The following is a 253,966-nucleotide window of genomic DNA, read 5'->3' as shown; positions in this document are numbered from 1 at the left end:
CAGCAGTAACGTCACGAGTACGGGGGGTCCGGAGTCCCTCAGGAGGTCCCTGTCGGGCTCTCTCACGTCTTCTCTCCTGGAGGCGTCCGTCGATGCGAATGGCGAGGCTGAACAGGTCCTCGAGGGAATCAGGTTCCTCCCGGGTCGCGAGCTGGTCCCTGACTGCGTCACTGAGCCCCCTCACGAAGGTAAGACGAAGTGCTTGGTCGTTCCAACCTCTCTCCACCGCCGCCAGTCTGAACTCCAGCACGTAGTCGGTAACCCCGCCGCTGCCCTGCCGGAAGGTACCCAACCGGGCTCCAGGGTCCAGACCACGGGCTGGATGGTGGAACACCCTGCGGAGCTCAGCCACGAAGTCTGGATAGGAGAAACAGAAGTCTGCCTCCATTGCCCAGGAGGAAGTGACCCACTGGGCTGCCCGGCCTGAGAGCAAGTTAGTCATATAGGCCACTTGGGCTCCTCTTGAAGTGAAACGACTGGGTTGATGACGAAAAACCAACTCACATTGCATGATGAATGTGGCACAATCCTCGGGTTGCCGTCGAACAGCCGTGGTTCGGAGAGACGGGGTTCCCGAGGTGCGGGATCGGGAAGCGCGGGGCCTGCCAGGGCTGCGGGGGATGCTCCTGCCAATGTTCCTGAAGGAAGTGGGGATACAAGCAAGGCGTTAACGGTGTCGTTCAGCGTGTGTAGATGGAGGAGAATACTTGATTGTTGTCCTGCCAGAGCGGCCAGGGACCCTTGAATAGGCTGGACCTGCTCCCTGAGTTCCTGTACAGCAGCCGCAGCCCTCTCTAGTTGGTGACTGTGATCCTTGGTTAACTCGATCTGGCCAGCTAGTGCTGTCCTGACTCTCTCTGTGTCGGCTGGGGTCGTCATATTGGTTGGATCGTAATGTTATGGTTTGACACCGACCCCAAACGCAAACGGCACAGAGAGAGTAGTTTCAGAGTTAGCCAAAATCTAGGGCTTGTTTATTTTACAGAGTAACAGAAAGAACTTGGTTGAGAACAGAAACAAACTGGGAAACAAGCATGTGAGGAATGTTGCTGCTCTGCAGCTTCTCCCGGGGGGGTTACGTTTGAGGAATCTGTCCGTGACGTCAGAGCCGCTCTGCAGAATCCTCCCGGCAGTACTCCGAGGTGGTAGCGGAACAGGGAGAGAGAGAGAGCGGGTTAGCTCAGTGAACAGTTGGGAACTGACAGGTGACAGGTGAAGTGACTTGTCCCAAACAGATAATCCAAGTGACAGAATCTTCGGTGTGAAACACACAGTGAGCAAAGTCCAAACAATAAATCCAAGTGACAGAATCTTCGGTGTGAGACACACAGTGAGCAATGTCCAAACAATAATGAATCCAAGTGAATATCCAAAACAGGCAAAAAGGATGAGAGACAGTCTGAACGAAAAACAGGATCTCTTCAGTGCATTACACACACGAAAAATGATAGAGTCAAAAGACTGTCTTGCAAAAACTCACCAGAGCGCTGTGCGTGAAGCGAGCAGATCAAACAGGGCGAGCGCTTCGTAACGGGGAACGGGTTGTCCAAACGGAATACTCCTCGAGAGTCCTGGGAGGCAAAGCACAGGGAAAAGCAGGCGACGGAAGGAACGGCAAATGCAGAGAATATATCAGAACGATCCAACAACACTAAATGGGGAATCCGGGTATATAAAGCAAAAGGGATGCTTAATGACAAGCTGTGACAGCTGCGGGATGAGATTGACAAGCGTGTGGTTGGGGGAGCACCAATCAAAAGGCATCGACAGGAAGAAGCGTGTGGAGAGGAGAATGCAATTAATTAACCGAAAATCTTAAAGGAACAGAGCGAGTGGGTGAGCAGCGGGCAAAACCTCACACTTTCTTTCATCTCAGAAACATAGCGAAGCTACGACCATTCATAAATCAAAATGATGCAGAAGCTAATTCATGCTTTTATATAGCAGACTAATACTGCAATGCACTATTCACTGGTCTTGCCAAGAAAATGACTGAAAAACTCTGCAGCACTAACCAAAAGGAGGGAACACATTAGTACTGTCTTATAGCTATGGCTTCTTGTAACTTTTAGAATTGATTTTAATGTGCTTCTTGTGAGGTTTTGTCCGCTGCTCACCAACTTTCTCTGTCTTCTTTATGCCTACTGTTAGGAATTCCCTACTCACTCTCTCTAGCCCCCACCCTCTCGTTCTTTACTCTCGTTTACTCTCAGTGGCCACACCTGGACTATTATCAATTACCTCTCGCACCTGTGGTGGCAGGCTAATTAGTTCCCCTGTGGGCTTTAAATACCAGGGCTCTTCCCCTCGTTTCGGCGTGGGGTCGTGTTGTAAACATGCCGTATCATATTCTCAAACATCTAGACTCTTTCGGGAGGTCCTCTGTTCTGCCTATGCTGTATTGATTCTCCGGCGTTGAGATGTATGCTCCAGCCTTCGTCTGCTGTCGCCGTTGCCTGAGAGTGGAGACTGGGCTGCGCTCCCTAGACTTCCACGGGAGGCATCCCAGTGATCCACTTCGGACCCCCGCGCAGCTGTTCGTCCTGACGCACATCCAGACCAGCGCAGACGCGCATCTCCTAGACCTTCGAGCTTGGCACGCTCTCCCGACCAGCGCGCAGACGCGCATCTCCTAGACCTTCGAGCTTGGCACGCTCTCCCGACCAGCGCGCAGACGCGCATCTCCTAGACCTTCGAGCTTGGCACGCTCTCCCGACCAGCGCGCAGACGCGCATCTCCTAGACCTTCGGGCTTGGCACGCTCTCCAGTCACCAGCGCGCAACGCGCATCTGCAAGGGCTTGGCACGCTCTCCAGTCACCAGCGCGCAACGCGCATCTTCAAGGGCTTGGCACGCTCTCCAGTCTCCAACGCGCATTTTCCAAAGATCCTCGTGCTTGGCACACTCCTCCTCGCAGACGCACCCCGATGCGTCTCTCGGTTCCGACGCGCACACCAAGGTGTGGCGCGCCACTCTGTTCCTCGGCTCCGACAGCGGCTACCCGGTGGACGACACCCTCGCCACCGCCGCTGTTCCAGCACTCTGTTCCTCGGCTCCGACAGTCGGCTACCCGGTGGACGACACCCTCGCCACCGCCACTGTTCCAGCACTCTGTTCCTCGGCTCCGACAGCGGCTACCCGGTGGACGACACCCTCGCCACCGCCACTGTTCCAGCACTCTGTTCCTCGGCTCCGACAGTCGGCTACCCGGTGGACGACACCCTCGCCACCGCCACTGTTCCAGCACTCTGTTCCTCGGCTCCGACAGCGGCTACCCGGTGGACGACACCCTCGCCACCGCCACTGTTCCAGCACTCTGTTCCTCGGCTCCGACAGTCGGCTACCCGGTGGACGACACCCTCGCCACCGCCACTGTTCCAGCACTCTGTTCCTCGGCTCGGACAGCCAGCCACCCGGTGGCGATGCCCTCGCCCCGCTGCTGTCCCTGTACCATTACGCATACGCCTGGGTGAGTTTTGATTTTGATGTCACTCACCCAGCGTAATGCCTCTTGCCCCCGTTCCCGCTGCTGTTTCCTGTACCATTACGCATACGCCTGGGTGAGTTTTGATTGTGATGTCACTCACCCAGCGTAATGCCTCTTGCCCCCGTCTCGCTGCTGTTCCTGTACCATTACGCATACGCCTGGGTGAGTTTTGATTGTGATGTCACTCACCCAGCGTATTGCCTCCTTTAGTTCTCACTTAGTTAGTAGTTTGGACATTTCATCTCCCACTCTGTTTTTGTTCTCACTTAGATAGTATTTTTGGACATTACATCTCCCCCTGTGTGTTTGCCACACGAAGATATTATTACTTTGTTACTTTGCTTATTTGGACTGTTCTGCATCTGCTCTGTTTGTTCCCTTTTGAATATTAACCCTCTCCTCTGTTCTGCAGAGCGGCCCAGATGTTTTCCCACCAGTCCCCAGTTCCTCCCTGTCCCCAGCCCGCCTCCGCGGGTCTCTGTCCCCAGTTCCTCCCTGTTCCCCAGCCCGCCTCCGCGGGCCTCAGTCCCCTCTGTCCCTAGTTCTCCCCTTTCTAGTTCCACCTAGTTCCTGGTCCCAAGTTCTCCCCTTCTAGTTCCACCTAGTTCCTTGTCCCTAGTTCTCCTAGTCCCCAGTTCTCCTGTTCCCTAGCTCTCCTTGTCCCGACTTCTCCTAGTCTCTAGTTCCTCTGTTCATTAACCTTCCCTTAGTGTTCCCTTTTCCTGCCCGCCTCTTAAAGGCACCTAGTTTTCCCCTTTTGTTATATTCCTGTTTTTGTGTTCTCCCTTAAAGGGACAGTGCCCTTTATCCCTGTCTCTCAATAAATATCTGTTTCTTGGCAAACCATCATACCTGTCTTGTGTCGTGCGATTGGGGTCGGTTACAAACCATAACAGTACGACCCCACCAAATCGACGACCCCAGCCAGCACAGACGGTGTATGTTGAGTTTGCCTTTTTTTTCTTGTTCCCTCTAGTTCCCCTCTAGCTCCCCTGTTAGCTTCCCTGTTAGCCCAGTTTTGGCTCCCCTGTTAGCCTGTTAGCTCCCCTGTTAGCCCTGTTGGCTTCCCTGTTAGCCCTGTTTGACCCCCCTGCAGCTTGTTAGGCCTCTACTACCAGCATGGCCCCTGTCTGCTAGCCTTGCCCCGGCTGCTAGCACAGCCTCTATGTTTATGCAGCCCTTGCTGCTGGCATGGGCCCTGTAGCTAGCCTTGCCCTGGCAGCTAACCCAGTCCCTCAGCAGAGCCCCAGTCTGCTAGCTTAGCCTCGGCTGCTAGCACAGCCTCTATGTTTTATGCAGCCCTTGCTGCTGGCATGGGCCCTGTAGCTAGCCATGCCAGGCAGCTAACCCAATTCCCTCTGCATGGCCCCGGTCTGCTAGCTTGGCCCCGGCTGTTAGCACAGCCTCTATGTTAATGCAGCCTTGCAGCTGGCATAGGCCCTGTGGCTAGCCAGGCCCAGGCAGCTGGCCCGGTCCCTCTGCATGGCCTCCACTTTTTTGTGTAGCATCTCACACTGCTAGGACTGCCCCTTCAGCTAGCAGGGTCAGTTTTCTCCCACTGCTAGGACTGCCCTTTCAGCTAGCAAGGTCAGTATTCCCACTGCTAGGACTGCCCTTTCAGCTAGCACGGTCAGTATTCCCACTGCTAGGACTGCCCTTTCAGCTAGCAAGGTCAGTTTCCCCACTGCTAGGACTGCCCTTTCAGCTAGCATGGTCAGTTTATCCCCACTGCTAGGACTGCCCTTTCAGCTAGCAAGGTCAGTTTATCTCCCACTGCTAGGACTGCCCTTTCAGCTAGCAAGGTCAGTTTCTCTCCCACTGCTAGGACTGCCCCTTCAGCTAGCATGGTCAGTTTGCTCCCACTGCTAGGACTGCCTTTTCAGCTAGCAAGGTCAGTTTATCCCACTGCTAGGACTGCCCTTTCAGCTGGCAAGGTCAGTATTCCCACTGCTAGGACTGCCCTTTCAGCTAGCAAGGTCAGTTTATCTCACACAGCTAGGACTGTCCTTCCAGCTAGCTTGTTCTCTCATGCTGGTCCAGCCCTGTCTGCCAGCCTAGCTCCGGCAGCTAGCGCAGCCTCTATGTTAATGTAGCAGTACAGCTGGCATAGGCCCTGTAGCTATCAGTGCCTTGGCAGCTACCCTTTCCCCCTGCTAGCCTAGCTCGGCAGCTAGCGCAGCCTCTATGTTGATGTAGCAGTACAGCTAGCATAGGCCCTGTAGCTATCAGTGCCCTGGCAGCTACCCTTTCCCTCTGCTAGCCTAGCTCGGCAGCTTGCACAGCCTCTATGTTGATGTAGCAGTACAGCTAGCATAGGCCCTGTAGCTATCAGTGCCCTGGCAGCTAACTTTCCCTCTGCTAGCCCTTTCCCGGTGCTACCATGGTTACCCCTTAGCTACCCTGCTTGCCCCTCAGTTCCTCTAGACCAGTTCTCTAGACCAGTTCTCTAGACCAGTTCTCTAGGCCAGTTCTCTAAACCAGTTCTCTAGACCGGTTCTCTAGGCCAGTTCTCTTGGCCAGTTCTCTAGGCCAGTTCTCTAGACCAGTTCCTCTAGACTAGTTCTCTGGACCCAGTTCCTCCTGACCCGGTTCCTCTAGGCCCGGTTTCCTCTAGGCCAGTTCCTCCAGTTACCCCTCGGCGACCCTGTTTCTTTTGCTAGCCCCACTCTTGTGGTGGCTTCCCCTGCTGGCTTGGCCAGTACCTTTTGTTTTTGTCTTGTTTTGCCCCCTGCCACTCTGTCTGTATTTGTTTTGGGTCGCCAGGTGGCTCCCGTTGAGGGGGGGGTACTGTGAGGTTTTGTCCGCTGCTCACCAACTTTCTCTGTCTTCTTTATGCCTACTGTTAGGAATTCCCTACTCACTCTCTCTAGCCCCCACCCTCTCGTTCTTTACTCTCGTTTACTCTCAGTGGCCACACCTGGACTATTATCAATTACCTCTCGCACCTGTGGTGGCAGGCTAATTAGTTCCCCTGTGGGCTTTAAATACCAGGGCTCTTCCCCTCGTTTCGGCGTGGGGTCGTGTTGTAAACATGCCGTATCATATTCTCAAACATCTAGACTCTTTCGGGAGGTCCTCTGTTCTGCCTATGCTGTATTGATTCTCCGGCGTTGAGATGTATGCTCCAGCCTTCGTCTGCTGTCGCCGTTGCCTGAGAGTGGAGACTGGGCTGCGCTCCCTAGACTTCCACGGGAGGCATCCCAGTGATCCACTTCGGACCCCCGCGCAGCTGTTCGTCCTGACGCACATCCAGACCAGCGCAGACGCGCATCTCCTAGACCTTCGAGCTTGGCACGCTCTCCCGACCAGCGCGCAGACGCGCATCTCCTAGACCTTCGAGCTTGGCACGCTCTCCCGACCAGCGCGCAGACGCGCATCTCCTAGACCTTCGAGCTTGGCACGCTCTCCCGACCAGCGCGCAGACGCGCATCTCCTAGACCTTCGAGCTTGGCACGCTCTCCCGACCAGCGCGCAGACGCGCATCTCCTAGACCTTCGGGCTTGGCACGCTCTCCAGTCACCAGCGCGCAACGCGCATCTGCAAGGGCTTGGCATGCTCTCCAGTCACCAGCGCGCAACGCGCATCTTCAAGGGCTTGGCACGCTCTCCAGTCTCCAACGCGCATTTTCCAAAGATCCTCGTGCTTGGCACACTCCTCCTCGCAGACGCACCCCGATGCGTCTCTCGGTTCCGACGCGCACACCAAGGTGTGGCGCGCCACTCTGTTCCTCGGCTCCGACAGCGGCTACCCGGTGGACGACACCCTCGCCACCGCCGCTGTTCCAGCACTCTGTTCCTCGGCTCCGACAGTCGGCTACCCGGTGGACGACACCCTCGCCACCGCCACTGTTCCAGCACTCTGTTCCTCGGCTCCGACAGCGGCTACCCGGTGGACGACACCCTCGCCACCGCCACTGTTCCAGCACTCTGTTCCTCGGCTCCGACAGTCGGCTACCCGGTGGACGACACCCTCGCCACCGCCACTGTTCCAGCACTCTGTTCCTCGGCTCCGACAGCGGCTACCCGGTGGACGACACCCTCGCCACCGCCACTGTTCCAGCACTCTGTTCCTCGGCTCCGACAGTCGGCTACCCGGTGGACGACACCCTCGCCACCGCCACTGTTCCAGCACTCTGTTCCTCGGCTCGGACAGCCAGCCACCCGGTGGCGATGCCCTCGCCCCGCTGCTGTCCCTGTACCATTACGCATACGCCTGGGTGAGTTTTGATTTTGATGTCACTCACCCAGCGTAATGCCTCTTGCCCCCGTTCCCGCTGCTGTTTCCTGTACCATTACGCATACGCCTGGGTGAGTTTTGATTGTGATGTCACTCACCCAGCGTAATGCCTCTTGCCCCCGTCTCGCTGCTGTTCCTGTACCATTACGCATACGCCTGGGTGAGTTTTGATTGTGATGTCACTCACCCAGCGTATTGCCTCCTTTAGTTCTCACTTAGTTAGTAGTTTGGACATTTCATCTCCCACTCTGTTTTTGTTCTCACTTAGATAGTATTTTTGGACATTACATCTCCCCCTGTGTGTTTGCCACACGAAGATATTATTACTTTGTTACTTTGCTTATTTGGACTGTTCTGCATCTGCTCTGTTTGTTCCCTTTTGAATATTAACCCTCTCCTCTGTTCTGCAGAGCGGCCCAGATGTTTTCCCACCAGTCCCCAGTTCCTCCCTGTCCCCAGCCCGCCTCCGCGGGTCTCTGTCCCCAGTTCCTCCCTGTTCCCCAGCCCGCCTCCGCGGGCCTCAGTCCCCTCTGTCCCTAGTTCTCCCCTTTCTAGTTCCACCTAGTTCCTGGTCCCAAGTTCTCCCCTTCTAGTTCCACCTAGTTCCTTGTCCCTAGTTCTCCTAGTCCCCAGTTCTCCTGTTCCCTAGCTCTCCTTGTCCCGACTTCTCCTAGTCTCTAGTTCCTCTGTTCATTAACCTTCCCTTAGTGTTCCCTTTTCCTGCCCGCCTCTTAAAGGCACCTAGTTTTCCCCTTTTGTTATATTCCTGTTTTTGTGTTCTCCCTTAAAGGGACAGTGCCCTTTATCCCTGTCTCTCAATAAATATCTGTTTCTTGGCAAACCATCATACCTGTCTTGTGTCGTGCGATTGGGGTCGGTTACAAACCATAACACTTCTCCTCACATACAAAGCTCTCTAAATGGACAAGGAGGACCCAGCTACATTGCTGACACCCAACAATATTATAGGAAGCCAAATAATTTGACTGACTCTGTGATTGACATTGCACTGTTATATTGCATTGCACTATTTCTCTATGTTTTATTCCCCATGTTTTTATTCCCTTTTTATGTTTTTATTTTATTTTATTTTATATATCCGAGGCTGGACATCCGTACTAGTCAATTACTGTTTTCCCACATGTAGCAGGGTGGATTATCCCTGCTTTGTGGGAACGGTTGCTGGCAGTCACAAGGTAGCTGGACACAGTAGAGCTCCGTCTGACTGCACCCTCGTCTTTGGGCCTGGAGCGTCAAACTGGGGCCCGGTAGTGGGAGTGAATGGGGCCCGGGATTTACCAACCTGGTCTGGTACTCTGGTCTTCCTCGCCTCTCCGGGGCGGTCAGCAGTACTCCCCAACTCGCTCTCACTTCCCTGAATACCTCCGTTAACCCTCCAGCACCTAGTGACTGATATGCATAAATAGATTCATTCCCCCCGCAAGCAGTACCCTCCCTCGACGACCACTAGAGACCTTAATGACTAGAAGGAGAAAGGGTTAAATAATAATGGACACGCACACACACAATTCCCGTCTTAGTTCGTTTAGTGTTACTTATACTGGGCAGCGACAAGTATTACTGGCAGTGAGTCAAATGGCATATACTATCATTATTCCTAATTACTAATAATTATAATAATAACGCATATAAGTACTTATACAATATTACGGCAGCATTAATGTAACCCAGGAAGAAACAGGTTTAACGAGACGGGAAATTAAGAGGCATGACAATCAATCAAACCATACACGTTATCACACTCAAAAGAAATGAAAAGGTGGGCCCACTGTACCTAACAATAGTCCTAACCTAATGCCGGCATGTACTGTTTATGGGGTACCCCTATGAATGGTGGTTAGCAACCATTAGCTTCGCCCGTAGGCCGCGACACACAGTACTGTGCAATAAGATCCGGAGCACTGACGCTCTATTGTACTCAACCAAGATGGCGTCCTCGCCGCGCCACCACTGTCCGGGTAGCAAGATGGCGTCGAACGCTCTCGTCACGGGCACTAGCAAGCGGGGCTGGAGCAGGGGGGCAGTATCGGGCTGAGAGCGCGTGCTGGGTGATGGCGACCTCTGCTGGACGGGAAGAACTCCCGTGCTGGCCTGAAGACAGCCGGTGCAGGGCAGACGTCGAACGCCGGCGAAGACTGGTTGTTGACGGCCGGTGCTGGGTAGACGCGCAGCAATACTCTTGCCCTAACTTACACTGAAGCTACTCTTGGGGTCCCAAACAGCCCTCCTGCTAGACGCAATATATAAGGACGCAGGGTGTCTCTAAACACCGGTCTTCTTCAAGCCACGCTGGCGGGGCACCTCACTAGAGGGAATATCTTTAACCTAAGCCACACTTGGCTATACCGCATTTCTTCTAGGATAACTCGTTGTATCACTAGGGTTATTCAGTGGGAAAACATGCAACACGCTACTACATTTACCTTTCTAGGATAACCCGTAATATACTCAAGTTCAATACGTTCACCGGTGTGGTCCAACACGGGGCTCTGTCTAGACATGTCCAATGTCGAAGAGGCTGGTTCCTCACACTTCCGTCTCAGTTGACTTGCTTCCTTCTCCGTCTCTCTCGTACGCTCTCTGCCTGCCACCGGCGCCCTCTGCTGGTACCGCCTACTAGCCCCACAGGGAAACACTTGGTGGAAGAATATGATCCAGGGTTATTGTTTATAATCCATATTCCAGCCGGTAGGAGAAGGAGAAACCTGCGTCATTGATCGAGGGGATATTTAATGGAAACTAGTTAATACGTCTTGGTGTACCAGGGGAGATAAAAGGCAAGTCAGCACTTCTGAATAATAGCCATATTTTCAGGGTGCTACACACAGATAGGCGGGAAGTTTTGGGACCGTGAGCATTAAATGTGAAAGGCTTTACAGACCAAGTATGTATTATTTATTATTATTTTTATTCCGTCTGTTTTTATTATTCATAATATTACTGTCTATTCTACTATTTTATTGCACTGCACTATTGCTTTTTATTACAGGTTCGAAACTGTCAGGTATGGGTATCAAGAAAGACTGTCAAGCTTTAAAACTGTGTAAGACCCAGACTATAACTGCGCCCTGAGAGAGGGAACTGCGCCCTGAGAGGGAGGTTTGCCCTGGGTGGGAGGTTCGAAGGGTCAAAGTGGGTATCAAGCAAGAGGAAAGACATGTCAGGTTTTAAACTGTGGATACCAAACAGAAAGGTAAAGATGACTTTGAATTGTTAATTAAACAGTAATCCAGAACTATTTTCACTGTAAAAAACTGTGATTTTATATGTCTGCACTTTATGTGCTCATTTTATGTCTATATTATTCTACTAAAACTGAATCAAACCATAAACAAAGTGGCCTTTTGGGATGTTAGATCCTAATGTGAAAAACTGTGATCTTATATGTCTGCACTTTGTGCTAATTTTACCCTTGCTATTATTTTACTTATTTTTACTTTTATTTCTACGCCCCACTATCCGCTGGGTGCATATATGATTTGTCATGTTTTGTAACAGATTACAGAAATTCAAGAAGCCTATTGGAACGTGAGGTTCTGATATGATTTTGATTAATATCAATATCTGCATTATTTTATCCCACTTTATGCTTTGCTCTTGCTGCTTGTTTTACACTGATTGTATGTATTATTTCTTACTGATGTAAAGCACTTTGAAATGTAAATGAAAGGTGCTATACAAATAAAGTTATTATTATTAAAACCAACACTTACAATAGAGATATCTTGCTGCTCACTTTTTCCTGGTCAAAGAAAGTTCTCACTGAATCAGTCAGAAATGAATTCACATTTCAACCCAAAAGATTGTCTCTCCCTATTGGCCTCTTTTTCCATGACCTTTACTCTTTAGTTAGCCATGTCAATTAAGGAATAGTGTCTGTTATTTAGTCTAGCGATCTAGCTTTTTACTCTAGATTTTTATGGATTTAGCTCAAATCAAGTTGTATTTTGTCACACAATAGGCTACACATGTAAGGCTATCAAATAAATAGCTTATTCCAAATGAATTCAGATAGCCAAACAAAGTACACCTGATAAAAATGTGTCAATCAATCAATAAATCAATCAATCAATCAATACCGTAATAAAATCAACTACTTTAAATTAGGTCTACAATGTAGGCTACATGTAGAGAGAGAGAGAGGCGTTATTTTTTTCCGTAGCCGCATTTTGCGGAGACGCTCTCTGATTGGCCACTGACGTTTTTGGTGCGCCCAATCATGTGACGCCTGTTTCTACACCGGTTAAGCTTAGGCACTCTTTCGAAGTTGGTTAAGGTTAGAGTTTGTCTTAGAGCAGGGCGATTGATTGATTGATTGATTGAAACGTTTATTAACAGATTGCAGAATGGGTACAGTACAGTACAGCTCAATACATACAATTGTTAAGGGGATGCAGACCAGAGAAAGACTTTCGTCTTGTTTACATCAGGGTCCCCAATTTTCAATTCATCATAACATATATGACATACATGACATACAGATAGACAGTACTGCTACATCTATAGATTTATGACATATCAGATTTGCAAATACAGTACTGTTTGTGATACAAAAAGTGTCCAGAAAAAGAGTGTATATACATTTGACGATAGAACGCCAGCCCTGATTCCAAACTGTAACCTTAACGTTAGGTTATGACTATAACCAAGTTCTGTTAATTAGGGGTGACGCTTGGCATCACTCATGCACTCCCTCGCGTACGTGCACGCGCACAGAATAAATTCCACAAATGTACCTTTAATACCAGTATTAGTCTGACCACACCCCTCATCAGCTTACCTTCATAAGCAGGTGTGTGGTCACCTGCTCTCCTCCTTCCCAAGCTTTCACCACAAGGTGAGGTCAAGGGCTGCAGCGGCCGTCGGATGCCAAGCGTCACCCCTAATTAACAGAACTTGGTTATAGTCATAACCTAACGTTCTGTATCATTAGGGGATCCGCTTGGCATCACTCATGCACAAAGGGAGGCCAAGCGGAGCCACTGGCCGACAAATACACCCCGCTGAAGGCCCCCCACAACCAACAGAACAGGGAGGGCCGAGCCCCCCCGACCCTCCCTAATGGAGGGCACCCCCCCTATTAGAGGTTTACCGGGAGGGCGACGGACCCGACCGTGCGAAGAGGCACTCAAGCAACTCAACGCACAGGGTGAGCAGACCGTGGCTTGACCCCACGACTACACACACGCACAACCCGCATGCCACCCGGGAACGAACGGAGGGAACAACCTCGTTACTGCCCCCAGAATCACGGGGTCAAGGGCAAACCCAACCTCGTGGCAAGGCCGTAGCAGCGGAGCGCGAAGGAAGACCCAGACCCACCAAAAGGACTGGACTCCCTGGAATGGGGGCCCGGAGAAGTCCATGATGCCAGCATCAAGACCCCACCAGGTGGGCACTTAGTGACCCCGCCCCCCACATCGCCAGCGTATTCGGACAAAGGCCCCTCAGCCGAGCGGGCCCTGTCCTCCCCAACAGTACACCGTCTGGCACACTGGCCCTGTAACAGGCAGACAGCATGGCCGTAAACACACAAAGAGTTAACCAACGGAAGCAGGCAGTGCACCGGGGAAAAAGACCAGGCAACAGGCTGTTAACCCTAGCCTGGAGACTGCGGACGAGACAGGCGCCAGAAGGGACAGCTGAACACAGCCGCCCCGGCGGAAGGGGCGTATGCTGGCGTTGTTGCATGACCAAGCCTCCACAGAGAAGGCTGACACGATTGGCAGACGTCATGAACGTGCAGGGGCACCCTCAACCGGTGAACCCGGGAGTTGACACTGCAGCAACACACCAGAGAACCAACCACCCAGGTGTTACCCTACGCGGTGTTATTGGTCCCATAACCCCTCAGGAAAAAACCCCAAAACACACCTGCGGCACTGCCGCAGCCCGTGTTCCAGTTTCCAACAGGGTTATCCCGGGCCTACGGGTCAACGAAACATTACCCCGGACCGGGCCCGGTGATACGGGGAGCACAGGGTCCCCCGAGGAGGCCAAAACCACCCCAAGGCCCCTCTTCGCTACGCGTAAGAGAAGAGCGTAAAAAATGGAAAACCAGCCCTAGCACCCCGCAGATCGGGCACGTACAGGTTGGCACGGCCGTAAGCCATTACGACAGTGTAGAATACAATGTACCCAACAAGGGTTCCATAGCGCTCAACCCTGTGACACCCGGACCGACCTAGCATTTTTCCCCCTGAAAAAAGCCCAAGTCCCTCAGGGTACCAGAACAGCAGATCTGCATCCCCGGCGGACAACGGGTTTAACTGATCCGGACCAGCGTGACCAGAACCAGTCCCGTGCCCTAACCACGCCGACATGCCAACTCCAGGAGAAGGGGCAGATATGCGTGTTGATCTCAAAACATAAAAAGAAGGCGCCACCCAGACGTTTCGGTGCGAACTGCGCCCGGTGGCCCACCCCCAGGGCGTGAGACCCTTCCCCCTATGTTCAGATCCATTCCGTCATCATCCCCTGATATGAACGGGAACCCATCGACAACCACACAGGGCGTCGGAAGACGGAAAAACCCCCATCCCAATTGCTTCATAAAAAACGCTGTTTCAACCCCAAGCAATCAAGGCGCGCCAGTCAGCCAATGTCCAACAGAACATCCTGAGCTAGCACTATGTGTGCGTTTTGACATACCCACGTCAACAATAGGCTATTTAGACCATCTTATTGAATCCCCAAGACGCCCAGGGGAACGACAAGAGGGGCGAGATGCAATCAACTCCATGAATGAATGAATGAAAACTTTACCCAACAGATTGCAGAAAGGGTACAACCCAGTACGGCGCAATACACACAATTGGTTAAGGGGAGGCAGACCTGAGAAAGACGTTAGTCTTGGTTTCATCAGGAACCCCCATTTCCAATTCATATAGACACATCCAACTCTTTATAATAATAAAGAAAAAGCATCACCTGTATGAACCAACGGCACAGCTAGGAGTAAAAAACCTGTTTTCACATGATTTCAAATCCAGTCACTCTTTTTAATCAGAGTGTAAGACCAGACCCTCCCAGAAACACCTTCCCACATGAGTTTATAGTCATGAAAAAGATATGCCAACTGTGAGTCACGTGACCATCAAGTTTACACATAAATCGGGCGTAGCAGAACCGTGAGCCCTACGCCCTAACTCGACACCTTTAAGACACCGTAACTCATGGAAGGCGTCGCCATAGCAACACCGCTACAACGGGCGGGGAATCCTGCCGGCTCCTGTCTTGTAATAGGAGTCGGCAGAATAACCCTCCCCCCCCCCCCCCTGCCAAGACGTCCCACCGGCTCGGCCCTGACTGGCTCAGCAGAAGAGATAAAAAATCTCCTAAACCAATCAAGTGGGAAAGGAGGGGTTTATTCGACACCCCCTCACGAAAAACACACTTCGTTCCCTACACACAGAAAAAACAACCGTAGCCATTTTGAAAACCTCCGGTAGAACGCAATGCATAGCATAAGCTAATACAATGCCCGCTACCCACAAAATGTGAACAGGATTTACAACAAAACACAAGTCGCATGTGTGTGAATCCTACACCCGTTGACTATGTCGTACATAGCAAAAAACGCTGACCGAGAGTAACGGCTAGGCCGTGGAATGTGCGTGTACGAGTATTACTGCAACTAAACAACACAGCATTGTGAGACACATATACTTAGTTCAAGCAATGGAATAACACCAGTTTCTACCTGCATGTGGAGCATCAAGCTAATAGAACCTATTACTGAGTGTATGTTGCAGACCTTGCTTAACCTCGTAACACAACACGACTCATCTCACAATGTAAAAGTGCAGATTCATATATACACAACCCCACCATATGAATTGTTGAAGAAACACACAGTTTGTTCGGCCAAAACACAGTCCCCCTTATGTCGGGGAACTTTTTTTATTTATAATGTTTTTTTAAGGCACAAAATCATAGAGGGGCCGGGGAGGGTGTAAAAGAGAGGGGATACAGAGGGGAAAAGTCACTCAGCGGCGTCTGCCACCTCGCGCCGCTCGAGTCTTGCCACCCCGAGGAGCCCCGGAGGGATGGTAGGTTACTGTCTGCTGGACACGACGTTCCCTACCATCTCCTCCGGTCATGGATGGGCCGGCGGTGGCAGAAGCGCCGTCTCTTCTCCTGGCCCTCTTGGAAGGGCCAGCAGCGGCGGCGGAGGCAGTGGTAGCGGCGGAAAATGGGGTTGGAGGATGGATCTCTCCTCTGCCATCTCTCTACATGTCGAGGTCATCAACCGCAGGGCCTTCCCGAACAGACCAGCGTCGGAGAGGGCGGCCGTCAGAAGAGGGGCTCTCTTCTTCTCTGGCACACGGGCCTGCTCCAGCCAAAGATGACGCTGGCCCAGGGTGGCCAGGGCGCGCACTTTCCCCATGGCTATGGCCAGCACCTGGGAAAGGTGCAGGACAGCTCCTGCAGCCTGGGTGATCTGATCGCATTTTACCTTGTTCAGATCTGTGCCGCCCGTCATGATCCCCGATACAAATCTAGCCAGGTGGGCGATGTTAGACGCCGCAGCCAGCGATTGTGTACCAGCGATGAATGACTGGTCACCCCAATAAGCCAATCGCCTAGCCGATTTCCCCTGGAGGACCGGCTTGCATAGGGGTTCCCACACCATATCCGGACAGAGGAGAGCGGCCATCGGACTGTCAAGCCGAGGCACGCCCTCCCCCATACCTTTGACTAACCCCGACACCCGCGTAACTGGTACGTAGGTGGGAGTTAGTCCCATGATGTTGGACACCGCCTGACCCCGACGAACATAGGCCCCCTTCGAGGGGAAAAATGGGTAGACAACGTCCACCCCTCTCACTGGGCGACGCTGCCAGGGATGACCTATGAGATCATCAGGGACAGGTGCAGGCAATGGCAGCGGCACGCCGTTTGCGGCGGCGGCTACCGCCATGAGCTCGGGAAACAAAGCCTGCAGTTCCCCCTGCAGACTTTCCTCCACCGACCCCGCATCCCTCACATGCAGCAGGCTGCGACTGGTTAAGGAGCCACAGTCTGATGTGGCCGACAGTAGGGCATCCTGCTGATGAGGCCAAGGTGGTTCCTCGACATCCTCGAACAGGGAGCCCCATGGAGCCATTTCTCCCCCCTCCGGGGTCTCCTGAGGAGGGATACTCTCCTCCACGGGACCATCATACAAGAATCTGTCCGCCTCTTCCATGAAGTCCTCAGTTTCCATCGGAAATCCAGAGCCGGACGCATCCTCGCTGGTCTCCAGCAGTTCCCCAAACCCAGGCCGTTCGCGTCTGCACGCTACCATCTTGCGACGTGAACGGGCAGACGCGAAAAGTTTGCGTCGCAAATCCTCTGGCTCCAAGACAACCCCCCGTTCACCAACGGACGATTCCCCGGAACCAGAAGAACCAGAGTCGAGATCAGGCCATCGCCGGAGCGACGGCACCGACTCCTCGGCTCTTCGGAGAGGCAAACTATCCATCGGCTGTCTCCTGGGCTGGGTCGGCAACCATGAAATTGGCAACAGCCCAGCACCAAAACGCACAACGGAGGCGGGAATGGAGAACCGCTGGTGAAGAGTAGGTCTAGCGGGTCTACTCTCCGCGGAATACATTATGACCCAAACTTTTTCTTTACAACAAATGTGAGAGAAGAAAAAATTAAGCACAATGTAAACTCGTCACAACTCTTTTCAACTAACAACACGTCAAGTGGGGTACTACCGGGCACTTCCTTGTGGTGAAAGCGAGAAGGAGGAGAGCAGGTGACCACACACCTGCTTATGAAGGTAAGCTGATGAGGGGTGTGGTCAGACTAATACTGGTATTAAAGGTACATTTGTGGAATTTATTCAGTGCGCGTGCACGTACGCGAGGGAGTGCATGAGTGATGCCAAGCGGATCCCCTAATGATACAGAACCAACTTCGAAAGAGTCGCCTAAGCTTAACCAGTGATAAACTAAGCGTTAGGTAGTTTGCTGCTGTTCGACGCGGAAATGGGCAAAGACACAGCTCGTCACGTGATTGGGCGCACATGTCAGTGGCCAATCAGAGAGCGTCTCCGCAAAATGCGGCCACGGAAAAAAAATAACGCTGTAGAGAGAGGCGCATCAATGGCGCGCTTTACTGACAAACACATCACGCTGGTTGTCTTGAATACACCCCCATTTGCTCCGGAAATGCTTCTTTGTTATTGTTATGAATGGAGGAAACATGGATTCCAGTCAATTAAATAGTACTGAACAACTACTTCAAGGATAAGTGGGTGAGCAAATGTTATTTTACTACACCATCCTATTTATTCAATGAAATATAATGCAGTTTATTTTTCAATCGTTTTAGAATTTCGGGAGCAGTAACGGCAGTTAGCTTCTTTAGGCTAACGTTAGCTCAACACTGTAATGCTAGGCTTGCCTACCAGGCTTGTGTTCATTTAATGTCAGCTAACCAGCTAGCTAATGATGGTGCTTATTAAGATGCACTAATAAAGGGCCTGGTGACAGTGGTGACACCAGTGCTGGAGCTATGCTATCGCTGTTTGCGTAGTAGTTTTTTTTAATTAATTATTTTGTATATAACTAGGAAGGTTATAATATCGGAAGATGTAACGTTATGTTGCCAGTTGGACTAGCTAACGTTAAGCTAAGTGCTCGCCTGAAGAAGCGTTGCCGATGCGAGGGACAGGGGCCGCTGCTGGGGGACCCTGATGTAAACAAGACGAAAGTCTTTCTCTGGTCTGCATCCCCTTAACAATTGTATGTATTGAGCTGTACTGTACTGTACCCATTCTGCAATCTGTTAATACAATTTTCAATCAATCAATGCTGAGTGGCTGATGTTTGACAGACGTTTTGAAGTTACGAACTAGATTCTTGTACCGGATCTCCTCTCTGGTAAACAAGAATACCCTGAAGACTCTAACAGGAGCACTCATTCAAGGGTACTATGACTATGCTTGCACCTCATGGTACCAAATCACCACAAAGGCGCTAAAAACAAGATTAATACAAACATCACAAAACAAACTGGTCAGACTACTACTTGACCTGACTCCTAAAATCCACCTCACCCCTGCCCACTTTGACAACCTAGGATGGCTTAGAGTAGACGACAGAGTACAGCAACTTGCAATGGGCCTGGTCTACAAGATACACTACACCACTAAGGTACCCATGTACATGTCGAAATACTTCCCAAAGGTCAGTGAATACCACGATCACAACACCAGAGGGAGCTCCACAAATCATGTTAAACCCAGATTCGGCTCAAACAAGGGACTAAACACGTTTCACAATTATGCCACATCAATGTGGAACGCCCTACCCAAAGCTGTAAAGGAATGTGAATCACTACCCACTTTCAAAACCACTCTCAAAGAGCACCTACGGGAGACTGCAATTCGAAACTGGCCCCTGTAAATGTACAGTATATGTCCGACTCCTAACCCAATAATACACGAGACCCTCTTCTTGGGACCAAGTAAGGTTTTGCCGATATTCCAATGTACAGTTTTGCTTGTACAGTTGTACAGTTCCCCCCCCCCCTGTCTACCCAACCCCCCATCCCACCACCTCCAATGTACAGTCCCCCCCCACCCCACCTACCCAACCCCCTCCCCACCCTACCTACCCAACCTCCTCCAATGTACAGTTTCTACGTCAAATGTATATACTCGCTTTTTCAGACTCTTTTTGTATCATAAAAGTACTGTATTTGTAAATCTGGTATGTCATAAATGTATAGATGTAGCAGTACTGTCTATCTGTATGTTGTGTATGTCATACAAATGTCCTAACCTAGTTGTACAGTAAATGACCAAGTAAGGCTTTGTCAGTATTCCAATGTACAGTGTAAAATGTGTGTGTGTCCCCTACCCAACCCCCCCCCCCCCCCCCACCTCCAATGTACAGCCCTCACCCACCCACCCAACCCCACCCCACCCACCCAACCTCCTCCAATGTACAGTTTCTATGCCAAATGTATATACACTCTTTTTCTGGACACTTTTGTATCACAAACAGTACTGTATTTGCAAATCTGATATGTCATAAATGTATAGATGTAGCAGTACTGTCTATCTGTATGTCATGTATGTCATATATGTTATGATGAATTGAAAATGGGGGACCCTGATGTAAACAAGACGAAAGTCTTTCTCTGGTCTGCATCCCCTTAACAATTGTATGTATTGAGCTGTACTGTACTGTACCCATTCTGCAATCTGTTAATACACTTTTCAATCAATCAATCAATCAATCAATCAATATATGTTATGATGAATTGAAAATGGGGGACCCTGATGTAAACAAGACGAAAGTCTTTCTCTGGTCTGCATCCCCTTAACAATTGTGTGTATTGAGCTGTACTGTATTGTTGTACACATTCTGCAATCTGTTAATAAAGTTTTCAATCAATCAATCAAACTGTCTGTCTCTGTCTCCCTAGGTTGATTCAGCAGTACTCATGATGAACTTTGACGGTCTTGATCCAGGGATGGGCGAATACTCGCCTACCCTCCACGGGACCCTGGATGCAGGAATGGAGCCCTCAATGGACCTGCGGCTAAATCCCAATTTACTGCAAGGCGTGGACCTGGACCCGGAGGGTCTCGGTGTGCCCGGTCCAGACTCCCTGCACCTGTTGGAAGGCATGTTCTCCGAGCTCCACAGTGCGGTTGCAGAAGTCGGGGTTCCAGTTACTGCAACTCATTTTGATCTGCAAGAAGAGATGCTTTGGATGGGAAACCATAGAGTAAGTAACATGATTACGATACAGAACCAGGCTAGTAGCAATACCATGTTAAGTCGGGTAGTTTCATAATAATCCAATCAAAATGCTTGGGTTACTATTTTGCTCTGATATATTTTTTTCGATGCCCTCTTATCTTCTTACAGGGTCACGTAGGTTCCTTCTTCGGGCCTACGATGGGTCGCTATTCTTCTTTCCAAGTGCATATGACTGATGACGTCCGCCACATCCAGAGCTTAGAGACGGGCGTGCTGTTCCTCACTAAGAGCAACCTCAAATGCTTCACCCGCGGGGGCCTGTTCATGTTCGATTACCCGTGAGTTGCGAAAGCCTACGATTTTTTTCATTTTCACAGCATTTGATGCTAGTTATAGATGATGCAGATGCAGAGAGACTCAGACTCAGCTTCTTCCCACAGGCCATCAGAACACTGATCTCTTCACACACGAGCACACATGAGAAAGTGCTAACCCTTTGTTGTGTGGCAGTGAAAGGGTTAACCGTCTGTAGTGGGGTAGTGAAAGGGTTAACCTTCTGTAGTGTGGCAGTGAAATGGTTACCCGTCTGTAGTGTGGTAGTGAAAGGGTTAACCCCGTGTCGTGTCGTGTGGCAGTGAAAAGGTTAACCTTCTGTATTGTCACGGTGAAAGGGTTAACCATTTGGTAGTGAAAGGGTTAACACAGACATCAACGTTTTCATTCGTCATGCAGTAAGAAGGGTGTGCGTGTTTCAGGATGGACGAAGGGGCCGACATGCACAGTGTGCTCCTGACCGACAACAACACCTTGCTCATGGGGGGACTGCAGAACTATGTGGCTGAATTTGACCTGAATACTGTCCAGGAGACCCAAAAGGTGAGACCACTGCTTTATCATCCAAGCAGACTCATGAACACTATCTAGCAATTATTATTTTATTGTGTGTGTGTATATGTATTTAGTTTTTAAAGTATTTTTAAGTACTTTACGTACATTTGAGCTGTGGCTCCCCTCGGACAAAACGATTGGAAAGACGAATGTCGTTTGTCCGAGGGAGTTTAGTTTATTTGACAATTATTAAAATACATGTTATCTAAAATTAGTCATGCATCCTAAAATGATCAAGGATGGCACAAAAAGTCACAGACTTATTTCCATTGTGGTCCTTTACTGTAGGGGCTGCTGATGGTGCATTAGGATACTGTAGGAGCTCCTGATGGTGCATTAGGCACCGCAGAAATACAAGCCTAAATATCCCATAAAGCCATAAAGCCATACAAGTACATACACAAAACCTAAAAGAAAGAAGTATTGTCTTAAAATGGATCAGGACAGTGGATCAGGAGGTTCCAGGTTCCATTCCAGCTTCTCCTGGCAGCATGTCGAAGTGTCCTTGAGCAAGACACAAGACACCTTTTTCCTGTGGTTGATAAGTACTTTATTTATCTTAAGCAAGATTGGGCTGCACTGAACACACAGGCAAGTATCAGTACCTGTTTCATCATCAACTGCCCAATATAGGCACTTCGTGGGGGGTAACAGCGTGTTGCAGCCAACACTCTAAACAGCACTTCCACAACCTGACTAATAACACACCAAATAAAAAATAGGATAATATACAAATCTAGCCTTTGGAGTTATTCAGGCTGCGCACAGCACTGGGGAAGAAACTCTTAGTAAACTGAGAGGTAGTGATTGAATGTGTGAGTGAACGGGTGAATGTGGAGGCATAAGTTGCAAAGCGCTTTGGATAAAAGCTGCTATTTAAATGCAAATTTGGAAACGCTTGCGTTTTCTTGGCGAACCGACATTGTTGGCACAAAAACATGTTTTTTTAGTTTTTCTGACAAGTGTCTGGGGTATGTACCTGTCAGGTCCTCAGGTTTCCGCATCTCCTATAGGCTATATTGATTGTGTGGGAGGGTCTGAAGGTGGGATGAGGGGGAGGAGTTCCAGGCTCTGAGAGTGTATGCAGTGATGAATACATACTAGGCGTAAGCTCAGGGGGGACCGTGCTTTCTCCGTTGTCACCCCTAAAATGTGGAACGAGCTGCCGCTGCAGATTAGGCAGGCCTCATCACTGTCCCATTTTAAAAGCCTCCTTAAGACCCACCTTTTCTCTCTGGCTTTCGACATCATGTAGCTTGTTGATTTTATGATCTTATTGTTTTATTGTGTTATTGTTGTATCGTTTTGTTACTGTGTCCTTTGCTTTTAAATACTTTTAAGTACTCATCTATTTTAATTTGTATTGTTTCCTATGTTTAATTTTTTTTAGTACTCTTGTTCTCTTATCTATTTTTAGTGCTACTTATAGTTTTTTTTATATGGTGTCTCTGTACAGTACTTTGTGCCCCTGTGGCTGTTAAAGTGCTTCATAAATAAAGTTGGATTGGATTGGATGAATGAGAAAGGATTACGTTTTCCCCCCCAAAAAATTATGTCTCTCTATTTATGGGGATATATTATATTTCCAGTTCACAGTGGATGTGCCCGGGGTGGCAATCATACGCCAGTCCAACCGTTTCTTCTTCTGTGGCCACACATCTGGAAAGGTAAGGATAAGACGGCTTGCTTCAAGGTCTTTAATTATGCAAAAGATATTAGGCAGGTTTAAAATAGTACTGTGGCACTGAGGGTTGTGCCAGCTCCTCTCACTGTTTACTTATCTCATGTTTTCATATTCAGAGTTAATTATATTGTTTACACTGTTTTATTTGCTCTTATTTTCATATTCAGAGTCAATTATATTGTTTACACTGTATCTTTTCTCATATTTTCATATTCAGAGTTAATTATTTTGTTTACACTGTATCTTTTCTCATATTTTCATATTCAGAGTTAATTATATTGTTTACACTGTTTATCTTTAGTCATATTTTCATATTCAGAGTTAATTATATTGTTTACACTAGTGTTTATCTGTTCTCATATTTTCATATTCAGAGTTAATTATATTGATTACACTGTTTATCCTTTCTCATATTTTCATATTCAGAGTTAATTATATTGTTTACACTGTTTATCTTTTCTCATATTTTCATATTCAGAGTTAATTATATTGTTTATACTGTTTATCCCTTCTCATGTTTTCATATTCAGAGTTATATTTCGTATTGCATCGCGTCCCGCTCTGAGCCTTACGAGATACTCCTATCTCCTGTGATACCTAATGTATCTCCCACGAACAAAAACACATGCACCCCACCTGTATGGGGCCCCGCCCCTTATGGTGGTACCGCCCATATAACCATGACCCTGGTCATGAAACACTCTTCCTCTATTTTCGTCCCAGCGTATTGGATGCGTGCACCATACGAGCTAGCGGAATGAAAAGATTAAGGAAGATTAATAATGTTGGAAGCTTACCGGAGGTTGCTGGCCCCTGGCATCTTCGACGCATGTTTTCGGCGACACGACGGGCCTGTGATGTTCCTCGTTGATGACTGCACATCGAGGTTCAGCTGTACAAGGCTGGCTGTCGGGCCAGCTTGTACTCAGGTAGGCCCTGTGTCTTCAGGCATGGGTATTAGTGTTAGTAATGCTGGTTTGTGTTGTTAACACAACCTTGTTGTGTGTTGGCGCCAGGGGCAAGATGGTTTGGTGAACGTTCTCTGCAGGGAACGGTTTCCAAGCTGTCTTGGGCGTGCTGCTAAAACATCTAAAGCTATGCTAACATGCTATCGCTACTGCCGCATGCTATCACTACTGCTAATTGCTATGCTGTTTTAATGTCTCCGCCGTGAGATGTTGTCACTCTCCCGCCTCTTGCCCGGTTCATCAATGAAGGTCAGTCGGTAGCTGTTGTGGGGTTTTGAGTTCTATTTACCTTTTTCGGGTAAATGGGTTGACAACGGGGTAGGTCGTGGCTAGGTTCTAGCCAGGTATTACCTTGTGTTCCGGCGGGGTTTGTTGAACGGTGTTCCCATCTGGGTTGGCGTCGGGTAGTGGGGCTATGGGTCCAGCCGACATGGTAAACATGTTGCGTGTCTGTGCACAGGCAATTGTTGTCTTGGGTTCCACATTGCCTGGCGTTAGGCTGCAGTAGTATAAGGGCAGGGCCGCTTGGGAGAAATGTGAGGCCCTGTGCGTTTTTAGACGCGAGGCCCCCCATCTCCTGGGGCGGCCCTGTGTAGGGGGCTATTGTTTCATTTTGTCACTCTGCTATGGGAAGGTCTGTCTTGCTACAGCTTTCTCTCCTCTCAAACCATTCATACTGACGGTCAATCGGTATACTGGGGGAGTAGTGCGGGGGGGGGGGCTTTGTTTACCTTTTTTGGTAAATGGGCTAAACTAGGGCTGGTGTTCTGTTGTGAATATTTTGAATGAAGACGGGTCTGGTCCGTCTCCCCTTAAACTTTGTGTGTATGGGTTTGCTCATTCTACAGTTTTTGTGGTTTAGCTCTTTTATTCATTTAACCTTTTCATGGTCCACACCACAGTGGAGGGTGCTGTTTGCAATCACCACTGGTGCTCCATGTTAACGTCAGTCCTTTGTTTTTGATATATTGAAAGTTTGAAACAATGCCCCGCCCGGCCGACACCATGGGTCGGCCTGGCGAGTGGCTGGTGGGCTGTTAAGGCTTGTACCGCCACGGTATGGAATTGGCAACGATTAGAACTGTGTTCGAATTGGTGTTTTTTCTATTAAAAAAAATGGTGTCTGGTGGAGGGGCCTTGGGGCCAGCCGACGTCGACACATCGCGCGAGGTTGTTGACGTTATTAGCTTTGACCCAGCCGCAAGCTATAACCGCTCAGGGTTCCCCTCTCCACAGGGGATTTTGGTCTTCTGCTGGAGCGCGGGCGGTATTGTCCTAGGCCCTACACCGCCTCACACCGCGCAGCCAGAAGAAGAGAGAGCACGGCCTCGTCAGCGGCGATGACGGGGCCCTCGACAGGCGGCCATGTTTCCCCCGCCAGTGGTGCCCTGGTTGGAGAATCGACAGGGTATCGCGAGGCCGACAGTCTTGGCGGCCGAGGGATCGGCCATTTTGGGTGATTTCGGTGTTGGTAAACCACTCCGTCGTCATTTTGCCGCGAGCAGCCCGCTCCCCGCTCAGTCCGCTTTCTGTTACCCTCAGAAGCGGGGCTCTGGGTGTGTTCCTTTGGCTGCGGGCCGCGAACCTTCTTGAAGCGTATGCGGCCCCATTCTTCGCTTCTCATGGAGACAGGGGCTGACACCCAGTTGATGGCTGAGCCTGGGTCTGTCCGTGAGAATGTTGTGCTGTCAAGCGGCTCCCACACCTTGAACTGTGTTGGTTGAGCCTGGTGTTACGTCTGTCAACTTAAGTGTTGTCAGCAGGGGGGCTCGAAACCTTTTGAGGCACACAGTGCGGGCTTCCCCGGCCTCGCCTTCGCCAGGCCAGGTATCATGTTGGTGCTCCCACTCCTGGAATATTGGCAAGTGGTCGCAGCTCACATGGTTTGGGGTGGTAGTGATATCACTGCAGGGCTACGGTGTGTAGGAACCCATGGGGGCCTTACACCTTGCATGTCCGGCTGCAGAACAACTCCTTCAGCATGTTCTGGAGGGGTGTTCAGTGGGGGGGCTTTTTTGATCGGAAGCCCCCCGTATCAGACAGGCCCTTTTCTGTCGGGGTTCCCCCTTGGGTGCGATTGCCTCGTGGGTGGTGTCAGGGTCAGGTGTTCCGACACGGAACGCGCTCCTCGCACGATTCCAGGGTTGTCTTCGCACAGCGGGGGGGACCGGGCCAACTATCTACAGTTCCTGGCGGACCTGCGCCACGTGACGGCGGGTGCGTTGGGAGTGTCGTCACATATGACTACGGCAGTACCATATGTCGAGGTAGATGGAGAGAATGGTGAGGCGGGGACTTGTGTTTACACAACCCCACCCGTTTTCAGGTTTGGTACAGACCCTGTTGTCGGGGTCTCCAGCAGGGACAGCTCTGGTCGACGAGATCCAATCTCTGTGGACGAAGCAAGCCATCGTCGTGGCGTTCTCCTCCCGGTGTTCTCTGCCCGAGAAGTCGGGAGGGAGGGGTGTAAGACCCAGGCTGGACCTGTCCCATGGGAAGGTTCAGCATTTTTTGGATCGTCTCCTACCTGTTGAACACTGTCAGGTGGGGGTCTGGTTCTCCTCCATAGACCTGTAGGATGCGTATGCGCATCCCCGATCTTCCATCCTAGGGCTTACCTACGCTTCCTTTGCAGGGTTAGCGTATGAGTACCAGAGGCTGCCGTTCGGTTTTCTCTGGCTCCCCGCATCTTCACCAAGTGCGTGGAGGCCGCACTGGGGCCTCTGCGTCATCCGGGGTTACGGAGTGTTCTGCCCTGATGACGTTCTGGTCCTTCGCGGTCAAGGTGGATCGTCAGGTCTCGTACCAGGCAGGTCTCTACCAGCCTGGGGTTGCTGTAGACTGGATGTAGAGTATTCCTCTTCCCAGTCAACGGTTGGAGGGCTATGGGCATCCATCTCAGAGCGTGTTGTCAACACGCTCGGGAGGTTCCGTCCTAGGACGGTTACGGCGCTGTCTCACGTCGCGTTTTCACCGACGCCTCCCTCGCTGGTGATGCGTCGGGCCAACGCAGTAGGGGGCAGCTGGCAAACCATGCTGCCCGGTCTGCGCTACGTTCAATGTGTTGGTGTTGAAAGCGGTCCTTCTGGTCCACAAATGGTGTTGATCAGGACGGACGATACGACGTCAGTACGCTCCCCCTGTCTGCACCAGGCGGCGGGCGGCTGGCTATGGGCGTCCTCCATCTGCGCGGCCTAAGGGCTCCCCACATCCCCGGCAGGGAGAATGTGGGTGCAGGTGTACTGTCGCGGGGCGGCCCTCATCCTGACGGGTGAGGATTGCGTCTGGACATGGCCAGGCAGGTCTGGGACCGATGCCGTGCCGCCAGGGATTCTTCCCCATACATCTGTTAGGTCAGTTGTTGGGACGGGTACGTTGAGGGGCGCAGGTTCTTGATCCTGATGGTGTTACCATCTGGAATGCGCATGCTCCCTCCACTGTCGCGCTTACGCGGGCAGATGACGTATGTTCCAAGTGTGGTGTAAGGCGGGGGGCCAGGACTCAGTCTCCTGCCCCCTGGTTGCTGTCCTTAGTTACCTCCAGTCTCTCCTTGATAGACTGTCGGCTTCGACGGTGAGGGTATATGCAGCAGCTATATCCTCCTATCATGAGGGGTTTGAGGGGATGTCTTGTTCAGCCACCCTCTTGTGAAGCGTTTCCTGCTTGGCGCTCGACGCGTTAAGCCGGTGCAACGCTCCTTGGCTCCGACTTGGGATCTTCAATTGGTCCTCGGTCGGTTGTCCTTGGCCCCGTTTGAGCCGCTCGAGCGGGCGCCGTTGGGACAGCTGTCCTTCAGGACCGCGTTCCTTCTGGCTGTCACTTCCGCTAAACGCGTAGGTGAGCTCTGTGCTCTCTCGGTACATCCAGAGTGCCTGTCTTTTCGGACCGATTGCGGTGTCACTCTGCGACCTAATCCTGCTTTCGTGCCTAAGAATATCCGGAGTTCCTTCCGCTCCCGGGATATTGTGGTTCAGGCGTTTCGTCCTCCTCCTCACACTGGTGAGTTAGATGCGGGCCTTCACCTGTCATGTCCAGTCCGTGCTTGGGGATTTACCTCAGCCGTACTCAGGATTTCAGGGTTACCGACCAGCTTTTTGTCTGTTACGGTGGGGCTCGTGCTGGTAAGGCACTGTCGGAGCAGCGCCTGTCCCATTGGTTGTGCGAGGGTGTTACCCTCTGCTACACGCTGGCTGGGCAGGATCCCCCTGGGGGCGTCAGGGCGCACTCCACTCGTGGGGTGGCTGCCTCTGCCGCTCTCCTGGGTGGGGCCTCGGTGGAGGCCATCTGTGCTGCAGCTTCATGGTCCTCCCCGGGCTCCTTTGTAAGGTTTTTCCTCATGGACATGACCGGGGGTTTTGTCTCCCAGGCGGTTCTGGGGTCTGTGGCCTTTCCTGCTTCCCGTCCTTTGGTCGGGTAGCAGGAGTGTATGGGTATGGGCCGCAGTGTGTTGAGTCACACGTGGTTCCGCCTGTACGGTGTGTTCAAGGGGTTCTGGCTCCCTCTTGTTCGCATTCAGGTGGAGTTGACTGCGCCCCCCTTCGTTAGGAAGGATGGGGTGACAGGGCTCCCCGCACCCCTTGATGTGGGCTTACGGGTCCTCAGGGGGTACATCTGTCGGGTCTCGCGCCCGCTCTTCCCCATTATCTCGTAAGGCTCAGAGCGGGACGCGATGCAATACGAAATATAACGATAGGTTATGTAGATAACCTAGTTATATTAGTATTGGCTAAGCGTCCCGCTCTGCGCGCCCTGAGTTCCCTCTTGAGGGATCTTTTCCTGGGACGGGTTTTGGCGAGGAAGGGTGTTTCATGACCAGGGTCATGGTTATATGGGCGGTACCACCATAAGGGGCGGGGCCCCATACAGGTGGGGTGCATGTGTTTTTGTTCGTGGGAGATACATTAGGTATCACAGGAGATAGGAGTATCTCGTAAGGCTCAGAGCGGGACGCTTAGCCAATACTAATATAACTAGGTTATCTACATAACCTATCGTTAATTATATTGTTTACACTGTTTATCTTTTCTCATATTTTGTTATTCAGAGTTAATTATATTGTTTACACTGCTTATCTTATCTCTTATTTTCATATTCAGAGTTAATTATATTGTTTACAATGTTTATCTTTTCTCATATCTTCATATTCAGAGTTAATTATATTGTTTACACGGTTTATTTTTCTCATATCTTTATATTCAGAGTTAATTATATTGTTTACACCATTTATCTTTTTTCATATTTTCATATTCAGAGTTAATTATATTGTTTACACTGTTTATCTTTTCTCATATTGTCATATTCAGAGTTACCGTACTTTTCGCACTATAAGCCGCACCTGACTATAAGCCGCAGCAGCTAAATTGAATGATGTGTACATATATAAGCCGCACTGGACTATAAGCCGCAGGTGTTTTAATGTTTAATTACCATATGTAATTAGCATTGGGACACAATACTGTCGGACAAATAACAAGAATTAACTCATTTACAAGTTGTATTAAGTTTAGCAAATAAGGGAACAGATAAATAACATTTCAATGCAGTCAAAAAAGCAATATTTTGATTTTTACATTTTCGGGTTTGGTCATGTCGAGTCACATATAAGCCGCACCGTTATATAAGCCGCAGGGTCGAAAAATGAGGGAAAAAGCCGCGGCTTATAGTCCGAAAAGTACGGTAATTATAATATTGTTTACACTGTTTATCTTTTCTCATATTGTCATATTTAGAGTTAATTATATTATTTACACTGTTACTGTTACTTACACGGCGACCGTCGGTTGTGTGATAGTAAAGGGTTAACTCAAATCAATCTAATAAATCTCCCCTGGGATCTCTCGTGTGCCGAACCAGGTGACCCTGCGGGACCTACGCACCCTCAAGATGGAGCACGAGTTCGACGCCTTCTCCGGCAGCCTGTCGGACTTCGACGTCCACGGCAACCTGCTGGCCGCGTGCGGCTTCTCCAGCCGGGGGATGAACGGCCTGGCGTGCGACCGCTTCCTCATGGTGTACGACCTGCGCATGATGCGCGCCGTGACCCCCCTCCAGGTGCACGTGGACCCCCTCTTCCTGCGCTTCATCCCCAACTACACCTCCCGCCTGGCCATCATCTCCCAGACAGGTAACTACACCTCCCTCCCGCCTGGCCATCATCTCCCAGACAGGTAACTACACCTCCCGCCTGGCCATCATCTCCCAGACAGGTAACTACACCTCCCGCCTGGCCATCATCTCCCAGACAGGTAACTACACCTCCCGCCTGGCCATCATCTCCCAGACAGTTAACTACACCTCCCGCCTGGCCATCATCTCCCAGACAGGTAACTACACCACCAGTGAGCTGGTCAGACTAGAGGTGATGGCAGAGAGGGGGATGAGAAGGAAGCTGGCTGCTATCCTGGAGAATCCCTCCCACCCCCTCTACGACGAGCTAGTCAAGATGAGAAGCACGTTCACTTCAGTCACAGACTCATACCCCCCCGACACTCAACTAACCACCTCGGCCAGTCCTTCATACCAGCGGCCATCAGGCTCCACAACAGTGGGCATCCAACTACAACTACTAGGAACCTAAAAAGGACAATAACACTACCTTATGCATACTGCACCTTATGTGAATACTGTATATTTCAGTTAGTTAATTATATTGATTTGATATATTGTTTACACTGCTTGTTTTTACTACCTGTACCTCCCCTCCCCCTCCCCCATGCCTGCTATGATGCCCGAATTTTCCCAAGGGGATCAATAAAGGAATATCTTATTTTATCTAGGGATGGGCATTTTAAAGAGAAATCCAGATTGATTGATTACTGGTGTAACCTTGTTGTCCTGTGTCGTCTCCTCCGCCCAGGCCAGTGCCAGTTCTGCGAGCCCACCGGGCTGGCCAGCCTGGCTGACCTCTTCCACGTGAACACGGTGGGGCAGCTGCTGATGAGCTTCGACGTGTCCTCCAGCAAACAGGCGCTGGCCTTCGGGGACTCCGGCGGCTGCGTGCACCTCTGGTCCGACGCGCCGGAAGTGTCGTTCAACGGCTACTCGCGCGACACGGAGTTCGCCCTGCCTTGCCTGGTGGACTCGCTGCCGCAGCTGGACTGGAGCCACGACCTGCTGCCGCTGTCCCTCATCCCGGTGCCCCTGACCAGCACCGAGGCCCTGCTGTCCGACTGGCCCGCGGCGCAGGCCACGCCCAGCCCCAGGTGGGGCGCTTTTTTAAAATTATTATTTACCTTTTTTCACACCATTTCAGCAAAACAATAAAAATCAAAACATTGACAGAAAGTGTATATAAAGGTGCCGAGTAGAGGCAAGAGACCCAGATGGGCCTATACGGGGTCTCAACTGATGAATTAAATCATTGGATTAAAACAAAAAAAAGTAAAGTAAAATAAGTTCATAAATTCTTTTCATAATATAATAATAACAATAATAATCAAAGTAACACTAATAATAACAAAAACAACAACATTAATAATTAGTCAAAACAAATGAACATGGGGGCGGCTAGGTGGTGTAGTGGGCAAGGCACTCGCCACCAGTGTGGAGACGCTAGGATTTGCGTGTTCGAATCCAGCTCTCCACATTGTTTTCAGTTTAGCTGGTCGTCCGCAGTAATACACATTGGCCGTATTACGGGGAGGGAAACTGAAGGGTGGGGATCGGGCGTTGTGAACAAGCGACTCCTACAAGTCGGTTGGTGCGCCTGCGCAGTAGAATCAGGAAGTGTCGGGGGCAGCGTGAGCCTCCCACGCGTTACTCCTCGACACTGAGAGATCGAGCTGCGCAGGTGAAAAGATGCGACTGCTGTTACCTCAAGTACCGGAGGGGACTTGTGCTATGTATGACTTAGTCCACATTGCAGCCGGCTTGTGGGAGGCAAGAAACAGCGTTCGTGACAGGGGAGGGTTGAATTGGATGATACGAAAATTGGGATGGGAGAAAATATAGAAAAATGGGAGAAAAAGTGGATAAAAAAAAAAAAAATGAACATGGGCGGTTAGGTGGCGTAGCGGAGATTGCGTTCGTCACCAACCCCCGGAGCTGTGAGCTGGATTCGCCTGTTCGAATCCAGCTCACAGCTCCGGGGTTGTCACCAGCTTGGCTGGCCGTTCACACTAATACAATTGGCTGTATTAGAGGGTGGGAGAAGCTGGCGGGGTGGGTCCGGGTCGTTGTAAACAGCGACTCCTACAGTTCGGTCGGGGCGCCTGCTAAGCGCGGATAGGACTTGAGTGGGATAGTGTGATCCTTCCACACGCTACGCCCTCTCAGGGAGGTTCCGCGCTGCCAGGTGAAAAGAAGCGGTTGATTGGCTGGACGTGTGTCGGAGGAAGCACGTGGTAGCCTCCACTCTCCCAGATGATCTGACTGTGGGGGGTAAGTGCGCAGCGACCAGGAAGTGGATTGGGAATTGGCATACGACTAACATTGGGATGGGAGAAAATCGGAGGAAAAATGGAGGGGGAAAAAGATAAAAAAAATAAATAAATAAAAAATTAACATGAAACTGTAAAACAAAGTGACATTAATGGTTTTATGAGACAATGTATTTAAGCCTGGATTTGAGTGATGAAATAGATGAGTGCATTTTTTATTTTTTTTTGTATTTTATTTTCTATTATTTTTTAAACAAACATGACAACATAAAATTAGATATACAAGCATTAATTAACAGTGCACATCCAATGAAATCACCATTTAAATAAATGTCTTATACAAGATATACACCTAATACCTGCTATCTAATACCCTACACACATATGCTCTCGCTCGCTCCCCCCCCGGGCCCCCCCCTTGGATAATCCATCCATTATCATTCGCTCCTAACCAGGCACTACAATTATATGCTAGCTTTTATTCTCTCCACCACTTCTAACCACATTGTAATTTTGGATTCACTGAGACCCAAAATTCTTGCTGTAGATATTTCTAGATAAATCACATCGAGATATGTGAGAATCCAGACCTTCCGGCACATTTCTTCCGGTTGAAACCATCGTGATGCTATCAGCTTTTTAGCCGCTGTGATACCAGATAAAACCAATCTCTTTAGCTGTATAGGTACTGCACACTCAAAAACATCATTCAACAGTAATACAGAGGGGTGTACAGGTATATTCAGAGTTAAGAGATTTGATAATTGCTGGGTCACTTCTTTCCAGAATATCTTGACTGGTGGGCAGTCCCAGTACATGTGCATATAAATGTACCCTCGTCCCCATTTGTACATAAGGAGCATTTGGAGTCTTGTTTAAGACCCATTCTGTTCAGTCTTATAGGAGTCAAGTATGTCCTATGAATATAGTTAAGATTGATTTGTTGATGGTCCGGGTTCCGTGATGCAAGTCGAACATTTGCCCAGGCTTCTTGCCAATCAAAATCTATTTCCAGGTCTGGTATATCCCTCCTCCAGACTGAGTCTGAGAAAAACCATTCAAAACCCTATATAATAAAAAAAAAAAATCCACCTTTTCTCCTTATTTTTCTATTTTAATTTCGTGTTTCCAATTCTCCACTCCCCTGTCTTGAACGTTGCTCGCATATGCCCCCCACTGGTCGGTTGTAGGGAGGATAGAAGCCTTGCATCACGTGTCCCCTCTGGTACACGAGGAGGCAGCCTGTCACATCTTTTCACCTGCCAGCGCGGACTCTCATTGGCGAGGTGTAACGTGTGGGAGGCTCACACTACCCCCGCCATTTCCTGTCTCTGCTGTGCCGGCATCCCAACCGACCTGTAGGAGTCGCTGTCCACAACGTCCAGATTACCACCCATCAACTTCCACCCGCTGACTCTGCCAATTGAGTCAGTATGACACCCGGCCCAAGCCGGAGGCAACGCAGACAGCCGGATTCGAGACCGGAGTCTCTTGCATTGGTGACGAGCGCAATCTCTGCTGCGCCACCCAGCCGCCCTTTTTATAATACATTTTGAGTTCATTTTCATAACGCGATAATTTGCTGTGTAATTAATTAATCTAATTAACGCGATAAACTGACAGCCTTAATTTTTATGTTTACTTCTCCACTGTACTATAATTCTATGACCTGTATCATGTCTTCTACTACCTGTACCTCCCCTCCCCCCTCCGCCATGCTGCTATGATACCTGAATTTCCCCAAGGGGATCAATAAAGGAATATCTTATCTTATCTTATACAGAGCGAGTTTCTTTGGTGTAAGTACCAGGGTTCGCACAAGGTCCTTGAAGTGCTTGATTTTTGACAAAAAAAGTCGAGGCCTGGAATACCTTGAAAACAGCAAATTCTTTAACAAGGTGCTTAAAAAGTAATTTGAATTCAAATCAACCATTCGAATTGAACGTTTTGTTCATTCATGATAAAATTGTTCTGAATCAAGAAATTGCATTTTTTTAATCTAAAGTGTAATTAATTGTCAGAAATTGGTTTTAAGCCATAAATATTTTTTAAATAATAAAAAAATAACACATTTAAAAGTTAATTGGATCATTTTAAATGCCTTTTTAAAATGAAAAATAGTGCTAAGCTTGGAAAAGTACTTGAAAGTCCTTGAATTTAATTTTGCAATGTCCGTGGGAACCCTGAAACACCTTCCTCCTGTTCCAGACGAGCCCCGCCCGTGGACCCGGAGATCCTGCGCACCATGAAAACCGTGGGCTTCATTGGTTACGCTGCCAACCCTCGGACCCGCCCGCGCAACCAGGCACGTGGACTCAGGGTTAACCCTAACCCAGGAAGAGGCAGACACACTGTTTTTCATTTGGTTTCAAACCTCTATCTAAACTCGTAAGACACTGAGGTTACCTCTCATTTACAGCGACGACAAGCTTACAAAACAAGCAATTTCAGCAATCAGCAATTTCATACATATAGGCACAATGAATAAGAATAAACAATAGAAAATCAGCTAAGACGGTTACAAGTCGACACACGGTGGTCGGAGATCATACTTTAAAAATGCAGCAAGAGACGGAAGAGCCTTCAGCTTCAGAGTCAGTCAGCATCAAAGGAAAAAGCTGTTTTTCCCAGTTCAGAGCAAACTAGAGGAACCCTAAGAACCAACTATAACTATATAGATATAAATAAATGTGTATTTTTACAATTGACACATCATGCTTCTCACACTACTTGTTTTTAGATGGTATCTCATTTCAAGTTTATTATAATCTTTTTTAAAGATAGATTTTCTTATGGCATTTCTGCTTCATTGAAGAGCGCGGTAGAGATTGACCGGAAACCTTGAGCGAGAGAGTCTGGGGATGACCTGCAAACAAAGGTCTCCGGGTTTGAACCCACGACGCTGTGATCACCTGGGTGTAGCTCTCTCTAGCTCAGTTAAGGCTCGTTCCGACCGCCCCCCAGCCAAGTCCAGCAGCGTGCCTGCGTTCAATTCACTTCCAACGTAGAGAGGAGCGTATCCTGTACCTCACGCTGTACCTCGTGGCTGTGTACCTCGTGGCTGCATACGCTCCTCTACATCGGAAATGTATTGAAAGCAGTCACGCTGCTAGACTTGGCTGCCGTCGAAACGAGACATTAGCCACCAGGACACAGCGTCTCATCCTAAAGGAGACATTAGCCAATAGGACACAGCGTCTCATCCTAAAGGAGACATTAGCCAATAGGACACAGCGTCTCATCCTAAAGGAGACATTAGCCAATAGGACGCCACGTCTCATCCTAAAGGAGACATTAGCCAATAGGACACACATCTCATCCTAAAGGAGACATTAGCCACCAGGACACAGCGTCTCACCCTAAAGGAGACATTAGCCAATAGGACGCAACGTCTCATCCTAAGTCGTTAGGTCATGGGGTTCTTTTAACTTTTCTCTTTCTGGTGAATATTTCCATGATTGACATCTCCGTGGTCCAATGAGATTTGTTTCCTCTTGTTTCAGCTTCCCTATAAGATCAAAGAGGTGGAGCTTGATTATGATAATTACAACAACCAGGTCCCCGAGTCGCCCATTGGACGTGACGAGGAGCCACACCTCTACATGGTGCCCAAGAAGTACAGAAAGGTCTGTCTTTATTTATATCTCCGTAATCATCGTATAGCGACGTGAAGGAAGGTTATGTTTTCACCCCGTCTGTTTGTGTGTTCACTACATATCTCGACGAGCGACGGCTGGATTGCTGTGAAATTGGCTGTGCACGTTCATGAACCCGAGCGGAGGATACCTATTGATTTTGGTGACCCCATGACCTTTACCTCTGTTCAAATGAGCGGGGAGCAGGGAAAGAGGTGACCAGAAGCGGCCAGCAAGCCGGCCGAGGCATAAACCTGGGAAGGTTTTCTTCCTGGGATGTTATTTTTCTGAAGCCAGACATGGTCATAGTGGTCGTAGTGGTCATTTTATACAGGGTTTGCACCTTGAAGTGCTTAAAGTTCTTGATTTTTTACCAAAAAAAGTCAAGGCCTGGAATTCCTTGAAAACAGCCAATTTTTTAACAAGGTGCTTAAAAGGTCCTTTAATTGTTCTGAATCAAGAAATATAATTTTTGGGAACCCTGTTTATAATACTGAGGGAATCTTTGTTTGTCAGGAAGTGGGATTTTACTTCTTTGAATCTAGGTTTCAGAGAGTGCTGCTGTGGATGTAATTCAAATACAAGCACAATAATACAGTAACAATCAGCGTACTGAGGGGACAGAGGCCAGAGGTGAAGTAGAAAAGTGCTACACATCAAAGCAGGAGCAGCAGGTGGCAAGGATTTCAGATATGTTTTGTTTGAAGTGACACAAAGAGATCGGAGAGGCCAATTTGAGACGTGTCTGGAGGTCATTCCAGGACCAAGGGCCGAAATAAAATAGGCTTCTTTTACTTGCCTCAGTCCGCGTGGTATTTTAAGGCGCATCCAGGTGCTGGATCTGAGATTGAGGCAGTTTTGAGTTAATTCAAGCTTGGAACTGATGTACCATGAAGTTTACCAAGAACAGCCGTATATATATGAAGACATACCAGTGCTGCAACCTGCGTGTAGCCAGTGAAGTCCAGCCAATCAGTGAGTAAAGTGTACACTAGGGGTGTAACGATTCAACCTCACAACGATTCGATTCGATTACGATTCTTCAGGCAACGATTCAATGCATCATGAAATCTCTTCATTTGACCACGATTCGATTCGATTAATTCGAATAATGCTGCAACCTGCGTGTAGCCAGTGAAGTCCAACCAATCAGTGAGTAAAGTGTACAGTGATGTGTCCTATATGGTGAGTTGGAGAGACATCTCAGCAGCATGGTAAAGCGGATTGAGTTTGGCTAAGGCAATAGGACAAGCAAATCTATAACCTACGTCACGATAATCTAGTTGTGACAAAAAAGGGCCATAACCACCTGTTTACGGGAGGCGGGGGAAAAGCATGATTTAACCTTATAGAAAAAAGCAACTGTGAATTTAAGTTTTTTGATTAAAGCATCAATATGATTTAATCTAGGTTCTTGTCCAGCCAGATGCCAAGGTATTTGTAAATGTCAATAACCTCAATAGAACAACCGTCAAGGGTGAAAATAGAGGGGGGAGAGACAGTTGACCTAGTTGGAGCAAATACCATTGCCTTTGTTTTGCTACCATTCAATAGCAGTTTTGATTCAATGAGAGTAGGCAAAATCAGATTGTAAATTTGTGACAGCAGCCTCAAGAGAAGGAGCACAAGAATACATAACTGTATCATCGGCATATATATGGTATCGGGAGTGAGTTGAAATGATCACAGATGTTATTTACATATAATAGAAAAAGAAGCAGACCCTAAATTTAACCTTGTGGAACCCCCTTTTCTAAAGTAATTGGATCAGGGACAGAGTTACCAAGCCTAACACACTGTACGATCACGGAGATAGCTCCTGAACCAAGCAACCACATTTTTTACTGAAACCCACCCTCAGTAGAGTATATCGCAGCTTCGATTTGGGAAACGCTGCTTTTAAAAATGTCTTATGTAATTTGTTGTATAACAAAATGGTTGATTCTGGCCCATTTGTGACGAGGACACGTGTGTCCCACCTATTAGGTCACCATCAAATACTCTAAACTGGGACTGGAGGACTTCGACTTCAAGCATTACAACCGAACCCTGTTTGCCGGTCTGGAGCCTCACATTCCCAACGCCTACTGTAACTGCATGATCCAGGTAAAACTATTACGTCACGACTTCCCACTGTGTATTCTCATCTGCATCTCTTGAATCGAGTTCAAGATGGATTGTTTCTGCGAGGTCGTTTGAGCGTTTTTATTCAAGCAGAGCTGTTCCCCTCTTGTCTTTTTTGATGCGTTAGGTGTTGTATTTTCTGGAGCCGATCCGCTGCCTGGTGCAGAACCACCTTTGCCAGAAGGAGTTCTGTTTGGCCTGCGAGCTGGGCTTCCTGTTCCACATGCTGGACATGTCCAGAGGAGATCCCTGTCAGGTAGTCCTCACGCAAACATATCATACACATATAGGCAACAGTAATAATAATAATAATTTCTTATATTTATATAGCGCCTTTCAGGAAACCCAAGGCGCTTAACCCTTTCACTACCACACTACAGAAGGTTAACCCTTTACTATCACACTACAGACGGAACCGTCTGTAGTAGGGGTGGGAATCACCAGAGGCCTCACGATACGATACTATCACGATACTTGAGTCACGATACGATAGTATTGCGATACTAAATATATTGCGATATGCTGAGTATTGCAATATTAATATTGCGATATATTACCTTTTTTCAACTGCAAAGTAAAACCTTGTCAACATGTTTTATCTAATAAAATAAAGTTTTCAGTCTGTTCATCTCACTTCAATAATTTTTATTGCAGAACATGGTATTTTCTCAAGCAGACAGATGTAAACACTGTAATCTGTGTTGCATGTACCTGACAAACTGAACTGTTTGTATTACAGTCATATTATTCCAACTTAACTGAATGCACACGTGTGCGTGGACTACTGTACTATTACAGGTATTGAAATGAACAATGCAACTTCCTTATACAAAAATAAATAAATACAAAAAAAAATTAAGTTTTTAATAAATAAATAAAGAATTAAATATCGATACTTGGCGTCCCTGTATCGATACAGTATCGCCACGCAAAGTATCGCGATACTACTACGTATCGATATTTCCCCCCACCACTAGTCTGTAGTGTGATAGTAAAGGGTTAACCTTCTGTAGTGTGGTAGTGAAAGGGTTAACCCGCTGTCGTGTGGCAGTGAAAGAGTTAACTTGCTGTCGTGTGGCAGTGAAAGGGTTAACCTTCTGTATTGTCACAGTGAAAGGGTTAACCGTTTGGTAGAGGAGGGGGACAAACTAAGGGGACAGGGAAAAAATAACAATTGGGTAAAAAAGAGGGAAGTCAGGCATTGATACATTTGGTGAAGAAGTGAGATTTGAGTTGTGATTTGAAAGAGTCCAGGGCCCTCATTTATCAATGGTGCGTACGCACAGATATGTGCGTAACCCGTGCGTACGATCATTTCTAAGCAAAGTGTGGGACTTATCAATTTGAACATGTGCTTTACTTTGTGCGTATATATACGCACAGCTCAGACCGTGCGTACCTGGAGTGTGCGTAGGACCCGTGTACGCACGGTTGATAAATCCCGATTTTTCTGTGCGTAGAGACATTCTAAATTCTGTGCTTAACGCCTTAACCCATTCTCCGCCACCACTTTGATTCGTCCTAATCCATTCTCTGCCAGCTCTATTTGTCTATGGATATGTTCACCTACTTTGCAGCCTAGGGCTATAACTTTTTAAATTGTATTGCTAAATTGACATTACTATGGCCCATTCAACATCGATCAGCTATTGTTCAGGGTGTAGGAACGTTTTACTTTTTCATTCACACATTCATATAAAAATACTGTCTAGAGTATAAATATGTTTTTATCGTTTTCTGCAGTAATTCATAGAACGTGAGATATAGCCATTTATGCATATATTACATCATCAAATGCAGTTTGCTAGCGATTGACGTCAGATAAAAAATTTCAATTGTACAAGGTCCTAAACGTCATGACTCATCATCTGCTGGTGACCGGAGGGGGGTGGGGTCGTTTATAATGCAATGACCGACGTTAAATGAATCATGTAGTATGGGTGATATGTTGATCATAGCAGTATGGATAATAATAATCAAACACGCTGAAACTCACCGCAGCTTCCTCTGACCGTTGGGTGATCAGCGTGGAGCAGAAAGATCGCTATTATGGGATGTTGATCTAGACGAACCATTTCCGGGTTGTATAATAATATATACGTCCAAATAACGTTGTTTATTGAGTTATGGCAACCGATCGATTATCCAGTGTGTCAAGATGGAGTCCTGCGAGCGATCACGAGTGGCGGACGGAATAGGGGGGACACCAAGCACTTCCGGTCCCACTTCCCCACTTCCGGTTTGGCGATCGGCCACCAGGTGGCGATATTGAACCGTTGGAGAGTTGAGTGGAGATCCCCAGCACCTAGAGCTGCCGCGATAACCGCATTACCGCGGTATCGCTGTTGCATCACGCTCACCGCAGAGTTAGGCTGAATACCGCGTCACTGCTGTTTTTTATCATAATAATAAAGTTGGCTTGCGGCTTGCGGCTCTGCAGATATACCCTACTCGGTTCCAAGCGACCCTATTGGGTAGAAGTGGTACCAGAAAAGTCATGTGAAACATTGCAGACCACTGACTGGTCAGAAGAGAGACGCGTCACACTTTGTAGCCTCAGTCTGAACAAAAACAGAACGCCGGCGCCGCCATCTTTACTGCCTCGCTAAGGATGCATTTCGTTCAGGATTTGTTTGCGACAGAACCAAGCAATAAACAAAAAAGAATGGATTCACTGTGTATTCTGCCTTATTTATTGATGAAACAAAACCGACATCAACCCAATTTACCACCGAGCGGAGAGTTTAGTGTCACAACAAGATCGCTGATGTGTTAAGTTTGTTGTTGTTAATACTACCGTCAGCCGATATACACGAGAGGTAACGTTAAACCCGGGTTTGCTTGGTAGAATACACAATGAGAGGTAACGTTAGCTTTGGCAGAATAGACGCAACGAGAGTCTGGTTAATGTTGTTATTGATTGATTGATTGATTGATTGAAACTGTGTTAAACTCTGGCTTGCTGCAAGCCCTTGGACATCTATGCCCACGGAGCGTTCAGTGTACACAAGCGAGCGGCCCCGCCTGCATTCCCACACGGAGACAAACGGAGTAGTACCTGGCTGCAGTGGAAAAGGAACGAAGTACCAGGTGCCTAAAGCGGGTCGAGTCGAGTAGGTACTATGCAGTGGAAAAGCGCCATTAGACTAGAGGCAGGCTATAAGAGTAGACTACTAAAAAAAAAAAAAATGCATTAAAACTTTTTTTTTTTTTTTTGCGCACTGTGCGGTAATTACCGCGGCGGTAGGAAATATTTTGCAAATTCGTGCGGTAAGGAAAATATCAATACCGCGGCAGCTCTACCAGCACCCGTCAATGATCCGTCGGTGAAATATGAATGCCATGACAGATTTTTTAAATATTGATCTCTGTGATGTCGTAATCCGTCATTGGCAGATTAAGCATGGCGAGGAATGACGTCTGAATCCGTCATTGGCGAAAGATGGGTTAAGAACGAAAATAGAACACTTTCTAAGCATTGTTGATAAATGAGGGCCCAGGGATGTTGCGGATGTCTGGAGGGAGGGAGTTCCAGAGGGTGGGTGCAGCAACACAGAAGGCTCTGGGACAGATTGGTGGTGGGGTTGGAGAGGAGACCAGAGTCAAGAGGACTGCAGCCTCCGGGGTGGGATATATGGATGGAGGAGGTCAGCTATGTAGTACCGGGTTGCAAGGGAGTGAAGAGATTTGTAGGTGATGAGGAGGATGAGGGGGGGGCGGGTTGATGTGGTAAATTAGTTGTTACTGGTTATAGAATAGAATATAAGTACTTTATTAGTCCAGAGGGAAATTCAGCACCAGAGATCGCTCACAATAAACATTTAGGTAGTCAAAAAATATATATATAAGAATACAGTCAAAGATATACATTCTAAAAGAATTATGTGTATACATTGTAAAATATACAGTATAATGTACAGTCAAATGTACAGGAAGATATACAGGGATTTATACAGTCCAGTGCAAAAAACTGCAGTGCAAAAAAAGTCCCTACTTCGATAATGTCTTAACCCTTTCACTACCAAAGGGTTAACCCTTTCACTGCGACAATACAGAAGGTTAACCCTTTCACTACCACACGACAAATGGTTAACCCTTTCACAACCACACTACACTACCACAATACAGAAGGTTAACCCTTTCACTGCCACACGACAAAGGGTACTTTCACAATCACACTACAGAAAGTTAACCCTTTCACTACCACACTACAGACGGTTAACCCTTTCACTACCACTACAGAAGGTCAACCCTTTCACTAACGCACTACAGAAGGCCCTTTCACTACCACACGACAAAGGGTTAACCCTTTCACAACCACACTACAGAAGGTTAACCCTTTCACTACCACACTACAGAAGGTTAACCTTTCACTACCACACTACAGACGGTTGTAGTGTGGTAGTGAAAGGTTAACCTTCTGTAGTGTGGTAGTGAAAGGGTTAATACTGACCCTGCGATTGATTTTGATTTTTGGTACGCCGGTCTCGTCCCCCGCAGGCTAGTAATTTCCTCCGCGCGTTCCGCACCATCCCAGAGGCGTCCGCGCTGGGCCTGATCCTGGCCGACTCCGACGAGCAGACGGGCAAGTCCAGACTGGGCCGACTCATCCAGAGCTGGGACCGCTTCATCCTCACCCAGCTCCACCAGGAGACCCAGGAGCAGGAGGGCCCGCAGGCCTACAGGGGCGCCAGCAGCAGGTGGGGAGGAGGAGGAGGAGGGCCTGCAGGCCTACAGGGGGGAGGGGGATCGTTAGTGACAGCCCTAGCAATAACACAGCCTGAAGCCGACAGACGCCTAAGCTTAACACATTCCCGGCCATTAGATTAGACGGGCCCCACTCTAGGACGTCTAGGGAAGTCGTTTCTGATTATTGATTACCAATAACGGCATTCGTTATTACAACAACATACGCTGATCAGGGGGATGGCTATGAGAACAAGGCCCGATCAGGCTGAAATTTACGTCAAATCGCTCTTACCTGTGGCCGGTTGGATTCCAAAAATTATTTCCCAGTTATTTGATCGCCATCTGGTAGATCGATATGTCCATTGGCTGATGCTATATTCCTTTACTGCATACTGAATTCGGCATCGCAAAAAGTATTCCAGGCGATCGGGTGAAGCCCTCACTTCAGACTAACAGAAAAGTCTGCCCGGAGCGAAAAAAATGTGACACCGAGTCTGAAACAAGGATTACTGCATTCTCGAGACAGCACCACTACCAGGATCTGGCCGGTAATGCACTTTCCGAGTCTCAATATGCCTTTTCCAGCCAAAATACAGCTCTGTGACAGTGAATAGGATATTAAAATCGAATAAAAGAAAAAACTAGTTTATTGGCCGTCTAGCGCTGGCTCCCAATCACGTATATATCCGTGGATGGCCGGGAGGGAATGTGTTAAAGGAAAACTCCAACATTTTGGGAAATTAGCTTATTTAACATCTTCCCTGGAAAATAAAAGAGCGACGTCTATAGCAGCGGCATACGTTTATTTTGTACATTATCTAACGTTAACACAAACCTAAACTAACTTTAGGTTAGTTGTAACGTTAGTTTAGGTTTGTGTTAACGTTAGATAATGTACAAAATAAACGTATTCCGCTGCTATAGACGTCGCTCTTTTATTTTGAAAACCCCCAGAAAGGAAGTCATTATATTAGCTTTAGTATTAGCTCCGGTTAGCTCCGAGCGTACAGTAGTTAGTAGTATATTATCAATACCAGCCATTGGATTACTGTTTTCTAAATTGGGGAGGCTTTTAATCATCAAGGTAAGAGGATTTTAAGTCATGGTATCCATAAACTTCAATCGGTTCGGATCCTTTGAATGAATGAGAATGTAAACAAACACGGCTTCCACGTAGAAATCACTGACTGCGCGCAGAGAGGAGTCGTTCGGCTAAAAATAGTTCAGAGTATATCTGCTTAGAAAACGTAATTGTCGAATTCAATAATTTTGTATTTCTCCACGTGGTAAATACACAGGTCACAACATGTTTACAGGAACGTTTTGGAGTTGTATCTGGAGTGTATTTGGTGACTGTAGGGCACTGTAAGGAACGTCGGGCTCTAAAACCCCCCCACTTCCAGTGATGAAGCTAAGCTACGCTAACGGAGCGACTGTTCCCTAAGCTAAATGCACGCACAGAGACAAAAAAGGTATGTATCTTCTTGTCTAACTCCAGGGAAGATGTTAAATAAGCTAATTTCCCAAAATGTTGGAGTTTTCCTTTAAGAGGTTAAAAAGGTATTAAAAAGTCTTACATTTTATTTGCACAGGTATGCGTCTGGTGAAAGCTTGTATGGAACAGAATCTAAATTGGCAAGCAAGTGCAGATTGTCACTTTTCTTTTATTAGAATTTTTTGCTAGTATGGTTGTGGAATTGGTATTACATTTGGCTCTAAGTGGTATTAAAAAAAGTGGTCTTCATTTGAACTTGTTGAAACCTGCAGACACCCTGAATAGCATGGTCCAAACCGTAGTAACAAACCCATAGAATAGAGTCACGTAGAACTTTGGGAACCGAACGTGGTGATGATGTCACCGGCCGCTGGCCGCTACAGGCTGACCCTGAGAAAACATCTCACGACTCGACACCTGGTTGTGTTGCAGCGCTCTGGGCTCCTCCGGCGAGTCCGTCATCGGGAGGCTGTTTGGCTGCGAGGTGGAGAACAGCAGCCTGTGTCGCTGTGGGAAGGAGACTGTGCGCTCCTCTCTCACCCTGCTCTTCACCATGCACTACCCGGAGCACAGCTCACACGGTAAGCTCTACCCGGAGCACAGCTCACACGGTAAGCTCTACCCGGAGCACAGCTCACACGGTAAGCTCTACCCGGAGCACAGCTCACACGGTAAGCTCTACCCGGAGCACAGCTCACACGGTAAGCTCTACCCGGAGCACAGCTCACACGGTAAGCTCTACCCGGAGCACAGCTCACACGGTAAGCTCTACCCGGAGCACAGCTCACACGGTAAGCTCTACCCGGAGCACAGCTCACACGGTAAGCTCTACCCGGAGCACAGCTCACACGGTAAGCTCTACCCGGAGCAGCACAGCTCACACGGTAAGCTCTACCCGGAGCACAGCTCACACGGTAAGCTCTACCCGGAGCAGCACAGCTCACACGGTAAGCTCTACCCGGAGCACAGCTCACACGGTAAGCTCTACCCGGAGCAGCACAGCTCACACGGTAAGCTCTACCCGGAGCACAGCTCACACGGTAAGCTCTACCCGGAGCACAGCTCACACGGTAAGCTCTACCCGGAGCACAGCTCACACGGTAAGCTCTACCCGGAGCACAGCTCACACGGTAAGCTCTACCCGGAGCACAGCTCACATGGTAAGCTCTACCCGGAGCACAGCTCACACGGTAAGCTCTACCCGGAGCACAGCTCACACGGTAAGCTCTACCCGGAGCACAGCTCACACGGTAAGCTCTACCCGGAGCACAGCTCACACGGTAAGCTCTACCTGGAGCACAGCTCACACGGTAAGCTCTACCTGGAGCACAGCTCACACGGTAAGCACTACTCGGAGCAGCACAGCTCACACGTTAAGGCTCCCTCCACAAATCAGGGATGTTCAATTCAATCAATTCAGAAAGTTTGTTTTTTATTTATTATTATTATTATTATTATTATTATTATTATTATTATTATTATTATTATTATTATTATTATTATTGACTAAGGTTGGAGATCAAGGTTTTAAACTCTGCAACAGGGGGGATAATCTCAAGCTTTAAGGACTGTTGGAGTTCATTCCATGAGCTAGAGGGCATCACAGCAAAATGAAGATTTACCCTGTTCAGAGCAAACTGGACCTTAAGGAACTCACTTTGGAATGGTTCCAAAATTCCATTCCGATAATGATGTAGTATATGGAGGTAGCTTACCAATAATGATGTAGTATAAGGAGCTAGCTTACCAGTAATGATGTAGTATAAGGAGGTAGCGTACCAATAATGATGTAGTATAAGGAGCTAGCTTACCAATAATGATGTAGTATAAGGAGGTAGCGTACCAATAATGATGTAGTATAAGGAGGTAGCGTACCAATAATGATGTAGTATAAGGAGCTAGCTTACCAGTAATGATGTAGTATAAGGAGGTAGCTTACCAATAATGATGTAGTATAAGGAGCTAGCTTACCAGTAATGATGTAGTATAAGGAGGTAGCTTACCAATAATGATGTAGTATAAGGAAGTAGCTTACCAATAATGATGTAGTAATAAGGAGGTATAACTTCATGACTCACCAGATAAGACGATAAAGGAGTATAACTTTAACTTCATGAGCCACCAGATAAGACGATAAAGGAGTATGTTAGCACTCAACAATTTGATGAACATTGTCACTCAGCTGATAGATTTGTACCCTTCCTGATGACTTGTCGTATAGAACTTGTAAGTCGCTTTGGATAAAAGCGTCGGCTAAATGACTAAATGTAAAAAAATTAAATGTATGACTTTAACTTCATGACGCAGCAGATAAGACTATAAAGGAGTATGACTTTAACTTCCATCACCCAGCAAATAAAACCGATAAAGGAGTATGACTTTAACTTCATAACTCACCAGATAAGACGATAAAGGAGTATGACTTTAACTTCATAACTCACCAGATAAGACGATAAAGGAGTATGACTTTGGGGAGCTCCAGTAGCTCACCACGTACCGCAAGCGCTATTTCAGCGCCGTGGACAACCGTGCTCGTCACGGATCTGGGCCTTAGCGAGTTCGAATCCCGACTGCAGCCGTGCCTTTCCCAGAGTGTCTTCCCCCCCATCTGAACCCTTTCAGCCTGTTTCTGTCGGTCATCCTTGACCAGTATAAATGTGATAAACACATAAAAGAGCCAGGGGAATGGCCAAAGTTTAAAAAAAAAAAAAAAAAGGAGTATGACTTTAACTTCATGACCCAGCAGATAAGACGATAAAGGAGTATGACTTTAACTTCATAACTCACCAGATAAGACGATAAAGGAGTATGACTTTAACTTCATGACCCAGCAGATAAGACGATAAAGGAGTATGACTTTAACTTCATGACCCAGCAGATAAGACGATAAAGGAGTATGACTTTAACTTCATCACCCAGCAGATAAGACGATAAAGGAGTATGACTTTAACTTCATGACCCAGCAGATAAGACGATAAAGGAGTATGACTTTAACTTCATCACCCAGCAGATAAGACGATAAAGGAGTATGACTTTAACTTCATGACCCAGCAGATAAGACGATAAAGGAGTATGACTTTAACTTCATGACCCAGCAGATAAGACTATAAAGGAGTATGACTTTAACTTCATCACCCAGCAGATAAGACGATAAAGGAGTATGACTTTAACTTCATGACCCAGCAGATAAGACGATAAAGGAGTATGACTTTGCTGAGATCCTGAAGAAGAGCATCTGTCTGGAGCAGAGCACACAGGCCTGGTGTGAGAACTGCGAGAAGTACCAACCCACAGTGAGTGACGTGTTGTTCCCTACCCTCTGCTGTGTAGCCCCCTGCAAGCCCTGGTGCCCCCCAAAAGTGGCAATATTTTAACTTGAACTTGAGGACTACATACTTTTTTTGCAAACCAAAATACTATACTTTATACTTATAGCACATGCATGAGCCTGGTCTCTTGAAAGATAACATTCTGAAGTTTCTGATACAATAAAAAAAATTCTGCCAGCTACACTGGCACACCTTTTCCCAGTGAATAACGCTAAGCTAGGCTAACGGTGCGGCTGTTCCCTAAGCCTAATGCATGCACAGAGAAGAAAAGGGTATGTAATCTGCTTGTCTAACTCCAGGGTAGATGGCAAATAAGCTAATTTCCCAAAAAGTTGGCGTGTTCCTTTAAGGAAGAAAATCTGATCTGAGTCACATATGAGATGATCACGTTTGCTCCGCAGTCTGAAGGTAGCCTATACGACAATCATAGACCACTGCACTTCCGCGTTACATGGAGCTTGTGAGGGGGAGGGGGGAATGGGGGGATTACATTAGTGAATGTTGATTAGAGCCTTGACGTAAGTGGCTGTGGGGGTGCTGGAGACATGAGCCAATAGACCTTTTTATACGCAAGACTCCCTGGGCAATCTGCGCATGCGCCGGTTGGGGAGTAGGTGCGGAAAGGTGACTATAGCTCGGCAGAGAAAGTGCCGATCGACTTGGGATTGGTCTCTCCGTGTTCAGGAGACTCGGCCGTATAAAAAAGTCTATTGGATCATGTCTCCAGCTCCCCCACATCCGTAGCTACAACCACTTACGTCAAGGCTCTCATCAACATTAATTCATTTGATCCCCTTGCGCTCCCTTTCCCCCCACTCTCTCCCATGAGCTCAAAGTACCGGAAGTGTTGCGGTGGTCAATACTTGTCGAATTCCAACTCTGTCTAGTCTACGACAATCTTGTGTTTTTCGCTGTGTGCGACCGCAGGTGCAGACGCGCAACATCCGCTGTCTCCCCGACGTCCTGGTGATCAACTGTGAGGTGAACAGCGTGAAGGAGGCGGAGTTCTGGAGGGCACAGGCAGAGGTGAGCTGAGACAACTCACTACTGTTTCAACACACTTAGGGGGCTTTCACACTAGCCATTCGGGGTCGAATCAGAGCGCGATCGCACCAAAATAGGGTGTGATGAGAACGCCCCCCCCCGTCACCGGGGACGCTGATTCGCTCCAAACCTGGACCGCTGGAATAGGTGGTCTCGGGTGCGAACCAGCGTCCCCGACGACGGAGCGGGCGTGGTGTGCAAGCTTACTGTAATGTTTTCATGCTTTTTTGGGCAGATGCAAACATACAGCAACAACTGGACAATACCCACAAAAACGATATTTATGGTCAATTTGGCGAGTTCAGACCTCAACCAAACAAGCATGTTGAGCCTCACGGCTCAGTGGATGAAAACGTCGAGATGAAGCCACGTTACAAGCCCAAGACCTCCCTGGCTCGCATTAGGCCTGGCAATCTTTTTTGCCATTGCTATGTCTATACATTGGTTTCTTGTTCGAATGCATTTATTTCTATAGACCAGTGGTGCACTGCCCAACCAGTCGGCCGTGATCGACCGGTAGATTGCAGGCTGATTTTCAAGTAGACCGCGAGATAATTTTTTTATATAACATCGAGTATGTTGTCACGTCGCGGCTGAGATGAGACTTGCTTTATCGCAGAGCTTTCCTCTCATTTCATTATAGACACAGACCAGCGCGGACCTTCAATGACATGCAATTGTAATTTCATTAGACACAGACCAGCGCGGACCTTCAATGACATGCAAAATAATAAGCGAGCAATGGGCTGACGTTAGCTGCTAAGTTATCCAATAACTAGGCTAAGCTAACTAGCGTTAGCCGCTAACCCCTGGAAAACGCTTAAAGCGGACTCCACAACACCAGTTCCATTCGTGAGAAAAGGGGGTGGGTTATATTGACAAGGCTTGACAACAGAGGTTTCAAAGATAACTTCATATTTATTGGTTATTCGTTCTTTATATCGGGCATCCAGTTTCCATCACTGTGTGTTCAACTGTGTTGAATTGTGTTGACGTTTGAGTGTGACATCATCGCCTACGGCAGCTTACACGCTCAAAACGCAAACCGTAAACAAAACCCCGGAGCAAACCAAGACTGCAGTGTGTACACAAACCAGAGGGGGGAGAGGGAGGGGGGAAGTTCGCACTCAAAGACGGAGCGAGGACAGAGCGGCACTCCTAATGAGAAAGCCCCCTTAGATACTAGGGCTGTCCCCGAAGCCTGTTTTTGGGATTCGAACTTCGTGCTATCTGTTGCAGCTGCACAGTTCTCCATGAAAATACCATTTCTCAAAATCTGAAAATCATTATTTAATAAAACACAGAAAAGGATCACCAAGTTACTCTGGATAAAAAAAAACTTTACAGACAACATTGAGACAAAGCTTCCTGACACATCTCCATCCAAACTCTTGGAAGAACTCTTTTAAATCTCATCTGATACCACCTAGAGAGCTAGTTTCAGAGTGTGGTGCTGAGTACCAAGTATCTCATCTCATGGCCCACCAAGTATCTCATGATGCAGCAGTTAAGGTGTTGATACCATTCAGCACCACATACAGTATCTGTGTGAAGCTGGCTTTTCATCCATGACAGCTCTGAAAACAAAATATAGGGCCAATTTGAAAGGTCACGATATAAATTTCAATAAATTTAAACATGGCCCATTTCATGACTATTTTGTTGGGGCGAGGGGGGGGGGCCCAAAATATTTTGGTCCGCCAAAGGGGGGCCTGACAGAAAAAGTTTGAGAAGCACTGGTTTAAACAATGAATAGACACATACAAAAATTCAAAAATCTTTTTTTATTAAAATATTTAGAATTCGAATGCCAACGTAACGAACGAAGGTCTGAACGTTCGAACGTTTGGGCTCAGCCCTAACTTAGATACAGAGGTGAGCTGAGACAAACACAACTCACTACTGTTTCAACATACTTAAATACAGAGGAGAGCTGAGACAAACACAACTCACTACTGTTTCAACACACTTTAGATACACATTTACTATCTATCTCTTACTACCACAGTTTCTTTATACCTGTATCACTGTACATATTAATACTATATCTATATCTGTACATATCCCTTACCTACTCTTACTACCGGTAGTTACACTGCTGGCCAGTATGACTTACTACCATAGTGTCTTTATACCTGTATCACTGTACATATTAATACTATATCTATATCTGTACATATCCCTTACCTACTCTTACTAGTTATGCTGCTGGCCAGTATGACTTAAGTTACTACCATAGTGTATTTATACCTGTATCACTGTACATATTAATACTATATCTATATCTGTACATATCCCTTACCTACTCTTACTAGTTATGCTGCTGGCCAGTATGACTTAAGTTACTACCATAGTGTCTTTATACCTGTATCACTGTACATATTAATACTATATCTATATCTGTATATCCCTTACCTACTCTTACTAGTTACGCTGCTGGCCAGTATGACTTACTACCATAGTGTCTTTATACCTCTATCATTGTACATATTAAAACACTACAACTCTGTACATACATCTGATTAGCACTATTACTCAGTAGTAGTGGTGTAAAGGTACACGTATCCGTACCGAACCGTTTCAGTGTGTACCGTACCGTACCGAACGGCTGTGTGGTGTACCCAGGGAGCGAAATAAACTTTTTGACTCACCGGCCAGTGGCGGGTAGATGGGAAGAATCTACCCGTCAAGCAGATTTCTTACCTGCCAACTTTTTTTTGATAAAAAAAAAAATTATTATTATTTTATATAATTTTTTTTTAATAAAATATATATATTATATAATCATACTTGTAGTTGTATTATCTGCGAGACATCGCCACCTCGCTGTCTGCAAACAGCTCCACTGTCTGTGTGTATACTCTAGTGGCCTCCAGCTCCAGCAAGGATTCTCCGGCGCTACAGCTGGTCCCTAAACTCTTACATTCAGCATGAAAGGATTCTCCTACCCTGCACCTGGACCCTAGTCAGCAGCGCTGCAGCCCTCATGCGATGTAACTGGACACTTGCAGTTGTTTATGTCGGGAGCTATCAGAAGCTAGCCAGCTGGATAACGTTACACAATGCCTCATGTATTAAACTAAAAGTGAATAGTTGACTGGGTCATTTTGTAACAGTAGCTAACATCAGCTCACGGAGGTCTCTCTGACTAGAGTAGACTAACATCAGTCACGGTGACTGTGTGTTTACATGCAGCATACAGAAACAGGTAGGGGAGGTTTAGGAGCAGCAATGCGCTCAGACAGCGAGTGAGAACTCCGCTCAGAATTGGATCATGATTTTCGGTTTTCACATGACCATTTGATTGGCCGCCACACGGCGGTCAGTCCTCTAAGTGGGAGGCGCCAAACGTAAAAACTGCCCGCAAATGGCGGGCGGCGCTCTCTAGTTTCGGTCCCTGAGTGTACCGAACGAATACAACGGTATGTTAACCACTAACGACCGCCCACCAGGGACTGTTTTTTTTCACAATCTAATATAATAATTATTATTTCTTTTATTTTTTTACAAGTCGATTATTAACACTTTGATTGCCCATGGTTAATTCCTTTTTACCTCCTTGAATGCCCAGGGCCACTTCAATGTTAACGTTAATATCGCCTAATCTATGTTTTAAATTATGTGTCTAATCTGCCCGTCGCTTATCAAAGACTCATTTTCCAGTCAACATTGTCGTAGCAGATTGTTTTTTTATCGCTTCATTTCCGTTTTCTAGCATTTTGAAAATCACTTGTTTTCACAGAAAAAATTACACATTCCATGATAATCGCCTTTTACTGGAATATTCTAGAACGTTGTCATTGTTCGGCCTATTTATGAATAGTTTTCAAATAAACGCTAGATTATCGATAGTATAATTGTGTGCGCATGCACGCTCGTGCCGCGAGTTGAAAATCGATTCTCCGCGTTACTGACCGCTCGCACAGCCAAACAGCAATATCACATAATCACATAAAAGCTTATATCTCTGTGAAAACGAATCTGATTATCCTAATACTGGTAACATAGATTCCTTACCTGCGATCAGATGGTATCCAAATGGATTATTCCAATTCCTGATCGCCATTCGAAAAAATCGATCTTTTTATTGATTCACCGTGTATACTGTAAAAACACATAATCTCCGCTGCTCTGAGGCTCACTAGTGGAGCTGATCGACGCCGGCTGCGTGAGTGAGAAGTAAAATGTGGAGTCAGGGATTTTTTTTCTCATTCATTTTCATTGAGTTCAATCCAAAAGGGTGAATTACCATCTGGGAGACGATAGGGGGCGCTTTTTTCACATCTGAGCGCCTGGAGGCGTGTATCACTTCCGCAACGGATTTGATTTCCGGGGTTGGCCTGATTGGCCACTAAGCCCACGTGACCCTACGCTAGCACGCCCCCCTTACCCCGCTTACGCCTGAGAGTCACACACAGCTAGCGGCAGCCAGAGAGCCTTGCTACTACTAGCCGAGTGATTAATGAAGCTCTATCTGTTTCACCTAACAGCACTATTGCTCCGTGATCATAGCCATCCATCTCTAAAGCTAACCACTATTTGTAAAAGCCATAACCACGTTACCATATGTAATAATGTAAATCATTGTGTCGTTGTACATATTGTGTTTGTGTATACACAAACGGTATTTCCAACGGTAGACTTGGTTGATGAAATATGATTTCAGATCGCTAATAAATAAAAAATGAGAAAAAACTAATATTCTCGTGATGGGCCTTCAACCAGCGGGGGTTAACCCGAGAAAACTCGTGATGGGCACTCAAACTGTTAATTTCAATATAGAATATTTGTTGACAGCCCTAGAAATACAATTATCCGTACCGAACCTTGACTTCAAAACCGAGGTACGTACCGTACCGTGGTTTTTGTGTACCGTTACACCCCTACTCAGTAGTACTAATATATATATATATATATATGTGTTATACCGAGTTTAATCACCTGTACATTGTATATTATTGCACTTTACTGTTTAATTTGCACTCTGGTTGGATGCCACACTTCTTTTAGTTGTACTGTACTTGTGCTGCATGATGACAATACATTAGCATCTAATCTACTATATTCCTGCCTTTTGGTGCAGTAGGTCAGTGAGAAGTGACTCCATGCTTGTGTGTTTACAGTATGCCTACAATAAGGCCATGTGTCTACAGTCTGCCTACAGTAAGGCCATGTGTCTGTGTTTACAGTATGCCTACAGTATGTGTCTGTGTTTACAGTCTGCCTACAGTAACGTGTGTCTGTGTTTACAGTATGTGTCTGTGTTTACAGTATGTGTCTGTGTTTACAGTATGCCTACAGTAACATGTGTCTGTGTTTACATTATGCCTACAGTAACATGTGTCTGTGTTTACAGTATGCCTACAGTGTGTGTCTGTGTTTACAGTATGCCTACAGTAACATGTGTATGTGTTTATAATACGCCTACAGTAACATGTGTGTGTTTACAGTATGCCTATAGTAACATGTGTGTGTGTTTACAGTATGTGTCTTGTTTACAGTATGCCTACAGTAACATGTGTCTGTGTTTACAGTATGTACAGTAATGCCATGTGTCTGTGTTTACAGTATGCCTACAGTAACATGTGTCTGTGTTTACAGTATGCCTACAGTAACATGTGTATGTGTTTACAGTATGCCTACAGTAAGGCCATGCAGAAAGAGGCCATGGAACCCCCCAAGCCCAAAGAACCACCACCACCACCCACCGAGTGGTGCTTGGAGTAAGAATATTTATCTAAATATAAAATTTTACAATCAAGTATCTGTGACTATAGACCTGTTCGCTGTTTACAAACATACTGTGTTCGAGCCAATCGGCAATACCAACTGAGTCACGTGGCTAAGTTGCCTCGTACCTGCGTGAGCTGCTGTGCTAAAACAGTATAATGGAGCTCTATGGAGAAACCATGACACTCCCCTGACTAACAGTATAATGGAGCTCTATGGAGAAACCATGACACTCCCCTGACTAACAGTATAATGGAGCTCTATGGAGAAACCATCGCACTCCCCCGACTAACAGTATAATGGAGCTCTATGGAGAAACCATGGCACTCCCCTGACTAACAGTATAATGGAGCTCTATGGAGAAACCATGACACTCCCCTGACTAACAGTATAATGGAGCTCTATGGCGAAACCATGACACTCCCCTGACTAACAGTATAATGGAGCTCTATGGAGACACCATGACACTCCCCTGACTAACAGTATAATGGAGCTCTATGGAGAAACCATGGCACTCCCCTGACTAACAGTATAATGGAGCTCTATGGAGAAACCATGGCACTCCCCTGACTAACAGTACAATGGAGCTCTATGGAGAAACCATGACACTCCCCTGACTAACAGTATAATGGAGCTCTATGGCAAAACCATGACACTCCCCTGACTAACAGTATAATGGAGCTCTATGGGGAAACCATGACACTCCCCTGACTAACAGTATAATGGAGCTCTATGGAGACACCATGACACTCCCCTGACTAACAGTATAATGGAGCTCTATGGCAAAACCATGACACTCTCCTGACTAACAGTATAATGGAGCTCTATGGAGAAACCATGACACTCCCCTGACTAACAGTATAATGGCGCTCTATGGAGACACCATGACACTCCCCTGACTAACAGTATAATGGAGCTCTATAGAGAAACCATGACACTCCCCTGACTAACAGTATAATGGAGCTCTATGGAGAAACCATGGCACTCTCCTGACTAAAAGTATAATGGATAATGGAGTTCTATGGAGAAACCATGGCACTCCCCTGACTAACAGTATAATGGAGCTCTATGGAGAAACCATGGCACTCCCCTGACTAACAGTACAATGGAGCTCTATGGAGAAATCATGACACTCCCCTGACTAACAGTATAATGGAGCTCTATGGCAAAACCATGACACTCCCCTGACTAACAGTATAATGGAGCTCTATGGAGAAACCATGACACTCCCCTGACTAACAGTATAATGGAGCTCTATGGAGACACCATGACACTCCCCTGACTAACAGTATAATGGAGCTCTATGGAGAAACCATGGCACTCCCCTGACTAACAGTATAATGGAGCTCTATGGAGAAACCATGGCACTCCCCTGACTAAAAGTATAATGGATAATGGAGTTCTATGGAGAAACCATGGCACTCCCCTGACTAACAGTATAATGGAGCTCTATGGAGAAACCATGGCACTCCCCTGACTAACAGTACAATGGAGCTCTATGGAGACACCATGACACTCCCCTGACTAACAGTATAATGGAGCTCTATGGCAAAACCATGACACTCCCCTGACTAACAGTATAATGGAGCTCTATGGAGAAACCATGACACTCCCCTGACTAACAGTATAATGGAGCTCTATGGAGACACCATGACACTCCCCTGACTAACAGTATAATGGAGCTCTATAGAGAAACCATGACACTCCCCTGACTAACAGTATAATGGAGCTCTATGGAGAAACCATGGCACTCTCCTGACTAACAGTATAATGGAGCTCTATGGCAAAACCATGACACTCCCCTGACTAACAGTATAATGGAGCTCTATGGAGAAACCATGACACTCCCCTGACTAACAGTATAATGGAGCTCTATGGAGACACCATGACACTCCCCTGACTAACAGTATAATGGAGCTCTATGGAGACACCATGACACTCCCCTGACTAACAGTATAATGAAGCTCTATGGAGAAACCATGGCACTCCCCTGACTAACAGTATAATGGAGCTCTATGGAGAAACCATGACACTCTCCTGACTAACAGTATAATGGAGCTCTATGGAGACACCATGACACTCCCCTGACTAACAGTATAATGGAGCTCTATGGAGAAACCATGGCACTCCCCTGACTAACAGTATAATGGAGCTCTATGGCGAAACCATGGCACTCCCCTGACTAAAAGTATAATGGATAATGGAGTTCTATGGAGAAACCATGACACTCCCCTGACTAACAGTATAATGGAGCTCTATGGAGACACCATGACACTCCCCTGACTAACAGTATAATGGAGCTCTATGGAGACACCATGACACTCCCCTGACTAACAGTATAATGAAGCTCTATGGAGAAACCATGGCACTCCCCTGACTAACAGTATAATGGAGCTCTATGGAGAAACCATGACACTCTCCTGACTAACAGTATAATGGAGCTCTATGGAGACACCATGACACTCCCCTGACTAACAGTATAATGGAGCTCTATGGAGAAACCATGGCACTCCCCTGACTAACAGTATAATGGATAATGGAATTCTATGGAGAAACCATGACACTCCCCTGACTAAAAGTATAATGGATAATGGAATTCTATGGAGAAACCATGACACTCCCCTGACTAACAGTATAATGGGGCTCTATGGAGAAACCATGGCACTCCCCTGACTAACAGTATAATGGAGCTCTATGGAGAAACCATGACACTCCCCTGACTAACAGTATAATGGAGTTCTATGGAGAAACCATGACACTCCCCTGACTAACAGTATAATGGAGTTCTATGGAGAAACCATGACACTCCCCTGACTAAAAGCTGTTTCAAATGAAAACAGCTGGATGTCATTTAGCCAAATCAGCATGGCTGTGAGTCTTTCACCTGTTACATGATATCTAGCTTTGGCATGGATTGATTGTTTCGATCGCTAGCATGGCTAACAAATGCAAACATACTGTAGTCTGCCTCGTTGTTCTGACCAGGATTACGTTCCTCTCTGCCTCGGGTCTGCGCCGCGTGCATATTTGTCACGACGTCGTCCGCGAACAGGTCTATTTCATTTGATTAACTTCACGGCAGGAATGTTGAACGAACGCATTTGTGCCCACGTTCGATTTCCATCATTGACATTTTCTTTTAAACGTCGTATATGCAATTTTTTTTTATCTTGCCGTGCAGCGGGGAGGATGCGCGCGGCGCGGAGGGTTTGACCTTTGACACGCGAGCCGAGGACCTGCGACACGTGTGGATCCCCCTCGCCCTGAAGATGTCCATCAGCAAGAGCCAGGGCCTGGAGATCACCATGTGTCCCGAGGGAGAGGAGGTGAGACGGAGGACCGGGGGGGTCTGGAGACGCGTTCTACGGCTATGTTCACACTGCAAGCCTTCACGCTAAATTCTTCCGATCAGATTTATTTTTAGTTTGTTTGGCTGCTCACGTTATTTAAATCAACGTGGCCGATATCAGATTCCAGTGTGAACCAGTCACTGCGCCTGAACTGACCCACATGTGTAAATGCACGACTGTTCAGACTGATCAGACCTGTGTCTGATTTAGGACCACATACTGTATAAAAGTGGCCCAAATCAGAATTTAAAAGATCAGATTCAATGTGATTTGTGCTGTTCACACTGTCGTGAATCCTGTAGGGGGTCTCTGTGGGGGGAGTCTTCTGTAGGGCGTCTCTGTGGGGGGGGGGGTCTTCTGTAGGGGGTCTCTGTGGGGGGGTCTCCTGTAAGGGGTCTCTGTGGGGGGTCTCTGTAGGGGGTCTCTGGGGGGTCTCTGTGGGGGGTCTCTTGTGGGGGGTCTCTCCTGTAGGGGGTCTCTGTAGGGGGTCTCTGGGGGGTCTCTGTGGGGGGTCTCTCCTGTAGGGGGTCTCTGGGGGGGTCTCTGTGGGGATTCTCTGTAGGGTCTCTCCTGTAGGGGGTCTCTGTGGGGGGTCTCTCCTGTAGGGGGTCTCCTGTAGGGGGTCTCCTGTAGGGGGTCTCTTGTAGGGTCTCTCCTGTAGGGGGTCTCTTGTAGGGTCTCTCCTGTAGGGGGTCTCTTGTAGGGTCTCTCTGTAGGGTCTCTCCTGTAGGGGGTCTCCTGTAGGGGGTCTCTTGTATGGTCTCTCCTGTAGGGTCTCTCCTGTAGGGGGTCTCCTGTAGGGGGTCTCTTGTAGGGTCTCTCCTGTAGGGGGTCTCTGTAGGGGGTCTCCTGTAGGGGGTCTCTTGTAGGGTCTCTCCTGTAGGGTCTCTCCTGTAGGGGGTCTCCTGTAGGGGGTCTCTTGTAGGGTCTCTCCTGTAGGGGGTCTCTGTAGGGGGTCTCCTGTAGGGGGTCTCTTGTATGGCGTCTCTTGTAGGGTCTCTCCTGTAGGGTCTCTTGTAGGGTCTCTCCTGTAGGGGGTCTCTGTAGGGGGTCTCCTGTAGGGGGTCTCTTGTATGGCGTCTCTTGTAGGGTCTCTCCTGTAGGGTCTCTCCTGTAGGGGGTCTCCTGTAGGGTCTCTCCTGTAGGGGTCTCTGTAGGGGGTCTCCTGTAGGGGGTCTCTTGTAAGGTCTCTCCTGTAGGGGGTCTCCTGTAGGGGGTCTCCTGTAGGGTCTCTCCTGTATGGCGTCTCTTGTAGGGTCTCTCCTGTAGGGGGTCTCTTGTAGGGTCTCTCCTGTAGGGGGTCTCTTGTAGGGTCTCTCCTGTATGGTCTCTCTGTAGGGTCTCTCCTGTAGGGGGTCTCTTGTAGGGTCTCTCCTGTAGGGGGTCTCCTGTAGGGTCTCTCCTGTAGGGGGTCTCCTGTAGGGTCTCTCCTGTAGGGGGTCTCTTGTAGGGGGTCTCCTGTAGGGTCTCTCCTGTAGGGTCTCTCCTGTAGGGGGTCTCCTGTAGGGTGTCTCCTGTAGGGGGTCTCTTGTAGGGTCTCTCCTGTAGGGTCTCTCTTGTAGGGTCTCTCCTGTAGGGTCTCTCTGTAGGGTCTCTCCTGTAGGGTCTCTCTGTAGGGTCTCTCCTGTAGGGCGTCTCTTGTAGGGCGTCTCTTGTAGGGTCTCTCCTGTAGGGGGTCTCCTGTAGGGGGTCTCTGTAGGGTCTCTCCTGTAGGGCGTCTCTTGTAGGGTCTCTCCTGTAGGGGGTCTCTTGTAGGGTCTCTCCTGTATGGTCTCTCCTGTAGGGTCTCTCCTGTAGGGGGTCTCCTGTATGGTCTCTCCTGTAGGGTCTCTCCTGTAGGGGGTCTCCTGTAGGGTCTCTCTGTAGGGTCTCTCCTGTAGGGCGTCTCTTGTAGGGTCTCTCCTGTAGGGTCTCTCTGTAGGGTCTCTCCTGTAGGGCGTCTCTTGTAGGGCGTCTCTTGTAGGGTCTCTCCTGTAGGGGGTCTCCTGTAGGGGGTCTCTGTAGGGTCTCTCCTGTAGGGCGTCTCTTGTAGGGGGTCTCTGTAGGGTCTCTCCTGTAGGGGGTCTCTGTAGGGTCTCTCCTGTATGGTCTCTCCTGTAGGGCGTCTCTTGTAGGGTCTCTCCTGTAGGGGGTCTCTTGTAGGGTCTCTCCTGTAGGGTCTCTCTGTAGGGGGTCTCTTGTAGGGTCTCTTGTAGGGTCTCTCTTGTAGGGTCTCTCCTGTAGGGTCTCTCTGTAGGGGGTCTCCTGTAGGGGGTCTCTTGTAGGGTCTCTCTGTAGGGCGTCTCTTGTAAGGTCTCTCCTGTAGGGTCTCTCCTGTAGGGCGTCTCTTGTAGGGTCTCTCCTGTAGGGTCTCTCTGTAGGGGGTCTCCTGTAGGGTGTCTCCTGTAGGGGGTCTCTTGTAGGGTGTCTCCTGTAGGGGGTCTCTTGTAGGGTCTCTCCTGTAGGGGGTCTCTTGTAGGGTCTCTCCTGTAGGGGGTCTCTGTTGGGTGTCTCCTGTAGGGGGTCTCTTGTAGGGTCTCTCCTGTAGGGGGTCTCTTGTAGGGTCTCTCCTGTAGGGGGTCTCTTGTAGGGTCTCTCCTGTAGGGGGTCTCTGTTGGGTGTCTCCTGTAGGGTGTCTCCTGTAGGGTCTCTCTGTAGGGTGTCTCCTGTAGGGGGTCTCTTGTAGGGTCTCTCCTGTAGGGGGTCTCTGTTGGGTGTCTCCTGTAGGGTGTCTCCTGTGGGGGGGGGGGGGGGTCTCTTGTAGGGTCTCTCCTGTAGGGGGTCTCTGTTGGGTGTCTCCTGTAGGGGGTCTCCTGTGGGGGGGGGTCTCTTGTAGGGTCTTTGCTGTAGGGGGTCTCCATGGGGGGTCTCTGTGGGGGGTCTCATCATGCCTCCTTCTCTCCACGTAGCTGAGCTCTGCTGAGGAGGAGGAGGGAGTCTCTCTGTACGACCTGGTCGTCACGGTGCCTCACATCCTGGACGCGCGGACGGGAGGCAACCTGGTGGCCCACATCAAGGTGGGGGAGACGTACCACCAGAGGAAAGAGGTAACGCTAATCTGATCTGGCTTTTTGTACTTTAGATTGTATATTTTGTAGGGGTGTAAAGGTACACTTATCCGTACCGAACCGTTTCAGTGTGTACCGTACCGTACCCAAACGGCTGTGTACCGAACGAATACAACGGTATGTTAACCACTAACGACCGCCCACCGGGGGCTGTTTTTTTCACAATCTATCTAATATTATTATTATTATTATTATTATAAAAAAAAATATTCGATTATTAATTTCAATATAGAATATTCGTTGACAGCCCTAGAAGTACAATTAGTAACTGCACACTACATCACCCCTGAGTGGAACATGGAAAGCCAGACTTTCCCCCACTGTACCGAAAACCCGTACCGAACCGTGACTTCAAAACCGAGGTACGTACCGAACCAGGGTTTTTGTGTACCGTTACACCCCTAATATTTTGTATAGTGTTTACGGTTTGGTCTTTATTCTTTTTAGTTTTTTTTACTGTATATGAAGCACAATCTCAGGAGGCTCATACAGAACCAGGCATTTCACTGTAATGTACACGTACCTTATATGTGACAAATAAAACAAAACTTTAACTAACGCAGAGAGAATCTGTTATAGATCACATCTGTGTCATTTGTATTCTCATGGTGGCCGCTTTGCTGTCATGTCATGCTCAGGTTGTGTTTCCTTCCAGGGTATGTGCAAGGTATTAACACTTTGAATGCCACGAGGTGGCGCCAGAGGTATCGCTTCAATGCCACCATCGGCATCAATGTTACGCTTAATATCGCCTAATCTATGTTTTAAATTATGGCTATGTGTCTAATCTGCCCGTCGCTTATCAAAGAATCCTTTTCCAGTCAGTGCTGTCAAGGCAGATTGGTTTTTTATCACTTCATTTCCGTTTGAGAGCATTTTGAAAAGCACTCGTTTTGAGGTAAAAAACAGTTCATTCTAGACCATTCTATGATAATCGTCTTTTACTGGAATATTCCAGAACGTTGATATTCGTCTGCCTATTTATGAATCGTTTTCAAATAAACGCTAGATGATCAATATTATACGTGCACGCAAGCACATTCGAGCCGCGCACGGATAATCGCTGTGTTCATTTCCTCTTGGACTTTTACAGTGAAACCGAAAGAGCCCATTTCACAAAACAGCCTATATCTTCATCAAAATTAGTCTGATTATCCTAACACTGATAACATAGATTCCTTACCTGACATCAGATGGTATCCAACTGGTATATTCCAATTCCTGATCACCATTCGAAAAAATCGATAAGTGTATGGATCCAACGTGTGTACAGCACAGTACATGATTCCGCGGGGCTGAGAGGCTCCAGAATGAACTGTGGTAACCCCGGCTGCATCAGTGGACTGGAAAATGTGGAGTACAGGATTTTTTTCCCCATCCATTTTCATTGAGTCCATTCCAAAATCCCTTATGTCATCTGGGAGACGATAGGGGGCGCTTTTTTCCACATCTGATCGCAGGCGGTGCTCGGGTATACTCGGGTAGGCTCGCGTGATGCAATATGATTTCAGATCGCTAAAAAAAAAAGAAAAAAAAAATCAGAGAAATCTCGTGAGTGGCAGTGAAAGTGTTAAAAAGTCATAATCCTCAATTTAAGGCCTTAAAAGTATTAAAAAGTCTTTAATTGAATTTGCACAGGTATTTACATTTTCTTTTTTGGGGGTGGGGACTTTAATACAATGCTTTTGTATTAAAGTCATTATTTTATTTTAGCTCTGTGCGTCTGGCGAGAGCTCGTATGAAACCTGCCAGAATTGAAAAGTGCAGTGTCGCTATGTGTTGTTTTCCTTTTTTGCTACTATGGTCGTGAAATTGGTATTAAATCTCTTAAGTGGTATTAAAAAGTCTTGCATTTTATTTATTGAAACCGGCAGATACCCTGCTTTCACCCAACCTGAGTGTGACATGACAGCAAAATGGCCGCCGTGTGAATATGGTCAATTAGGCTTGGTCTGTGAAAACGACATGAATTGACCTCTTCAAGTCGGTATAGTAACCGTACAGATATTGTGTTTGAATGATAATATTCCAATTGAATCCTTTGTTTATTTCAGGGGGTCACACACCAGCAGTGGTACCTTTTCAACGATTTCTTGATCGAGCCAATCGACAAGGTAAATAGTTATTACCCCATGTGATCCTTCTCATAATAATGAAACATCACTACTACAGTGGTATTGTGAAGACATTGATAACATTTTTTATTTCAATGTGAACTAGAAAGTGCCAGGCATCCTGTATTACGCCAAGAGGAACTACTACTCCAAATATGACTGTCCAAATTATATTACTTCTTTATAGGAATGGACCACTGGACCCTGTCGTACATGATCCAGTGATTGTCTTACACTCAGAGTGCCTAGAGTCTGTACCGAACTTGATCCAATGATTGTCTCACACTCTAGTGTCTACGGGTCGGTTTAGAACCTTGATGACCAATCAGGTGACCACAATATGGAATTGTTTTTTAATTGTTACCTTTGTTTTTTTAATCGTTTTTGATTATAATTTCTTTAATAATTCCGCCCAGGCTGAAGCCGCACAGTTCGACGTGAACTGGAAAGTGCCGGGCATCCTGTATTACGCCAAGAGGAACTACCACTCCAAATACGATCTCCGCAGTAAGTTGTCGGCCGGCTCCAATCCTCCTTTTGTTAACCGGTCACGCGGTCAGGAAGATGCCCGTTCAAGTTTCAAGTTCAAGTTTCTTTATTAGTTGTCAATACAAAAATACAGAATACTTTTATATGAAATGCTTTTTTCCTGTTTTGCTCCGGAGAGTGTGCTAGATAAAAATAGATAAAGTATAAAATAGAAAGTCAAAAGTACGTAAACAAGTGTAAACAAAAGTGTTCAATATACATATATACAATATACAATACAGAGTAGAACATTTTTTTTAACTGAGTTACAATACAATATACAGTACAATGCAGAAATGGGATGAGGTACAACTTGAGTTGTAGTGCAAATCTCTTTACCAATAAATAAATATAAAGTGGGTAAAGTGGGTAAACCGTCTGTAACCGGCTGCGTTTACGTACAGTAACCTGCACACTTGTTGTCCACCCCCCCCCCCCCCCCCCCCCCCGCAGTTAAGAACCCCATCGAGGCCAGCGTGCTGCTGACCGAGGCGTCGCTCGCCCGGAAGCAGAGGAAGAGCCACGCCACCTTCATCCCCCTCATGGTCAGCGAGATGCCGCAGGCCGGAGAGCTGGTGGGCCTGGACGCCGAGTTCGTCACGCTCAACCAGGTGCGTCCGCCGTACACTGCTCTGGTGCCGCACGCGTGTAGGGTGTCCCGCGCAGAGACCGCTGCACCTCCGCGTCACACAGGGAGCTTGTGAGGGGGAGGGTGGTTGTCGTGTGGCAGTGGAAAGGGTTAACCTTCTGTATTGCCGCAGTGAAAGGGTTAATCATTTGTGGTAGTGAAAGTGTGGTATTATTTTTTCTCATTTGGATATATAAAAAACTGTAGTTTTATTTTATTTTTTATTATTTGTTATATTATTTTTATTTTTATTAAATTATAATGTCAAATATTGTAAGGAAGGGGCAGGGCTTGATACATTATTTTTTTTATCCACTTTTTCTCCCATTTTCAATTTTTCTCCCATCCCAATTTTCATATCATCCAATTCAACCCTCCCCTGTCTTTGAACGTTGTTTCTTGCCTCCCACAAGCCGGCTGCAATGTGGACTAAGTCATACATAGCACGAGTCCCCTCCGATACTCGAGGTAACAGCCGTCGCATCTTTTCCCCTGCGCAGCTCGATCTTTCAGCGTCCGGGGTCTGGGCTTTGGAGGGGCCCCGCCCCCGTCGCTTCTTGATTCTACTGCGCAGGCGCACCAACCGACCTGTAGGAGTCGCTGTCCACAACGCCCAATCCCCACCCTTCAGTTTCCCTCCCCGTAATACGGCCAATGTGTATTACTGTGGACGACCAGCTAAACTGAAAGCAATGTGGAGAGCGGGGCTTGAACAGGAGGTTCAAGCCTAGTCTCCAGCATTCGTTGCGAGCGCCTTGCCCACTGCGCCACGTAGCCGCCCGGGCTTGATAAGTTGTTTTACTTCCCCCTGTTCCTTCTCGAACACTTATTGTATGGAAATAGTCTTTGACTATTTACCTTTTTGTTTTTTAAACTTGTTTTATGTTTCTATGTTCGAGACAAATAAAAATCAAATCAAATCAAAGGCTTAAAGGAGCAGTGAACGAGGCTCTGTCCTGGAATACAGCGGGCGTTCGTTGACCTGTATGACGTGTGTCTGTGTCTACAGGAGGAGGCGGAGCTGCGTAGCGACGGCACCAAGTCCACCATCAAGCCCAGTCAGATGTCTGTGGCCCGGATCACATGCGTCCGCGGTCAGGGGGCCAACGAGGGCGTTCCCTTCATCGATGACTACATCTCCACCCAGGAGCAGGTGACGATAATAATAATAATAATAATAATAATAATAATAATAATAATAATAATAATAATAATAATTCATTACATATATATATATCGCTTTTCTAGACACTCAAAGTGCTCCCCACAATGTACGGTGGAAATTGCCTCCTTCACCACCACTGGTAGCACCCTACCTTGGGCTACGCAGGCTCAATGGCTGCCATACACTGGCACCAGGCACCCATCACACTACACAATGGCTGCCATACACTGGCACCAGGCACACATCACAATTACTATCATACACTGGCACCAGGCACACATCACACTACACAATGACTGCCATACACTGGCACCAGGCACCCATCACACTACACAATGGCTGCCATACACTGGCACCAGGCACACATCACACTACACAATGACTGCCATACACTGGCACCAGGCACACATCACACTACACAATTACTATCATACACTGGCACCAGGCACACATCACACTACACAATGGCTGAACGGCTCAGGAGACGGGGATTGATATCAGCCAATTAAGGGGAAGGGATGATTAGGTGGCCTTGATATCAGAGACCTGATTGGGAATTTGGCCAGGAACGTCGGGGAACCCCCTACTCTTTGCGATAAGCGCCCTGGGTTCTTTAACGACCGTCAGGATTCAGTCAGGACCTCGGTTTAGCGTCTCATCCGAAGGACGGCACTTGCAGCTGTACGGTGTCCCTATCACCGTAACGGGCATAGTTACTGAGTCCAGTCCAGAGGACAGAGTGCCCCCTGCTGGACAACAACACCACTTTCCGACAACAGGCCTTGACCGGGGCTCGAACCGGTAGTCTTACAATCATGAGTCCGGAGCTCTACTCATGTAGCCACGCTGCCGGACAACAGTATCTGGTATCATTGTTTTAATATCAGGACGGCAACTTGACTGGAACCAGAGAGGAGCTACATGAAGTGAAGCACAATCAACATCATAAATCCCACATCAGAAACAGGGAAAGTGTCACGTTTTAGTAAAGAAAATGTTAACTTTTTGTATTGTTTTGTTTGGTAGTAAAAAGTTAAATACAAACCTGAATCCAGAAAAAAGAATTATATACTGTATGAAGATTTGATTGGGTCCCATTGTTGGAAGCCTCCATTTGCCACACAACACTGACAGGCTTCAATGACCCAACAAACTGAAACAAATAGAAACTTTAATGGCTGATCATTTCATAGATAGTAGATACCCATGATAAACGGAAAATAATCATAATTGATAGATGAAAATTGTATTCCCATTGGGTGTAGGGGGTTGAGGGGGGTGTTATGGAACATGGACGTCAGATAGTTTCAAGTTTCTTTAAAGGGGAACTATCTTATAAATGGCCTTTTTGAGTGTTTAGCATTGTTTCCTAGCTATGTGAACTTATATTAATATGATCTATGTCTCAAAATTCTCATATTGGCGCATTCTTCCAATTCTCCCCTCACAATATTCACCCTCACTGAACTGAGTCGTTTGAAAATGTGCCTATATGTGATGTCATATAGTCACCGCTGCATGTTAATGTTGAGATAGACGACGACTGCTGCACAGTGGTTTAGGTGGCACCTGCAGCCCAGGCTCAAAACAGCTCGAAATCTTGAGGTAGAAAAATGCTGTTTTTGAGGACTTGATTAGAAATACAAAACAATGAATAAAAAATATATATATATTACAGAGGTGTTCCATAGACTCACAGGAATTGTGTAAAAGTGCCCAAATAGTGAAAGAAATAGTAAAATAGTTCCCCTTTAATAGTTGTCATACAGAAGTACAGAATACTTTTATACAAAATGCTTCTTACTGTTACGCTCCAGAGACTGTGCTAGACAAGATAAGTATGAAATAAAATAGTATAGCATGTAAAATAGAAGTAAAAATAGAAGTCACAGTGTTCAGTATAGACATATGTACAATGTTCGATGCAGAATAGAAGTAACTGAGTTACCATACAATATACAATATACTATGCAATGTACTAATATATAATACTATATAGTGCAAAGCAGAAATGGGATGAGGTACGATTTAGGTACAATTTACAGTAAGGTGTACGAGTTGTAGTGCAAATCCTTTACCAATCAATATAAAGTGTGTTTAGGTGTTCTAAAGTGTGGAGAGTGGGTGCTGCAGTGTGTTGTTTGTTTAAAGTGAGTGTGTGCTGTGTGCATTTGATGGTTGTTGCATAGTGTTTATTGTTCGTTGAGCAGCCTGATGGCCTGGGGATAGAAGCTTCTTCTGAGTCTTTCTGTGCTCGCCATGAGACTCCGGTATCGCTTGCCTGACCGCAGCAGTTCAAAGAGGCAGTTGTTTGGGTGGCTGGAGTCCTTGATGATTATCTTAGCCTTACCCCTGCACCGCTTGTTGTAAATGTTCTGGAGGGTGGGAAGCCCCCCTCCAATTGTGCGTTCTGCTGAACGTGTTGAACTCTGTAGTCTGCTTCGGTCTTGTGCAGTGCTATTCCCAAACCAGGAGGTGATATTGCCAGTCAGGATGCTCTCTATTGTACATGAGTAGAAGTTCTTAAGGATCTTCTGACTGACTTGGAACTTCCTTAGGCGCCTGAGGAAGTAGAGGCGTTGTCGTGCCTTCTTCACAACACTGTCAATGTGTGTGGTCCATGTCAAGTCCTCGGATATGTGGGCTCCGAGGTACTTAAAACTGTTCACTCTCTAAACCGGTGCCCCGTCGATGCTGAGGGGGCTGTAGTCCCTGACCCCCGACCTCCTAAAGTCCACAATCATCTCCTTTGTTTTGCTGACGTTCAGGGAGAGGCTGTTCTCCTGGCACCATCCCGCCAGGACCTTGACCTCTTCCAGGTAGGCCCTCTCGTCGTTTGCAGAGATCAGGCCCACCACTACTGTGTCGTCAGCAAATTTGATGATTGTGTTGTTACTCCGCTGAGCCACACAGTCATGTGTGTACAGGGAGTAGAGGAGGGGACTCAGAACACAGCCCTGGGGGGCCCCTATGTTGAGGGTGATGGATGAGGAGGTGCAGTTGCCTGCTCTCACCACCTGGGGTCTGCCCGTCAGGAAGTCCAAGACCCACTGGCAGAGGTCATAGTTCAAGCCCAGGTCCCTGAGCTTGGCTATGAGTTTGGAGGGGACTATGGTATTGAATGCTGAGCTGTAGTCGATGAATAGCATTCTCACATAGTTCCCCTTCCTCTTGTCCAGGTGTGAGAGGGTCGTTATGGAACATGGACGTCAGATAGGGGGGCGTTATGGAACATGGACGTCAGATAGGGGGGGGTGTTATGGAACATGGACGTCAGATAGGGGGGCGTTATGGAACATGGACGTCAGATAGGGGGGCGTTATGGAACATGGACGTCAGATAGGGGGGCGTTATGGAACATGGATGTGAGATAGGGGGCATTATGGAACATGGACGTCAGATAGGGGGGTGTTATGGAACATGGACGTCAGATAGGGGGGTGTTATGGAACATGGACGTCAGATAGGGGGGCATTATGGAACATGGATGTGAGATAGGGGGGGTGTTATGGAACATGGACGTCAGATAGAGGGGGCGTTATGGAACATGGACGTCAGATAGGGGGGGGTGTTATGGAACATGGATGTCAGATAGGGGGGGGTGTTATGGAACATGGACGTCAGATAGGGGGGGGCGTTATGGAACATGGACGTCAGATAGGGGGGGTGTTATGGAACATGGACGTCAGATAGGGGGGCGTTATGGAACATGGACGTCAGATAGAGGGGGCGTTATGGAACATGGACGTCAGATAGGGGGGGGTGTTATGGAACATGGATGTCAGATAGGGGGGGCGTTATGGAACATGGACGTCAGATAGGGGGGGGCGTTATGGAACATGGACGTCAGATAGGGGGGGGCGTTATGGAACATGGACGTCAGATAGGGGGCGTTATGGAACATGGACGTCAGATAGGGGGGTGTTATGGAACATGGACGTCAGATAGGGGGGGTGTTATGGAACACGGACGTCAGATAGGGGGGTGTTATGGAACACGGACGTCAGATAGGGGGGTGTTATGGAACATGGACATCAGATAGATGGGCGTTATGGAACATGGACGTCAGATAGTGGGGGGTGTTATGGAACATGGACGTCAGATAGGGGGGGGTGTTATGGAACATGGATGTCAGATAGGGGGGGTGTTATGGAACACGGACGTCAGATAGGGGGGGGTGTTATGGAACACGGACGTCAGATAGGGGGGGGGGGGGCGTTATGGAACATGGACGTCAGATAGGGGGGGGGTGTTATGGAACATGGACGTCAGATAGGGGGGCGTTATGGAACATGGACGTCAGATAGGGGGGGGGGGCGTTATGGAACATGGACGTCAGATAGGGGGGGGTGTTATGGAACATGGATGTCAGATAGGGGGGGGTGTTATGGAACATGGATGTCAGATAGGGGGGGGTGTTATGGAACATGGATGTCAGATAGGGGGGGGTGTTATGGAACATGGACGTCAGATAGGGGGGGGGTGTTATGGAACATGGACGTCAGATAGGGGGGGGTGTTATGGAACATGGACGTCAGATAGGGGGGTGTTATGGAACATGGACGTCAGATAGGGGGGGTGTTATGGAACATGGACGTCAGATAGGGGGGGTGTTATGGAACATGGACGTCAGATAGTGGGGGGTGTTATGGAACATGGACGTCAGATAGGGGGGGGGGGGGGCGTTATGGAACATGGACGTCAGATAGGGGGGGGCGTTATGGAACATGGATGTCAGATAGGGGGGGGTGTTATGGAACATGGATGTCAGATAGGGGGGGGTGTTATGGAACATGGATGTCAGATAGGGGGGGGGGGCGTTATGGAACATGGACGTCAGATAGGGGGGGGTGTTATGGAACATGGACGTCAGATAGGGGGGGGTGTTATGGAACATGGACGTCAGATAGATGGGCGTTATGGAACACGGACATCAGATAGTGGGGGGTGTTATGGAACACGGACGTCAGATAGGGGGGGGTGTTATGGAACACGGACGTCAGATAGGGGGGCGTGTTATGGAACACGGACGTCAGATAGGGGGGTGTTATGGAACATGGACATCAGATAGATGGGCGTTATGGAACACGGACATCAGATAGTGGGGGGTGTTATGGAACACGGACGTCAGATAGGGGCCACTGTTTCATAACAATCAAATGAAAACTGCTTTTATCAAACGTTGCCTCTCTGAAAATTGAAGGCGTGGTCGGTGATGCCGTAACCCGGTCTGTCTCCGCTTTCGCTTTTCTCCACAGGTCGTCGACTATTTGACGCAGTACTCCGGCATCAAACCAGGGGACCTGGATGCCAAGATCTCCTCCAAGCACCTCACCACCCTGAAGTCCACCTACCTGAAGCTGCGCTTCCTCATCGACACCGGCGTGCGCTTCGTCGGCCACGGCTTGCAGAAGGACTTCAGGGTCATCAATCTGTTGGTACGCTTGTTCCACCGTCCAGTATTTTATTTAATTTGTATTTAATCTCAAACCTTTATTTCTTCTTGATATTGTTTTTATTCAATATTTTAACAGATACAAACAAAGCAGACAGAACAGACAAAATCGAGACTTCACGAGGAAAAAAATGTAAACAAAGATATATATACCACCCCCCCTCCCAAAGAAAAATAAAAAACAAGACAACCAGTCACTCCTTCGTGTCTCTTTACCAGTGTTAGACGTAGACACATCAAATCAGAGATTGAGAATATATATCTATAATAGACAGTCTTTTTACATGGCTTTGTGTAAGGGACAGCTTCACAGTCGAACCTTTATTTCAACTCGTAAGACACTGAGGTTTACCCCTCATTTACAGCGACGACAAGCTCACAAAACAAAGACGCAGTCTATCAGCGATTTCATACATATAGGCACGATAAGTAAGAATAAACAATAAAAACCAGCTAAGACAGAGTTACGAGTCGACACACAGTGGTTCGAGATCATACTTGTAGCAAAATGTAGCAAAAGAAGGAAGAACCTTCAGCTTCAGAGTCAGTCGGAGGGCGTTCCAGGTGTTGGAAGCAACAAAGGAAAAAGCAGAGCAAACTTGAGAACCAACCAGTCATAAAGGAAGCAGATGATTTGTAGTTAGTGTAGTGTATAGTGCATGGTAAAGGTGATTAACCGTTAGTGTATAGTGCATGTTAATGGTGATTAACCGTTATAGTGTATAGTGCATGGTAATGGTGATTACTAGGGCTGACCTTCGACTAGTCGAATAGTCGACTAATCGATCGAAAGGAGCCGTAGTCGACTGCCAACCTCTTAGTCTAATGCAATTTTTATTTTTTTATAAAGATTATAATTTTCTCTTTTTTATCATTCTTTCCAAAAGCAAAGAGGCCTAGAAGCGTGGCTGACGCTAATGGCACACATACCAGAGAGGCTAACTGCCTAAGAAAACGGGCACAGAGGCACTGAAAGAGGATTTCACACACTAGCCATATCAAGATGTATCCATCAGTGGACCAATTGCATGTTTTCGCAGAGGACAAGAAGCCTTCAGTCGACTTCTTCAGACATTAAGCACCCACTAAAAATGTTGCATTCGGGGGGGTAGTCGACTATCGGCAAATTTCGCCCAATCAAAGTCGACTATACAAATCCTTAGTCGGGGACAGGCCTAGTGATTACCCATTATAGTGTATAGTGCATGGTAAAGGTAATTACCCGTTATAGTGCATGGTAAAGGTGATTACCCATTATAGTGTATAGTGCATGGTAAAGGTGATTACCCGTTATAGTGCATGGTAAAGGTGATTACCCGTTATAGTGTATAGTGCATGGTAAAGGTGATTACCTGTTATAGTGCATGGTAAAGGTGATTACCCGTTATAGTGTATGGTAAAGGTGATTACTAGAGATGTCCGATATTATCGGCCTACCGATATTATCGGCCGATATCGGCATTAAAATGTGATATCGGAAAATATCGGTATCGGTTTTCAAAAAAAAAGTATTATTATTTTTTTTTTTTTTTTTACATTTCTATAACCTTTATTTACCCAGGCAAGCAAGTCAGAACAAATTCTGATTTTATTTATTGTCAAAAGTATGCATAATGTTGTGTTAATTCCACAACAAGAGATATGTAATGTTAATTACCTGAAATTATTCCATTTTTTGGGGGGGGGGGGGAACCCTGCATATATCGGTATCGGTTGATATCGGTATCGGAAATTAAGAGTTGGACAATATCGGTATATCGGTATCGGTAAAAAAGCCAATATCGAGCATCCCTAGTGATTACCCATTATAGTGCATGGTAAAGGTGATTACCCGTTATAGTGCATGGTAAAGGTGATTACCCGTTATAGTGCATGGTAAAGGTGATTACCCATTATAGTGCATGGTAAAGGTGATTACCCATTATAGTGCATGGTAAAGGTGATTACCCGTTATAGTGCATGGTAAAGGTGATTACCCATTATAGTGCATGGTAAAGGTGATTACCCGTTATAGTGCATGGTAAAGGTGATTACCCGTTATAGTGCATGGTAAAGGTGATTACCTGTTATAGTGCATGGTAAAGGTGATTACCCGTTATAGTGCATGGTAAAGGTGATTACCCGTTATTGTGCATGGTAAAGGTGATTACCCGTTATAGTGCATGGTAAAGGTGATTACCCGTTATATTGCATGGTAAAGGTGATTACCCGTTATTGTGCATGGTAAAGGTGATTACCCCTTTGTTTTAAGTTCCCACAGACCTTAAAAAATGGGGAAAGTCGGGAAGAATAATATAGAATTTCACAATTTGTGTGATTTCTGTGGGAAATCCGGCAAGCACTTTATAAAAATGAACAGGGGAGTGTAATATGGAATCAGCAGGTGTTTCCTCATCTGTTATCAGTGGAGACGGCAGAACCATGATGATGAAGCCACACTCCCTTGTTCCACAGGTTCTGAAAGAACAGGTGATGGACACCGTGTACCTGTTCCACATGCCTCGGAAGAGGATGATCTCTCTCCGGTTCCTCGCTTGGTATTTCCTAGGTGAGTTGCTTCTCCTCACTTTCGTCAGTTATTCAGTTCCTCAAATGATTTCCATACATCACACAGCTTGGCTCTGTTGTGGTTTGACACCCAAGACCTTTTAGGCCCAGATCGTTGTTATTTCGGTTACTTCCCCCAAATTTCATGTTCATAAATTAGGTGTTGAATGGCTGAACTGTTTCTTTATGAATCAGTCATTCAATCTTTATACTGGATAAATACACTGAAGTCATTTACAGTGTCGTCGAGACGTTACATTCACAAGTGTCATAGTGAATACATGCCAATCGGACTACAACAATAATTAAAAAACAGAGGGACCAATTTAAAAACCATCATCAAGGTTCTAAACCGACCCATAAACACTAGAGTGTCTACTTTCAATGTTTCCTGCAGGGTATTCCTTGAGGTAGGGGCAGAGAAGCCAAAAGCAGATCTAACAAGTTCAGTACAAACTCTAGGCACTCTTTAAGTGTAAGACAATCACTAGATCAAGTTCAGTACAAACTCTATGTAGCTCTCTCCCCAACGACACACGAACACAGGTCGGTTCTTTATAAAAACTGGCATTTATTGTCTTGGGCTCATCATCACAATCCTCGTCCCTCTCACGCCGTGAGAACTATATTTATTGGATGAACAGACACAGTACAAATGCAACGGTTACAATGCAACGGTTACAATACAATGGCGCATAAAACAAAATGCATTTACTCAAAGAAATAAAATACCTTATTGGCCGCTTGTCAGGAAAAGAGGTTCTTGAGTCCTTGTCCTATGGAATACCTTTGTTTTGACGGTCTGCTACAACACCAGACGTCGATAAAATATCAAATTAAAACCGGTCGAGCAGCGTATACTCTTGCTCAACTCGTCCAGAGCGTGCCCACTCTCTTTCTACGGTTAAATGTGACATACTCTCGTGACTTTGTGCCTATCACGTTTAATTGTTGACCAATGAATTGAGCTTTTTACATACAATTATTTATGCATCACATTATTTTTCTAATTATTACTTTATACATGAAAATAAGAAATCAATCAGTAATCAATTAATTATAAAATATAGAATATTTATGCAACAGCACTTACACTCTAGGCACGCTGAGTGTAAGACAATCACTGGATCAAGTTCAGTACAAACTCTCTGCATTATTCCTGACTTTGCATCTTTTTCTGCCTCAGACTTGAACATCCAGGGCGAGACCCACGACAGTATTGAGGATGCGCGCACCGCCCTGCAGCTCTACAGGAAGCACCTGGAGCTGGGCTGCGGGGGCGGGGGCGGGACGGACGAAGTGAGGAAGGCCCTGAAGGGCCTCTACGAGAAAGGCCGCAAGATGGACTGGAAGGTCCCGGACGTGGACACGGGAGACGGTCAAGGTAGCCCGAAAAGTACGAGAATACATTTCATTAGACGTTGCTGCGTCTGTATTTTCTTTGTTAAAATAATAGCTCTACACTCCCGACGGCCATCACTATTATAGAGTGTCTGGTCAGTAACATGGGTCTCCCAGTCCCGCCGCTCTGCAGTAAACAGAAAATACATGTTCTGGTATCCCGTTTCTCACTTTATCGAATCAGGAGAGAGAACTCCACAAAAATAAAAAATAAATATTTGCTTGAAACAAGTAAAATAATCTGCCAGCAAATTTGGCTTGGCAAGATTTCTTGAAATGAGTAAAGATATCTAGGGTTCTCTCTCCTGATTGGATGAAGTGGGAACAGGATATCAGAACATGTATTTTGTTTTTACTGCAGACCCATGTTACTGACCAGACACTCTATATCAGGGATTGCTGTCGGAATGTAGAGCTGTTTAACACTTATTAACTAAAGAAAACCACTTGCAGCACGTTTTAATGTAATGTGAATTGGGGGGCTAAAGTATTTAAGTTTGTTTTATTACGGTAGAAATCAGTGGAAACCACCTCACTTTAGTCTACCATACTCTGTATGATAGCATGTACAACAGTGCTGTATATACCGCATATATTTACCACATTTATATATATACATATGTCTGAACATATAATCCTCCTATATACCTACTTATACATCTGCATATAACCCTGTATGATAGCATGTACAATAATGCTGTATATACATATATATTTATTCCTACCGTGTATATATACCGTAATTCCTCTAATAGTAACCGGGTCTCAAATACAAACCGGGTCTCTATTAATGGCCGGGTGCGCTCTTGAGCTAAGCAATTATAAGCCGGCCTCCTAATACAAGCCGGGTTACTAATATACTGAGCTGCATACTGAGCTAGTTACTTGATTTCACTTTGAAAACGTTGAAATGACCAGTGACCACCTGTAATTGCACTGTTTACTATTTCATACAGTACTTGGTTTCAATAAATGAACCCAGTACATTTTACTGGGTTCAAACTGACACAAAATGTTGATTTATTCATTATGATCCGTTTGAAAATTTGAAATATAGGCCTCCCTCTTATACAGGCCTCCTCCTAATACAAGCCTGGTACCTGCTACAGTTGAAACAAATACAAGCCGGGGTTACTATTAGAGGAATTACGGTATATATATATATATATATATCCACTTGTCTGTACATACCTGCACATAATCCTTTTACATATCTGTAGATTCTATATCTATAAATATCCCTTACCTACTATTACTAGTTTCGCTGCTGGCCAGTATGACTTACTAGTAGGGATGCTCGATATTGGCTTTTTTACCTATACCGATATTGTCCAACTCTTAATTTCCGATACCGATATCACATTTTAATGCCGATATCGGCCGATAATATCGGTAGGCCAATAATATCGGACATCATTTCTATAGAAATGTAAAAAAAAAAAAATTTAAAACCAATATTTTCCGATATCACATTTTAATGCCGATATCGGCCGATAATATCGGTAGGCCGATAATATCGGACATCCCTACTTACTAGTATACCATACTGTCTTTATATACTTGTATCACTGTACATACATCTGATTAGCACTATTACTCAGTAGTACTCATTTATATATTTTAGACCCCCAGATCACCTGTACATTTTTTTTAATTTGAAATCTTTATTTCGAACATGTAAATAAATACAAACAATATAAAATCAAGAAATCATTGATCAAGAAATTAAATGGAAAAAATATATATAAATAAACAAAAGCAAAACATAACTCAATTTACATGTTCGAAAAGGAGTAGGAAGAAGTATACACTTATTTACTACCTCTTTTCCACTACTCAAATGAGTGTACTAATTTTTTTTTGATCAAGGTTTTTTTATTTGAGATTTTGTTTTTACAGGTGGTCCCACATGGGCCAAAATAAAAATAAAATAAGGCCCTCCCTCCCCCCACCCCTATACCAGACAAAATCATTCTACAATATCTTAGATCGTTGTTAATCATTGTTTTTCCTTTTAGCTTTTAAATCACCCGACAGCAGTCACATATCCCTTGTATTCTGCATATTAGAGAAGAGGAAAAGTAAGAACATAATAGGAAAAATAAACCGTAACAAGCTGAGAGACCAGGGAAGCCAGTCAGATCGCCTCCGTCACATTATCCGCTTCCATACCCTCAAAGAAAGTTAGGAAAGGATCCCAAATATTGTGGAATTTTTCGGTACAGCCTCTGATAGTATACCTGATCTTCTCCAATTTAATATGATACATGACCTCTCTCATCCAGTGGCCGAAGACAGGTGGTCCCGGGTCCTTCCATTTGAATAGTATCAGCCTTCTGGCCAAAAGTGAGCAGAAGGCCAACATTCTAGATTCCCAACATCTAAAGTGGATGTCCGCTGGGGCCACTCCGAACAATGCAATATATGGTGATGGCTCCACTTCCTTTCCAAATATCTTAGAGAAGGTGTCAAAGATGGTCTACCAGTAGGTGTGCAACTTTGGGCACGTCCAGAACATGTGGAGCAGAGTGGCTGGAGCCTGTCTACAGCGGTCGCATAGAGGGTCTATGTCGGGATATATCTTAGAGAGCCTGTCTTTAGACCAATGCAGTCGGTGTACAATTTTAAATTGGATAACCGCATGTTTAAGGCAAATGGAAGAGGAGAAAATCCCCTGTATTATCTTGTCCCATGTGACCTCTGTGATTGGTTCACCTAAGTCAGTCTCCCATCTGCCCCTGAGAAGGTCTAAAGGTGTCGAGTTGCTTCTATTAAGTAGTTCATAAATTCTGCTTATAGCCTGTTTCTGGATCAGTTTACAGTTCAAGATTGAGTCTAAAGGGAGGCCGGAGGGCACACTGGGTAGCAGTCAGAGTTCGAATTTACGAAGCTCCGGAGTTGCAAGTATCTATAGAAGTGTGACCTAGGGATCTTGTATTTCTGTACTAGCTGATCAAAGGAGGCAAACTTGCCGTCTATATAGAGGTCAGACAGCGTAATCACTCCACTCCCAACCCAACTGTCAAAGGCCTTATCTATCGTTGATGGGACAAACATGTGATTCCTTGTGATCGGAGCAGCCAGTGATAGTTCCCTGAGGGAGAAGGTTCTTCTAAATTGGTTGCACACTTTTATCGAGTGGATGACAACTGGATTCGAGGTAAAGCTAGATATGGGCTGTGTGAACGGGAGCTTAGCACATAACAAGGCAGATAGGGAGGTGGATTTAACCGACGCACTCTCCAGTACTGTCCAGTACTGTCCACCACGGGGCTGTGTCCTCCCCCCTTACCCAGTATAATAACGATCTTATGTTTGCTGCCCAGTAGTAGTAAATTAAGTTTGGAAGCGCCATCCCACCCATTACACGGGGTCTCTGCAGCATAGATCTTTTGATCCGGGGCGGTTTTTTGTTCCAGATAAAGGAAGATATCTGGTTGTTTGTTTGGACAGTAAGGGTTGATAGTTAGCCATATATAGGTCCTTATGTTCATGCGTGATCCATATCCCGAGGTACTTGAACTTTGTAGGGCTAATTTTAAACGGGAATGTGCTCAGGGGTATCCGAGGTGCCAACGGGCATCAGTTCGCTTTTTTGAATGTTGATTTTTGTATCCGGATTTTTTTCCAAAGTCCGCAAGTAGGGTCATCAACCGAGGAAGACTCGTTTGGGGTTGTGATATGTACAGCAACATGTCGTCCGCGTAGAGCGAGACTTTATGCTCCGAGCCCGCGCGCATGATCCCTTTGATATCGGTATTCTGCCTCAGAGCCAGCGCAAGGGGCTCCATTGCGATCGCGAAAAGGAGCGGAGATAAAGGACATCCCTGTCTCATACCCCTATGGAGTTCAAAGTAGGTGGATAGATTGTTGTTGGTGCGAACGGCAGCCATCGGAGACGTATATAGAATTTTAATCCAAGCTATGAGCTTAGGGCCAAACCCAAACCTCTCCAGAGCGTGGAAAAGATAGTCCCACTCCACCCGATCAAACGCTTTTTCCGCATCAAGGGAGAGGACCACCTCAGGTGTTCCGGGTGGAGAGGGGCTATACAGGATATTTAGGAGGCGTCTGATATTAAAGAGTACCGATTCTTGATGAAGCCTGTTTGGTCCGGCGAGATAATCGAGGGGAGAACCCCCTCCAGACGACGGGCCAGAACCTTAGCGAGAACCTTGACATCGGCGTTAAGGAGGGAAATTGGACGGAACGAGCCGCATTCCAGGGGGTTCTTGTCTTTCTTAACGATTAAGGAGATAACCGCTTGGCGCATGGTCGGAGGAAGAGAATTTGTCGAGAATGATTAGTCAAATACGGCTAGCAGCAGTGGGGACAGCTGGGTTGAGAATTTTTTGTAGAAGTCTGTAGGGTAACCGTCTGGCCCCGGGGACTTGCCACTCTGCATAGATCGAATCGCTGACGTAATCTCCGCAACCGTAAGTTCCTCCTCCAGATCTGCGGGCCTCTCTGGGTCGACTGTCGGGACGCGGAGGGTCCTATAGAAATCGTCTAGCGTGGAGGGCCCCACTTGCGAGTCCGAGGTGTATAACGATTGGTAGAAAGTTTTAAAGCTTTTATTAATTTGAAGGTTGTCCGTGGCTTTTGAGCCCCGCTCGTCGTTGATAGTGGGGATGGACTGGTTGGCAGTTCTTTGTCGCAGCTGATGGGCAAGTATCCGTCCGGCCTTCTCCCCATGTTCATAGTACCCCTGTCGCGTTTTAGTAATGAGGTACTCAGCCTGTCGCGTTGACAGGAGGTCAAACTCAGCAGCGATATACGTTTTTTCAACGTGTCGGTTGATGGCGAGTGGCAATGTAGTCTATCTAGCTCCAAAATCTCGTCCGTCCGTTGCTTAAGGCATGCCGTGTTTATCTTCTTTTGGTTGGCGCAATATGAAATACCTGTCCCCTTAAGTACGCCTTCAGTGATTCCCAAATGGTTAAAGAAGACATTCCCGGAGTCTTATTAATGTCGAGAAATAATGTAATTTACGAGGTGATGAAGCTTGTGAAGGCTTCCTCCGACAGAAGCAACGGGTTGAGTCTCCACTGGCGGTGGCCGAGCCGTGTATTCGGGATACTCATTTTCATAACTAAGGGACCATGGTCCGAGATAACTATCGCTCCGTATTCGCATTTGGTTACGAGGGGAAGGAGTCTCTTATCCAGGACAAAGCTGTCTATGCGCGAGAAGGTATTATGGACCGGGGGAAAAAAGGACTATCCTCTGGATGTAGGATTACGAAACCGCCACAAGTCAGCCACCCCATATGATTTAAGAAGGCGCCGGATTTCACGGGACGAGCTAGACTGGGGGGCCTTCCTGGGCGAGCTACGGTCCAGCACCGGGGAGAGTGCACAATTCATGTCGCCGCCAAGGATGAGATGGTGCAAGGTCATATCCGGTAGGCGGGAAAAAAGGCTGGTGAAGAACGTAGGGTTGTCCCAGTTTGGTGCGTAGATATTAGCCAAAATGACCGGAAATTAATGCAGTTTCCCCACCACTATAATATAGCGCCCTGCAGGGTCGGCCTCTACACTTGACATAGTAAATGGCGTGTTTTTATCTATCAAAATGGCTGCTCCTCTGGCCTTTGTGTGGAAGTTGGAGTGATACATCTGTCCCACCCATCCTCCCCCCAGTCGAGCATGGTCCGCAGTTTTTAAATGCGTCTCCTGTAAAAACGCTATGTCTGCATTGAGTTGTTTTAAATGTGTAAGTACCTTCTTACGCTTTACTGGGTGGTTGAGTGATTTAACATTCCAACTCACGAAATTGACAGAGCACCCTTCCAGCCCCATGGTATCACCCGTGTCGATCATAGTAGATGAGAGAGGCCATGCATCTGGAACCTATAGAGAGCTCAGCACAACTGCAGGTGAAAAGCAAAACAGACGTCTGATCAGTTAAGCATGTTGAATGTACAAGTCCGGTCCCCCCCCCCCCCCCCTGACACCTATAAAAAACAAGGTGCCCAAAATACCCTTCAGAAACTAATCCACACATAATGTGCTTATGTTGGAGGTGTTCTACCTATGGAGCCAGCCGCTCAGGCCCCCGTCGAGCCCCTTAGGTAAAAGAAAATAATAAAGAGAAAGAAAAATAAGAGAAAAGAAAAATAAGAGTAAAAAAAAAGACTCAGATCTTGGTATTATATAAGGTCTTCAGCTGTCCAGTGGGATACACCCAACCAGGTAGGGTAATATAGGTGGCAGCGGTGAACGGTAAGCATAACAATAATACATTAACATTAACAACCTCACATCAAGCAGGCCCTGAAATAAGGCAAAACATCTTACTCCCGAGCAAGGGCAACCAACATGCCCCGTTAAACACAAAAAAGGGTGCCTGATTGGGTGATATAGAATAAAACGCAGCCCTGGCCTTCGCGACGCCCGTGGCATAGTCGGGGAAGATTGCAATAGACTTTCCGTTGACCTGTAATGGAGCCTCCGCGGCTTCCCGTCTGGTCTCTTCGGCCCCAGTGCTCTATGCGAGCGGTCCACCAGCACTTCATCGTCCATTTGCAGCACGTCTCTCAGTAGTTTTGAGACCGATGCAGTGGAGCTTGAGCCGTCCGTCTCAGCTACTCAAAGTATCCTCACGTTACACCTCCTCATCCTTCCTTCCATGTCGTCACACTTTCCCCTGAGACCAGTCATCTCCGTCTTTAGGTCTTTGACTGCGACTTGTAGCATTGCCACCTCGTCCGACCACCTCGAGAGACCACCCTCCACGTCCTTAACCGCAACCTCCATTTTGTTCATGTCCACACGCAGTGTCGCTACACAGCTTCGCATTTCCTCCTTTATCGCTTTCAAATAATTTCTGATAAGGTCGAACTCTTTGGAAAGTGCACCTTTTAATTCCGATTGTATTATCTCTGCGATTTCGGATTTCAGCGCGAGGAGAATCTCCGTCTTTAAGGCTGTGGTATCAACGCCGGCCATCTTTGGCGGTGTGGTCGCTGGTGGCCCAGAGGCGGAACCCGAGGCTTTCTCAGGCCTACTTGTAGTCGGGACATATCCGTATTTGCGAAGGTTTGATGCCATCTGTCCGTGTAAAAAATGACCAACGGTTTGAACAAATGTACCCCGAGTAAGATTCACTGTTATGTAAATCCGTAAGCTTATTAAATTAAGATAAAACAACAAAAAGTAGAGACTCGACGGGAGCGAGAACATAAAAGCGTACTACTCCATTGCTCGCCTAGCCACGCCCCCCCCCCCCCCCCGAGTGTACTAATTTAAAACCTTACAAAACAAAATGCAAAAAAACTATGTAAAACATGAAAGAAATAAAATAAAAATTGTATATTACTGTTGCACTTTACTGTTACATTTGCACTCTGGTTGGATGTCAAACTTATTTTCATTGTACTGTACTTGTGCTGTATGATGATACTGTGCTGTATGATGATAATACATCTAAATTAATCACTGGCGGTTGATTTTAACGTGAGTTTTTAACGTAGCCTCTGTGAGCGAAGACGCTCTTTGATTGCAGCGAAGAAGAAAAAGATGCTCTCCGATTGGCTAACCCTAACTCTAAGCATAACCACTTTGAAAGAATGCCTAAGCATAACCACTTCGAAAGAATGCCTAAGCTAACCACTTCGAAGCAGAGAATATATGTACATGGCGGAAGAGACCCTTCGGAGCTAAACCAATCAGAGGGTCTTTTCTTCTTCGCTGTACGCGGCCTAGCCAATCAGAGAGCGTCGTCGGAAACGGGCTACGGGAAAAAAATCACGCGGTTGAGACAGACGCAGGGCGGTAGCAGCACACGTCTGTCCTCCCAGGTTGATGGAATGTGTTCTTCTTTCTCCCCCCCCCCACACCCACAGGCAGTGCAGTCTTTTCCTCTGTGATGGGGATGTGAGCGCCACCCAGAGGCCAAACGGATCAGTGTAAAGGAGCCACCTTGCAGACGAGCAGTCAGTGGCTGTGCAGAACATTTCAAACAAAGAGGCCAATCATCAGTCCAAGGACTGGAATATTTCTCAAAGAAAAACATTTGTGCTTGTTTAATTTGTTGATTATGTATTGAAATATGTTGCCAAATTGGCAAATATAAATTAATTTGTATTTTTTAAATGTATTGTACTTTTTTCTACAGTGTATTTCGTTTTTTGGGGGGGGGGCAGGCATGTAAATAAAGTTGACTAAAGTCCAAAGAGACACATTCACCTTTTTGTTTCATATCATAGGGAATTGATTACTTTCTTTCATCAAAATACAGATGAATGTCAGATTATATTTGAGAGAAAATTACTTTTGGAACACAGATTGACATAACGGAAAGAGCACAGTAACATATGATGAAGCTATATGTCAGCGTGTGTCATGTGGATAGAGGTCCTTTTTAAAATGATATCGACGAGAGCGTAGAGTATATTTAATTTTTTTACAACCCCAGTACGTCAAGGGGGAGGGGTTACAACCCCAGTACGTCAAGGGGGAGGGGTTACAACCCCAGTACGTCAAGGGGGAGGGGTTACAACCCCAGTACGTCAAGGGGGAGGGGTTACAACCCCAGTACATCAAGGGGGAGGGGTTACAACCCCAGTACATCAAGGGGAAGCCGGGGTTACATTATGTTTACATCAGGGTCCCCCATTTTCAATTCATCATAGAATTGAAACAAAACATTCACAAGGGGATGACGAGAACAAGAGACAGCTGGGCTGATTACAAATGGATACACCACCTGGGAGGGAAACAAACAAAGAACTACAGGAAGCCAAGACAGGGAACACAATACAAAACACGGGACAACACAGATCAAGATTACATGAACACAAGATACAGGGAACAGACTAACAACCTCACAGGGTAACTAACAGGGATACAATACACATAACAATGATCTACAAATTCATTAGCAAATAATTCTACTAGTAACTACTGGTAAATTCAATATTGTATTAGATCTTATGAAGGAGAAGATCTCGGGAAGGAGAACAAAGCAAGACGAAACTATCATCCAAAAGCAAAAAAATAAAGCTGTATAAGTTACTACACTCCAGTCAACATGTCAGACCAAAACAGAAATTGTAAACTATGTGAAATACTAACCGGGGCTCTTTTGCTGGTTACAGACGTCATATTCATATTCAAATGTATTCATATTCACAAACTTTAAACGGCTGTGCAATATTCTATAAACATGATTTCCTTGGACTTTGCTTTCCATCTGTTGAATTGGGAAGCACTTTGTACCTACGTTTTGGAAAGTGCGATACAAATAAAGTTTATTATTATTATGTCAGTGAAAGCCTGCTTTCATGTCCTCTAATAAATTACTTCTTTGTAAGCATGTCCTGAATATATCTCCCCAGATAGTAGGCCAATGCCATCCGTATAACCTATCATTTAAGGTTGTTGTAGTCGGGTCTCGTTGTAAGACAGTTTGTGTTTATTATATTAAACGTATACAACTGCGAAAACACAAACCACATAACCAAATGAGTAACCTAAATTAAAAAGGCACCTCATGGGTTGAAAACCTTTGGACAGGTTTTTCCAAAACACAATAGTACCCTCTGCTGGCCGTACTTGGTATTGTGTACATTTGAAATTCTGCGTAAGAGTACGTTTTAATCATTTGAGCAGTTTTGTAGTCCTTATGTTGACACTACAGGCAGAGAATCAGAGTTGTCTTTGCTCATATGCGACTCAGATCTGCGCGGTGAGGCCAGTAACAGCACAAATTACATTGAATCTGATATTTTTCAACTCTGATATGGGCCACGTTCATATGGTCCTAATTAAATCTGATACAAGTCAGAGTGCGAATTGATACGACTTTTACGTCACTCTAGATTGACACACTACATTCACATAATCACATTATTACACTTCAGAAAAGATTACACAAAAAATTTATCAAACAAACCGGTTTGAAAACACATTGAAAGAAGAAATCTTTCACCTCCTGTATCACAAACAGTACTGTATTTGTAAATCTGGTATGTCAAATGTATAGATGTAGCAGTAGCCTACTGTCTATCTGTATGTCATATGTTATGATGAATTGAAAATGGGGGACCCTGATGTAAACAAGACGAAAGTCTTTCTCTGGTCTGCATCCCCAATTGTGTGTATTGAGCCGTACTGTATTGTACCCATTCTGCAATCTGTTGATAAAATGTTCTATCAATCAATCCTCACCCCCATTATCATGCTCACAAATGAGCTGGCCTCCACTGCACATGAACTTGTAAATTAAACCATAAACGGTGTCCTCCATGTTTACGTCCATCTTTGTTATTGTTCATTTGCGCATGCGGGTCAGTTCAGAAGCGTGACCAGTTCACACTGGAATCTGACATTGGCCACATTAAAATTTAAAAAGAAGAAAAATCAAATCAATAACAAAATCAGCTTTTTTCCATCTCAGGAACATTTACAGACCCTCCCCCCGACTCTGTAGCAGAGACACTTATACTATACAGAACTCCGCTAGGGTTCTCACCCGCACCAAGTCCTGGCATAACCCCCCGCCCCCCCCCCTCAACTGGCTTCCAGTCAAGTCCTGCACCAATTTTAAGATCCTCCTAATCACCTACAAAGCCCTTCGCTCCCTTGCCCCCCCCCCCTTTTTATTTTCTACTTAGTTGTTACCTTATTCCTCTGATCTCCTTCCCGTAGCTGCCCCCCTAGCGCCTTGGGTCTCCTGAAAGGTGCTATATACATCCAAGAAATGATTATTAATTATTATTATAAAAAAAAAAAGACAAACACAAGACACTGAAAGTATTGCAAACTGTTTTATTCATAGTAAATGAAAAGTGTGCCATTCAGTGAGTGGGAGGAAGGGGGGGGGGGGTACGGGACAGAGGTGCAGGGGACGACGTCTTTGGTCCATACTGGGTGGTTGGAGGGAGTCAAGAGAAAGGCACTTTAAGTTTTACAGTTGTCTCAGACGTTGTTGAAAATAACAAGGACATAAGGTCTTAGGAAGAATGAATTAACTAGATTTCTTTAAACCTCCAGAGATGAAAACCATATGCCTAGAACATGAATATCACATACCAGATGCCCCACGTGGGAGCATGACAAAATTATATAGCTACATATACGTATATACAGTAAAGATTCTGAGAAGAAAACGATAAAGTAATAGTGTGTGTGTGGGGGGGGGGGGGGGGGGACGACGACAAAAGACGACTTATTCTAGACGATTCTAGACCATCCCCTTTTGGAAAACAACCACGAGAGATAACTTCTTCTACAGGCAGAGAAAAGACGCAGAGACTTTAAAACGGGACGAAATTATTTCTTTGGCGATGACCTAATATTTCTATAGTTTGGAATGTAAAACAGAAAAAGTTAACAGTTTGGTTGAAGAGAGACGGAGAGAGAAAGAAAATAGAACTCCCAAGAAAATGCTACTTGCTTCGAGTCCACCAAACCAAGTCCAGCACCTCGAATACTAGCCATATATTGGAACGGAAAACATTCTGAATTGCTTGCACGTCCAGCAATAAATTATAGGTCGACTGTAAAAATGGGAAACGGGCCTTCCTGCAATAACCAGGGAAACAGGCCTTCCTGCAATAACCAGGGAAACAGGCCTTCCTGCAATAACCAGGGAAACAGGCCTTCCTGCAATAACCAGGGAAACAGGCCTTCCTGCAATAACCAGGGAAACAGGCCTTCCTGCAATAACCAGGGAAACAGGCCTTCCTGCAATAACCAGGGAAACAGGCCTTCCTGCAATAACCAGGGAAACAGGCCTTCCTGCAATAACCAGGGAGAAAATATGAACAAGGTGCCGAATTTCCCCCAAAAAAGTTCAGTCAACAAAAGAGAACAAACACATAAGATTTTTGTGTTACATTACAACCAATTATTTGTCCTTTCAAGCACTGGGGGCCGATAGACCGAAGTTTCAGACCTATGCCACTATTTAGCAAAGACATTAAACTCATGAATCAAGAAACCTGAACCACTACGATTTTCCTATAAATATCAACAGCTAGAATGAGGACGCTTGCCTCGGGGAGGAGGGGGAAAAAATCATTCCAATGAAACGACAAACATTCAGGTCTCTCGTGTCTCTCAACGTGGCTTTACTGCAATCGACTCGTGAGAAAACATTAAAGTAAGACCAAGTTTTATTATTTTCCCTCTCTTTTCGATAGTCCTCCTTATATTCACATAAAGACAGAAGCGGAAAGAGAGACTGTAATTATGTCACGATTGATTTCCTGCAGCTCAACACACTCGCTCTACGAAGACGAGGCGTACGTCAGGGGTCCCCGTCCGTAGACGAGAGGAAACGGTACGCAGGCCGTGTAAAAAGGATCAGCAATGAGGTATTCACCGGCCAATTTGTTAACACTACCAAAAGAAATAAAAGCTAAATCTGCAAGCTCGACAAAGCGTTCATGAATTTTTATCAGGTTCTTACTTTTACAGGTTATCATCATGACAAAGTGAAGCGTGAACATGTATATATATTAAAAAAATCCTACGACTTTACAACCGCGTGTACTTAATGTGTACAGTCACGTCTCAAGAGTACCGCTGGGTCTATAAAAACTGTTAAGTCGCAGCGACGTCCATGTTTGTAGAAAGGCAAACGTGAAGTTGCTTTGTGACTGAAAAGGCAAGCATGTCGATTATATGCTGCTTGTGTGTGTATGAAAAACACCAACTTCAAAACGCAGAGAGAAAGGACCGCGATGGCGGCGAGAGCGCGTCCGTCCCAAGACGTCCCCAAGGCAAAACGGACGAGACTACAATGTGGACAATGTCTTCCCTTAAGATGAGTCTCGACGGGTGACGTCATTTAACAATATAATATTCAACAAAAAGGTAATTAGTCCTCCATCGACTATACAAAAAAATAAAATAAAAAATAGGACAGGCCTCAACTGCGCACAATTCCCTTGACCTGCGAGAGGGCAATTCCTCACTGCATTTAGGCAAGGTTTGAGAGAATGACCTGCGGATTCTCAAAAATACGTTTCATTCCTAGGGCCATAATAAGCACTCAATGTCGTAGCAGCCATGAGAGAGAAAGCTCAGAATTACAATTTGATATGTTTGTTTTTAGTTTTAGTTTTTTTTTTTGATGAAAGATAGTCTGTAGTGTTTCGATTGTGTGTCTGCTCTGTTAACGCCAAATCCCCCCGTTATGCTACAACTACCAGTAAACGTCTGTACTTTCTTAAAAAAAGAAAAAAATATTAACTGGAATGAATCTCGACAAAGGACAAAGAGAAAGGATCTGAAGTGTGAATAAGAGCCAAGATAAACCATGAGGGGAAACAAGAAGTACTAAATATTCCACTTCAGCAAGTAATCATGTCAAGTCTCTGGACAAAAATGTACTGGAATCATTAACCAGTTTCTCTGACGCAGCCAAGATGACTGATAATAGTAAGATAATTACTTAAGAGGACTGATAATAGCATGGCAACCAGATCTCCCAAGAGGGCCATGGACAGAAGCTGCTACACGTGTATGGAATGGGAGTAAATTGGTCTAAATAGCTAATGCCAAAGGAAGAGGGAAGTACAGTCGTGAGAGCTTGTTCAAGTTTGGAGGATGAATGGATCCATGTAAAAAGGTGGCACTACAGCTCAATGGACCGATCTCAAACTGCGCCCCCTCTTCTTGATCCTCCAACCACAGCCGCTGCCTTTCCCCGGACAAAGTTTGTCCCAGGGAAGAGACGGTTGGCGATTGGAGGATGGAGAGGAGAGGGTGGGGTTCGAGATGGGTCCATTGACAAAAATATGTAAACTTGTATTCTATTCTTCATTGAAAGGAGTTAGTAAGGTGGGAAGGGGTCCGGGGTATAGGGAAGGGGGTCGGGTATAGGGAAGGGGGTCGGGTATAGCGAAGGGGGTCGGGTATAGCGAAGGGGGTCGGGTATAGGAAAGGGGGTCGGGTATAGGGAAGGGGGTCGGGTATAGGGAAGGGGGTCACGTATAGGGAAGGGGGTCAGGTATAGGGAAGGGGGTCGGGTATAGGGAAGGGGGTCAGGTATAGGGAAGGGGGTCAGGTATAGGGAAGGGGTCGGGTATAGGGAAGGGGGTCAGGTATAGGGAAGGGGTCGGGTATAGGGAAGGGGGTCAGGTATAGGGAAGGGGGTCAGGTATAGGGAAGGGGTCGGGTATAGGGAAGGGGAGTATGAGGGTTAGTAGACGGGTTCGACAAAGCGGGGGAATTCCAATGTCAAGGGCATTGTGTCCGCGGTGGCCTTTGGGGTAGCCCGTTCTGAGAGGGGCGGTCTTGGCGAATATAGGAAGAGGAGGAGGAGGAGGAAGAGGAGGAGGGGGGAGGAGGGGGGCCTCTCGAGTTGTTGGACTGCTGTGAAGACGTGGGGGGAGCACCAGTAGGACCTTGGCCGTCGCCCCCCGGACCCCGGTTACCCTGGTAACGGTAATTGGAGCGGTTGGGGTTGTGGTAGGCACCGCCGTTGTACCGCTGGCCACTTGAGTGATAACCCGGTCCTTGGAAAGTGCGCCTGTTGCCTTGGAAAATCTGAGGATTGAAACAAAGTCAATCAGTAACGCAAATCAGATTCAATACAAAAAAAAAATATAGATATATACATTTCTATATTTCTTAAAAATCTGTGCTGTATTTTTGGTGAGAATAAGTAGTCTACATGTTACACAAATATGTTGTCAGTGGAATAATGTTGGTCCTTAGTGTCCAGTGAAATGTGCAACCAATGGTTCCGTAAATATGTCCAAGAGATTTTTAAAGGTTCATTTTAAAAAAAGGCAGATTTTAGACATTTGCATTGATCACGTCATTGAAGCGTCTTTGAGCACCTGGAAAAGCGCTATATAAAATAGATGTATTATTATTATCACGGTGACTCCTATTTTCATATCAAAATAAAGGCTACTTAGTTGAAGTTCCATAACTAAGGAATAGCATGTGAAAGGATGAGAACTTTAGGAGAATTCTACTATGTTTTAAAGTTTGGTTTCTCATTGACATTCACTAGTATTGCTAACTTAATGCCATCAGGAAGCCATATTGACATGTCTCAAACTGCAAGATATGGTCATTTAGATTCCCATAATGTCATTGTATGCCATCCAGAGGTTTTAGTGATCAATAGGATATGCTTCTACAAATACTGAACTTGTCTTTTAACAAGACCCGTTTTGACAAGTTAAAATAATAGCTCTACATTCTGACAGCCATCATTAATATAGTGTTAGTAACATGGGTCTCCCAGTCCCTCCACTCTGAATTCCCACTTTATCCAATCAGGAGAGAAGACTCCACATGGAAAAAATTGTCTGACAAAAACAAGAAAGAAAACCTAGTTTAAAGTAAAAATGATGTGCTAGAAACAATAAAATAAATCAGCTAATTTGGTTTGGCAAGATTTCTTGAAATAAATATCTAGGGTTCCCTTTTCTGATTGGATAATGTGGGAACGGGATACCAGAAAAGAAATGTTCCGTTTACTGCAGAGCAGAGGGACCGAAAGACCCATGTTACTGACACTCTATATCAGTGATGTTTGTCAGAATGTAGAGCTATTCAACACTTATTTTAACAAAATACCACTTACAGCATCTTTAACACTTTGAGTGCCAATGACGAGATTAGTCGTCCTAACTCGCCATGCGTTGAGTGCCAATGACGAGTTCTCGTTGTTTAATCGTTATTTCTTTTATTAGCGATATCCATACATTTTTCATCCACCCAGCCTGACGTTATCATTGTGAATGGGTCTGAGCTCGAAAAGGGCAAATACCGCCGCCTATCGTCTCCCGGATGGTAATGCACATCATTGGATTGGATTGGGTGGCCATGTGCATCAGAAAGAAAGTCGGGTCCAGGGTTTTCCCATCTCTGGCATGCAGTATCCTGTTACCAGATTGACTGAGGACCCTTAGAGCAGCGTCGATTATGTGTTTCGGACTATAACGTTGGATCAATAAACACGATCAATATTTGGAATGGCGATCAGGAATTGGATTTATCTTTTTGCAGAACATCTGATGTGAGGTAAGGACTCTATTTTACCAGTATTGGGTTAACCTCTTCCACCAACTGTAGCATGTTGCATGTAGCAACAATTAGATCTGAAATTTGTTTCAAAATGGTTGCACTGTGGTGAAAATAAAAAATACAGTAGATTTCATTATCTGTTCTTATGCACGCCTGGTGATACTAAATCCAAATTGAACTCTGGCATTTGAAAGTAGGGCTGGGCAATTAATCGAAAATAAATCGCGATCTCGATTCATAGACCTATGCAATCTCATTTCTAAGTTATGACGATTTTTTTCCTTCTTTTTTTTACTTTATAAATGATTTTATTGAAACAATAAGAATCGTGAGAGAATCGTGATCTCAATTCTTAGAGAAAAATCGTGATTCACATTTTAGCAAGAATCGCCCAGCCCTATTTGAAAGATAATATATGTATATACCGGTATATATAAATGTGCGAATTGGCTATAATAAGGTAATTTATAAGCCTCCTATTCTATATTCTATAATAATATTTCAAATTGCATTGGTCCGGATGGGAGAATTCAGTACTGTATCTACAGAACCTTCCGTTTAATCATCTTCCCTTTATTAGTTTCCTTCGGTTTTTTTGTACACATGATCTCAAGAAGGTACTGAACGAGATCAGTGGCAGTTTTTAATGTTTGGTAATTATTAGCATGGTGTTATTCACTGTCAAAGATGCAAAGAAAAATCATAATTCCTATTCTCCTTTGTTTCATCACAATTTAAGCAAGCCTAGTAATAGACACAATATTTCTGACACTGAATACATTCCCTGAGGTCCATAGATGTCCCTAGATACCAAGAACATGCAAATGGACCTTGTAGAAGTGGAGCAATATTCCATTTACCTAGGTATATATTTTAGGCGGATTTTCAGAAAATATTCCACGGGTGGAACAGGTTAATCAGATGTTTTTCCATAGCGATCACAACGCGTCTGTGTGTGTGTGTGTGCGTGTATGACGTTAGCGCTGACCATCTGATGTCATGGATAATAGATTTTTCTATTATTCTATATTTTTCTATTTTTCATAAGTACACATATACTATCTGTTGTGAAGGGCCAGATTAACACTGAGAATATACGTTTTATCGTTTTATATAACTTGTATATTATATATATATATAAGCTATATCCCTTTAAGCCTCCGTTTGAATCATAGCATTATTCGCTTTCCTCATTGGATAACGCCCTTGACACTGACAGCGCCAACGGTCGCGCCCCTCAGACAAGTTCAAAGACGAGTCTGGGCAAGTTGAGACATGCCCTTGGACAGCGCATTGATTCCGGTCAAGAGATTCGGTTGCGCCCTAGAAAGCACTCTAAGTATATATATTGTGGAAGGCGCAAACAGTAGCAGTTCGACCGAAGTAATGCAACAGCAGTAGTTGAACCTAACGTATTGTGCAGTTCGTCATTACAGTTAACGCAGTAACGTTAACCCAGTTCGTCTAGTCGCAGAGTCAAGTTCGACCTAACCTAACGTGAAGTAAAGAGCTCGTCATTTAGTGTGAATCGTATTACAGCAGTTCGTTCGGTGTGCAGCATTAACAAGCAGTTCGTTCGTTTAGTAACTAGCGTGAACCTTAGCAAGTGTGTGTGGACTTAAAGTAATTAGTGCCAGAACACGAGGTGAACCTAGCAGCAGAACTATTAGACATGCGAGCATTGGAACCTACCGCGGCGATATCGTAGAACCATTATTGGTGGATTATAGTGACTTGTGGAAACGTAGTACCGTGGAGAAGAGCATCGTTAATACCATTGTCGTTTGGATTTAACTACCCTGAAGATTTGTATCGGGCTAGCTTCGGGGACGAAGCTGGCTGGCTATCATCATTGCTATCGGGCTTTGGGTTACAGCCATTACCCTGCTAACGAGCACTTGGATTATAAAGACCGGATCCGTATGAGAACCCCTTTTCTTCAAGTGACCAGCCTGAGTATCAGTCTATTCTTCATTCCTCTGGAGCTTACAACTCTGTGGGAGGACATCACCAGTCTCCAGCTATACCCTCGTTTTGCCCCACTATATTGCCATCTCACGCCATGCGGCGTCCGGTCTAGTATACTTGGCCTAGGAATTATTCATTCCCACTGACTTTGCTACTCCTGACTTTCTAATATCATTCGCCATAAAAGAGCGACCCAGTAATTATCAGTTGTATCTCTGCAGAATAATAAAATACTGTAAATGATATCTCTTTGTCACCGTGCCGTCTATTTGAGTGTCTGCCATATTAACTGTACTGTCTGGCAAGTAATAATAATAATATGTAGTAGTGGTTTAATCTATCACAATCTTTAATACAGTCAGGGTTTTGTAACCCCTCAGTTACACTATCGATAATCTAGCGTTTATTTGAAAACTATTAATAAATCAGCCGAAAAATGACAACATGTTTTGTGTATTCCACTAAAGGGCTATTATCGCGGAATTTCTCTGAAATTACTAGAACTCTCTGAAACTATACTCTTATTCAAAACAGTATAAAACGGAAATGTACCAATGAAAAAACAATCCGTTTCGTACACTCAAGGGGTTATCTGGTCAAAGGGGCGTGGCACCCAATGTGTTAACAGTCACACTGCTTTATAGTTTGAATGCTTGGCAAAACATACATATTTATAATTGTTATAAAATATTTAAGAAATATAAAAGATTGAGGGCGGCTGGGTGGCGTAGCGGAGATTGCGCTCGTCACCAATGCAAGAGACTCCGGTCTCGACTCCCCGAGTCAGCGTTGCCTGCGGCTTGGGCCAGTCGTCATACTATCTCAATTGGTAGAGGTAGCGGGTGGACGATGGGTGGGGATTGGACGTTGTGGACAGCGACTCCTACAGGTCGGTTGGGTGACGCCTGTACAGCAGAGACAGGAAGTATCGGGGGCAGTGTGAGCCTCCCACGCGTTACTCCTCGCCACTGAGAGTCTGCACTGTCTGGTGAAAAGATGCGACAGGCTGCCGCCTCGTGTACCGGAGGGGACACGTGATGCAAGGCTTCTATCCTCACTACAGCCGACCAGTGGGAGGCATAGTCTAGATACGTTCAAGACAGGGGAGGGGAGAATTGAAGGGGAGAATTGGCGATACGAAATTGGGATGGGAGAAAAATTGAAAAATGAGAAAAAGTGGATAAAAAAAAATATATAAAAGATTTAAATCCAAAAACAGTTTTAGAAAGAGAAAACATGCAAAATTGCTCATCAATCAATATTTACAAACCCCCCCCCCAAGAATATTCATTCGTGAGTAACTGAGTAAAGGGCTTCATATAACAAATAATGTCGACGGCATTCCACAATCGTGCTTTAATTTCACGTCACCAGGTATTTTTTTTTCTTTTTTTAAAGAATGCTTTGGCAGATCTCTCTCATTTTGGAAGGAAACCCCTGCTTTTCAAGCGGACCTGTTTGGTGGGCGGAGGGCGGCCCTCGTGGCTGGAGACGTGTGAGGCGGGCGGGGTCTCCAGCAGCCCGGGGCTGGCGACGGAGGAGGAGATGGAGCTGCAGCGGGAGCGGTTGGAGTAGCCCGTCTGAGGGTGGTAGACTGGAAGAGACACAACGAGGCAAATCACTAAAAAAGGACAATAATTAATAAAAAGGGCAATTTGAATAATAATTAGGGATGCTCGATATTGGCTTTTTTACCGATACCGATATACCGATATTGTCCAACTCTTAATTTCCGATACCGATACATTTTAATGCCGATATCGGCCGATAATATCGGTAGGCCGATAATATCGGACATCATTTCTATAGAAATGTATAAAAAAAAAAAAAAAAAATTGAAAACCGATACCAATATTTTCCGATATCACATTTAAATGCCGATATCGGCCGATAATATCGGTAGGCCGATAATATCGGACATCCCTAATAATAATGTAACGTCAATCCAGATATGAATCTTTAATAATAAGTGGTAGAAGAAAGTTGAAGAATGCAGCGTCAAGCCAGATATGAAACTTTTATACCCTTAATATTTGATTATTGGCCCGCTGACATCTTTCACAGGCTCTACTGGGCTTAAATGTCCCATCTCAAGCTCTGCCCTCTTTTCTTGAGCCTCCAATCACAACTGTTCCCTCAAACAAACTTTGCGCTAGCTTACCAGGAAAGGGACTAAATAGTGCTGTAAGGTTTAGTAATATTTTGAGAGGAAAACGTAGTGCAGGTTAATAATATTTAGGCTGGATAAATGCATACCACCATATTTATTTAGGCCAGGGGCAAGCTTTTAAAAATAGAATGATCGCATAAACAAGAGAAAGTTGTGATTAAAGTTCAAGAAGGCTATAAGTCAGTTAATGTACCGATATTACACTCCATGTACTTCTTTTTATTATCATTCACATTTCTTACATGTCCATTTAAAAATGCTGTGCTGTTCAGTTTGTTCAAAGTCTAGTGCCTGCTGGGAACTCCATGGACTTTTGAAATGTAATGTCCAAAAGTCATACGTTTGATTTAAAAAGGCAGCTTTTTACTAGTGTAGTGCACAGACTACAACGTACTGTACATCCTGCCAGTTAGGGTACCTTGTGTATACCATTTACTTTTAAACGTACTCATAGTATACATTCAGATTCAAATTCTTTATTGCCTATATTTATTGTAACGTTTAATATAACCAATAGGGCATACAGACTCATCTGCACCTTTGTTTACAGTTTCTTTTTCCTCATATTTTTATATTCAGATCAAAATCTTATTGCCTATATTTATGTCTTTCTACCATTATCCTGCCATACAGTACATGTACCTCCCCTCCCCCCCATGATGCTATGACACCCGAATTTCCCAGAAGGGGATCAATGAAGGAATATATTTTCTTATCTGTGTTTGCGTGACATGTATTTTCACATTTACTGCAATTGATCAGCCCCAAATATCAGCTATTGGCCGCCGTGATTTACTAATAATTGTATCAGCCCTAAAGACCAACCCAGAACACATCGGTCGACCCCCAATCACCACTACGACAGACAACATGGAGAGAGGTAGAGCTCTGGACCTGATCCAAATGACGTGATGCTCATCTTCAGTGGTTCGAGCTCGAATGTGAACTTCACAGCTTTTCCAAGGTCTTCGTCATATTTACGTTCACTCACAAAGTGCTGAAAAAAGGATATGCATGTATATCAATCGAATGAACAATGAATCATATTTATCCATCATCATTAACGGCAAATGAGGGCACATGCTGGGAAAAGTAGAGTTTGAGGACAACACACTGCCACGCCCAGGTATCTTAACCCTTTCACTACCAAATGGTTAACCCTTTCACTGCCACACGACAAAGGGTTAACCCTTTCACTACCACACTACAGACGGTTAACCTGATGCTCCTCACTGGGTCATATTCTGTATTCAGACACCACTCTTTATGAATGGGATACATTAAGACCAAACCGGTGATTCAAGTTGGGTAGCGGGATGAGCCTGTCCACGGCTGCGTTCACACTGCAAGCCTTACTGCTCAATTCTGATTTATTTCTCAGATCAGATTTGTTTGGCTGTTCACATTTTTATTATTTTAAATTCCAATGGACACCGCCAATCATATTCGTAGGAACGACTGACCAAGCCAGAGGTACCGCTGCTGGGAATTGAACCCGGGTCTCTGCAGTGGTAGTAGAGTGCTTAGACCTCTACACTACCCAGACGCCCACGTTTTAAATGTCTATGATTTACACCGATATTTAGTGCGTGGGAGCTAGACCGACATAATTCCATGTCAGTTCAATGCATGGGTTGCAGTACACCGCCGAACCACTAGGTGGCTGTGCTGCGTTGTGTTCTACAAATGGCTATATTTTCAAGACTTCTTCAGCCAGTCCTTCGATTTGCTCCATGTTTGTAACGTAGTTAATCACGATGGACAATGGTATGTCGGTGGTGAACCTTTATGTCGGCCGGTGTGGTGAACGTACCTTGATGTCGGCGCGCAGTTCGGTCAGCTGCTCCTCGGACATCGACACCGACTTGTCGGTTTGCCGTCGCAGCTCCTCCGCCCTCTTCTGACGGCCGTCCAAGATGGCCACTGAAACACACAGGTTGCACAATCTGAGCTTTGATTTTTGAGTCGACTTCACTGTTACAGGGTTCCCACAGACATTGCAAAATGAAATTCAAGGACTTTCCCAAGCACCATTTTTCATTTTAAAAAGGGCATTTAAAAGGATACAATTCACTTTTAAATGCTGTTTATAGAAAAAAATAATGATCCAATATTTATGGCTTAAAACCAATTTCCGACAATTGGTTACTTTAATAGAATTTCTTGATTCAAACATTTTTATCATGGATGAACAAAACGTTAAATACGAATGGTTGATTTGAATGTCAAGGACTTTTTAAGCACATTGTTAAAAAGATTATCATTATAATTATTATTATTTTTTTTTAAATCAAGCACTTTAAGCACTTCCAAAGACCTTGTGCAAACCCTGTTCACGGTTAACAAAAAGAAAAGCCCGTCGACAGAAGTCTGCCTGGAGCGTTTCCATGACCTAAATATCTGAATTCCCTCCTGCGTCCGTCTGTGCGGTCGTTCAGCTCAGCGCTACAGTGAGATAACATGCTGGTAGGCCACACCAATAAAACTTGTTTTGGATTTTCAATCCCATGTCCGTTTCAAGTTAATCCCTGACCTTAGTCAAACCTTCCCAACCTCACTGCTGCTAAAAGTATAATAATAATAAAAAGATGATATTCACCATCTAATGCAATTCAAAAGATGCATGTCACCAAAAAAAATGCAGATTATTTTTTTGCACATAAGCTCACATACATCCGAAACCTCTACACAGTTTTTGCACACATTAATTTAGTTTTGACAGTTATTGAGTAAATTGATTTGAATATGGCCATCAGTGATGTCATCTGGGGCATTGAATCCGTGTGTTACAGTTCCATGAAATGATGTAGATGAAAAAATAGCAACACCGTGTCTTATTACTACTGCCTGATCATTTCATTGAGCTGTAATTAACACAATACAAGGATTCAGTTCCCTGATGACATCACTAGTGGCCATATTCAATTTACTCTCAATAACTGTCAAACTAAATTAATGTGTGCAAAACTGTTTAGTTTTGGAGTGTGTGAGATTATGTGCAAAATAAAAACAGCATTGTTGTTTAACCTCTTAACAAGCGGGCCATTTTTTTTTTACTTGAACTTGAGGACTGCATACTTTTTTTGCAAACCACAATACTATACTTTATACTTATAGCATATGCATGAGCCTGGTCTCTTGAAAGATAACATTCTGAAGTTTCTGATACAATAAAGAAAATTCACTTTTAGTGCTAATGAAATAGACTAGAGTAACATAGGTCTGCCGTGTACTTTGGCGCAAACCTCACTGATCGGCATGTAACTCAAGAGCCGCTGAACGGATTTTGTCGCCTGAAACGGCAATCGACAGGCAACAAATATGGCTTTAATTCGATATATATAGTATAAAAATATATGCACACCCGAGCCGCTAGAGGTCGCCAAAGTGGCGTGTCGCGCCGGTGGGCAAATCGTATACGGGCCGTTGCGTGCAGGGGTGCGTTGGTGATTTCAAAGCTGGTTGCACTGTGTTTTAATGACGCCACATGCACGTGCGCTCCTGGGCGCATGCACGCGCTCCCGCGTATGCGCATAAATGTTCCCTCGCGTGCTCACAGACTAAAGACAATGCCTAATTGCCTCTAGGAATGGAATGTAACACATTTCATTCACAAGTTGTGTGAATGTATCTGAGAACACCTGACGACCTGCGCTATGTTATGCAAAGTAGCCAGGTGGGTACTTGGCGAGTTGGCGCATCAGTCGAGTGCAGCGCATTCCTGTGTTCACAACGTGCTTCTGCTCACAGAGCCGGTTGCTCGGCGTGCAGCCCCGTCCCATGAGCAACGCACCCCTGGTTGCGTGTTAAGAGGTTAAAGTGCCCCTTTAATGTGTCAAAGAAACTATTGCCTAATATAGATTTATGTAGATACCTGATCCACTTAAAAAAAGAAATTTGCCTGATATCTCCAGGATAAGAAATATTTATTTTCCTCAACTACAAATCAAACTCTTCAAGAATGTAAATATATATCGAATAATTATATGGTCAAAAGTAAATACAATTCTGGACTGGGGCTTTGAAATACCACAGTATTTACAGGAGCAGCAGCCGGAAACAAAACTTCCAGCTTTCAGAGGAGTTTGTGTGTCGAGCAGTGATGCCACAGATTACTTGTAAAAGTAATCCGATTACTGATTACTGATTACTCCTTTAAAAAGTAATCCAAGTTACTTTACTGATTACTTGATTATCAGAGTAACTTAGTTACTTTGAAAGTAACTAGGTTACGAAGTCGTCGTCGTTCCCAACAGTTTTTTTTAAACGCTTTATTGAAAGTGCATAAATTGTTTTTAACTTGTTTCTCTGCACATAACGTAAATTGTTAAACTAGTGCTTCAGCTTCTGTACCATCAAGTATGGTAAAGCAACAGTCTATGATGCTCACAGCATTAGAGCAGCCAGCCAGTGGTTGTACAAAACCAGTGTATCTATTCACATCTAACAAATGCAGGCTGAACTATTCAATTATATCAACTGTAACTATTAAATTGTTTTTATAAATGTCTCTCTATAAACATACAATCAGTCTCTCTTTAACATGTAAATTAACTGTAAATCTGGCAAATAAGAGCTTTTGCTCTGCCACCATTAAATATACATTAATCAATAGGGAAAGTCCTCCTGTACCTGAATGAATGAATGAAAACTTTATTTAACAGATTGCAGAATGGGTACAATATACAGTACGGCTCAATACACACAATTGTTAAGGGGATGCAGACCAGAGAAAGACGTTTGTCTTGTTTACATCAGGGTCCCCCATTTTCAATTCATAGTCGAAGCGTCGGCTAGTGTTGTGATTCCAGATGCTTTCAATGCAATTGGATGTGCTGTTTTTAGCGGTAGACAGTATTTTGACTGAGGCTACGTTTAAACGAGCGTTTTGGGGTGGAAGTCTGAACAGAAACCGCAAAAGTCTTCTTGCGGTTTCACTTCGTTTAGACAAGCGTTTTGTAAATGAATTCTCAGACGAACATAACAACGGAGCCCTGCTGTCACACGATTGGCGCATATGTCACATGACGTGCTGTGAAGACCCGCCCTACTCTGCCTCTGATTCGCAGACTGTGGATGGAGAATGTGATTGGGCCAAAGCAGAGTCACTCACAGACAGAGAGTCCAGTCACGCCGCGGGGACACATTCTTGTGTAACCCTTTCACTGCCACACCACGTCACTCCATAATAATAATAAGAAAAACAGCTCAAAATGTATTTTTGACTGTCGAAAACGAAATAAAATACTGCATTCCGCCTGCATTATGAATTTATGATGAGATAGTAACGAAATAGTAATGCACAGCCACTTGGACAAGTAACTGCAATCAGATTACTGGCTTTTAAAGATTAACGCGTTAGATTACTATTTTCGGGGGAAAGTAATCAGATTACAATAACGCGTTACTTAGTAACGCGTTACCGGCATCACTGGTGTCGAGTCGCAAGACGAGGGGAAAATATTCTGTTTGTGTGTCGAGTCGTGAGACGAGGGGAAAATATTCTGTTTGTGTGTCGAGTCGTGAGACGAGGGGAAAAGATTCTGTTTGTGTGTCGAGTCGTGAGACGAGGGGAAAAGATTCTGTTTGTGTGTCGAGTCGTGAGACGAGGGGAAAATATTCTGTTTGTGTGTCGAGTCGCGAGACGAGGGGAAAAGATTCTGTTTGTGTGTCGAGTCGTGAGACGAGGGGAAAATATTCTGTTTGTGTGTCGAGTCGCGAGACGAGGGGAAAAGATTCTGTTTGTGTGTCGAGTCGTGAGACGAGGGGAAAATATTCTGTTTGTGTGTCGAGTCGCAAGACGAGGGGAAAATATTCTGTTTGTGTGTCGAGTCGCGAGACGAGGGGAAAAGATTCTGTTTGTGTGTCGAGTCGTGAGACGAGGGGAAAATATTCTGTTTGTGTGTCGAGTCGTGAGACGAGGGGAAAATATTCTGTTTGTGTGTCGAGTCGTGAGACGAGGGGAAAATATTCTGTTTGTGTGTCGAGTCGCGAGACGAGGGGAAAAGATTCTGTTTGTGTGTCGAGTCGTGAGACGAGGGGAAAAGGCAGAAAACACCTTCTCCGTTCTCCAAACCGGGGCGACTAAGAAGATGTGGAGGAATGCTGGGCCTTGTAATGTGAAGAGGACTTACAGGAGCCGCCCCCCGCACAAAGACGGCCTTGAGTCTCGCTCGTCACCTGACACTATTCACCGCTTCCAGGGGGGGGGGGGGGGGGGGGGGGGCAGGGTGAGGGGAGAATGGCCTACTTGTGGAAGTATGCAGTCCTGCTCAGTCATGTTTCACACACACACCAGTATGCTCTAGGTAGGATAGCCCCCCCCCCCCCCCCCCCCCAGAGAGTTGGCTACATACCTGAAGAAGGCTCTTCTTCCTGCTGCTCTATGTGAGTCAGTGGTTGTGAAAGGGTTAACCCTTTGGTAGTGTGGCAGTGAAAGGGTTAACCGGGGGTGCGTTGCTCATGGGACGGGGTTGTACGCTGAGCAACCGGCTCTGTGAGCAGAAGCACGCGCGACGCGTGAACATAGGAATGCGCTGCACTCGACTGATGCGCCAACTCGCCAAGTACCATCCTGGCTACTTTGCATAACAATAGCTCAGGTCGTCAGGTGTGTTCAAATACGTTCTCAGATACATTCACACAAAACTTGTGAATGGAATGTGTTACATTCCATTCCTAGAGGCAATTCATTCCTTAGGTATTGTCTTTAGTCTGTGCGCACGCGAGGGAACATTTATGCGCATGCGCGGGAGTGCGCGCACGCGCGCTCCCAGTGCAACCGGGCGGCTAAGTGGGCAAGGCACTCGCCACTAGTGCAGGAGATGCTGGGTTCGAGCCCAGCTCTCGGCATTGCTACCAGCTTGGCTGGTCGTTCATACTAACACAATTGGCAGTGTTAGGGGTGGGAAAGCTGGTGGGTGGGTCCTGGTCGTTGTAAACAGCGACTCCTACAGTTCGGTCGGGGCGCCTGCTCAGCGAGGAAAGGATCTAAGGGGGGTAGTGTGATCCTTCCACACGTTACACCCTCTCAGTGGCTGCGGTTACATGGTGACTTTTAATTCCGAATTATAACTTCGGAATCAAATCATTCGGATGTAAAAAAAAATCATGCGAGTTTACATGTCAAATCTTAATTCCGACAAGGTGTTTACATGAAAGTCACTGTCTAATCGGGAGTTTTCGAGTCATCGTAAGGTTTGGGGCTGGGAAGGCTTCTGATTGGGTAAACGTAAACAGGATGTTAACGTCATTACGTTTACCAGAAGTAAACAAACAGCTGCGACCGGTATTCTCAGCTACTGTGCTAGCGTACCAAACAACATTAACCAGACTCTCGGTGTGTCTATTCTGCTAACGTTAAAGGCCTCTAAATGCTACAGCAACTTCAAAGCAACTGCACCACAACATCGACAAAGCAAAGGTGTTGCAGGCCTTTATGCTTCTGCAACATCGACGCACAGCCTATGTAACATTGTACTCCGTATGTAGCAACCCATTGATAACAAGCAGACAAATAAGCATAATTTTTAGTTCCGGGCGGGGGGTTTCAAAATAAAAGAGCGACGTCTAAAAGCACCGTAAATACGTTTATTCTTTACAATATCAAACGTTACACGAAGCTAAACTAATCTAAAGTTAGTTTAGGTTCGTGTTAACGTTAGATAATGTACAAAATAAACCTATTTACGGTGCTTTTAGACGTCGCTCTTTTATTTTGAAATCCCCCGACGGAAGTATTATAGTGTCTGTTGCTAGCAGCTTAACTTTTGCCGGCCGGTTCTGTGCTTTTTCTAGCTAACGTATCATATTAGTTTCCAAAGGAGAGGAGAGAAAGACCGCGGCTCACATGCAGCTCAAACTACCTGTTGGAATAAATTAATTGATTGATGTTTAACTTGTCCCTGTGTGTGTCCAGTCATTTCGACTAGCAAACGTTGTATCTAACGTTACCTCAGGATACCATTGTATTTAGTAGCTATTTTGTGGATAGCATTTTGTATAGCATCAATACTAGCTGGCTGGCTACAGCTTTATTTACTAAATTATGGAGGCTTTTTAATCGTCAAGGTAAGAGAGGATTTGTCATGATCAACTGAAGGCGTATGCTATGGAACAATATGTGCCTCTGTTCGCGATCATCTATGTGTACTGTAGCCTATGCGCGATCATGCGCAGAAAGACCGGGGGGAACTAATTCCGAAAAAGCGTTTACATGGACAGAAAAAGCTTTAATTCGGAATGATAAACGGAATAAACCGGCCACTTTTTCGGAATGGCCATTTTCATTCGGAATTAAGTATTTTCAGATGTTTACATGATAACTTTAAATAAGATTTAACGTTAATTCCGAATGAAAAGGGGAATAAACTGTCCATGTAAACGCAGCCAGTGAGAGTCCGCGCTGCCAGGTGAAAAGAAGCGGTTGATTGGCTACACATGTGTCGGAGGAAGCGGAAGGAAAACGGATCGTGTCTGCCGCACGACTGGAGTTTGCTCTGACAGGGTGAATCTGCATTTCGCCACGATGCCCCTCTAGCTGATGGAATGAACTCCAACAGTCCCCATCGCTTGGATGCCAGCACGTTAATCAATGGGAGGACGAGCACATTTGCGAGCGATTAAACTATATCTTAAATTATGGCTATGTGTCTAATACACCCGTCGCTTATCAATGACTTGCTTGCAGTCAACATGTACGAAACGGATTGTTTTTTCATCAGTACATTTCCGTTTTATACCGTTTTGAATACGAGTATAGTTTGAGATTTCTAGTCATTCCAGAGAAATCGGCGAAAATAGCCATTTACTGGAATACACAAAACACGTTGTCATTTTCCGGCTGATTTATGAATAGTTTTCCAATAAACGCTAGATTATCGAGAGTATTTGTGTTCTTATGCACGATACAAAAGCGGGCTGAAAAATAATTTATTCGTGCCGCGCTCAGCGCCTAACGCCACACACACACGTTGTGAATCCTGTGAAAAACAACTCTGATTAACCCAAAACTGGTAACATAGATTCCTTACCTCAGATCAGATGTTCTGCAAAAAGATGAATCCAATTCCTGATCGCCATTCCAAATATTGATTGCGTTTATTGATCCAACGTTATAGTCCGAAACGCATAATCGAAAGCTGCTCCGAGCCTTGCCAGTGAATCTGGTAACAGACACTGCTTGCCAGAGATGGGGAAACCCTGGACCGGAGTTTTTCTCTAATGCACTTTTTCACTCAATCCAATGATGTGCATTACCATCCGGGAGACGATAGGATATTTGCCCTTTTCGAGCTCAGAGCCATTCCCAATGATAACGTCAGGCTGGACGGATGAAAAATGAATGGATATCGCTAATAAAAGAAATAACGATTAAATAACGAGAAATCTCGTTGTTGGCAACCAATGTGTTAAAGCTTGAGATTCTTGAGTTTAAAATCTTGATTTCCAACCTTCGTCAATCAATTTGTACATGTTTTAATTGATTAGTTATCCTTGATTTTGCCTCGTCTTGTGATTTTATATGCATTACACTCGATGCGACTAAACGAGGGAAACCGGAGTTGCCTTTCGAGTTTAAATAAAGGTTTAAAATGAAAGGAAATAAAATTCCTGGGTGGCAAGTGTCTGGAGCGGGTTAGTGTCTGGAGGGGGTTAGCGTTGTACTCACTGGCCTCAGCTTTGACTTTGTCCATTTCTGCCATTAGAGTAACTTCTCTGTCCATTAGACTAGAGAGAGAGAGAGAGAGGAAAAGAAGGGGGGGGGGGGGGGGGGGGTCAAAGAGAGATCTTTCTTTACATTTCCAAGATAAAACAGATCTTGCACTTTGACAGCACAATAACCCCCAATAATTAACAAAAGAAAAGCACAATTTCACACAGATGGTTGCTAATAATAATAATAATCTGTGGGTAGGCGGCTGGGTGGCGTAGCGGAGATTGCGCTTGTCACCAATGCAAATCGAATCCCAGTCTCAGCATTGCCTTCGGCTTGGGCCGGCCGTCGTACTGGCTCATTTGGCAGAGTCAGCGGGTGGAAGTCGATGGGTGGGGATTGGACGTTGTGGACAGCGACCCCTACAGGTCGGTTGGGAGACGCCTGCACAGCAGAGACAGGAAGTGGCGAGGGTAGTGTGAGCCTCCCATGCGTTACACCTCGCCAATGAGAGTCCGTGCTGGCAGGCGAAAAGATGCGACAGGCTGCCTCCTCGTGTGCCGGAGGGAACGCGTGATGCAAGGCTTCTATCCTCTCTACAACCGACCAGTGGGGGGCATAGTCGAGCAACGTTCAAGACAGGGGAGGGGAGAATTGGATACACGAAATTGGGATGGGAGAAAAATAGAAAATAAGGAGAAAAAGTGGATCAAAAATAAAGATAATAATAATCTGTGGGTGAGCGACACAGCGGCTTTGTATACAAAACCCCATCATACTTTTTGCACATCACTCAATTCTCTGGGCGGTACAGGACAAAACTCATTCTCTGGATGGTACAGGGGGGTTGAACGACTGTGGGAACATTCAAAGCTCCCGGGAGCTGAAATATAGGACACGCTGTTTCGTAAGATATGCAAAGCTCTCTGTCATAATGTCGCCATGCGGACCAAAGGTGAGAGACAGATGCACTTTGATTCACAGACGGACGTTGGAACCTTTAAAAAATATATATAGGGCACATCCTATCCTACATCCTATCCTATCCTATCCTGCCTGGGTAAACACGCTACTTGACACATGGACAAACACGACACAAACGTGTTCCTGTGTTATATACTAGGACTGCTCCGTCATGGCAAACGGATAACACCACGCTAACATTGACCCGACGTGAAGAATCGCCACTGAGCTCATTCAGCACCTTCTTGAGATCATGTGTACTAAAAATCTAAGCAAATGAATAAAGGGCAGATGATTTATACAGTACTGAATTTTTGCATCCAGACACATGCAATTTTAAATATGAATATAGAATATCAGGCCTATAAATGACCTTATTATGGCCACGTCTTACATCTATGGATCGGGCCAAATCTCCTCTTTCCAAAGGCAGAGTTAAATCTGGATTTAGTACCACCAGGCGCCCATGACAGGGCAGCAAAGACCATGAATGAAATCTACTGTAAGAACAGTTACTTTTGTATAATGTCCATAGCTCCGCCATTTTTCACCAGATTGTGACATGGTTTTTTTGTAGACGTTCACAGAAAGGTAAAGAAACAATATACATTGTACTTTATGGCAATAACGTTCACGTTTGTTCTGGGTGTGAGCTGGGTAGTGTAGGTTTATGAAATTTCAACGTCCATCAAAAGCCCTGGGTCACCTCTTTCTTAGGACTACAACCATTTCATGACAGCGTCATTATCCTTGCGTCTAAATCAGTGGTCACCAACCTTTTTAAGCCCAAGATCACTTTTTTTTTTTTTTTTTTTGTGAAGGCAAGATCTACCTATTGAAGGGTTGAGAGAAAAAGACAGCCAAGATTGTACTTTAAACTAAATAACTTTTATTTGCCTGTATTCTAATTACATGCAATGCTTTGGTCCAACATTAAAACGTCAAAGTAGAACTATTATGTACTTTCTCAGTCAGTGCTAAGTGCAGTCATCTTATGCAGCATCACTTTTCACATCAAAACAAAAGTAGAATTGTAATGTGGACTCTCATAAGATCTGTTTTTTTTTTTTTTTTTTCATGGAAAGATCTACAGGGACAGTCTCAAAGATCGACCAGTCGATCAAGATCGACGGGTTGGTGACCACTGGTCTAAATCATCCGGTTTCCGATGCAATGCACAGAGATTTCTCATATTTCACTAATAACACTTAAAATCATTGGTAAACAAACATAGTGCTGAAAATATACACTTTGACTGCCGTTTTGATGGGGTTAGGGTATTTACTCTTGGCTACACTTGAAAAAGAAACATTCATTAATACGGACTGTATTGATCTATTTATGACGTGAAATACATCGCGGCCCGACACCGTTACGGGGTTGCGTATGCGCGTTATACGGCGCACTACCAAGTCAGTCCAAATTAAATATTCAAAGCCTTTCAACTGCAATACACACACACACACACACACACTCTCACTCCATTTAAAAAAGGACTGTACCAGCTCTGGAGATCAGCAAACGCCAGCTTCATGGTCTTGATGGACGAGTCCATCTCCTCCTTGACCACCACTCGGTAGCGAGTCAGCGAGGCTGTGCACCTCTGCATGTCCTTCACAGAGCGGTCGATGTTGGGAGCTGAGAGGCAGAGATCACAGGGGAAACGGCTCAAGTACACAGGGAGCTGCTGAGAGGCAGAGATCACAGGGGAAACGGCTCAAGTACACAGGGAGCTGCTGAGGGGCAGAGATCACAGGGGAAACGGCTCAAGTACACATGGAGCTGCTGAGAGGCAGAGATCACAGGGGGAAACGGCTCAAGTACACAGGGAGCTGCTGAGAGGCAGAGATCACAGGGGAAACGGCTCAAGTACACAGGGAGCTGCTGAGAGGCAGAGATCACAGGGGAAACGGCTCAAGTACACAGGGAGCTGCTGAGAGGCAGAGATCACAGGGGAAACGGCTCAAGTACACAGGGAGCTGCTGAGAGGCAGAGATCACAGGGGAAACGGCTCAAGTACACAGGGAGCTGCTGAGAGGCAGAGATCACAGGGGAAACGGCTCAAGTACACATGGAGCTGCTGAGAGGCAGAGATCACAGGGGAAACGGCTCAAGTACACAGGGCTGGTCTCCAAGAAACATGCTTAGGCAGTTACAAAAAAAGAAAAAAAAAAAGCATTTCGTTTCACTGGAGAATCGACGGGTATTTGATCCGAGAGCGCAGGGAGCTGGCCAACGATGCGTTATCTAAAATAGTAACACTGTGTTACTTCAAACTTCATGACAAAAAAGAATACCTTGACCTATCTTCTTGGTTCCCGATGATCCTAGCTGGTCGTCGCCGGTGGGCGGGAGGAAGGAGGCGGGGGCGTTGTAGCCCGACTTGTGTCTGAACTTGCTTCCTCTGGAGCCCTGGTGGATCCGCGCTCCTGGCAGAGACGTGGGGCTCGGGGCGCTGGCTTCCGCTTCTGCACCTGGGAGGAGATAGTTAACGCGGTCAATCCATCTACTACGCCAGGTGAAACAGGTATGTCAATTAAAAGGAACACGCCGACATTTGGGGAAATTAGCTTACCGTCTTCTCCAGAGAGAGACGAGAAGATACGATACCATTTCCCTCTCTGTGCGTTCAGTAGAAAGCCATCTGGCTGCACGTTAGCCTAGCACAGCACAATGAATGTAAGCGGACAGTGCCGGTTAGCCTTCGGGAGAGGTGTTAGTTGGACAATGCCTAGGCTAACCGGCACTGTCCGCTTCCATTCATTGTGCTAAGCTAGGCTAACGTGCAGCCAGATAGCCTTCTACTGAACGCACAGAGAGGAAACTGGTATCCATCTTCTCGAGAAGACGGTAAGCTAATTTCCCAAAATGTTGGTGTGTTCCTTTAACACTTTGAATGCCACTCACGGCTTTTCTCGGGTTTACCCCCCCCGACCGTTGAATGCCACGTCACGAGAATACTTGTTTTTTTTTATAAATTTTTTTTTAGCGATCTGAAATCATATTGCATCAAGCGAGCCTACCGTTGGAGATCCAGGCACCGCCGGCGCTCAGATGTGAAAAAAGCGCCCCCTATCGTCTCCCAGATGGTAAATCACCCTTTTGGATTAGACTCAATGAAAGTGAATGGGAGAAAGGATTTCTGACTCCACATTTTACTTCTCACTGATGTAACCGGGGTCTACCAGAGTTCATTCTGGAGCCTTGGTGCCGCGGCGAATATGTGTTTTACTGAATACACGATGGATCAATCAAATGAGCGATTTTTTCGAATGGCGATCGGAAATTGGAATAAACCATTTGGATACCATTTGACCTCAGGTAAGGAATCTATGTTATCAGACTCGTTTTCACGGATATATAAGCGTTTCCCCTATATGTGATATAGCTGTTTTGACTGTAAAAGCCATCAGGAAATAAGAGCAGCGATTATCAGCGTGCGGCACGAGCGTGCGTGCGCACACATATACTATCGATCATCTAGCGTTTATTTGAAAACGATTCATAAATAGGCCGACAAATGACAACGTTCTGGAATATTCCAGTAAAAGACGATTATCATAGAATGGGGTGTTTTTTCCGCAAAAACGAGTGATTTTCAAAATGCTATCAAACGGAAATGAAGCGATAAAAAAACAATCTGCCTTGACAATGTTGATGGAAAATGAGTCTTTGATAAGAGACAGGCAGATTAGACACATAGCCATAATTTAAAACATAGATTAGGAGATATTAAGTTAACATTGGAGTGGATGGTGGCATTCAAGGGGGTAAAAAGGAAAACACGGCTGGCAATCAAAGTGTTAACAGGATTCAACAATATGGCAGGGCTTTAAGTTAACTACTTTGGCTGCCAATGAATCAAACCGGTTGGTAACGTTTTTAATCCACTAGCCGTCTTAACGTGTTCCTTCAGGGTTCCCACAGACATTGCAAAATTAAATTCAAGGACTTAAGTACTTTTCCAAGCACTATTTTTCATTTTCAAGGATGTCACTCGAAGGATACAATTCAATTTTAAATGCCGTTTTTTTTTAAGCATCTTCTTGGCCTGCTTGCCAACTAGAGCATCACACACGAAGAAATGAGCAAAAGCAGTTGGAGCGCGCGAGACAGCGACGGACTAGTCAGATTTTATTAAAACGGAACAAAAAAAACTATTCCTAGATTCAGAACAATTTGATCGTGGATGAACAAAACATTCAATGCGAATGGTTGATTTGAATTTCAAGGACCAGATCCCAATAAACCAAATGTGGGACAAAGGGTATGTTTGTGAGGGACAATGTGGGACCCCCCCCCCCCCCCCAGTGCAGCCCCCTCCCCTTTTTTTGGTAGACTGTCCCTGTCGCGTCTATGCTTTTACCAACGTGTTCGTGTTTCCGGGTTCCCGTTTTGCGCTCTGATTGGCCACTGACCTACGCTAGTACGCCCCCCTCCTAGCTGCTAGGGTGAAGGGACTTGGCTTGGCTGGGAGGCTGGTGGTGGAGGGAGAGGGAGGAGGCGTGGGGTGGGCTGTCATCTTTCAAATATATTTCCGCCATGATAATAATAATAATGAGCGCAGAGCTCGGTCTGTGTCCTCATCGCTTGAAGCGCTGAGGACACAGACCGAGCTCTGTGCTCATTGTTCTCTCCGCCATGATAATAATAATAATAATAATGAGCGCAGAGCTCGGTCTGTGTCCTCAGCGCTGAGGACACAGACCGAGCTCTGCGTTCATTGTTCTCTCCGCCATGATAATAATAATAATAATGAGCGCAGAGCTCGGTCTGTGTCCTCAGCGCTTGAAGCGCTTAGGACACAGACCGAGCTCTGCGCTCATTGTTCTCTCCGCCATGATAATAATAATAATAATGAGCGCAGAGCTCGGTCTGTGTCCTCAGTGCTTGAAGCGCTGAGGACACAGACCGAGCTCTGCGCTCATTATTATTATTATTATCATGGCGGAGAGAACAAAACGAAGACAACGCACGTTGCCACAAGTGCAATAAAACATTTGCAAGTATGGGTGGCAATACAAGCAATTTGTCAAAACATAACATTAGTCTCCAGAAATGCGCCGTTGGGACTTGTTTTCATGTCGCCTGGATGCCCAGGATGCGGTGTCACTCGCGGTCAGATACTAGTAACGTTACGCGATGCATAGAGGTTCTTTCCCTTGGGCGGGGGGGGGGGGGCGTTAGCGCGGATGACAACCAATCATGCGGGACATGGTCTCAATATGCGTGAAAGGAGACAGGAATGCTGTACAATCACGCGCAATGCGTGACGTCTGGTCACCCTACGTGTGGTAGTGAAAGGGTTAACCTTCTGTTGTGTCGCAGTGAAAGGGTTAACCTTCTGTTGTGGCGCAGTGAAAGGGTTAACACGCCCGCGCCTTTTCTTCTATCGTTTTCGATGGACAGGCACGCGTCTCCTCCAAACTACGCGCGTCACCTTTTCGAAGAGACACTTTTCCAGGCGCTCTCACATTGAAAACGTTTCAACTTTAGCTGCGGAGCGCACCGGTGTCAATGGGGAGGTATTACAAATCGGGAGGTATCCGAGGAGAATCTCTTACCCCGACCGAGATATGAACAGCGACACCTGGAGGGCTGCGAGTAGTAATTCATGTAAGTTACGTAACGTTAGCCGAGGTAGCATCGCACGTTCCATTCTCCCATGTACACCACCGCGCCTCGCGTTCGAACGCAAGGACAAGGCGTCCAACGTAATCACATCCTATAGGCACAAGCGTGGTCGCTCTCCATTCTCCTCCAGTCGTCAAACCAGAACGCGCCGACAGTGGAAGATTTGGGCGGCTTTACCCGTGGTTTCGGACGTAGCGCGTTCGGAGTCCAGCTCCGCCGCGTCCAGGGAGGCGGAGTCCAGCTGCTCGCTCAGGGAATCTAGCGAGTCTCCATCCACCACCGAGCCTCCGTCCGCCGCAGAGCCGTTGGCGTGGAAGCCGTTCACCTCGTCCTTGTCCTCCTTCTGGGGGGGCTGCGGGGCCTCGGCCGGGGGGGGCTCCGCGGGGGGCACTGCTGGGGGCTCGGGCTGCGGCTTGGGCTTCTTTTTCTTCTTGGGCTGCGAAGTCAAAGCCACCACTACTGAATTTACAAAGCCTTTTAAAACCGCTTTTACAAAACAAAAACATTAGTTGAGCTACAATGGTGTCTGGTGGCTTGAAAACATTGTAAAATGTAGGCCAGATCGATTTGCTTTCTCTATAAAGTTTGAAAACATTGTAAAATGTAGGCCAGATCGATGTGCTTTCTCTATAAAGTTTGAAAACATTGTAAAATGTAGGCCAGATCGATGTGCTGTCTCTATAAAGTTTCAAAACATTGTAAAATGTAGGCCAGATCGATGTGCTTTCTCTATAAAGTTTGAAAACATTGTAAAATGTAGGCCAGATCGATGTGCTTTCTCTATAAAGTTTGAAAACATTGTAAAATGTAGGCCAGATCGATGTGCTGTCTCTATAAAGTTTCAAAACATTGTAAAATGTAGGCCAGATCGATGTGCTGTCTCTATAAAGTTTCAAAACATTGTAAAATGTAGGCCAGATCGATGTGCTTTCTCTATAAAGTTTCAAAACATTGTAAAATGTAGGCCAGATCGATGTGCTTTCTCTATAAAGTTTGAAAACATTGTAAAATGTAGGCCAGATCGATGTGCTGTCACTATAAAGTTTGAAAACATTGTAAAATGTAGGCCAGATCGATGTGCTTTCTCTATAAAGTTTCAAAACATTGTCAAATGTAGGCCAGATCGATTGATTGAAAACTTTATTAACAGATTGCAGAATGGGTACAGTACAGTACAGCTCAATACATACAATTGTTAAGGGGATGCAGACCAGAGAAAGACTTTCGTCTTGTTTACATCAGGGTCCCCCATTTTCAATGTGAAATGTGCTTTCTCTATAAAGTTTCAAAACATTGTAAAATGTAGGCCAGATCGATGTGCTTTCTCTATAAAGTTTGAAAACATTGTAAAATGTAAGCCAGATCGATGTGCTTTCTCTATAAAGTTTGAAAACATTGTAAAATGTAGGCCAGATCGATGTGCTTTCTCTATAAAGTTTCAAAATATTGTAAAATGTAGGCCAGATCGATGTGCTCTCTATAAAGTTTCAAACCATTTTAAAATGTAGGCCAGATCGATGTGCTTTCTCTATAAAGTTTCAAAACATTTTAAAATGTAGGCCAGATCGATGTGCTTTCTCTATAAAGTTTCAAAACATTGTAAAATGTAGGCCAGATCGATGTGCTTTCTCTATAAAGTTTCAAAACATTGTAAAATGTAGGCCAGATCGATGTGCTTTCTCTATAAAGTTTCAAAACATTGTAAAATGTGGGCCAGATCGATGTGCTTTCTCTATAAAGTTTCAAAACATTGTAAAATGTAGGCCAGATCGATGTGCTTTCTCTATAAAGTTTCAAAACATTGTAAAATGTAGGCCAGATCGATGCGCTTTCTCTATAGTTTGAAAACATTGTCAAATGTAGGCCAATGATTTATCTATAAAAAGTGTATAGAAACATGTGAGATGTAGGTGAGGTGGTTATAAAGACTAAAGAAACATGTAAGATGTAGGCCAGGTGGTTATAAAGACTAAAGACACATGTGAGATGTAGACCAGGTGGTTATAAAGACTAAAGAAACATGTGAGATGTAGGCCAGGTGGTTATAAAGACGGTGTATAGAAACATGCGAGATGTAGGCCAGGTGGTTATAAAGACTAAAGAAACATGTAAGATGTAGGCCAGGTGGTTATAAAGACGGTGTATAGAAACATGCGAGATGTAGGCCAGGTGGTTATAAAGACTAAAGAAACATGTAAGATGTAGACCAGGTGGTTATAAAGACTAAAGAAACATGCGAGATGTAGGCCAGGTGGTTATAAAGACTAAAGAAACATGTAAGATGTAGGCCAGGTGGTTATAAAGACGGTGTATAGAAACATGCAAGATGTAGGCCAGGTGGTTATAAAGACTAAAGAAACGTGAGATGTAGGCCAGGTGGTTATAAAGACTAAAGAAACGTGAGATGTAGGCCAGGTGGTTATAAAGACTAAAGAAACGTGAGATGTAGGCCAGGTGGTTATAAAGAGGGGGTGAAGAAGCACGTCTCCGACGCCTCATTACCTTCTTCTTTCCCGTAACATTCCACTCCTTCAGAATCTCAACTGCACTGCCTGGGGTGTAAAGGAAACAATTATGAGGAATGCATGACAAATGGAACCAAAGTCTCGATTGTGTCGAGCATACGACTTACGCACTCGGAACACCCTTCTCATTATCCGAGCGCTTGCAAGGTGCAGTTCAGCTAATCCCCAAACAAAAATAAAATGACACAACGATGTGACGTACGGGGGACACCCTTCTTGTTCTATAAATAAACCAGGCACTTAAAAGTCTGGGTTCAAGGGCTTGAAAAGGATTCCATTCATGGATCTCATGGTTCACGGCCACAAAAAAAGAAAGAGTGACGAGGTCCTGCGTGCCAATAACACAGGCCTGACTTGAATGTGGCGGGCGAGAGGAAGTAGGGCAAAACTAGCGTACAAACTCCCGCCACAGGCATTTCCATGTGATTTAAGCCCTTAAGCACCATAGTATAATCAGTGCATCTGCAGCAAGTTTTTAAAGACCTTTTTAATACGAATTTCATGACCATACTAGCAACAAAAACAAATACATAGCGATACTGAACTTGCACACCAATTTAAATTCTGACACGCGACGTACAAGCTCTCACCAGACGCACCCGTAGCCCCGCAAAATAAATCAAAACATTTCATATATTTAAAATGTATTAATCTCCCGACAGCCCACCACCAAAGATTTAATACCTGTGCAAATTAAATTAGACTTTTTAATACCTTTTAAAGGTATTATGAATTGAATACCACGCCGATACCCTGATAATAATCACCATATCGAATGCAATGTAGCACACACACACACACACACGAAAAACACACTTTTGCCAAGACAAACACAACAATTATAAGATCATTGCAGGAATTATTTTTGGAAGACTTTGAAGTCCCGATAATTACACATCCATCGACCATGCCATGGGGCGGCGTGAACATACCTTCCAAGAAGGCCTGGACGGCCTTGTCTACGCAGCACTCAAAGTGTTGCAACACCAGAACAATCTCGTTGTTGCTTTTGTTGGGAACGACTGCTCTGACGGCAGCGATCTGAAAAGGACACGTAAAAGAAATACAATTGTAAAAAGGGACAGGTTCAACAAAAGGAAATTTTTCCACACTTGAATTCCACACGGCTGAAAGTAGAGCCACTATTAACAATTATTTAAGCAATCGATTCATCAGAGATACACGTTCATCCTGAATTAGATTAGAATTAAATGTATTGTCATCATGCAGCACAAGTAACGGAAAAAAAAATTTGGCATCCAACCAGAGTGCAAATATGACAGTAAAGTGTAGTAATATACAATGTACAGGTGATTCAACTGGGTATAAAATATATAAATTAGTACTACCGAGTAATAGTGCTAATCAGATGTACAGAGTTGTAGTATCAGTATGTACAGTGTTGCAGGTATAAAGACACTGTGGTAGTAAGTCATACTGGCCAATGAATAAATAAATAAAACGGAATATTTACATTTAGCCGAAGTTTCCTTGCGTTTTATCCCCCCCCCCCCATGGATTCACACTGAAATCGCTGAAAGTGTGTAGTGTTCCTTTTAACAGCGTCTTTTCGAAAGCATTTCTTTTGCTTCTAAATGAAATTATTCTTCCTCTTCTTTTGCATTTCCACCAGACTGGACACTTTTGAAACATTCAAATGTTGCAGACGAAGCGTTTGGACGCATCGATGAAGCGTTTGGAAGCATCGATGAAGCGTTTAGAAGCACTGATGAAGCATTTGGAAGCATCAATGAAGTGTTTGTTTATGAGCATCGATGAATCGTTTGGAAGAATCGATGAAGCGTTTAGAAGAAGCATCGAAGTTTCAAGTTTGTTTATTAGTTGTCACAATAAAATACATGTACCTTACGGTGAAATGCTTGGTTCTGTATGAGCCCCTGAGAGTGTGCTTCATACAGTAAAAAAGTAAGCCAATCAATGAAGCGCTTAGAAGCATCGATGAAGCGTTTAGAAGCCTCGATGAAGACTTTAGAAGCATCGATGAAGCATTTAGAAGCATCGATGAAGCATTTAGAAGCCTCGATGAAGCCTTTAGAAGCATCGATGAAGCCGTTAGAAGCCTTGATGAAGACTTTAGAAGCATTGATGAAGCCTTTAGAAGCCTCGATGAAGCCTTTAGAAGCCTCGATGAAGCCTTTAGAAGCCTCGATGAAGACTTTAGAAGCATCGATGAAGCCTTTAGAAGCATCGATGCAGTGATTTCTTTCTCCATAATAGTTTTGTTGAACTTTTAACATTGTTTTGTGAAAAACAGTTTAACAACACAGTTCTAAGTAAAAAGAGAAAGAAAAAGGACTAAAGAAAAAGACATGAAGCCGTTTCATCAACGGATTTCTAGCTTTTCTTTGACACAGTCCACGACTCCAAGGCTACGTTCACACTGCAGGCAAAAGATTTATTTGCTCATATGTGAACAGCACAAATTACATTGAATCTGATCTTTTCATACTTAAATGTGTGGTCCTGAATCAGATACAGGTCTGATCTTTTGCAATGCGACCTCAGTCTGAACAGTCATGTGACTTTTATGTCACTCTAGATTGACATTAGTCACAATTTTGTGTGACCAGTTCACACTGGAATCGGATATTGGCAAAAAAAAATTATGATGTGAACAGCCAAACAAAACAAATCAATCTGATATGAGCAATAAATCAGAATTGAGCACTAAAGCTTGCAGTGTGAACGCAGCCCAAATGTTTTCAAACCTATCGGAGGATCCCCAGACTTTAAGTTTTAAGAGTCTGCATCACCTCCATCTGAGTCCAGCTAGTTTAAGATGCTGCATCACCTCTTAACCACTGAGTCCAGCTAGTTTAAGATGCTGCATCACCTCTTAAAGGATAACTCCACTATTTTGGGAAATTAGCTTATTTAACATCTTCCCTGGAGTTAGACAAGAAGATGCATACCTTTTTTGTCTCTGTGCGTGCATTTTAGCTTTGGGAATAGATGCTCCGTTAGCATAGCTTAGCTTCATCACTGGAAGTGAGGCAGGACAGTAGCCTTACAGTGCCTTACAGTGTATTGCAAGGTCTGACATTGACCAAACTTGATATGCATGACCTTGGTGGGCTCTAGGTCAACTCCTGAAAAGGGGGTCAATGTCAGACTTTGCAATCAAAAGTTAGGGGGCTAATAACCCTTGCCATAATTTCAGTGCGCCCCTAACTTTTGATTGCAAGGTCTGACATTGACCCCCTTTTCAGGAGTTGACCTAGAGCCCACCAAGGTCATGCATTTCAAGTTTGGTCAATGTCAGACCTTGCAATACACTGTAAGGCACTGTAAGGCTACTGTCCTGCCTCACTTCCAGTGATGAAGCTAAGCTATGCTAACGGAGCATCTATTCTAGGCTGACCAAACGTCCTCTTTTGCCCGGACATGTCCTCTTTTCACGCCCTGTCCGGGGCGTCCGGGGGGGGTTTATTAATTCATCGAAATGTCCGGGGTTTCACTGTTTTTCAGTTTCAGTTTCAGTTTCACGGCCCTTTGCGAGCATCTGAAGGGGCTGCATTTTTCGCCGAACATATAAATTACCGAATTAAAGCGCTATTCGTTGCCGTTCGAATGCCATCTGGATCGCCAAAATCCGTGCCTCGGTTCTCGAGTTACATGCCGATATGTCAGGCATGCGACTTTTTACATGGCATTATCCAACCGGACTCCCGGAGAAGCATGCAGCTGCAGAGCCGCAGAGCCAGCAGCGCTCTCTGGGCCGCGCGCTGACGGCTGCGCTGTGAGGCAATAGTATCCAGCTGCAGGACGAGAGCACCAACACTCTCAGGACCGCAACACTTTAAGGACCCACACTTTAAGGACCCTCGCTTCCATTGGCTGATTTGGGTCACATGACCGTCCCACCCAATGGCTGAATTGGAGTATTGCACTGCGGGATTGATTGATTGATTGATTGATTGAAAACTTTATTAACAGATTGCAGAATGGGTACAGTACAGCTCAATACACACAATTGTTAAGGGGATGCAGACCAGAGAAAGACCTCAAAGCAGTACTGTTACATTTGTGACATACAGTAAATATATACAAGGGGGAGGGAACTGTACATTTATGATGAATTGAAAATGGGGGACCCTGATGTAAACAAGACTTGCACGATTTTGCGCGCCGCGTGGGAGCAAATTCGAGACACATATTCGGTTGCAAAAAGGTGTCCCACTGTCTCCTCTATGGCCGTGAATATTTTCACGCGGATCGGAATCACGGCGTGCCCGTGGCACACTTTACCGTTTCGGCGAGTTTATTCCACGCTATGTCCTCTTTTTTGGAAATCAAAATATGGTCACCCTAATCTATTCCCAAAGCTAAAATGCACGCACAGAGACAAAAAAGGTATGCATCTTCTTGTCTAACTCCAGGGAAGATGTTAAATAAGCTAATTTCCCAAAATAGTGGAGTTATCCTTTAACCACTGAGTCCAGCTAGTTTAAGATGCTGCATCATCACCTCTTAACCACTGAGTCCAGCTAGTTTAAGATTCTGCATCACCTCTTAACCACTGAGTCCAGCTAGTTTAAGATGCTGCATCACCTCTTAACCACTGAGTCCAGCTAGTTTAAGATGCTGCATCACCTCTTAACCAGCAGCGGCGCCAGATAATTGGCATTGGGGGAGCTAGATTGTTTATAACAGGTGCTAATGAATTTTAATACAACAAACAATAAACAAAATAACGGCATTCAATCATTCCGGGCTAATATAGGCTACATCATTGAAAATGCACGTTACTAAATGTTTAGCGTTATACACCAATGCAAGCACAAACAACCCAATAAAGCTCGACATTATATCGGGAGTCCGGGGTGGTAATCTGTAGGGCTGACCTTCGAAGCTTTTTTTGGCAATCGAAGCTTCGGGGCCGAGCTTCGATTTTAATTTGAAGCTTTTTTTTTTTTTTTTTATCTTATGTTGTGGGACTTGTACAGCACTTTGGTAAACTTTGTTGTTTGTTAAATGTGCTCTATAAATAAAGTGGATTGGATTAATGAATTAAGTAGCCCCTTTCGTGACTGTGACGCAGCCAACAAGGTTTCACTCGGCTGTGTGATTTAATTCAAGGTGGATCGCTGTTGTCGTTTGAACAACTTCAGATTTCATGGGAACTACCAATCCCCCAAATCAAGAATGTTTAAGATGAATGAAGTAAGATTTTGATTATTTGAAATATGGCCTGTGTAGACTAAACTATGCACAGAATTATGTCAGTCTACAAGGTCCGGATTCTACATGGTCTGGAAATGTAGACCTTGTAGACTCCACTACAGACCATGCATTTTTAAGAAGGGCTACTTCCACAAAAAAACAAAGAACTCACCAAAACATCTCAGTAGCACCTTATCTAAATGTTCTATTTCATATATGAAGATTCATATTTATTTATGTATTGCATGGATTTCTACATTTTATTTCCTATTTTGTTTATTCATCCCAGTATCTTTCTTTCTTATGTGTGGAATTCTACAAGGCATGTAGGTATGTGTTTGAGGATGATATCCTTCAAACAGGCAATAGTGATGATATAATTTGGGCAGTGCTGAGCTGGGTTACTTTCCTCCAGTGTATTTGTCCCCCGGCCCCACCCAATGGCCCCACGCACGCACAAAACTCGAAGTAAAAAAAATTTGAAAAAGAAAGATTTTTTTTAACTTTCATTTTTTTACATTTTTTTTAATGTTCGAAGCTTGTTCCATTGAACGAAGCTTCGAAGTATTTAAGACAGCCCTAGTAATCTGAAGCTTGTGCATAAAAGGTCACTCAGTCAGTGAAAAGTATAAAATAAGTAATATTTAAGATTTCGTTTCTACAAAGGGTATAGAAATATATCAGATAATGACAAAGTCCAACAAACCACAAGCACAAGGACAACGAAAACATAGCCTATATTATAATATGACTACATTTCTGACATGCACCATTCACGGTACCAGCCATGAGAGCAGTAGTCAAATGGGCACAGCGACCCGACATTAAAATGGGCTGGGCACAGCGACCCGACATTAAAATGGGCTGGGCACAGCGACCTGACATTAAAATGGGCTGGGCAAAGCGACCCGACATTCCAGTGTGTGTGTGTGTGTCTGTGTGTGTGTGTGCTGTTCACCACAAACCCCTGCAGGTGGTGAGGCGGCTGTGCTCTTCTCCTCACCTGCGGTCGCTGCATTTCAATGCCCACTGAAGCGCACTGGTCACTGGCACACTCCCAGATTGCATTCCACGTTTCAACGTTGCGTTTCTCAATGACGGCAGATATGGTAGCCAACGGTACCTCTTCTCGCCCGACTCCACTCTCAGTCATTATCCAAGTCTTCTGCCAAAGATGAAGCCTCCGCGGGCCTCGCCACTACCCCTTGTTGTTCTTCCTCTTCTTCTTCATCGTCCTCCTTGTCCTCGTTATCTTCCATGGTTGGCATCACAATGTCCTCCACCACGTTAGCATTTCCATTGCTGGAATTAGGAATGTGTGGATCTCCACCATCATCATCCACTGCTCTCCCTCGCTCCCCCCCCCCCCCCCCCCATAACAAAACGTAAAGCGGTCCATAATTTGCTTAATATAACGCACAATTTAATTGCCAAACGTATTGTATTTCACCTAAATGTCACCTAACTTAATCGATGCTTGTAATAACTGTCTGCTGCTACTAACTACTAAGTGTAGTGTTGTCACGATACTGGAATTTCGACTTCGATACGATACCTTGAAAAGTATCGATACTTCGATACCATTTCGATACCAAAAAATAAAAAATAAAAAATATATATATATATATTTTTTTTTAAACAAATTTAGCTTTTGTTGCTGGTTGATTCTCCTCAGCTTCTCTCTGGTACTATAAGAGAAGATAAATATAACACTTTTAAAACCCTTTGTTTATCTTTAGATCACACATTTAAAAATAACTGTTCATCTCACTTGAATCATTTTTATTGCAGATGCAGAACATGGTATTTTCTCAAGCAGACAGATGTAAACACTGTAATCTGTGTTGCATGTACCTGACAAACTGAACTGTTTGTATTACAGTTAGTAACAGTTTCGATTTTTATTTAAAGATAACGAGAGAGAGAGAGAGAGAGAGAGAGAGAGAGAGAGAGAGAGAGAGAGAGAGAGAGAGAGAGAGAGGCTATGCTCGGAGCATTTTAGTAACGTTACATTTTCAACAAGATTGCTGCTATTTAAACACTTCATGGAAACGGGGTAACGTTAACCTTATGTCGACTGTAGTATTGTATGACCTCGACATAACGTTTAAACGTTAACATTACTCCGTTTCCATGCAGTAATTATAAATGTGGCCAGCTAAGCTAAGCTAACGGAGCTAACGGCTAGCAGTAGCTAACGTTAGCTGGTAGCTGTAACGTTACTAACAACGAATCAGCTGTTGATATTATGCGCCATCAGTAGACAACGTATCATGTATTAAACTAGAGTTAATGGTTTAATGCTTCAGTCACAGTGACGTTGAAAGAGCAGCTGTCACGAACCTCTTTCATTTCTTTATGGAGATCCACGTTGGCACTGCTCTGTAACACCGCTTGCAAATAGCATTGGGGCATCTTTATCTTGTCCTTCGTTGTTTACTTGAAACCCGAAGTACCTCCAAACAGCACTTCTGCTGTTTTCTTTATCCACAACAAGCACAAGTTGCGAAGGCTCTGCATTTGCCATCTTCAGCTAAAATGTTTGTTTACAAACTGAAGACGGCTCTGTGAGGGGGAGGGCTGGACTCGGAGGAGGCGGAGGGGCAAGCGTGCTCTGAACAGCGTGTCAACAACTTGCGGTAGAACACTCGCCAGCTGGTACCGATACTGCAGAAAGTATCGGTATTTCGGGAAATGAGTATCGAAACCATTTTAAATATTCAGTATCGATATGTATCGATTTTTGACAACACTAAGAGAGAGTGCTTAGAAGTAGAAACTGGCGCCAGCTAGACGTTAACGTCAAAGTATGACACATGCAATCACACTTGCAACGATATTACGAACGAACCAATCAAATCACACAACAAGTGCGTCAAAGGTCAATGAACGGTCATCATCATCACTTGTGTAAATAAAAAATATGATTTAATAATTTAGTTTAGTTACATCAGTCAGTCCGATGTCTTCATATATTATATTTTTTATTTCATAAATATTTTTCAGCAAAACATTACTGGGGGGAGGGGGGGCTTAGAGGGGGCTGAGCCTTTTCCAGAGGGAGCTTAAGCCCCTGCTAGCCCCTCCCCCCCGCCGCCACTGCTCTTAACCACTGAGCCACTGCTGCATCACCTCTTAACCACTGAGTCCAGCTAGTTTATGATGCTGCATCACCTCTTAACCACTGAGTCCAGCTAGTTTAAGATGCTGCATCACCTCTTAACCACTGAGTCCAGCTAGTTTAAGATGCTGCATCACCTCTTAACCACTGAGTCCAGCTAGTTTAAGATGCTGCATCACCTCTTAACCACTGAGTCCAGCTAGTTTAAGATGCTGCATCACCTCTTAACCACTGAGTCCAGCTAGTTTAAGATGCTGCATCACCTCTTACTGAGTCCAGCTAGTTTAAGATGCTGCATCACCTCTTAACCACTGAGTCCAGCTAGTTTAAGAGTCTGCATCACCTCTTAATGAGTCCAGCTAGTTTAAGAGTCTGCATCACCTCTTAATGAGTCCAGCTAGTTTAAGAGTCTGCATCACCTCTTAATGAGTCCAGCTAGTTTAAGAGTGAAAAAGGATCAGTCTCTGTGCCAGCAGTTAGCTGAAGTTTAGTCCTCCATGAAGGAGGACCAGTCTACGTGCCAGCAGTTATCTGGAGTTTAGTCCCAGAGAGACTCAGTTTTTTTTCTAGCCATCGTTGGATCTGGCTGAACGTCCATTTCCAAGACCGCTCCAACAGCGTTTTAAAAAAGATTCCAGAAGTCCAGTAAATGGACAGGTGAGGACACTGCTCGATGCAGTGATTTCTTTGGCCATATTTCTTTTGGTCATCTAACTACTCAGTCGATTAATCGTGACATCCCAACAGCATAGTAGCGCGATTCTGTCTCGAGTGCAGCTCTGGGTGTAGAGTATCACTTAAGAAAAGGTCAAACCCTTCGTTGTCAGTTCCCTGTCATCCTCCGAGGCTAGGGTGCACCCGGGGAGCGTTACGCAAGCAGCTGTGAAAAGGATCTCGTTAGCCTATATCTTTATGGTTTTGATTACAATCTGTAAAAAGATAACTCCGATGTAATGTCAGTCAGTGTTTCCCCATACATTGATATTATTCATGGCGGCCCGCCACAGAATCAACATGACCCGGCTTGTTATTGAACATGTATTTAACCTCTTTAGCCCGAGCGGACCGCAGATGACATCATGTCATAAATCCATGTTTACAGACTGTATGGATTATTGTTGCGTTTTTTTCCCTTCCAAATGTAGCCGAGAGTAAAGACCCTATTAACCCTGTCAAAACAGCAGTCAGTGTATTTTTTTTTTTTTATCTACTTTTTCTCCCATTTTCAATTTTTCTCCCATCCCAATTTCGTATCGACCAATTCTACCCTCCCCTGTCTCGAACGCTGTTAGGCCATGCCTCCCACAAGCCGGCTGCAATGTGGACCAAGCAGCGGCGTAACTATGGGGGGGGGTCCCCGGGAAATGTCCCCCGCATGATTTCAGAATGCACTTATTGTCCCCCCCACGTTTTTACCGTCCAAAGATAATACATGCACGCGACCGCGGCGACCGCACGGCCAGCACTGTGACTCGCTACAGTACTCGTCTTTGCATAATAATAGCGTACATGTAGTACATGTAGTGATTGTTAATTGTACATAATTCACCCACAGAACTATCGTTAGGAACAAGAGTTCCGCCTGAACATTATACCTGGTGGCACTACCTGCCATCACAGGTCAGTCGACTGCAAGCAACGTAGCAGTAGCATGTTGTATTTCTGTGCTTAATAAATGCTATTCACTCTGCCTCGAGCCACTGTCTCCGACTCCCATCTCTCGCCACTACACTGGTGACCACCCCGACATTGGTCTCGCTGAAGTATCAGGGACCAAACCGAACATGGCCGTTATTCTTCGATTGCCGGAGTGGTTCGCTCAAACAGAGGCGCAGTTCGCCCTACGAAGGGTAGTGGCGAGGCCCGCGGAGGGTTCATCTTCGGCAGAAGACGCGGATAATGACAATGAGAGTGGAGTCAGGCGAGAAGAGGTACCGTTGACTACCATATCTGCCGTCATTGGCGGCAAAAGGCCTGGTGGTCCTATGGATTTATGCCCTCAAAGAGAAACGCAACGTTGAAACGCGGAATGCAATCTGGGAGTGTGCCAGTGACCAGTGCGCTTCGGTGGGCATTGAAATGCAGTGACCGCAGGTGAGGAGAAAAGCACAGCCGCCTCGCCACCTGCAGGGGTTCGTGGTGAACAGCACACACACACACACACACACACACACACACACACACACACTGGAATGTCGGGTCGCTGTGCCCAGTAACAGTTTAATGTCGGGTCGCTGTGCCCAGTTTAATGTCGGGTCGATGTGCCCAGTTTAATGTCGGGTCGCTGTGCCCAGTTTAATGTCGGTCGCTGTGCCCAGTTTAATGTCGGGTCGCTGTGCTGTGTTGTTTTAAATTGTAATCTGAGCGACCGCTGGCACTGACCACGCCCCCTAATCTGTCCCCCGCACCACTAGCAACAGAGTTACGCCACTGGGAACAAGCCTTGCATCACGTGTCCCCTCCGGTACACGAGGAGGCAGCCGTCGCATCTTTTCACCTGTACAGCGCGATCTCTCAGCGGCGAGGAGTAACGCGTGGGAGGCTCACGCTGCCCCCGTTGCTTCCTGATTCTGCTGCGCAGGCGCACCAACCGACCTGTAGGAGTCGCTGTCCACAACGTCCGATCCCCACCCATCAGCTTCTCACCTCCTAATACTGCCAATTGTATTAGTATGAACGACCAGCCAAGCTGATAGCAATGCGGAGAGCTGGGCTCGAACCCAGCGTCTCCTGCATTGGTGGCGAGCGCCTTGCCCACTACACCACCTAGCCGCCCCAGTCAGTGTATTTTCTCAACAATACGTTTGTTTGCCAATAGGGTTAAAGTGTTATTAATGAAATATCAGTTTAGGAATTGTATTCATATGCAAGCGAATTTTGACCGGAAATAAATCCGAGCGGCCATTTTGCTGTAGTCATTATGATGAAGGAAAGACGGAGCTTTCAATGAGCGTCGGAATTTCAAAAGACGACAATACCCAGGCACAGCAGTACAGCAAATTACTTGTGGAATAACTTTTTATTTCTCTTATTTTTCAAGGTTAACTACCACACAACTGAACGTTATTGGCATAGATTGGAGTGCAGTTCGTTTGTCTACTAGGGCTGGGCGATATGGCCAAAAATGATATCGCGATAACTAGGGATGTCCGATATTATCGGCCGACCGATATTATCGGCCGATATCGGCAGTAAAATGTGATATCGGAAAATATCGGTATCGGTAAAAAAGAAAAAAAAAAAAAATAACAACAATATTTGTTATATATATCCAGTGAAATTATTAGTTACCTGAAATTATTCCGTTTTTTGGGGGCGGAAACCCTGCATATATCGGTATCGGTTGATATCGGAAAAATTAAGAGTTGGACAATATCGGAATATCGGTATCGGTAAAAAAGCTAATATCGAGCATCCCTAGCGATAACGATATCGATAACAATATCATATCACACGATATCGATAATTACCGATAGTTATAATTTTATTTTTTAAACAACAGATGTATGTTTATTTTGCAGCAATTCTTTGTCGTTGCCACCATCTTTAGTGTTACATCCCCTCACACACTCCAGTTCTCAGGCTGCAGCTGGTTTGAAAGCTAAAGTAAACGGGCTTCTCTGCTGGCTGTGGCTGTAGATTTCATTCACGGTTCTTGCTGCACACACCTGGTGATACTAAATCCACATTGAACTCTGCCATTGGAAAGAGTAGATTTGGCCCGATCCATAGATGTGCAACTTGGCTATAATAATGTAAATTATTTTATTTATTTATTATAATTTTTTTTTATCTACTTTTTCCTCCTTTTTCTGTATTTTTCTCCCATCCCAATTTAGTCGTTATGCCAATCCCCCCCCCCCCCCCCCCCCTTCCTGGTCGTTGCGCGCATTTGCCCCCCACTTGCCGGTCTAGGGAGGGTTGAAGCCTATCACATGTCTCCTCCGATACATGTGGAGGCAGCCAGCCGCTTCTTTTCACCTGACAGCGAGGACTCTCATTGGGTGAGTGTAACGCGTGGGAGGATCACACTACCTCACCCAGATCCCTTCCTCTCTGAGCAGGCGCTCCGACCGACCTGTAAGAGTCGCTGTTTACAACGACCAGGACCCACCGACCAAGCCGGAGGTACCGCGGCAGCTGGATTAGATCCCACTGTCTCTGCGGTGGTAGGCAGACGCTTAGTCCGCTGCGCTACCCGGCCGCCCTTATAATAATGTAATTTATAGGCCTGATATTCTATAATAATATTTCAAATAGCATGTGTCCGGATGGCAGAATTCAGTACTGTATACAGAACCTTCTGAAAATCATCTTCCCTTTATTCATTTGCTTAGATCTTTTTGTACACGTGATCTCAAGAAGGTGCTGAATGAGCTCAGTGGCAGTTTTTCATGTCTGGTAATTTTTGGCATGGTGTTATTCACCGTCAAAGATGCAAAGAAAAATCATAATTTATATTCTACTTTGTTTCATCACAATTTACTCAAGCCTAGTAACAGACACAATAAAACACCAGGCCGTTTGTACGAAGTGCTTACCTTCTCCTTCATCCTCTCGAAGGTTCCTCCCTGGGACATGACCATCTTCGACTGTGTGTCGAACACCACTCCGTCTGTGAGGAGGAAGGAAGGCAAAGCGAGAAGGACACTTCAGCTTCTGCCGGGCCTTTTCGTCCCATTTGCAAAGACCAGACCACAGCATATCATTTGCAAAACAAAACATCCACATCATCAGTCTTCGGGCCAGGCAGTCACTGGCGGCTTCCTGGATAGAGTTTGATTTCAAGAGCCCTGTGATTATCTATGTCTAGATAGATCGCAAGCCATGTGGCTCTGAACCACTGAATCGTAGCGGTGTTTCAAACTACTGTAGAGACTGACGAGTGAACTTAACAAGATCCCCTCCGCATGTGTTTTTAACAGTTTAAAAAATGTTGAATAACAATGTTTGGTTTGTACACCAATTTATTTTAATACACTGAAAATGGTTTTGTACTTTTAACTCATAAAATAATTTGGGTCGCACCTAAATCGGCAGGGTTGGTCGGCAAACGGAACGAAACCATTTTTTTTGTTAGGCCTTAGTACCGTCACAGATATTAGTACTGTCACAGAGATTAGTACTGTCAGATATTAGTACCGTCACAGAGATTAGTACTGTGACAGAGATTAGTACTGTCTCAGAGATTAGTACTGTCACAGAGATTAGTACCGTCAGAGATTAGTACCGTCAGAGATTAGTACCGTCAGAGATTAGTACCGTCAGAGATTAGTACTGTCTCAGAGATTAGTACTGTCTCAGAGATTAGTACCGTCTCAGAGATTAGTACTGTCAGAGATTAGTACCGTCAGAGATTAGTACTGTCTCAGGGATTAGTACCGTCATAGATTCGGCTCATATTTTGAGGAAGTACAGAGAGGTTGTGGTCGGTGTGTGGTAAAGACACACTATGCAATTTGTTGTACATTGTTTCATGTACAATTGGCCAGTTTGTGATGCTAAATAATCCGATAAACCTTTGTCAATTCTGTGAATAAATACATAATTCCTGCTTTTTGCAGGTATTTTTTCTTCTTCAGTTACAGATAGCGTGGCGTATTGTAGATAAAACGTCTTGCCATATATCAATTATCACAGATATCGTGTATTGTGATAGTATCACTATCGAGGGCCAAGTTACTCGTATCGTCCCACCCCTACTGTATAGTCAGAGTAGTGAGTATCGTAAATTACTTGTATCGTCCCACCCCAATGTATAGTCAGAGGAGTGGAGGGGAGCTTTTAAAAAAGGTAGCCTACATGTTGACTATGGCTGTCAAAGTTAACGCGGTATTAACACACAAATCTATTAACGCCACTATTTTTTTTAACTCACAATTAACTTTTTAGAAAAAAATTATTCTTATTATTATTTAATTTTTTTATTAGACTTCACTCAGGTGTATTATTGATACTCTCATTGATACTATGTTTGTTTCTGATTCAAAGTGTGTGTGTGTGAAAGATAGAGAGAGAGGGGGGGGGGGGGGTGAGAGAGATGAGGAAGGGGCAAGAGAGAAAGAGAGCTGGGAGAGTGAGAGTGTGTGTGAGAGAGGGGGGGGGGCGGGGTGTGAATCCTCAGCCCTTGTGTGGGTGAATGTAACAAGTTCCTAACGTTTTCTTTCCCCTATTATTTCATGCACTTTATTCATTGTTTTAAATTATTATTAAATATTTTAATCGATTGACAGCACTAATGTTGACAGTAGCCATGAGACATATTTGCTGTACGTTAAACATTGTAGACAAAAGGCTAAGGATCACGATGCATGTCGCAGCACACTGGTGGGAGTTCAGATTTGTGCCTACATGCAAACAAGGCAGATCAGGGTACAGCGAACTCAGCTATGATGATAAGGCCTAGAAGACGGCTGTGAAAACACACAATGACTAATGACGTTAATCTACTTCTTCCAAGAACTCGACAGCCCCTCGGTCTCGAGGCATACGTCTGACCAAATGGCACTGGATGCAAGCTGGAGAGATGGAACACATCTGTCCCATAGCCGGAGATCGGCATTCAACTTGAACCGGCAATAACCAATGAGGGCCTAAATGTCTTTCCAAGAAAGAAGCAACTCAGAAAAAGGCAGGGTTTATGCAGAAGGAGCAGAAAAGCCCTTCAACCTCAGCTCAACAATCTGATTAAGAACAGCTGAGTGACTGTAAATTAAAAAAAAAAGCGGAAAAACAAAAACACATGTGGCACGTTTTCCTTTTCAGGAGTGACGACTGTGCATCCGAGAATGAAGAGTAGGTTAGGGTACTAACTCGGCACTAACAAGGGTACTAACTCTGTACTAATAAGAGTACTAACAAGGGTACCAACAATGGTACTAATAAGGGTACTAACATGGGTAGTAATAAGGGTACTAACAAGGGTACTAAAACGGGTACTAACAAGAAAAAAATAAAATCCCAGGCAGATATATTCAAATAATTATTAAAATGAAGAAAGCAAACATATGTAAGCCTATATAATCTTAACGTACATACCCTTTTGGCTGTTTTTCTTGGCCATGTTGAAAAATCCCTATTCCACACAGACGTACACGATAAATGATCCTTTTGTATGGACCCAGCAAGAAAGAAAAAAAAAAGAAAAACTGAAAATCAACAACTTCCAAAAACACTCAGTTTAAAAACCGTTTGTTTCGGACGGAGACTGCAAAGGGTAGCGACTTTCCCCCCTCTTTGGAGTTCTCTCTCTCTCTCGGTCTGTCTCCCCCTCTTGCTCTCTGATAGGATGCCAACAAAAGGCCCACAGCTGGCTGGCAGGAGGAGAGGTGGGGAAGAGGCAGAGTCAGATCAGGCCTCCTCCACTTAGGGCTGCAATTCAAGTTCTCTTCTCGGTTCTCCACGACGTCGATCCAATTCTGAGGGGAAAAGAAGAGGGGGGGGGGGGGGGGGGGGAATGCACTGCGTGTCACAAGAGGAGGAGAGCAGAACGTCATAAGAGCCAAAAGGTTTGGAGTAGCAACTTGACCAAGTCACTCACAGTCGACACAGTGGACAGGAATAATCGGGTTCGGCTAGTTAGTACAAGTGGCTCACATGGCTCTAGTGTGGGGTTTCAGTTAAAGTTTACTTGTATTCTTACTCATAGAATACATTCAGATTCAAATTCTTTATTGCCTATATTTATTTGCAACGTATAATATAACGGATGGGGCATACGGACCGTCATTTGCACCTTTTGTTTATTTTTATATTCAGATACAATTTGATTGCCTATATTTATATGTCTTTCTTTCAACTATTACCCTGCCTATACCTCCCATCCCCCCTCCCGCTACGACGGCCAAATTCCCCCCATGGGGCTCAAAGAGCATTGGGTTTAAAACGCTACGATAAATGTCCATAGACCGGCGTTGATCTTAAAAACCACAACAAAAGTGATGAAAAGTCCACCGAAAAGTTTTAAAACCGTTTCCTCCGACACAATAAAACCTACCATGGGAAAAGCGATTTCAACGAAGTACGAGTTACTCGTCTGGCACTGTGGCACACGCAGCAGCGACTTCCGGACCATCTGCGCTCGATGTTGTGTTTGGCAGCGGTGGGTGCATTTCAGTCTGGCTTATATATGGTGAAAACGCATCTTTGACTGGTGATGACTGTTTTAAGGAACGGCGTCAGAGCAGGGCCACGTGGAGGAGGCACAGAGCCGTTCGTCAGAGCAGGTCCATGTGGAGGAGGCACAGAGCCGTTCGTCAGAGCAGGGCCACGTGAAGGAGTGACGTCATGTGCTGGACGCAGATAACCGGACCCCTGTGGCCCCAGCATGCAATCCAGCAGTGTTGTAGTCGAGTCACTAAAGCTCGAGTCGAGTCTCGAGTCCCCAGGGTTCGAGTCTTGAGTCCGGGTAACCAAAGAAGAGCCAGAGTCGAGTCCCCATGTTACCCTAATCCGAGTCATCAAGGTCTGCCAGAGTGGACCTTGTATGTCAAGAGCTGACGTACAAAAAAAACAAAAAAAAAGTCTACATGTCACCATTTCAAATGGAGTTTATTTACTTTGTGACACAATAGCCAAACAAATGCACTAGCCATCAATATCTTATGGACTTATGCCAAATGATTAGGGCCTATAAAAAAAATACGATTTATCAATTAACAAGTCCGAGTCCTGATCTGCACCTTCCGAGTCCGAATGCAGTCAATGCTCGAGTCACGAGTCCTGGAAATCAGTCCTGGAATCGAGTACTTGTCTACAACACTGCCACTTAGACACTAAACGGATCCAAACAGAAGAATCTTAAGACCTTTTTTGTCAATACTCGATGTTCAACAGTGGTGGAAAGTATTTTTACTCAAATACTGTACTTAAGTACAATTTTGAGCTACTTGTGCTTTACATGAGTATTTGAATTTTAGGGAACTTTTATACTTTTACTAACTCCACTACATTTCAATGGTAATATTGTACCTTTTACTCCACTACATTTATCTGAACCCATCAGTTAGTACTAGTTACATTGAAGAAAAATATTTTGCATAGAACACGTGGCAAACATGCATGAAGATTATACTTTCACATTTGTAGCCTGTCGACTTCGAGAGGACGTAATCAGAGCTGCATAACCGGACCACATACCACTTTAACATAACCTTTAAAATCAGAGCAGCATAATGACCACATACCACTTAACATGCCCTTTAGAGGTCAATGGATTAAGGTTGAATGCTCATACCACTTTAACATAACCTTTAAATCAGAGCAGCATAACTGGACCACATACCACTTTAACATGACCTTTAGAGGTAATTGGATCAAGGATTGAATGCTCCCAAGCACTGGAATACACAAACGCCATGTAGAATGCATACTTTAGATACTTAAGGATATTCAATAGAAAAATACTTCCCAACTTTTACTTAAGTAGAATTTTGGAGGACTTTTACCAGAGTACTTGTTTATACATTTAGACAGAAAATAAATAGGAATACTAATATAGGCTATATTTGACTGCATGTAATCAATTTAGTCCTATAATATAACTATATACAGTATATCTATACTGTATTGGTAGCCATTAGCCAAAGATAGCAGTCCAGACACAGACAGCTGCTCTGTCCAAAACAGATTTAACCATAGTGCTAAACAGATTAGATCAGTCTACTGCTAAATAACTGCCGATATTAAGCATTTTGCCAACAGGCCTATAACTTTACAAGCAAAAGTTACACCAATTAAATTCTCCACTAGACAGCATTCCATGTTGCTGTGGTTTTCTAGACAAGCCCATTATGTGGGCAATATCCAACAATGTCCTTATTCTAAGCACAATGCTAATTCTTTGTGTAAGACAAATCATTTTAATTTGTTTAAAGTTGAAAGTCAGGGCTGATGAGCAGGCCGTGGACAGGTACCTGTGGTCAGCATGGCTGATATCTGTGGTCAGCATGGCTGATAAGAAGGCTGTGGCCAGGTATCTGTGGTCAGCGGGGCTGATAAGAAGGATGTGGTCAGGTATCTGTGGTCAACACATGGCTGATATCCGTGGTCAGCATGGCTGATAAGCAGGTTGTGGCCAGGTAACTGGTCAGCGGGGCTGATAAGGCTGTGGCCAGGTATCTGTGGTCAGCATGGCTGATAAGAAAGCTGGTATCTGGTCAGCAGGGCTGATAAGAAGGCTGTGGCCAGGTATCTGTGGTCAGCGGGGCTGATAAGGCTGTGGACAGGTATCTGTGGTCAGCAGGGCTGAGAAAAAGGCTGGTATCTGGTCAGCAGGGCTGATAAGGCTGTGGATAGGTATCTGTGGTCAGCAGGGCTGATAAGAAGGCTGGTATCTGGTCAGCAGAGCTGATAAGGCTGTGGAGTGGACAGGTATCTGTGGTCAGCGGGCTGATAAGGCTGTGGAGTGGACAGGTATCTGTGGTCAGCAGGGCTGATATCTGTGGTCAGCAGGGCTAATAAGCAGGTGAGGTATCTTTGGTCAGCGGGGCTGATATCTGTGGTCAGCAGGGCTAATAAGCAGGTGAGGTATCTGTGGTCAGCGGGGCTGATATCTGTGGTCAGCAGGGCTAATAAGCAGGTGAGGTATCTGTGGTCAGCGGGGCTGATATCTGTGGTCAGCAGGGCTAATAAGCAGGTCAGGTATCTGTGGTCAGCGGGTATCTGTGGTCAGCGTGGGTGATAAGGCTGTGTCAGACAGGTATCTCTCGACACTAAATTACACCCATTTCTTTACTAAGTGAAACAACCCTGAGCATTCTACTCCTGTTGTCATGAGCTTGTCTGATCTCCTGTCAAGTCATCCATGGTCTCTTCTTGGCTCTCTTCAGATGTGGATGAATGAGGGCCATGTCATAGCATGCAGAGACTGTCATTTTTTTAAATCGACAAATACAACAAAACAGACCATTTCCAAGATCTGTACGGATACAGACATGTACCGAATTATAAAACTGGGGATATTTGGAAGGAAGTGTCTCATTTTCATACAGTCTAAAGTACATGGGCGGACGGATCAATCTTGAAACATAATCCTATCTATCTAGCCCCATCTAGCCTGACCACCTTTTCAGGATGTGGAGACGTTTCATAGGCTGGCTGCATGCGGCCCCGTTAGGTTTCCATTTCTCAGCCGGGAGGCGGGAGCTGTGGAGAAATGGAACGACACGCAAAAGGCACACGCCCTTCTCATGCTCTCCTCGCGTGTCACCGTCCTGCACTGCATGCCACCACACCTTTGCATACGTCAAAGTCGCAGACCCGCTGCCAAAAGAGTGACGCTGCAACCGGTAACTGTGCAGTGAGTGAGTGACCGGGACACGTTCTGTTTATCAAGAGGGAGGGTGCTTGAATCTCCAAGTAGCCGGCCTCAGGTGTACTTGTGTTGTCCACTGACGCAAACCATCAGGGCACACACACAAAAAAACTGCTGATAAAAAGATTGTGACTCTGAATACCAGGTAGCCTAACAACTTGGGGTATCTGCGTGTAAATCCTTTTTACATGTCTGTAGTATACTATATATCCATATCTGTACACATCCCTTACCTACTCTTTACTAGTTACAATACTGGCCAGTATTACTTATTACCATAGTGTCTTTATACCTGTATCACTGACTGTACATATTAATACTATATCTATACACGCATCCCTTACCTACTCTTACTAGTTACGCTGCTGGGCAGTAGGACTTACCATAGAGTGTCTTTATACCTGTAGTGTATCACTGTACATATTAATACTATATCATATCTATTATCTAGTGTACACCTTACCTACTCTTACTAGTTACACTGCTGGCTAGTATGACTTACTACCATAGTGTCTTTATACCTGTATCACTGTACATATTAATACTCCAACTCTGTACATACATCCGATTAGCAGCAGTATTACTAATTTATATATCTTATTTTATATTTTAATCAGCTGTACATTATATATTACTACTGCACTTTACTGTTACGTTTGGAATTTATTTTCATTGTACTGTACTTGTGCTGAATAATTCAAAATACATTTAGCTATGGAATTGTCAAGGGACCTAATTTTACATCAAGGGACATCGACCGTGTAGAATAAACACACTGTATGGTAACCAGCAGAAATAAAACTCCCAATTCTCAAAACAAGGATGCCGTGTCATTCATTCCCCAATATTCATAGTCAATTCCATCCTGGTTGGAGGGAGGTATTATATTATTATCATCACCAGCTCACTACTCGACAATGAGCAGTCAAACAATTCACATTTTGGTATTGGCAGTTTAATGAGTTCATTTCATTCCATATTAAGTTAGCCATTTCTGTTAATAACTCAGTATTGAAACGGCAGGCTGCAGCTAATGACCATAGATACCATAATCAATGATCAAATGGCCAATTGATTGATTGAAAACGTTATTAACAGATTGCAGAATGGGTACAGTACAGCTCAATAGACAATACACACAATTGTTAAGGGGATGCAGACCAGAGAAAGACTTTCGTCTCGTTTACATCAGGGTCCCCCATTTTCAATTAATCAGGAAATAACTTATAATGTTAACCACATATTTAGCCAAGACGCAAGATTAGTCTCATTGCTGTAAGAACTAAGTTTAGCCAAAAGAATATCGGCTGTTAGTAACAGTGTTACCTAGCAGTGCTTTTTACAACAAATAAAAACTAACAAACGTTACCATTTAGCCTTTACTAATCACGACCATAATGTCTGAGAGCGTATACGTGTTAAGTACTACAGCTTAATTCCTTGGGATGTTACCCAAGTAGTTTAGTAAACGTGTGGGTGTCTAGGTCCGAAGGTTTAGATTGGTAACGTTTACTAGTCAGCTAGCTGCAAATGGCTAACATTATATTGATAAACCTTAAATTAGCTTTTTTGCTAACGTTATAATATATATTTCCAAATAACAAAGACAACAGGTACAACGACTTAACTGATTGCTATGCGCATTATCTAGGAATCGTCAAGCATATTATTGCTTGGCTTTCATGATCAATTCTCTGTTCTAGGTGCCCTGCGCGTTAGCTAGCAGCTAACGTTAGCTCAGCTATTATCAAGCTAGCACAAATCGGATTGATACATTTGCTTATTTGATATATTTGCAAGCAGGTGTGTGCATAGTGTTGAGGATGTGGGCTGCTGTGTGCATTTTGCAATGAAAATCTAACAGCTGATTTGGGAAAATAGTACGTTACCTCAGCTCTCCCACCGTCCCAGCGTCTTCTCAGGCAATGATGTTACAAGTCGTCTGCCGTGGGCAATCTTTTCCTCAGTCAGAATCCTAATGGGTTGCCAGCGCGGCTCAAACAATCCTCTTTTTAAGGTGTGTTGGGAAAAAAATCCTCCTCCGTGGCTCTCAAACTGAGGGGCCGACCTCAGTGAGCTGTCACGGCACGGGGGGCTTTGAGATGAGAATAAGAAATGATTGAAAAACGTAATTTACAGAATGCTTCAATCACGAAACATCAACACATAGGCTAGTTGGTGGTCAGTGCCATACAGACATGGAATCTGTGATGGAGGTGGTCAGTGGATACAGACATGGAATCTGTGATGGAAGTGGTCAGTGGATACAGACATGGAAGACAGCTGTGATGGAGGTGGTCAGTGGATACAGATGTGGAAGACAGCTGTGATGGAGGTGGTCAGTGGATACAGACATGGAAGACAGCCGTGATGGAGGTGGTCAGTGGATACAGACATGGAAGACAGCTGTGATGGAGGTGGTCAGTGGATACAGACGTGGAAGACAGCTGTGATGGAGGTGGTCAGTGGATACAGACATGGAAGACAGCTGTGATGGAGGTGGTCAGTGGAGGGACATGGAAGACAGCTGTGATGGAGGTGGTCAGTGGATACAGACATGGAAGACAGCTGTGATGGAGGTGGTCAGTGGATACAGACATGGAAGACAGCTGTGATGGAGGTGGTCAGTACAGACATGGAAGACAGCTGTGATGGAGGTGGTCAGTGGAGGGACATGGAAGACAGCTGTGATGGAGGTGGTCAGTGGATACAGACATGGAAGACAGCTGTGATGGAGGTGGTCAGTGGAGGGACATGGAAGACAGCTGTGATGGAGGTGGTCAGTGGATACAGACATGGAAGACAGCTGTGATGGAGGTGGTCAGTGGATACAGACATGGAAGACAGCTGTGATGGAGGTGGTCAGTGGATACAGACATGGAAGACTGCTGTGATGGAGGTGGTCAGTGGATACAGATATGGAAGACTGCTGTGATGGAGGTGGTCAGTGGATACAGATATGGAAGACTGCTGTGATGGAGGTGGTCAGTGGAGGGACATGGAAGACAGCTGTGATGGAGGTGGTCAGTGGATACAGACGTGGAAGACAGCTGTGATGGAGGTGGTCAGTGGATACAGACATGGAAGACAGCTGTGATGGAGGTGGTCAGTGGATACAGACATGGAAGACAGCTGTGATGGAGGTGGTCAGTGGAGGGACATGGAAGACAGCTGTGATGGAGGTGGTCAGTGGATACAGACGTGGAAGACAGCTGTGATGGAGGTGGTCAGTGGATACAGACATGGAAGACAGCTGTGATGGAGGTGGTCAGTGGAGGGACATGGAAGACAGCTGTGATGGAGGTGGTCAGTGGATACAGACATGGAAGACAGCTGTGATGGAGGTGGTCAGTGGATACAGACATGGAAGACAGCTGTGATGGAGGTGGTCAGTGGATACAGACATGGAAGACAGCTGTGATGGAGGTGGTCAGTGGAGGGACATGGAAGACAGCTGTGATGGAGGTGGTCAGTGGAGGGACATGGAAGACAGCCGTGATGGAGGTGGTCAGTGGATACAGACATGGAAGACAGCTGTGATGGAGGTGGTCAGTGAATACAGACATGGAAGACAGCTGTGATGGAGGTGGTCAGTGGATACAGACGTGGAAGACAGCTGTGATGGAGGTGGTCAGTGGATACAGACATGGAAGACAGCTGTGATGGAGGTGGTCAGTGGATACAGACGTGGAAGACAGCTGTGATGGAGGTGGTCAGTGGATACAGATGTGGAAGACAGCTGTGATGGAGGTGGTCAGTGGATACAGACATGAAGACAGCTGTGATGGAGGTGGTCAGTGGATACAGATGTGGAAGACAGCTGTGATGGAGGTGGTCAGTGGATACAGACGTGGAAGACAGCTGTGATGGAGGTGGTCAGTGAATACAGACATGGAACACAGCTGTGATGGAGGTGGTCGTTGAGGTGTTTATCTTGTAAGTATTTAGGGTGATACTTCCATACAAGCAAAACTTTAGGGGACGTATCACAACCGCTCTGTTTGAAAGCATATTGAAAGAAGAAATGGCTCTCTCACACCTCCTCCTCCTCACCCCCATTATCATTCACCTCCTCCTCATCACCATTATCATTCGCTCATGAATTAGCCTCCACTGCACTCAACTAATACATTAAACCATGTGTGGCAATATTATCATGTCATTATAGATCTGTGTTGAAATACATATTCTATCATACATATTCGACGAGTTTAATATAGGTCAACTAGCAGAGCTCAAAGACACTAGGGCCGGGCGACAGTCTGGCTGATGTTCTTAAAACAACCTCAAGGGCCAGGACAGATAGACATTTCCAAGTAAATCACATCTTGTTCTTTTCTTGTTTAATCTTGACTCCGGTTTGTCTCAGGGACGAGGAACCCTCAGACCTATCTTCTGTTTTTTATCTTCTCTTCTATGTTAACAGCTTTTGGATGCTCTTGCCAGGAATCCCGATGAAGAGTCTGTTACAGTGGTCCAGTCTTGAGGAGACAAAGGCATGGACAAGCTTCTCTGCATCTGACAGGGTTAAAGTGGGACGGAGTGTTTCGATATATATTTTTTAGGTGATAGAATGAGGTCTTGCAGAGGTGTTTTATGTGGATTTTGAAGGTCAGGTGGGGGTCAAATCGAACCCCCAGATTTGTGACTGAGGGGGAGAGGGGGATTACCTGGCCGTCAAAGGTGAGATGGGATATGGATGAAGACTGAAGCTGGTGAGGGGTGCCAATGAGAAGTGCCTCGGTTTTTTTGCTGTTTAGTTGGAGGAAGTTGCTGTTGTATCAGAGCATTATTCATCTACTAGTTGTATCATTCACAGCATTATTCATCTACTACTGTTGTATCACAGCATTATTCATCTACTACTGTTGTATCACAGCATTATTCATCTACTACTGTTCTACCAGTGTTATTCCTCTACTACTGTTGTACGAGAGTATTATTCATCTACTACTGTTGTACCAGAGTATTATTCATCTACTACTGTTGTATCACAGCATTATTCATCTACTACTGTTGTATCACAGCATTATTCATCTACTACTGTTGTATCACAGCATTATTCATCTACTACTGTTGTATCACAGCATTATTCATCTACTACTGTTGTATCACAGCATTATTCATCTACTACTGTTCTACCAGTGTTATTCCTCTACTACTGTTGTACGAGAGTATTATTAATCTACTACTGTTGTACCAGAGCATTATTCATCTACTACTGTTGTATCACAGCATTATTCATCTACTACTGTTCTACCAGTGTTATTCCTCTACTACTGTTGTACGAGAGTATTATTAATCTACTACTGTTGTACCAGAGTATTATTCATCTACTACTGTTGTATCAGAGTATTATTAATCTACTACTGATCTGTTACAAACAGGGCCCCACACCCAACCTTGCGGACCCAAACAAACCTCAATAAAACAGGACATCACACACCCAACCTTGAAGACCCAAACAAACCTCAATAAAACAGACGCAGACCTACACTGGGGTACAGAAGGGGCCGATCCCCTGCTGCAGCCACAGGACAGGAACCAAAGGCCTCACTGAACAGAGTGTGTACCGCTGTCTGTTAGTGTGTGCTGTTACTGTGTGCTACACATGTCACATATAAGGTACATGTACATTACAGTGAAATGCTTGGTTCTGTATGAGCCCCCTGAGAATGTGCTTCAAACAGTAAAAAAGTCAAAGGAATAAAGTCCAACCACTATACAAAATATACAATATACAAACTAAAGTACAAATGAAGTACAAATGCAAACAATGAAGTACAGAATGCAAAGTTTTTTAAATGCAAAAATTAGGTAGGGATGTAGTGCAAATATATTAGTAATACATAGATACAAATATGGTGTGGTGTTAAAAAGTGTTTACTTTTATTTAAAGGCTCTTTGATGACCCCCTATACGGTACATCGTCGAATACAAGGTTGACTATTAAGTATCTTTGCTATGATCAACACAGAATTCCATTCCATCCCTGAGCATGACCCCCCACCCCACCTACCCAACCTTAATGTACAGTTTCTTCCCCCTCAAATGTATATACTCTCAAATGTACATAATGTATATACTACTCTCTTTTTAGAAACTCTGTCTATTAATCAGAGTTTCCAACGTTTCCAAAGGGTCTATATATGACAGGCGTTGTACTCTCAAACAGTACTGTATATTTGTAGATCTGGTATGTCATAAATGTCTGGATGTAGCAGTACTGTCTATCTGTATGTCATGTATGTTATGATGAATTGAAAATGGGGGACCCTGATGTAAACAAGACGAAAGTCTTTCTCTGGTCTGCATCCCCTTAACAATTGTGTGTATTGAGCCGTACTGTATTGTACCCATTCTGCAATCTGTTAATACAATTTTCAATCAATCAATCAATGCCATGGGGCCAGGGTGTTGAGCAAATGAGAATCAAACAAGTAAATGCTTTGTGCAATGCAAGTAAACGACATTTTGACTTGTCATAGATGGGTAAAACATTGGTGTAGCCATAGATACATAATAACGAATAGATAGTTAATTCATGATTCTATCTATGATTACAAGTAAAAAATGTCTGCTGTGAGATATAATTTTCGGAGCGGTTAAAAGTTTTTATAACCTGGCAACCCAATGATCCACGTCGTCATTTCCGAAGAAAAGGAAAAAGAGAATCGATGTGGCGCGCTTGTTTTCTACCCGGGTCACCCCGTTTATTTATTTACCTGTGAACGATCGGAGTTAGACATCAAACGCCGTTTCTGATGTCTCTATCGTTCGTTCGTTCTATATATTATACATCACCCAAAGTAGATAGGTAATGTTAACTGTTATATTCATAGATATATATATCTATGGTTATATTGCGATGAAATATCTTACGGAGGAAGCCAGGGTTATCGCTAGCTAACGACGAAAAGGGAGTAGGGTCCAGCTGCAGCGCCGGCGAATCCTCTCACTGGGCAAGCCTGTGTACAGAGAGAGCGCGCTGATTGGCGGAAAGTACGGAAGTTTCTCGAAGTACTCAGATGTGCATGCCATCTAAGAATGAAGTGAGCGTGTGTTATTGGAATGATTGATTGATTGAAAATTTTATGCTTAGAGTTTATCTTTAGAGCAGGGCGATAGACCACCAGCCCTGATTCCAAACTCTAAGCATAACCGACTTCGAAAGAGGGCCTAAGCATAACCAGTTCGAAACAAGGCGGACATTAATAAAATGTTCAATCAATCAATCAATCCAATAACACACGCTCACTTAAAACAGCGCAGGTTCGTGGCTGCCACAGGCTTGCCCAGTGAGAGGATTATCCGGCGCTGCAGCTGGACCCTATTGGAAACGAAAGGGGAAAGGGGGAGTGGGGGGAAATCGGTGTGGAGTGTCGTTACGTTAACGACGTCAGTTACGTGACCAGCGCGCTGCGGCTGTAGTAGTAGAGCACCACGTTAAACCAAAATGGCAACCCCCTACAATGAAGATGATTCTGGTAAGACCGATGCACGTGTCGGGACCTTTTGTTGTTAAAAAAAATAAGCAGCTTTTGAAGAAACGTTAACATGTAACGTTAGCGCCAACACTTCTTCAAAAGCAGATTTTTGTTTTTGTTTTACCGAAGTAACTTAACGTTCTTCTGGTCGACGGCTGCACCGACCAACGTTAACGTTAGCCACCAGAATAGCTAACAGCGTTAACGTTTGCTGCTGATTTACTGAGATCTTGTTTTTTTGTGTGTGGATGTACGGCCTTTTGACAACACTCCTTGTCGCAGTCGTTACCTTGTTGTCGTTATTATTAACCTTGTTGTTTATTTGGGACCAGACACGGCCTGGTGTTTACGTTAACTGTCACAGATTTGATAGCTGCCACATTTAGCTAAAGTTGTCAATCAACGGTCATTCGAATTCTTAATATTCAATGTAACTTATATTATGGCCCCATACACACGCTGCACGGCACCTAACGTCAGGTAAATACATGATCGAACACTTAGTTTCTACTTATTTTTTTAAATTTTAAAACCGGAACGCCTTTGACATGTCATTGATTGATTGATTGAAAACTTTATTAACAGATTGCAGAATGGGTACAATACAGTACAGCTCAATACACACAATTGTTAAGGGAATGCAGACCAGAGAAAGACTTTAGTCTTGTTTACATCAGGGTCCCCCATTTTCAATTCATCAGGACATATATGACATACATGACATACAGATAGACAGTACTGCTGCCTACATCTATACATTTATGACATACCAGATTTGCAAATACAGTACTGTTTGTGATACAAAAATAGTCCAGAAAAGGGAGTATATACATTTGATGTAAAAACTGTACATTGGAGGAGGTTGTGTGGGGGGGGGGGGGGGGGGGGGGGAAACACTGTACAACTGTCACCCTGCTGGTCTCTGACAGCGACATGTTACAGGTTGAAAAAAAAAAAACTCAGCTCTGAACTCGGCAGAATCTGCACCTGGCTCGCTGATAACAAACTATCATTACACCTGGGTAAAACAGAGTCCATTCTCTTCGGATCAAATAACAAACTCGGCAAGACCGACGGCTTCTCAGTTACAGTGGGTGACAATATTGTCACAAGGAAAGATGAAATTACATACCTGGGAAACTTCCATCCTAGAGGCAAATCTTTCCTGTGACAAAATGGCATCCAAGGTAATCAAATAAGTCAACCAACAAACAAGATTCTTGTACCGGATCTCCTCTCTGGTAAACAAGAATACCCTGAAGACTCTAACGGGAGCACTCATGGTACCAAAGCACTTCAAATCCCCTAAAAATAAGACTACAAACATCACAAAACAAACTGGTCAAACTACCGCTTGACCGTACTCCTAAAACCCACCTCACCCCTCCCATTTTGACTACCTAGGATGGCTTAGAGTAGACGACAGAGTACAGCAACTTGCAATGGGCCTGGTCTACAAGATACACTACACCAGATACATGTCGAAATACTTCCCAAAGGTCAGTGAATTCCACGACCACAACACCAGAGGGAGTTCCACAAATCATGTTCAACCCAGATTCGGCTCAAACAAGGGACTAAACACGTTTAGCAATTATGCCACAACAATGTGGAACGCCCTACCCACAGCCGTAAAATAATGTGAATCCCTACCCACCTTCAAAACCGCTCTCAAAGAGCACCTACGGGAGGCTGCAAGTAAGTAAGTAAGTAAAGTTTATAGCACCTTTCACAGACCAGGGTCACAAAGTGCTTCACATAGTAAAAACATCAATAAAATGCAAAGATAGCAGCATGGTAAGAGAAAATAATTAAAAACGTGAAATATCAGGAAAACCAAAACAGATTAAAAAAAAAAGACATAAAAGATTTACGCAGAGCATAATTCGCCAAACGCCTGTTTAAACAGCACAGTCTTTAGCTGCTTTTTAAAAGTGTTTACACTTTACAGAGACCACCACCACAGATCTAAGGTCCAAGGGCAGAGCATTCAATTAGAAACTGGCCCGGTTATAGCAGCCTATTCAATTAATTGGCATTATTAGTAACATCAGCATTGTCAATACCTGGTGCTCTCATTTGAACCATTTCCTCCTGCACCCACACCCCTTACCCTAAACTGGGTTCATATCCTATTCCCTACCCTACACCCCTTACCCTAAACTGGGTTTGTTTGTATCCTATTCCCTACCACTACACCCCTTACCCTAAACTGGGTTCGTATCCTATTCCCTACCACTACACTACTTACTTTAGAGTAAGGGTAGGGAATAGGATACAAACCCCCCCCCACACACACACATGACCTTTTATTTTACCCCTATGAGTAGCATAGATGTTTGGCAAGGGGATTGGGTTCCTTCATTGAGCACTTATCCTTATAATTAGGGCACTATATCTTTTATTATAAATATGGGGGGTTGGGTTCTGGGTGGAGTTCTGGTCTGGCTCTTGAGGGTGGTCCTCCTGGGTATCAGGTCAAGTCAAGAGTTTTAATTGTTACGGCATACAAGTATACAATGAAATGCGGGGGGTCTTCCCTTGCCCGCAGCGATTGTGCATAATACAATAATAATAAGAATCCAATAGAACGACATTGTGCAATAATACAAGTAATCAAAGTAGGGCATATCGGTAATATTGTATGTACACAAGTTTTTACAGAGCATGGTAGGACATGCTAGGTCCTGTGGTAGTGCAATACACTGTTAGCTACGGATGAGGCACTGGGTCTTTATGTACACTGCTATACAATGCTATATTATACAATCTCTCAAGTTATACTATACTATTCTTAAAGTGACCTTTCCTTTTGTAAAGTGACCATAAGTGTGAGCGACTGAGCATGTACAGCATGAGTGTGTGTGTGTGCTCATGTTAAAGTGGCTGCTAGTGTGTGAGTGTGTGTGTTGTGTGTGCTCATGTGTGCTTGTGTGTGGAGAGTTCAGTGTTCAAGGCTCTGATGGCCTGGGGGAAGAAGCTGAGCCGAAGTCTCTCTGTCGCTGGTGTTCGCAGGCGTTTGCCTGACCGCAGCAGCTTGAACAGGCTGTTGTTGGGGTGGTGAGGGTCTTGACTCTTTCATTATTCTGCAGGCTCTGGATTTGCACCTCTTGTTATATAGGACCTGCAGGGGTGGTAGTGCAATACCCGTGGTACGCTCGGCTGAGCATACCACTCTCTGTAGGGCCTTCTTGTCCTGTGCCGTGCTGTTTCCATACCAGGCAGTGATGTTTCCAGTCAAGATGCTCTCTACAGCTCCGGAGTAGAAGGACTGGAGTATATTCCCAGATACTCTGAACTTCCTTAACTGTCTCAGGTGGTAGAGGCGCTGCTTCGCCTTTTTTACGACTGAGTATGTGTGTTGTCCATGTCAGATCCTCTGAGATGTGGACCCCCAGGTACTTGAAGCTGGGGGTACAAAAAAGGTCACCACCCTCCTTTCTTCCCTCTTCTGCTTAGAGTGCTTCCTGTGCCCCTGGGACATTTCAGTCAGCATTTGTAAACAAGCCACCACTCTCTCCTAAAGCTAGAAATGAGAGACGGAACCCTCCATTCTGTTTTATTTTTCACAACGGAATGATCTGGAAGGATAGATATTACTCCTGGTAATTCAGACTCTACGCTCTGCGTCTTCTGGCCGCCTCAGACGCACTCCTATCCGAGCTCCTGGGGGGTCATCAAAGAGAAGCAGGCTATTCTCTACTTCCCACCACAGTCAGGACAGCTGAAACCTGGCCAATTTTCTGCCATCGACTAAAAACATACCTCTAAAAAAAAAATATATATATATATATTATTACTATTAAAAGAGTCAGCTAGGGGAGCTCCAGTAGCTCACCGCGTACCTCGAACGCTATTTCGGCGTCGGGGACAACCGTGCGCGTCACGGATCTGGGGTAGCGAGTTCGACTCCCGGACTAGCCGTATTTTCTCAGTGTCTTTCCCCCGATCTATACCCCCATTCAACCTGTTTCTGTCGGTCATGCTTGACCAGAAGAAAAAAAAAACGATAAACGCTAAAAGAACCAGCTGACTGGTCAAAGTTTAAAAAAAAAAAAAGTCAGCTAAATTAATTACTAAATGTAGATACTAGATAGGTAAGGGGGGAAATATGTTTTATTTTATTAAATCTTTTTTGGGGGGTGGTATATCGGCCCTTTACAGGTTTTTGCTCACATGTTTTTGTTTGTTATCGGCAGGGAAATACATCGCGTCCACACAGCGAGCTGACGGGACCTGGAGGAAGACGAGGCGGGTCAGAGACGGATATACCCCCCAGGAAGAGGTCCCTGTGTAAGTAGACGATGGACCCTTTTTCTGTTAATGATAAAAGGTGATGCTGTCGGGACGTGTGCGTAGGGCTGGGCCATATGGCTAAAATTTTTATCACAATAACATTTATCATATCGTTCGATATAGATAATTATCGATATTTTTATTAGTATTAAGACAGATTTTTTATTATTATTACCCTTTCTCCGCCGATGACGTGTTAAGACGTCATTCCTCGCCATGCGTAATTTGCCAATGACGTTTTACAGCGTCTTTGAGATCAATATTTCAAATTATTTCTGTCATGGTATTCATATTTCACCCACGGATCCTTGACGGGTGCTGTAGATCTCCGCTCAACTCTCCAACGCTTCAATACCGCCACCTGGTGGCCGATCGGCGAGTTGCAACCGGATGTTGATAATTGTGACGCCGGTTATTCCGTCCGGCCACTCGCTATCACTCGCGGGACTCCATCTTGACACACTGGACATCGATCCGTTGCCATAACTCGACAAACAACATTATTTGGACGTATATAGTATTGGATCGCATAGATCAACATCCCATAATAGCGATCTTTTTGCTCCACGCTCATCACCTAACGGTAAGAGGAGACTGGGGTGAGTTTCAGCGTTTTTGATTATTATTAACCATACAAACTGCTCTGATCTATATATCACCCATACCACATGAATCATTTAACGTCGGTCATTGCATTATAAACGACCCCCCCCCCCCCCCCCCCCCCCCCCTCCGGTCACCAGCAGATGATGAGTCATGACGTTTAGGACCTTGTACAATTGAAATTTTTTATCTGGAGTCAATCGCTATCAAACTGCATTTGATGATCTAATATATGCATAAATGGCTATAACTCACGTTCTATGAAATACAGCAGAAAACGATAAAAACATATTTATACTCTAGACAGTATTTTTGTATGAATGTGTGAATGAAAAAGTAAAACGTTCCTACATCCTGAACAATAGATAATTGATGTTGAATGGGCCATAGTAATGTCAATTTAGCAATACAATTTAAAAAGTTATAGCCCTGCAAAGAAGGTGAACATCTCCATAGACTTACAGTGCTGGCAGAGAGGCTACAAGGATGAGAATAAGCTCCGGCAGATAAAGGGTTAAGACAGATTTTTTATTATTATTATTTAAACAACAAATGTATGTTTATTTTGCAGCAATTCTTTGTCATTGACAACAAGATTGACAACATCTTTAGTGTTACAGCCCCTCACACTCCAGTTCTCAGGCTGCAGCTGGTTTGAATGCGAATGTACCAAAAAAAGGTGGCTGTGGCTCCAGGGGAGTTGAACAGTTCTGGCTCTGCTAGTTTCTTTTCTATCTTTTGGCGCTTTTTTGGTGGACAAACTACCGCACGCACACGTGCACCGTGTTGTGGTTCGGTCCGTATCTGGAGTCCCGACTTTGAGAATGCCTGTCTTAGACCTACAGTATAATACTGCCAGCTGCTATAACAAAACCAAAAAGAGGTCTAGTGAATATGAAGGTATACTGTCATGCAGGGAACAAAATTAGCTTTTTGACTTACCAGCCAGGCAGATTTTTTACCAGCCAAGAATTATAAATAGCTTTTTAGTATATCGCCATGTGTTATTATTACTATATAATACTCTCATATATGCTATTTTCAATTAATATCATAAACAACATAAGGAATATTAGCATAATTTTGAGTGGACTGAAGGAATGAGTCAGCATTAATAGTTTTAAATGCAAATAATTGAAACATAGAAGTGGGGTCGGGACACACACACACACTGTTTCAACTCACCACCCCCGCATCATATTGTAGTCTAGTCTGTCTTCAAACTTCCACTCCTCTCGAAACTTTTTTATATTTGAATATCAACATTATCTGTCCATCCTCGGTAATCCTCAGTTTACTATAATATACTCCTGTCCTGAATCCTGACCAGTGATGGGAATAACGGCACTATAAGTAACTTCGTTACTAACGGCGTTCGTTTTTTCAGTAACGAGTAATCTAACGGATTACTCTTCCAATCTTAATAACGTCGTTACCGTTACTACAAAAAAATGCGGCGCGTTACTATGAATGAACCTGTTTCTTTCATCAGACATATCTCTGCGCCGAGAGGCAATAATATGTTCTTCCTTGTTTAGTGGACAGTGCGCGAGCCAAGCATACATGCTGACGATTGGCTGAGGTTGAATACAATGTCATGGTAAGCCAATCAGAGGTGGAGGTGGGCGGGTGTCTAAAGCATCCAGAGTCTGACACACAGCGCGACAAGACAAGCGATCACTGATCAGTCAGCATGAGACCGCGGTCCGTGTAGTGTACGTTTTGAGCTCAAAAACGAATCCAACGAACAACACAATGTCAACATGAGACCGCGGGTCCATGAGCGTTTTGTGTTCAGTGTTCACTCTTTGCAGCGCAGGGCACTGAGTGGCTCTACTGCAGTGCTGACAGCCTTATCAACAGTGCTGCACTTCCTGGTTTAATAGCACAGGCTTCAGCTGCTCAGAGATATATATATCTCTGTATGTCATGCATGTCTTAAATGTAATGATTAGATTAGTTTAGATGATTCGATTAGATTCTTATATCTGTATGTTGTGTGTCATTGATTGATTGATTGAAAAGTTTATTAACAGATTGCAGAATGGGTACAGTACAGTACAGCTCAATACATACAATTGTTAAGGGGATGCAGACCAGAGAAAGACTTTCGTCTTAAATGTCATGAATTGAAAATGGGGGACCCTGATGTAAACAAGACGAAACTCTTTCTCTGGTCTGCATCCCCTTAACAATTGTGTGTATTGAGCCGTACTGTATTGTACCCATTCTGAAATCTGTTAATTAAAATGTTCAATCAATCAGTATATATTTGTCATTTATTTTTGGTATAGTGCTTAACAAGCATAATTTAATGTTGCCCAGTTGTGGCCTGTTGAGGGGCAATACATATCAAAAGTTCCAAAACATCTATTCTGTTTGTATTTGTATGATCCACTATATAAACATAGTAATTATAATATCTACATAGCCTACACATGGCATTTGATTGGAGGCTAGTCTCACTTTGTCCCACAGCAACATTAAAATAGTTTAGATTTGTGTATGTTTTTTATGTAAAAAAAAATCTTGAAAGTAACGCAATAGTTACTTTCTGAAGTAACTAGTTACTTTTATAATTTGTAACTGAGTAAGTAATTTAGTTACTTTTTGGAAGAAGTAACTAGTAACTGTAACTAGTTACTTTTTTAAAGTAACTTGCCCAACACTGATCCTGACTAGTGACTTCATCGTCTCTCGTCTCACAGACACAGAGAAAGGGAGAGTGCCCCCCCATTTCCCTTTCCCCAGTCCACACTAGTGATGTGACGATTCATCGATTTGCATCGGTGCGCCGGCATACACGTTCACGATGCGCGTGCACCGGTGGAATACGTGCGCACCGGCTAGAACTCAGGTTGAACTCGCGATGCATCTTGTTGTAGCGTCTTTGCGTCGGTCAAAACCGATGCATTAATATAATTTCCTCTCATCCACTTCTGTCAGCAGTGCACTGTGACTGCACACAGCTGATACTATACTACTAATACAGAAGGCGAGAGCCGCGTCACAGTTAACAACAACAAACAGTGGAAGTCGAGGACATGAATAGAATTGGGCTTCCTCTGGCTAACGCCAGTTAGCCGTTCAGCTAACGCTAAACTAAACTACAGTGTCTAACTAACTAACTAACGCAACACCAGTTCCATTAGTGAGGAGGGGGGGGGGGGTATATTGAAGACGCTTGACAACAGGTTCAAAGATAACTTCACATTTATTGGCTATTGGTTTCTTTATATCGCTTCATGAAGCAGGCTATCCAGGCTGGCTCTGTGTGTGTTCTGTTGACATCCGATCCTAGCCTAGTGTGTGACATCATCAACTACGCGACTCAGACGGGCTCTCTCTCTCTCTCTCTCTCTCTCTCTCTCTCTCTCTCTCTCTCTCTCTCTCTCGCTCTCTCTGTTCAATGATTTAACGTGGCCAAACGTTACAATATAAATACTAATTGGATAGTTGATGATAAACATTTAATTTCATTATCTGAAATATTATAAAATCATTTAAGTCTGCTATAAGCCATTATCCCTTTGTGTATGATTATTATTGTCTCACAGTAGTACATTGTGTGTGTGTTTTTAGCTAAAGTGGATAGAAAAGACAGTTTATGCAAAAGTCTTCTTAGGCACCCAAGAGTTTTTATATAAATTGTCTTACAGTAGATTATTTTATTTTTAATAATAATATAAGCTGCATATAAGGAATACAACCAAATCCTCTGTCATACCATAAAATTGTATCATTATTTTGCATCGTGTTGAATCGCATCGTATCGCCCCGAATCGCATTATGTTGAATCAAATCGTATCGAATCGTATCGTATCTCAACAGGGGGTGAATCGTATCGCATTGCATCGCCCGGTGCTTCAAATGTATCGTTAATGTATCGTATCGTTGGCACCGTATCGAGATGCGCATCGCATCGGCCTCGTGATGGAGATGCACATCCCTAGTCCACACTGTCTGCTGTTCTCTATGGCTCTGCCGCTGATCAGGATTAGCTTGTTAGCTTACGCTAACGTAACGTTAATTTCGGGCCATGTGGGCATAAAGGAATGGCGACGAGATGCATTTGACCCGTTGTGAGGAAAAAAAAACACCACAGACTTATTTCGGATAGCAAAATAGGCGCACTGCTGTGTAGCCCTGCTCCTCTGCTTGACCGCCCTGCGCCACACAGACATTAGCACGGACTGGGCGGATATGACTCGTCGAGTTGCCACAGGGTTTTTCAAAATAAGAGTATCGATATGAACCGAACGTTGTTAGCTGCCGGAGCCATAGATATTATGACTGGAGCTGCGCTTGGGGCGGAAATGAGACCGTCACAGGATTTTCAAAATAAGAGTATCGATATGAACTATTTTCTTACACGCCAGGTGGCGGGCAGACCTCTCATTGTTACTCGCCAAACCTTAAATCTGCCTGCCATTGGCGGTTGGCGGGTACTTATTTTGTTCCCTGCTGTCATGGTAGGACTGAGAGGTCTACTGAATATGAAAGTATGTGGTCATGGTAGGACTGAGAGGTCTAGTGAATATGAAGTAGACCTCAGTCCTACCATGACAGTATACTTCATATTCACTAAACCTCTCAGCCCTACCATGACAGTATAGTATGGTTGTGAAATTGGTATTAAATGTAGCTCTAAGTGTTATTAAAAAGGTCTTGCAAAGTCTTAAATCTAACTTGTTGAAACCTGCGGATACCCTGACCACACCTCTCTTCTTCCATCCCAGCTATGAGAACAAGTACGTGAAGTTCTTCAAGAGCAAGCCCGACCTGCCGCCCGGCATGAGCGCGGACGCCGCGCCGCAGTCCAAGCAGCAGTGCGAGGCGGCCGGTCTCTCCAAGGCGGCGAAGCGGAGCATGAAGCGCAAGGAGAAGAGGAAGCAGACTCAGCAGGGCCAGGAGGAGGAGGAGGGGGGGGAGGAGGATGCGGACGTGGAGTCGCTGAGGGACGCCGTGGAGAACGCTGCCATCTCGGAGGGCGACACCGCCGCCCCCCCTCCCCCGCAGAACGTCCCGGCCCCCGACGACCCCTCAGCGGAGCGGTCCAAGAAGATCAAGAACCTGAAGAAGAAGCTGCGGCAGGTGGACGACCTGCAGCAGAAGATGGACTCGGGGGAAATCAAGGAGCCGACCAAGGACCAGTTGGAAAAGCTGGCCCGGGCCCAGGCCCTGCGGGAGGAGTTGCAGCAGCTCGAGCGGGACGGGTCTTGAGATACAAAACTCTGGACAAAAACTCGCCCGCGGAGAGAGAGAAGGGACCGCAGATCGGTCGGGACAGACTTTGTTGAAAATCATTGGAAAAGACAAGAGACTTCTTCTACAGCTCAGACGACCTCGCCTCCCCTGGACACGGGTCTGCCCGGTCGGTGTTTTGAACACAAACTCTGGTTCTGGTAGCGAACGTCATGACCACAGTGCTTCTTTTCAGTAGAGGTGGGCTGGTTCTGTGTGCGTTAGCTGCCGCCACCATAACATTTCCAGAACTGACAAAACTGTAAATATGTGTGAAAGTCCTGAAAGACATGAACCCAGATGTTTGTGTTCTTGTCAGGACTTCTGGAAAGTCATTCATTGTTGGGTAAAAAAAAGAACATTGGGCATTTTTCTTTGTCCTTTAGGGATTTCAGATACCGGTATTCTTAACCATAAGAATGAGCTGAAATCACCCCCCCTACCCTCCCGTTTTATTTTATAATAGTAGTTTGTTGAACGATGTAACTCGATGGTTTCTTTGAAATCACCATCATGTTGTTGAGAGACGTTTTCTTAGTAACCACCCCCCCATGAATTAAACATGCCACAGAACAGTGTTGGTATTATCAGGTACACCTTTCAGTATGATTATGTATTTATTAGCTATATAATAAGTAACCGTGGTTAGCATCATGATATACAGTCAGATTGCAACAAACTGTAGTTCCAGTGGGATCATTATGCAAGAGCCTTGAACGTTAGAGTCCCACTTTTACTGAGGATCATGTGATGTTTTATAAACCAGTGTTATATACTTTGAATAATCAAAAAAAACTTCTCGTTTTACAACAATGTCTTACGTTTACCAGATAAAAGACTGTGTCCTCTGCTTTAGCCCCAAGAAGGGACACAGTTCTTCTGTGGGTAGTTTAGAGCGATGGCGCCCTCTGCTGGTGGAAATGCCACAGTAAACTGAGAACTGTAACAAATATGATGCATAAGAAAATATTTTCGACTTCTCTAGTTTTCTTTTTCCAGACCGACTCGGGTTCTTTGGCCTAAGGTTGTTTTGAGCCTCTGTGCTGAAGCTAATTGTTGTTTTCTGCCTCCCCGTGTCTCTGTGGTATAATCTACTGCAATATGTTGTGACAGGGCCGAGAGGGGCGTCCTCCCTCATGTCGGAGACAATGCAGCACTGTTATTTATACATGATTGTAATCTTAGATTATGAACATTGTAATTATCTGTTGTCCCGGGGAGGACGTGTGGTTAGTTGTTTGTTCATAGAATACTTCAAATGTACTTACAATTAAAGGGGCATTTCACCCAAAATTTAAAGAAATACACATTTCGCCCCTTACCCGTTGTGCTATCTATCCCTCCAGGTAGTGTCAGTGATTCACCTGGTTCTAACCCTAACCCTTACCCGGAGTGCTATCTATCCCTCCAGATAGTGTCGTGTCATTCACCTGGTTTCCCTCCAGATAGTGTCGGTGATTCGCCTGGTTTCCCTCCAGATAGTGTCGTGTGATTCACCTGGTTTCCCTCCAGATAGTGTCGGTGATTCGCCTGGTTTCCCTCCAGATAGTGTTGTGTGATTCACCTGGTTTCCCTCCAGATAGTGTCGGTGTGATTCACCTGGTTTCCCTCCAGATAGTGTCGGTGATTCGCCTGGTTTCCCTCCAGATAGTGTTGTGTGATTCGCCTGATTTCCCTCCAGATAGTGTCGGTGATTCGCCTGGTTTCCCTCCAGATAGTGTCGGTGATTCGCCTGGTTTCCCTCCAGATAGTGTCTGTGATTCGCCTGGTTTCCCTCCAGATAGTGTCGTGTGATTCGCCTGGTTTCCCTCCAGATAGTGTCGTGTGATTCGCCTGGTTTCCCTCCAGATAGTGTCGTGTGATTCGCCTGGTTCTGGAGATGTTGTCGTCACTCCATGGAGCTGAATGGCGTTCTCTCAAAGCACCGAAAGAAATCAAAATTTCTTTCCAGAAATCACGACTTGGTTACTCGAGATAAACCACAGACCTTGTTGTGCGTAAGGTAGGAACTATTTTCGACCGAACTGCACCCCCCATAATACTGAACAAGTGTGTACTTTGGTAGAGGATAGTTCCTACATGAACCTGCTCACAACGAGGTCTGGATTATCTTGCTTTCGTTTTTTTTTAATGTTGTTTTTGCCATTTGGAGTGCCAACAACCAAGTGGCATTCCGTTCCAACTTCCATTGTATTGAAATGACGGCAGGCAGATATCTCCAACACTTAAGCAAATCACATTGAAACTATCTGGAGGGATTGATAGCACTCCGGGTAAGGGAGAATATATATAATAAATATATATATATATATTTTATTATTATTTTGAGTGAACTGCCCCTTTAAGTAATATACCGCATTCATACCGAAACATTTTCATGGGTGTAAACATCTTCTGTGAGCAACATCAACAGTATGTTTGGAACCGCCGTCACCTTGGTTCTCTCAATGAGTCTAGCCTATGACCGGAATTTAACGGACATATTAAGTTCCCAGGAGACATGGATTTAATTTACAAGCATGCGATAACACTCTGCATCAAAGAAGGTGCACATAACTAAGAACAATATTGAGGGACACATGTTCAGCACAGTGACGTGTCAAGAGACGGAGCTTCCCTTTCATATGACTGGTTCCGTTAATTTAAGATACGATATTCCTTTGTTGATCCCCTTGGGGAAGTTTGGGCGTCATAGCAGCATGGGGGAGGGGAGGTACAGGTATAGGCGGGGTAATGGTAGAAAGACATAAATATAGGCAATACGATTTTATCTGAATAAAAATATGAAGAAATAAACGGTGTAAACAATATAATCTTTTTTTGATTTTATTTAGAATCTGCTGTGAAACAGTGGGCATACAGACCACCTGTCATTCTAAACATGGGACACTTGTGATTCCCATTCACCACCTCTGACATCGGGAAGAGTTTTTACAAACTACTCATTACACCCCGAGACAAAATAGTTGCGATGGAATGGATCGTTTTGACTGGGCGTGATGTCTGAGAGACTTAATGCTTTTGGTAACCCCCACACATCACAATCCCTGTAACGGTTTATTGTGTGGGTTTGATTCAGGCCTCACTCTGTGCTATAAAAGCTCAACACTAGTTCAGGGGACGGAGCATATACAGACAGAGCGACATCACGCCTACATCTAGATGTCTTCAACAGTGATCAGTTTAGAATTCATTCTACCTATTGAAGCTGCGTCATTTACCATTGTGTTGGATGAAGGCCGAAAGGTGTTCCTATATAGGTCGGAAGAAGTATGGAAGACCGAATGGAGTTCATTGTTTTTCTCGTCTTGCTGACGACGGCACCATCCATCGCTTTGAGAAGGAAGGAATTCACAGAAGCCATGGTAAGAAAAGACTTAGCTGAGATTCCACTTTTGTCAAAAACTTGTCTTGTTCAGTATTTGTAGAAGCGTATCCTATATTGATCACTAAAACCTCCCTCTGCTCTGCAGTAAACACAAAATAAATTTTTCTGGTATCCCGTTCCCACTTTATTCAATCAGGAGAGAGAACCCTAGACATTGCCAAGACACATTTGCTTACTGCACTGGCAGATTATTTTATTTGTTTCAAGCTCATTATTTGCTCATATTTTATTTCTTATTTTTGTCAACCATTTTTGCAGTGTGATTGATTGATTGATTGAAAACTTTAATTAACAGATTGCAGAATGGGTACAGTATGGCTCAATACACACAATTGTTAAGGGGATGCAGACCAGAGAAAGACTTTCGTCTTGTTTACATCAGGATCCCCCATTTTCAATTCATAATGACATTTATGACATACACAACATAGATATACAGATATAAAAATCTAATCTAAACTAATCATGACATTTATGACATACAGATATACAGTACTGTTACATTTGTGACATACAAGATATGCAAATATACAGTACTGTTAAACAGATCCTAACAGTAAATATATACATGAGGGGGAGGGAACTGTACATTAGGAGGGGGTGGGAGGGGGGTTCAGACATTTACGGGCCAGTTTTGTGTGGAGTTCACTCTCCTAATCAAATCAAATTCAAATTTGATTTGATTTGATTTTGATTTGAGTTCTCTCTCCTAATTGGATAAAGTCGGAAGGCCATCAAATGTATTCTCTGTTTACTGTGAAGCGGAGGGACTGAGAGACCCATGTTACAAACACTATCAGTGATGGCTGTCAGAATGTAGAGCTATTATTTAAACTTTTGTCAAAACGTGTTATCGGTATTTGTAGAAGTATTTGTAGAAGCATATCCTATTGATCAATAAAACCTCTGGATGACATGATGATATGGGAATCTAAATTTGAGACATGTCAATATAGCTTCCTGATAGCATTTGTTAGCAATACTAGTGAAAGTCAACGAGAAACTAAACAGTTAAAACATAGTAGAATTCTCCTAAAGTTCTCATCCTTTCACATGCTATTCATTAGTTATGGAACTAAGTAGCAAAGCTAACAGGAAGCTGCTGTCAATTTATAAATAAATAAACACAAAAATGTTTTATATTGATATGAAAACCGGGGTCACCGTGATCAATGCAAATGTCTCAAATCTGCCTTTTAAAACGAACCTTTAAAAATCTCTTAGGCATATTTACGGAACTATGGTTACCTGCACATTCGACTGGACACTAAGGACCAACATTATTCCACTGATGAAATAATAGAAGCCTTAAGGTGACCGTAATTACATTTTCCACAATTTCTGCTTCTTCTGTAAAGGTTACCTTGTGCATGTCTCTCTGTTCTGTCTTGCATTGACAGCATCCATACTCCCTGCTCAGTGCATGTGCGTCAACTTATATTCATATCGATCAGTGGTTCTTATCCATTCAGTTTGTCTGTCACGCCACGATCGAGCACAAAAAGACCAATTTCATACCAAAGAATTTGTGTATGACTTGATTAGTAACTGAAGAAGGGACACCTCACATTTGATCGTTCACAAGGGAAAAATCATCCATGACTGAGAGTATAAATATGTTAATGTATGAACCACTCACATGTCACTAACCCTTTGTAACATCTCTGAATCTCAGGATCTTTCAGAAGGCAACTGGCATTCCCATATCTGGGAAGCTAAACAAAGCCACGCTGGCAATGATGAACAAACCTCGTTGTGGTATAGAGGACTCCTTTAACACCAAGTCCCTCAGATATCATGCAATGGGTGGGTGAATGTTTTCCTATTTCAAATCAGGCTTTGAATGTCAATGCGGTGTGTTTAGGGTTTTACTGTACACAAAAAGCATCTTAATGGAATTTTTAGGGCTGACTTTGATTGGCCAAAATGTGCCGATAGTCGACTACCGGTATATATTAAAATATATATATTTTTTATCATTCCATTTGGGCTGTGGGGGGTGCTTAATGTCTGAAGGAGTCGACTGAAGGCTTCTTGTCCTCTGCGAAAGCATGCAATTGGTCCATTGATGGATACATCTTGATATTTGTCTAGTGTGTTCATTAGATGGGTGAAATCTTCTTTCAGTGCCTCTGTGCCCGTTTCTTAGGCAGTTAGCCTCTCTGGTATGCACGCCATTAGAGTTTGCCACGCTTCTAGGCCTCTTTGCTTTTGGAAAGAATGATAAAAAAAAAAGTATACTGTATATATATATATTTTTTTTGCATTCGACTAAGAGGTTGGCAGTCGACTACGGCTCCTTTCGATCGATTACTCGACTATTCGACTAATCGGGGTCAGCCCTAGGAATTTTACACAACAACTAATGCACCGTTCTAATAGGCCACTGGCGTAAGAAGACGCTGACCTATCGCATCTACAACTACACCCCTGACTTGGGCCGGGCGGCGACCCGCTCGTCCGTCCAGGCCGCCTTCAGGCACTGGAGTGACGTGTCGCCCCTGAGGTTCCAGGAGGTGTTCGGGGGAAAAGCAGACATCAGAATCTCTTTTCACAGAAAAGATAAAACGTGTCCTGTGCCCTTTGACGGACGAGGTGAGAGCAATGTCTTTTTATAGCAAGCTGTGCGACTGTGAAATGGGAAATAACTTTTTTGGGAAATGTCCGTCTTGCCTCCTGACTTGTCACTTTCACCGTCAAAGAGCTGTGACAAAACGTCACTGGCAGAAAACCTTTTCTTCAAGGTAATTTTCAATTGAGAGAGAACACGAAGAGAAACCACACAGAGCACCAAGAGAAATGGTTTAGAAGGCTGCTATGCAAGAGAACATAATAATAATAATAATAATAATAATAATAATAATAATAATAATAATAATAATAATAATAATAATAATAATAATAATAATAATAATAATAATAATAATAGATTGAATTTGTAATGCACTTTTTGTTCGCTGGGATCCCAAAGTGCTACACTGCAGGGTTAAAACATAGTTCAAAAAAAATAGTTATTAGTAAAACAAATAAAATAAAATACAGAATAAAAATAAGATAAAAATAGAACATAGTTAATTAAAAACATAGTATAAACAGAAAATTAAAAAACAACAGCACAAGAAAATAAAAAATAAAAAGCTAACAGTCAAAGGGCTTTTTGAACAGGTAGGTTTTCAGGCCTGCTTTAAAAAGAGTCCAGGCTCTGTGGTGCCCTCAGCTGGATGGGGAGGCTGTTCCACAGGCGTGGTGCAGCCGTGCAGAAGGTTCGGTCACCCATGGTGCAGAGCCGGGTATTGGGGACCTGAAGGAGCAGGCTACCTGCGGATCTGAGGGTGCGGGTGGAGGATTGTGGAGTGATGAGTTCCTGAAGGTAGAGGGGTGCGTGTCCGTTTATGCAGTTATGGGTGAGCATCAGGATTTTGTAATTGAGACGGGGAGCCAGTGTAGTGAGTGGAGGATGGGGGTTATGTGATCGTGTTTACGGACTCTCATCAGGATCCTGGCAGCGCTGTTCTGGATGTATTGCAGCTTTTGGATGCTCTTGCCAGGAATCCCAATGAAGAGTCCGTTACAGTAGTCCAATCTTGAGGAGATAAAGGCATGGACAAGCTTCTCTGCATCTGACAGGGTTAGAGTGGGACGGAGTTTTGATATATTTTTTAGGTGATAGAATGAGGTCTTGCAGAGGTGTTTTATGTGGATGTTGAAGGTCAGGTGGGGGTCAAATCGAACCCCCAGATTTGTGACTGAGGGGGAGAGGGGGATTACCTGGCCGTCAAAGGTGAGATGTGATATGGATGAAGACTGAAGCTGGTGAGGGGTGCCAATTAGAAGTGCCTCGGTTTTCTTGCTGTTTAGTTGGAGGAAGTTGCTGTTCATCCATGCCTTTATCTCCCCAAGACAGGTGGTGAGGCATGACAGAGCTGCAGAGGGGTTTGGGGCCGTTTTTATGTAGAGTTGTGTGTCATTGGCATAACAGTGGAAGGACATTCCATGTCTGCCGATGACACGACCGAGGGGGAGTATGTAGGTGATGAATAGGATGGGACCAAGAACCGACCCCACAGGTGACATCGAGCAGCCTGGACTTCTGTCCTCCCAGTGAGACATATTCAGTCCTGCCTAAGAGGTAGGACTGGAACCACTGTAGTGCATGGTCCGACAGTCCAACAGTGTTGTGGAGACGCTCCAGGAGGATGGTGTGGTCCACAGTGTCAAACGCCGCTGTCAGATCGAGGAGGATGAGGAGTGATGGTGATCCTTCGTCAGCGGTCATTAGAAGGTCATTCGTCACCAATTCATAATGACATTTATGACATACTCAATGCAGTACTGTTACATTTGTGACATACAGTAAATATATACAAGGGGGAGGGAACTGTACATTTATGATGAATTGAAAATGGGGGACCCTGATGTAAACAAGACGGAAGTCTTTCTCTGGTCTGCATCCCCTTAACAATTGTATGTATTGAGCTGTACTGTACTGTACCCATTCTGCAATCTGTTAATAAAGTTTTCAATCAATCAATCAATCAATCCCGCACAGTGCAATACTCCAATTCAGCCATTGGCAATTCAGCCATTGGGTGGGTGGCACTGCTGAGCGGGCCTGTGACGGCCTGACAGCGTGGGGACAGAGAGTGTTGGGCTGACGTTCTGCAGATGGATGCTTCTCACACAGACCGCAAATAAGAACTAACGCTTATAAAATGATTTAATAGACTAAACTTCGTTTTAAATTCTTTATTTTACACTTGTTTATTGTATTAGATTTTTCTCGACATAATGCTACGTGGCCCGACTAGATCCGTGACTCCGTTGCGATACAAATGAATTATCTATAAAAGTGGCTATCTTTGAAATCCACTGCTGGGGCGAGCCTTTATCGCTACCGGGGAAACATAGGGGGAACATAGGACCCGGGGAACATAGAACCCTTTTGCAGCTACCGGGGAACATGGGAAACATAGGGGGAACATAGGACCCGGGGAACATAGAACCCTTTTGCGGATGGGGGAACATAGAACCCTTTTTCGAAAAAAAATCTAAAAAAGTGGGGAACATAGAACCCGGGGAACATAGATATGTTCCCTGATTCTCACATGGTATGTTAGATTAGGGCCCTAAAGCAGAGGGAGTTTTTTTTTATTAAGATCATAAATGTGTATGTAATAGTCACCCCAATATCATCCTAAACAATCGAAACAAATATGTGTAAAATCTTTGACATTTTTACATGTTTTATACAGTTAAAACAGCCTGGGGTGAAATTGATTGTTTTTCGTCCGTCAATATTGATTATTATTGCTTTATGACCAGGGCGCGTGCTCGCCCACGCAGAGTCCCCCGAGTCGGGCATCGTGCACTTCGACGGAGACGAGCTGTGGACGGAGGGGAAGGACCACGGTTCCAACCTGCGGATCGTAGCGGCCCACGAGATCGGCCACGCGCTCGGCCTCGGACACTCGCAGCACCGCGGCGCCCTGATGGGACCCGTGTACAACGGATACCGCGCCCACTTCAAGCTACATCCAGATGACATACAGGGCATCCAGGCTTTATACGGTATGATACCGTGTATGTATCAGACCACCGCAACACTTCTCACCATACGTTTTCTTAATCTTCTCACTGCAAACACTCACCCTAACACTCACTTTAGACACTTTAACACAACATTATATTTCTCTATTTATTAAAGAGATTTTGCACTACATTCATACCTCCTTTGCTTTTGCGCCTTGCCTTAAAACGTTTTTGTACCTCATTGTCTGAATTTTTACTTCATAGATTGTACTTAGGTTGTACTTTAGTTTTTATCATGGATGAATGAATGAATGAATGAATGAATGAATGAAAACTTTATTTAACAGATTGCAGAATGGGTACAATACAGTACGGCTCAATACATACAATTGTTAAGGGGATGCAGACCTGGGCCCCGTTCCCCGTACCTGGCTAACTGAGTTAGCCGGATAATTTCCAGCATAGCCTGACTTAAGCCGGACCTTTCTGTTCCCCGACGCTCGATTGTCTAAATCATCATGACAACAGATCAAAAAGTTTGAGCCTGGTCGAGAGCAGGGTTAAGTTCAGTTAGCTGGATGAACCATGGCCACGCCCCCGCAAAGAAATGCCAGCTCGCTTCCTGAAATGATTCTCACAGTCTAGATCTGCATTATACCATTCTAAATTATGTTTCTGTGCTTCGTTTTCCTAGAGGGGGCTTTTGAAATGTATAATAATAGAACTAAATGCTGATAATAAATCATATTCAGCCTATAGATTTACTTTGTCCTAAATAAAATAATGCACGTCATATACGGCGCTCGGAGTGCGATACACGCTGCATGTGGTTATTTTAATAACGGCGCATTGCAAATGTGAATCCCGCTGGGATATTTTTAATGAATGAAACCTATCGGCCGTTTGGCTCTGATTAGTTTCATATATTCTCCGCTGTAGATTTGCTTAACGGAGCGCCCGGATTGTCTTTCATTCAAGCATAAAATTGAAGTGTCTATGCGTGGATTGTGGTTTTTGTGGATTATGAATTACGAGGACTCTGAGGATTGTTGAATTGTATCATCACTCACACGTTATTGTGATATTGTAACTGGGATTAAAATGTCTGATGAGATGCGCTGTTTGACGGATATGAGAAATTGAATGAGCCGTTGATGTCACATTAATGCATTTGAGAATAAAGAGATAAAACTTCATTCAAAAGAAAAATATTCGAAACACGGGTCTCTTGTCCATTGATGGATACACAATGGATATATCCCGTCTGGCACAGTGGTGCAACGGCCAGTGTTCGCTCCTGGCAAGCGGGCGACCCGAGTTCGACACCCCGCGTTTCCAATATAATTTTTTTGGAATATAATATTAATGATTATACGCAAAAGTAGCCTAGTTTTAAGTTAAAATATTATAAATCTACATGCATTGAGGATGTCATTCTTTATATAGCTCTCAACATGCACCAAATTGAATTATTCCTACATTGCAAAAAGAAGAAAAAGACTAGAAGAAGTGGGATTCGAACGCGGGTCGTCTGCGTGAAAGTCAAAACGACCAACCGTCACACCACAGTGCAGATAAGTAAAACATCCACCATACATCAATCAATGGGTAAGAGAGCCGTATCCTTATTCTGAAACAGTTGAACTAATTATTTTCGCTAGCAAGATCTCATTTGATTATCCATTCCATAAACCTACTGCCAGCAGGCAAGTTTAAAGAAATATAATCTGATTGATTGGGGTAATGAGGGACTTAAAATTTGCCTATAGATTATGCATTTAACTTGTCGGCGAGGCTATTGAGCCGTACTGCAATCTGTTAATAAAGTTTTAAATCAATTAATCAATCAATGCCGTTAGAAAATCAGGATTTCTGCTATCGATACTTGCTGGCTTTTCAGCTGAGGCGGGCGCGCGCAATTATCCTGGGTCTCAAGTCTGGTTCGAGTTAACGAGACTGAATCCACCTTCGAGGAACAGGAAAATCCCGGCTTCAAACATCGGGTTAATTGAATCTGGATAATGGGACTCTTGATCGATTTAGTTGAACCAGGTACGGGGAATAGGGCCCAGAGAAAGACGTTTGTCTTGTTTACATCAGGGTCCCCCATTTTCAATTCATATAGTGACATTTATAATATGACATACACAACATACATGACATCATGACATTTATGGCATAGGGACATACATGACATACAGGTATATAGTACTGTTACATTTGTGACATATATGATATGCAAATATACAGTACTGTTACCCATAGATCCTGACAGAGAGTATATACATATGATTGATTGATTGATTGATTGAAAAGTTTATTAACAGATTGCAGAATGGGTACAGTACAGTACAGCTCAATACATACAATTGTTAAGGGGATGCAGACCAGAGAAAGACTTTCGTCTTGTTTACATCAGGGTCCCCCATTTTCAATTCATCATAACATATATGACATACATGACATACAGATAGACAGTACTGCTACATCTATACATTTATGACATATCAGATTTGCAAATACAGTACTGTTTGTGATACAAAAGTGTCCAGAAAAGGAGTGTATATACATTTGGCGTAGAAACTGTACATTGGAGGAGGTTGGTTGGGTGGGGTGGGGTTGGGTGGGTTGGGTGAGGGCTGTACATTGGAGGTGGGGGGGGGGGGGGGGGGTGGGAATGGGTAGGGGACACACACACATTTTACACTGTACATTGGAATATTGACAAAGCCTTACTTGGTCATTTACTGTACAACTAGGTTAGGACATTTGTAGGGGCCAGTTTCGAATTGCAGTCTGTTTTTGAAAGTGGGTAGTGATTCACATTCCTTTACAGCTTTAGGCAGGGCGTTCCACATTGATGTGGCATAATTGCGAAACGTGTTTAGTCCCTTGTTTGAGCCGAATCTGGGTTTTACATGATTTGTGGAGCTCCCTCTGGTGTTGTGATCGTGGTATTCACTGACCTTTGGGAAGTATTTTGACATGTACATGGGTACCTTGGTCGCGTAGTGTATCTTGTAGACCAGGCCCATTGCAAGTTGCTGTACTCTGTCGTCTACTCTAAGCCATCCTAGGTTGTCAAAGTGGGCAGGGGTGAGGTGGGTTCTAGGAGTCAGGTCAAGTAGTAGTCTGACTAACTTGTTTTGAGATGTTTGTAATTTGTTTTTTAGTGCCTTTGAGGTGCTTTGGTACCATGAGGTGCAAGCATAGTCATAGTACCCTTGAATGAGTGCTCCTGCTAGAGTCTTCAGGGTATTCTTGTTTACCAGAGAGGAGATCCGGTACAAGAATCGCGTTCGTTGGTTGACTTTTTTTTATTACATTGGATGCCATTTTGTCACAGGAAAGATTAGCCTCTAGGATGGAACCCAGGTAGGTAATTTCATCTTTCCTTGTGATAATATTGTCACCCACTGTAACCGGGGGTTACAGACTGTACATTAGGAGGGGGTGGGTGGGTGGGAGAGAAATATACATACGGTGGGGAGAGAATATATACATACGTGGGGAGGAGACTGTACATTAGGAGAGGGTGGGTGGGTGGGTGGGAGAGAAATATACATACGGTGGGGAGAGAATATATACATACGGTTGGGAGGAGACTGTCTATTATGAGGGGGTGGGGGGGTTTGGACATTTACGGTGGCCAGTTTCGAATTGCAGCCTCCCGTAGGTGCTCTTTTAGAGCGGTTTTGAATGTGGGTAGGGATTCACATTCTTTTACAGCTTTGGGTAGGGCGTTCCACATTGATGTGGCATAATTGCGAAACGTGTTTAGTCCCTAAAAGAAATGTCATCAATGACTAAACTGAGGAAAACAAAAACAAACCATGTGAACTTTGGAAATGACTCAATAATCAACTAGGCTGCAGTAAAAAACTTAAAACCAGATTCTCAAACATAAACATAAAGACGGACAACACGCTCATCACAGACAAGCTGGATGTAGCCAATCACTTAAACACTTAATTCACAAACAGCCACAACACTGGTAAACAAACTACCGTCCCACTCAGGGCATTATGGGGTAGAACACATAGTAGCATACTACAAGAACCTAGGGGTCCACAAAGACGACTTCAAACTGGAAATGGTAACAACAGATGAGGTACTTAAAAAACTGAGTGCCCTCCAACCGAACAAGGCCACTGGCCATGACAACATCCCCTCCAAATTCCTCAGAGACTCAGCAGCCACCATCACCCCAGTCATCACACACATAATAAACCTCTCCATAAAACAGGGACACGTCCCCAAGGACTTAAAAATTGCGAGAGTAAGACCCCTGCACAAAAAGGGCAGCAAATTAGACCCAGGCAACTACCGCCCTGTTTCTATCCTTACCTCCATCTCGAAAGTCATGGAAAAGATAGTATACGAACAGGTCGAAAAGTACCTTGTGGAAAAAAATCCTATCTACGAATTCCAATCTGGCTTCAGAACATCCCACTCCACTGACTCCACTCCTTCTCTATTTGAACGACCACATCAAACAAGAGGTGGATGCGGGCAAATACTGCGGCATGGTCATGCTGGACCTACAAAAGGCCTTCGACACTGTCAATCACACCATTCTGAAAGCAATTTGAGGGGAGAGAACAGATGGTGGAGGTAAACGGTACCCTATCCCCCCCCCCTCCCAGTGAGCTGTGGTGTTCCACAAGGAAGCATACTAGGACCGCTACTGTTCCTAATTTATGCGAATGACATGTCGTCAGCTTGTGACTGCAACTTGTTCCTGTTTGCGGACGACTCAGCCCTGCTGGTCTCTGACAAGAACAAGTTACATGTTGAAAAAACCCTCAGCTCGGAACTAGGCAAAATCTGCATATGGCTCGCCGATAACAAACTATCATTACACATGGGCAAAACAGAGTCCATTCTCTTCGGTTCAAATAACAAACTCGGCAAGACCGACGGCTTTTCAGTTACAGTGGGTGACAATATTGTCACAAGGAAAGATGAAATTACCTACCTGGGTTCCATCCTAGAGGCTAATCTTTCCTGTGACAAAATGGCATCCAATGTAATAAAAAAAGTCAATCAACGAACTTGATTCTTGTACCGGATCTCCTCTCTGGTAAACAAGAATACCCTGAAGACTCTGGCAGGAGCACTCATTCAAGGGTACTACGACTATGCTTGCACCTCATGGTACCAAAGCACCTCAAAGGCACTAAAAACAAAATTACAAACATCTCAAAACAAACTGGTCAGACTACTGCTTGACCTGACTCCTAGAACCCACCTCACCCCTGCCCACTTTGACAACCTAGGATGGCTTAGAGTAGACGACAGATTACAGCAACTTGCAATGGGCCTGGTCTACAAGCTATTGTTATGCAAAGTAGCCAGGTGGGTAATTAGCGAGTTGGTGCATCAGTCGAGGTCAGCGCATTCCTGTGTGCACCCCTGGTTTTTATATTGTATTGTATATTGTATATTATACAACAGGTAGGTCCGACCACGCATTGTGATTGGTCGAGAGCGTTCTAAGCCTTGAGTAATATTCATGATACACTCACGGTTAAATCACCATGAATATACCACTGCGCTGGCTCTAGAATGTTGTAGAAAGTTTCAACTGCCATTCATCAAACGGAAACTGTCAACATGACCTACCTAGTTTGTATATTGTATTGTATATTGTATAGTGTTATTCCTCGTTTTTTTTTTTTTTTTTTTTTTTTTAACTTTATTTTTTAGCGTTTATCGCTTTTCTGGTCAAGCATGACCGACAGAAACAGGTTGAAATGGGATGTAGAGCAGGGGAAGACATTCTGAGAAATGACGGCGGGTCCGGGAATCGAACTCGTGTCCCCCAGATCCGTGACGAGCACGGTTTTCCCCGACGCAGAAATAGCGCAGAGATATGCGGTGAGCTACGGGAGCTCCCGTGTTATTCCTCTTTTACTTACTTTTTTACTGTATGAAGCACATTCTCAGGGGCTCATACAGAACCAAGCATTTCACTGTAATGTACATGTACCTTATACGTGACGAATAAAAACAAACTTGGTTTTTTGAGCTCATGGGAGAGAGCCGTAGCTACAACCACTTACGTCAAGGCTCTAATCAACATTCATTAATTTAATCCCCTCGCGCTCTCTAACAAAATTATGTTATACAGTGGTGTAAATACTCTATTCCTCTCTAAGCCTTGTGTTTTTCTGTGCTTGCATTTAGGAAAGCCAGGGAAAACGCCCCCTGTATCCAGAAACCCAAACCAGTCAGTTGGTCTTCCTCCAGACCCCTGCAAGGCGGCCATGGATGCAGTTATGTCAGGTAGAGATTCAGATTCAGATTCAGATTCAGATTCCTTTATTGAGCCATTTGTGTAAAACACATTGGTAATTGTTGCAGCAATACAGTGTATGCATTTTTCCTTTTTTCACAGTAAACAAACACCAACACAGAAAACGAAAACAGTGCAGTGGGGGATTAATCAATAAATAAAATACATATATATATATATAAAGTGAAGTGTGCAGAGATCCAGTACGGACTAGTGCAGTGCAGTCAATGTCATTTAGCCAGTGTCACTTGGGGGCAGAGGGGGGGGGGGTACCGAGGGGGGGGGGGGGCCTGAGGCATTGATCAGCCTGGCGGCTGAGGGGAAGAAGCTCAGTCTGTGTCGAGCTTTCAAAGCCTTTGGGATCCTCAGCCTTCTCCCAGAGGGGAGCAGGGTGAAGAGGCTGTGACCGGGGTGGGATGGGTCGGCCATGATCTTTCTCGCCCTCTTCAGCGCCCTGGAGTCGTGCAGGGACCTGAGGGAGGGCAGGGGACAGCCGATCACCCTCTCCGCGGAGCGAATCACCCGCTGCAGCTTGGCAAGATCTTTTGCCGCTGCAGCAGGGAACCAGGAGATGATGGAGTGGGTGAGGATGGACTCAATGATGGCCGTGTAGAATTGGGCCATCATGGTCCTCGGCAGTTTATACTTCTTCAACTGCCGGAGGAAGAACATCCTCCCCTGGGCCTTCTTGAGCAGGCCCGTGATGTTAAGCTCCCACTTCAAATCCCGGGAGATGGTCATGCCGAGGAATCGGCATGACTCCACGGAGGTCACCTGAGTGCCTCCCAGTATGATGGGAGGGGGCAGGGCTGCTTTCTTCCTGAAATCCACTACCATCTCCACTGATACTAACCCTTAGATACTAACCCTTTCACTACCACACAACAGAAGGTTAACCGTTTGTAGTGTGGTAGTGAAATGGTTAACCGTCTGTAGTGTGGTAGTGAAATGGTTAACCTTCTGTAGTGTGGTTGTGAAAGGGTTGATTGATTGATTGATTTTATTGTGGATTAGAGACATCATCCAAGGGATAAAAACATGATAAAAAGCAAGCACTTATTTCCATCATGGTCCCTGGAGTAAACACAAAATAGTCCTCTGCAGTAAACACAAAATAAATTTTCTGGTATCCCGTTCCCACTTTATCCAACCAGGAGAGAAAACGTTAGGTTATAACTATAACCAAGTTCTGTTAGTAATGGTGACGCTCGGCGTCACTCACGCACTGTACCTCGCTTGTGCACGCGCACTGAATAAAATTCCACAATGTACCTTTATCCCAATATTCGTCTGACCACACCCCTCATCAGCTTACCTTCATAAGCAGGTGTGTGGCCACCTACTCGCCTCCTTCCCAAGCTTTCACCACAAGGTGAGATCAAGGGCTGCAGCGGCGTCGGACGCCGAGCGTCACCATTACTAACAGAACTTGGTTATAGTTATAACCTAACGTTCTGTATCGTAACGGCTCTCGCTCTGCGTCACTCACGCACAAGGGAGGCCGAGCGAGAGCCATCGGCCGACAAATACACCCCGCTGAGGCCCCCCACAACCATCAGATCAGGGAGGACCGAGCCCCCCCGACCCCCCCTAATGGAGGGCACCCCCCCTATTGGGGGATCACGGGAGGGCGACTGACCCGACCGTGCGAAGAGGCACTCAAGCAACTTAACGCACAGGGTGAGCAGACCGTGGCCTGACCCCACGATTACCCACACGCACAACCCGCATGCCACCCGGGAACGAACGGAAGGAACGACCTCGTTACTGCCCCCAGAAATCACGGGGTCAAGAGCAAACCCAACCCTGTGGCAAGGCCGTAGCAGCGGAGCGCGAAGGAAGACCCAGACCCACCAAAGGGACTGGACCCCCTGGAAAACGGGGGCCCGGAGAAGTTCATGATGCCAGCATCAAGACCCCACCAGGTGGTCACCTAGTGACCCCGCCCCCCACATCGCCAGCATATTCGGACAAAGGCCCCTCACAAGAGCGGGCCCTGTCCCCCCAATAGCACACCGCCTGGCACACTGACCCTGCAGGACAGGCAGCCAGCATGGCCGTAAGACCAAAGGCTTACCACGGAAGCAGGCAGCACACCGGGGAAAAACCAGGCAACAGGCTGTAACCCGAGCCTGGAGTACTGCGGACGAGACAGGCGCCAGAGGGGTCAGCTGAAACAGCTGCCCCGGCGGAAGGGGTGTATGCTGGCGTTGTTGACCACCATGACAAAGCCTCCCTCAATGAGGCAGCGAAGGCTGACACGATCGGCAGACGTCATGAACGTGCAGGGGCACACTCAACCGGGCAACCCGGGAGTTGACACTGCACCAACACACCAGAGAACCAACCACCCAGACGTTACCTTATGCTGTGGTTGGTCCCATAACCCCTCAAGAAAAAACTCCAATGTACCTGCGGGCACTACCGCAGTACAAGTGTTTTAGTTTCCAACAGGGTTATCCCAGGCCTACGGGTCGACGAAACATTACTTCGGACCGGGCCCGGCGATACGGGGAGCACAGGGTCCCCCGAGGAGGTCAAAGACCACCCCAACAGGCCCCTCTTCGCCATGCGTAAGAGAAGAGCGAAAAGAATGGAGAACCAGCCCCAAGCACCCCGTACTTGGTATTCCCAGGAGGTCTCCCAACCAAGTACTAACCAAGACCAACCTGCGTAGCGGCCGAGATCTGACGAGATCGGGCGTGTACAGGTCGGCACGGCCGTAAGCCATTACGACAGTGCAGAGTACTATGTACCCACAAGAGTCTCCATAGCGCCTAACCCTGTGACACCCGGACCGACCTGGCATTTCTCCCCCCGGAAAAAGCCCAAGTCCCTCAGGGTACCAGAACAGCAGATCTGCATCCCCGGCGGACAATGGGTTTAACTGATCCGGACCAGCGTGACCAGAACCAGTCCCGTGCCCTAACCACGCCGACATGCCAACTCCAGGAGAAGGGGCAGATATGCGTGTTGATCTTAAACATGAAAAGAAGGCGCCACCCAGACGTTCGGTGCAAACCGCGCCTGGTGGCCCACCCCCAGGGCGTGAGACCCTTCTACGTATGTTCAGATCCATTCCGTCATCATCCCCCAATATGAACGAGAATCCGTCGACAACCAACATAGGTCGTCGGAAGAGGAAAAAAACCCCATCCCAGTTGCTTTATAAAAACGCTGTTTTAACCCCAAGCAACCAAGGCGCGCCAGTCAGTTGCTTGATGTTCAACAGAACACCCCGAGCTAGCACTATGTGTGCGTCGGGCATATCCACATCAATAACAGGCTATTTAGACCTTTCATTGAATCCCCAAGGCGCCCAGGGGAACGACAAGAGGGGTGTGATGCTTCCTAACCCCAACTCTTTTTAATAACAAAGAAAGAAGCATCAACAACATAAAACCCAAGCTGCACAGCCGGGAGTTAAAACTGTCTCTGGAGCGTAACAGTAAGAAGCATTTTGTATAAAAGTATTCTGTACTTCTGTATGACAACTATTAAAGAAACTTGAGAACTTGAAACTTGTTTACATTTTTACATCCAGTCACCCCTTACTTAGAGGGTTTAGACCGAAATTCCCCAGAAAGCCTTCCCACATGAGTCGTAGTATGAAAAAGACATGTCGGGGAGCTCCAGTAGCTCACCGCGTACCTCGAGCGCTATTTCGGCGCCGGGGACAACCGTGCTCGTCACGGATCTGGGGTTTAGCGAGTTCGAATCCCGGACTGCAGCCGTGCCTTTCCCAGAGTGTCTTCCCCCCCATCTGTACCCCTTCAGCCTGTTTCTGTCGGTCATTCTTGACCAGAGTAAATGCGATAAACGCAAAAAAGAGCCAGCGGAATGGCCAAAGTTTTAAAAAAAGAAAAAGACATGTCAACTGTGAGTCACGTGACCAACTGACTCAAGTGTACACAAAAAATCGAGCGTAGCAGTCCCGTAAGCCCTACGCTCTAACCCGACACTTTAACACCACAGACCTTACGTAAAGATCTAACTCACGGAAGCCGTCGTCATAGCAACGTATATGCTATGACGGGGGGAAATCCCGCACACGACTCCTGTTTGTAATAGGAGCCGTGTCAGGACAACCCTTCCCCCCCCTCCCCCGCCAAGTCGTTGAACGGCTCGGCCCTGACTGGCTCAACAGGAAATGAGAAAAAATCCCCTTGACCAATCAAGTGGGAAGGAGGGGTTTATTCGGCACCCCCTCACAAAAAACCCTTTTTCCCTACACACAATAACAACTGTAGCATTTTGAGACCTTTGGTAGAACGCTAATGTATAGCGTAAGCTAATACAATGCCCGCTACCCACAGACTGTGAACAGGATTTATAACAAAACCAAGTCGTGTGTGTGTGAATTGTGGTATAATATGTATGTTCTCATGTAAATATAGTCCCCTATATTATACATTAATCTCACCCACATTATAAGAAAGAAAAGTGAGTATTGTGGTATAATATGTATGTTCTCATGTAAATATAGTCCCCTCCCCTATATCCCCTTACCTGTGCCCCCCCCCTCTCTGTGGAATAAGACACTCCCCTCCCCTGTGTCCCCATTACCTGTACCCCTCCCCCCATCTGACCTATCAAATGGGACCACATCCCCCCCCTTGTTAACTATATAGGTCTCCTCCCGAGATCTATCAAGGCGTCTTACCTGGGTAATTTCAGCTGATCACCTGGGGCGAGAGCCTCAGCCATTCTCTCTATGTATTCTATCTGTTTGGTTAATGACATGATCGACTGGACTGCGGTCTGTGTTATTTTGATATCAGAGATGTGGGAATAGATATCACCATTTTCTTTTATTAATCGCTCAAAATATCTATATCAATGAGTGGTCCTCAACTCTGATATCAAACAACAATTAACATAATTATTAGAAGCTATAGCTGTGTAAATATCTTGGCATACCTTCAGTCGTTCATGTCGTGACTTAGGGGAGCTAATGTGATGTGCATACAGGCATAGTAATACAACTATTACATACATGTGAGCACTGTCTCTGTGTGGTCAGAGTGCACAGGGTGAAAAACAAAATCGTGTGCATAATTATTAGGAATAGGATTTACACATAAGGCTAATGTGTACAAAAACATTTTAATAACCGTTAACCTGGTGGTTAATAAAACTAACATGATTGATTATGGGAAACTGTTCACAAATATATATATATATATATATTTGCACATTTTATGATGATTCTTGATTAAATTACTTAGGGTCCAGTTGTATTTAATCTGAGTTTGAGTGTCACTTTCATCTGTGATTGTCTCAGCTTTGTTGGTCTTTACTTAGAATCAGGCAATTTTCTCCATTTCTTCTCTATAAATGAGGAGATAAAACGTCTTATGCATCACTTCTGTATGTAATTCTAGTGCATATACTATCAATGGTTCACCATACAGGTGCAAAACAACGTTACATGTCCTCTTCTATGAAAGAATAAAACAACTGATTCTTTCTTGTCTGACAATACAATTTTGTAACCTAAGTAATTCAAATGTGATGTAATACAGTAACCAAACTTGGTGTCTTGGAACAACCCAACTGGTTCTGCCCTGTTTAACAATAGCATTTTGCAATGTGACTCTCTGATCATTTCTCATTGCTATTATAAAATTGGTTAATGCAATCTTACTGATTGTATTTCATCATATTCCTAGTCAATAATTTTCCAGATACATATGAACTCTGTGAAACAGTTCTTGTTTGTGAATCTGATAGTTGCTGTGTCGTGTTGATCATCTGTTCTCGGTCTGTTGTGTGGCAGGGCCAAACAGTAACACAGTAAAAATTAAATACATACATAACAATGTGGACAATGTGTGTTCAGAAGTATCTTGTTCTACAGGTCTCTGATGATGTCTCTTCTTGACGATGCAGTCGGGAACATTCACTGGTCGTCGTTCATTCAGAGGGGGCCTACAGGAGGTCGCCGTCCGCTCCCTGTGTACCTTGTCAAGGGTCACCGGTAGCAGTCAACTATAGTGGTCTTTTCCTGCAGCCTATGTTGTTCTCCATCACCACCACACATCCGCCACTGTGCTCACGCTTGGCTCCCATCAGGCCCAGAGACATGGTGGTCAGGGCGTTTTTGAATGTGCCCTTTTTGAATGTGTTGTGCTGGTTTCGCTGTCCTCTCCTCGTCATTGCGGTACCACTTGATGGAGGGCGAGGGCCCGCCGGTGTAGTGGCTAGTCAGTAGGACGCTCTTTTTCACACGGATGACAATCTTGTCATGGGAATCCATCTTGATGGTCGGGGACTTGGTTCCCATCTGCAGGTGATGGGTTTGGTCTGCAGTGCCGGGGTGGAGGCTGTCAAAAGGTTGATCTCCTCTTCGTCAGTGTCTCCTTGGTCAGTCTCCTTCGTGGTCCCCTGCTCCACTTTCTTGGGGATGTCTGTGGGCTGGGTTGGATGGTTCTCTCACGGTTGTTGTCGTCGCCTCTGGTTGTCAATTTTCTTTATGTGTCCCGCTGTGATTAGCTTGTTAATCTCAGCGCGGTACACAGTCTCTTGAGCGGGGTCTCTGGCTAGGCGCCACTCTGTGTTCAATAGATACCGCTCCGTCGCTTCTTTTGGGGCGTGGAAGGTGGGCATACCCTCTCGCCTCAAGAGTGGAGTTGCGTATCTCATCACTCCATTGACTTTGACTCTCTTTGTCCCTTGCTCGAGGAGTGCTATGGCGTAAATGTCTTCCTTGGAACGAATGTCTTTCTTTTCGTTCTTAAAGGGCATTGTCTCTAGTGTCCATAGCCTCTCGACATGCTGTAGGAGGGTGGTGTCTTCTTCTGTCACTCTGGAGTGGAGGCAGCTAGTGGCTGCTGTTCGGTTAAGAGACTTAGCGAGGGGGCCTTGTAATGTCCATCCTAGGCGGGTCTCGACTGCTGCAGGACAGCCTCTGGGCCCTGTGTGGACCCGGTCTATCGGGACTATGAGGTCTGCATGGTCGGAGCCTATCAGCAGGGTCGGGGTGGCACCGTCTATGAGCGGGATAGGTAGTTGACGCAGGTGCACATATTTATCCATCAGCTTGGCGATGGGGTAGGTGTACTGCGACAGGCCTATTTCTTGGCTGGTGAAAGCATTAGTAATCCTATACCGTCTCTCTGGCTGCCCGCTTGCTGCGATAGTGAAGGAGACATTCTCGCCCTTTATCGTCTTTAGATCTCTTCTTATTGTCCGAATCGTCATTGGTTGTGTCCGCAGCTTCGTGGTTCAGGTCGCGCATCGTCTCACTCGTCCTGTCCTCTCACCAATTCGTGATCTGAGGGTGATAAACACTGCCTTAGAAAACTCCTCACATAAATGATTCAACGCCTTTCTGCTAAAGTGGAAAATCATTTTGGGATTAATTCAATTCATTTTAAATAAAATCACTTAATTGACAATAGGAAATGCAAGCCAATTGCATTAGCAGTGATTCCTTACGTCAAGAAGGTCACATTCACTACAATTTTATCAGATCTTGTATCTAACTAGATCTTCCAGCATTACACTTTAAATAAAATTTGTAAATGAATGGCCAAAGTCTTGAATCAGATAAAATAGTCTGTGGTGTTAAATTGAAGTTGATCTTACCTCAGGATGCGTTGGGTGTGCCTCAGGATACTTACCTCGCCACGACTTCTCTGGCGTTTTTCACATCTCAGTATGGCTCATCATAGCATAGCATGGGGAAAAAACATAAAATCTAGGTAGCCAGTTAATTTTTGCATGAAAAACAATCATTTGTTTTGTCATCTACGTTTTAACTAACCTTACTGTCATGCATTTGTCCTAATAAACTAATCTACACTGTAGCACTCAACACTTTGATGACCATTGTTACTCAGCTGATAGAGGTGTGCCTTGCCTGATGTCCTGTCGTACAGAACCTGTGAGTCGCTTTGGATAAAAGTGTCAGCTAAATGATCAATGTTGTTGATATCTTGTACATTTAGATAATTGTGTTTCAATTTTGGTGGTTGATAATTTTGCAATCATGGAGAGTATTAGTTGTTAAAAGAATAGTCTAAGGAAAGTCATGCATGTTATTGGTTATGAACAGAGAATAGAAGGAGGGGATTGTAAGTAGTTGTTTTCATCATTAATCTTTCATCTCGGGCACTTCTCTAATTCATGTGTCTTTTGAAAAGAGATGATGAAAACGACTGGTTAGTTATTGTTAGTATGGGAGTTAGGTAGATTTTCATAACTGCAAATTCATCACCGGTGTCTAATTCATGTTAATTAAGTGGTTCTCTGTTGCCATCCACCGCTAGGTGAGTTCATCAAGTCTGTGGTCACGAGTGCAGGCATTTGCATTGCTTTGTCTCCCAAGTGCCCACTCTGAAGAAATTTACATGTGGGTGTTTTGGATGTAGATTTGTTCCAAATGGTCAATCGATTGTCTCTCAGCTCTGCACTGTCTCTCGGTTGACATGCAAATTGTTGGATTTTCTGTCTTTTGTGATACAATTTGGGTGTAGTCATTCACTGTTTTGCATCTCGCCTCAGAGCCAGATCTGTAAATACAAACACATGTTAATTTTCCACTCTTTTCTAAAACCTGGGTGAATCCTCTTTGACTGTCTGTGTGCTCAACAAACATTAGCTAGATCTCATCCATCCCGTTCTTGGATGTAATGATAGTGTTATCATTTATCAATCATATCGCATATGTACACAAGCATATGAATGTGGACCCACACATTTTGAATCATGTTTAAAATGTCTTACAATGGGAAGGGCTAGTTATCTTTCATTGGTTCTTTAGATAAACACATTAACTCAAGTGAATATAACCTAAACATCTTACTTTTAAACATGATCTATGTTGTTTGTGCCCAAGTTTTTCAACATTGAAAGCTTATAAAGTCTAATCTAACGCTGTTTATGTGGACTACAAGGTACGCCCACAGATGTATTATAATTCTGAAACAGACATTGTAATTAGCTTTATGTGACTTATAATGTGTAAATTAAAGCAACATAAACACTCAAGTGATCTGAGATAGTTGTAATTTACTGTAACTGAGATGATAGTTGTGTACCACAAACAGTACTGAATTTGCAAATCTGGTATGTCATAAATGTACAGATGTAGCAGTACTGACTATCTGTATGTCATGTATGTCATAATATGTCCTGATAAATAGAAAATGGGGGACCCTGATGTAAACAAATCTGGTATTGAAAATGGGGGACCCTGATGTAAACAAGACTAAAGTCTCTCTCTGGTCTGCATCCCCTTAACAATTGTGTATTGAGCTGTGCTGTATTGTACCCATTCTGCAATCTGTTAATAAAGTTTTCAATCAATCAATGCATCTATATTTATGATTGTCATACTCACCGGGGACAGCTGTTGTGTTGGGTTGGATCCGTTACGTGTCGTCAGCAACCCGCATCTCGCCACCTCAACTCAACATTTTCCAATAGCAGCGCGCACATACATATACAAATAAAACATATACTACACGTGGATTTCACGCACCCTTGGCCTTGGGTACATTACACTTTACGTTCGCTTATGGATAGTTTAATATAAAATAATCACTTCACGGCGCGCATAGCGTGACGTCATCGCTCCATGCGACGTTCGTGCGTTCTCATTCGCCTCGGAAATAACGCTTTGCAATTCATACAGTATTTTTCCAACGAGCTCTCAATAGCCTGGAATTCCTATACCAGCGTTTTGTTACCGAATGAACGCGCCTGTGCATATGTGAAACGTAAACAAACTGAAACGATAAAACTATACTTCTCCAAATGGCCGTTCCCGTGGGCCGGTGTTCTGCGGAATCCGGAAATTACTATCCTAGTTTGTTCCCGTGAACTGCACTTCAATGTTATTCTTTGTATAACGGTAATTCGTCTCTCAATGCTCGTCGCGCTATCCGTAGCCGGTTCTTGACTCAATAAAGCAACGCGACGGGTCCTATAATACTTGTGCACATACAAACGAGACTTAAAACAGACAAACAAACATTAATACATATAAGTTAACGTGTGTGTATATCTGACTGTATTGGATCGCTGTACGTTTAGTCGTCCAACATCTGTATTGTTCCAACATCTGTTGCGACAAGGCATTTATACCCTTGATATATAACTACACATCGTTATTAAAATCATAACGACCGAACCTGACTTCGAAATTTACCAGCGATATATTAGATTATATATACCTTTTAATCATACTCTCGGTCTCTTTTACTCGCGACTAATGTCCTGTTTAATGTACTTTCCGCGACTGATGTCCCGTTTAATGTACATTTACGTACTCCCGGGACATCGCGTAATCATGTACTAACTAGGACATCGCGTGATCATCTTCCCGCTATCTGTATTGATCAATTGGTTAATTTAATCCAAAATACATCGTTTTCAGGAATGAGATTGTGGGCTTAGTTTGAGGTTGAAACAATGAATATTATGACGCTACTCTGGTAATTTCTAATTATGATTCCATCAGCTTCTCGGTCCTAACTTCCCGCCTCTTTGCAAAGGAATCACAGAACGTTTTTAACAGAGTAGCGTTTTCCAAGGATATCACATCATAATAAGCTCACGTATCTTCTTATTTTGTTGCCTATATTTTTAGTCTGCATCAGCTAGACTAGGGGTAGCAATCCAACAACCTGTATTGTGTGCCTTAACTTTTGGTCGGCTCCGACTCGACCAGGAATAGCACTCCAACCTTTGTGCCTAAACTTTTTGGGACTAGCACATATAACCCATCCTTTCAGAACCTCCTGATAAGGACCCAGGTGCACGCGCGCCCTGGTAACGATTCTCAATACAGATCAGATATATTAATGCACATTATTCTACTCAGCCATGATCTCAATATTGGACAACATTCTGTAATATTCACCTGGCACAGAGAAAAGCGGGAAAGTTTTAATTCCTTCCATAAATTTTTTGGTCGACCATCCTATTATACTCACTTTTCTCTGTATAGTTGAATGATACAGCACGCCGGGAGGACGCAAAAAGTCCGTCACAAGTTCGTAGACGCCAATTGTGGGATATTTGTGGATATCCTGATGAAGAATGTCTCAGTCAACCGAGGCTTGGATAATAACAAGGTTTATTAACCAAACAGATAGAATACATAGAGAGAATGGCTGAGGCTCTCGCCCCAGGTGATCAGCTGAAATTACCCAGGTAAGACGCCTTGATAGATCTCGGGAGGAGACCTATATAGTTAACAAGGGGGGGGATGTGGTCCCATTTGATAGGTCAGATGGGGGGAGGGGTACAGGTAATGGGGACACAGGGGAGGGGAGTGTCTTATTCCACAGAGAGGGGGGGGGGCACAGGTAAGGGGATATAGGGGAGGGGACTATATTTACATGAGAACATACATATTATACCACAGAATCCTACACCCGCTTTCTATGTTGTACATAGAAAAAACACTGACAGAGAGTATAACGGCTAGGCCGTGGAACGTGTGTATACGAGCATTACTGCAACTAACACAACAGTGTTGTGGATCAACATTACTTTGCTTAAGCAACAGATCATACAACCAGCTTCTACCTGCATGTGGAGCGTCAGGCTAAGATAGAACCTTTCTATGACTGAGTGTATGCTTGCAGACCTTGCTTAATCTCATAACACGAACGTGCCTCATCCCTCAATGTAACAACGCAGATTCACATTTCGCAACCTCATCATATGTATTGTTGAAGAAACACACAGTTTGTTTGGCCAAATAATATAGTCCCCCTTTAAGGGGACTTTTTATTTATTTAGGCACAAAATTATCATGAGGGCCGGGGAGGGTATAGAGGGGACCACAGGGGGAAAAAGTCACTCAGCGGCGTCTGCTGCCTCGAGCCGCTCGGGTTTTGCCACCCCGAGAAGCCCCGGAGGGACGGTAGTTAATCGGCTGCTGGTCTCGTCGTTCCCTACCGTCTCCTCCGGTCGTGGATGGGCCGGCGGCAGCAGAACCACCGTCTCTCCTCCTGGCCTTCTTGGATGGGCCAGCAGCGGCGGCGGAGGCAGTGGTAGGCACGGCGGAGGGAGCTCGACGTCGTGGAAGCCTTCTGACTCCACCGGCAAGGACGGGAGGCGGAAAATGGGGTTGGAGAACGGATCTCTCCTCTGCCATCTCTCTGCACGTTGAGGTCATCAGCTGCAGGGCCTTCCCGAATAGTCCAGCATCGGAGAGGTTGGCCGTCAGAAGAGGGGCTCTCTTCTTCTCTGGCACTCGAGCCTGCTCCAGCCAAAGGTGGCGCTGGTTCAGGGTAGCCAGGGCGCGCACTTTCCCAGAGGCTATGGCCTGCACCTGGGTAAGATGCAGTACAGCTCCCGCAGCCTGGGTGATCTGATCGCGTTGCACCTCGGTCAGATCCGTGCCGCCCATCATTATCCCCGATACAAATCTAACCAGCTGCGCGATGTTAGAAGCAGCAGCCAGCGACTGTGTACCAGCGATAAATGACTGGTCACCCCAATATGCCAATCGCCTAGACGATTTTCCTTGGAGAACCGGCTTGCATAACGGCTCCCACACCACATCCGGACAGAGGAGAGCGGCCATCGGCCTATCAAGCCGTGGCACGCCCTCTCTCATACCTTTGACCAACCCCGCCACCCGCGTAACTGGTACGTAGGCGGGGGTATGTCCCATGATGTGAGACACCACCTGGCCCCGACGAACATAGGCCCCCATTGAGGGGAAAAATGGGTAGACAACGTCCACCCCTCTCACCGGGCGACGCTGCCAGAGATGACCTATGAGATCATCGGGGGCAGGAGCAGGCAATGGCTGCGGCAGCGGCACGCCGTTTGCAGCGGCAGCTACCGCCATGAGCTCGGGGAACAAAGCCCGCAGTTCCCCCTGCTGACCTTCCTCCACCGAACCCGCATCCCTCACATGCAGCAGGCTTCGACCGGTTGAGGAGCCACAGTCTGATGTGGCTGATAGCAGGGCATCCTGCCGATGAGGCCGAGGTGGTTCCCCGACATCCTCGAACAAGGCGCCCCAAGGAGACATTTCTCCCCCCTCCAGTGTTACCTGGACAGGAGGGATACTCGCCTCCACAGGGCCTTCAAACAAGAATCCGTCCGACTCTTCCATGTAATCCTCAGTTTCCATCGGGCATGCAGAGACCGACGCATCCTCGCTGGTCTCCAGCAATTCCCCAAACCCAGGCTGTTCACGCCTGCAGGACACCATCTTGCGACGTGAACGGGCAGACGCGAAAAGTTTGCGTCGCAAATCCTCCGGAACCAAAGGAACCGGCCGCTCACGAACGGACGATTCCCCGGAACCAGAGTCGGGATCAGGCCATCGCCGGGGCGGCGGCACCGATGCACCGGCTCCTCTGAGAGGCAAACTACCCATCGGCTGTCTCCTGGGCTGGGCTGGCAACCACGAAGTGGCAGCAGCCCCGCACCAGCGCGCACGACAGAGGCGGGAATGGAGAACCGCTGGTGAAGAGTGGGTCTACTCTCCGAGGTAGACATTATGACTTAGATTTTCCTTTTTGAATAGTTATGAGAGAAGAAAAAAATAAGCACAATGTAAACACGTCTCAACTTTCTTCAACTAGCAACACGTCAAGTGGGGATCTCCGAAGGCACTTCCTTGTGGTGAAAGCGAAGAAGGAGGCGAGTAGGTGGCCACACACCTGCTTATGAAGGTATGCTGATGAGGGGTGTGGTCAGACAAATATTGGGATAAAGGTACATTGTGGAATTTTATTCAGTGCGCGTGCACAAGCGAGGTACAGTGCGTGAGTGACGCAGAGCGAGAGCCGTTACGATACAGAACTCCACACTGCAAAAATGGTCTGACAAAAATTATGAATAAAACCTAGTTTTAAGGAAATACTGTATTCGCTTGAAACAAGTAAAATAATATCCCAGTGCAGTAAGCAAAAAGCAAAAAAAGGTTCTCTCTCCTGATTGGATACAGTGGGAAAGGGATACCAGGAAATGTATTTTGTGTTTACTGCAGAGCGGAGGGACCGGGAGACCCATGTTACTGACCAGACACTCTATCAGTGATGTAAAGCTATTTAACACATATTTTAACCTTTTAATACTTATATTCTTCTACACACAGGTCCAGCGGATAAGACGTATGTTTTTAGTGGTCACTATGTGTGGACCATGTCTAATAGTGGCTACACCACTCCAATCCCAATCTCTGCTCTGTGGAAAGACCTGCCAGGGAACCTTGATGCAGCTGTTCACTCCCAGAGGACCGGCAAGTCCTACTTTTTCAAAGGTACTTTTCTACTTCTACTAGATCAGTCAAGGTCAAGGTCAAGTTTATTAGCATGTCCCAAACTGGGCAATTACAGCAGATAATAATAAGAACTCCAAAAAACACAGTAAACATACATAAACAAGAAGAACATAGACAGACATGTGCATGGTCACAAGATCAGATAATGATAACAGCTAAATAAACTACAACCATCCCCCCACCCACCCACCCACCTCAAAGCTACATCTTCCTGCTTCCTTTATTGATAGCAAATGGAGGTAGATATAAATGAGAATTTATACCTATTTTTTTTTTAGCTGCAGGGGTCTCTAAACGTTGGCCGGAAGGCAATAATTGATATTCCGGATTTAGGGGGTTAGAGCTGTCTGCTCTAATAGACAACGCTTTCTTGAACACCTGCTCGTCATATATATGACCCAGACAGCTAAATTGTACCCCCACAATCTTGCCAGCCCCCCTCACAACCCCGTTAAGGGCATTCTTTTGTCTAACGGCAAGGTTTCCATACCAACAAATGGCAGCAAATAAAACAACAGACTCAGCTGATAGAGTTGTGCCCTTCCTGATGACTTGTCGTACAGAACTTGTAAGTCGCTTTGGATAAAAGCGTCAGCTAAATGACTAAATGTAAATGTATGAAAGCCCTGTAGAACAGAATCATCAATGACTTATCCGCGATGAAAATACTTGCTGGAGCACTTGTACAGTGTCACTATGACTATGCGTGTGCTCCTGGTTCAACAGCGCCCCCAAAAGTCAGAAAATAAAACTACAGACATCACAAAACAAGCTAGTCAGGGTAATACTAAGGCTGCCAGAACCCACCTTGACCCATCACATTTTGAGAGCATGAGATGGCTAAAGGTGGAAGGCAGAGTCAACCAAATAGGGATGTGCCTAGTTCACCGAATCATGCATGGGGTAGTGCCAGTGTACTTCAATGACTACTCCAACCGTGTCAGGGACACCCATGCTTATTCAACTAGGCGTAGCTCAACTGACTTCGTGCCAGTCAGATTCAAGACTTGTATGGGGAAGGAGTCATTTTTATATTCTGCAGCTGTCTTTTGGAACAGTCTGCCCAGTGACCTGGAAAAAAAGTTAACCTAGATATTCAGCTAAAGGCATTTTTATATGTTTTTATGTGTCTATGTTATGTCTATGTGAACAACACCAGGGGCTTATGGCAGGGACTACGGATGATAACTGACTACAAGGTCAGCCCCTCTTCAATCGTGAGTGCTGATGACGCCTCCCTAGTGAACGAGCTCAACTCCTTTTACACACGGTTTGGGTCGGGCAGTGGCGATGCTGGCTCAACGGCTAGCGATGTCACTGACGCGCCGGTTACCGCGACGGGGGAGTTCTTCCTCTGGGGATGAGCACACACTCTCCGTGACAGAGCACAGCGTGAGGAAAGCGTTTATAGCGGTGAACACTAGGAAAGCTGCAGGCCCAGATGGTATAACAGGGTGAATACTTAAGTCCTGTGTTCACCAGCTAGCCCCAGTGTTCACCACTATATTTAACCTATCCCTGGCCACGTCCGTGGTCCCTGCCTGCTTCAAGGTGTCCACTATAATCCCTGTACCAAAAAACACTTTCCCAGCAGGCCTAAATGACTACAGACCGGTGGCACTCACCTCTGTGGTCATGAAATGCTTTGAGAGGCTGGTCAAGGATTACATCTGCCTCCCTCCCCAGTAACATGGACCCTTTGCAGTTTGCATACAAGACAAACAGGTCCACTGACGACGCGGTCTCCCAGGTACTACACAACACACTATCTCACCTTGACAGTCAGAAGGGGGGCTATGTGAGATTGCTGTTCATTGACTATAGTTCAGCTTTCAACACCATAGTCCCCACCAGACTGGCTGACAAGTTGATTGATCTGGATCTGAACTCCACCCTGAGCGCCTGGATCCTGGACTTTCTGACCGACAGGCCCCAGGTAGTCAGGGTGGGTGGACACACCTCCAACTCAATCACCCTGAGCATCGGGTCCCCCCAGGGCTGTGTCCTCAGCCCCCTGCTGTATTCGCTCTACACACATGACTGTGTGGCCAGGTTCAGCTCTAACTCCATAGTGAAGTTTGCGGACGACACGTGGTGGTGGGGCTGATCTCGGACAACGACGAGAAGGCCTACCGGGAGGAGGTTGATTTTTTTTTTTATTTATTAACACAGAGTTAAACAAAAGTCAAAGAAAATACATAATAACCGTATTGTGAAGGAGAAGTTAGAAGCCTAGAGGCTTATCGAGAGCTTCCCCTGTTTTATAAAATCAAAACATACTAAAATATACATATTATTAAAAAAATACCAGTAATACATTCAAAAGATATGTGTTAACACAAACATACACACAGTACATACATATACTGTATACAGCGTACATAATAATACATAACCACCCACCCACCTGCCTACAAACCTACCCACCCACATTTGTCCTGGCACTCGGAACATTGGTAAGACCAAGGAGCTGATAGTGGATTTTAGGAGAATACAGCAGGGGACACACGCCAGTGACGCCACTGTGGATTAATGGGGCTATTGTGGACAGGGTGAGCAGTTTTAAGTACCTGGGAGTCCACATCACAGAGGACCTGACATGGACAACACACATAGACACTGTGGTAAAAAAGGCAAAGCAGCACCTGAGACAATTAAGGAAGTACAGAGTATCAGGCATGGCCATCTTCACTACATGTCTCGTGTATGTATGTGACTAATAAATCTCTTGAATCTTGAATCTTTACGATGTCTATATGATGCACGTCTGAACACTTCGTTCCCCTACAAGGACCACAATGGAAATAAGCTCTGAGCTTTTTTGTGTCCATCCTTGGCAGTATTCCAGACTGTGCTTCTGTCACATGTTATTTATATATTATATATCTATTTTTCTCCCATCCCAATTTCGCCTCGCCAATTCTCCCTTCAATTCTCCCCTCCCCTGTCTCGAACGTTACGAGACCATGCCTCCCACTGGTCGGCTGCAGTGAGGACCAAGCCTTGCATCACGTGTCCCCTCCGGTACACGAGGAGGAAGCTGTCGCATCTTTTCACCTGAACAGCGTGATCTCTCAGTGGCGAGGAGTAGCACGTGGGAGGCTCACCCTGCCCCCGATACTTCCTGATTCTGCTGTACAGGCGCACCAACCGACCTGTAGGAGTCGCTGTCCACAACGTCCAATCCCCACCCACCGGCTTTCCCACCCCTAACACTGCCAATTGTGTTAGTATGAACGACCGGCCAAGCCGGTAGCAACGCAGAGAGCTGGGCTCGATACCAGCATCTCCTGCGTTAGTGGAAACCTGGCCAGACCTGGCTGAGACGGACACCTTTCACAACCTAGCTGGACCCTGGCTGGACCCTGGCTGAGACAGACACCTTTCACAACCTGGCTGGACCCTGGCTGGACCCTGGCTGAGACAGACACCTTTCACAACCTGGCTGGACCCTGGCTGAGACAGACACCTTTCACAACCTGGCTGGACCCTGGCTGAGACAGACACCTTTCACAACCTGGCTGGACCCTGGCTGAGACAGACACCTTTCACAACCTGGTCAGACCTGGCTGAGACAGACACCTTTCACAACGTGGTCAGACCTGGCTGAGACAGACACCTTTCACAACGTGGTCAGACCTGGCTGAGACAGACACCTTTCACAACCTGGCTGGACCCTGGCTGAGACAGACACCTTTCACAACCTGGCCAGACCTGGCTGAGACAGACACCTTTCACAACCTGGCCGGACCTGGCTGGGACTGTTGTATCATCATGTTTTAGCTTGTGTACCACAGTTGCTGGTGTGAATTTACAATAAGCGCAATGGAGACACAAACCCAACCATACCATGCTAGACCATGGCTAGCCCCAGCCAGGCTGAACGTACAACGTAGCTAATGGAGACACAAACCCAACCATACCATACCATGCTAGACCATGGCTATAGCCCCAGCCAGGCTGAACATGGCTAATGGAGACACAAACCCAACCATACCATGGCTAGCCCCAGCCAGGCTGAACATAGCTAGACAAGGCACTAGTCACACTACTGTCAGGATTCGCCTTTCCAGCAGACTGGCTTCGTTCCCCCGCCAGTTCAGGGATCCTGCCCTGCACCTCAGAGAGCCTGCCCTGCACCCCCCTCTAGTGGAGTTTTCCCGCTACTCCCCCTACTGCCTCTGTTAATGGCATTTCATATGTGTATCCTCCAAATGTCTTTAATGTTTAATGTATTCTTGTCTATGTTGCCCACTCTGTTTCCCGGTCTGGTCTAGTGTGTTGTCTCTTGTATTTGTATGCATTGTTGTTATTCAGTCCTGTCATGTTATATATTGGTGTCATTGTTTGTCAGCCTGTGTGTCTGTCCAGGTGTGTCTTGTTAGTAATTAGTCTCCCTATATATTCTGTCCTTTCCTGTTACTCCCCCGTCGGTTCGTTATCTTGTCATATCATTGTTATCCTGCTCTCCACGTTTGTACCCTGTATATCGGGTTTTCGTATTATGTTCTGTCCCAGCCCTGCTGAGGTTTTCTTTCGTGATTTGTAGTTTAAGCCTTGTGAAAGAACAAGTAAAGCCTTTTGTCAACTACATCCCGTTGTGTCCTGCCTGTCTCTCTACCCTCGTCCTGTGATTGCTATTGGGTCCACACCAACACCGAATCATCACAACTACCTAGTCAGCCTGTATCGGAAAGTATAGTTATCAGTACCATATTGTGTTTAACAGTTGTGTTGTTTTCCCACAGGGGACAGGTTGTGGAGGTATACAGGCTCCAAACTTGACCAAGGCTTCCCCGGCCTCTTGACCACTGTACCGGCTAATATTGACTCGGCCTTGTACTTCAAGAAGAACAAAAGATTGATCTTCATCAAAGTATGTAGTAAAGATATAATTTCCTTCCACCCTTCATGGGCTGTAACACGTCATGCAGCAGGTGCTTCCACCCTTCATGGGCTGTAACACGTCATGCAGCGGTGCTCCTTCATGGGCTGTAACACGTCATGCAGCGGTGCTCCTTCATGGGCTGTAACACGTCATGCAGCAGGTGCTCCTTCATGGGCTGTAACACGTCATGCAGCAGGTGCTCCTTCATGGGCTGTAACACGTCATGCAGCAGGTGCTCCTTCATGGGCTGTAACACGTCATGCAGCGGTGCTCCTTCATGGGCTGTAACACGTTATGCAGCAGGTGCTCCTTCATGGGCTGTAACACGTCATGCAGCGGTGCTCCTTCATGGGCTGTAACACAACATGCAGCGGTGCTCCTTCATGGGCTGTAACACAACATGCAGCAGGTGCTCCTTCATGGGCTGTAACACGTCATGCAGCGGGTGCTTCCACCCTTCATGGGCTGTAACACGTCATGCAGCGGGTGCTTCCACCCTTCATGGGCTGTAACACGTCATGCAGCGGGTGCTTCCACCCTTCATGGGCTGTAACACAACATGCAGCGGTGCTCCTTCATGGGCTGTAACACAACATGCAGCGGTGCTCCTTCATGGGCTGTAACACGTCATGCAGCGGTGCTCCTTCATGGGCTGTAACACAACATGCAGCGGTGCTCCTTCATGGGCTGTAACACAACATGCAGCGGTTCTCCTTCATGGGCTGTAACACAACATGCAGCGGTGCTCCTTCATGGGCTGTAACACGTCATGCAGCGGTGCTCCTTCATGGGCTGTAACACGTCATGCAGCGGTGCTCCTTCATGGGCTGTAACACGTCATGCAGCGGTGCTCCTTCATGGGCTGTAACACAACATGCAGCGGTGCTCCTTCATGGGCTGTAACACAACATGCAGCGGTGCTCCTTCATGGGCTGTAACACAACATGCAGCGGGCTCTCGCTTAAAATATGTAAATAAAGTACACGTATCAACCACAGGAAAAAGGTACATAATATAATGTATGTTATGTTATAGCCATAAGTAATATATTTACGTATTGTTTAAGTAATATATTTTACGTTTCGTATCAGCAAAAGTCCAAAAAGAACTGCGCAATTTTGGGGGGGGGGGGGCTTTTGCTGATACGAAACGTAAATATATTACTTAAATATATATATAACATAGCGTACATTACGTATTCCTCATGATGATCTCTTTCTCCCTCAGGGGACGTCATACTGGCAATGGGATGAAGTGGGGCAAACAGACTTTGGTTCACACGGCAAACCAACCGGGCAACTCTTCCACGGGACACCCAGCAGGCCCGACGCTGCGATGACGTGGACAGACGGCCATATTTACGTGTTCAAAGGTGGCCAGTACTGGCGTGTAAATAAAGGCCGCCAAGCTGTGGACAAGGCCTACTACCCTCGAAGCATCCAATCTCACTGGATGCAGTGTGGCGACTAGACCACCAGAGGGCGCCAGAGGCTGGAGATTCTACACTGATTTTCAGCGCTCGGCCCAGTTAGAGAATGTAATTAATAATACCAAGAAATTGCAGAGTAAACAATCATTTCATACAGTAGTAACAGTGAAAAGGCATCTTTATTTGGACTGCAAATCAACAGAAATGTTTTACATGTGAATCCCTTGTATAATGAATGATGAATGCAATCAACAGATTGAGGGATGTTGAGGATTTGAATGATCTTCATGAAAATAATTACATTGAAGTCAACATTGGATGTGTTATTTTTTGTGGTGTAGTGATGTAGGAAGTAAAAAAAAAAATTAAAGAAGCAGGAACCAGGTAAATAGAACAAAGATTTTTGACTGTGATTGGATGAGCTTGTTGTAATACATTCATAAGGCATTGGTTACATTCTTGAAACAAACACATAGGCTGCGAATTGTGATTATTGATCTCCATTCAAATAGTTTGTAGTCTACCGTTGACTGATATTAATTCATGATGTATATACCGGTATACACTTTACACTCCAAAAACATTGACCTGTCAATCTCGTACACAACATGCACAAGCCTAAAGCAAGTTTATCCATATCAGTCTATCATTTAGTAGGCCAACTGATAATACAATGTCATCCCTGCGCTCCCTAGCATGCTGCATGTCTTTAATGTAGTTTGTCAGCATTAATTAGCCAACCCTGAAACTTGCACTACAAAAATGTTATAACATAACCTATTTTAACCCTTTCACGACCACACTACCAAGGGGTTAACCCTTTCACCGCGTCAATACGGAATGTTAACCCTTTCACTGCCACACGACAAAGGGTTAACCCTTTCACAACCACACCACAGAAGGTTAACCCCTTCACTACCACACTACAGATGGTGAAAGGGTTAACCTTCTGTAGTGTGTGGTAGTGAAAGGGTTAAACGCCCTGTTTAGACTCATGTACCTGACTGCTTAACCTGGACATGTGCCTGTTGTCTGTAGAAGTATGTCATTTGGAGTAAAGTTTGATTATAATTCTGTATAAGACCAAAAGAGAAGGATGACCTTAGCATTTCCTGGTATCCCTTCCCACTTTATCCAATCAGGAGAGAGAACCCTAGATTAAAATCTTAATTTTTGTATCTAACCTTTATTTAACCAGGCAGGTCAATTAAGAACAAATTCTTATTTTCAGTGATGGCCTGGCGAGAGGACACAAGGTCACCTCGAAGGGTAACAGGGAAAGGGGACAAAAAATTACAAATAGAAAAGAGACATACATCACAGAGGTAAGGAAAATAATTAAAACACATCAAACAAACAACCAAATAAAATGACAAAGGTATTCATAGATAAATATAGTAAAGATATTTTTACTTATTTCAAGAAATTGTACAAAGCCAAATTTTCAAACAAGAAACAAGAAACCTGTCTATATGACCACCATTTACATTTCACAAGAACAGATTGTTTTTCGTACTCCTCCTAGGACGTTTGTGTGATTCTCACCCAGTGGCATCCAGTCACCACCACTTGGCTCATCAGGATGTCTCCAAAACCACACCCTAGGTAGCTAGCAGGCCTTTGTGGACGCCAGGCATGCGTTGCTCATGGGACGAGATTGCACTCCGTGCAGACAAAGATTTTGAGCAGAAGCGCGTGCCGTGCACGCACACACAGTGTTGCGATGCTCATATCAACACATGCTGCACGCACGCTAATGACGCCGCATGCACGATGTTCCCTCGCATAAGGACAGACTAAAAACAATGCCTAATTGCCTCTACGAATGGAATGTAACACCTGACGACTGCCGCTATTGATATGCAAGTGTAACGGATGGTACCGCGAAGAACTTCCGACGTTGAGAAGTGGCTGAGGCACGGTAGCGGTACCAGGAAGTAAAACTCACTCCCCTGAGGCATCCAAATTGAGTGCTTAGGGGGGAATTCCTCTCTTGGTACAGAGGTCTGTGATGTCGCCCGCCGTGCGGACGCCCGGGGCTCGACTCCCACTCATGGCATGTTCAGAGTAGAACCGGTTACACAAAGTAGCCAGGTGTGTACTGCGAGTTGGCGCATCAGTCGAGTGCAGCGCATTCCTGTGTGCACGCGCGTGCACGCGCTTCTGCTCACAAAACTTAGGTTGCCCGGAGTGCAATCTTGTCCCATGAGCAACGCATCGCTGCGCACACAGGAATGCGCTGCACTCGCCAACTCGCTATAAGTACCCACCTGGGCTACTTTGCATATCAATAGCGCCGGTTGTCAGGTGTGTTAAATACATTCTCAGATACATTCACACCTAACTTGTGAATGATATGTGTTACATTCCATTTGTAGAGGCAATTAGGCACTGTCTTTAGTCTGTGCTCAAGCGAGGCGCCATTAGCGTGCGTGCAATCACAGTTGATATCAGGAACGCACCGCTGGTGGACGTGCACAACTGTTATAACAAGCACACGTGTCACTAGAGGGTTCGATAGACAGCTCGCTTGTTCCAATCGTTTGACTTGGTCGTTCGTTTGATTGGACGTCGTTGTTTTAGCTCCTGCCCCTTACTGGAATGACAGATATTTTTTTCATTTCGGTGGCAAAGTCTTATTTTTTTTTAGTACTATCGATTACTGTCTAGATATAATAAAATGTTTTAAATGTTGCCAACAATCGTCACGTATTGATCCCTTGACCAAAAGGTGTCACGTATTTGGGCCGCTGTCTGTCGGCGTATATAGGCTTGTAAAGATATGCCTCCTAAAATGTCTAAACGGAAGTACAGGAAGTACAGGCTACAGACTTTCCGGTTTCAACAAAACAATTATAGAAACGTGTGAAGTGCACAATATTTCCTCGTTAAGCCACTGCAACGGCTTTGCCTGAATAATTTACTACATGACTGGGACGTTCTAGCTTGTTTGACGACAGGATTCGGGAAGAGTTTGGTCCGTTCGGAGGCAGTTTCCAGGGGAAGTACATACACCGAAAAATTCTAACCCATAGACACTTTCGGCAGTAGTTCTTTACCAGGCTTTATCTCACGGAGGAGATAAAACTGGGAATGAGGTTAGTCGGCGTACGTCTAGTTCAGGTCAAGTTGTAGTACGAGGTCATCAGTTGGTCTGGACTCACGTCGGCCGCCGATGCTCGCTGGGAACTCCGCTGACAACGATGAGACGATTTTAAGAACTTGGAACCAAACTTGTGTGTATTGTGTTATTTCACCGTGTGAGCGTTGGGAACAGTGGTCGTAAAGATTTGGTTAATCTCCCGGGTGTCCAATAATTCTACTGTATGTGTTACTGATGGGCTGATGACGATGATGACAACGAGGAAGCTGACTTCAGCAGTGTACGAGTCAAAAGTGAGTAAATAGTTTCCAGGCAAGAGTTTTAGAGACTTTTAGAGAAAGAGTTCCAGGTAGTGGATTCCCCCAGTGGACAGGGCGCTCTAGGAGGGTCTCTAGGCTCTAGAGCTGTGTGTATGTGTGTGTTCTCTCCCATCAGACTGTAATGACGGGTGAGCTGGCAGTTAGCGGAACCATGGAACCCGTGTCAAAGTCGTAGTCGACCACGGTGTGCTTGGCGGTGCTGAGGCTCGTGTCGGTAGAGGAGCCGGTTCCCATCTGGCGCTCTCGAAGGCTCTGGAGATAACTCTGCAAGACGAAACAAAAAATAACCATAATGTTCATCACGTTGACCACCTCTCTCCACCTTTTTGTTTGTTTGTTTGTTTGTTTGTTTATTTACACATATAAAAACAATTACATATGTAATACAATACAATCCACAAGGGATGTGTATAGGAGAATTGCCTTGCATGTGGCATTCATCAGGAAGCAAAATTACACTGATATTATATCAAGATCAAATATAACCCCCCCCCCCCCCCCCCCAAACAAACACACACAGGCAGGTCTACATAGACACCGAAGCAGGCACCCACATTGCCAATACGATTTCGGGTATAGAGAAAACAACTAATGATAGGAAGAATATGTAATAAAATGAAAATACAATAACAAAGTACAACAAGCCACCAGACCACAGTTTGTAAAGGGAGCCCATATGGGAAATATTGGTGACCTAGGAGATGTGATTTCAGTGCTCGTTTGAACTTCAGAAAAGAAAAGAAAATTCCAAAATATGTGGAGGCAAAGAGTTCCACAACTTTGACCCTCTGTAGAGTAAACAAAACTGAGATTGGGAAGTGCGGGAAAGGGGTGGTCTAAGCAAACAGGAACTACGTGGGGGCAGCTGGGGATCGAACCTGTGTATCGCCCAGACCACAGGCGACAGCGCTAACTATTCAACTCAAAGGGTCTGACCCGTTAGCCTAGCGCTAGCGTGTCTAGGCGTCGGTGGTCGTTACACTACCCCCCTCCTTCAGGAAGCACGCCCCCGTCAATCAATCAATCAATCAATCAAATCCTTTATTTAACGATAAGCATCATTGAGATTAAAATATCTTTTTCAAGAGCGATCTGGCCAAGCAAGGCAGCAGAAAGTTTCAACATAAAAAAGAACATCACAATAAAATACAGATAAAACATTCATTAGCAAGCTCCAATTTCAGGCAAGTTATCAAACACAGTTGCACTGTCCGAGGGAACTGAATTTTTAGGATTTTGAAATGGCTTTAAATTATCTGAGGGTGACCAGTCCTGGTAATTTTAGGTCCTCCTGTATCTTGTTCCAGGATGAAGGAGCAGCATATTTAAAAGCCCTTTTTCCTAATTCAGTTCTCATATAGGCTCCCTCACGCCTCGCGGACCACCGTCCCACTTCTGACGCCAATGTAGTGAATTCAGGGGGCAGTCTGGGAATCGAACCTGTGTCGCCCAGACCACAGGCGACAGCTCTAACCAACTAAAGGGTCCGACCCGTTAGGACTAGCGTGTCTAGGCATCCGTCGTTGTTACAATACAATGAAAAGTGTTGATTCTACATTTGGCCATGTGCTCCAGACTGGTATTCTGTTTCCAAAGTACACGGTCACATGAGAGAGAGAGTTTTTGATTGATGCAAAATAGCTACAATTATGTCTTCTAAAGCGCAAGTTATCATTAAAGGTAGACTCTGTAATGCTGTCAAACAGCGACCTCTAGGCAAAAGCGCCCACACTTGGTATTGCACTTTGTTTACACGTTTTGTTGGGAGAAATTATAATAAGTTACTAAACTCCAACCCAAACATCGGACCAAAACAAAAACATTTTAAACAAAGTGCAATACCAAGCAGGGCTCTTTTCCCCATAGAGGTCACTGTTTTGACAGCATTGCAGATTCTACCTTTAAGTGTAAAATGTGGTGTTCGCGAATGAATGATCCGATTATTTTGAACGGCTCTTTGGTACGAACGAAGGGAACCGAGTCATACTTGGCGGGAGCCGTTATTCTTATCGTTTGCTGTGCCCATTTCACTGCCTGCCCTAAATCCATTCCCCTTTACGTGAACACATGCATCTTGTTGTTATGAATCTAAATACTGCATGCACTTTATTGTTCACCTCAAAAGTTGTTATGAATCTAGTAAATTCAAAGGGGTATCATTGTATCATTCACTGCACTCAAGCGCAAAATAATAATAATAACGTTAGATTGCAGCTCAAAGTGCTTCACAGCAAATAGCGTAACATGAACATAGGCATACCATTTGCATACAGTTGACAGAATAAAAGCAATGCATTAAGTGCAGACATAATAGGTATAAAAGACAATAAAAGTAGTGCAATGTAGAAAGTGCAGACATAACAATAGGCATAAAATAAGTACAATAAATACAGTGTTGCTCGAAAGCATGTGAACCCCCCATTATACATTATACAATTATTTTAATCCGAAATTGCAACCATTGGAACAAGCATGATTTATTTACAATCTAATTTCCCCTTACTATAGGTGTAACTGAGGGGTACAATTCCCTGACTGTATTGATAAGTATGGTATCATTAAACCACTACCGCTTTATGTACTTTAACTACTGGCCATACAGTACACGATATCTAAATATGATGAACACTTTCCCACAATAAAATCGGTTCCAGACAAAGGTAATAATCAAATATTTAATATAGCAAAAAGTACATATGATATTTACTATTACATTTATGATTTGAATGCACTTGTAAGGCAAATGAGTACTCGTAGGCAAATCAACACTGAATGTCCAATCTCTGGTTACGCAGGAAGCAAGTATACAACCTGGCTCTTAGGGAATTAGATCTATGGTACACTTAATGATATAGCGGGATGTTCTGGAAGGGGTCCTCCCGGTTGTAAGCCGGTAGGGGGGGTAGGAGAGCCGTCGGTAGTAGACCGTCTGGTCAACGATATCTAGGGAGACTTCAAGTACAGAAGACAGTGCAGTAGACTCTTGATCCGCAGATGAATACACCTTGGTTCTCTTGTAGGCTGTAGCTCCACAATGAAGAAGAAGCTAGGCGACCTCAGTCTCTCTGAGCGCCGACTCAACTTGACTCCTCTCGGGGGTAAATCCAACACTCACAGGCGTCGGCGATTATCCGCTCCACAAATCACAGTACCAAAGCAAATATATTCCAGCCGCATAGGGCTCAGCAGTCGTCGGGTAGGTAATCCAGTGTACATGTTCCTCGGTCCTCGTCTAGATCTCCTCGGATGAAGGCGCCATGTGGTCGGCCCAGCCTGGTTAAGACTCTAGATAACACGAGGAAGCGTTGGAGATGCTGGTCACTTTAGAACTCTAACCGCACGATGCACCATACACGATAGACTATTATTACTTAATAGAAATACGTCGCACTCGACGGTACAGTGCCAAACTCTGACAATTCAGCTATTAATTCGCACGAGGTCTCGATGCTATTCTAAGGCCAAACAGGCCATACTACACCGCACGTGGTATCGTGGGTGAGGCTTCACGTTCTGTTACTAAGTTGGGTAGAAGGGTAAGGACTAAGGGATTTCTACATTTACTTGCGCCATATTTATATGCACGGTGAACAAATAGTGCCACTCTCATTTCGGTAGCCGTATCCCTGAGCGGAGCCGGGGCTAGTACGGACATGTCTCGTCGGTACCTTTGAACTTGACGCCAGGGGCTGGTCCCCTGGCGCCTGGTCCTTTTGTCCAATAAGAGAATGAACTATTATGGGCTATAGTAGGCTAAAGGGATATTCCGTGTATATGTACAAGGAATATACAAGGGATATCAAACGATATACAAATACTATTCAATATATATCCATAAATAAATATATATATTCGGTTTAATCTGATCCTTCGTAACAGCCGCCCCCTAATTAGTCCCACCTAATTAGCTAAGCAGAGACAGATTAACCGCACTGTCCACTACTCAATGTCCGCTGTGAGGGTCAGTCAGTTCACAAAGTCATGGGGTCATGGTCGTCATCGATAGTATCGGGGAGCCTTGGCAGTTCTATTAGCCTCGCCACGGGTCGGGTGTAGGTCCGCCCTTGGACGAGCACTTCAGCTGCTCGGACCTTTCCATCGGCACCGGTGATCACTTTGCTTACGCGGCCAGCCGGCCACATAGCTCGGGGTAGTGACTGGTCGATAATCATGACGACTGTTCCTTCTGTCAAATTGTCTCTCTCTTTCACCCATTTCTGGCGGGTCTGTAGAGACGGTAGGTAGTGGAGTAGGAAGCTGTTCCAAAACTTGTCAGCCAGTACTTGACTGTACCTCCACATTCTTCGGCCGTTCGCTTCTTCAGGCCTGTACATTGTCTGGGGTAGCGCGGGGTCCAGCCGCCCCATCAAGAGTGTGTTGGGGGTGACTGGGTCGACATCTGCTACATCACTTGAGACGTAACCGAGGGGCTTTGAGTTCAATACTCCCTCGATCTCCGTGAGGACTGTCATTAAGACTTCTTCCGCCACGGTCTGGGCCCCAAGCACGGCGTACAGGGCTGTCTTTATAGAACGTACTTCTCGTTCCCAAGTTCCACCGAAGTGAGGTGCGTTCGGGGGATTAAACTGGAAGTCAATCTGGGATGGAGCGAGGTGGGTCTTAAGTTCTGGGCCCATAGCTTGGAAGCTCTCTCTCAGCTCTCTTTCTCCGCCTTTGAAGTTTGTCCCGTGATCAGACAATAATGTAGACGGTTTTCCTTTCCGTGCTGTGAATCTTCGGAAGGCCATAAGGAATGAGTCTGTGCTCATGGTTGGAAGGAGTTCGATATGTATCGCTCTGGTGGTCATGCATTTGAATACAATACCCCACCGCTTCTCGGTTCCTCTTCCTTTCTTTATATACAGCGGGCCGAAACAGTCCATACCGGTGGAGTGAAAGGGCTTGTCGCCGAGTCGGAGGCGACAGGGAGGTAGGTCAGCCATCCGGGGTATACTGGGCTGGGCTCGCCACCTACGACAGTCTAGACAGGTTCGCTGGGAGCGCCGCACTGCTTCTCTCCCTTGCAGTATCCAATAACGACGTCTGATCTCCGCGAAGACTCTCTCTGCCCCTGCGTGGTGCACATCCTCGTCGTATTTCTTTATGATCAGCTCTGTGACCTTGTGTCGGCTGTTCAAGACTATCGGGTACTTGACGTCATCCGGTAAGTCTCGGGCTCTCCGCAGACGACCACCCACTCTGATGAGACTATGGGCGTCGCTCTCGGGGGCTAGGTGGAGCAGTCTGCTGTCTGATGGGACGGGCTTTGCTCCCTTTAGACAGTCTAGCTCGTCGGGGAACGAGTCTCTCTGGGCTCGTTGTAGTAGAAGAAGTTCTGCTTCTTCGTAGTCAGCTGCTGAAATGTCAGTGGTGGGCTGAACCTCTGGGTGGTGCCACAGAAATGTCTTTAGCTGCGCACTCTGTAGGGTGAGGCAATCGTCTATGTCGGGGTCTGTGGAGACGAGTGTGTTCAATCCACAGAACATAGGTTTCTTGTTTTCGGCCTCCTCTTTACTCGCCTCCCGTGGGGTGGGTGTAGGCCACTCTTCTTCGGGGAGCTTGAGAAACTCTGGTCCGTCACTGTAGAGGTTGTGACGGGTGAGGTCATCCAGGGACATTCCCCGGGTGATGACGTCAGCTGGGTTGTGTTTGGTGTCCACATACCTCCAGCTCGCTACTTCTGTTAACTCTCGAATCTCGGTGACTCTGATTCCCACGAAGACCTTGTATCTGCACGAATCAGACCGGATCCATGTGAGTACTGTCGTGGAGTCTGACCACAAGATTGTTCTTTGCACCGGGATGGTGAGTTCACGTTGGATTAACGTGGCGAGCTGCGCTCCTGCTAGGGCTGCGCAGAGCTCTAGACGCGGGATAGATTGTTGCTTTCGTGGGGCTATTCTTGAGCGAGCCAGGATGAAAGCAGTATGTATTTCTCCTCCCTCCTCTCGGGCACGCAGGTAGGCCACCGAACCGTAGGCTACTTCGGAGGCGTCGCTGAATACGTGCAGGTCCATCTTGCATGTCTCTGGCCTCACTGTGGGTGGGAGGTAGCTGCGGCGTATATTAACACCTGGGAGTGAGCGGAGTTCCGTCTCCCACTCTCTCCATGTGGATGCAAGGTGTTCGGGTATGGGATCGTCCCAGCCCTGGTCCTTGTCCCATAGCGCTCTTACAATCATCTTTGCCCTGGTGGTGTAAGGTAGAATACATCCCAACGGGTCATATTGTCTGGCGAGTGTTCTGTATACACTCCGTCTGGTGGTCGGTATTGCCGTCGACCTTCCCTGCTCCTTGGTCAGGGGTTTGTGTCTATAGTGGAGCGAGTCTGTTTTGAAGCGCCAGACTAGTCCTAGTGTCATTTCTTGGGCTTCTCCTGGGATGGTCGCCATCCAGGTGTCGCTGCTCGCTGCCTTGTCCTCGGGGGAGAGGCTGCGCAGTACTTGCAGGTCGCTGCTGGCCCACTGCCTGAGATCAAAGCCGCCTTTGATCAGGGAGGCGCGGAGCTTGAGTAGAAGAGCCTCGGCTTCTTCTGGCGTCGAGACGCTTTGTAAACAGTTGTCCACGTAGAAACTATTTGTCACACTTTGTCGGACCTCTTCATCTGCTGCTGGGTCCTCTGCGACGTGTTTTTGTAGTGCAAACGTAGCACAGCATGGGCTGCATGTGGTTCCGAAAGGGAGGACTTCCCATTGATAGATGGCTGGGTGCTCATCTCCGATCCTCTCTCTCCATAGGAACCGCAGCAGGGGCTTGTCCTCCTCCACTAGTCTCACCTGCAGGAACATCCCTTTGATGTCGCCGCTGATAGCCACCTTGTCCTGGCGGAAGCGTAGTAGCACGCCTAGTAGAGAGGGGCCGAGTGTTGGGCCGGGCAAGAGATTATTCAGATTTTGTGATCCGATCTGGTAGCTGCAGTTAAACACAATACGATCCTTGCCGTTGTGGTGGACCTTGTGGTGCGGCACGTACCATGATTCGGTCGTCTGATCGGCCTCTTTAATGTCAATTTTCTTTATGTGTCCCGCTGTGATTAGCTTGTTAATCTCAGCGCGGTACACAGCCTCTTGAGCGGGGTCTTTGGCTAGGCGCCGCTCTGTGTTCAATAGATACCGCTCCGTCGCCTCTTTTGTGGCGTGAAAGGTGGGCATTCCCTCTCGCCTCAGGAGTGGAGTTGCGTATCTCATCACTCCGTTGACTGTGACTCTCTTTGTCCCTTGCTCGAGGAGGGCTATAGCGTAAATATCTTCCTTAGAACGAATGTCTTTCTTTTCGTTCTTAAAGGGCATTGTCTCTAGTGTCCATAGCCTCTCGACATGCTGCAGGAGTGTGGTGTCTTCTTCTGTCGCTCTGGAGTGGAGGCAGCTAGTGGCTGCTGTTCGGTTAAGAGACTTGGCGAGGGGGCCTTGTAATGTCCATCCTAGGCGGGTCTCGACTGCTGCAGGACAACCTCTGGGTCCTGTATGGACCCGGTCTATCGGGACTATGAGGTCTGCATGGTCGGAGCCTATCAGCAGGGTCGGGGTGGCACCGTCTATGAGCGGGATAGGTAGTTGACGCAGGTGCACATATTTATCCATCAGCTTGGCGATGGGGTAGGTGTACTGCGATAGTCCTATTTCTTGGCTGGTGAAAGCATTAGTAATCCTATACCGTCTCTCTGGCTGCCCGCTTGCTGCGATAGTGAAGGAGACATTCTCGCCCTTTATCGTCTTTAGATCTCTTCTTATTGTCCGAATCGTCATCTGGTTCTCGCTCCCCCGCAGCCCCAGCTGGGCCGCAGCGGACGCGAGGAGAAGGGTCTTCTCTGACCCGTCATCAAGGACGGCGTAAGTGTCCATGACCTTATCTTGGTAACTCAGTGTTACGCGGACCACCTTTAAGAGCACCTGGGCGCCGCTGCTGCTAGCGGGGTCAATGTACATAACACTTGCCTTTGTGCTGCTGGATGGTGCAGGCTTTCTTCTGTTACTGTCGTGTAGGACATCTAGGTGGGCTCCGTCACACCGACTACACCTCTTCTTGAGGCGGCACTCGGCTGCCATGTGACTGCGCGCACATCGGTAACAGCGCCTGTTGGACTTTATCCATTGACTCACTTCTTCAGCGGTCATCTTCTTGAACAGGTCACATTGTGACAACCAGTGTTCCTTTTCGCAGTACGGGCACACCATCTTCCACTTCTCTTTCATCGAGGGGGTACTGTGGTTCTTGCTGCTCGGTACTGATTCTGATTGGTGCATGACAGTCACCGATCTTCGGCCATCGTTTGCTCTCCTAGGTCCCTCTCTGGAGCTTGGTGTGCTCCGCACGAACGTATCCAACCGTAGGCTGCTGACTTCTCTCGCCAGGAAGTCGGCTAGGTCTAGGAGGGATGGCTCGGGACCGTTAGGATCACGGTGGTCTCTTTGCCGCCTGAAGCGCTCCTGTCGGGCGGGCGGCAGCTTCTCTAAAATCCTCTCGACGTTCGAGTTTGCGTATAGTTCGTGCATACCCTTTTCTCGTTGCGCCCCCAGCATCCCTACCAGGGATTGTACTTTGATAGACAGGTCGTCTAGTGAGCGATTGTCTGTTGCTGGGGGTAGGCGGTCAATATGCCTTATCTCTTGTATTACGTAATCCCATATACGTCCATATCTTTGGTCTAGTGCTGCTAGAGCCGCTGTGTATGGGGTAGTAGAGGTGGCATAGGCTAGCGCTATGTTGTGCGCTCTGGGCACTTTCAGGTGCTTCAATAGGATAGCATACTTGTGGCGTTCATCAGCTACATCCACCATCATTGTCTCTAAGCACATCCGTAGTTCCGTGTACTGTGCTCGGTTCTCATGGGTGAAGTCTGGAAACGTCGGTGTGCCAATGTATGACGCCGTGGATGGCTGGCACATCGGTGAGCGTTGGAAGAGAGGCCTCCTGGGCGAGTCTCCTCTTACGCCTCTCGGTGGGCTGGTACCGGCAGGGTACCATGGCCCGCTGGTCCAGGTACTATTCCTCGGGACTGGTCGTGCGTCATGCTCACCCGTGAATAGAGTCGGGGGTCTGTAGCGCAGAGCCGCGGGGGTATAGCCTGGGCTGTACTGGACCTCCTGGTCCTGTGGAGTAATGTGCTGCTGTCGGGCTTGACTCTCCTCTTCTCCCTCTTCTTCCTCTGCCAGGTCATCTAGATCCTGTAGTCGTCTATTTAGCCTCTCCGCGGTGTACGCCGTTCCTTCCTTGTAGCTGGGTCTCACTGGGACCAGTCGGGGAAGGAGTTCGGAGGGGGGTATAGACTCTCTCTGGTGGTCGGGCTCAGGGTCGCTTAATCGGTTAGGGGAGGGTGCCCTTGACCCGTGTCTTGACGAGGCCCTGGAACCCCTTGTGGAGGGAGGGGGTGTTGCCCTGGTGATCAGCTGCTCCATTAGCTGCGCTTGTAGTCTGTCGCGCTCGGCTTCGCGCTTGGTGAGATCTGCTTCTCTTTGGGCACCGGCAGCGGCACGCTGGGTGTCGGCCCGGTCTCTTGCCATATTCTCTTCCGCCTGAAGGCGTCTCATCTCCAGACGTATGCGCTCCTCGTCGCTCCGTTGCTGCGCTTGGAGGCGTTCTCTTTCAATGGTAGAATGTTCGCGCTCGCTAAGCATCTGTGCTTGGAGTTGTTCGCGCTCGCTAAGCGTCTGTGCTTGGAGTTGTTCGCGCTCGCTAAGCGTCTGTGCTTGGAGTCGATCGCGCTCCGTAGAGGCTGCTAGGCTGGCGAGGAACGCCTGTGCCAGCATCTGGTCCGCCTCGCTGGGGGAAGACGCTGGTTGAGGTGATCCGCTCCTGGCAGTACTCGTTGGGGATGCGTTCCCCTGCGGGGAGTCCTGGAGCTCTATCTCCTCGGCGCTCTCCTCATCTTGTTCCGTGCAGAGTTCCATCTCTGGAGGGTTGTCTTCCTCCCGGAGCTCTTCGGGGACTACTTCTTCGGTCTTGGCGGGGGGTAAAGTCGTGTCAGTTCCCTCCTGGTCCCCACCGTGAGCTTGGTCAGTTACATTAGAACCCACTAGGGCCTCTGTGGTCGGGGTATCCTGGTTGATAGGGTCGGACATAATTTTACTTTCTACTTTTACCGCGTTTACCGTTTGTAGAAGGCTAGGTAGTATACTGGCAGCGTAATCCTCTAAGTACTGAGGTGGCTGCCGTCTACGCTGCGGGCGTTCTACTTTAGGAGGACCGTTTCGTGGAGTGTTCATCATAGGCCATTTCAATATTAATACCACTATATTAATATTACACTAATTACCCTCCGGCTCGAAGGACCAATTGTAACTGAGGGGTACAATTCCCTGACTGTATTGATAAGTATGGTATCATTAAACCACTACCGCTTTATGTACTTTAACTACTGGCCATACAGTACACGATATCTAAATATGATGAACACTTTCCCACAATGAAATCGGTTCCAGACAAAGGTAATAATCAAATATTTAATATAGCAAAAGGTACATATGATATTTACTATTACATTTATGATTTGAATGCACTTGTAAGGCAAATGAGTACTCGTAGGCAAATCAACACTGAATGTCCAATCTCTGGTTACGCAGGAAGCAAGTATACAACCTGGCTCTTAGGGAATTAGATCTATGGTACACTTAATGATATAGCGGGATGTTCTGGAAGGGGTCCTCCCGGTTGTAAGCCGGTAGGGGGGGTAGGAGAGCCGTCGGTAGTAGACCGTCTGGTCAACGATATCTAGGGAGACTTCAAGTACAGAAGACAGTGCAGTAGACTCTTGATCCGCAGATGAATACACCTTGGTTCTCTTGTAGGCTGTAGCTCCACAATGAAGAAGAAGCTAGGCGACCTCAGTCTCTCTGAGCGCCGACTCAACTTGACTCCTCTCGGGGGTAAATCCAACACTCACAGGCGTCGGCGATTATCCGCTCCACAAATCACAGTACCAAAGCAAATATATTCCAGCCGCATAGGGCTCAGCAGTCGTCGGGTAGGTAATCCAGTGTACATGTCCCTCGGTCCTCGTCTAGATCTCCTCGGATGAAGGCGCCATGTGGTCGGCCCAGCCTGGTTAAGACTCTAGATAACACGAGGAAGCGTTGGAGATGCTGGTCACTTTAGAACTCTAACCGCACGATGCACCATACACGATAGACTATTATTACTTAATAGAAATACGTCGCACTCGACGGTACAGTGCCAAACTCTGACAATTCAGCTATTAATTCGCACGAGGTCTCGATGCTATTCTAAGGCCAAACAGGCCATACTACACCGCACGTGGTATCGTGGGTGAGGCTTCACGTTCTGTTACTAAGTTGGGTAGAAGGGTAAGGACTAAGGGATTTCTACATTTACTTGCGCCATATTTATATGCACGGTGAACAAATAGTGCCACTCTCATTTCGGTAGCCGTATCCCTGAGCGGAGCCGGGGCTAGTACGGACATGTCTCGTCGGTACCTTTGAACTTGACGCCAGGGGCTGGTCCCCTGGCGCCTGGTCCTTTTGTCCAATAAGAGAATGAACTATTATGGGCTATAGTAGGCTAAAGGGATATTCCGTGTATATGTACAAGGAATATACAAGGGATATCAAACGATATACAAATACTATTCAATATATATCCATAAATAAATATATATATTCGGTTTAATCTGATCCTTCGTAACAATAGGCCTTACTATAGGCCTATATTTTTTCATTCAAACTTTGGTGGACGCTTGATATCACACTTGTGTTGGATATACATTTACATTTACATACATACATGTAATTTTTTTTAAGATTTATTTATTTTTGGCGTTTTTATCGCTTTATTGCTACTGGGCAGTCCAGTAGAGAGAGACAGAGGAGGAATGGGAGACAGAGTGGGGGGAAGACATTCGGCAAATAACGACGGGTTCGGGAGTCGAACCCGGGTCGGCCGTGTCGCGGCTGAGCGCGCTATGTGGTTCGCCACTGGGGCGCCCACATACATGTACATTTTAACGATCTGAGGCTTTATTTTCAGGGGCTTTAAGTATCTAAGTTTGAATCTGATACAAATCTTCTATCATTATCCTAGTGATTATTCTGCGGATAAACCAAATATTTTGATTCACGATCGATAGCCCTCTTTTGAACGGCTTTTGGAAAGGAACAGATCCAACAGACCCGGCTCCCTTCAAAGAGCTGTACCTCTTCATCACTCCCTTCAAAGAGCCGTACCTCTTCATCACTCCCTTCAAAGAGCCGTACCTCTTCATCACTCCCTTCAAAGAGCCGTACTTCTTCATCACTCCCTTCAAAGAGCCGTACTTCTTCATCACTTCCTTCAAAGAGCCATACTTCTTCATCACTCCCTTCAAAGAGCCGTACTTCTTCATCACTCCCTTCAAAGAGCCGTACTTCTTCATCACTCCCTTCAAAGAGCCGTACTTCCCTTCAAAGAGCCGTACTTCCCTTCACTCCCTTCAAAGAGCCGTACTTCTTCATCACTCCCTTCAAAGAGCCGTACTTCCCTTCAAAGAGCCGTACTTCTTCATGACTCCCTTCAAAGAGCCGTACTTCTTCATGACTCCCTTCAAAGAGCCGTACTTCTTCATCACTCCCTTCAAAGAGCCGTACTTCTTCATCACTCCCTTCAAAGAGCCGTACCTCTTCATCAGTCCCTTCAAAGAGCCATACTTCCCATCAGTCCCTTCAAAGAGCCATACTACCCATCAGTCCCTTCAAAGAGCCATACTTCCCTTCAAAGAGCCGTACTTCCCTTCACTCCCATCAAAGAGCCGTACTTCCCTTCACTCCCTTCAAAGAGCCGTACTTCCCTTCACTCCCTTCAAAGAGCCGTACTTCCCTTCACTCCCTTCAAAGAGCCATACTTCCCTTCACTCCCTTCAAAGAGCCGTACTTCCCTTCACTCCCTTCAAAGAGCCGTACTTCCCTTCACTCCCTTCAAAGAGCCGTACTTCCCTTCACTCCCTTCAAAGAGCCGTACTTCCCTTCACTCCCATCAAAGAGCCGTACTTCCCTTCACTCCCTTCAAAGAGCCATACTTCCCTTCACTCCCTTCAAAGAGCCGTACTTCCCTTCACTCCCATCAAAGAGCCGTACTTCCCTTCACTCCCTTCAAAGAGCCGTACTTCCCTTCACTCCCTTCAAAGAGCCGTACTTCCCTTCACTCCCATCAAAGAGCCGTACTTCCCTTCACTCCCTTCAAAGAGCCATACTTCCCTTCACTCCCTTCAAAGAGCCATACTTCCCTTCAAAGAGCCGTACTTCCCTTCAATCCCATCAAAGAGCCGTACTTCCCTTCACTCCCTTCAAAGAGCCGTACTTCCCTTCACTCCCTTCAAAGAGCCGTACTTCCCTTCACTCCCATCAAAGAGCCGTACTTCCCTTCACTCCTTTCAAAGAGCCGTACTTCCCTTCAAAGAGCCGTACTTCCCTTCACTCCCATCAAAGAGCCATACTTCCCTTCACTCCCATCAAAGAGCCGTACTTCCCTTCAAAGAGCCATACTTCCCTTCACTCCCATCAAAGAGTCACACTTCCCTTCAAAGAGCCGTACTTCCCTTCACTCCCATCAAAGAGCCATACTTCCCTTCACTCCCATCAAAGAGCCGTACTTCCCTTCACTCCCTTCAAAGAGCCGTACTTCCCTTCACTCCCTTCAAAGAGCCGTACTTCCCTTCACTCCCTTCAAAGAGCCGTACTTCCCTTCACTCCCTTCAAAGAGCTGTACTTCCCAGGGCGGCTAGGTGGTGCAGTGGGCAAGGCGCTCACCACCAATGCAGGAGACGCTGGGTTCGAGCCCAGCTCTCCGCATTGCATTCAGCTTTGCTGGTCGTTCATACTAATACATTTGGCAGTATTAGGGGGTAGGAAGCTGATGGGTGGGGATCGGACGTTGTGGACAGCGACTCCTACAGGTCGGTTGGTGCGCCTGCGCAGTAGAATCAGGAAGCGACGGGGGCGGCGTCCCTCCAAAGCGCAGACCCCCGACGCTGAAAGATCGCGCTGTGCAGGTGAAAAGATGCGACGGCTGCTACCTCGAGTACCGGAGGGGACTCGTGCAATGTATGGCTTCGTCCACATTACAGCCGGCTTGTGGGGGGCATGGCCAAACAGCGTTCGAGACAGGGGAGGGTAGAATAGGACGATACGAAATTGGGATGGGATAAAAAATAGAAAATGGGAGAAAAAGTAGATAAAAAAAATAAAAAGAGCTGTACTTCCCTTCACTCCCTTCAAAGAGCCGTACTTCCCTTCACTCCCTTCAAAGAGCCGTACTTCACATCACTCCCTTCAAAGAGCCGTACTTCCCTTCACTCCCTTCAAAGAGCCGTACTTCCCATCACTCCCTTCAAAGAGCCGTACTTCCCTTCAAAGAGCCGGTACTTCCCTTCAAAGAGCCGTACTTCCCTTCACTCCCATCAAAGAGCCGTACTTCCCTTCACTCCCTTCAAAGAGCCGGTACTTCCCTTCAAAGAGCCGTACTTCCCTTCAAAGAGCCGTACTTCCCTTCAAAGAGCCGTACTTCCCTTCAAAGAGCCGGTACCCATCACTAGTCAAATGAAAAGGTCTTCTTTGTCTGAGTCACATAATGAGCAAAGCAATCAGATTTGGGCCACTTTTCATCTGCAGTCTTTGTCTTTCTGGTAGCGACAATAAATGGTAAATGGCTGCATTTATATAGCAGCTTTTATCCAAAGCGCTTTACAATTTGTTGCACACATTTGATCCATTCACTCACACATTCACGTGCCGACCTGCTCATCGGGAGCAGGTAGGGGTTAAGGGGCGAACTAAGGGGCTCGGGAGGTAGAGCAGTCGTCTGGCAATCCGGAGGTTCCCGGTTCGATGTGTCCTTCCTTGAGCAAGACACTTAACCCCTAATTGCTCCTGATGAGCAGGTCGGCACCTTGCACGCCGTCGGTGTGTGAGTGAATGGGTAAAATGCGAGGAACAAATTGTGAAGCGCTTTGGATAAAAGCGCTGTATAAAAAAGCAGCCATTTACCATTTAAGTGTCTTGCTCAAGGGAGGAGCGGGAATCGAACCGGGAACCTCCAGATTACCAGACGACATGCTCTACCTCCCGAGCCACTGTCGCCGCTGGTGTCGGCCACTCACCGGGGCGAGGACGTCTCCCGCGTAGCGCTTCAGGGTCGGAGGCTTCCTGCGTCGTCTCCCGGACGCTCCGTACCGCAACCGTGTCGTCTGGAGCGGCTGCTGGTGCTTTTTGTTCGCAGCTGGGGAACAAAAGCGGGATGGGAAAGGTTGACGGAGAAGGGAGGGAAATTAATTGCATTACATGCAGGACTTATATAACAGGAGGTGCAAATCCAGAGCCTGCAGAATAATGAAAGACCCTCACCACCCCAACAACAGCCTGTTCAAGCTGCTGCATACAGAGAGAACAGAGAGACTCAGGCTCAGCTTCTTCCCCCAGGCCATCAGAACATTGAACGCTGAACTCTCCACACACAAGTACACATGAGCACACACATACACGCACACAACACACATGCTGCATTCGCTCACACACAAACGGTCACTTTAAACACAATGGAAAGGACACTTTAAAGGAAAGAGGAAAAAAAGGTCACTTTAAGGAAAGAACTGTTGTGGTTCTTGTATAGTATAGTTTAGAAATAGCAAGTATAGCATAAGGATATAGAGTAAAAACTGTATTGTATAGTAGTGTACATAGGACCCAGTGCCTTAATTCATAGCTAACAGTGTATTGCATTTATATCAGGACTTTCAACATGTCTATTTTTATCATGTCTATTTTATGTCTATTTTATTATCTTCTACTTATTTAATTTACTATTGTATTATTGCACAATCAAAGCGGGCATGGCCACCCGCATTTCACTGTATGCCCTGGTATGTATGTGACAAATAAACTTCTTGAATCTTGAATCTTGAATCTTAAGGCTGAGACGATATGCCATTTAGAAGAATCGATAAATCGGGTAGAAATTATCGATAAATGTCCATATTAGTATTTAAAAAGAAAGGTGTATTATTTAAACAACAAATGTATGTTTGTTTTGCAGCAATTCTTTGTTGTTGCCGCCATCTTTAGTGTTACAGATTTCCCTATTCAAAACTACCACAGTGATCCTTCTCATTTTATAGTTGGTGGTCTCTGGATGTGATGGAGGAGTGCACTGCATATTGAATGCACAGTGCAGAGTTGCAATTCAACTGAATTTACATGAAATGGGGATTTAACTAAAACATGCCACAAGACCTAGTATTTTAGTATAAAGTATAAAAAAAAAGAAAAGAAAGCTACTATTTGATGCCACTTATCGATTTCACTCAGTTATCGATAATTATCGATAAATCGATAAATGGTCTCAGCATTACATTACATAATTACTTCCATAATTCACAGAATAACGCAATAGGTGTAGGCGTTACTACGGCTGGTCAGTCAGAGGCTGAATCCATGCGAGAGAAATTGGATTAGAGACCGTTATATATTGTCAAGGATGAAGAAGTACATGTTATGGAAGGGATTTAACCCTTTCACTACCACACTACAGAAGGTTAACCCTTTACTATCACACTACAGACGGCTTCTGTAGTGTGGTAGTGAAAGGGTTAACCTGCTGTTGTGTGGCAGTGAAAGGGTTAACCTTCTGTGTTGTCGCAGTGAAAGGGTTCATTTGTGCTCTGGAAAACACCACTCACGTTTGGTGTGGGACGCTCCCCGGGCCGTGAGCTTCCACTGCACCAGCGCCCCCATCAGGCTCAAAGCGGGACAGACGCCGGCGATCGCCCAGCTGAACCAGCACAGCGGCCCCGGCGGGGGCACCTGACTCAGGAGGTCGCGGGCGTGACCGGCCAGCCTGGACGCCTCCGCCAGGTAATCCACGCACGCCGTCACGGCGGTCGCCCCGAACGCCGACGTGGCGATCACGGTGAACGCCTTCGGCCACTGAAGCGTGAAGAGGGCGCAGACCACGCTGGTGGCCAGCAGGGCGCCCAGGGGGGCCCAGACGGGCGGCGGGCTGCAGAACTGTCCGATGACCAGCAGGCCGGCGAGGGTGAGCAGACACCCCAGCTGGAGGCCCGTGAGGAAGAGGCCCATGGTGCAGACGAGCATGGTCACCAGGCCGCACAGCACGCCCACCCCCAGGCCGATCCCCGCCCGGGTCTCCAGCCCCAGCTGAGTGCCCAGCACAGGCTCCTTGTGGTACAGGAGGAAGACGGCGGCCGATCCGAACACGAAGCCGGAGAGAAACATGACCATCTTGAAGCAGCGGTATCCTAAAGAGAGAGAGAGATTTATATATATATATATAGAGTAGCAATGATTAAGGTAATGATCATTTACTGTATTATAACAAAACTACAGTGACCACTGCACTTCCGCATTACATTGAGCTTGTGGGAGAGAGAGCGGGGGGAGAAAATGAAGGAATGTGGATGAGAGCCTTGTCATTAAGTGGTTTTAGACTTGTAGTTACGGCTGTGGGGGGCGCTGGAGACATGATCCAATAGACTTTTATACGGCTGAGTCTCCTGAACACGGAGAGACCAATCCCAAGTCGAGCGGCACTTTCTCTGCCGAGCTATAGTCACTTTTTTGCACCTACTCCCCGAACTCCGCATGCGCAGATTGATAAACCTAGATCTCTGGACAATCCAGAGACTCCATGGGTAATCTGCTACTCACTAGGTTGTTTTTTCTTCTCTTCACATTTCTATATTTCTTGTATCCAATCCAATCCAACTTTATTTATAAAGCGCTTTAACAGCCACAGGGGCACAAAGTGCTGTACAGAGGGAGCATAATTAAAAAACTATAAGCAGCACAAAAAAATAGACAAAAGAACAAGAGAGAGAGAAAATAAACAGATAAACATAGGCAACAATGAAAATTAAAATAGATGAGAGTACTTAAAAGTATTTAAAAGCAAAGGACACAGTAACAAAACGATACAACAATAACACAATAAGATCATAAAATCAACAAGCTACATGGTGTCGAAAGAAAGTTTAAATTTTTTTTATTTAAAACTTAAATTCGTATTGAACATTTATAGACATATAACACTTAGACAATACTTACAATGACATCCATAACATAACAATATACAAAAATGGGTCCCTTGAAAATGCCGTCGTTCAGCCGCTTATACCCCCATAAGAGGGGCCCCGCCGTCCACCCCTAGAAACCGAGCTCCCCCACATCCCAGGTCCGTCCCACGCGTGGCCGAGCACTCAGCGACACGGGTCCCTTGAATTTGATTGGGCCAGGCCCAGTAGAGGGGCGAGGGGAGGTACTCCCCCCCACTGAGCCAAGCCCGCTACCTCCCAAGTCACCAAGCACCCCATCCCACGCACCACGAACCCACAACCCACGAGACCCCACTCTCCCAGGGCCAAACCGCAGAGACGATGGCTCCCCCCCCGACCTTCCCCCCCCTGAGCCAAGCCCGTAGAACTCCCATATATCCCAGGCCGATGTGCGCGGAGCCGGGCCCCCAGCCACACGGGTTCCTTGAATCAACTGGGGCAGGCCCAGTAGAGGAGAGGGACCGATTCTCCCCCCCACCGAGCCAAGCCCGCTACCTCCCATGTCACCAAGAGCCCCACCCCACGCCCACCGACTCTGCATAACACAGGACCCCATTGGGCAAAGCTCAGCCGCTCTGACCCCCATTCATTCCCCCCCACTGAACTCAGCCCGCCCACCTCTGTACCTCCCATGTCACTGATATCACTATATACATTTATGAAAAAATAACACTGACAACACAATAAGAAAAATGAAATGAAGATAAAATAAGCCATATGACTAGCACTCTTTCCCCCGTTGGCGGTTTGGAGGGGAATCAGCTCTCCTGTTGAAGAAGCCCCCCCCCCCCCCCTAGAGCCGGAGATATCCCCCCAAGGAGATTCTCCAAGCCCCTCTTCATGTCCAACATTTTGAATTCTTGTCCTTCACAATTGTACATGTGCACATTTAGAGCAACTGCTATTCTAACATAACTCAGAAAAAGAAAAAGGATTAAAGACAATTGGCACTTCCCAGGTTTTTACCCCCGCTGGCGGGCTGGAGGGGTAAGGCTCTCCTGGAGAGGGCCCCTCCTATAACGACGGAGATACCCCAGTGGGGATTCTCCAATGCCCCTATTATTGTCCAACAATTCCTACCGGGAATTTGACTCAGGCAGGCCGCGTCAACATTTTAGGCAACCAACTTGTGTTCAGCGTTTCTCTGATTGGCCACGACGCCCATGTGACCGCGGCAGCGCGAGACAGCGGCAGTGCGGAAATAGGCTGCATTCTATTGCCATGCTCTGCGACAAACTCTAACCTTAACCAACTCTGAAACAATGCCTAAACTTAACCCTAACCTTAACCAACTCCGAAACAATGCCTAAACTTAACCCTAACCTTAACCAACTCCGAAACAATGCCTAAACTTAACCCTAACCTTAACCAACTCCGAAACAATGCCTAAACTTAACCCTAACCTTAACCAACTCCGAAACAATGCCTAAACTTAACCCTAACCTTAACCAACTCCGAAACAATGCCGGCGAAAGAATGCATGTTAAAAAAAAAAAAAATTGAAGGGATTCGAAGTTGTCACCAACGCACCACAGGATCCACAGCAAGGCGGCAAACCAGTTGAGCTAACCATCAATGTTAAAAGAGGGGGGATTACGGCTGCATAATGCCGCGGCAGAGCTCCGTGGCCGCTCTGCTGCTGCCGCGTCGCCGTGGGGGCGTAGCTAGGCGCAAGCTGGTTGCCTAAAATGATTAAGCGGCCAGGCCCATACCTGCTGCGTCACCCCCGTGTGTTGTACCTTTCCCTTCGTTGTATTTTCTTTGTCGGGGGTCATTCTTCTCTCACTTCTCCTCGAGTTTTGTGCACTGGGTCTTGTCATCGTTCTTTTGTAACTTTTTATTACCTTTCTTGAATTTTGGACCGGGAGCTCCGTTCTGCAGCTGCTTACCTGCTCCTCGCCACCTGTCAGAAAGTATTTTTTACTGATGTTTTAAAATGCTGTGAAGCACTCTGCACTCGTGCTGAGAAGGGCGCTATAAAATTAAGTTTGACTTACTAACCGACTCTCATGGGAGGGGGTGATAACGGGGGTGATATCAGGCCTGGGAAAGAGAGGACCATGGCACTTCTGTATTGAGATTGGAGGAGAGAGTATATCCACTGCCCTGTTCAATGATCTTTGTCACCGTTTATGTCAATAAACATGTGTTAACAAGGAATTACCGGAGCTTGTGTGTCGCATATTATCTCAAGGGGAGATTTAATTATAGTGACTTTTCTTCATCAACAAACGACACAACGCAGAGTCCTATCCTGAAGGAATACAGTAACACGAATTAAAAGTCAACAGAATCGAACAACTCTTGTTTCCGGCATCTACCCGGTGGTACATTGAATGTGAAAATAACGGCAAAGTGGGGAGATTGTTAAGCCTTGGTGGAGCGGTCTGCACTGCAGTCTACCGAGTGCATTCTTGTGGTTCTAATTGTCATTGCCTTACTACAGTCTCTAAACCGTGTACGTTCACATGTTAGTGCTGCTGCTTACCCAGGAAGCAGTAGATGAGTCCTAACAGGAGGCCTATGGAACAGATGATGCACGGGATGATTTCATAGGTCTTCTTCATCTCCAGATCGCATGTGTCGTCCCCTTCTGCCAAGGTGGCCGCCGGCTGCTCCGTGACATAGAGCGAAGTGTCGGCCATCTTCTAGATGAGTATTACTGTCGTGGCGCTACTGGGTTGGCCTGGATGTTGGCCTGGATGTTACTGGGTTGGCCTGGATGTTACTGGGTTGGCCTGGATGTTAGTTACTGGGTTGGCCTGGATGTTACTGGGTTGGCCTGGATGTTAGTTACTGGGTTGGCCTGGATGTTAGTTACTGGGTTGGCCTGGATGTTACTGGGTTGGCCTGGATGTTAGTTACTGGGTTGGCCTGGATGTTAGTTACTGGGTTGGCCTGGATGTTACTGGGTTGGCCTGGCGAGGACTGTGCTGCTTTATTCCTTGACGGGGAAACGTTGGAATGTTTCTAGCGCCCAAGCCAAGAGGAAGGTCCTCCTGAGTGAAGAATGAGTAATAAACCATTTCCTGTCCTGCACCTGCGAACAGAGGGGGGTATATTCAGCTCTGTAACAGGATGACTTGGATTCAAAGGTTATTTACTTGGTCCCCTAGAGTTTGCTTGTTTGTTTATCCTCATTAGCTTCTCATTATATACGACTTGTGTACAGAATATGCTCACGACATCATCGACCAGTCTCTCTATTTCAACCTCCGAGGCGTCCCATGACATTGACACGGCTTCAAATAAACGGAACTAACCGGAACTGTTATATAATGGTATGTTATGCACGAGGGGACTCGTTTCTTTCCCACTCTCTCGTGCACTATTCTCTTTCTCCAGGATCCAGAGAGAGGAAACCAGGGATCCCCTCTGAGTTCACGCTACACTCCTGACCCTTTTGTCTGAGTGCAGGATGCAGGAAGTGACGGGTTGCCACCGTTGGCCGCAGAGACTCGCCGTTTCTCTGACCGTGTGGTCAAGTGCTCGGCTCGGCGAACAATGTTAAGCAAACAAACAGGCCGTCAATAGAACACAGCGTTCCGAGGTCTGCGAGCGGGAAACGGCAGCTTTGCGTCACGTAGAGCAGGCTACAATAGGCTTACTGTCACTTAAAGAAACCATTTGTTGTGACGACGATCATCAGCGAAGACATTAATTAGGCCACGTATTATGAATACGTAAAGTCACGCTAACCATTACATGTTTTAAATATTTTTTTGATAACTTTTTTAGCATTTATTGCTTTATCCGGATAGGCCCGTCAGAGAGGAAGGATGGGAGAAGACGTAGGGGGAAGACATGCGGCAAAGGTCTCCGGGTCCGGGAGTCGAACCCGGGACGTCCGCGTTGCACTGCAGTGCAACCATTACATGTTTAATGAGATGCTGTGCTCTTATTAAAGGTGGTTGGACCTGAAACCTGCAGCTGCTTTACTGTGCTGCGCTCTCCTTATCGTGCTCTGTAGACCGTCTAACTGTATAGTGTACGTTAACCGAAGGTTCTCCTAAAGCTGCTGAGATCCCATGGTCAGCAAATGGAATTATAGGAGCTTTATCTGGTCAGTAAGACTCCGGTCCTGCTGTGCTACCTGTCTGTGTGTATGCTGCCTACACCCAGCCTACAGAAAACACCCTCACTTTCTATCTAAAGGATCTCTGTTACATTGTTGGCCTAATCAACTATAGTTTTCACCTCACATGTCTGTGAATATACTGTATTATATGTTTTAAACAATATTTTGACAAGACACATTTTTGACAAGCTGTTTTAAACCTATAGCACAGGTATTAAAACGTGTTTTGGCGGTAGGCCTTTATCACATTGTTTTTTGTGAAAATGTCATTTTAAACAGAATACCACCAAATATCATAATTTGATCATCTACAAAGCAGCAGAATTTAATTCTATCCTATCATTCAAAATGTGTCACAATCAACTGTAGCGATCCCCCCCCCCCCCCACTAGAGCAAATCATCATAGACAAACAAAAATATCACATGTATGACAAACACCACAGGAAAAACATCACCAGCATGTACAGTAACCTACCTGGAGCGAGGCATGTCTCTAAAGAACAAACATGTTTATATCGGTATCCAGGAGAAGAGAAAAACACCCAGTACAGCTACAACAGGGTACAGCTAGTTGTCCTGTGGCTGTACAGTTCGCTGCCCACTGGACTCTGTGACCGACGCAGCATAAGTCCCTCATCTGTGCTCCTGTGAACAGCTGACAGCGCTCTGTGAGAGAGGGACCATCTGTCCCAGTCAGAAGCGTGCTGGACAGTGACGGGACGAGGCCGATGCCAAGTCCAAGGCCAGAGAGCACACACTCTCTCTCTCTCTCTCTCAGTCAACACAGTTCTTCTCATACTGTAGGCCGGTAAGCCCACGTATTTTACGTGTCCATGTCACAGCTTTTTGACGTTTAACCCTTTCACTACCACACTACCAAAGGGTTAAACCCTTTCACGGCGAGTGGCGACACCACAGAAGGTTAACCCTTTCACTGCCACACGACAAAGGGTTAAACCCTTTCACAACCACACTACAGAAGGTTAACCCTTTCACTACCACACTACAGACCGTTAACACTTTCACTACCACACTACAGAGAAGGTTAACCCTTTCACTGCGACAATACAGAAGGTTAACCCTTTCACTGCCACACGACAAAGGGTTAACCATTTCACAACCACACTACAGAAGGTTAACCTTTCACTATCACACTACAGGGGGCTGCCAGGTGAGGGGGGCTGCCAGGTGAGGGGGGCTGCCAGGTGAGAGGGGCTACCATGCAGGTGAGCAGGGCTGCAAGGTGAGGGGGGATGCCAGGTGAGCGGGGCTGCCAGGTGAGGGGAGCTGCCAGGTGAGCGGGGCTGCAAGGTGAGGGGAGCTGCCAGGTGAGGGGAGCTGCCAGGTGAGGGGGGCTGCCAGGTGAGGGGGGCTGCCAGGTGAGGGGAGCTGCCAGGTGAGGGGGGCTGCCAGGTGAGGGGGGCTGCCAGGTGAGGGGAGCTGCCAGGTGAGGGGGGCTGCCAGGTGAGGGGGGTTCTTGTATAGTAAACAGATGGATATAGCAAGCTAGCATAAGGACACATAGTATAACTGTAGATTGTATAGTATAGCATGCACACCACCGTGCCAGGTACAGAAACAGGCCAGGCCAGTGTTTCTAGTTGCAGCGACGCGATAGTTAGATAACCTAAGTGGGGAACAACCAGTAAATCACTGACGATCAATCTAATTTAATAAAATTTTGTTTTTGTCAGGCCCCATAACTTAGAAGCAGGTCAGGCCAGTGTTTCTAGTTGCAGCGACGCGATAGTTAGATAACCTAAGTGGGGAACAACCAGGAAATCACTGTGACAATAAATCAATCTAATTATAGCACATTTAGACATGACACTTGTCAACCAGTGCTTCACAGTAAGTCGCATAGCAAAAAAAAGTGCTCCTAAAGTATAAAAAACAGACAGAGAGTAATGCAGTCTAAACAGTCATACATCTTTTATTCAACTTCAGTCCTGATCATAACCATTTGTATTTTTAGATGTTTGGTTTTTTGTAATGTCAGATAAAAAATTAGATACTCCCACTTAAAAACAAAGTATCCATCTAAATCAGTGTTGTTACTAATCATTGACACATGCTAGCCTGTAATAATCCCCCCAGAAAAATCTACATTGCATTTGATATATTGAAAATATAAAAAAAAATTGTGTTTTTTTAACAATAATTTGTGATGCCATCACACACACTGGCATTTAAAGGGTTAACATTCGAAAATGTATTGAATATGTGGTGGTTATGATCAGGGCTGAAGTTGAATAAAAGATTTATGAAAGAAAAAGCATATCATATTTTTATGGCGTTTTTGAAGAGGATAATTTAGTTCTCTAATGGTAAGAGTGAGTATTTTTTTTCAATTTGACATTACAAAAAACTAAAGAATCCATCAAAATCAGTGTTGTTGGTGTTGCTAATACTTGACATTATGCTAGCCTGTAATAACCCCCCCATAAAAATCCACGTTGCATTTGATATAAGATATAAAAACTTTTGTGTGTTTTTATTTTTTTACAATAATTTGTAAAACACTGGCATAACACATTGGGCGCCATGGGTTATATCCATCAATATACTCAGTCTGCCACCGTTGAAAGCCTATGGAGATGTTTACCTTCTTTGCAGGGCTATAACTTTTTAAATTTTATTGCTATATTGACATTACTATGGCCCATTCAACATCGATTATCTATCGTTCAGGATGTGGGAACGTTATATTTTTTCATTCATACATTGTTGTGTTAATACCGTCTAGAATATAAGTATGTTTTTAGACAGTATAGCAGTAATTCCAAAAACGAGAGTTATAGGCCCTGACATATGATAGATTATCGATTGGCGTTTCTTTCCTATACACGCTATATTAAAAAATTCAACATTATGCTTCATCATGCGTGAAGGAAAGGGGGGGGGGTCGTTTATAATTCCTTGATCATCAGTAACGGCTTTATTTAGTATGGGTTGATATATTGATCAGATGGTTTGCAGTGAAATGAATAAACAATCGGGCTGAAAATAACGTTACTGTCCTCTTACCGTTCGCCAATGAGACTGGAGGAAAAATATCCCAATTATTTGACGCCGATCTCCTACATCCATTTCCGGTTTGTATGGCGCAATAAATGCCGAAATCATATAGATTATTACGTTTAGAAAGCGATCCAAATGCACTATAGTGTTTGTCTGGAGCCACGTAACAAGATATCACTGCCGGAGGGATTTCCTCGATGCACCGATCGGCACTTCCGGTTTTGGCGAGAGTGTAACTCGCCCGACCATCCACCAGGTCGCGGTATTGAGGCATTGCAATCTCATACAGGGTCCCGCTGGAGTCCGGAGGTTGGCTGGATGAATTATGAATGCCATGGCGAAAAAATTAAATATTGATACCAAAAAAATGGCGTAAGTCGTTCTTGGCGTTCAACGCATGGCGGGCAAAAACGGCGTAACTCGTTCTTGGCGCAGGATGTGTTGGGTACAATTTCAAACATTCCTGCACCAGAATGCAGGAAATTAAGTCTTTGTAACAAAAGAAATCCTGGTGGGGGACCCCCCGCTTAAAAAGTGTCCTGACTGGGACTATATTTCGCACTATATTTCCCGGCCTGAATTATTTCCCCAGTCCGGCCCTGCTCAGCGCTGTACTGTGTGAGTAAACAACTGATGGCTGTATGATCAGGCATGATGCTATTTATTATTGACTTATTCTTACTGTGTCTGTGTATATATATATATATATATATATATATATATATATATATTCAAACTTTTATTTATTCTCCTCAGTGCTACACTCCACCCTATCCACCCTCTCCACCTGCATGAGAACAACACCCATGTAAGAATGCTGTTCATCGACTTCAGCTCAGCATTCAACACCATCATCCCCTCCAAACTCATCTCCAAACTTGTGGAAACCAATGGCCTTGACATCAACCCCTCTGTCTCCAGGGTGAGGAGGGCTGGGGTCACGCAGAACTGCACACAGAAAAACACTGTCAAAAAACATCAAGGCAAAAACACAGAGCAAAAATACACATGGAACATGGGATGAATACGGAGGAAGGAGGGGAGTTTGAGGCCCACAGCCTCAGAGGTCCAGTGAAACGGGGTGGAGGTGAGAGCGATGAGGGTGCCAGGTGAGGGGGGCTGCCAGGTGAGGGGGGCTGCCAGGTGAGAGTGGTGAGGGTGCCAGGTGAGGGGGCTGCCAGGTGAGCGGGGCTGTCTGGTGAGGGGGGCTGCCAGGTGAGGGGGGCTGGCAGGTGAGGGGGGCTGGCAGGTGAGGGGGGCTGCCAGGTGAGGGGGGCTGCCAGGTGAGAGGGGCTACCATGCAGGTGAGCAGGGCTGCAAGGTGAGGGGGTTTGCCAGGTGAGGGGAGCTGCCAGGTGAGGGGGGCTGCCAGGTGAGGGGAGCTGCCAGGTGAGGGGGGCTGCCAGGTGAGGGGAGCTGCCAGGTGAGGGGGGCTGCCAGGTGAGGGGAGCTGCCAGGTGAGGGGGGCTGCCAGGTGAGGGGAGCTGCCAGGTGAGGGGGGCTGCCAGGTGAGGGGGGCTGCCAGGTGAGGGGAGCTGCCAGGTGAGGGGAGCTGCCAGGTGAGGGGAGCTGCCAGGTGAGGGGGGCTGCCAGGTGAGGGGAGCTGCCAGGTGAGGGGGGCTGCCAGGTGAGGGGGGCTGCCAGGTGAGGGGGGCTGCCAGGTGAGGGGGGCTGCCAGGTGAGGGGAGCTGCCAGGTGAGGGGAGCTGCCAGGTGAGGGGAGCTGCCAGGTGAGGGGAGCTGCCAGGTGAGGGGGGCTGCCAGGTGAGGGGGGCTGCCAGGCCACTGTAGCTTTGGATGAAACTTATAGAATTTGGCAAACTCCAGGAAACGCTGTAACTCATAAATAGACAGAGTGAAACAGTGCAATAAAATAACTCTGCAGTACAACAATCACAGTCTTGATGCAAATAGTCCAAGCAGCAGAGTGTATAAATTACCAAATTCCACCAGCCTGGCTGGGTGGTCATTAACACTTTCAGCGCCACGCCTGGTTTTCCGTTTTACCGCTTGAATGCCACCATCGGCGCCAATGTTAACGTTAATATCGCCTAATCTATGTTTTAAATTATGGCTATGTGTCTAATCTGCCCATCGCATTATCAAATACTATTTTCCAGTCAGTGCTGTGAAGGCAGATTGTTTTTTTATCGCGTCGTTTCCGTTTCAGAGCAGTTAGAAAAGCCCCCGTTTTGATATAAAAAACAGCTCATTCTGGAGCATTCTATGAAAATCGTCTTTTAGTGGAATATTCCACAACGTTGATATTCGTCGGCCTTTTTATGAATCGTTTTCAAATAAACGCTAGATGATCAATATTATACGTGCACGCACGCATATTACGGCCGCGCACTGATAATCGCTCCGTTGATTTCCTCACGGACTTTTACAGTGAAACCGAAAGAAGACATTTCACAAAACAGCTTATAACTTCATCAAACTTACTCTGATTATCCTACCACTGATAACATAGAGTCCTTACCTGACATCAGATGGTATCCAACTGGTATATTCCAATTCCTGATCACCATTCGAAAAAATCGATACGTGTATGGATCCAACGCGATACAGTAGAACTCCATGATCCGCGGGGATCTGAGGCTCCAGAATGAACTCTAGTAACCCCGGCTGGATCAGTGAACTGGAAAATGTGGAGTACCGGATTTTTTTCCCCATTCATTTTCATTGAGTCCATTCCAAAATCACTTATGTCATCTGGGAGACGACAGGGGGCGCTTTTTTCCACAGTGATCGTCGGCGCCCCTCGGCTATACTCGGGTAGGCTCGGGTGATGCAATATTTTTTCAGATCGCAAAAAAAAAAAAAATAAAAATCCGAGAAATCTCGTGAGTGGCTAGCAACCACCTATAAAAAAACACGAGAAATCTCGTGAGTGGCACTGAAAGAGTTAAAGAAATTGATTGATGCTCCAACAAAAACCATAGGGGTGTGAACTTAAGGAATAAGGAAGTAGGCCACTGGAATATTTCAAATAATTACAAACCTGTTGGGTTTTTACTTTTTTAGAAGTAACGAGTAGTAAGTAGTAGAAGTAGAAGTAACCAGACCCACCTTATAAATACTGAGTGTGTTTGTATTACTGTCACTGTTCAGTTACCTTCTCTAAGATGCTCCACCTGAGGCTCAGCGCTGTACTGTGTGAGTAAACAACTGACGGCTGTATGATCAGGCATGATGCTATTTATTATTGATTTATTCTGTGTGTGTATATATATATATATATATATGTCAGTCTGTACATAACTGCACATTATCCTTTTACATATCTGTACATATCCCTTACCTACTCTTACTAGTTATGCTGCTGGCCAGTATGACTTACTACCATAGTGTCTTTATACCTGTACATATTAATAATACAACTCTGTACAGTAGTACTAATTTATACATTTTATACCCAGTTGAATCACCTGTACATTTTATATTACTATTGAACTTTACTGTTACATTTGCACTATGGTTGGATGCCAAACTTCCTTTCATTATATTCCTGAATTTCCCCAAGGGGATCAATACAGGAATATCTTATCTTATCTTATCTTATCTTATCTTATCTTATCTTATCTTATACTGATGACAATACATTTTAATTTAATCTAATTCTTTAGTCACAGTGGCAAGTGATTCATTATTTAACAGCTACATTTAACAAAATTTTATTTCTTTGCAGCCAACGTTTTTCTTTTTGTTGTTGCTACATTTACATGCACAGCATTAATGTGATTAAGACAATAATGTGAGTATTATTGCCCTGTAAACATTATACTGTGATTATGTTAATGCCAGTTGGTACTGGGCTGCTCACTAAGGTCTAATGTGAGCCGCATGCCCCGCCTCTCTTGGCTTAACGTTGAAAATATATTGTCTTTTAATACACTTGTGCTGTTCAAGTTGGTCATGAGCAGTAAAACTCCTGTTTTTATACATAAACAGATTGTTTATAGTAATACTGTGCATGAGCATTACACTAGAGGTTCCAGTAATGGGCAGCTTGAATTACCAGGTCAAAAAACCAACGCTTTAAGGAGATCTTTTATTTTTAGATCATTAACTCTTTGGAATAACCTGCCTCAAAACCTCTGCTACATTTACAGTAGATTCACTTTAAAAAATAATCTTAAATTGTATTTAACACTGTAAAGTATTTTGTTTTGTTTTTTTGTTTTCTGTTTCTTTGCTTGCATGTAATTTTAGCCATCGTAATTGTTAGTTTCATTGTGCATTGTGTGTTGAGTACTGACTTTTAATAATTTTGTTTTGCAATAATAATAGTTTTTGTATCCTTTTTTTGTGTGGACCCCAGGAAGACTAGCTGGTTGCTATAGCACCAGCTAATGGGGATCCGTAATCAAATCAAATAAAATCAAACCAGTAGCTCACAATAAGCATAATCGCTGTAACATATGTGGTTCACTCCAATCATAGTCGCATTATAGAGACACCTTTGACATCTTTTCTCCAGATGTGGTCATGTCATGGTGCCTGGGACTAGGAACAGTTGACACTCCAAAAGTTTACGAATACAAATCTGAATTATTATTAACGATTATTATGATTATTATTATAGAACAATTTATTCACAATCAAATTAGTCGGACAGTTGGCCTGGATCAATAAAGAGCCTCGATACTGACTTACATTTACATCCCTTCCTGGTTATTGCACTACCCTACTGTCGATCTGGGGAGGGTGTGACTGTGTAGACTACCACATGCCTCCTCTGTCAGTCTGTGGAAGGTGTAGACTACCACATGCCTCCTCTGTCAGTCTGTGGAGGGTGTAGACTACCACATGCCTCCTCTGTCAGTCTGGGGAGGGTGTGTAGACTACCACATGCCTCCTCTGTCAGTCTGTGGAAGGTGTAGACTACCACATGCCTCCTCTGTCAGTCTGTGGAGGGTGTAGACTACCACATGCCTCCTCTGTCAGTCTGGGGAGGGTGTAGACTACCACATGCCTCCTCTGTCGGTCTGGGGAGGGTGTAGACTACCACATGCCTCCTCTGTCGGTCTGGGGAGGGTGTAGACTACCACATGTCTCCTCTGTCGGTCTGGGGAGGGTGTAGACTACCACATGCCTCCTCTATTGGTCTGGGGAGGGTGTAGACTACCACATGCCTCCTCCGATACACACTATCTCCCCAAGATCCCCTACCTGCTGAACAGGCAGACTGACCAGTAGGAGTCGCAATTGTAACGACCAGGACTCATAACCCACCGGCTTCCCACCCGCGAACACTGACAACAAGTGTTTTAAAATGTGAATTTTGACTGAATACTGCAAGGCTGGATTTGCATGAGAGTGACCAATAACAACAAAAAACAAAAATGCTTTCATTGCAATTAATGAATAAATAAAGAGACCTGTCAGAATCTGACCTCTGTTGTTTTTCAGTGTTGACAGCAGCCTGCTGTTGGCTTACAAGTGCAAGTGCAAGTAAGTAAAGAAAGAAAGAAAGAAAGAAAGAAAGAAAGAAAGAAAGAAAGAAAGAAAGAAAGAAAGAAAGAGAAATGGAATTGATTGAATGACTGATTGAATACTTTTATTTGATGAAGTGAAATACTATGAACCAGTGAGTGAGTGAGCGAGTGTGTCAAGTCAAGTCAAGTCAAGAGTTTTATTTGTCACGGCATACAAGCATACAGTGAAATGCGGGTGGTCATGCCTGCAGCGATTGTGCAATAATACAAGTAATAAGAATACGACATTTGTGCAATAATACAAGTAATAAGAATTACTCAGAGGACCTGACATGGACAACACACATAGACTCAGTCGTTAAAAAGGCGAAGCAGCGCCTCTACCACCTGAGACAGTTAAGGAAGTTCAGAGTATCTGGGAAGATACTCCAGTCCTTCTACTCTGGAGCTGTAGAGAGCATCTTGACTGGAAACATCACTGCCTGGTATGGCAACAGCACGGCACAGGACAAGAAGGCCCTACAGAGAGTGGTGCGCTCAGCCGAGCGTACCACGGGTATTGCACTACCAACCCTGCAGGTCCTATACAACAAGAGGTGAAAATCCAGAGCCTGCAGGATAATGAAAGACCCTCACCACCCCAACAACAGCCTGTTCATGCTGCTGCGGTCAGGCAAACGCCTGCGAGCACCAGTAACGAGGACAGAGAGACTTAGGCTCAGCTTCTTCCCCCAGGCCATCAGAGCCTTGAACACTGAACTCTCCACGCACAAGCACACATGAGCACACACACAACACACACACTGTACACGCTCACACACTAACAGCCACTTTAACATGAGCACACACACACTCATGCTGCACACGCTCACACTACGGACACTTTACAGAAGGAAAGATCACTTTAAGAATGTACAGATACCGATATGCCTACTTTGTTTACTTGTTATTGCACTATGTCGGTCTATTGGTTGGACTCTTATATTATATTATTACTTGTATTATGCACATCGTTGCGGGCGAGACCCCCCGCATTTCACTGTATACCTGTATGCCGTGACAAATAAAACTCTTGTATCTTGTATCTATCTAAGACATAACAGGTATAATGTACATAAAGTTTACAAAAAGCATGGTAAAAGACATGCTAAGGTCCTGCGATAGTGCAATACAATGTTATACGGATGAGGCACTGGGTCTTATGTATGTAACGGAGGTACCGCGAGTGAGGACCCGGGCGAAGAGAGAGGCCGCGGCCGGAGTCATGTGGGTGAGCCGGCGCGGATGGAAGGCGGCAGCCAGGTATATGAAAAAGAAATAATGGCTTAATTGTGAGAAGACGGTGCACATGCACGAAGTAAAATGATTAACAAGATATCAAGAAAGAACACCCAAAGATGGGGAGAGAGAGAGGAGACAGGTGGCCCTGTAGGGGTCTAAGTTGGATTGGGAGTCAGGGGCTCAGCCCCAAAATGACTTAGAACTTAAGGCGTGACCCCCTCGGAACCCTTGGCGCCATACCGAAGACCGTGTCCGGATCCCCACTAAGGCTTTTGACCGTTGACCCTCGGGCCACGGCCGGACTCAGGAGGGGTGCCGGCGCGGACGGAGGACGGTGGCCAGTCGATAGAGCGCGAGAAGGGGCCCGGCGCACGTCCAGAGTCACGGCCGACGACCACCGTACCCCAACCCCTCCACCGACCCGCCTTCGACCCGGCCGCCGGACACCGCCCCGCAAAGCCTCCGCAGGGGACCCACGCCGAAACGCGAGACCCAACGAAGACGACACAGAACGGGCCGACTTCCGAGCTTCCGGCGGCGGAGAGAGGAGGGCGATGGGTCGACTGCTCCTCCAGCCGCGGCACGAGCCCAGCCCCGCTTCACACCTCAGCCCGACCGACCCAGCCCTTAGAGCCAATCCTTATCCCGAAGTTACGGATCTGATTTGCCGACTTCCCTTATCTACCAAAAAAATTTAAAGAAATTTTGCCGCGAGTATATCCACAGTCACGATGGACTTCAAGTGTTGTGAAGTGACTGTGGATGTTAGCGGTACTGCAAGTAAAACTCACTCCCCAGAGGCATCCAGACCCATTACTTAGGGGTGAATTCACCTCTTGGTATAGTGGTCTGTGATGCCGCCCGCGACGTGGGAGACCGGGGTTCAACTCCCACTCGGGGCAATCCCCTAACAGGGGTCGAATCTGAAACACAACGCAGAGCAATACGACACCGGCTACATGTACACTACTATACAATCTACAGTTTCTTTTGATCAAATTTTTTTATTATTAATCACATGAAACACATTAACCACAATCACAATACACAGAACTTCACAGGAAAATAACAAAAACAATAATAATACAGAATAACAATTAATAAATTATAAAGACAAAAAGAAAAGAAAATAGAGTTCAACCTTTTTAAATTTTAAATTTTAAATTTCAAAATTTCAAAACTTCAAGGTTTCAAGGTTTCAAGGGGGGCTATCTAATAAATGACCAAATAATGAAGAAATAGCTAAATAGCTGCCCCCCAATAAATCCCCAGTTAAATTCAGGACATAACAAAAGACAAGACAGAACAAGACATTTCCTCCTCCCCCTCCCATGAGACCACCGGACTCCCCCGAACAAGCCCCCCAACCCCGCTCAGCCGCACACGGCGGTCCTGACCTTCTCAGCTGCTGCGAACCACAGGTCAATCCCAGCCTGCCCTACCCCAATCACCCACGCCGTGGATATCTCAAGATAAATCACATCCAACAGTGTTAGGGACCAGTTAATCACTGTGAGCTTCTCCGGCTCCTTCCATCTCATTGCTATTAGCTTCTTCGCCGCTGTGACGCCCGCTAGTACAACCCTTTTCAGTTGTACGGACGCGGGTAGTGTTGTTATATCGTTCAGGAGTAGCGTAACAGCTGTGAATGGGATAGTTAAGCCACACAGATCAGAAAGTTTGTCCGCTATTGACCTCCAGAAGCGGGCCACTGGTGGGCAATCCCATACATATGCATATAAGTGCCAGTGGCCTTTTGAGAGCACAAAGTGCACCGAGAGTCGGTTATCAGTCCCATAGCAAATAGCTTCCTAGGTGTAAGATAGGTCCTATGAATATAATTAAAATTAATTTGCTGGTGATTGGGGTTGCGGGAAGATAATGCCACATTTGCCCAAACATCATCCCAGTCAAACTCAGGGTCCAACTCCGGGATATCCACACGCCAGATTGTATCCAATGATACATTTTTATACGTGGATTGAATTAAGAGCATATAAAAGTCTGAGACAAACCCTCTGGAGGTCGTCCTGTCCACTATGAGCCTGAGGAAGGGGTGTGGGTGCAAAGCTTGAGCCCACGGCACGCCATGCGCCCTCAGCGCTGACCTTAGTTGAAGGTAAAGAAAGAAGGACTCGCCGGGAAGATCATAAAATTCTCTTAAGTCCTGAAACGCATGGAGGCCGTTCTTATCATAAATATCCTCCAGAGTATGAACTCCCCTCCTTTGCCATTGAGGAATATTAACCGGCTTGTGCCCAACAAGTAATTGCTGGTTATTAAAAATTGGAGAGTCCAGGTGCCATGGGCATTTAACCCCACACGACCTCTGTACATTACGCCACGTTTGGATCACGTGAGTTATGATCGGTCCATACCTCAGCCGGCATTTCGAAATAGAGACAGTGGAGTACACCACATCCTGCAATCTTAGCGGTGAGACCGCCGCCGCTTCTAAGGAGCGCCAAGATACAGCATCTACCGGGTCTAGCCAGCACATCAGAGGTCTCAGTGAGAAGGACCAGAAATAAAGCTTAAAATCAGGGATTGCGAGGTCCCCATCTTGTTTCCTACGTTGAGTAGTAGCTCTTTTGATTCTCGGGCGTTTGTTATTCCAGATAAACTTAGATACCATCGATTGTACCTTGCGCCAGTGGCCTATTGGAGGGGGCAGGGGGAGCATTGAGCTAACAAAATGTATCCTAGGCAGAACGTTCATTTTGATTATGGAAGCTCGGGCTTGTAAGGAGTTAGGAAGGGACGACCACCTGTCTAGATCCTGGCGTATTTTATCATAAGTACCCGTGAAGTTGTACTTAGTAGTTTGACTCAGCGTGGGGAATATCTCTATACCTAAGTATTTAAAATGTTCCACTATGGGGATATCAGCTGGTAGTCGCACCGCGTTGGCCAGCTCATTAAGAGGTAGGCAGGCTGATTTGTTCCAGTTAATCTTAAAGCCTGACAATTTACCAAAGTCGTTGATTATTCCCAATAATTTTGTGGCCGACCGGGAAGGGTCATCCATAAAAATCAGTAGGTCATCCGCATAGAGAGCAATTTTGTGTGGTGTATTATTGATCATTATGGGGACGATGTCCTCCGATTGCCTAATAAATTGGGCCAATGGTTCGAGGGAAAGCGCGAATAGTCCCGGGCTCAGAGGACAACCCTGTCTAGAAGATCTGGAGACTGGGAAAAGTGTGGAACAGTTTTTGCCTGTCAGTATCATTGCCGACGGCGAGGCATACAGGACTTTAATCATATGAATAAAATTCTTTCCAAGACCCATGACCTCAAGTACTTTCCACAGGTATGACCATTCTAGTCTGTCAAACGCCTTCATGGCATCCAAAGACAGAACAGTGGACGGAGCTGTATTGTCTTTACTGTTATCGACTACATGTAACAGCCTCCTAAGATTATCTGCAGCCAGGCGCCCCGGGATAAAACCAGTTTGATCGCAGTGTACCAATACCGTCATAAATCTCTGCAGGCGGCGGGCCAGCACCTTGGCAAACACTTTTAAATCGGCCCCGAGAAGACTCAAGGGCCTATAGCTACCACAATCATTGGGATCTTTGTCCTTCTTGAGAAGTAAAGAAATCAGCGCCATGTTGACATCTCTTGAGAACTCCCCTTGTTCGATAGCGTAATTGATCATATCGAGCATCAATGGGCCCAGTTGGTCCCAGAAAGCTAAATACACCTCGGGTGGAATACCATCCCAGCCTGGTGCCTTACCCCTCTGCATTACAGCAATCGTCTCCCTTAGTTCCATAAGGGTGATCGGTTTCCCCAGTTCCTTAGCCTCTTCCTCAGAAATGTGGGTTATCTCAAGCCCGCCAATGAACGATTCAAATTTAGAGTCGTCGAGATTAACCTCTGAGCTATATAACTGTGAGTAAAACTCTTTAAAAGTGTCGTTGATCTTTTTCGAATCAGTAGTGATTGTACCCTGTCGCGTCTTGATCGAGGGGATATCCGAGAAATGATCATTCGAGCGTATTTTCATTGCCAATAGATGGCTAGGCCTGGAGCCGTGAAAGTAGTAATTTTGCCTTGTCCTACTGTATGTATCAAGAACTCAGACTGTTGTTTAAGTATGGAGTTTATTTCCTTCTTGACTATCTTACGTTGTGTGTTTAGTCGTTCACTATAGTTAGTTTGCAATGATGCGTATAGATCCGCATATAATGTTTCCAGTCCTTCTAGTTTTTTTGACCGGGATTTACGTAAGTTGGAGGCGAAAAGTGTGACATGACCCCTGATAAATCCTTTCAATGCGTTCCATAGGACCCTGGGGTCATCGACTGTGCCAACATTGATCTGCAAGAATTCAGCTAGTTTACTCCTGAACTCAGAGCAGAAATCATCGTTCTTTAATAAGGTTGAGTTAAAACAACACCTGGGAGCTCTCGTGGAGAGCCTGCCAAAGGTTGCCACAAGGAAAATCCCCTTGTGGTCCGAGAGAGCCAGGGGAACCAATGAGACGTCGAAACTATCAAACAAATTAGGGGATGCGAATGCATATTCTATTCGAGAGAAGGTTTTGTGTCTGGCAGACAGGTGAGAGTAATCCTTGAGGGTGGGATTGGATAAGCGCCATAGGTCTGCGAGCCCAGTGTCCTGGGCCCACATCCTGAGGGCCTTAGAGGACCGTTTTTGGTCGCTTGTTTCAGAGGACCCGGACCTATCCAACTCCGCATCCCAGCACGCATTAAAATCGCCACCCACGGGGGGGGGCAGGTGGCGCACGGAGATTGCGTTCGTCACCAACACCGGGAGACACTAGGATTCGCCTGTTCGAATCCAGCTCCCGGCGTTGCTATCAGCTTGGCTGGCCTCTCACACTGATACAATTGGCTGTATCAGGGGGTGGGAAAGCTGAAGGGTGGGTCCTGGGCGTTGTGGACAGCGACCCCTACAGTTCGGTCGGGGGGCGCCTGCTCAGCGAGGGTTGGAACTGAGGAGAGATAGCGTGGCCTCCCACACGCTACACTCTCCCCGGTGAGAACCTGCGCGGCCAGGTTGGCCTGCCCCAGGCTGCACATGCGTCGGAGGAAAGCATGTGACAGTCTCCGGTCTCCCGGACCAACAGTAGGGGAAAGTACGCAACAACCAGGAAGGGTGGGATGGGAGAAAAAAAATCGGGAAAAAAAAAAAAATAATAATAATAAAAAATCGCCACCCACAATGAGAGCGTATCCAGTAAGTTCCAACATGTTCTTCGTGATTGTATTATAGAACGCTGAATCAAATGTGTTAGGGGCATACAATGCTATTATTGCCATCTTCCTATGAGAAAACTCAACTTTTGCTATAGTAATCCTTCCCTCCGTGTCCGACCACACATCCAGGACTTTGATATCAAGGTTACGTCTTGTAACTATGACGACTCCTTTCGTCTTATCATCGGCTGAGGATGAGGAGATAACGTGATATTGTCGATTTGCTAGCCTTGACACATCACCCAACAATAAATGCGTCTCACTAAGAAGAGCAATGTCAATATTTCTTCTCTTCAATAACCAAAGGACACTGGCACGCTTGTGTGGGGTGTTGAGACCCCCAGCGTTCCAAATTAAAATATTCAATTTAGCCATGGTCGAGTTTGTCTAAATGCGTAGAGAACATACCAGTGCAGCCAGGCTGAGTACAGAGGCGCTGATCCAGGCAGGCCCAGACGGTCAATCCCAGGAGTTCAGAGGAGGAACAATTACACACATATAAGACAACAGTACATAAAACACATAAAAATACCACCCCAGTTACAACCCCCCCTCCTTCTACTCTAAACCCTAACCCACCCGTCCTATTATAAACCCTCCTATACCCACTCTCCAATCCCCTCCCTATGCCCCATCCACTAAGGATGGTCATCTTCCTATCATTTCCCACTGGAGTCATGGATCCAATAAGACGCTCTCCACTCCGACCCCCCTCTAGATAAACCCCTGATTAAACCCCCACTAGTCCAATAAACACAAATAATAATACAAATTAAATTCATTAAAGATATCGGTCGAAAACCACCGTGAGCCTTGGCCCTAACCTGAGATAACTATAATGGAAAAAATAGCCATTATCATATAATAACTCAACATCAACCCTGCAACCATCTACTTCCGAGTCTGCGCATCAACGTCGCAATGTTATAGCACAAATGGATAAAGGAAAATTCAAAACAAAATTTTATTAAAGCATACCAGCAGATAGTCCAAGGCAGGATCGGATCACAGGTAAATTGCGCAAACAGATGTCATTTAAACAACGACAATAATAAGAAAGGGAAAAAAGGGGGTTATGGTCAAAGTGCACACCTGTAACAGCCCCTCTGAACAGGCACAACGGCTGGAATGACATGACCTATGTAAGAATAGAATTAAACACATTCATTAACCCGGGGATGGTAATAAGCAATACCTGACACAACCTGTTATCATATATTGTATATATATATATTCAACCGATCTTCTCCTACCGGAGCCCAAAGCTCAAAACAGCCTGGATATAAAAATAAAAGCATACAAGAAGTTAGTTAAGGACCCGATCACCGTTGAATTGTGCGAACCGATGACACTTAAACAGCAACAACAACCAAAGTACGTAAATATTAACGGGTCTCGAATGTCACGGTGCAGACGATAGACGCAGCCCGCTAGCTAGCCCGAGGCTAGCGCGTAATCTAGTGATGAATCCGGATAGCACGTTAGAGTCTGTTATGTACATTGTTCAGCTAGCTCGCTATCTTCCAAAGAGGCGATACACAAGTACGACCATGAGGTCAGCATTAGCAAGTAACAGAAGTCATTGGGAAGCCCCGCTAGTTGGATGGGCAGTGTACAGTTAGCATGTCTGGGCATGACAGCAAGTATTTGTGAATAGTCGGCCCTATCAATGTATCCAGGCCCACATCGCCAAGTCACTCACCCGACATAGATATCAAGCTACAGTCTCGGGTATCCCCTCGAGATATTCCTTCGCTTTAGCCAACAACCAAAATGAACGCCGACGATCGACCTTATCCAACACAGATAATTTCGCGGGAGCGAATAGCGTGGACCTCAGGCCTAGTTTCCATAGCCTGGATAAGACCACTTTGTATTCGCCTCTCTGTGCTTGAACCTCCGGCGTAAAGTCTTCGAAAATGGCCACTTTGTGATCGCCAAGCCTTAGATTACCCCTTCTGGCACGAGCCGACCGCATGATGAGTTCCCTCTGCTGAAGCCTGTTCAGCTTGACAATGATGGGCCTCGGCAGCTCCTTGTTCACCCCAGGAGTGGTCCTGCCCGCTCTGTAGGCCGATTCACATACGGGAGGGGTGGGGAGGACATCATTCCCCAGTATTTCTTGCAGCAATTCCGGCATGGTCTCAGAGAGACGGCCTTCCCCGTTGCCCTCCGGTACTCCAACAATCCTGATGTTGTAGCGTCTCTCCCGGGACTGTATTTCCACAATTACCGACTGTAGTTTGGCAACTTCAGCCTGCCTAGCCAGCAGGGAGGACTCCAAATCCGCCATCTTCTCGCCCTGTAATGAGACCTCCGTCGTTAGCTCGGCTAGTTCGTTAGCATTAGCCGAGGAGACAACGTACAGCGACTCCATCTTGTCTATCAGCGGGACGACCGCCAACCTTATTTCCTCTGATATCTCTCGATGAAGGTTATCACAAAAATCCGCCAGCACTTTTCTTTGTGTTTCAGCGAAGCGTGTCTCAGATTCTGCATGGAGCTTGGTCATGACCGAGAGCACAGCTTCGCTTATCTGTTATCTCACCGACACCGGGCGATGGCGCGGCCAGGCCCGGCGGCAATTTGCTGGTTGGAGCGCTCATGGATCTGGTTTCCACCACCGACATCGCAGAAAGTCTAAAAAAGTCGACGACAGTAGTTGAAACATGACGACTTAACAAGCAGACAAAAAACAAATACAAATAAAATAAAGACTAATGGGGAGAAACGTATATTCCGCACGGTAGAAGGGAGCTCACGTGAAACACGTCTACTCCATAATCGCCTAGCTCCGCCCCCTCCACTATACAATCTACAGTTATACTTATGCTATCTTGCTATATCCATCTATTTACTATACAAGAACCACTGTAGTTGGTGCATCAATATTTGCTCTTCAAGTTGGTGTCTCTCTCCACAGATAGTCAAGTCAAGTCAATTTTATTTATATAGCACATTTCCAGGCAGCGGCAGCTGGCACCAAAGTGCTTCACAGGCAGGTTGATAAAAACAAAATAATGTGATGCAAGATATAAGATTAAAAACATAGTAAAGCAATGAAAGTAATAAAAACAGGTAGGACACAGTAAAACAAAGATAGAAGGGCCAGGGGTCTAGTGGTGATTAAGTGGGGGGGAAGGCCAAGGAGAACAGGTAGGTTTTTAAAAGTGATTTAAAAGCCTGCACGGTCTGGGCGGTCCGTACGCTGAGGGGGAGGCTGTTCCACAATCTAGGCGCTGCGGTGGAGAAAGCTCTGTCTCCCTATAGTCTTGAGCCTAGTTCTAGGCACCACCAATAGCAGCTGGTCAGCTGATCTGAGGGATCTGTGGGGGGTGTGGCAGTGCAAGAGCTCGGACAGATAGGGAGGAGCCGTGCCATTTAGTGATTTAAAAACATTTAGGGCTAATTTAAAATCGATCCTAAAGCGAACAGGCAGCCAGTGGAGCGAGGCCAAAACTTGACTGATGTGTTCATGTTTTTTTTGTTTTGGTGAGGAGGCGAGCGGCTGCGACTGCGTTCTAAACCAGATAGCATGTGTGGCAGTAAGGAGCACATCCAGCGCCAGGCTTCAGGTACAGTATAAATCACTTCCTCAACGCTTTGACTACCAGGGACAGGATGCTGTAGCTCGACCAATCAGAACAAGCCAATATATAATATAATATAATTATAATAATATAATAACAAGTAGCTTTCAGAATACAACAGAGTGATACAATACAGGTTGGCTACGTGACAAAGTAGAAACCACAGACTTATCTAGCAATGACTGAAACGTACCAGGGTGTTGTCTGGTTATTCACTGACATATTATTATTTTTTTTTATTATTATTATGTTTTTGGTAGATTTTTATTTGTTTGTACTACCGGGCAGTCCGGTAGAGAGAGAGAGAGAGGAAGAACGGGAGACAGAGCGGGGGGAAGACATTCGGCAAAGGCCGCCGGGTCCGGGAATCGAACCCGGGTCGGCCGCTTGGCTGCCCATTCACTGACATATTCAACCTGTCCTTAGAACAGTCTGTCATCCCCAGCTATCTGAAAAAGTCCACCATTATCCCTGTACGCAAAAAATCCACGCCCGCTTCCCTCAACGACTATCGCCCTGTAGCTCTCACCTCCATAGCCATGAAGTGCTTTGAGAAGCTAGTGAAGGGCTACATCTGTTCCTCCCTACCCAACACCTTAGACCCCCTGCAATTTGCATACCGCCCCAACAGGTCCACGGAGGACGCCATAGCCCATGTGCTGCACACAGCAGCATCACACCTGGCCAAGAGGCAGGGGAACTATGTGAGAATGCTGTTCATCTACTACAGCTCAGCATTCAATACCATAGTCCCCTCCAAACTCGTAGCCAAGCTCAGGGACCTGGGCTTGAACTATGACCTCTGCCAGTGGGTTTTTTTTTTTTTTTTTTTTTTTTTTTTTACTTACTTACTTTATTTTTTTTTACTGTATGTAGCACACTCTCGTGGGCTCTTTCAGAAATAATCATTTCATATAAAGTATTCTGTATTTTGTTGTGACATATAATAACAAACTTGAAACTTCCGTGGACAAATGTAACATTGAACACATCCCTTAATGCAATTGATTAAGATTCATAAAACTATTTTATTTATCCAGTTATTTGGGTATAATAGACAGCAGCAGGACAATAACCCATAATCCTTTTACATATCTGCAGATACTGTATCTATATCTGTACATTGTACATATCTGTAGATACTATATCTATATCTGTACATATATGTAGATACGATATCTATATCTGTACATATCTGTAGATACTATATCTATATCTGTACATATCCTACTGTTACTAGTTACGCTGCTGGCCAGTATGACTTATACCGGTATCACTGTACATATTAATACTACAACTCTGTACATACATCTGATTAGCACTATTACTCAAGTAGTTTATAAATATATATTATACTATAGGTTACTGTGACCTTGAGACTTTACTATAGGTTACTGTGACCTTGAGACTTTAGGTTACTTATATATAGAAGTAATATATTTACGTTTAGTATCGATGAAGGTCCAAAAAAAAGGTGTGCAGTCACCACTAGATCAAGACACCCACCCTGTTACAAGAACAACAATACTTTGATGATAGCATGTCAGGGTTAAGGTTAAGGTTAGATTATGGGATGAGCAAAAGAATTTAAGAAGTAATCAACAGTTTTTATGATTGACTATTAAGCGATGACTAATCTGAATCATTCCTGTGTTTTCCTCACAGTTCACGTTGTTGCATGTGAGCACCTTGTTGCTACGCTTGAATGTGGTAAGGTCCCATTCTCTCTTTTATGATTGTATGTATGTATTCATTTGGTTGCTGTTCCCCCTCTATGAGGAGCTAGTGTAGTTTCTCTTTCGAAGATTAAATATGAGAGAAGAACCGTGACTATTGCCCATATTTATTGTAACGTATAATATAACTAAGCTAAATGACAAAATGTAACTGATGTAACACAGACCCTCATCTGCACCTTTGTTTACACTGTTTATTTTTCTCATATTCTTATATTCTGTTAATCATATTGTTTACACATTGTTTTTTTTCAGATTTATTGCCTATATTTGTGTGTTTCTACTATTTCCCTGCCCATACCTGTATCTCCCCTCCTACTGCTATGACACCCACATTTCCCCAAGGGGATCAATAAAGGAATATCTTATCTTATCTTTATATTAATCACAATACATGTAAATCTGATACAATATGTATCCATAAATTAAACACACACACACATGATTGATCTCTTGCTCCTCTGATCACTCTGTGTCTCAATCTATTTTATATTTTCTACATGTCTCCCTCCTCCTCCTCCTCCTCCTCCTCCTCCTCCTCCTCCTCCTCCTCTCAGGTGTGGGGAAGGTTATAACTGTCATTAGAGCCGATTATGGTCGTCATGACAGGACAACTTGCCGTTCCAGCCATGTGAGTCAGCTCAGAAACGTCCACTGCTCAGCGCTGACCTCCACCAAGGTTGCTGAAAGAAGGTAAACCTTGGTCTGTTTCTGTACATTAGATTATAAACCTGTTTGAGGAGCATCCCTCCCAGAAGGCTTGAATTAGCCTATGGGCACTCATAACTATACTCATAACTACACTCATGACTATACTCATAACTATACTCATAACTATACTCATGACTATACTCATACTCATAACTATACTCATAACTATACTCTTGACTATACAGATAACTATACTCATGACTATACCCATAACTACAGTATATGCATACCTATACTCATAACTATACTCATAAAGATACTCATAACTATACCCATGACTATACTCATAACTATACTCATAACTATACTCATGGATATACTCATAACTACACTCATAACTATACATATAACGTCATTCATTCATATCCTCCTGTATACACAGTTGCAATGGGAAGAACAAGTGCTCCATAAAAGCGAGCAACACAGTGTTTGGGGATCCCTGTTACGGCACTTTCAAGTACCTGGAGTTGGTCTACACATGTGACTGTAAGTATCTTATAGGAGTTGGTCTACACATGTGACTGTAAGTATCTTATAGGAGTTGGTCTACACATGTGACTGTAAGTATCTTATAGGAGTTGGTCTACACATGTGACTGTAAGTATCTTATAGGAGTTGGTCTACACATGTTAATGTAAGTATCTTATAGGAGTTGGTCTACACATGTGACTGTAAGTATCTTATAGGAGTTGGTCTACACATGTGACTGTAAGTATCTTATAGGAGTTGGTCTACACATGTGACTGTAAGTATCTTATAGGAGTTGGTCTACACATGTGAATGTAAGTATCTTATAGGAGTTGGTCTACACATGTGACTGTAAGTATCTTATAGGAGTTGGTCTACACATGTTAATGTAAGTATCTTATAGGAGTTGGTCTACATGTGTGAATGTAAGTATCTTATAGGAGTTGGTCTACACATGTTAATGTAAGTATCTTATAGGAGTTGGTCTACACATGTGAATGTAAGTATCTTATAGGAGTTGGTCTACACATGTTAATGTAAGTATCTTATAGGAGTTGGTCTACACATGTGAATGTAAGTATCTTATAGACTTGGTCTTTCTACTATTACCCTGCCCATACCTGTACCTCCCCTTCCCCATGCTGCTATGACACCTGCATTTCCTCAAGGGATCAATAAAGGAATATCTTATCTTATCAACGGGCCAGAAATAATCAAAGGTGAAAATGTACGACTTTGAAAAGCCATAACTTGTACCCCAGAAGTCCCATTAACACAAGACTTCATACATGTATCCAGTGATCTTTGGTCTACAATTTTGCAACTAGATAACTGCACCAAGACAATGGCTACAGTACCTGGGCTGAAGCACATGTCAAGGCTGCAAGAAACAGTAGGAATGGGGGGTTTACTGTAGCCAAATCGGTCACAGTTTATCACAAATTATGTTGTTTCAAGGTGTAGGTTTGGTTTCAACATGGGGGGATACTTTAGGGGGGGGGGGGGGGTCTGAGGGTCCTCCCCCAGGAAATGTTGAGCGTCAAACACTTCATTTCCTGCATTCTGGTGGTACTTTTATGCACCAATTTGTGCCTTTTTTACATCCATTTATGGTGGAAATGTCTTTATTTATGAATATAAATAAAATATGAATATATATGAATAATATGTATATATTGTGAACTGCTGACACAAATCTAATAGAATATAATGCAGTAAGGCTCTCAGGAATTCTGTATTGCTTTCAAATATGTATTATCTTGTATTGTTTCTGGGTCGTCTTTCATATTAGCTATATTTCTTGAGGGGGACCACTTTACCTCTTCTCAATATTGAGGGGGACATGTCCCCCACAACCCCCCCCCCCCCCCCCCAAACTTACGCATATGGGTTGTTTTAATACCGATGACTCAGGTAGACCCATAGGGGAGACACTACAGCCAATGCTGAATGAAACCCAACTTAGCTTTGCTATAGAGTCTGTGACCATGAGACTTTACTATAGGTTACTGTGACCATGAGACTTTTTATTTTTTTAACTTACATTTTTTTATTTGCAGTTTTAGTTTACAAACATACATCAGACAATACATTCAAATAACAGAAATAATAAAGAAATATCCCCCCCCTCCCGCCATCCATCCCGAGAGATAGGGCTCCCCCATATCCCAGGACCTCTATACACAGAGCCGGGCCCCAGCGACACAGGTCCCTTGAATTGATTCGCCCAGTAGAGGAGAGTGCAGGGGGCTCCCCCCCACTGAGCCAAGCCTATTACCTCCCATGTCCCAAAGAACCCCACCCCCCGCACATCGACCCCACAACACACAAGATCCCACTCTCCGAGTCAAAACGATGGTCTTCCCTGTGACCATGAGACTTTACTATAGGTTACTGTGACCTTGAGACTTTGCTATATGTTACTGTGACTTTGAGACTTTACTATAGGTTAATGTGACCTTGAGACTTTAGGTTACTTAGATATATAGAAGTAATATATTTACGTTTAGTATCGATGAAGGTCCAAAAAAAAGGTGTGCAGTCACCACTAGATCAAGACACCCACCCTGTTACAAGAACAACAATACTTTGATGATAGCATGTCAGGGTTAAGGTTAAGGTTAGATTATGGGATGAGCAAAAGAATTTAAGAAGTAATCAACAGTTTTTATGATTGACTATTAAGCGATGACTAATCTGAATCATTCCTGTGTTTTCCTCACAGTTCACGTTGTTGCATGTGAGCACCATGTTGCTACGCTTGCATGTGGTAAGGTCCCATTCTCTCTTTTATGATTGTATGTATTTATTTGGTTGCTGTTCCCCCTCTATGAGGAGCTAGTGTAGTTTCTCTTTCGAAGATTAAATATGAGAGAAGAACCGTGACTATTGCCCATATTTATTGTAACGTATAATATAACTAAGCTAAATGACAAAATGTAAATGACAAAATGTAACTGATAGGGCACACAGACCCTCATCTGCACCTTTGTTTACACTGTTTATTTTTCTCATATTCTTATATTCTGTTAATCATATTGTTTACACATTGTTTTTTTTTCAGATGTATTGCCTATATTTGTGTGTTTCTACTATTTCCCTGCCCATACCTGTATCTCCCCTCCTACTGCTATGACACCCACATTTCCCCAAGGGGATCAATAAAGGAATATCTTATCTTTATATTAATCACAATACATGTAAATCTGATACAATATGTATCCATAAATTAAACACACACACATGATTGATCTCTTGCTCCTCTGATCACTCTGTGTCTCAATCTATTTTATATTTTCTACATGTCTCCCTCCTCCTCCTCCTCCTCCTCCTCCTCTCAGGTGTGGGGAAGGTTATAACTGTCATTAGAGCCGATTATGGTCGTCATGACAGGACAACTTGCCGTTCCGGCCATGTGAGTCAGCTCAGAAACATCCACTGCTCAGCGCTGACCTCCACCAAGGTTGCTACCAAGGTTGCTGAAAAAAGGTAAACCTTGGTCTGTTTCTGTACATTAGATTATAAACCTGTTTGAGGAGCATCCCTCCCAGAAGGCTTGAATTAGCCTATGGGCACTCATAACTATAATCATAACTACACTCATGACTATACTCATAACTATACTCATGACTATACTCATACTCATAACTATACTCATAACTATACTCATAACTATACTCTTGACTATACAGATAACTATACTCATGACTATACCCATAACTACAGTATATGCATACCTATACTCATAACTATACTCATAAAGATACTCATAACTATACCCATGACTATACTCATAACTATACTCATAACTATACTCATGGATATACTCATAACTACACTCATAACTATACATATAACGTCATTCATTCATATCCTCCTGTATACACAGTTGCAATGGGAAGAACAAGTGCGGCATCAAAGCGAGCAACACAGTGTTTGGGGATCCCTGTGGCGGCACTTTTAAGTACCTGAAGTTGGTCTACACATGTGACTGTAAGTATCTTATAGGAGTTGGTATACACATGTTAATGTAAGTATCTTAAAGGAGTTGGCCTACACGTGTGAATGTAAGTATCTTATAGGAGTTGGCCTACACATGTGAATGTAAGTATCTTATAGGAGTTAGTCTACACATGTCAATGTAAGTATCTTATAGGAGTTGGTCTACACGTGTGACTGTAAGTATCTTATAGGAGTTGGTCTACACATGTGACTGTAAGTATCTTATAGGAGTTAGTCTACACATGTTAATGTAAGTATCTTATAGGAGTTGGTCTACACATGTGACTGTAAGTATCTTATAGGAGTTAGTCTACACGTGTGAATGTAAGTATCTTATAGGAGTTGGTCTACACGTGTGACTGTAAGTATCTTATAGGAGTTGGTCTACACATGTTAATGTAAGTATCTTATAGGAGTTGGTCTACACATGTGAATGTAAGTATCTTATAGACCTGGAGTTGGTCTTTCTACTATTACCCTGCCCATACCTGTACCTCCCCTTCCCCATGCTGCTATGACACCTGCATTTCCTCAAGGGATCAATAAAGGAATATCTTATCTTATCAACGGGCCAGAAATAATCAAAGGTGAAAATGTACGACTTTGAAAAGCCATAACTTGTACCCCAGAAGTCCCATTAACACAAGACTTCATACATGTATCCAGTGATCCTTGGTCTACAATTTTGCAACTAGATAACTGCACCAAGACAATGGCTACAGTACCTGGGCTGAAGCACATGTCAAGGCTGCAAGAAACAGTAGGAATGGGGGGTTTACTGTAGCCAAATTGGTCACAGTTTATCACAAATTATGTTGTTTCAAGGTGTAGGTTTGGTTTCAACATGGGGGGATACTTTAGGGGGGGGGGGGGGTCTGAGGGTCCTCCCCCAGGAAATGTTGAGCGTCAAACACTTCATTTCCTGCATTCTGGTGGTACTTTTATGCACCAATTTGTGCCTTTTTTACATCAATTTATGGTGGAAATGTCTTTATTTATGAATATAAATAAAATATGAATATATATGAATAATATTTATATATTGTGAACTGCTGATATTCCACAACTTCACTCCACACACCGATATGCACATGCTTTTCAGCGTATTGTTTCTGGGTTTCATATTAGCTATATTTCTTGAGGGGGACCAGTTTACCTCTTCTCAATATTGAGGGGGACATGTCCCCCGCAACCCCCCCTAAACGTATGCCTATGGGTACCCTCTTAACATGCAAGGGGCCATGTGGGCCCTTTTTAGGACGATTTGCCCACCAACACTTTGGCGACTACTAGTGGCTCGGGTGTGCATATTTTGTAATACAATATATATATCGAATTGAAGGCTTATTTGTTGCCTGTCGATAGCCCTTTCAGGTGACAGAATCCGTTCAGCCGTTTTTAAGCCATACCACCTTCTGGGGAAATACTACCTCTGGACTACTAACTACTACAGAAAAACTTGAGTAACAAGTTTTTCTACAACTCAAGTCCAGACATATGTTACTCTATTTCATTAGCATTAAACTTCAGAATGTTATCTTTCAAAAGAGACCAGGCTCATGCTATAAGTATAAAGTATAGTATTTTGGTTTGCAAAAAAAGTATGCAGTCCTCAAAAACTAAAACTAAAATGGCCACTTTTGGGGGTGCAGGTTAAGAGGTCTTAGGGTCATTCTACGAAAGCTTGCCATTTTCACTTTTTAATGTTTGATTTGAAAAGTATTGTTTTAAAAGTTTTGGATACTTTTTTTTTTATTAAGTGGATTCTTATCTCTCAGAAAAATGTATCGTGCCATCTCAGGCTATTATATATATTTTTTAAATCACATTTAAACAACATGCATATTTGTTTTTCGTCAGCCCTGTTACTAATAATAATAATAATAATTAATTTAATTTATATAGCGCTTCTCAATAACCCGAAGTCGCTGACAATAGTCAGGAGCAAAAGTAAAAACAAAGAAACAAAAACAAAGAAAGAACAAATAAACAAAAACAAAAGGAACATGAGACCATGGGGGGAACAGGGAAGACAGCATGATAGCACAAAAAGACTGGAGACAGACATCAATCAGGTTGGAGGGGGGGGGGGGGGGGTATGGGTGGGGGGGGGGGGGGGGGGGGTTGAAGGCAAGGGAGAACAGGTGGGTTTTGAGGCGAGCTTTGAAGGTGGAGAGTGTAGGGGAGTCTCTGATGGACTGGGGGAGGGAGTTCCAGAGTCGGGGTGCAGTACGAGAGAAGGCCCGATCTCCAAAGTTTTTAAGTTTGGATGTCGGGACAGTGAGGGAGGCAGTGGAGGAGGACCGGAGGGAACGGGTGGGGCGGTAGGGAAGAAGGAGATCAGTCAGGTAGGGGGGGGCCAGGCTGTGGAGGGCTTTGAAGGTGAGGAGTAGTGTTTTAAAGTTTATGCGGTGTTTGATCGGGAGCCAGTGGAGAGAGTGGAGGACAGGAGTGATGTGTTCGCGGGACCGGGTGTTAGTGAGAAGGCGGGCGGCTGAATTTTGGACCATTTGCAGTTTATGGAGGGAGCGGGAGGTGATACCAGTGAGGAGGGAGTTGCAATAGTCCAGGCGGGAGGAGATGAAGGCGTGAATGAGGGATTCAGCAGCAGGGGGGGAGAGGCAGTGATGGATTTTTGCAATGTAAGATATTTTTACGATGGAGCGGACGTGGGGGTCAAATGAGAGGGTGGGGTCAAGGAGGACACCAAGGTTTCGGACTAGGGGGGAGGGGGTGATGGTGGAGTCGTTGATGGTGAGTGTGATGGGTCCGGATCTGGTGAGGGTGGTTTTGGTGCCAATAATGAGAAGTTCCGTCTTGTCACTGTTCAATTTGAGGAAGTTGTGAGTCATCCAAGTTTGGAGTTCGGTAATGCAGGATTCGATGTGACTGAAGGGTGGGCTGTGGGGGATTGTGTAGTGATGTAGATTTGGGTGTCATCAGCGTAGCAGTGGAAGTTGAGGTGGTATTTACGGATGATGTGACCAAGGGGGAGAATGTAGCAGATGAAGAGCAGGGGACTGAGCCTTGGGGGACCCCCTGTGTGACTGGGGAGGGGGAGGAGGTGTGGCCGGAGAGGGAGATGAATTGGTGTCTGTCTGTGAGGTAGGAGGAGAACCAGCCAAGTGCTGTGCCCTCAACACCCAGTTGGTGCAGCCTTTGGAGGAGGATGGAGTGACACACTGTGTCAAAGGCTGCACTGAGATCGAGTAGGATCAGGATGTTGAGGGCACCAGAATCAGCGGAGATGAGGAGGTCGTTGATGACTTTAACCAGTGCAGTTTCGGTGCTGTGAGCGGGACACTGGAGGGGTTCATAGAGGGTGTTGGACTGGAGATGGGAGTGGAGTTGGGAGGCAGCAATGCGTTCCAGTGTTTTGGAGAAAAAAGGAAGATTGGATATGGGGCGGTAGTTGGAGAGGTTGGATGGGTCGAGAGTGGGTTTTTTGAGGACAGGGGTGACAGCGGCGAGTTTATAGGGGGAGGGGACGTGGCCTAGGGATAGTGACTGGTTGAAAAGGGCAGTGAGGTGGGGGATGAGAGCAGGGAGGCAGGCTTTGGTGAGAGACCTTAATACATATCAATTACTGTTTGAAAAGGTTATAAATACATATTTAGAATAATTATGATATCATATGAAAGATAAAAGCCCCTTGTTACAATAGTGTGTTTGTAGAGTTAGAATATTGACGAGTTAACTTTTTTTGAATAAATATGCCCATTCACAATGGACCCTTTCACAGCATCTTTGATTTAAGAAAAAGTTATGAAAACAAAATAATAATATCCCAATTTATTTTAAGGGAGCCACTGGTTTATATTACTTAACATATAAAATTAGTTTGTTTTACATTTTTATTTTATTTTCTTAAATTACATCAGAATATTGTACAATTAACAGGGCTGACACCTCAGTAACAGGATTGACACAGTTACCGAAATGGTTATACTGCTTGTTTAAGTTACAATTGTGGGTGTAATGGAGTTATTTAAGAAGATCTTATGGAGATAGTTATGACACAGTCATAAGCCTTTAATTCAACATGACATATCAGAGTACTTTGTTGACAGATATGAGGTTTTAGTGTAGAAGATGATGAAAATAATTATGATACTGCAGATGTAGTCAAATTCAATCAATTGTTTTATTCAAAAACAAAACAAAAAACAATCAGGAATAGGAGGGGGGAAAAACGCCATCTCAGGTACCCTATCAACATGTGAACCTCGGTTGACAGCTGAAATTCAACCTTGGCAACAAACAGCAGTGGAACAATGTTTCAAACATCTAACATCTTTTCAAACATCTAAACCCCCCTCCCTAGAATTGCAGAACAAACAATCACCTAATGCACCATTAGTTTGCCTACCCAACAAGTTTTGACCAGATGTCTTTCCGGATCTCTACATGTCGTGCTGTCACATTGACAGGAGAAGGAATCAACCTTAAAATGTCGTCAAACATGTACCAGATACAGTCCTCGCGGGATGGCCAGAAATATCTATTCTGGCCAATATGGTGCATGCACTTCACTTGGGCATATCCTTCACCTGTTGCCACAATGATTCCAGGGTACAGCTCCTGGTCATATGTAACCGGACACACCATTGACCAATTATCCCATCACTACTCCAATCGATCTCCTGGGGTCCTTGAAGTTCTTCAGTCAGCTGTTCTGCTGACTTTTGTGCTTGTGCTTGTGGTTAGCTGAGGTATGGCTGGGGTGTTTGTGGTTGGCTGAGGTATGGCTGGGGTGTTTGTGGTTGGCTGAGGTATGGCTGGGGTGCTTGTGGTTGGCTGAGGTATGGCTGGGGTGCTTGTGGTTGGCTGAGGTATGGCTGGGGTGCTTGTGGTTGGCTGAGGTATGGCTGGGGTGCTTGTGGTTAGCTGAGGTATGGCTGGGGTGCTTGTGGTTAGCTGAGGTATGGCTGGGGTGCTTGTGGTTGGCTGAGGTATGGCTGGGGTGTTTGTGGTTGGCTGAGGTATGGCTGGGGTGCTTGTGGTTGACTGAGGTATGGCTGGGGTGATTGAGGCTTGGGTTGCCTTGATCATTTGGGGGCCCATTATCAGTGGAGCAAAGATGAAGTGGTTAGTGTTGAAACATGTACAGGACAGGTTCTTCAATGTGGCACACAGGCCGCTGACATCCCTGGTGATCAAGTGGCCTTTCCTGTTGGTGACCACTTGGTGTATTCGCATTGTCCCTGGGACTAATGGGATATTTGCTGGCATGTTACGATAAGCATCCACAATGTTCTCAGTTTCCACATAAAAGAGCTTCACTGTCGTGCCAGTTGTAAGTAGTGCTCGGTAAAGTGTGGCGGCATCAGGAATGTCACGCCCTGTACTCACAAGTTGATCTGCCAGTCTTTTTAATACTCCCCCAACACCATCAGGCGCTCCCTTTCCGTGGCTTGCTTCAAAAAAATTCCATGTGCCACTCTCAAAGCCCCTCTTACTCAATTCAGTACTGAACAGGAAGAAATTACCCTTCTGCCTGTATTGAGTACAAGGACCGTCGCTGAAGAAGTGGACCAGACACAGGTGGATGATTGGCTTGTACGTAGTCCAGTACTGGCTCAAGGTGTTGCCAGATCGCAGGGGGACCTTTTTGCTTGCATTCTGAGATGGTGCAGAAGCAGAGAGGGCGTGCATCTTCACCAACATACAACACACCTGTGTGCATTGATGCCTGTTGGTGCGAGGCACCGAAATGCACAGCCTGGATCTCAGCACTGTACTTACATGAGTAGTTTTCTGAGAAATCCACATGTATAATGCATTCATGTGAGGACAGACTTCTCTTTAGCTCTCTGGAGAATGAGAACTGCTGCTTGATGTTGAACGCATGTTTCTTAAACCTGTGCAGGAGACAAGTTAAATGCTCAATGAGCTCCTCTACAGAGCTTTCAATTTGTTTTTTAGCTGTCACTTTGAATGACAGCTAATTACATTTTTAAATCTCGAAGCTTCGAATTAAAATCGAATCTCGGCCCCGATGCTTTGAATTCCAAAAAAAAAATCTAAGGTCAGCCCTAGGTGGGCCGCGAGCAGCCACGGGAGGGCCGCGAGATGATTTCAAATTTATTTATTTTTTGTCAGGCCACTGAACTTAGAAGCAGGCCAGGACAGTGTTTCTAGTTGTATTCTAAAATTCTATTCTATTGTATTCTAAAATGTGACTATATGGTTTTATATTAACTTAATAAATAAACAAAAAAACAAAAAATCTACTTATTTCAACGAACATTTCAAACTAAATAACAGATTATGCACATAAAACGCTGAAAACAACCGAAGCATCAATAGTATTTTAATGAGGCTATTATTATTATCATTATTATTTTGCAACAAGTTAGCCCTCTCATAAATAGCACATATAAATGAATAACTAACTTGAACTAACTTAATAGGATTGAAGTGATATTTGGCTTAAAAAATCGGTCGCATGGCAAAAAAAAAAAGAAAAAAAGCCTGACGATGTGCATTGGGCCGCGGCTCTCTGACGCCTTATTTTCTGGGTCCCGGCCTGAAAAGTTTGGGAACCCCTGACTTAGTTGACTGATAGACAGCTTTTTCCCTGTCTCCTTATCCTTTCTCCATTTCACCCTCTCTTTCTCTAAATATCTTTGTTGCTTTTCGGGATCAGCATCTCTACGTTCCCTGTATAGGCGCTGTTTCTGCAGATAGTCATCCTAAGAAAATCATATAAAATACAAATACAAAAGTCACTTTAACATTGGCTGTAACCTTTTACTATTGGTAAGGGAAGTATATTTTCATGTACACACAAAAGCATATACTTTTGTCAGCCCTGTTACCATTCCCTCAACCCTGTTACCCATTGAAAGGTAACAGGGCTGATGGTAACAGGGCTGACGAAAAAGGCAACTAGCAGCCATAACTAGCCATATGCTAACGGTCTTGACACCACATGGTGTGCATTCATGAGAGGAAATAATTATGTTAAATATGTATATTCACAATTTCAAACAAATAACTTTTTAACATGCACATTTATGGTAACAGTTCTGACGCAACAAGCTCGTCCCCCTCTGTTGGACATCACATAACTCGAAGAAAATGCATGAAAAGAGGAGCACACTTACTTGTCTTTTCTCCACCATCTTTAGAAAAGGAAGATGATGTCAGTTCCTGGGCTATGTGTAATTTTCGGAACAGTCCATTATCTCTGAAGGGGTGTTTTCATCAAAAGTAACAGGGTTGACATCAACATGGGGACACAACTAAAAAGTTTTATTTTTTTTTACACATTTGCAACATATTTTTTTTAAATCCATTCATGCGTAGTGAAACAACACTTGTGCCTTGATATAGGTTTAAGTTTTTATGTTCTAGTTTGGCTTTTTTGGCCTTAATAGCTAGTGGAAGTAGAACAATCTTACTGAGGGACAGGTCATTTAATTTTTTTTGCAAGATGCTTCGCACAAAAGTGCTTAAAATTATTTTAAAAACAAAAAGCTAAATAAATTGTATTTGTCTTTATGTTACATGACACATCAGGGATCTAAATTATGAAATGTTTTATTGTTCATTATTTTTTTATTCAAATTGACAGAGGAGTTTTGTTCGAGGGACACAAAATGGCAAGCTTTCGTATAATGACCCCTTAACTCATTCAGCGCCAACCACGTAATAATACGTTTTTAGATCCTTTTTTCTTTTTTTAGATTTTAATATTCTATACCGTCTCACTGACCTCGGTGTATCACTGGGACTCATTCTGAGACCTCAAGATTGCAATGCCGGCCGAATCCTGCTAGGTGGCAGTATCGCCTACCCTTTGAAACCTTATTTCACACTGTGTGTTACATTTTATATGGTCCAGGCAGAGAATTTGGACCCGGGCAAGTGAAACGCTTCATTCGAGCAACTTGGAACACGTCCAGCTCCAGCACACTTGATGCATAGTTTGTCCCATTTCATGTCAGGGACCCGATGGACATCAATACTGGAAATCGCGATCAGACAATTGGAATATTAATTTTGGAATACCTCCTAGCAAAGGTAAGGACTATATGACATCAATCCTACTTTGATCCTACAATGATTTCACATCGATCGCAACGATCATATGTCACGTACTCCAAAACTTATGCCGTTGCTGACGATCAGAGCATCACAAAACGACCCCCCCCCGCCTTTGATGTCTTCATGATGAAACATAATACCTATTATATACCTTTGATTTGGAAATAGTATCGTGTCCAGGCGAGCAACGCAAACGACGATCAGCTCCTTGGTTTTACCAATGTTCAGGAGTAGGCTGTTATCCCCGCACCAGCGTGCCAGTACATCAACCTCCTCCCGGTAGGCCTTCTCGTCATTGTTAGAGATCAGCCCCACCACCACATGTCGTCTGCAAACTTCACTATGGAGTTGGAGCTGAACCTGGCGGGACACGATGCTCAGGGTGATAGGGTTGGAGGTATGTCACCCCACCCTGACCGCCTGGGGCCTGTCACTCAGAAAGTCCAGGATCCAGGCGCTCAGGTCCTTGTGTTAAGCTAGGCCAGCATGCACCTGGACCTATCCCTGGGGCTACTGAGCACACGTAGCTGTTATTAAACTGATAACAATCTTCTTATCTGACTCAGGGGGAGATAGCAAATATGTTGGAGTGTTCCTTTAACACATACACTGAAACACTTAACTAATTAATTACTTAATTAAATTAACACATGCTGTCTTGACAGATTTGCCACCTCCTCCTCCACCCATGACCACCACTACTACCACCACCACCACCACCACTGCTCTTGGTAGTGGCTTCTGTGATGGGAAGGTTAATGGCCTGTATGTCAATGACGAAGACACAAACTCCTTCTATCAGTGTTCCAATGGACACACCCACCTCATGATGTGCCAGACTGGCCTTGTTTTCAGAATCGGATGCCAGTGCTGTGACTGGGCATATCCGCAATCACGGGATCGCGGACGGAGTAGCGGACGGCATTGAGCAATAAAAATGGAATCAACTATAAAAAAAAAAATTATGTTGTGGGACTTGTACAGCACTTTGTTCAACTTTGTCAGTGCTGTAAAGTTTAAACCTTTTTAAATCTTAGACAAACAAAACACTTTGCTTTCATGAAATATTGCAAGCCGTCATTTGAGGCTTTATAAAAGCAGCACAATGAACACAAATCTGTCAGTGCCGAGTCCGACCTCATCTTAAATAACAAACAGCATTGCTTGTTGTAGTCAACAAAGAGAGGCAGAGTTGATTTTGCAAAAATATATATACTTTTTTTTTTTTTTTTTTTTTTTTAATAATCTAATTTTATTTTCATATTCGAATCCCATGCCCATCGAACGAAGCTTCGAAGCTTCGAAGTATTTAAGATAACCCTATTAAATGGACTGTTATATCTTATTAAATTGTGGACATTTATTCATTCCCACTTATTAGACACTATTTCTGATGGTAAAATGAGCGTACAAAGCAAAATACAGAATTCTGAAATATTAAAACGGAAAAAACGGAATTTGGAAAACAATTAAATGGAATTTGGAAAAAAATAAAACGGATTTCATATGGCTCTAGCATTACCACATGCTGTCTTGACAGATTTGCCACCTCCTCCTCCACCCATGACCACCACCACCACTGCTCCTGGCTTCTGTGATGGGAAGGTTAATGGCCTGTATGTCAATGACGAAGACACAAACTCCTTCTATCAGTGTTCCAATGGACACACCCACCTCATGATGTGCCAGACTGGCCTTGTTTTCAGAATCGGATGCCAGTGCTGTGACTGGGCATAGATGTGTTAATTATCCAATGAAGATTGTTTTTGGTAAAATTAGCCATAGAAGCATCCGTTTTGAACGTGGATGGGAGGGGGTACGTTTTTGATTGTGGGTACTATGTGGAGAATTAATGTAGGAGTAGCGTGTGGGCTAATGGGTGTTGTAGAATGTGGCTGTGTAGAGTAATAATTAATGTCATGATGTTAACTGAGTTTGTTGAGACAGTATATGTCTATATAGAGGCCACTATGGTGAAGTGCAATATTGTAGGCTATGTTGCTTGACTGTATTATTGATTATTGTCTGTGGTGAGTAGCGAATTTTATGAATAGAAATGTGATCGGTGAAAATAGCTTTGTTTCATGCAAATGGTCGCCTAGGGCCAAGTATAGGTGTGTTGGTTTGAAATCGCTATGTTATTGAGGTCTGTCTACTAACGTGATGTTCTAAAGGAGGTGATTAGCTCCAGTTGATACAGGGTTGTCGCTACTGTGTGTGTGTGTGTGTGTGTGTGTGTGTGTGGACGGTATGGGCGAACTGAATGTGATAAAATTGTGTGTTTTCATGTGGCTTGTATGTGTGTGAAATATAGTCAAGACTAAATTGTATTTTGTTGGGTGTGTGTGAGAATAACGTGTAGAGATGTTAGTTGTTTATTTGGTTAGAGCTTGGGACATAGTTTACTAAGTTAGAAGGGACATAGTGTGATCATAATACACTGCATTAGAACAGAAATAAATATACTATAGAACAATATGTTTGTCTTTGTATTGATTGATTGATTGATTGATTGATTGAAAATGTTATTAACAGATTGCAGAATGGGTACAATACAGTACGGCTCAATACACACAATTGTTAAGGGGATGCAGACCAGAGAAAGACTTTTGTCTTGTTTACATCAGGGTCCCCCATTTTCAATTCATCGTAACATATATGACATACAGATACAGTACTGCTACATCTATACATTTATGGCACATATTGTACACATGAACTAGTAGATCGTTTTCATAGAAGAGTAATTTACATGATAAAGTGTTACTGAGTTGATATATGGGTGTCCAGGAAGGTACCACTATGGTGAGTTTTAGTATTTCTAGGCTATGGTGGTGTCTAACTGTGTGGTTTCTTTAGCTGTATAGTAGTAAGTCACAATAAGTCATTTTCAATGATTATAAGGGTTAAGTTAAGGGTTAAAACAAATTTAATGGGATTCATTTGGGAAGGGTGATTAGAACTGGTGGTAAAATAGTTTAATTCAGATATATATATATACAATAGCACATTCAATTCACAACAGAATCAGTTTGGACACAGTAGATAGTACATTATATGCACTGTCACTTACAATACATGGAATTATAGACAGATAAATAAATAGATAGGGTGGTATAAAATGTTATAGTAAAAATAAATAGGATACAAATGCTGTCACATTTGGTGTTTGATTATTCTTAGGAGGGCATAACTGGAGTCATTAGGACACATACATAGGGGTTTGGTTGCAAAATTATCATACAGTTGTGTAATTTATATAACTGACTGGACTTATTGGCTTTAATAAAGGACTAATTTGTTGGGCGCAGGGCGGTACAGATTGAAGTGTAATAGGGGTTGTATATTTAATGTGAAGCAAACATTGAAGGACATAGGCCTCTTGTTATATTATAAGGGACTTTGGTGGTTGGGTAAAATTTAATTTTTAGTTTATGAAACATAAGTGTTTAAAAGTGTTTTTGGAGTCCATAGCTTCAGTAAATACTTTGTTTATTGATATGATTATAATGTGTTATTGTTTATCCCACGGTGTTAATTAAGCTAAATGTCTTGATTTATTTTGTGATTTAGACTAGTCATCACAACAGGTGGTAAGGGTCATGTGGGGGGACCGTTCCTGTATAATATGATAATAATATTATGTTTCCAGGTACACTTTTTCAGGTGTGTTGGGTTGAAAAGTTGGTAAGTGGTTCCGACATCGACTGGAAGTCAGCCAGTGTAGACCCATGGGCAAAATTAAGCTGAATATTAAGATAAGATCAAATATTCCCAGTAGGGAAATATAGATACTTATGTTAGGAGCCCGTTGTGCAAACTACCAATCATGGATTTTCCTTTTTGCTACAATGTTTCTGATCAACTCTTGCTGTGGCAGTAAGGAAAATGTAAAGAGAGGATGGTAGGGTGGACATTTTTTATGTCTCCCACATGTACAGCCTGGCCAAGCTGAGCAGATGGGGGAGGAGAAATTGTCGCCAATGGCTTTTGAGGTCATGTTGACTCTGAACTAACAGAGTCAAAGAGAGGATATAAATATAGATCAAAATGGACGGTTGACTAATCATGATTAGATTTGATGTCATACATTTCAAACAAAAAAGGAGCCCCGAAAATGGCTGGTCCAAGACTTGTTGAGATGGGAGAAGTGTGACAACAGATATGATTGATTTGATACACACATAAGGTAAGACTAAAAAAACATGACACATTGAGATTTGAGATTTTATTTTACCTTTATTTGACCAGGTAGTCATATGAACACAAAGTGAAAAATAAAATAAAAGAGAGAAATCTCTGAATAACTAAGATTTGGAAAACATAAAACAAGTTAATGGAATAAAACAAATCAGGGATATTTGTCACTGACCCTGTTTGGCTGAAGCTGATTGAAAGGTGCACAGGATTAAAGAGAGGTAAGTAAAACAATAGTTAAGTAATAGAAATTATACCCCAGGTAATGGAATAAATTAGAATTAGAATAAAAAATCAACATCAAAATGCTACTTTTCATAATTATACAAGGAGTTTTCTTTGGGTATTACTAGATGTGATATTACTGTACAGACATTAACAAAACAGAGAATACAACAAAAGGAGTGAAATAGAAAGAAATATGAGCTAAGGTAAAGAAAATTAGAACAATATGTGTAGGAAACAAAAATTAGGCCAGAGAAAATTTGTATTATGGAATATAGACTAAATTAAATAATAGCACAATAGACATAGTACAATTCTAAATACAATTTAGTAGTAATAGGCCAGGTCTGTGCAACTGAGCTGATATAATCAAGTATACAATAATTAGAATAAAATAACAATACAGTGGGATAAACATATAGTCCGGGAGGGGGTGTTAATATATGGACCATGTATTGCTGAAACATGTCAAATTAATTTAAGAACAATAAACTTAAAATAAGATAGTTCAATCAGGAGCTATTCCATAAACAAATGGACAACATGAGAGACATTGTAAGTGTATGGGAAAATAACAAAAAATATAGAGACTAATTAGTAAAAGAAATAGTTAAACATAAACAAGAAATGATACACTCCCATGGCTGAATTCTCAGACCATATGTTGTCAGATAAGGGAAACAATCTGGAATAAAAAGGGTAAAATATAAACTGAATATTTAAGAAAGGAAAAAACAAATTTAGGAAAAGAACAACATGCAAGGTTGAATCAATATGAAGAAGAAGAAGAAGAAGAAGAAGAAGAAGAAGAAGAAGAAGAAGAAGAAGAAGAAGAAGAAGAAGAAGAAGAAGAAGAAGAAGAAGAAGAAGAAGAAGAAGAAGAAGAAGAAGAAGAAGAAGAAGAAGAAGAAGAAGAAGAAGAAGAAGAAGAAGAAGAAGAAGAAGAAGAAGAAGAAGAAGAAGAAGAAGAAGAAGAAGAAGAAGAAGAAGAAGAAGAAGAAGAAGAAGAAGAAGAAGAAGAAGAAGAAGAAGACGAAGACGAAGAAGAAGATAGGTACATAGAATAGGGAATAATTAACATGCAGAAGGAGTCTCTACAAGTTATGTGTCCAAGATGCAGGCACCAGAAGAAGACGGGGAATGGAGCCGGGAGAAAGCCATCGATCCTCCCAGGAGACCATGTACAGCGGTTCAACTAATCAGTGAGCCAGCACGAGACACACAAGGTCGTGCGGTGGGAAACCAGAGTGTCGAGAGAGGTGGCGAGACGTACCACATCACATCGCATCAGAAACTCCGGGTGCATGGCCGAGACGAGACGACACCGGGGGCCACAGGAGGTGATCCGTGAAACACTGGTACAACCGTATAGGTGGGAAAATCGTCCCTTGTGGGAAGTTGTGGCTCCAGGTGGCACCACTCCACTGCATGAGGGCTCCAGACGACAAATGACAATGAGGAGGCTGTCATTAAGAGCAGCCCTCAGCCAGAAGGACTACTGTGGAGATTGAGGGTGTGGAAAAGAGGAGACACCTGACCGACTGCTGTCGGGAGAAAGAGAGGGAGATGGAGATGGAGAGACGGGAACGAGAACTTCATTGCTTTGAACATTGACGACGCACCTGTCGGGGTGCAAATACATCGAGAAGACACCGAGAGGCCACAGAGGCCACAGAGAGCAAAAACAATGAAGAAACCAAGGACGCCTCTATCCCTATTGATCGTGGGGGAAGGTTCACTTCTCAGAAACAAGAGAAGTGGAACCTGAAACACGAGATAAAAAAAAGAAAAGAAAAAAAAGTATGATGCTTGCTTGCCTTAAATGGTGGACGAACGACAAAATTTACTTTTGAAAACGAACAATGAGTGACTGACTAGAGTGGACCAGAAGCAAGATCAGATCGTGGAAGAAGACAAAAGACAGATGACAAAAGACTAACCACAATTTTTTTTTTTTTACAATTTCAATTTTATGGAAAATGGACTATAATTCTTTTACTATTTTCTTTGATTGATATTTCTATTATTATTTCTCTATCACTATTTCTTTATTTCTTTCCTCTATTATTCTTCCCAGGATTATTTCTCTTATGATTAATTTTATACTTCTACTCTTTCTATTATTATTATTTTTCATTTAAAAATGTCTAGGAAAACTGAGTATAATTGTTTATCTTACTATTGATAGGTTAAACCAAGCTCTTGCGTTGGTGACGAGCGCAATGTCCGCTGCGCCACCCAGCCGCCATTATATTTCATTCTTGTAAAAAGTCAGATTATTCTCTAAGAGCTTTGGCTCTCAAAGTTACATGTTTTTTGTTTTTGTTTTGTTTCCTGCCTTATCTCTCTGCTATGAGGGGAGGGTAGCCTTCAAGCCTTGCAGCTGTCCCATACGAGAAAATTTATTAATTTAATATTAGTCATTCAAACTGAAATTTGGTTAAACCAGGAACATCCATTGAGATGTAAATCCTGATATACAGTCTAATTGTTTAGCGATCTTCTTAATTCTTAGTTAAAAAAAACTGTTTTGCTGGAATTTACAACACGATGTTCTGTTCTGTTCGTGCTGTTCACTCTGCTGCAAGACAACAGCAATGTTTTTTTTAGTTTTGTCAAATGTGTTTGTTTTTGTATTATTCTTTTTTGTAATTTATCTCAGACCTTGATTATCTGATTTCTCAGGACACTGAGTAAGCCTGTAAATTGAACATTTTCAAAGAGACAAACTTCATGATGGATCGCTCATCAAGATGAGATGAGGGTGAAATAGTGCCTCTCTCCGACCAGTGGCATGCGAACGCCCCTACCCATCTTTCGAGGTGATGAGGATGAATCCCACCGACAGCTTGCCAGCTGTCATCGTTGTGTTGATTAGTGCAAATCATTTTGTTTGTTGTTTGTCAGGTTCAGAAGAGCCCCCAAAGGTTCTAGTTCTCCCTCTAGTGCCCTAGTTATAGGAACTAGTGACCACACGTAACAGTGCTGTGCCTTTTTGACTGTTTGATGTTTAATAAAGTGTTATGTTTCTTTTTCATGGTACGCAGTGATTACATTAGTATTTTAAACAGCGTTTTAACAATATTCTACGTTTAAATTACAGGTTAGAGTAATATTAAACGGCATTTAGCTATTTCTAAGTTTTTGGATGTTTTACATAGATTGATTGATAAAATGTTCTTGTTATTTTGTTCAAGAGGAATGAATGTGATTGGAAAATATTATCATGTCCATAGATCTGTGTTAAATACATATTCTCTGTACAGCCTATAGGTTAACTAGCTACAGCTCAGACACTAGGCCAGGGCGACAGTCTGACAGGGCCAGGAGATATGACACGTCCAAGGTTCTTTTCGACTCTCGAGACATAACAAGCCCCTATAGTCTAGACCCATCTTTTGTTTTCATTTTCTCACAAAGCATTTTTGTTTACCTTTCTTGTCATATCTGACCATCTTATGTACGTCATGTCAATTATGTATATGTTGTAAGTCTGACCAGAGCTCTTGGTCACTTTCTGGTCAGACGCTTTGTGTGTACACATTTGTCTCTGATTGTAAACTGATCATATTCTTTCTATGGCCATGGAAAACGGATAAATAAACTTATTTTTTATACAAATTGACCCATTCTGAATTTCTACAGCTTCCTTGTTTGGCTGATAAAAAAAATTCCACAACAGGACCTAGGCATGTTACTTACTTTCAAGCTGTTTGAATTGAGTGTTTGTAGGTAGTGTACTACTAAAATGTGCAAAAGACTTGAGCTTGAAGTGGTGTGCGTGTGTGGTGTTTTATGAGGAATCAGTAGCGCCTCCTTGCTGTGCAAAACACTTACTGCACCTAGTATTCCGATCTCCCATCCACGTACTAACCAGGCCCGAACCTGCTTAGCTTACAAGATCGGGCATGTTTTTTTTTTCTATTGTCAAAATTATATTACACGGTATCACATTTCAATATTTTACATAGGTTTTTTTTCAATCATACAATACAATCCTATCTTTCCCTACCTATACCATACATCATAAATACTTACTTCCTATCATACTGTTTAAACCTACTATACATACACGTTCTTACTTTACCTATCCCTGCTAATTCAATGCAATACTCTCCTGAAATCAAAGCAATCATAAACACAAACAAAACCACATTTTTCACCAATGATCCCATTCCCAACATAAGCCACTCACTGTTTTACTTCCCTAAATCAACCAACACATAAAATTAGCTAAACCAGGGCGGCTAAGTGGCGCAGTGGGCAAGGCGCTCGCCACTAATGCAGGAGATGCTGGGTTCGAGCCCAGCTCTCGGCATTGCTACCAGCTTGGCTGGTCGTTCATACTAAC

The 253,966-nt window shown here is 45.1% G+C and overlaps 6 protein-coding genes across 13 annotated transcripts; 4 read left to right on the top strand and 2 right to left on the bottom strand.

Moving 5' to 3' along the window:
• Window positions 1–17,922: 17,922 nt before the first annotated feature.
• On the top strand, window positions 17,923–82,800 carry pan2 (poly(A) specific ribonuclease subunit PAN2). Of its 4 annotated transcripts, none has more exons than XM_084332846.1 (26): window positions 17,923–17,992; window positions 20,173–20,478; window positions 20,622–20,791; window positions 21,209–21,329; window positions 22,931–23,008; window positions 29,847–30,117; window positions 30,850–31,195; window positions 34,580–34,676; window positions 35,875–35,997; window positions 37,993–38,112; window positions 38,258–38,386; window positions 42,631–42,830; window positions 44,747–44,895; window positions 47,501–47,607; window positions 48,571–48,669; window positions 54,322–54,410; window positions 57,599–57,743; window positions 60,656–60,793; window positions 62,869–62,928; window positions 63,345–63,435; window positions 63,910–64,067; window positions 65,094–65,237; window positions 70,507–70,686; window positions 73,158–73,251; window positions 74,437–74,646; window positions 82,498–82,800. In XM_084332846.1, the coding sequence occupies exons 2-26, from the start codon at window positions 20,191–20,193 to the stop codon at window positions 82,530–82,532; spliced, it is 3,642 nt and encodes a 1,213-aa protein (XP_084188972.1). In that variant the 5' UTR covers window positions 17,923–17,992; window positions 20,173–20,190; the 3' UTR covers window positions 82,533–82,800. The 4 variants fall into 4 exon arrangements, with proteins under 4 accessions (XP_084188972.1, XP_084188970.1, XP_084188973.1 ...); XM_084332844.1 differs by having other exon boundaries at window positions 47,498–47,607; XM_084332847.1 differs by having other exon boundaries at window positions 47,498–47,607; window positions 74,437–74,634; window positions 82,498–82,799.
• A 2,619-nt stretch (window positions 82,801–85,419) lies between these two features.
• On the bottom strand, window positions 85,420–135,121 carry spats2 (spermatogenesis associated serine rich 2). Of its 3 annotated transcripts, none has more exons than XM_084333782.1 (13): window positions 135,073–135,121; window positions 128,908–129,287; window positions 126,411–126,484; window positions 114,497–114,605; window positions 113,542–113,591; window positions 111,217–111,475; window positions 107,703–107,879; window positions 106,908–107,043; window positions 104,458–104,516; window positions 96,601–96,710; window positions 95,682–95,784; window positions 94,072–94,211; window positions 85,420–89,152 (listed from the first exon to the last, which is right to left on the bottom strand). In XM_084333782.1, the coding sequence occupies exons 2-13, from the start codon at window positions 128,930–128,932 to the stop codon at window positions 88,844–88,846; spliced, it is 1,551 nt and encodes a 516-aa protein (XP_084189908.1). In that variant the 5' UTR covers window positions 128,933–129,287; window positions 135,073–135,121; the 3' UTR covers window positions 85,420–88,843. The 3 variants fall into 3 exon arrangements, with proteins under 3 accessions (XP_084189908.1, XP_084189910.1, XP_084189909.1); XM_084333784.1 differs by having other exon boundaries at window positions 129,058–129,287; XM_084333783.1 differs by lacking the exon at window positions 135,073–135,121 and adding an exon at window positions 132,934–132,984.
• A 5,443-nt stretch (window positions 135,122–140,564) lies between these two features.
• On the top strand, window positions 140,565–153,506 carry pym1 (PYM homolog 1, exon junction complex associated factor). Its single transcript, XM_084334040.1, has 3 exons — window positions 140,565–140,670; window positions 144,870–144,963; window positions 150,309–153,506. Exons 1-3 carry the CDS (start codon window positions 140,640–140,642, stop codon window positions 150,790–150,792), a joined length of 609 nt encoding a protein of 202 aa, XP_084190166.1. The 5' UTR covers window positions 140,565–140,639; the 3' UTR covers window positions 150,793–153,506.
• A 579-nt stretch (window positions 153,507–154,085) lies between these two features.
• Window positions 154,086–186,649, top strand: LOC311243956 (matrix metalloproteinase-19-like; the record flags this gene model as incomplete). Its single annotated transcript, XM_084333363.1, has 9 exons — window positions 154,086–154,178; window positions 155,426–155,514; window positions 155,877–156,007; window positions 156,584–156,796; window positions 159,524–159,769; window positions 165,920–166,018; window positions 180,106–180,270; window positions 185,040–185,167; window positions 186,407–186,649. 9 exons carry the CDS (start codon window positions 154,086–154,088, stop codon window positions 186,647–186,649), a joined length of 1,407 nt encoding a protein of 468 aa, XP_084189489.1.
• Window positions 186,650–190,142: 3,493 nt separating this feature from the next.
• On the bottom strand, window positions 190,143–210,728 carry LOC311243955 (transmembrane protein 198-like; the record flags this gene model as incomplete). Its single annotated transcript, XM_084333362.1, has 4 exons — window positions 190,143–190,295; window positions 205,117–205,235; window positions 206,692–207,270; window positions 210,572–210,728. The coding sequence occupies 4 exons, from the start codon at window positions 210,726–210,728 to the stop codon at window positions 190,143–190,145; spliced, it is 1,008 nt and encodes a 335-aa protein (XP_084189488.1).
• A 7,573-nt stretch (window positions 210,729–218,301) lies between these two features.
• On the top strand, window positions 218,302–247,663 carry LOC311243749 (L-rhamnose-binding lectin SML-like). 3 transcript variants are annotated; one of them, XM_084333092.1, is made up of 10 exons: window positions 218,302–218,341; window positions 220,598–220,639; window positions 230,633–230,710; window positions 232,391–232,435; window positions 233,019–233,154; window positions 233,555–233,658; window positions 235,865–235,909; window positions 236,481–236,628; window positions 237,029–237,132; window positions 246,734–247,663. In XM_084333092.1, the coding sequence occupies exons 1-10, from the start codon at window positions 218,311–218,313 to the stop codon at window positions 246,928–246,930; spliced, it is 930 nt and encodes a 309-aa protein (XP_084189218.1). In that variant the 5' UTR covers window positions 218,302–218,310; the 3' UTR covers window positions 246,931–247,663. The 3 variants fall into 3 exon arrangements, with proteins under 3 accessions (XP_084189218.1, XP_084189217.1, XP_084189216.1); XM_084333091.1 differs by lacking the exon at window positions 246,734–247,663 and adding an exon at window positions 245,859–246,376 and having other exon boundaries at window positions 230,636–230,710; XM_084333090.1 differs by lacking the exon at window positions 246,734–247,663 and adding an exon at window positions 245,859–246,376.
• Window positions 247,664–253,966: the final 6,303 nt, after the last annotated feature.

Source organism: Notolepis coatsorum (genome assembly GCF_963971535.1).
Source record: "Notolepis coatsorum genome assembly, chromosome: 17".
NCBI classification, from domain to species: domain Eukaryota; kingdom Metazoa; phylum Chordata; class Actinopteri; order Aulopiformes; family Paralepididae; genus Notolepis; species Notolepis coatsorum.
Note: the sequence above shows the minus strand (reverse complement) of the source record. Positions and strands in the feature narration are given on the sequence as shown.

Bases quoted from the DNA above. Each gene is read 5' to 3' on its own strand.
- LOC311243749 (XM_084333090.1), top strand. From the start codon at position 218,311: ATGCTCCACCTGAGGCTCAGCGCTGTACTGT. The intron at 232,436-233,018 runs GTAAGGTCCCAT...TCCTCCTCTCAG, and splicing joins TGTTGCTACGCTTGAATGTG to GTGTGGGGAAGGTTATAACT. The intron at 233,155-233,554 runs GTAAACCTTGGT...CTGTATACACAG, and splicing joins ACCAAGGTTGCTGAAAGAAG to TTGCAATGGGAAGAACAAGT.
- pym1 (XM_084334040.1), top strand. From the start codon at position 140,640: ATGGCAACCCCCTACAATGAAGATGATTCTG. The intron at 140,671-144,869 runs GTAAGACCGATG...TGTTATCGGCAG, and splicing joins CTACAATGAAGATGATTCTG to GGAAATACATCGCGTCCACA. The intron at 144,964-150,308 runs GTAAGTAGACGA...CTTCCATCCCAG, and splicing joins CCCCAGGAAGAGGTCCCTGT to CTATGAGAACAAGTACGTGA.
- pan2 (XM_084332844.1), top strand. From the start codon at position 20,191: ATGATGAACTTTGACGGTCTTGATCCAGGGATGGGCGAATACTCGCCT. The intron at 20,479-20,621 runs GTAAGTAACATG...ATCTTCTTACAG, and splicing joins TTTGGATGGGAAACCATAGA to GGTCACGTAGGTTCCTTCTT. The intron at 30,118-30,849 runs GTAACTACACCT...TCCTCCGCCCAG, and splicing joins GGCCATCATCTCCCAGACAG to GCCAGTGCCAGTTCTGCGAG.
- spats2 (XM_084333782.1), bottom strand. From the start codon at position 128,932: ATGGCCAAGAAAAACAGCCAAAAGG. The intron at 96,711-104,457 runs GTGAGTACAACG...TGTGTGTTTCAG, and splicing joins CAAAGTCAAAGCTGAGGCCA to TGGCCATCTTGGACGGCCGT. The intron at 89,153-94,071 runs GTCCGCTTGAAA...TTCAATCCTCAG, and splicing joins GCCCTCCGCCCACCAAACAG to ATTTTCCAAGGCAACAGGCG.